The sequence below is a fragment of the Pseudophryne corroboree genome, chromosome 6 (assembly GCF_028390025.1).
Source record: "Pseudophryne corroboree isolate aPseCor3 chromosome 6, aPseCor3.hap2, whole genome shotgun sequence".
NCBI lineage: Eukaryota > Metazoa > Chordata > Amphibia > Anura > Myobatrachidae > Pseudophryne > Pseudophryne corroboree.
The window spans coordinates 456,111,066-456,399,423 of NC_086449.1; the positions used below are offsets into that span (position 1 = coordinate 456,111,066).

At 46.6% G+C, this 288,358-nt stretch overlaps 1 protein-coding gene and 1 long non-coding RNA gene across 4 annotated transcripts in view; both read left to right on the plus strand.

Annotated features, from left to right (window-relative positions):
• The window catches only part of LOC134932587 (uncharacterized), a 142,525-nt gene extending 84,924 nt beyond the window's left edge, over positions 1 to 57,601 (plus strand). For 2 of the 3 annotated variants that reach the window (XR_010179414.1, XR_010179416.1), the window contains exons 5-6: positions 11,304 to 11,442; positions 57,264 to 57,601. This is a non-coding gene — a long non-coding RNA (uncharacterized LOC134932587). Of the gene's footprint in view, positions 1 to 8,128; positions 8,316 to 11,303; positions 11,443 to 57,263 lie in introns of all 3 variants that reach the window. The other variant, XR_010179415.1, reaches the window with a different exon arrangement.
• Positions 57,602 to 101,831: 44,230 nt separating this feature from the next.
• On the plus strand, positions 101,832 to 237,870 carry PANX2 (pannexin 2). Its single transcript, XM_063927145.1, has 4 exons — positions 101,832 to 102,150; positions 102,425 to 102,742; positions 220,297 to 221,748; positions 237,091 to 237,870. The coding sequence occupies exons 2-4, from the start codon at positions 102,517 to 102,519 to the stop codon at positions 237,459 to 237,461; spliced, it is 2,049 nt and encodes a 682-aa protein (XP_063783215.1). The 5' UTR covers positions 101,832 to 102,150; positions 102,425 to 102,516; the 3' UTR covers positions 237,462 to 237,870.
• Positions 237,871 to 288,358: the final 50,488 nt, after the last annotated feature.

Sequence of the window (288,358 nt, forward strand, 5' to 3'; positions counted from 1 at the left end):
CACTCCATAGAGCTGGGCTTTATGGAAGAGTGGCGAGAAAATGCCATTACTTAGTGTTAAAAATTAAGAAAGCATGTTTTGAGTTTGCCAAACGGCATTTGGACGACTCCCCAAATGTATGGAAGAAGGTGCTCTGGTCAAATGAGACTACAATTGAACTTTTCGGCCACCAAGGAAAACGCTATGTCTGGTGCAAACCCAACACATCCCATCACCTCAAGAACACCATCCCCACAGTGAAACATGATGGTCCAGCATCATGCTGTGGGGATGTTTTTCAGCAGCAAGGAATGGGAATCTGTTTCGAGTCGAGGGAAAGGTGGATGGTGCTAAATACAGGAATATTCTTGAGCAAAACCTGTTTCAGTCTGCCTGTGATTTGAGACTGGGATGGAGGTTCACTTTCCATCAGGACAATGACCCAAAGCATACTGCTAAGGAAGTGGTTTAAGGGGAAAGATTGAAATGTGTTGGAATGGCCTAGTCAAAGCCCAGATCTCAATCCAATTGAGAATCTGTGGTCAGACTTGAAGATTGCTGTTCACTAGCGGAAACCATCCAACATGAATGAGCTGGAGCAGTTTTGCCTTGAGGAATGCGCAAAAATCTCAGTGGCAAGATGTGGCAAGCTCATAGAGACTTAGCCAAAGCTGCTTGCAGCTGTAATTGCTGCAAAAGGTGGCTCTACAAAGTATTGACTTTAGGGGGGTGAATAGTTATGCACGCTGAAGTTTTCTGTTATCTTGTCCTATTTTGTTTGCTTCACAATAAAGAAAAAAAATCTTCAAAGTTGTAGGCATGTTATGTGAATGAAAAGATGCAAACCTTCAAACAATCCATTTTAATTCCAGGTGGTGAGGCAACAAAACATGAAAAATGCAAAGGGGGGTGAATACTTTAGAAAGGCACTGTAATTGGATAGGAAAGCTTATAAAGGTTATGTAAGCGTTTCTGGAATTTGATAACCTTGCCTAAAGAGATGAGTTTTAAGGGAACGCTTGAAGGTTTGGATACTAGAGGAGAGTCATATGGTGAGTGCTAGGGTATTCCACAGAGTTAGTGTAGCCCAAAGAAAGTCCTGCAGTCGTGAATGTGAGCAAATAATGAGTGTGGATAAGAGATGTAGATCTTGTGAAGAGTGATGAGGTTGGGTTGGGAGATATTTTGAGATAAGCGAAGAGATGTACATTGGTGTAGTTTGGTTAATGGCCTTGTGTGTGAGTAAAAGTATTTTATATTTAATATGGTAGAATACAGTTAACCAATGAAGGGACTGACAGAGTGGATCTGCAGACAATGAACATCTTGCGAGGAAGATTAGCCTCGCAGCTGCATTATGAATGGATTGTAGTGGTGAGAGTCTCTTTTTGGTAAAACCAGTAATAAGACCATTTCAATAATCAATGCAGGAGATAATGATAGCATGGATAAGAGTTTTTTCAGTGTCGTATGTAAGGTATGGTCATATTTTGGATATGTTTTTAGATGCATGTAACATGATTTTGAGAAAGATTGAATGTGGGGAACAAAGGACCGTTCAGAGTCAAGCATGCCACCTAGGCAGTGAGCTTGTGGGGTAGGATTGATTGTTGAGTTCTCAATAGTGATAGAGATATCAGGTTGGTAACTACTATCTGCCAGTGAAAATATAATTAACTCTGTTTTCGTGGCGAGATAACATCCAAGATGAAACAGCAGAAAGGCATTCAGTGATTCGGACCAATACAGATGGTGACATCTTCAACTATTCACTCTCCATCGGCATCTTTCCATTGCCATTCAAACATGCTCTGGTCTCATCTATTCTATACAAAACAACAACCCTGACCCAGTCTCACCCACTAGCTGCCACCCCATCTCTCTTCTCCTTTTCGCCTCCAAATTACTTAAGCAGCTTGTCTACAACATCTCACTACCTACCTCTCTGACAACTCCATCGTTGCTCCTCTCCAATCTGAGTTTTGCACACTTCACTCTACTGAAACTGCCCTGGTCAAAGTCATCAATGACCTGCTTTCAGCCACTTCTCTCTCCTCATCCTCCTGGACCATCTCTATGACCTTTGACACTGTATATCATCCTCTCTTCCTCTGCACCCTTCAGACCATTGGCCTCTCAAAGCATAGTTCATGCCTGGTTCATGTCACGATCCGGGTACTGAGACACTATTTCCCTTCTGGTTGCCTCCGCCGCTGTTCCTGTGTTTCCAGTATATGGACTTACCAGTGTAACGTCTCATGTCTGCCACGGTCTCCGCTGTCATCCATGCGGTTCCAGTATACAAGTTGCCAGTGTGGCGTTTCCTGCCCTCCGTGGCCTTCGCCGCCATTGCTGCTGAATCTCCACATGGTTTTCCAAACTAACTTTCCCTCCAAGTGCTAACATGGGCGCAGCCATCTTGGTTTCAGTCACATGCCTCAGTTTCAACCAATCCACTACCTCTGGAATCTGCATAATTGCCCAGCCAATGCCTGCCTTGCTGCAGGTATAAGTATCCTGTGCCTGGGCCAGGAAATTGTCAGTGCTTTCATTGTCATCTGTGATTCCAGCCTACAAGCTTCACTACAGACTTCCTCCTGCAATTCCATTCTGCAGTTCAGCCTGACTTCCCTGGTGATTACACTCTGCAGTGTAACCCGACTCTCCAGTGTTAACCCTCTACAGTCTACTTTGGATTCCTGTGATTGAACTTTTGCTTTTCAGTAATCATCCTTCATTCCTCAGTTCCAGCGCACTCCAGCTTCTTTTCTCATCTTCCAACGAACCCCAGCTTCTTTACTCATCTTCCAGCGAACCCCAGCTTCATTTATTGTTTACAGAACTTTCCTCCATATTCCAGGTTACTGGTCTTTACCAATTGTGCACCTAATTATCACGTGTGACTTTCTATTATTCTTTTGCACGTTATTTGACTTTTTATTTAATAAAAGCACTTAAGGCATTTCCAGTTGTCGTGGTCACGCCCTCGGGCATTCTTTGCTACTGTCATTACGCATGTCCAGGAGTCACATAGCTCCTCCTAAGTTCAAATACCCGTCAGCCCCTACAACTGAGGCTCCCAGTCACGGTCTCCAGCCCTCAGTTGTGACAGTAAGCACTGACCTAATGGATCCAGCCGGAGACCAGGCTCAAGCGCTTAGGCTGATTCAAGAATTGGCAACCCGCCTTGAACGTCAGGAGGCTGCTCAAGGCCATGTTGTTCGCTGTCTCCAGGATCTCTCCTCCTGGCTGGATGAAATTCAAGCAGCTCTCCGTGGATCAGGGGCGTCCAGTGTGCCGACTCCAGCGCCTCCGGTGGTGTCCCCACCCACCATACCCGTTCCTGCTCCCTACCTTCATTTGCCGACTCCTGCTAAATATGATGGATCCCCTAAAGCCTGCAGGGGTTTCCTAAACCAGTGCGAGATCCAATTTGAATTGCAACCCAGCAGTTTCCCTACTGACCGCATTAAGGTGGCATACCTAATTTCTCTACTCAGTGGTGCTGCTCTAGACTGGGCCTCACCTATATGGGAAAGGTCTGATGCTCTGTTGTCATCCTATGCTAACTTCGTGGCAACGTTCAGACGAATTTTCGATGAGCCAGGTCGAGTGACATCAGCTTCTTCAGAGATCCTTCGACTGCGTCAGGAGACGCGAACTGTCGGTCAGTATTTGGTGCAATTCCAGACCTTGGCATCTGAAGTCTCCTGGAATGATGACGCTCTTTATGCAGCCTTCTGGGGAGGGCTATCTGAGCGTATCAAAGATGAGCTCGCTGCTAGAGACTTGCCTTTAACGTTAAACGAGCTCATTTCCCTCTGCACTAAGGTCGATTTACGGTTCCGTGAAAGGGCTGTTGAACGAGGAGGACCAACATTTTCCAAGATTCCTACTGTTTCCATTCCTCGTCAGCCATCTCCGTCTAGGGAGGAACCTATGCAGATAGGTCGCTCTCGTTTATCTCAGGCAGAGCGTAGTAGACGTCTTGCTGAGCGTCTCTGTTTGTATTGTGCCGAATCTTCTCACGTTATCAAGTCCTGTCCCAACCGTCCGGGACAACCCCAGGTCCTAGCCCACCAAGGAGAAGACCAGCTAGGAGTGACAAATGTCTCTCCGTTTCCAAGTAACTGCAACCTCTCCGTTTCTCTGCAGGTGGGTCAGCGTACAAAGAATCTCACTGCCTTATTGGATTCTGGAGCAGCCGGAAACTTTATTACAGAGAGGTTCGTTAAGCAGTGGTCTCTACCCACTGTGAGACTGTCATCTCCTATATCTCTAACTGCCGTGGACGGCAGTAGGATTCCTGATGCGGTGATTACCTCCAAGACCCTACCTATCCGTCTGAAGGTAGGGGACCAGCATACAGAGTTGATTTCTTTCCAGGTAATCCCCAAGGCCACCCATCCTGTGGTCCTAGGCCTCCCATGGCTACGTCTGCATAATCCTCAAGTTGACTGGAAGTCGACCCGTATCCTGGCATGGGTCCTTCCTGCTCAGAGACCTGTCTCCAAAAAGAGCTTCCAGTTCGCATATCCTCCTACAAGTCTTCTGATGTCCCGTCTCCTCCGTGCCAAGACTCCAAGCTACAGTTTTGTCCAGGGTCACCGAATCACAAGGCTGATGCCCTTTCCCGCTCCCGGGAGCAAGAAAATGAGTCTGAGTCTACTGACAAGCATTGTATTGTTGATCCAGTGGCGTTCTCCGCAGTGAGGATGGACTCTATGCCCCCGCCAGGGAAAAATTTTGTGAAGCCGGCTTTCAGGAGGAAGCTCTTGCATCGGGCACATTCCTCTCGCTTTGCCGGACACGCGGGCATACGCAAGACCTTAAAATTAGTTTCCAGGTCAAATTGGTGGCCGACCCTAAAGAAGGACATTGCTGAATTTGTGGCCTCCTGCCCGAAATGTGCCCAGCACAAAGTATCCCGCCAGTTACCCACTAGGCAACTGGTTTCCTTGTCTGATCCTCATCGTCCGTGGGCTCATCCCTCGATGGATTCTGTCATGGATTCCCCACTTCCAAGTTGGCACAAGTCTTCATCCAGAAGTTCCATTCCAGTTGGCCAGGTAAACTCAAGAAGTGTCCTGGGGCCACTCCTAAAAGGGGGGGGGGGGTACTGTCACGATCCGGGTACTGAGACACTATTTCCCTTCTGGTTGTACGCCCTCTGCGGCCTCCGCCGCTGTTCCTGTGTTTCCAGTATATGGACTTACCAGTGTAACGTCTCATGTCTGCCGCGGTCTCCGCTGTCATCCATGCGGTTCCAGTATACAAGTTGCCAGTGTGGCGTTTCCTGCCCTCCGTGGCCTTCGCCGCCATTGCTGCTGAATCTCCACATGGTTTTCCAAACTAACTTTCCCTCCAAGTGCTAACATGGGCGCAGCCATCTTGGTTTCAGTCACATGCCTCAGTTTCCACCAATCCACTACCTCTGGAATCTGCATAATTGCCCAGCCAATGCCTGCCTTGCTGCAGGTATAAGTATCCTGTGCCTGGGCCAGGAAATTGTCAGTGCTTTCATTGTCATCTGTGATTCCAGCCTACAAGCTTCACTACAGACTTCCTCCTGCAATTCCATTCTGCAGTTCAGCCTGACTTCCCTGGTGATTACACTCTGCAGTGTAACCCGACTCTCCAGTGTTAACCCTCTACAGTCTACTTTGGATTCCTGTGATTGAACTTTTGCTTTTCAGTAATCATCCTTCATTCCTCAGTTCCAGCGCACTCCAGCTTCTTTTCTCATCTTCCAACGAACCCCAGCTTCTTTACTCATCTTCCAGCGAACCCCAGCTTCATTTATTGTTTACAGAACTTTCCTCCATATTCCAGGTTACTGGTCTTTACCAATTGTGCACCTAATTATCACGTGTGACTTTCTATTATTCTTTTGCACGTTATTTGACTTTTTATTTAATAAAAGCACTTAAGGCATTTCCAGTTGTCGTGGTCACGCCCTCGGGCATTCTTTGCTACTGTCATTACGCATGTCCAGGAGTCACATAGCTCCTCCTAAGTTCAAATACCCGTCAGCCCCTACAACTGAGGCTCCCAGTCACGGTCTCCAGCCCTCAGTTGTGACAGTTCACCTCTAAATACACCAACTGCTCCTTTTCTGTGTCTGCCTCCAACTCCATCTCACCCCCTTCCATACTTCCCATTGGCATCCCGCAGGGTTCTGTCCTTGGCCCACTGCTCTTCTTCTTAGCTTACCCCTTCTGTCCTTTCTTGTGTATCCATCTGTCTCTCCACAATCTCCTACTGTATTTGTTAACGGTGTCTGAAGCTCAACAATCATCTTCCCACATCCAAAGTCTCCACACAATCTCTCTATCAAAGTTGACAACACCATCATCTCCTCTGTTTCCCAACTGCATTGCTTGGGTGTCACTCTTGACTCTTACATCTCCTTTGCCCCTCACATTCAATCTCTGGCTCAATCCTGTCTGTTCCAGCTACACAACATAGATTGTATAAGGCTGTTCCGCTCCCAGAATGCTACTAAACTGATTATCCACTCACTGATAATTTCTTGGCTTGACTACTGCAACCTTCTCCTCATTAGCCTCTCATGTTCCCATCTTGCTCAACCCCTCAATCTTTTCTCAACACTGCAGCTAGAATTATCTTCCGCTCCACATCTCTCACTCCCCTTTGCCAAAACCTGCACTGGCTCCCATTCCCCTACAGAATCCTCTTCAAACTCCTCATCCTCAGCCCTCTCTAACTGCACCACTCCCTATATCTCCAAATTCATCCCCATACAAATTCCCTCTTGCCCCCTCTGGTTGGCCATTGACCGTCACCTCTACTCTACCCTGGTTACCGCATCTCACACTCGAATCCAAGATTTTGACTTGCTGTCCCCCTTCACTTGAACAAACTCCTTCGCTCTATCAGACTCTCCCCAACCTTGCAAATCTTTAAACAGGCACTGAAAAACCACCTGTTCATCAAAGCGTACCATTCCACCACATAACCAAGTTTCACGGTCGCTCACCCCATACTCGTACTTCAACCAACTCTACCTCACATGCGTCCTGCCCTCAGGCCCCCTTCCACTTGCTCACACCTTATGTCATCTTTCTCCCCTCTCCCCTTAGATTGTAAGCTTCTTAGAAAACTGTCCTCCTCCCTCCTGTTCACACCCTCTTCTCTTGCACATGAATTAAGAATTACAGCGTTCACCTACTCAGTGGCTGTTTACGCTGGATCTTCTCTCTCTTCTAACTGCTCATCTCTTTAAGCGGCTGCAGTCCCCTAGTAGCCACTACAGGAGACAGGTTCCACCTCATGCCAATTGCTCCCTCACTTACCTTACATCCCAGCTGTATTGTGTACTGAGAATTGTGGTGCTAATTGTTAGTTGTGCTCTGTTTATGTTTTGGGTTACAGTAATGTAATGTTCTATTCACCCTGTAATGTTCTACTGCCTACGGCACTGTGAACCACTTGTGGCACCATATAAAATGTAAAAATAATATCTATGGTATATAGATACGAGTATATAATCCTATTCTGACTGCATTATGTCACTTTAAGAAATAAATCCATTGCTGTAAGTGCTTGAAACCTGGTGAGTTCCCTGTATTTTGAAATTTATGGATTTAAAACCACTTGATGGAAGAATTTCTTGAGTGGTGCCTGCAGAAGTACCCCAACTGTTGAAGATATATAACTGTGAGTGCATTGGGTTTGATAAATATTTGACGGTCCGGGCGGACCTTTATCAAGAACCCAAGCGAACACAAGCATTTACATACCTTATATACCCTGCAATCAATTGTGTCCATAGCGTGCTCCTGCCAGCCGCCCGTAGTGTGATGTCACGCAGCTCCGGTACGTACCACACCGCCCGCCGTTCTCCGTGCAAGGTGACGTTAAGCATCATGAATAATGCTTAATCCCTGGTGCATTATATACAGACACATGACACAAGAATTCATAATAAGAACTGTCTGTACTCTAGAGGACACTCTCATAGAAAACATGCAAATAAGAGGCTCTCATTTAGCACAAGCGGGGCTACCCCAGAGCCGGATTAAGGGGGGGGCACGGGGGTTCAGTACCCCGGGCCACCCTACAAGGGGGGCCCCCAGCCAAAGCACACATATGGCTCCCAAATTGAGTTTATTTGTTATTTTTACAGGCGTCCCCCGATGGGTCCCGCAGTGCTAGAGGAGACTGTGCGGCCCCTCCCCCCCTTTGTCGGTACCTAAGGAATCGTCACTGCCCCTGGATTGTGCAGCCGCCACATCAGGGGGATTGTGTGTGTGCCGCGTGGGAGCCGGGAGGAGGAGATCCACAGAGGCAGCGGCTGCAGCGGTACTGAAGAGGTACTGAGTGAAGACGGGAGGAGGGGAGGTAAAAAAGTTAAAGTGATTGTTGCGGGTGGGGTGGACGCAGACGGCACTGGATAGCGGCGGCTCTATAGCTTCTCACCCTGCACTCTATAGCCTATGTGCCATGAGTGAGGATTGCAGTGAGCAGCGAGGGGGCCAGTCTGGTGACTGGTCTGTACTTGTGTGAGGAAGAAGCAAGCACTGGCTGCCTGGGAACCTGACTGGTCACTCACCTCTGCTGTATAACGAATTATATATATACATATATATATATATATATATATATATATATACACATATATATATATATATATATACACATATATACACATATATACGCTTCTACATCACAGTAGCTGTCATCCCCCTGCACTTATACGCGGTTTACCCAGATCACAAATGCTTCGGACAGCACGCATTTCCAGTGATCGTACCACTCTAGTCACGACGCTGGATCACATGATCCAAAAATTTGCTCATAGAGGCTATAAGTTACGGGATCTTATGCGTTCCAGAAACAAAGTACTTAATATTCCCAGAGAACAACTGCTTTATAAAGTTCCACAACAACCATTACAATCACGGATTCCATTTGTTACTCGGTTTTCAACTGTCAGTAAAGTTCTTCCACGTGCCACCAAAGGTTTATGGCCTATTGTGACGGGTGACAAAGAATTACCCTGTTTCAAAGGCACCTCTTTGATGCCTAGCTACAAGAGGGGACCTAACCTCAGGGACTTTTTAGTGAAAACAAATATCACTCCAACTCTGAATGCCTCTACACAAGTTAAAAAACCAGGGTGCTTGTTATGAGCCATGGCTGTGGCTCATTTCCATTTTTGCATTTTGGTTATGTATTTTATGTTATACTTCTGTTCATGTTCCCCGTGGGTGTCATGGGGTGCTCGGAGCTCACCCTTAAGGAGGGGATACTGTTATGAACCACAGGTAGTGGTTCATTCCTATTTTATGTTTATAAAGTTGTCTTGCATGCCAAGATTTCCTGTTGCTCTGTTTTAGAATACTCTTGTCTGCTGCCGCTGGTGAGTCTGTGTAATTGCAGCTTGTTCCCATGTGTTCAGCCTCACCTGGCTGCTAATTGCATCTTGTCAGTTTGGAGTCATGCAACAGGGCAGCTGCATGAGATTATTAATTAGGCCTCTCTGTTATAAGCTGGCTGACTGCAATTCACAGACGCTGGTGATATTTCTGGGTATCCGGTCTGCTTGAGTTCTGAGCTTGGTTCCTGCTAGTTCCTGAGCTTCCTGTGTCGATTCCTGAGTCAGTCCCTGTGTCGATTCCTAAGTCTGATCCCGTGTCCTGCCGTGAGGCGTTCCTGTCCTGAGGTCCAGTGCCTTTGCCTGTGCCTGGTCAAGTTTCTGGCTTCTTGGTGTCCACCGGTCTTTTCGTTTGGGATTCTGCCTGTCCTCCAGTTCTAAGAGTCTGTGTCAGCAGCATTGGGAGTTCCTGTCCGTTTGCCAGTATTCGTACCGGTTCCGTGAGTAGCGGCTCTGCCGCGTCCGTCGGCCTAGGCCGCTGTATTCCATTATTATTTCTGTCACTGGTGTTTTGCAGAGGGTTCTGCTTATGCTGTCACCGCCGGTACACAAAAGTATTGTGTGGGCGTGTGGTCAGCATTTCCTTTGTTGTTCTTTTCCTTTGGCGGCAAGCTGCACATACATTTAGTTTTAGGCTAGTTAGTAGCCCCTGGCTTTGGTTGTTTCAGTAAGAGGGCCCTTTGTTATCACCCTGTCTCTGTACACTCTTTGTCTCTCATTAAGACCTGAGGGGGCATCGAAGTTGGGCAGACGTAATCCGCCCTTCAAACGCGGCTGCCATGGGCTCAAGCAACCATAGTCTCGCAAGAGTGTACTGAAAGCACGGGCGAGACAACGGAGATAGGGCGCCAGGGGCTATTCCCTTTCCATTCCCCTTTCCCAGCATTACGTTCCAGTGCTCCGGTCCTTGCAATAAGATCTCCTCAGACCAGAGTGCTGGAATCACAACAGTGCTATCGATGTGCATCTTGCACCACATGCAAATATTTGGAAACCGGTCACAGTTTTAATAACCCACATACGGGCAAGCAATACAAAATTAAACACGTGGTCACGTGTACGACATCATTCATTGTATATACCATAATCTGCCCATGTGGCTTATTATACGTCGGACAGACCATTTGAAACCTTAGGGATAGGATGGCGTTACATCGATCTGCCATCAAAGCATCGCTCGATGGCAAACCTGTGGACCAACCGGTTGCACGCCACTTTAAATTAAAGGGCCATCCACTATCTAGCCTGCAATATAAGATCATCGACCACATTCCGAGCCCTGTGAGAGGGGGCGACCTACATACAGCATTATCCAAATGTGAATCCAAATGGATTTTCTTATTGGATACATTATCACCAAATGGACTAAATGAAAAATTCACTTGGAATGTATTTCTTTAATATTCACCTATACACCAGTCGGTTCCGGCCCATTTGTCCTCTTTCCCCCCTCCCCCCCCCCCTTTTTCCCTCCCCCCCCCCCCCGCCCTCCCTCCCCGTCATTGCCTGATCCCCCTTCCCCTTCCTTTTTTTTCCCCTTCCATCTTCCTTTTTCTTTTTTTCCCCCCTCCCCCTTCCCCTTCCCATCCTTTCCCTTCCCTTCCTCCTTTTGTCTCCCTGCGTTGATGTGTAGTAACTTAGTAGGGATCCAATCCAATGGCCTATTTATCGCATGTTAGCCCACTTATCTGATTATCTTATTGTGCTATTAGTTGCAATTTGTGTACTTTAATCCCTTTGTATCATATGCTGCTATAACCACGATTTAGGGCTTTTTTCTATATTCCTCAGCTGATTACAAGTAACTTTTATCTTCTTATATGTTTTTAATGCAATTCACTTTCACTCTTCATTCACCCTGCTTGGGTGTCATAAGTTACGTCTTGCACACACTTGACGATCACTGTTTACATTTCCCTCACAGCTGTGACGGGTCTCCCCGGCGCCTGTTTGCGCAACCATTGCTTGGCAATGGACACGTCAGCTATGCGCCGCCCGTGTGACGTACCCGGAAGTCCCGGACACAGACGCCGGGAACACCCGCTCCTGCACAGCTTTAAAAGGTGAGTGATTCATTCTGTGGGTTTGGTTCTTTCTTTCTGCACACTACACTGTACATGGGTATCCTTACCTGAGGAAAAGGCTTGATGCCTTGAAACGTCGTAAGACCTCCATGTTTTTCTATTTTTTGCACTTTATTGCCCTGTTTTGCACTATGCTTTGCATATAAAAGTTTTTTCAAGACCTTGGAGTGCCGCCTCTTGTCCTTTGCCAGATACACCTGAGCCACAGGTGGGGAAGGTACAGATACTGCATTATCTTTTGGAGGGCACCCAGGCATTTCTATTGCTGCACAGAGTGCCGGATGTGTATATTTGTATATATATATATATATATATATATATATATATAATGCTGCTTCACAATTATGTGCTCCTCCCCTGCTTGCCTGGTCCCCCAGCTTTCACATCCTTTTCTGCTTTTTATTTATTTCATGGATAATGTTTCCTGTTAATTTATTTAATGTAGTGCAGTTAGATGACAGGCAGTATACATTTAAGGTGATTAAATTGGCTGTTACATACCCCCCTCCCCCAATATAATTTATTTTGTTTGCAATTGCGGGCTTGCTAAATGACGAGGGGAAAGTCCGAAGGAGTAGGGAAGGGCTCCCCTGTGTTAAGTTCCCCGGGCCCCTTCAAGGCTTAATCCGGCCCTGGGCTACCCAGTTTATTTTATGGGTCCAGGAGCCTTCTACTTGTAATAGCCTTTTGTCCCTGTCCCCTCCCCTTTTTGATGCCAGAACATGATCCACAATCTTATAGCACAAAGTGGATAAATTGTGTCGGTAATCACGAAAATGCCGGGCCACCGGCTGGTCAATGTCTTTTCCTTTAATTGCCTGACTAATTGCTGTCTGATGTTGCGTCATGCAAGTACGAAATGTGCAAGAAGTCTTCCCTCAAACTTCTACACGCAATACCCCATAATGACAACGTGAAAAAAGTTTTTGGGAGATTTTTGCTAATTTATTAAAAATAAAAAAGCTATGAAATCCACATGTACATAAGTATTCACAGCCTCTGCCATGAAGCTCAAAATTGAGCTCAGGTGCATCCTGTTTCCACTGATCATCCTTGAAATGTTCCTACAGCTTAATTGGAGTCCACCTGTGGTAAATTCAGTTGATTGGATATGATTTGGAAAGGCACACACCAGTCTATATAAGGTCCCATACTTGATAGTGCATGTCTGAGCACAAACCAAGCATGAAGTCAAAGGAATTGTCTGTAGACCTCCGAGACAGGATTGTCTCGAGGCACAAATCTGGGGAAGGGTACAGAAAAATTTCTGCTGCTTTGAAGGTGCAAATGTGCACTGTGGCCTCCATCATCCGTAAATGGAAGAAGTTCGGAACCACCAGGACTCTTCCTAGAGCTGACGGTCGTCTAAACTGAGCAATCGGGGGAGAAGGGCCCTAGTTAGGGAGGTGACCAAGAACCTGATTGTCACTCTGTCAGAGCTACAGCATTCCTCTGTGGAGAGAGGAGAACCTTCCAGAAGGACAACCATCTCTGCAGCAATCCACCAATCAGGCCTGTATGGTAGAGTGGCCAGACGGAAGCCACTCCTTAGTAAAAAGCACTTGGCAGCCCGCCTGAATTTTGCCAAAATGCACCTGAAAGACTATCAGACCATTAGACCAGCAAATGTTGTTTCTCGTGAGACAAAGATTGAATGCTTTGGTGTGAATGCCAGGTGTCGTGTTTGGAGGAAACAGGCATCGCTCATCACCAGGCCAATACCATCCCTACAGTCAAGCATGGTGGTGGCAGCATCATACTGTGGGGATGTTTTTCAGTGGCATGAACTGGGAGACTAGTCAGGATAGAGGGAAAGATGAATGCAGCAATGTACAGAGACATCCTGGATGAAAACCTGCTCCAGCATGCTCTTGACCTCAGACTGGGGCGATGGTTCATCTTTCAGCAGGACAACGACCCTAAGCACACCGCCAAGATATCAAAGGAGTGGCTTCAGGACAACTCTGTGAATGTCCTTGAGTGGCCCAGACAGAGCCCAGACTTGAATCCAAATGAACATCTCTGGAGAGATCTGAAAATGGCTGTACACCGTAGCTTCCCATCCAACCTGATGGAGCTTGATAGGTTCTGCCATGAGGAATGGGCAAAACTGCCCAAAGATAGGTGTGCCAAGCTTGTGACATCATATTGAAAAAGACTTGAGGCTGTAATTGCTGCCAAAGGTGCATCAACAAAGTATTGAGCAAAGGCTGTGAATACTTATGTACATGTTATTTCTTAGGTTTTTTATTTTCAATAAATTAGCAAAAATCTCAAAAAAACTTTTTTCATGTTTTCATTATGAGGTATTGAGTGTAGAATTTTGAGAGGAAAAATAAATTTGTTCCATTTCGGAATAAAGCTGTAACATAACAAAATGTGGAAAAAGTGAAGCACTGTGAATACTTTCCAGATGCACTGTATATGAACTTATTGAAAGACTGAGAACAGAGTAGTACTTAACCACTCTAAACTTAACCAAATGGTACTGCAAGTGCCATTGACAGACAAGGCAAAAGATAAAACAACTTTTCCTGCATTGGCTGGGCTGTTCAGATACAAGATTGGGTTACATGGGGCACCCAACACCTTTCATTGGATGATGGATAGAATTCTAAGGCTCCATAGACAGTATGCAGCTACTTATCATCTTATTATGAAGTCATCTGTAGTCCAGACTGGCAGTCTCACCCAAGTTACAAGCAGTTTTGGACTGCATCAGTGAGGCAGGATTGACAGCCAATCCAAAAAAAGTGTTGCCTAGTGATGGAAGAAGTGAGGTATTATGGATACACAATAGGCAGAGGTTTGATAAAGTCCCAACTTAATGAAATTGAGGCAGTACAAAACTGGCCATGTCCTTTAAATAGGAAGCAGGGTATTATTGTAGGTTTATACCAATTTTGCCACTATTGGTGTCCAGTTGACTGACCTTACCAAGGGCAAACAGTGGTTGTGGTTAAGTAGAATCCTGAGGCAGAAAAGGCTTTTTAGGCATTGAAGGTAGAATTTGCACCCAAACAGTTTTGACAAAACTGTTATGTCCTGATGTACATCTCTTTACTTCAATGAATCATGCAGTATGAAGATTATGTATTTTATTTCTTATTGATAAGTAGTACTTGCATGGTTACAGATAGACATCAACTCCACATGCTGCTCTCCTTCTCCTTACTCCTTTCTACTTTCTACTTCCTACTACCTCCTGATCACATGTTCATCTGTGCAGCCAGATTCTTAAAGGTACACTACCTCATCTAGCTAATGCACATAAACCATCTTCATAGATACTACATCTCCCCCTTCCTTTCATATATGTAAATTAATATATTTCTTTAAAACACATAAAATTGATTTTACGTTCAACCAATTAAACATACAACAATATGCTGACTGAATTTGAGCATGAATATTAACCCACAATATACAATACACATTAAACTGGAAACGATTTTTGAACAACAAATTATGAGCTTTAAGATGAAAGTCATATCTGCTCAATAAGCTTTGTAGGAGGTTTAATGACTCTGCCTGCTTTCCTCTGAGTATATGATCCTTCACTCAAAGGAACAGACACAATAGAATCACTTGGTGCTGAGGATGTTATAGGTGGTATGTTGACATCATCTTGACTTGGTGCATCAGAAGATAAGGATGGGAATATCTTCTTGAAATGGGCCACATTCCTTGTCACAGTGTGATGGTCATTTCCCGCAACAACCATTGTTCCTTTCCTTTTCACTACAGTCAGTGGACTTGGGTGAAAAGCAGTCATGTCCTTACGTACTACTTTTTGTTTCACCAAAACACGATCTCCTTCTTGTTAGTCCGAAACAATAGCTCTCCTTTTCCGGTCTGCATATTGTTTAGCCTTTTGTTTATTGGCAGAGTCCTTCTGTCTAACCTGATGATCTCTAGATGAAGGAGTCAAATGGATTTCTGGAAGAGTGGATCTGATTACTTTTCTTTGAAACATTAATGTCTGAGGAGGGACATTTGTTGTGGAATGAGGTACTGAGCGATATTGTCTGAGAAATTGATTTAGAGATTGTTGAATTTGAATTCGGGATACTTTACAAATCTTTATTTGCTTTCCCAGATTACGCATGAAACGTTCAACAAGACCATTAGCCTGTGGCCACAGGGGAGTGATTTTTTGATGTCGAATTCCAAAATGTTTCATGAATTTGCTGAAATCATCACCTTGAAATGGTGGACCATTATCAGTCTTTATTGTTCCTGGAATTCCATAAGTAGTAAATATTCTATCCAACGCTGGTAAGACAGATGTGGCAGACGTTGAAGATATTATTTCAAGAACAGGATATCTTGAATATTCATCCACAGCCACTAGTACGTATTTACCATTGTATAATGGTCCATAGAAATCAACATCGACATTTTGCCAGACATTGCCAGGTAGATTAGTCATCCGCAATGGTTCACTGCTTGTTTGCGTAGAAAGAAGGGTGCATGTCATACAGCTACGGATTTCCGATTCAACAAGTTGCTCCATGGAGGGAAACCATACCTTTTCACGTAAAAGTTGTTTGGTCTTTACGATTCCTAAATGACTGGCATGGGCAATATCAATTACCCTCTTTCTCAAAACAGCTGGAATAACAATTTTGTCACCTCTGAGAATCATCATGTACAGTAAGTTCTTGACAATGTTTATTAAGTGTTCGGAATTCTTGTTCCTCATCAGTTGAAAGTAAAAACTGTCCCAGTCGCCAATCATTGTAAATAATGCAGTGTTTTACTGCTGACAAAACTTTATCTGAGGAAGAAGCCTCTTTGATGTTGGCACTAGTAAGTGAATCAGGAATTGAATTGTTAATAATAAAGTTCACATATTCCTCCACTGAAGTAGACTGCGATATGTCAGAAGGCAGAGGATGTCTGGACATGTAATCTGAGGGATTGTCAGCACCAGTTCTATGAATGATGGAGAAATTATATGCCTGCAAACGTAAGCCCCATCGCTGTATCCTAGCTGGTTGTTTGGATTTTGGATTTCCAAAAAGTGTTACTAGGGCTTGATGATCAGTCTGGAAGGTAAAGTCAATGCCTTATAGATAGAGATGAAAGCGTTCACAACCCCAGACTACTGCAAGAGCTTCCCTTTCTGGTTGAGAGTAACGTTTTTCCACCTCTGTCAAACTGCGACTTGCACATGCTACAATATGATGATCCCCATGTGTATTCACCTGAGTCAAGATAGCTCCGAGCCCCACAGGACTGGCAACCACAATAAGTTCTGTTTTCCAGTCAGTGTTGTAATATGACATTGTGACACTATCCTGCAGACATCGTTTTATGTCATCAAATGCTTGTGATTGAGAGGAAGTCCATATGAATTAGCATTTTTCTTTGTGAGTTCCCTAAGTGGGGCAGTCAGAGTAGCGTAATTTGGAATGAATTGAGAGCAATAGTTAGTAATCCCAAGAAACGACTTGACCTCACCAGCATTAGCAGGTTTGGACATATTTGTGATAGCCTGGACTTTTTGTGGATCAGGACCAACTCCATCTTGAGAAAAGATATGCCCAAAAAATTTGAGCTTCTGTTGAAGAAAGACGCATTTATCTTTATTCAGTGTTAAGATTTTGGCTTGAAGACACTGCAACACTTGACGCAGAGCTACATCATGTTCCTGGCGTGTTGCTCCAAAAACCAGTATATCATCACTGTAATTGATGGCATTTGGAACTGACTGTATAACCAGACGGATAGCATTTTGAAACACCTCTGCTGCAGATACGATTCCAAATGATAGCCGTTTGTATCGTCGTAACCCAACATGAGTTGAGAATGTTGTTATTTGCCGTGACTCTTCATCAAGTTCCAGTTGATGATAACCTTTATTTAAATCCAATTTCGAAAAGAAACTTGCACCTGTGAGTCGATGTATGATATCATCCATAGTAGGAGTTATATGGCACTCTCTTTTAATGGCAACATTAGGACGACACATATTCTCACTGCATTTGGTTGACCTGGTTTGGGCACTACCACAATAGGGGATACCCATGGTGTTGGACCAGATACCTTTTCAATTATATCTAAGGCCTGAATTTCTTCTTCCACTTGCTTCCTTATGTTGATAGGAATACGCCGATGTTCTTGAGCAATTGGGATAACTGAGTGATCAATGTGAAGATGAACTTGATAGTCTTTAAGTTTTCCAATGCCATGAAAAAGATGATCATACTCCCGTAGTAAAACATCCACATCACTTCGTAGTGGTTTTGGGTCATGTAGGACTGGAGTGAGATTGGGAGGGTCATGTAAGACATGAGAGGAATCATGAGTGTGTGCCACAATTTGTATAAGACCCAACTCTGATGCAGTATCCAATCCCAAAAGATTACCTCTTGCATACTTAGTTACATAAAATACAGCTTTTGTCATTTTGTCATTTTTGCATGCAATTATGTCAAAAGAACCCTTTAGTGGAAGAGGTCGATTATTACCATAGGTGAATATTTTCACAGATGTTGGATTCAAAATTACTCTGCCATGCAGCTTCTTGAAACTGGTAGCATCCATTATATTTACAGAAGCACCGGAATCTATGAGAAAGTCAACAGAAGTGTGTTCTAGGGTGATGGCAGTTTTTGGACTGACCTTGTTTTTTCCAACTTGATGAATCATGTAGATAAATCCTTCTGACTTGTCATCACTGTCAGATGATTCTGCAGGCGGATCCACTGTAGAATGTTGATCCACACAACGCACTGTCTTTCGCCTGGATGCAAACTGCTGTGAAGATTGTCTAGGTGTAGACTTGATTTCCTTAGATTTACAAACAGAGGAAAAGTGATTCATTTTACCACATGCAGTGCAAATTTTACCTGTGGCAGGACAGTCTCCTGAATGTGGATAGGAGCGTCCACACCTGTAACATGATCTAGATTTCCCTGTCTCCGGAATGGTACTTGTGTCAGTGTGTAATTTATTGCACACTTGCAGCTGGGTCATGCCCCTCTCCATGTCTTTAGCATGTGTCTCTGAAAGTTCTAGACTTCTAGCATATTGCTGCAGCTCAGTCAGCGTCATTTCAGATTTAAGAGCACGTCTGCGCAACTTTCCACATGTGCCAAATGCGATTAGCTGCTGCTTAATTTCATCCTCTACATCATGGAACTGACAAGTTTTGGCAAGAATCCATAATCTAGTAATGTATGCATCAACAGATTCAGTTTGCAGTTGCATAGCTGTCCTGAATAGGTATTTTGAATGTGACAGGCTGCATTTTGGGGCAAAACAGGCAGTCGGAGAGTCCCTGCATTTGTTATAATCCCTGGTGTCTGCCTTTGGCAAAGTATCATACAGTTCATAAATCTTGGAGCCAGCACTGAGAAGAAGCATGCTTTTCTTTTTGCTATCAGAAGTAACACCCATAGCTTCAATATAGTGATCAAACTGGGCAAGCCATTTTCTCCAAAACTCTGCTGCATGAGGGGCATCAGTATGCAGAAACTGAGGGATTAATGCTAGCATGTCAGCCATGGTGACTAAGAGGAATTTACAATAGCTGAGTGTAAGTAGTTAAAAGTTTATCCTCGTCGCCAGTTGTTATGTCATGATGTACATCTCTTTACTTCAATGAATCATGCAGTATGAAGATTATGTATTTTATTTCTTATTGATAAGTAGTACTTGCATGGTTACAGATAGACATCAACTCCACATGCTGCTCTCCTTCTCCTTACTCCTTTCTACTTTCTACTTCCTTCTACCTCCTGATTACATGTTCATCTGTGCAGCCAGATTCTTAAAGGTACACTACCTCGTCTAGCTAATGCGCATAAACCATCTTCATAGATACTACAAAAACCTATAGAGGAGGGAGTGGTTGAATTCTAAATTTGTAGTACAAATAGACACATCGGATGTAGAGATAGATGCCGTTCTATCTCAGAACAAAGAGTGTGAAGAGCATAAACTTATTTATTTAATTAGAAAACTGAATGTACTGTACATGAGCAAAACTAAAGTATGCCACTGGTGAAAAATAAGCCTTAGCAACAGGTAAAGAACCTAAGTTGAAAATTGTCTCAGAAATGAGAGCAATTTTCAACTTTGGTACATTACAGCCAGGAGGTCTGAACCTGGATTTTGAGACCAAGGGGTATATGCAATTGCGGTCGAATTCCGGCTGGAATTCGACCGTTTTTTAATTCGACACAATTCGACAGTCAGACACCCTTCCGCCGGGATCCGAATTCGACATACTCAATAAAAAACGGATTCGACAGTCCCGCTGTCGAAAAACGGACCAATTGACGGATAGTGTGCGTCCTGGATTCGACTTCATGGACGGCACAAAAGTGTGTAAAAAATCATGATAAAAAATGTGTGGGGTCCCCCCTCCTAAGCATAACCAGCCTCGGGCTCTTTGAGCCGGTCCTGGTTGTAAAAATACGGGGGGGGGGGGGGGGGAAATGACGGGGTCCCCCGTATTTTCACAACCAGCACCGGGCTCTGCTTCCGGTCCTGGTGCCAAAAATATGGGGGACAAAAAACGTAGGGGTCCCCCGTATTTTTAACACCAGCACCGGGCTCCACTAGTCAGAGAGATAATGCCACAGCCGGGGGACACTTTTTATACAGGTCCCTGCGGCCGTGGCATTAAACCCCCAACTAGCCACCCCTGGCCGGGGTACCCTGGAGGAGTGGGGACCCCTTAAATCAAGGGGTCCCCCCCTCCAGCCACACAAGGGCCAGGGGTGAAGCCCGAGGCTGTCCCCCCCCATCCAAGGGCTGCGGATGGGAGGCTGATAGCCAATTGACAAAAATAAAGAATATTGTTTCTCTAACGTCCTAAGTGGATGCTGGGGACTCCGTAAGGACCATGGGGAATAGCGGCTCCGCAGGAGACTGGGCACATCTAAAGAAAGCTTTAGGACTATCTGGTGTGCACTGGCTCCTCCCCCTATGACCCTCCTCCAAGCCTCAGTTAGATTTCTGTGCCCGAACGAGAGGGGTGCACACTAGGTGGCTCTCCTGAGCTGCTTAGTGAAAAGTTTAGTTTTAGGTTTTTTATTTTCAGTGAGACCTGCTGGCAACAGGCTCACTGCATCGAGGGACTAAGGGGAGAAGAAGCGAACTCACCTGCGTGCAGAGTGGATTGGGCTTCTTAGGCTACTGGACATTAGCTCCAGAGGGACGATCACAGGCCCAGCCTGGATGGGTCCCAGAGCCGCGCCGCCGGCCCCCTTACAGAGCCAGAAGACAGAAGAGGTCCGGAAAATCGGCGGCAGAAGACGTCCTGTCTTCAACAAGGTAGCGCACAGCACTGCAGCTGTGCGCCATTGCTCTCAGCACACTTCACACTCCGGTCACTGAGGGTGCAGGGCGCTGGGGGGGGCGCCCTGAGACGCAATAAAAACACCTTGGATGGCAAAAAAATGCATCACATATAGCTCCTGGGCTATATGGATGCATTTAACCCCTGCCAGAATACATAGAAAAACGGGAGATAAGGCTGCCGATAAGGGGGCGGAGCCTATCTCCTCAGCACACTGGCACCATTTTCCCTCACAGCTCCGTTGGAGGGAAGCTCCCTGTCTCTCCCCTGCAGTCACTACACTACAGAAAGGGTTAAAAAAGAGAGGGGGGGCACTAATTACGCGCAGTATTAAATAAAACAGCAGCTATAATGGGAAAAACACTTATATAAGGTTATCCCTGTATATATATAGCGCTCTGGTGTGTGCTGGCAAACTCTCCCTCTGTCTCCCCAAAGGGCTAGTGGGGTCCTGTCCTCTATCAGAGCATTCCCTGTCTGTGTGCTGTATGTCGGTACATTTGTGTCGACATGTATGAGGAGAAAAATGATGTGGAGACGGAGCAGATTGCCTGTAATAGTGATGTCACCCCCTAGGGGGTCGACACCTGAGTGGATGAACTGTTGGAAGGAATTACATGACAGTGTCAGCTCTGTATAAAAGACAGTGGTTGACATGAGACAGCCGGCTACTCAGCTTGTGCCTGTCCAGACGTCTCATAGGCCGTCAGGGGCTCTAAAGCGCCCGTTACCTCAGATGGCAGATATAGACGCCGACACGGATACTGACTCCAGTGTCGACGGTGAAGAGACAAATGTGACTTCCAGTAGGGCCACACGTTACATGATTGAGGCAATGAAAAATGTTTTTACACATTTCTGATAATACGAGTACCACCAAAAAAAGGGGTATTATGTTCGGTGAGGAAAAACTACCTGTAGTTTTCCTGAATCTGAGAAATTAAATGAGGTGTGTGATGATGCGTGGTTTTCCCCCGATAACAACTGATAATTTCTAAAATGTTATTGGCATTATATCCTTTCCCGCCAGAGGTTAGGGTGCGTTGGGAAACACCCCCTAGGGTGGATAAAGCGCTCACACGCTTGTAAGGGCTCTACCCTCTCCTGAGATGGCCGCCCTTAAGGATCCTGCTGATAGAAAGCAGGAGGGTATCCTAAAATGTATTTACACACATACTGGTGTTATACTGCGACCAGCAATCGCCTCAGCCTGGATGTGCAGTGCTGGGTTGGCATGGTCGGATTCCCTGACTGAAAATATTGATACCCTAGATAGGGATAGTATATTTTTGCCTATAGAGCATTTAAAAGATGCATTTCTATATATGCGTGATGCACAGCGGAATATTTGCCGACTGGCATCAAGTCTAAGTGCGTTGTCCATTTCTACCAGTAGAGGGTTATGGACACGTCAGTGGTCAGGTGATGCGTATTCCAAACGGCATTTGGAAGTATTGCCTTATTAAAGGGAGGAGTTATTTGGGGTCGGTCTTTCAGACCTGGTGGCCACGGCAACAGCTGGGAAATCCACGTTTGTACCCCAGGTCGCCTCTCAACATGAGAAGACGCCGTATTATCAGGCGCAGTCTTTTCGTGGACAAGCGGGCAAAAGATTCCTCATTTCTGCCCCGTGACAGAGGGAGAGGAAAAAGGCTGCAGAAATCAGCCAGTTCCCAGGAACAGAAACCCTCTCCCGCCTCTGCCAAGCCCTCAGTATGACGCTGGGGCTTTACAAGCAGAATCAGGCACGGTGGGGGGCCCGTCTCAATGAATTTCAGCGCACAGTGGGCTCACTCGCAAGTAGACCCCTGGATCCTTCAGGTGATATCTCAGGGGTACAAATTAGAATTCGAGACGTCTCCCCCTCGCCGTTTCCTAAAGTCGGCTTTACCGATGTCTCCTTCTGACAGGGAGACTGTTTTGGAAGCCATTCACAAGCTGTATTCCCAGCAGGTGATAACAAGGTACCCCTCCTGCAACAGGGAACGGGGTATTATTCCACACTGTTGTGGTACCGAAGCCGGACGGCTCGGTGAGACCGATTCTAAATCTAAAATCTTTGAACACTTACATACAGAGGTTCAAATTCAAGATTGAGTCACTCAGAGCAGTGATTGCGAACCTGGAAGAAGGGGACTACATGATGTCTCGGGACATCAAGGATGCTTACCTTCATGTCAAAATTTACCCTTCTCATCAAGGGTACCTCAGGTTTATGGTACAGAACTGTCACTATCAGTTCAGACGCTGCCGTATGGATGGTCCACGGCACCCCGGGTCTTTACCAAGGTAATGGCCGAAATGATGATATTCCTTCGAAGGAAGGGAATTTTAGTTATCCTTTACTTGGACGATTCCCTGATAAGGGTAAGATCCAGGGAACAGTTGGAGGTTGGTGTAGCACTATCTCAGGTAGTGTTGCGGCAGCACGATTGGATCCTCAATATTCCAAAATCGCAGCTGGTTCCGACGTCTTGTCTTCTGTTCCTAGGGATGATCCTGGACACAGTCCAGAAAAAGGTTTTTCTCCCGGAGGAGAAAGCCAGGGAGTTATCCGAGCTAGTCAGGAACCTCCTAAAACCGAGCCAAGTCTCAGTGCATCAATGCACAAGGGTTCTGGGTAAAATGGTGGCTTCCTACGAAGCAATCCCATTCGGCAGATTCCACGCAAGAACTTTCCACTGGGACCTGCTGGACAAATGGTCCGGGTCGCATCTTCAGATGCATCAGCGGATAACCCTGTCCACCAAGGACAAGGGTGTCCCTCCTGTGGTGGTTGCAGAGTGCTCATCTTCTAGAGGGCCGCAGATTCGGCATTCAGGACTGGGTCCTGGTGACCACGGATGCCAGCCTGAGAGGCTGGGGAGCAGTCACACAGGGAAGGAATATCCAGGGCTTATGGTCAAGTCTGGAGACATCACTTCACATAAATATCTTGAAGCTAAGGGCCATTTACAATGCTCTAAGCTTAGCAAGACCTCTGCTTCAAGGTCAGCCGGTGTTGATCCAGTCGGACAACATCACGGCAGTCACCCACGTAAACAGACAGGGTGGCACAAGAAGCAGGAGGGCAATGGCAGAAGCTGCAAGGATTCTTCGCTGGGCGGAAAATCATGTGATAGCACTGTCAGCAGTATTCATTCCGGGAGTGGACAACTGGGAAGCAGACTTCCTCAGCACGACCTCCACCCGGGAGAGTGGGGACTTCACCCAGAAGTCTTCCACATGATTATAAACCGTTGGGAAAAACTCGACAGGTATTGCGCCAGGTCAAGGGACCCTCAGGCAATAGCTGTGGACGCTCTGGTAACACCGTGGGTGTACCAGTCAGTGTATGTGTTCCCTCCTCTGTCTCTCATACCCAAGGTACTGAGATTGATAAGATGGAGAGGAGTAAGCACTATATTCGTGGCTCCGGATTGGCCAAGAAGGACTTGGTAACCGGAACTTCAAGAGATGCTCACGGAGGATCCGTGGCCTCTACCTCTAAGAAGGGACCTGCTCCAGCAGGGGCCCTGTCTGTTCCAAGACTTACCGCGGCTGCGTTTGACGGCATGGCGGTTGAACGCCGGATCCTGAAAAGGCATTCCGGATGAAGTCATCCCTATCCTGATCAAAGCCAGGAAGGATGTAACCGCAAAACATTATCACCGCATTTGGCGAAAATATGTTGCGTGGTGCGAGGCCAGTAAGGCCCGACGGAGGAAATTCAACTGGGTCGATTCCTACATTTCCTGCAAACAGGAGCGTCTATGGGCCTGAAATTGGGGTCCATTAAGGTTCAGATTTAGGCCCTGTCAATTTTCTTCCAAAAAGAACTAGCTTCAGTCCCTGAAGTTCAGACGTTTGTAAAAGGGGTACTGCATATACAGCCTCCTTTTGTGCCTTCAGTGGCACTTTGGGATCTCAATGTAGTTTTTGGGTTCCAAAAGTCACATTGGTTTGAACCACTTAAATCTGTGGAGTTAAAATATCTCACATGGAAAGTGGTCATACTGTTGGCCCTGGCCTGGGCCAGGTGCGTGTCAGAATTGGCGGCTTTATCCTGTAAAAGCCCTTATCTGATTTTCCATTCGGACAGGGCGGAATTGAGGACTCGTCCTCAGTTTCTCCCTAAGGTGGTTTCAGCGTTTCACCTGAGCCAACCTATTGTGGTGCCTGCGGCTACTAGGGACTTGGAGGACTCCAAGTTGCTAGACGTTGTCAGGGCCCTGAAAATATATGTTTCCAGGACGGCTGGAGTCAGGAAAACTGACTCGCTGTTTATCCTGTTTGCACCCAACAAGCTGGGTGCTCCTGCTTCTAAGCAGACTATTGCTCGTTGGATTTGTAGTACAATTCAGCTTGCACATTCGGTGGCAGGCCTGCCACAGCCAAGAATCTGTAAATGCCCACTCCACAAGGAAGGTGGGCTCATCTTGGGCGGCTGCCCGGGGGGTCTCGGCTTTACAACTTTGCCGAGCAGCTACTTGGTCAGGAGCAAATACGTTTGTAAAATTCTACAAAATTGATACCCTGGCTGAGGAGGACCTGGAGTTCTCTCATTTGGTGCTGCAGAGTCATCCGCACTCTCCCGCCCGTTTGGGAGCTTTGGTATAATCCCCATGGTCCTTACGGAGTCCCCAGCATCCACTTAGGACGTTAGAGAAAATAAGAATTTACTTACCGATAATTCTATTTCTCGTAGTCCGTAGTGGATGCTGGGCGCCCATCCCAAGTGCGGATTGTCTGCAATACTGGTACATAGTTATTGTTACCAAAAAATCGGGTTATTGCTGTAGTGAGCCATCTTTTCTAGAGGCTCCTCTGTTATCATGCTGTTAACTGGGTTCAGATCACAAGTTGTACGGTGTGATTGGTGTGGCTGGTATGAGTCTTACCCGGGATTCAAGATCCTTCCTTATTGTGTACGCTCGTCCGGGCACAGTATCCTAACTGAGGCTTGGAGGAGGGTCATAGGGGGAGGAGCCAGTGCACACCAGATAGTCCTAAAGCTTTCTTTAGATGTGCCCAGTCTCCTGCGGAGCCGCTATCCCCCATGGTCCTTACGGAGTCCCCAGCATCCACTACGGACTACGAGAAATAGAATTATCGGTAAGTAAATTCTTATTTTTTTGTAGCAGAACTACAAGTCCCAGCAAGCCTCCTCCGCAAGCTGGTACTTGGAGAACCACAAGTACCAGCATGCGGGGGGAAACGGGCCCGCTGGTACCTGTAGTTCTACTGCAAAAAAAATACCCAAATAAAAACAGTACACGCACACCGTGAAAGTAAAACTTTATTACATACATGCACGCCGACACAAACATACTTACCTATGTTCACACGCCGACTCGGTCCCCTTCACCAGTAGAATCCATGGGGTACTTGTAAATAAAATTATACTCACCAAAATCCAGTGTAGATCTGTCCTCTTCTGCTTTTAATCCACGTACTTGGCAAAAAAACAAACCGGAAAACACGATCCACGCACTGAAAGGGGTCCCATGTTTACACATGGGACCCCTTTCCCTGACTGCTGAGACCCCCCGTGACTCCTGTCACAGGGGGTCCCTTGAGCCAATCAGGGAGCGCCACGTCGTGGCACTCTCCTGATTGGCTGTGCGCCTCTGAGCTGTCAGACGGCGCATAGCACTATGCCGCTCCATTATCTTCAATGGTGGGAACTTTGAGGTCAGCGGTGAGGTTACTCGCGGTCTTCCCACTGAAAAACATGCTCTGATCTCTCCATATTATTTTAGTCAGTAAAAAGAAAAAATATTCTTTTAAAAAATATATAAATAATACTTGTGGCTCCTAGTAGACAAACCAAGTACATAATCCCTTCTAATATAAATAGATATGCTATTAGCAATAAAAAAAAACACAAAAAAAAGTTTTTTTAATTTTTTATTAGATCCCGCCAGCAAAATGAGGCAGACTGAAATTGACGAAATGACTGTCGAAAAGCACTGTTGTCGAATCGACATTCTTCAATTGAATATACTTTTGTCGAAAAGCCACATTTTTACCATTGCAGACATGTCGAATTTGACAACTGTCGAGTTGCAAAAAGTCGAATCTGAAACGGCCGTTTTTTTGTCGAAAAGTACTGTATTGTATTGTCGATTCATTTTTTTGTGTCGAAAATGCCCCATTTTTCGACATTTGCGCCAATTCGACTGCAATTGCATATACCCCCAAGTGGTTCTTGTTAGATATTTAGATCAGCCCTTACCCATGTCAATCAGTTTAACTTGCCATTTTACATTACGGTATTTACTCGTTACAAGGTGGAATGATAGGCTGATTAGGCATAATTTAATTTATATTTTATGTGATTTTAATATACATGTAATATTGATATATTGGCAGTTATAAAGTATTGTGTAATCTACTAATAATGTGACCTCAGGTATGCATGGGATTATATTTATTAATTGAGTCCTAGATGACATTTAACTAATTAAGATCCCTGTGTTATATATAATTATATATTTTGTGATCTGTTTCACAAGTATATGTTTGAACTGTAAGCGGAAGGGGGATGCGCTCCATCTAAGATGGAATGCATATTCAATCACTAGTAGTTTGCCCTTGTTGAGCCACCGTAGCCAGCCGTGATTCTCCTTGTATAATTACACCGAAGATTTCCGCAGTGACGATTCCGTCACTTCCGGCAGAAGTAGGATGTGCTCCACTTACAGTGGAACGCTAACCCGTTCTTTAGCAGTGCCAATTCCGTCATTTCCGACGGAAGTAGTATGCGTTCCACAGATAGTGGACCGCATACCCGTTTTTTAAGATTAAGAACAGCTTATCTTCTAGTTTGATAGAAGTGGGTGCATATTGTATCTATTAGCTGTTATACCATATATGTTTTTAAACGATGTGTGTTTGTATGTTTTTAATGACCGCAGAGGAGAATTATCAAACCCGTCATCTAAATTATACAAGGAGGGACTAACAGGGGGTATAAATATGATCCTCAGGTAATTTTCTCTCACACCCTGAGGAAGACACATTGGGATCTTCCTTTATTCCCATTATTCACATGAGAGTTTGGCAAAAGGGACTTTTGAAGAGCCCCCATATAAGAAAAGAAACCTTGATATGCAGGTTACGGGAGCCAGTCTCTAGGTCGACAGTGTCTAGATCAACCACTATTGGTCAACAGTAACTAGGTTGACAGGGTTTCTAGGTCGACAGGGTCTCTAGGTTGACATGTTCTAGGTCGACAGGTCAAAAGGTCGACATGAGTTTTTCACGATTTTTTTACTTTTTTTTACTTTTTCATACTTAACGATCCACGTGGACTACGATTGGAACATTAATCTGTGCCTAATGATTCACGTGGACTACGATTGGAACCGTAATCTGTGGCAAGCGAAGCGAGGCACCTTGCCTGAAGCATGGCAAGCGAAGCGAGCCATGTGAGGGGACACGGTGCACTAATTGGGGTTCCCGATCACTCTACGAAGAAAACGACACAAAACCCCCCCCATAAAAAAACTCATGGCGACCTTCTGACCTGTCGACCTAGACCATGTCAACCTAAAGACCCTGTCGACCTAAAGACCCTATCGACCTAGTTACTGTTGACCAATAGTGGTCGACCTAGACACTCTCGACCTAGTTACTATCTACCTTCCATACCACACTGGCAGGTTACAGCCGATTATGTTGTAAGTTGAGTACGCCACCCATTTCCTTCCATTTATCAGCACAGTTTGGGAAATCTGTAGAGGAGGGAGTGGTTCATAGAGAACACCTGTTGTGGTGGACCTTAAAGAAACCTTTATGTGTGGATCCTACTTCACTTAGGTGTGAGTACGATATGATAATCCATTGAATCAATTATTGGTGAAGGTGAAGTTCCTTGTAGATCGCCTTCTCCTGCCCTTCTGCACCACTAGACTTTTTTTGTGTTCCGAACATACACTATATTGTCTTTGTTCTTCTTTTATTATACTACTTTGAGTATGTCCCCTGCTGGAATATTTATAGACATGTGGGGTGAGATTCAAATGACATATCATGCCCAATTTCCTTTCTAAAATTATCTCCGTTATCGCGCATATTGCACCCACAGTAATCAGGTTTACTGTGTAAAGGGTTGGGTGTCTCTCTACTCCGGGGGTAGCGAGCTGAAATAATGATACAACGTCCCTGAGGGCAGAAACAGAACGAGTGTGGAAACGGGTGAAAAGAATTGAATCCCGCCCGTGGTATTCCTAGAGAAGATCGAGAAGTTCTTCATATTCCTTGGAGCATCTGGAACAACGACTTTGTTCTGTTTGATGTAATGTATATGTGAACCTTGTTTATAGTGAGCGCAAAATATTTAACTGCGTCACCTATTCCTTACTACTACTGTTTGATATTGGACTGGTCATCGAACACCATACTGACCAGTAAATTTTCAGGATGCAAAAAGTAAGCATTAGTCAGGATGACCTTATAGCGTTAAAGGTATGTATGCTAGCGTGTCTTATTTGTCAGTCTCTTTTAATAGAGAACCAAAGCCTGGCATATACCTTCATAATGTAATTTGTAATTGTGGTGGTCATTCCGAGTTGTTCGCTCGGTAATTTTTTTCGCATCGCAGCGATTTTCCGCTTAGTGCGCATGCGCAATGTCCACAGTGCGTCTGCGCCAAGTAAATTTGCTATGTAGTTAGGAATTTTACTCACGGCTTTTTCATCGTTCTGGTGATCGTAGTGTGATTGACAGGAAGTGGGTGTTACTGGGCGGAAACTGGCCGTTTTATGGGTGTGTGCGGAAAAAACGCTACCGTTTCTGGGAAAAACGCGGGAGTGGCTGGAGAAACGGAGGAGTGTCTGGGCGAACGCTGGGTGTGTTTGTGACGTCAAACCAGGAACGACAAGCACTGAACTGATCGCAGATGCCGAGTAAGTCTGAAGCTACTCAGAAACTGCTAAGAGAGGTGTATTCGCAATATTGCGAATACGTCGTTCGCAATTTTAAGAAGCTAAGATTCACTCCCAGTAGGCGGCGGCTTAGCGTGAGTAAATCTGCTAAAAGCAGCTTGCGAGCGAACAACTCGGAATGAGGGCCTGTACCATGTTGTGTGAAGTACGTGACGTGTCAGTGTACAAGCTTCTGTCCTATAGAACTTGAAAAACTTTCAGGACCAGTTCTTCGCCCATTAAGTAACGTTAAGAGGCGAAAAAGTGGCAATTCATTGAAATGAAGAAGGCATATTGCCCATTGAAGATTTCTCTGTAAAGTATTTTCTATCAGTGTGTTGAAACCTTCGAGACGGCCATTATTTGAGTTGTCAAGAATTTTTCCTTGCACTTCTTCTTTAAGGTGAAAGAGGATTCCTGTGGCTGTACTGTTTGCTTTGCCTAACTAAGGAATAATGTGCTCAATGTATTTTCCTCCAGGTTCCTGAACCAGTGAACTATGCTCCTATATAGTAAGTTGCCTGTGATGCTTTGAGCCAATCTTTTCATGCCGGCCAATACTACCAGAATGCCACAAAATGATAGTCAAATTGACATGATTTTTTTAGTCTTCAATTGCGTATCAACATCAAATGCGTAATGTTTTAGTGTCTGGAAAAGCTTTCCACCCTATGTGAGACGAGATGTGTTGCGCAGCGGGACCCACAGGTTCCACATTACCTATCCGGACCAAATTTCAAAACTTTGAGCCAATTATGGGAGTTGAAGATATTGACCTAGGATGATGAAACTTCGGCAATGAATTACTACCATGGGTTAGAAAATTTTCCATACCAAAGCATTTTTGATTACTGAGCATGCTTTCTGCTGCGGGGTACACTGGGCTCCACAAGGAAACACATAGAGGTGTAGAGTAGGATCTTGATCTGAGGCACCAACAGGCTCAAAAGCTTTGACTATTCCCAGAATGCATAGCGCCACCTCCTCTATAACCCCGCCTCCCTGCACAGGAGCTCAGTTTTGTAGTTGGTGCCGCAGATAGCAGGCACATAACAGAGGGGCTGCTCTGGGCAGCCCTAAGAAGAGCTTTTTGAGAAGAAAAGTGAAGACTTCAAGGGCTGCAGCAGTGTGTACATGTCTAGTGACATTCACTGCTGCAGCTCCATCTCTCCCCAGCGGTGCTGTACACTCCCGAGCCCTGGTTGCCGGGTAACTACAGCAGGAGGCTCCGGTTTTCTTCTAAAGTCAGGCACACATGACGGGGGCTCTATGGGATTGCGTGGCCGTGCTTCGGGAGGTGGTGAGTGGGTCCTTTATCGTGATCCGGCGCGGTCAGTGGGAGGCGGGGCGCGCTCGCTGGGGGTGGACACTGTGGCAGTACAGTCGATCCCACTAGATCACCAGGGCACGGGTGCAGGTCAGGTTTTCCCTTAAAACCGTTTTACTAGTAGCCCACAGTACCCGGTGGTTTTGCAAGCAGGGGGATAAGGCTTAGACCTGGAGCCCTTCCCCCAGCCCCAGGGCGCCATTTCCAGCAAATGTTTCCGCACTGGAGCTGCATATCTGTCTCTCCCTCACTCCCTGTCAGTGTTTGGGCACCATTTCTCTCAGCTACACTGTTCCTGGGACTGCTTGGGCAAATCCTCCTGTGTAAAGCCGCCTGGTTGTCAGCGCTGTGACTTTACATGACACTTAAGTATTCTACATGTCAAATAGACAGTGTTAGTTAAGAAAGAGTGCATTTAGTCAGGGTTTTCTGGTACAAGTACCCTGTGATATACATCCAGTTCTTACTGTGCAGTGTTATATCTATTGACTACATACTGTAGCTATATAAGCTGGTCCAGTGCAGTATTATTGTTAGTAATAACCTCTGCATTGTTTACATGTGACTATATATGTGTGTGCATTAGCTTGCTGAGTGGTTTCCATTTCGTGTCTCTCACTCAACTTGCTATCCCTATATTCTATAACCTGAGGGGGTCAGGTTTTAGAATTATATAGGTTTTTCACAAGATATACTCTAATACGTATTTTTCTCTGTGATTTTAGTCACCGTATCTCTCCTGTATCTCTGCTTGTGCTGACTACACTGTGCAGGGGTTTGGGTAAGAGGTATTGTGCTGCTGACAATTGTACTGTGTTACCTGATACTGCAAGTTATATCATGTCTGCTTCTGAAGGTAACGGTTCTGGGGCTGAACACACTGCCGGTGTTGCTGAAGCCACAGACCCCTATGAGAAGACTATAGCAGCTGTGGGCTCTGGTTCTGTGGGCTACTTGCCCTCCAGTGGGACTATGGCAACAGGGGTACATAATGGCCCACCGTGGGCTACTTTCTCCACGCTTCTACACACGCTAGTTACTAAACTAACACCCCCTATGGGACCTCCTATGCCGGTGCAACCGTATGTGGTCCCCGCAGCTAACCCGCCTTGGGCAGACAATTTATCTGCTCAAATAAAGAAGTTGAACAAGTCCTTGACTACTAAAAAGTCTGACCCTCGCTCGCCTAAGACCAAGGGGTCCTCTAAGCGAGCTTTTATCTCCTCACAATCCACTGCTGTCACTGACACCTTGTCTGATGAAGATGGCGCTTACACTGACCCCACAGATTCTGACACAGATACTGCTGATGGGGAGGGTAGTTCACATGTGGATGTTCCTGATCTTTTGGAGGCTATTAAGTTAATTTTACAGATTACGGATGATCCCGAGCCATCCGCCCCTCCTAAGAAACCAGATAGGTTCAAGCGTCAGAAGGAGGTTAAACAAGTTTTACCTCACTCTGATCACCTAGTGGATATACGTCAGGAACCCTGGGGAAACCCGGGAAAGAAGTTTGTGCCTCAAAAGAAGATGCTGGCTCGCTATCCCCTCGCGCCAGGGCTGTCTAAAAAATTGGGAAACGCCTCCTCCAGTAGACTCACATGTGGCTAGGATGGTGGTTTCCTCAGCTCTACCTGTCACTACCGTCACGTCTCTAAAAGAGCCTATGGATAAACGTGTGGAGGGTTGTCTGAAAGCGATTTACACCCTCACGGGTGCTGCACAAAGGCCCACTATTGCAGCAACATGGGCTGCAGAGGCTATTGTAGCATGGGCCTTGGAGTTAGAAGCTGAAATCTCTTCTAACCATGCTAGACAATGCTTGTCATATATTGTCACAGCTTCTCACTATATTAAAGTGGCGACTTCTGATGCCGGAATCCTAGCAGCCAAGGCCTTTACTACAACAGTCCTGGCTCGCCGGATTTTGTGGCTGAGGTCCTGGTCTGTGGATCTGGACTCTAGAAAAACCCTGGAGGTACTCCCTTTCAAGGGAGATATTCTGTTTGGGGAGGACTTAAATAAGATAGTGGCTGATTTGGCTACTGCCAAAACTGCCTGTCTGCCAAGTACCGCTCCTTCTGTGTCGAAGGCTAAATGTACTTCCTTTCGCCCCTTTCGTCCTTCAGGTAAAGCAAAAGGTCAGACGTACAACAAGCAGGCCCGCACTTCCAAACCTGGTAAACCGAAGCCCAAAAGAGCCTGGGATACCTGTCAGCCAGCTTCCAAGACCGATAAGCCTGCCGCATGATGGGGCGGGCCTCCCCTTGGGGGATCCCAGGGTGGGGGGCCGGCTTCTAGGGTATACCCAGGAATGGTTGAAGACCACTTCAGATGCCTGGGTATGGGAAGTCGTCACTCGAGGTTACGCCATAGCCTTCAGAAACCGACCCCCTTATCGATTTTGCCGGACAGACGTCCCGTTGGACCAGACAAAGGCAAGCACTCTACATTCGGTGGTACAGACCCTCCTGGATACAGGAGTCATAGTACAGGTGCCTCTTGCTCAGAGGGGCCGGGGGTACTATTCTCCGCTGTTTCTGGTCCCGAAACCGAATGGGTCTTCCCGGCCCATTCTCAACCTCAAGGCATTGAACAGGTTTGTGAAAATTTCCAAGTTCCGTATGGAAACCCTTCGCTCTATAGTTCTGGCCTTGGAACCTGGGGACTACATGGTCTCCCTGGACATACAGGATGCTTACCTGCATATTCCTATAGCAGTGTCACATCAGCAATACCTGAGGTTTGCGATTGGCAACCTCCATTACCAGTTTCGGGCTATGGTTTAACTTCGGCTCCGCAAGTCTTCACCAAAGTTATGGCGGTGATGACGGTGGTACTCCGCCGTCAAGGGGTCAGGATACTGCCATATCTGGACGACTTGTTAATCCTGGCAAATTCACTAAAACTTCTCCTACGTCATCTGGATATGACTGTCCGGTTTCTACAAGCCCACGGGTGGCTCATCAACTGGAAGAAATCCTCCCTGGTCCCTGCTCAGAGCATGGTGCACCTGGGAGCGCTATTGGACACTCACAAACAGCGGTTGTTCTTGTCTCAGGAGAAAGTCCTGAAGCTTCAGGACAGGATTTGTTGCTTCCTTTCTCGTCCGCAAGTGTCGATACATTCGGCGATGTAGGTGCTGGGCCTCATGGTGTCAGCATTCGACATGTTAGAGTATGCTCAATTCCATTCTCGCCCCATCCAGAGGCTGATTCTAGCCAAGTGGGACGGCCTGCCTCACCGGATCAGGTCTCACATGATATCATTGACTCCGGAGGTCCGTCTGTCGCTGCACTGGTGGATCCAGGACCAACGATTGTGCAGGGGCCGTCCCTTCTGGATATCCAACTGGGTCCTGTTGACGACAGATGCCAGTCTAAGAGGTTGGGGCGCGGTGCTGGAGCAACACTCCCTTCAGGGTCGGTGGACCAAGGAGGAATCTCTCCTCTCGATCAACATTCTGGAATTGCGGACGGTCTTCAATGCGTTGAACCTGGCCCAGCATTTAATTCAGAACTGTCCTGTTCAAGTACAGTCGGACAACGCCACCAGAGTGGCTTACATAAATCATCAAGGCTTCTATAGTAAACAAAAAATATGTTTCTAATTTTGGTGCGCAAGAAAACCCCCCTATATTGCAGCTAGTTATGTATATCAGAGTAGTACATCCAGGTTACTCAGAAAACAGTGAATAGAAGAAGAAGATAGATATACACACTCCAGCGCTAAGGAGAGTACCACATTCACAAAATATATTCAGAACACTTCATGCAAAAAACTTATCACCAGTGTGGATAATAGGTCAATCGGTAATACTTAACGTTAGGGAAGTAATCAGCACAAATGTAGAATGGTCTTAATCCGTAGATTTCCACAGTTTACCATTTAAAAAGAACAAAAAATATATAATAGCGCAGATTATTTAAAACAAGATTCAAATTTTATTACAGGAATCCACTTACAAACATGAGGTTTGGTTTGAGCCTGATATTATTCCTGTAGTGGCAATTTCAGCATCTAGTAGTTGCATCGATTCCAGGTATACTTTGGATCCTGTGAACAACCTTATTGTGAAAAGAACCTGTGTGATGGCTTCACTGTAGTTGTCTGCAGTTCCAGACTCTGACTCACAGCAAGTCCAGTTATCGGTTTCAATGAGTTTTAGCAGTATTACAAGGGAAAGGCAGAAGCAAATCCTTTAAAAAAGTCCAGAGATCTGTTACACAAGGTATCCTGCCTGCTGGATACCTTGTGTAACAGATCTCTGGACTTTTTTAAAGGATTTGCTTCTGCCTTTCCCTTGTAATACTGCTAAAACTCATTGAAACCGATAACTGGACTTGCTGTGAGTCAGAGTCTGGAACTGCAGACAACTACAGTGAAGCCATCACACAGGTTCTTTTCACAATAAGGTTGTTCACAGGATCCAAAGTATACCTGGAATCGATGCAACTACTAGATGCTGAAATTGCCACTACAGGAATAATATCAGGCTCAAACCAAACCTCATGTTTGTAAGTGGATTCCTGTAATAAAATTTGAATCTTGTTTTAAATAATCTGCACTATTATATATTTTTTGTTCTTTTTAAATGGTAAACTGTGGAAATCTACGGATTAAGACCATTCTACATTTGTGCTGATTACTTCCCTAACGTTAAGTATTACCGATTGACCTATTATCCACACTGGTGATAAGTTTTTTGCATGAAGTGTTCTGAATATATTTTGTGAATGTGGTACTCTCCTTAGCGCTGGAGTGTGTATATCTATCTTCTTCTTCTATAAATCATCAAGGCGGCACTCGAAGCCGTTTGGCAATGAAGGAAGTCTCACGGATTCTACATTGGGCGGAACACCATCTACCGGCCATATTGGCAATATTCATTCCAGGAGTCCTGAATTGGGAAGCGGACTTTCTCAGTCATCAGGACGTACATGCCGGAGAGTGGGGCCTCCATCCAGAAGTGTTTCAACTCCTAGTGGAAAAGTGGGGCCTTCCAGACGTAGATCTGATGGCGTCTCGACACAATCACAAAGTTCCGGTCTTCGGAGCAAGGACAAGGGATCCTCAAGCAGCATTCGTGGATGCGCTGGCGGTGCCGTGGAGTTTTCGGCTGCCGTACGTGTTCCCTCCGGTGTCACTCCTGCTCAGGGTAATTCGGAAGTTCAAGCAAGAAAGAGGAATTCTGCTTCTCATAGCTCCAGCGTGGCCCAGACGGCACTGGTTCTCAGACCTGCAGGGCCTATCGTCAGAGCGTCCAATTCTACTTCCACAATGCCCAGACCTCCTCGTTCAGGGCCCCTATGTCTACCAGGACCTAGCCCGGCTGTCTTTGACGGCGTGGCTCTTGAAGCTTCCGTCTTGAGGGCTAAAGGGTTTTCTGAGGCGGTCATTCAAACTATGTTGTGGGCCCGGAAACCGGCTTCTGCTCGGATTTACTATAGGGTCTGGCATTCTTACTTATGTTTGGCGCGCATCTAACCGTTATGACGCTTCCAAGTTTAGTATAGCCAAGTTGTTGGCCTTTCTTCAGCAGGGCCTGGACTTAGGCCTGCATCTAGCCTCCCTCAAGGTTCAAATATCTGCCTTGTCGGTGTGGTTTCAGAGAAAGGTTGCGACCTTACCTGATGTGCATACCTTTACTCAGGGCGTGTTGCGTATCCAACCTCCCTATGTCCCGCCTGTGGCTCCTTGGGACTTGTCGGTGGTTTTGGAGGTGTTACAAGAGTCTCCGTTTGAACCTCTTGGTTCAGCTGATCTTAAGTGGCTTTCCCTTAAGGTTGTGTTTCTGCTGGCTATTGCTTCAGCTAGAAGAGTGTCAGATTTGGGTGCCTTGTATTGTAGTTCCCCATATCTGATATTTCACCGTGACCAGGCGGTTCTTAGGACTCGTCCTGGATATTTACCTAAGGTGGTTTCTTCGTTCCACCTTAACCAGGAGATTGTGGTTTCCGGCACTTGTTTCTCCTGATCTGTCTCCCAAAGAGCAGTCTTTGGATGTGGTACGGGCTCTCCGTATCTATGTGAAGAGAACTGCTTCTATTAGGAAATCTGATTCTCTCTTTGTGCTGTTTGGATTTCACAAACTGGGCTGGCCTGCTCACAAGCAAACTTTGGCCAGATGGATTAGAATGGTGATTGCACATGCTTATGTCAGGGCTGGTCTATCAGCTCCTGTTCACATTACGGCCCATTCTACTCGGTCTGTTGGACCTTCTTGGGCGGCCCGCCGTGGTGCGACCCTTGAACAATTGTGCAAGGCGGCTACGGGGTCGTCTCTGAACACATTCATAAGGTTCTATGCCTTCGATACTGCCGCTTCCCAGGATGCTTCCTTTGGACGCCGAATTCTTGTGCCCGCTACAGTGTGTCCCCTCCCATAAGGAACTGCTTTAGGACATCCCCTATGTCTTTCCTTGTGGAGCCCAGTGTACCCCCCAGCAGAAAACGAGTTTTATGGTAAGAACTTACCTTTGTTAAAACTCTTTCTGCGAGGTACACTGGGCTCCACAAGGCGCCCACCCTGATGCAGCTTCTTTGGGTTGGTATGGCATTAGCCGCTGACACTTCTCCTGTCGTGAGAGTGTGGTGTATGTGGCTACTAACCGTTGTCGTCTCTTTTCCTGCTACTGCATTGGGCTGGTTAACTAAAAACTGAGCTCCTGTGCAGGGAGGCGGGGTTATAGAGGAGGCGGCGCTATGCATTCTGGGAACAGTCAAAGCTTTTGAGCCTGTTGGTGCCTTGGATCAAGATCCTACTCTACACCCCTATGTCTTTCCTTGTGGAGCCCAGTGTTCCTCGCAGAGAGTTTTAACAAAGGTAAGTTCTTACCATAAAACTCATTTTTTTAAAGTGGATGTCACACTCTGGAACTTTATAGTGTTGACTTACCTTTGCTGCCTGTCCTGTAAGGCAGGGTTTTCCGGATGCATACCTCCCAACATTTGTCCCATTCTAGGAGGGACAAAATGCTCTCTACCTGGACCTCCCTCTTAAGTTATTATTGCAATTACCTGTGTTGAAACACCTTTCTTAACAATTAAATAGTTCAACACGGGTGTGTCACTGACCTGGATTGGGAGTGTTGTGAACTCGGGGGCTCCTCCGATGGTCGGGAAGAGGCACCACAGCTGGGTCGGAGCAGAGAAGGCCGGATATAGGTTTTCCTCATGCAGGACTCTGACAATTGTGTTTGATGAAGAAATGCTGAGGAACTTTATTTAGGGATGGGAGCAATACAGCAACACATGGAAGAAAGAGGACTGGTGGCCAATGTCAAAGGCTACTGAAGAATTTGTGAGCAATGTTTAGAGATACATGAATAAAGAACTTGTGAGCGATGGTGAAAGACACTAAAGAATTTGTGAGCGATGTTTAAAGTCACTGGTGAATGAAGAGCTAGTGAGCGATGTTAAAAGACACTGAAGAATTTGTGAGCGATGATTTAGACACTGAAGATTTTGTGAGCAATGTTTAAAGACACTGATGATTGAAGAACTTGTGAGCGATGTTTAAAGACACTGATGAATGAAGAATTTGTGAGCGATGATAAAGACACTGGTGAATGAAGAACTTGTGAGCAGACACTGGTAAATGAAGAACTTGTGAGCGATGATAAAGACACTGGTGAATGAAGAACTTGTGAGCGATGATAAAGACACTGATGAATGAAGAACTTGTGAGCGATGTTTAAAGACACTGATGAATGAAGAACTTGTGAGCGATGTTTAAAGACACTGATGAATGAGGAACTTGTGAGCGATGATAAAGACACTGATAAATGAAGAACTTGTGAGCGATGATAAAGACACTGATGAATGAAGGACTTGTGGGGGATGATAAAGACACTGGTGAATGAAGAACTTGTGAGCGATGATATAAGGCACTGAAGATTTTGTGAGCAGTGTTCAAAGACGCTGATGATTGAAGAACTCGTGAGCGATGTTTAAAAACACTGGAGACTAGGTGAGCGAGCAGCACGATATGCTGGGAAAGTTGACTGGATGCTGGAAACTCTAGGAGGTAGCACAGCGGTCACAGGAGCACTGGAGATCACCTCTGGAAAAGCGATGATACTCAGGCGCCGGAGATCTGCCCGGCGTCTGGTTTTGAATCTCCCGCTCTAACAGGATTGGTGGAGCGGTTCTGTGACGCCACCCACTCCTGCCCACGTGACGCCGGGTGCAATGGCGGCGCCCTCACTCCGGGGAACCGCCAGGAGCAGCGCCAGCCAGACGCCGGGACCCGACGACCGCTGGAGGCGGGGGCCGCCAGACGGACCAGCAGACACGCAGGGGTAAGCGCGGCTGCCGCTGCCTCTGGTGTGTGACAGTACCCCCTCCTCCAGGAGTGGCCCCTGGACACTTCCCGGGCTTTGTTGGATGTCTGGAATGGAAGATCCGCACTAGTCGGGGAGCCGTGACTTCAGCAGCTTTGACCCAGCTCCTCTCCTCAGGACCATAACCTTTCCATTCCACCAGATACTGTAGATTCTTGTGAAGATAACGAGAGTCAAGAATAGCTTTAATTTCAAATTCCATTCCAGCTTCAGTCTCTACAGAGGTTGGCCTAGGAGATTCTGAATGGAACCGATTCAAAACAAGAGGACGAAGGAGAGAGACATGGAAAGAATTTGGTACCCGAAAGTGGGAAGGCAATCCCAATTTGCAGACAACCGGGTTCAGGACTTGCAACACGGGGTAAGGACCAATGAACCTTGGAGCAAACTTCATAGCAGGCACTCTTAAACGGAGATTGCGGGTAGAGAGCCATACCCTGTCACCCACTTTGTATTGGGGAGCTGCCCGTCGCTTCCTATCCGCAAAGAATTTGTAGCGGCCGGAGATTTTCTTGAGGTTAGCATGAACCCTACTCCAGATTTGACTGAAGTGCCGGAGAGTAGAGACTGCAGCAGAACATCTTCCGGAGGACAGATGGGTAATTCTGGAACTTGAGGATGGAATCCATAATTAATAAAGAATGGAGACTCACCAGTGGAGGAGTGGTACAGATGATTATGGGCAAACTCGGCCCAGGGTAACAGTTCCACCCACCCAATTGTCTTGCGAAGGAGAGAGATAAACGCGGAGAAAAGTCTCTAAATCTTGATTGACGCTTTCAGTTTGCCCATTGGTTTGATGATGGTAAGCAGATGAGAACTTGTGCTTTATTTGTAAGGCAGAGCAGAGGGCCCTCTAGAACCTTGCCGTGAACTGCACCCCCCGATCAGAGACTATCTCCTGAGGTAACCCGTGCAGGTGGAAGTGTTCACGAATGAATAAAGAAGCCAACTTGGGAGCTGACGGTAACCCGGTCAATGGAATAAAATGTGCCATTTTAGAAAAGCGGTCAATAATCACCCAGATGGTATTATGACCCTTGGAGAAGGGTAATTCGGTAACAAAGTCCATCGAAATATGGGTCCAAGGTCTCTTAGGAATGGACAGTGGATGAAGCAACCCCGCAGGAGGCAGACGAAGAGTTTTGTGCTGAGCACATTCAGGACATGAGTTGACAAAATCCTGTATATGATAAAGACACTGATGAATGAAGAACTTGTGAGCGATGATAAAGACACTGATGAATGAAGAACTTGTGAGCGATGATAAAGACGCTGGTGAATGAAGAACTTGTGAGCGATGATAAAGACACTGATGAATGAAGGACTTGTGGGGGATGATAAAGACACTGGTGAATGAAGAACTTGTGAGCGATGATATAAGGCACTGAAGATTTTGTGAGCAGTGTTCAAAGACGCTGATGATTGAAGAACTCGTGAGCGATGTTTAAAAACACTGGAGACTAGGTGAGCGAGCAGCACGATATACTGGGAAAGTTGACTGGATGCTGGAAACTCTAGGAGGTAGCACAGCGGTCACAGGAGCACTGGAGATCACCTCTGGAAAAGCGACGATACTCAGGCGCCGGAGATCTGCCCGGCGTCTGGTTTTGAATCTCCCGCCCTAACAGGATTGGTGAAGCGGTTCTGTGACGCCACCCACTCCTGCCCACGTGACGCCGGGTGCAATGGCGGCGCCTGTAATGATTCCAGTACTCCTGACCGGAGGAGATCTCATGGCAATGGCCAGAGTACTGGAAGGGAATGCTGGTTACGGGAGCTGGAAAGACTAGTTGCCCCTGGCGCCCTAACTCTATTGTCTCACCCGTGCTATCGGAAATCCCTTGCGAGACTATGGTTTCTTGAGCCCCTGGCAGCCACGTTTGAAAGGCGGATTATGTCTGCCCAACTCCGGTGCCCCCCGGTCTTAGTGAGAGACAAAGGGAAATCCGAGGCAGGATGATGACAAGAGGACCCCTGACTGACAACAGGCCAGGGGCAACAAGCTAATTAACCAAACCAGAAGTATGCGCGGAAAAACCGCCAGATAAAAGGACAACCAAAATCCACTAGTCCGTTACTCCTACCCAGCACCGCTGGATACCAGAGTGGATCTGTGGGAGCGGAAACCTCCGCAAAAGCTCCGAAACACAAATAATAAATAATAAGTAATAAAGCGGCCAAGCCGCAACACACGGCTACGCCGTGACTCACGAACACCACTGGATGTTTAAAGGTGCTCAGTAAGGACTCCAGGAACAGATGACAACTTCCGAGTACAGGACAACTGAGGACAGGAACGACCGGGTACAGCAGGACTGGAAACACTCTCAGCAAACAGATACAGCATGCAGGAAGCTATTACCGGCGTCTGTGAGAAGCCCTGGGAGTGTACTTAACAGGGAGTCCTCCAATCAGCTGTTTAGAGGCTGATTGGACTAAATGCCATGCAGCTGCCTTGCTGCACGGCCAGGAAACAGGTGCCCTTATTAATTTAAATGGACCCAACAACGGGGAACGCGGTCCGCCAGTGGCGTCCCCGTTGCTAGGGTCCGTGCGGCTCCGTGCGCCCGGCGTCTAGCGTTGTCAGGGAGCCGGCGGCTGTACGCGCACGGCGTCCCTGGTTGCTAGGCGCCGGGCCGCACCGACGAGCGGACCCCGGCGCCTAACAGTACCCCCCCCTTGAGGAGGGGTCAAGGAACCCCTAAAGCCAGGTTTCCGAGGAAATTCCCGAAAAAATGCCCTCTTGAGCCTCGGGGCATGGAGATCCTTATCCAGGACCCAAGACCTTTCCTCTGGACCATAGCCTTTCCAGTGCACCAGAAAATAAAGCCGACCCCGGGACAATTTGGAATCGAGAACCTTCTCCACCAAGAACTCCTGATGTCCCTGTACATCTACTGGTGATTTCCCCTGAGAGATCTTCCGAGGAAATCTACTGGAAGAAACGTATGGTTTCAACAGGGAGCAATGGAACGTATTTCCGATCCGGAGAGCTCTTGGTAAACGTAACCGGAAAGCAACTGGATTGATTTTTTTAATAATATGAAATGGTCCAATAAATTTGGGGCCCAATCTAGCTGAGGTTTGTCGAAGTCTAATGTTACGAGTCGACAACCATACCCTGTCTCCCACCTTAAAAGTGCAAGGACGCCGGAGCCTGTCAGAAATTTTTTTTTCTTGAAATGCCGCTCTTCTGAGAGCAAGGTGCACTTTTTTCCAAATGACTCTGAGATGAGAGGTTAAGGTTAGCGAGGAAACAGAAGAATGTTGAAAAAAAGAATTAGCTCTGGGGTGAAAACCAAAAACTGAAAAGAATGGAGACACATTAGTGGAGGAATGACAAGAATTGTTGTAAGCAAACTCCGCCAAAGGAAGAAACTCGGACCAATCATTCTGGAGTTTGGCTGAGTACAAACGCAAATACTGTTTTAATGATTGATTAACTCGCTCGGTCTGCCCGTTGGATTGGGGATGGTAGCCGGATGTTAAAGACAATTTCATCTTTAATGAGGCACAAAAAGACTTCCAGAATTGTGCAATGAATTGTGGACCCCGATCAGAAACAATATCAGTGGGCAACCCATGAAGTCTGAAAACATGGCGGAGAAACAAAACAACCAATCCCTGGGCAGATGGCAGTCGGGGAAGAGCAATGAAATGGGCCATCTTGCTAAAACGGTCCACTACCACCCATATGACTCGGAATCCGGCTGACAGAGGGAGGTCTACCACAAAATCCATGGAAATATGAGACCATGGCCTGAGAGGAACATTTAAGGGCATAAGTTGCCCGATAGGCAAGGAACGGGGAACCTGATGCTGTGCACAGACCTGACAAGAAAAAACAAACTCCTTAATGTCTTTAGAAAGACCAGGCCACCATACTGAGCGGGAGACTAATTCCAAAGTCTTAGAGATCCCCGGATGCCCGGCAACTTTGCTATCATGAAACTCAGTCAAAACAGTAGCTCTCAAAAACTCAGGGACGTAAAGACGACCAGCAGGAGTATTTCCAGGAGCTTGATGTTGAAGCTGCTTTAACTGGGTAAATAAATCTTGTGTGAGGCCTGCCCAAATGACTGAAGACGGAAGTATGGGAGTAACAGGACTGTTATTATGAACTGGAAGAAAACTGCGTGACAGGGCATCCGCCTTGGTATTCTTGGAACCTGGCCTAAAAGTGATAATAAACTTGAAACGAGTAAAAAATAAAGCCCAACGAGCCTGCCGGGCATTCAGCCGCTTAGCTGATTCGATGTACTGAAGATTTTTGTGGTCAGTCAATACTGAAATGGTATGTGTTGCTCCCTCAAGCCAATGCCTCCACTCCTCGAAAGCCCATTTAATAGCCAGTAACTCCCGGTTACCAACATCGTAGTTGGATTCAGCGGATGAGAATTTCCTGGACATAAAGGCACAAGGATGTAGTTCAAGCGAGTCCGGATCCTTCTGAGATAGGATAGCCCCCACTCCAACCTCCGAGGCATCAACCTCAACAATGAAGGGCAATTCTGGGTTGGGATGTCTGAGGACTGGAGCTGAGACAAAAGCTTGTTTCAAGGCCTGAAAGGATAACTCAGCTTCACGTGACCAGTTGGTAGGATCCGCTCCCTTCTTAGTCAGTGCCACAATGGGAGCAACCAGGTCGGAAAAAGAATGAATAAATCTTCTATAATAATTCGCAAACCCTAAAAAGCGCTGAATTGCTTTTAAGTTGGTGGGTTGCGCCCAACTAAGGATGGCTTGGAGCTTCTTAGGTTCCATACAGAATCCCAGAGGGGAAATAATGTACCCTAAAAAGGATACCTCCGTGACATGAAACTCACACTTCTCCAGCTTGGCATATAGATGATTTTCACGTAATTTTTGAAGAACCTGACGCACCTGGGTAACATGTTGTTCAATTGAATCAGAATAGATCAGGATGTCGTCTAAGTAAACGACCACGAATCTTCCTAGAAAATCACGGAGCACATCGTTAATGAGATCCTGGAAAACTGCCGGAGCGTTAGACAAGCCGAACGGCATCACCAGATACTCGTAGTGACCCGACTGAGTACTGAAAGCCGTCTTCCACTCATCTCCCGACTTGATTCGAATGAGGTTATACGCTCCCCTCAGGTCAATTTTAGAAAAAATCACAGCCGAACGCAGCTGATCAAAGAGGACAGAAATCAGCGGCAGAGGGTAAGTATTTTTAACTGAGATCTTATTCAGGGCTCTAAAGTCAATGCAAAGTCTGAGTGATCCATCTTTTTTCTCCACAAAGAAGAAGCCTGCACTTAAAGGGGATTTAGATGGCCTGATAAATCCTTTCCCTAGGCTCTCCTTAACATACTCATTCATGGCCGCAGTTTCTGGCCCGGATAATGCATATAACCTTCCCTTTGGCAATGTGGCACCAGGAATTAGCTCAATAGCACAATCATAAGGCCGATGGGGAGGCAGAATGTCCGCATTGCCCTTGGAAAACACATCAACAAAGTCCTGGTATTCCACGGGAATGAGTTCGGGAATGGCAGCAGCTATTCTGACGGGAAACGTAATACATTCCTTATTACAGATGGTACCCCATTGTGAAATCTCCCCCGACTGCCAATCAATGATGGGATTATGAAAGGCCAGCCAAGGGTGACCCAGAACCACTGGAACTGCTGGGCAATGGGTAAGGAAAAACTCGATCTTTTCGGAATGAAGAGCTCCTACCGTAAGTAGTACAGGGGGTGTACGGAGGGAAATAACCCCATTGGACAAGGGACTCCCATCTAAACCATGCATTGTGATACACCTACCCAAGGCTAACTGAGGAATACCTAAGGCCTTGGCCCACGTTAAGTCCATAAAGTTCCCTGCAGCTCCACTGTCAACAAAAGCTGACACCGAAGAACTGAGTGTTATGCACACCAGTGCCTGCAGGAAAGTACTGGTGTCAGAACTGTTATGCACTCCAGTGTCTGCAGGAATGTACTGGTGTTTGAACTGTTATGCAAAACAAATGGACTCACAGACAAACTGGGGAATATGACATAACGTACACAGAAGGTAATAGGGTAACAAAATACACACAAAGTGAACAGAGAAGCCCAGAGGCTAAGGAACTGGGTATCTCCCTTGTATTAGAACTGCACAGATGGAAAAAGCAAGATGTTGTGTTTTAATACGTAGAGAACCCGAAATGCTGTTGCTAAGGGCAACAGCAAAACCCTAAAGGGTTACCAACGGGTGTGGCAGTAAACTCCTTGGTCAGAGATGGAATGATAGACACAAGGAGAGTCTCCACAATCCTATTTCTCACTTGCAGTGCACAGGTTTTAGCTTACTGCCACTAAACTGACCCCTGACACCTAGCACAGTGAGACAGGATTAGACAGGCAAGTCTTAGAATACAGCCGCAAACTTGCTAAGTTCACAGAGTAGTAACAGAACCCCAGCAAGCTAAACGACTGACTCCAGTCTTACTGCTAGGTCTGGATTGGCAGAGTGTAATACCAAATCCCCAGGCCTATTTGCAGTAAGCAACAAACAAATACAAAGCTACACAGTACTGGCTAACTTTCATGAACTGACTAACCAACAAAGATTCAGCAGCATCTGCTTACCCTGAAAAGAGGCCTTATAAAGCAGGTGCTGTCCACGCCCCACTCAGACCTCACAGACTGTGAGCACAAAAACCAGCACCGGATCCCCTGCCGTGCACAGAGCCTATAACCACTGCACAGCAAAAGACCCGAACCGGAGTATCAGCTGCGCTCAGGTTACTCCACTAGCACTTGTCTCCCGGTTGCCATGACGACGTGGCAGCACAGGGCAGGAGACCCTAACAGTACCCCCCCTCTGACGAGGGGTCAAAGAACCCCTACCACCGGGTTTATCGGGGAACTGCGAGAAGAAAGAGCGTATAAGTCTGGGGGCATGAAGATCACAACTGCGCACCCACGACCGCTCCTCCGGGCCATACCCCTTCCAGTGCACCAAAAATGACAGCCGACCCCGAACCACCTTGGAGTCAAGAATCCTTTCAACAACAAACTCCCTCTGGCCACGTATCAGAAGAGGGGAAGGTCTTCCACTGGAAGAAGGATTACTAATCGCCCGTTTTAAAAGGGAACAATGAAATGTTTTATTGATACCCAAAGAACGGGGCAGATCTAACTGAAATGCCACCGGATTGATAACCCTGGTGATCTTATAAGGGCCGATGAACCGGGGCCCTAACTTATGAGATGGCTGTCTCAACTTCAAATTCTTGGTAGACAACCTGACGAAGTCTCCTAATTTGAAGCTGCAGGGTCTTTTCCGCTTATCAAAAACCCTTTTGGTCACTAATGACACAGACACAAGGGCTTTCTTCACTTTCCGCCAAATACCTCTAAGGACCGAAACCACAGAGGAACCACCAGGCGTGGAGTCCAGGGGGTCAAAAGAATTGGCCTTAGGATGATGCCCATACACACAAAGGAAGGGAGAGATCCCTGTAGCAGAGTGAGCCGCGTTGTTATAGGCAAACTCCGCCATGGACAGATGAGCAACCCAGTCAGTCTGACACTTGGAGACATAACACCTGAGGAACTGCTCCAAGGACTGGTTCACCCTTTCAGTCTGCCCATTAGACTGCGGATGGTAGCCTGACGACAAGCTGACAGAAATCTGGAGATCGGAACAAAATGCCCTCCAGAATTTGGCCACAAACTGGGATCCGCGGTCAGAGACCACATCAAGTGGCAACCCGTGGAGACGCACAACATGCAGCATAAATAATTCAGACAGGCGTCTGGCTGATGGCAGCCCAACCAGTGGAACGAAGTGCGCCATCTTCGAAAACCTGTCAACGACAACCCAGATGGCTGTCATCCCCGAGGATTTGGGCAAGTCCACCACAAAATCCATTGAAATGTGGGTCCATGGCTTAGATGGGATAGAGAGTGGATGTAATGGGCCAACAGGAACCCCTCTAGGAGTCTTATTTCGGGCACAGATGTCACATGCCCGAACCCACTGATCCACATCCTTAGCCACCGAGGGCCACCACACCGCCCTAGATAGCAACTCCCGAGTTCTGGCAATACCCGGGTGACCTGCCGACTTCTTGGCATGGAATTCCAGGAACACTCGCTGTCTTAACCTAGGAGGCACAAACAAAAGACCTACCGGAAGGTCTGGAGGAGCCTGCTCCTGTGCTCTAAGGACTAATGATAAGAGGTCCTGGGTAATGCCCACTTTAATACATGATGGGGAAACAATGGGCAACGGCTCCTCGGTGGTCTCCTGGATTGGAGCAAAACTCCGCGAGAGCGCATCAGCCTTGATGTTTTTTGACCCAGGGCGATATGTTATCAAAAAATTAAAGCGAGCAAAAAACAAAGCCCATCGTGCCTGCCTGGCATTGAGACGCTTCGCTGACTCTAAATATGCCAGATTCTTATGGTCAGTGAGAATTGAGACCACAAACTTAGCCCCCTCAAGCCAGTGTCTCCACTCCTCGAGTGCATCCTTAATAGCCAACAATTCCCGGTTACCCACGTCATAATTCATCTCGGCAGGCGAAAATTTACGGGAAAAGTAAGCACAGGGATGAAGGCGATTATCAGACACTCCCATCTGAGAAAGCACTGCCCCAATACCCATCTCAGAGGCATCCACCTCCACCACAAAAGGACGCTCTGGATCTGGGTGTCGCAGCACCTTGGCCGAAACAAATGCCCTTTTGAGACGGGCAAAAGCCGCTTTAGCCTCACAAGACCAGTGAGCAACATCCGCCCCTTTCTTAGTGAGTGCCACCAAGGGCGCCACTATAGACGAAAATCCAGCGATAAATCGTCTATAAAAATTCGCAAAGCCCAGGAAACGCTGAAGCGCCTTCAAACTAGTGGGCTGCACCCAATCCAGGACTGCCTGTACCTTGGAACCCTCCATTTGGAAACCTTCTGGGGAGATAATATATCCTAGAAATGCGATTTGCTGAACTTCAAATTCGCACTTCTCCAGCTTCGCCCCAAGCCGGTGGTCTCTGAGTTTCTGGAGGACTAAGCGTACATGCTTCCGATGTTCCTCCAGGGAATGGGAGAAGATTAGGATGTCATCTAAGTATACAACTAAGAATCTATCCAAATATTCCCTGAGCACATCATTCATGAAATCCTGGAAGACTGCCGGGGCATTACAGAGCCCAAAAGGCATCACCAAATATTCATAATGCCCTGAGTGGGTATTAAAGGCAGTCTTCCATTCATCCCCCTCTCTTATTCGGATTAGATTGTACGCACCGCGTAGGTCAATCTTAGAAAAAATGGTGGCAGTACGAAGCTGGTCAAACAAGACCGAAATGAGAGGCAGTGGGTATGAGTTTTTAATCGTGATACGGTTCAATTCCCTGAAGTCGATGCAGGGTCGCAACGAACCGTCCTTTTTACCCACGAAGAAGAACCCCGACCCAACTGGAGACTGTGAAGGTCTGATAAATCCCTTAGCCAAGTTCTCCTGAATGTACTCTGCCATAGCCTGAGTCTCAGGACGTGACAGGGAGTACAACCTGCTCTTGGGAAGCTTAGCATTTGGCAACAAATCAATGGCACAGTCATAGGGGCGATGGGGAGGTAGTACCTCTGCAACTTTTTTGGAGAACACGTCCGCAAAATCTGCATAACACCCTGGCAATCCTGGCAAACTTAGCTGCGAGAGCCTGACTGGAAGGCTCAAGCAACTCCTGAAACAATCAGTACCCCAACTAAGAATCTCCCCAGAGACCCAGTCAAATTGAGGATTGTGGGCCCTTAACCAGGGTAACCCCAACACCAATGGGGCAAAAGTACAGACAGTAACATAAAAGGACAATTTTTCAGAGTGTGTGGCTCCAATAAACAAAGAAATCTGGCTAGTGCAAGAGGTAATTTTACCTTGGGATAATGGTTCCCCGTTTAACCCACAAATCTCAATTTCCGATGCCAAGGGTACTAAGGGAACAGAGTGTTTCAGGGCGAATTGGCGGTCCATAAAAACCCAGTCGGCCCCACTGTCCACAAAGGCCTCAGTCTTGACAGTTTGACCGAGGATCTTCAAGGTCACCAGAATGATAAAAGTCTTCTTGGGAAATTCTGACTTCTGGCCTGACAGGATATTTCCCATCACCCTCAGGCCCTGAAGTTTTCCGGCTTTTCTGGGCATGATACTACCACATGACCTTTATTCCCACAGTACAAACACAACCCCTGCTGTTTCCTCCGCGTCTTCTCACGCGAGGAGAGGCGGGTAGCCCCAATCTGCATAGGCTCCTCAGAAAATTCCTCAGAGTCTGAGGTTCCCTTGGGAAGGAAGGAAATCTCAGTCTCCCTTTCAAGCCTACACTCTCTCAGCCGTCTATCCACCCGGATGGATAACTGCATGAGCTGATCCAAGCTATCAGGCAAGGGATATTGTACCAGTTGGTCCTTTATCTGGTTAGAAAGACCTCTTCGGTACTGGTGTCTCAGGGCTGGGTCATTCCACTGGGTATCATGGGCCAACCTCCGAAACTCCGTACAGTAAACCTCAACTGGCCTTCGCCCTTGCTTAAGGATCGAAATCTGAGCCTCGGCTGAGGCCGTCTTGTCAGGGTCATCATACAACATGCCCAGTGCCGTAAAAAAAGCATCAACACTTTTAAGCTACGGACAGTCAGGCTGCAACCCATATGCCCAGACCTGTGGGCTCCTTGTAGCAAGGAAATCACTATGCCCACCCGCTGAATCTCCGACCCAGAAGACTGAGGCCTAAGCCGGAAGTATAGCTTGCAGCTCTCCTTGAAACAAAAGAACTGCGAGCGATCTCCAGAAAAACGATCCGGGAGATTTACTTTCGGCTCCTTAACCCCTGCAGGTGCTGCTGCTGCGGGAGCTCCGCCAGCAGCCTGGGAGGTATGCATTTTAATGGACAAATCATTAAATTGTCGAGTCAGGACCTGCACCTGATCGACCACCTGTTGCAACGTATTTTGAGGGGTATGCTCCATATTCCCACAAAATTTCAACAGGAGTATTAGGCTGCTGAATATGTTATGCACACCAGTGCCTGCAGGAAAGTACTGGTGTCAGAACTGTTATGCACTCCAGTGTCTGCAGGAATGTACTGGTGTTTGAACTGTTATGCAAAACAAATGGACTCACAGACAAACTGGGGAATATGACATAACGTACACAGAAGGTAATAGGGTAACAAAATACACACAAAGTGAACAGAGAAGCCCAGAGGCTAAGGAACTGGGTATCTCCCTTGTATTAGAACTGCACAGATGGAAAAAGCAAGATGTTGTGTTTTAATACGTAGAGAACCCGAAATGCTGTTGCTAAGGGCAACAGCAAAACCCTAAAGGGTTACCAACGGGTGTGGCAGTAAACTCCTTGGTCAGAGATGGAATGATAGACACAAGGAGAGTCTCCACAATCCTATTTCTCACTTGCAGTGCACGGGTTTTAGCTTACTGCCACTAAACTGACCCCTGACACCTAGCACAGTGAGACAGGATTAGACAGGCAAGTCTTAGAATACAGCCGCAAACTTGCTAAGTTCACAGAGTAGTAACAGAACCCCAGCAAGCTAAACGACTGACTCCAGTCTTACTGCTAGGTCTGGATTGGCAGAGTGTAATACCAAATCCCCAGGCCTATTTGCAGTAAGCAACAAACAAATACAAAGCTACACAGTACTGGCTAACTTTCATGAACTGACTAACCAACAAAGATTCAGCAGCATCTGCTTACCCTGAAAAGAGGCCTTATAAAGCAGGTGCTGTCCACGCCCCACTCAGACCTCACAGACTGTGAGCACAAAAACCAGCACCGGATCCCCTGCCGTGCACAGAGCCTATAACCACTGCACAGCAAAAGACCCGAACCGGAGTATCAGCTGCGCTCAGGTTACTCCACTAGCACTTGTCTCCCGGTTGCCATGACGACGTGGCAGCACAGGGCAGGAGACCCTAACACTGAGGCTGCCAAAGGAAACTTTAGCTGGGACTAAAAGGGAGTTATTCGAGGAGATAAGCTGCAGACCAAAGTGAACCCCCTCACAATTCACTTGGTCGAGGCGTTTTCCCGACTTGTTCGGACAATTACGGGCAAAATGTCCCTTACCCCCACAGTACAAACAAAGACCAGAGTTTTGCCTTCTGGCTCTTTCTTCTGGAGACAGCCGGGAGAGACCCATCTGCATGGGCTCCTCTACGTCCTCAGGAATGGAAAATACACATGGAGTAGACCTGACAGGTGCTCCTTTTTCAGCCCTCCGCTCTCTGAGACGACGATCAATCTTAATAGAAAGCTCCATGAGTTTATCGAGAGTCTCAGGAGCGGGATACTGAAGGAGACTGTCTTTTATAGACTCTGATAAGCCGAGGCGAAACTGACTGCGCAGGGCTGGGTCATTCCAGCCACAGTCGTTCGACCAACGGCGAAACTCTGTACAAAAAACCTCTGCAGGATTTCTACCCTGTCTGAGAGCGCGTAACTGACTCTCAGCGGATGCCTCTCTATCAGGGTCATCATACAAAAGCCCTAAAGACCCAAAAAAGGCGTCTACTGACAACAACGCCGGATCCTCTGCTTTTAAACCGAATGCCCAGGTCTGAGGATCCCGCTGGAGCAAATAAATAATAATTCCGACCCGCTGAGATTCAGTACCTGAGGAGATCGGTCTTAAACGAAAATAAAGTTTACAGGATTTTTTAAAATTAAAAAACTCCTTCCTATCACCAGAAAAACGGTCAGGCAAGTGCATTTTTGGTTCAGGGACTACCCTCGGGGAAATTCGTAAAAGATCTTCCTGCGACTTCACCCGAAGGGAAAGATCCTGAACCATCTGAGTAAGTTCTTGAATCTGGCTGACTAGGAGCTGACCAGGATTTGGCCCTAAACCTGTGGGATTCATGAGGCCGATAACTCTTACAAAACTGAATAAGTAAAAAATTAAACCCTGTTTAATTTTAAGTTTTGGTTTGGCCGGTAATAATGTTATGATTCCAGTACTCCTGACCGGAGGAGATCTCATGGCAATGGCCAGAGTACTGAAAGGGAATGCTGGTTACGGGAGCTGGAAAGACTAGTTGCCCCTGGCGCCCTAACTCTATTGTCTCACCCGTGCTATCGGAAATCCCTTGCGAGACTATGGTTTCTTGAGCCCCTGGCAGCCACGTTTAAAAGGCGGATTATGTCTGCCCAACTCCGGTGCCCCCCGGTCTTAGTGAGAGACAAAGGGAAATCCGAGGCAGGATGATGACAAGAGGACCCCTGACTGACAACAGGCCAGGGGCAACAAGCTAACTAACCAAACCAGAAGTATGCGCGGAAAAACCGCCAGATAAAAGGACAACCAAAATCCACTAGTCCGTTACTCCTACCCAGCACCGCTGGATACCAGAGTGGATCTGTGGGAGCGGAAACCTCCGCAAAAGCTCCGAAACACAAATAATAAATAATAAGTAATAAAGCGGCCAAGCCGCAACACACGGCTACGCCGTGACTCACGAACACCACTGGATGTTTAAAGGTGCTCAGTAAGGACTCCAGGAACAGATGACAACTTCCGAGTACAGGACAACTGAGGACAGGAACGACCGGGTACAGCAGGACTGGAAACACTCTCAGCAAACAGATACAGCATGCAGGAAGCTATTACCGGCGTCTGTGAGAAGCCCTGGGAGTGTACTTAACAGGGAGTCCTCCAATCAGCTGTTTAGAGGCTGATTGGACTAAATGCCGTGCAGCTGCCTTGCTGCACGGCCAGGAAACAGGTGCCCTTATTAATTTAAATGGACCCAGCAACGGGGAACGCGGTCCGCCAGTGGCGTCCCCGTTGCTAGGGTCCATGCGGCTCCGTGCGCCCGGCGTCTAGCGTTGCAAGGGAGCCGGCGGCTGTACGCGCACGGCGTCCCTGGTTGCTAGGCGCCGGGCCGCACCGACGAGCGGACCCCGGCGCCTAACAGCGCCCTCACTCCGGGGAACCGCCAGGAGCAGCGCCAGCCAGACGCCGGGACCCGACGACCGCTGGAGGCGGGGGCCGCCAGACGGACCAGCAGACACGCAGGGGTAAGCGCGGTGGCCGCTGCCTCTGGTGTGTGACAGTACCCCCTCCTCCAGTAGTGGCCCCCGGACACTTCCCGGGCTTTGTTGGATGTCTGGAATGGAAGATCCGCACTAGTCGGGGAGCCGTGACTTCAGCAGCTTTGACCCAGCTCCTCTCCTCATGACCATAACCTTTCCATTCCACCAGATACTGTAGATTCTTGTGAAGATAACGAGAGTCAAGAATAGCTTTAATTTCAAATTCCATTCCAGCTTCAGTCTCTACAGAGGTTGGCCTAGGAGATTCTGAATGGAACCGATTCAAAACAAGAGGACGAAGGAGAGAGACATGGAAAGAATTTGGTACCCGAAAGTGGGAAGGCAATCCCAATTTGCAGACAACCGGGTTCAGGACTTGCAACACGGGGTAAGGACCAATGAACCTTGGAGCAAACTTCATAGCAGGCACTCTTAAACGGAGATTGCGGGTAGAGAGCCATACCCTGTCACCCACTTTGTATTAGGGAGCTGCCCGTCGCTTCCTATCCGCAAAGAATTTGTAGCGGCCGGAGATTTTCTTGAGGTTAGCATGAACCCTACTCCAGATTTGACTGAAGTGCCGGAGAGTAGAGACTGCAGCAGGAACATCTTCCGGAGGACAGATGGGTAATTCTGGAACTTGAGGATGGAATCCATAATTAATAAAGAATGGAGACTCACCAGTGGAGGAGTGGTACAGATGATTATGGGCAAACTCGGCCCAGGGTAACAGTTCCACCCACCCAATTGTCTTGCGAAGGAGGGAGATAAACGCGGAGAAAAGTCTCTAAATCTTGATTGACGCTTTCAGTTTGCCCATTGGTTTGATGATGGTAAGCAGATGAGAACTTGTGCTTTATTTGTAAGGCAGAGCAGAGGGCCCTCCAGAACCTTGCCGTGAACTGCACCCCCCGATCAGAGACTATCTCCTGAGGTAACCCGTGCAGGTGGAAGTGTTCACGAATGAATAAAGAAGCCAACTTGGGAGCTAACGGTAACCCGGTCAATGGAATAAAATGTGCCATTTTAGAAAAGCGGTCAATAATCACCCAGATGGTATTATGACCCTTGGAGAAGGGTAATTCGGTAACAAAGTCCATCGAAATATGGGTCCAAGGTCTCTTAGGAATGGACAGTGGATGAAGCAACCCCGCAGGAGGCAGACGAAGAATTTTGTGCTGAGCACATTCAGGACATGAGTTGACAAAATCCTGTATATGATAAAGACACTGATGAATGAAGAACTTGTGAGCGATGATAAAGACACTGATGAATGAAGAACTTGTGAGCGATGATAAAGACACTGGTGAATGAAGAACTTGTGAGCGATGATATAAGGCACTGAAGATTTTGTGAGCAGTGTTCAAAGACGCTGATGATTGAAGAACTCGTGAGCGATGTTTAAAAACACTGGAGACTAGGTGAGCGAATAGCACGATATGCTGGGAAAGTTGACTGGATGCTGGAAACTCTAGGAGGTAGCACAGCGGTCACAGGAGCACTGGAGATCACCTCTGGAAAAGCGACGATACTCAGGCGCCGGAGCTCTGCCCGGCGTCTGGTTTTGAATCTCCCACCCTAACAGGATTGGTGGAGCGGTTCTGTGATGCCACCCACTCCCGCCCACGTGACGCCGGGTGCAATGGCAGCGCCCACCCTCCGGGGAACCGCCGGGAGCAGCGCCAGCCAGACGCCGGGACCCGACGACCGCCGGAGGCGGGGGCCGCCAGACAGGCCAGCAGACACGATGAGGTAAGCGCGGCGCCCGCTGCCTCTGGTGTGTGACAGGGTGACACTAATCATATATTAAGAGGGAAGTCCAGATAGAGAGCATTTTGTCCCTCCTGGAATTGGTAGTGTCAAGAGGTATGCTACTGCACTTTATAGTTGGACTAGACCATGTCCCCTTCAAAATGCAACTCAAAATCAGTTTCTGCAGTTTGTATTTTCCCTGTTGCAGCACAAAATGGTTTAACAGGTGCACATTTTGCACAGATTAGCTAATTTAGCTGCTGTCCATCTCATTGTGTGTAGTTTTCTGCTTTGTCCACTAGATGGCTACAATGTAATGTTATAATGTAATATATGCCGGGATATAGTGTTATATTGTAATATAGATTACATTACATCACAATATAATATAGATTATATTACAATGCTGATTTGAATTATTACATTTTTATGTTTACAAATATCAGCACACTATAGAAAACTAAACACATCAGACATTTTGTGAGTTCATAAAAAATACAATACACTGTATTTAGTACAGCTGAACAGTGTAACATAACTTATTTAGTGACCAATATATCATAGTTATTTTTTTTTGTTAAACATGTTTTTATTAATGCATGACTTCACATCATCACAAGTTTACAAATAAAAGATGAGGAAGACAAAAAGTATACAATTGCAACCAGAAATTGATGGTAGCATTCACATTTGGTACAACATGCAGTGATCGAAACGTGTAATGTGTATATAAGCATGAGTATAAGTGTACAGCTCAACAGCTCATTGTTCCCCAAATCACACAATCAATAACATAGATCTCATAAAAAAAAGAAATAAATTTGCTGTCATGTATCTACAAGGTATGCGAGGAGGCCAGGCCCCGGGAGCATTTTTCTCCTTAGACATGTCATAGATTCAAGTGTCAAATACAATGGGGGGGGAAGGGAGGGGGGGCGGGGAGGGGGGGTTGGGGGGGTCACCTAGCAGTATTCTTGTTTCATACCATTCAGTATTTTTAAGTATTCATTTTTGCTAATCTGTAGTAAGAGTTACTATATGGCTCTCCCAAACGTCAAAAAAACAACCAACTAGTTTATCTTTATGTATTGTGGTTTCCGACCATTGCATTTGGAATAAATGATGTAATTTCTGTTTAAATAAAGCTAACATGGCGGGCTGTGGAGATCCAAAATTGTAATATAGCTTTGCGAGCTGCCGAGCTTATAGCATGTAATAAACTCTTGCAGCCTTTGGTGATTCTTTGATTCTCTGGAGTAATTCCAAACAGAGCCCATTCAACCATAAGTGGGACAAAGTTAATGAAGTGTTCCGTCATGTAGTGTCTAATTTGAAGCCAGAATCGGCGTAACAGAGGACAATTCCAAAAGCAGTACATTAAATCCGCTCTTGGAGTATTGCACTTAAGACATGCATCTGAGTCGGACATACCAACCAAAAAATGTCTATGTGGGGAATAATAGGCCCTATGAACAATATTATAAATACATTTCATTATATTGCGCCAATGGTATCAGCTTACATGAATTCGCTAAGTTCATCAGTAGTTTATCACATCTAAGAGTGGGGATGTCTAGCGTCCATTGTTGTATACCACAGGTTCTCAAACTTGGTCCTCAGGACCCCACACAGTGCATGTTTTACAGGTCTCCTCACAGAATCGCAAGTGAAATAATTAGCTTCACCTGTGGACCTTTTAAAATGTGCCAGTGAGTAATTAATACACCTGTGCACCTGCTGGGTTACCTGCAAAATATGCACTGTGTGGGCTCCCGAGGACCGAGTTTGAGAACCACTGCTGTATACCCTTCATTAAAGCAGAGTGATCCATAGCTGTATTTAATAACCTATAATGAAGTGATAGAGCCCTCTTGGTGGCAGGGGAGATCTCAAAATGCCATCTAAAGTGTTATCTAAGTCCAATGTGGATAATGATTTGAGCACTAGGTTAACGTAATGCTACATCTGAAAAAATGCTAATGGATAACTACTAATAAACAAGTAAGATTGTTGTGCCTGTGTAAACGTCATAGGTTTTCCATTACTAAAGTCAACCAAATTTTTTATATTTTTCAGCCCTTCTTGATAAAACATTGTAAACGGAAAGTCCGCCTCCCCATGCTGGGCAGTCACTATTACCAAGAAACATCAAATACAGCAATTTGTGTGAACCCAAATTCCTGGAGCGACGTAGAATGTGCCAATAGCGATAGACTGTCCACAATAAAGGATTATCTTTTAATTCCTGATCATGTTCCACCTCTATCACATGTAAAAATGTAATCAGGTTCCCCTCTTTTAGAAATTGGGCGTCCAAGTGAGTATTTGCATAAGTGTCAGTATCATTTATCCAATCCCTCAAAAAATCGTAACAAGGATGCATGGTTGTAAAGTTGGATATTTTGGAGATTTATACCACCATTAAATTTTGTTTGCTGTAACTTCAGCATAGCAATGCGTGGCTTCTTGCTATTCCAAGTAAATTGTCGAAATAGCATCACAATCTTGGTCATATCAGACCTGCTAATTATTACTTGCAGGGATTGTATGAGATATAACAAGCGCGGTAAAGTGCACATTTTAATGAGGTTTGCCCTCCCCAAATAAGACAACTTCAGGTGCTTCCATGTTTCTAATTCTAAGGCTGTGGAATGTAATGCTTCTGTCACATTTAATCTATAAAGTTCCAAAGGATATTTTGGGAGTTTAATGCCTAAATACGTTACGTAGGACTTGGCCCAGGTTAGTGGTATTTGTCATCCCCATCCCGGTCTCATTGTCCCAGCTTTTAAATACAGACCCACTGATTTGGAAAAAATTAACTGCAAAGCCCGACACCTTTCCAAAATGATCTAATAGCTCCAGTATACCTCTAAGAGATTACTTGGGGTTTCCAATATATAATAAAATGACATCCACAAATGCAAACAATTTTATATCCCTAGTCCCTATTCGTATACCCTGGTATGTGGATGAATCCTGGAGTATACGGAAGAGGGGATCTATAGACAAGTTGAAGAGAAGCGGTACCTCTCTGCATGGTTATTGGAGTCCCTCATTTGCCATTAATCAACAAAGATTAAACAAACCAGAGCTGTATACAGGTATTTGATCAGTCCCATAAATGTCTCCTGAAACCCTCTGCGTAACTATCAACACATCAAATAAATGACACCATGAGACCGTGTCAAAGGCCTTGTGCGTGTCAAGGCTCAGTAACATGTGAGGAGTTTTTCAGATTATTGGAGGCTACAGTTGCTGCTATAGCTGTCCGGATAGCTTTAACTGATTGGCGGCCAGGGACAAAACCGAACTGGTGTTCTGTCAGCAAGTCCGAGAGTATTGTCTGCAATCTATTTGCCATTATTTTAGTCAAAAGTTTAAAGTCAGAATTAAGGAGAGTAATTGGTCTATAGGATTCTGCCTGTAATGGGTCTCTGTCGGGTTTAGGGATCAAGGTTATATATGCCTGAGAAAAAGTAGGGTAACTTGGGGCGTCTTTATAAATTGTATTAAATAATTCTAGCAATGTGGGGATTAATTCTTGTTTCAATAATTTATAGTAGATACCAGTAAACCTATCAGGCCCAGGTGATTTGTGAGGTTGTAACGTAGAGATAACCTACCGTAATTCCTCTTCCGTGATCTCCTTCTCCAGTAGCTCTACTTGCTCTGGAGTAAGCACCGGTAAATTTGCTTGGGTCATAAAGTCCCTTTGCAAATCCGCCTGCGAGGCAATGGGGCTATATAGGTCAGCATAATAATTATAGAAATGTGCTAAAACATTGCTTGTAGTCATACAAATATTATTCTGTGGGCCACCCCTGAGGGCCGTGATGAGTGATAATTTTTTCCAGGGTCTGGACATTGTCGACAACAGTTTTCCAGATTTATTCCCCCATTTATAATATTTAAGCTTGCTGTAATCCAAGCGTTGTTGCACCTGAGCTTTAAGGAAAGAATACATTAGTCCAATGGGGTTATTTTAGTAGGTATTAAAGCTACAGGACGCTGCTGTTTTAAGCATTTTGTACATTATCTTTACGTTGTTTTGCTACATAACTGATCACATGCCCTCGCATTACCGCCTTTGACGTATTTCAGAACAACACAGAGTTATCCCAGTGTTCAATATTATCATCCACAAAAGTAGTCCAGGAATGTACCAGAAACTTTTGGAAATGATCTGAGCTAGCCAAATAGTCTGGGAAACGCCAAAAGCAGTACAGAGTTGACCAGTTGGTCGAATACAATTCTAAGGTTACCGGCCTGTGATCTGAAATTATAATATCCCCCAATATAGTGTTTTTAATTTGAGGAAGCATATGGTTTGCAAGCAACACATAGTCTATGCAAGACATTGAGCCGTGCACTCTCGATAGATGACTATAGGATCTCTAAGTATTATGCAAAAGGCGCCATGGATCACTAATTTGCAAGGTGTCTTTTAGTTCTTGAATATATTTCCAGCATGGAGAGGACAGACGAGCAGTAGTAGATGATTTATCTAGAGTAGGGTCATCCACGGTATTAAAATCTCCCCCCACCACCAAAGAGTAGGTAACTCTACTGGCCAGCACCTGCGTAAGATTGCGAAGGAAGTCACCCGTTGCTACATTGGGGGCATATAAATTCACAAGTGTAAAATTTTGCCCTTCAATAGGAATATCAATTATTAAATAATGCAGACCGAAACGGTCTGCAATATTTCATATCTCAGGTTTCTATGGAGTAAAATAGCCACCCCTCTAGATTTTGATTAATGGGAAGATTGTATACATTCCGCTATCCATGGGGCGCGTAAAGTGGAATTATCCCCCCTCCTCCAGTGTGTTTCCTGCAAAAAAGTAATGGATGGGTGTTTACATCGTAAATCCAGGGCCGGTTCTAGACCTTGCGGCGCCCAAGGCGAAAGTCTCCTTTGGTGTGTCCCCCCCCCCCCGAGACAGTAAAATAGGGTTAGTGCGCACCGAAGACGCGTAAAAAATTGGGGGCATTTCTTCATAGGAAAGGGGCGTGGTCAGTTTTGCTCCCTGTAGTTTTGCCCCCTGTAGCGTTGGGCACCCTGTAGAGCTGTGCCCACAGTAGCTGTGTTGTGCCCCCTGCAGCTGTTGTGCCCCCTGCAGCTGTGCCCCCAGTAGCTGTTGTGCCCACTGCAGCTGTTGTGCCCCCTGCAGCTGTGCCCCCAGTAGCTGTTGTGCCCCCTGCAGCTGTGCCCCCTGTAGCTGTTATGCCCCCTGCAGCTGTGTCCCCCGTAGCTGTTATGCCCCCCTGCAGCTGTGCCCCAATTAGTTGTGGCCCCAGTAGTTCTGCTTCCCTTAGTGTGCCCCCTGCAGCTGTGCCCCCCATTAGTTGTGGCCCCAGTAGTTGTGCCCCCCTTAGTGTGCCCCCTGCAGCTGTGCCATTAGTTGTGGCCCCGGTAGTTGTGCCCCCTGCTGCTGAGGCCCCAGTAGTTGTGCCCCCCTTAGTGTGCCCCCTGCAGCTGTGCCCCCATTAGTTGTGCCCCCTGCAGCTGTGCCCCCATTAGTTGTGGCCCCAATAGTTGTGCCCCGTTCCTGTTCCCGACCACTGCACTGTCTCTGCCGCCGGTGCCGCTCCTCTGATCTATGGGAGAGACATCATGACGTCTCTCCCATAGCGCTGCACAGAAAGGTCCTCTCCGCGAAGGGAAACTAGACGCTACCTCACTGTGCGTCTAGATTCCCTTCGCGGAGAGGACCTTTTCAAACCCACTGCCGCCATCCTAGTTAGTAGCGGCTCTTGCCACGGCGGCAGCGCCCCTAGGACAGTGGCGCCCCGGGCAAAAGTACTGCTTGCCCGTAGCAAGAGCCGCTACTGCGTAAATCAGTAAGGACTTTCTTCCTTTTAATCGGGGTATTTAATTCCCTCACATTCCAAGACAAAATTGAGATATTGGAATCGGTCCTAACATTAGGACCAGTATTGTTAACGTCTGCCTTCAATGTCTATCAATACCCCTTTCAGACAGAAATGTCTGAAAGTCTCGGCAAATACCTGGCATTTCAGCACCGGGTAGTTTTGCCGGGACCTGCCTGACCCCCCCCCCCCCCCCTTCACACAGACATGCAAATTACCAGGTCGAGAATTTCGACCCGGTAATTTGCAGATCAACATGGGTATTTTGTCTGTGTGAAAGGGTCAACCCGTGTCATAATTTCGTGTCTCCGACCCTGGTAAATTCCAGGGTTGAAGTCCCGGGAATTACAACACGGGTTGACCCTTTCACACAGAAAAAGGACCCGTGTGTTTCATGAAATTACACGTGGAACTGCTTCACCCGGTCATTTAATTTTCTGTCTGAAAGGGGTATAAGTGTAAGAGATAGCTCCATTCTGGGGGGGAGTAAGGCTATAAAAAAAAATGCACAGAGTAACCACACATAAAAATTTAAATATGGGAAACTGTCCCAACATTAGGGTTAGTATTGTCTGAGGGAAGTAGAATTATCAAAAAAGACTCAGAGTAACCATCTGCCTCATCCCAGCCTCCTCGCAATATCCCAAATTTGCATTTCAAAACAAAGTAAATATTATAGATCCATGTACATGTATTGGTCAAGTGAAGCAATGCATTTTTTTAACATCTAAGAGTAACGAACCTGGGCCCCACAAAGGACCCCTAGGAAATGTCTGAGGATCCCCTTCTATATCGGAAGGGATGCTCCGACCATTCAACAGCAAATAACACTGTGAACATCATTAAGTATGCACAATCATGAATTAAACTTGAGATGATATAAAAACAAGAAAGGGTCCAGGACAATATCATAGAACCAATAGAACATAAAAATAAATGAATATCTTACATACAATATAAACACATGTGAAATAAAAACACATAAACGTGGAGTGTAGACGTGCCTTTGAACATGGAGCAGTATTCCTGTTTATCGACACCCTTAATAGGTATGGTGCGATCACCCAGATAAGAGGGGCACCCTAACAGGCACAGGAAGATCAATTAAAGTGGTATCCAGTCCAACATAAAGTAAAATACTATCGTTGGCCGCATCTTCCTCCACTACAATAGACAAATACTGTACATTAGTGGGGAGTGTTATCATTAATCTCTGGAACTAGCATTGGATCCTGCTGGAGAAGGTGGATTACTTCTAAGAAAGTGAGATTTAGCTTGTTGATGATCTGTAAAAACCCTGACCTGGCCATTTTCAATTACTCTTAATTTTTCTGGATACAGTAAAGTAAATTTCATTTTCCTATCTACCAAAATCCAGCAAATTTCAGAAAAAGCTTTAAGCTTTTGCGTGACCAAGACACAGAAATCCTGAAATATCAGAATTCTTTGGCCCTCTACTCATAAGTCAGGTTGGGCTCTATATGCCTGCAGCAGTTTCTCTTTATATCTATAATCCAAAAACTTTGCAATAGTGGGTCTGGAGTGGTTGTCTCTCTAACTACATTGAGCTCCCAATCTAAGTACCCTCTCCACCTGTAGTGGTATTTTACATAGTTCTGTAATTGGGCATCTGACACCGTCTCCGGAATCCCAATAAAACGCAAGTTGCTCCACCTATTCCGATTTTCTGAATCGTCAACCTTTTCTTTCATGTATTGGAGCGTTTGGGATTTTACCGCTAGTTCTTGCTGCAATGCAATTAAAGAATACTCAGCATCGCTGGCTCTCTGTACTAGTGTATCCAGCCTAGCTGTATTGGATTCAATTTTGGCTAAAGAGGTATCCAGCTTCGCATGAAGATCCTCAAACTTTTTATCTATTAGAGGCATGAGCATAGTTATGACCTCCTTAACATTTTGTGCTGGAGATGGAATTGCTATATGTTTAGGTAACATCTGAGTGTCAGTATCCTCCACACCCAAAGACGTGGATGGGGGAAATGGTGGGTTTAACATATTGGATTTCTGATTGTTTTGACGTTTATTTCCCGATTTGTTAGTAGTAGATGGCATGTTTGGGACCGAGCTATGAGGACTCTCCAGAAATCTTTCCATACCACGATGGACCCCTTTTAATAAATGCCTTGTAATAACAATGACAATCTCATGAACAGTATATCAAAAAACAATATATGAAGTAATCTCATAGCAACACACCTACTGGACCCTTAATTATAAGGTATAGGTTACATATCTGCAGGAGGATTCATAGTCCGGTAAAAGAACTTCTAACAACAAGTGAACCAAATACAGATATTCCCCGATAAGGAAATTTCCCGCAATTGTATTTCAAGTGTTCACTGTTAGAGAAGAGTATGGGGCAATTCAATGTTTACAGTATGTGCCTGTGTTTGTGATATATTACAAAACACCATCAAATAATTTTTGCGGGCGGTACAGAAATATTATAGTTTTAGTAAAGAGAACAGCTCCCAGACAATACTTTATAGGAGATACCAGGGAGAATATAAGCCTAAACCTTCCGTTATGGAGCTTGACATTGATAGTATGGAGCGAACCTCTATGTACTGCAATATATGTGCAGGTTTACCATCAGTATTTGTATGAGGCAGGATAAGGTTGTTAAGCCCTTGCGTTTAACATAAGTCATAGGCAATACTATAAAAAGATACAAGCCGTACTAATATTAAAAGTGAGTTGCAAAATAGGAGAAAGTGAACCGTATGAGATACGTAAAATAGTATCGATTAAACAGTTGTTGCTAATAGCAGCTATTCAGTGAGGATGTCAAGCTGTTAATAATGGGGGTCATTCCGAGTTGTTCGCTCGGTAAATTTCTTCGCATCGCAGCGATTTTCCGCTTAGTGCGCATGCGCAATGTTCGCACTGCGACTGCGCCAAGTAAATTTGCTATGCAGTTAGGAATTTTACTCACGGTTTTTTCTTCGTTCTGGTGATCGTACTGTGATTGACAGGAAGTGGGTGTTTCTGGGCGGAAACTGGCCGTTTTATGGGTGTGTGTGAAAAAACGCTACCGTTTCTGGGAAAAACGCGGGAGTGGCTGGAGAAACGGAGGAGTGTCTGGGCGAACGCTGGGTGTGTTTGTGATGTCAAACCAGGAACGACAAGCACTGAACTGATCGCAGATGCCGAGTAAGTTTCGAGTTACTCAGAAACTGCACAGAGATGTCTTATCGCAACATTGCGAATCTTTCGTTCGCAATTTTAAGAAGCTAAGATTCACTCCCAGTAGGCGGCGGCTTAGCGTGTGCAAAGCTGCTAAAAGCAGCTTGCGAGCGAACAACTCGGAATGACCCCCAATGTTAGAATATCAGTAATTGTTAATGGAGATCATCTGGCGTGAATACCAAGCTGCAAATGATATCCAAACAATCAAAAAATGAGGTACCCAACCTCAAAGCAATATTAGGCAAACCACTATTTATACATATAAATTTTGGGTATAAGACAAGGCTATATTGCAGCAAACCTAAAATGAATTCAGGCTATTAATATATCATATATACATAAGCCACTAGATGGCGCAGCTGTATTATAGATAATGAAATGTAAATGGTATATCAACCGCCAGTTATTTTTTTGGTGAAAAGCACATTATATAAGAGATTCGTAAAGTTCCTTCAGAGTATAGGATAATAACAGGATCAAGTTAGTGATGGTTATCTGCAAGCCGTCATTCCATATGTTTGATCACTAATAGGTGTACAGGCGAAGTTATATTACCGGCTTCCAGGTGAGTCAGGAAACAGGCAGTCATCCCCAGTAGCTGGAGGAGCTACAGTACCATGTAATGTCCCAGTGAGTATACAATTGGATTTGAGAGCACAATGGGAGCAAAACATAAGGGAAAAAATTGGGAATGGCTGGTAGGAAGGTAAGGAAGGAGATGAGGGAAGGGAGGGGGAAGAGCCCGATGGGTGGGGAGGATTGAAGGAAAGGGATAGAAGGAAAGGAAAGAAGAAAAACAAAAAAATACACACTACAGTTAACTCAAGAAAGAAAAAGGGGTGACACACAGTGTTAGTACTTGTCAGATGATTAGGCAGATTTTCAGCCAGCTGTCCAAGATTTCTTTTGGTCCCAGACGTTACAAGGGATAGTCAGTAGTAAGCATTCCAGCCCTGTTTAAAGAAAAAAAAAAAAAAAAACAGGCAATAGGGACCCCAAATGTGCTGAAATACGTGCAGCCACGTGTCAGTGTCCAGTCCTCGCGCTCCGTCAGAGATAGCAGCACCACAACACGGAGAGCACAGTCACTATGGGGTCTATTCATACAGAAAACGAAAACAGAATTGCTACTTATCACTATACATCGCATCTCTTTGATGCGATGTATAGCTGTAATAAGTAGCAATTCATGTATACTCACCCTTCCGACAATGCGCTGCGGTGTCTGGGGCTCCTGCGGTGAGGTCTTCTCCAGCGGTCCTTCCCAGCGATGCGCGGGGTCCAGCGACGGGTCCCTTTGCGCATGCGCAGGGTGTTGACCTCCCGGCAGGCCGCAGTGGTTGCTGGGAGGTCGGGGGGCAGAGCCAGCGCGAGGTGCAGGTATGGTGATGCGATTCAGGCAGAGAGCAGGGGTACCGCTGGAGAAGTCAGAGACTTCTCCACGGTAACCGGCTCTGTGAATTGCAGTAGGCAGAGAAAAGCCCTGTTTAACGCAAAACAGGGCTTTTCACTGCTGCATGAATAGACCCCTATAAGTTGCAAGGGGGCATAAGTCAAACCTCCTACAGATACCACCCCAGGAGGTGATTAATGCAATCTCCCCTACTAAGCCAGCATATAATAAATCTGTTACAGAGCACTGCTATGCTTGGCAGCATGGAGGGTAGTCAGCGGTGAACACAGCGGGAAGTCTGTCAGTGTATCGTGGGGCTCCACTGTCCGTCACCCAGAGGGAGAAATGTGACTCACATGTCCAGGGGTAACATCAGGAGGCCGCGTGCTGTGGAATGTGAAGCGGCGAATCCACACCGCTCCGCCCGTACAGTTGCTTTATGTTGACTGACAGGCGGCTTCACATTGTTCTCCTGGCGGCTCCGCACCACTCTGCAGCGGCTCCGGGACAGTCTGTAGACGGCGTTATCAAAGCAGGAGCAACCACCTTAGGGGGTCTATTCATGCAGCAGAGAAAAGCCCTGTTTTGCGTTAAACAGGGCTTTTCTCTGCCAACTGCAATTCACAGAGCGGGTTACCGTGGAGAAGTCTCTGACTTCTCCAGCGGTACCCCCGCTCTGTGCCTGAATCGCATCACCATACCTTTGTATAGTGAGTGCGATTCATGAAGGTGCGGAAAGCTCTGCTTTCCGCTTCTCCATGGAGTTCAGGTTCGCCATCTCAGAACGCCGTAACCTGAACTGTGGTGCGGAGACGGCAGGGAAGCTCAATGCTTCCCTGATGCTGCTCAGCACCTTGCGCTGGCTCCGCCCCCGACCTCCCAGCAACCACTGCGGCCTGCCGGGAGGTCAGCAAGCTATGCATGCGCAAAGAGACCCGCCGCTGGACTCCGCGCATCGCAGGGAGGGACCGCTGGAGAAGACCTCACCGCAGGAGCCCCAGACACCGTAGCGCTTCGTCAGAAGGGTGAGTATACATATATTGCTACTTATTACAGCTATACATCGCATCGAAGCGATGCGATGTATAGTGATAAGTAGCAATTCTGTTTTCATTTTTTACATGAATAGACCCCAAAATGAGTACCACTGCAGCCCCAACAGAAGGAGAGGGGGCGGCCTGACGAAACTGTGTATAATGCCTCGCTGTTCCGGGTAAATCACACCAGGGAAGGTCCGGCGATCATACAGACCATCCACGTTGATGACCGGACTCCGGGGGTACACTTAAGCTCCTTAGGTAATGCATCCTTTTTCAGAGTCCCCACACAAAGGAGAGTCTGTATAGGGGGGTTAGCAGCTTCAAATTCCCTCTAATATAGGTGGATAGAGCTGGATGGCCGTTATCACCGAAGGAGCAGGGCTAAAAAACGGCCATGCTGGATGGCCCGCCCACCGGAAGTCTTATCATAGTTATTTTAATCGAGTGGTGACAAAGTGGTTAGCATTGTCTCACTACACTGCGGTCATGGGTTTGATTCCAACCAGATCTTTATCTGTGAGAAGTATGTTTGCATGGTAAGTCAATTGGCTTCTATCTAGATCCTAATATAAAGCAGAGGCATATAGGGATGAGAAACCAGTACAGGAAATTTGTGGAAGCAGTCCTAAATGGAGGGGCGAGATCTCTGGATGGCAGGAGAGCCCTCTTTAGAAGTAAGAGCACGAGGCCTACTAGTTGCACATGCCGGAATAACTGTAATAGCCTGCTATTGCAGTCAGCCGCAAGATTTTGAAATTGAGCTGCTAGATTTAAAGCAGCAATATATTAAAAGGCAAAACCAACCTAGAGTGAGATGGAAAAAGGGGAGGCCTGCAAGAAGCAGGTTGCAGTAGTCAAGCCGAGAAATGATGAGAGAGTGTATAATACTTTTGGTGGCATCCTAGGAAAGGAGGGGTCTGATATGAGCAATGTTGCAAAAGTAGAAGCAACAGGATTGGGCAAGAGAATGGGGGGGGGGGGGGGTGGAGGAAAGGAAGGAGTCAAGAATGACACCCAGGCAGCGGTGTTGGGGAACAGAGGAGATGGTGGTTTTGTTGACAGTGATAAAGAGGTCAGGAGGCCGGGAGACTCTAGAAGGATGAATTCAGTTTTGCCCATGTTTAAAAAACCATGAACACATCCAGGTGGAGTTGGCAGAGGCAACTAGACACCCAGGAGAGTAGAGGAGGGAGAGATATGGAGAAGAAACGTAGAGTTGGGGTGATACTGGAGGCTGAAGGAACTTATGAGCTCACTCAGGGAGGAGGTGCACAGGGATAAGAGCAGATGGTAGAGGATGAACTACTGTGGGACTCTTATGAGAACGCCAGATGAAGGAGGGACCAGAGGTAGAATCCGAGAAGGAGCAGTCGGTGAGGTAGGAGGTGAACACTGACTGGACAGTGTTAAATAGGCTGATGGTTTGAAGGGTGCACAGTGAGAGAGGGTGATCCATGGCGTCAAAGGCCACAGCCAGGAGATGTGGCCACTGGATTTAATAGAGAGAAGATCGTTACTGATTTTGGTAATTTCAGTACAGTGGGGGTGGCTGAATAATTTGGAACAGCATGGGGAGCAGGAAATGTGGAAGAGTGGAGGAGAGGAAATGGTGGTTAGGGAGTGAGAAGGGAGAGTTGGAGAAGTCAGAAAGCCTACAGACAGGTTAGAAGACAAGGTTGAGGGGAAGAGGTCCATTGTGAGAAGCCAAAGAAGGAAGAAGTTTAATAGATGCTGGGTCAGTGTGGCAGTCAGTGGGATTGTAAAGTCACCTAGGACGATGGAGGAGAGCTCTGAGAAGTGGCGGTGTGGAAGCCACCCAGCAAAATTGTCAAGAAATTTGAAAGTTGGGATATAGGGAGCTGTATATGACTGAGACATGGAGGTGGATGGGGTAGAAGAGACAGATAGAGTGGATTTCAAAGGAAGAGAATGGAATGGAGAGCTCAGGGGAGATGACACGATAGGTACGTTTGGGGTATAGGAGGATGCTCACCCCACTGCCTGGACAGTCATTAGGTCTGATGGAGTGGTTGAAAGAGAGGCCCCCATAGAAGAAGGCAGCAAGGGAAGCATTGTCAGTGGAAGAAAGCCTAATTTTAGTGATTGCAAGGAGGTTAAGAGAGTTGGATACGAAGAGGTCTTAAATAGAGGGCAGTTTATTTTGAATGGATCTGAATTCCAAAAGGCACAGAAGAAAGGATGAGAGGTAAGTGGGGAGAATATGGATGATATTGTCATGGTTGCTAGCACGTAGGGTTGGCTGGCTCCGGGATGGAGATGAGGGTAAGGGATGAGGATGGGTATTGGATGGGAAATAGGAGACACGGTGGCATACTAAAGGTGTAGAGAGAGGGAGGATAGAAGGGGAAGGGATGGATGAGCGAGTGAGTGGAGCAAAGGAGATGCAGGGGTGGATCAGGGGGGAGAGAAGAAAGACAGTGAGATATAGTAGGATATAAGATGTATCAGGTAGTTACACAGTAACAACCTGCAAGACAGAAAGCAATTGTGAGCACACAATGACAGTATATAGTCGGTGGTATCAAATAGCTATATCCAGAAGTCAAAGAAAGAAGGGGCCGCGCTATAGAGTCAATAATGTGATGTTATAATATTATAATGATATAAAAATATGGAAATGCCGGTGGATAAATTTAAATGGTATTTATTACATGTATAAACAGTAAAAATTGCTTTTCTCTTACATCCTAGAGGATGCTGGGGACTCCGTAAGGACCATGGGGTATAGACGGGCTCCGCAGGAGACATGGGCACTCTAAAGACTTTAAAATGGGTGTGCACTGGCTCCTCCCTCTATGCCCCTCCTCCAGACCTCAGTTAGATCCTGTGCCCAGAGAAGACTGGGTGCATTACAGGGGAGCTCTACTGAGTTTCTCTGAAAAATACTTTTTGTTAGGTTTTTTATTTTCAGGGAGCACTGCTGGCAACAGGCTCCCTGCATCGTGGGACTGAGGGGAGAGAAGCAGACCTACTTAAATGATGGGCTCTGCTTCTTAGGCTACTGGACACCATTAGCTCCAGAGGGTCGGAACGCAGGTCTCACCCTCGCCGTTCGTCCCGGAGCCGCGCCGCCGTCCTCCTCACAGAGCCGGAAGATAGAAGCCGGGTGAGTATTGAGAGGAAAGAAGACTTCAAAAGGTGGCAGAAGACTTCAGATCTTCACTGAGGTAATGCGCAGCGGTAACGCTGCGCGCCATTGCTCCCACACATACACACACAGCGGGCACTGTAAGGGTGCAGGGCGCAGGGGGGGGGGGTGCCCTGGGCAGCAATATTAACCTCAAGGGACACTGGCAGATGGATTATATACGGCGGAGGCGGTATATAAAAAAAAAAACACCAGTATAAATAATTTGAGCGGGACCAAAGCCCGCCGCTGAGGGGGCGGGGCTTGATCCTCCAGCACTAACCAGCGCCATTTTCTCCACAGCACACTGCAGAGAAGCTGGCTCTCCGGACTCTCCCCTGCTGAACACGGTTACAGAGGGCAAAACAGAGGGGGGGGGGGGGGGAGGGGGGGGCACATTAATTGGCGCAGTGAGTGTAATTGTATATATATTTCTATAAAAGCGCTGTACTAGCTGGAATTTTATTCCAGTGTCCGGTGGCGCTGGGTGTGTGCTGGCATACTCTCTCTCTGCCTCTCCAAAGGGCCTTATTGGGGGACTGTCTCCATATAGATATATCCCTGAGTGTGTGGGGGTGTCGGTACGTGTGTGTCGGCATGTCTGAAGCGGAAGGCTTATCTAGGGAGGAGGTGGAGCAGATGATTGTGGTGTCTCCGTCGGCAACGCCGACACCTGATTGGTTGGATATGTGGAATGTTTTAAATGCAAATGTGTCTTTATTACATAAGAGATTGGACAAAGCAGAGTCCAGGGATAAAACAGGGGGGTATATTTACAAAGATTCGTGTTTTTGCCGTTTTTAAGGGTGTTTGAACTCGAATGGTATCGGGTGCATTTTACTGCAACTTTTTGAATCCTGATACGATCATTCACTAAGCTGCCGATTATTCCAAATTCGTATTTTCCGATGTCGATGTGATTCGTAATGTCAGGCAGTGTTTTACGGGAGTGATGAGTAAAACACTGCCTGACAAAACACAAGGAATCCCGGCCGGATTTGTGAGATCCATGCAGGGCTTCATTGTGTACCTTAAGAAGGTGTTTAAAGTGTTAAAAATTCAGAAAAAAATTGAGTGGGGTCCCCCCTCCTAAGCACAACCAGCCTCGGGCTCTTTGAGCCGGTCCTGGTTGACAAAATATGGGGGGGAAAATGACAGGGGTTCCCCCATATTTCATCAACCAGCACCGGGCTCTGCGCCTGGTCCTGGTTCAAAAAATACGGGGGACAAAAAGCATAGGGGTCCCCCGTATTTCTTAAACCAGCACCGGGCTCCACTAGCCAGGTACATAATGCCACAGCCAGGGGACACTTTTATTGTGGTCCCGGCGGCCCTGGCATTACATACCCAACTAGTCAACCCTGGCCGGGGTACCCTGGAGGAGTGGGAACCCCTTAAATCAAGGGGTCCCCCCCTCCAGCCACCCAAGGGCCAGGGCTGAAGCCCGAGGCTGTACCCCCCATCCAAGGGCGGCGGATGGGGGGCTGATAGCCAAGTGTAAAAAATCAGAATATTGTTTTTAGTAGCAGTACTACAAGTCCCAGCAAGCCTCTCCCACAAGCTGGTACTTGGAGAACCACAAGTACCAGCATGTGGTGGAAAACCGGGCCCGCTGGTACCTGTAGTACTACTACTAAAAAAATACCCAACAAAAAACAGGACACACACACCGTGACAGTATAAGTTTATTACATACATGCACACCTCCAAACATACATACTTACCTATGTTCACACGAGGCTCGGTCCTCTTCTCCATGTAGAATCCTCGGGGTACCTGTGAAAAAAATTATACTCACATAATCCAGTGTTGCTTGTCTTCTTTGTATAATCCACGTACTTGGCAAAACAAAAAAAAGGAAACCCGACCACGCACTGAAAGGGGTCCCATGTTTACACATGGGACCCCTTTCCCCGACTGCCAGGACCCCCCCTGACTCCTGTCAAAGAGGGTCCCTTCAGCCAATCAGGGAGCGCCACGTCGTGGCACTCTCCTGATTGGATGTGTGCTCCTGTAGTGTCTGTGAGGCTGCACACGGCAGAGATACAATGTAGCGCCTATGCGCTCCATTGTATCCAATGGTGGGAACTTTGCGGTCAGCGGTTGACCGAAAGTAACCTCACCGCTGACCGCAAAGTTCCCGAGGCTGGTTGTGCTTAGGAGGGGGAACCCCACGCATTTTTTTTTCTGTTTTTACACTAAACACACCCTTTCCCATAGATAACCATGCACAAATCTCACTGATCCGTGCATGGTTATCCAAACTCGACTGGAAAAAGCAGGTCTATTTTTTTGCTGCTTTTTTTAACGATTCGCAAAAAAATAGACCCACACTTGAGCACTCAGAGACTAACACCCAAATACGAATGAATAGTGAATACCCATATTGTATGAAATAACAGCCGCGTTTGACCGATGGTCTATTCATTCGTATTTCAGAACTTTGCCGTTAAATCCATTACGAATAGACCAGACACTGCCGAGATTTGTGCTTAGTGAATTCCCGGATTGGGACTTTGAAAAAAACACACAAATCGGACAAACTCGATTTTTTAGTAAATATTGGCCAGGGTGTCAATCCATGGCTTTGACTGTGTCACAGGGCCCTTCTGGGTCTCAGAAACGTCCACTGTCCCAAGTAGCAGACACTGATACCGACACGGATTCTGACTCCAGTGTCGACTACGATGATACGAGGTTACACCCAAGGGTGGCCAAAAGTATTCATTATATGATTATTGCAATAAAAGATGTTTTGCATATCACAGATGACCCCTCTGTCCCTGACACGAGGGTATGCATGTTTAAGGTAAAGAAACCTGAGATAAATTTTCCCCCATCTCATGAGCTGAATGAGTTATTTGAAAAAGCTTGGGAAACTCCAGACAAGAAACTGCAGATTCCCAAGAGAATTCTTATGGCGTATCCTTTCCCGGCACAGGACAGGTCACGGTGGGAATCCTCACCCAAGGTGGACAAGGCTTTAACGCGCTTGTCCAAAAAGGTGGCGCTACCATCCCCGGACACGGCAGCCCTCAAGGATCCAGCTCAGGCCTGGCCAACCTGTGGCTCTCCAGCTGTTGTAAAACTACAAATCCCATCATGCCTTGCCACAGTTTTGCTATTAGGGAATGCTAAAACTGTGGCAGGGCATGCTGGGATGTGTAGTTTCACAACATCTGGAGAGCCACAGGTTGGCCAGGCCTGATCCAGCTGATCGTAGAGAGGAGACTACCTTAAAATCAGTTTATACACATATGGGTGCCTTGCTCAGACCGGCAATAGCGTCGGCTTGGGTTTGTAGCGCTGTAGCAGCTTGGGTAGATACCTTGTCAGCTGACATTGATACCCTAGATAGGGATACCATTTTATTGACCTTAGCTCACATTAGAGACGCAGTCTTATTATGAGAGACGCTCAGAGAGACGTTGGGCTGCTAGGTTCGAGAGCCAACGCCATGGCGAATTCTGCTAGGCGAGCCCTGTGGACTCGCCAATGGACGGGCGATGCCGACTCAAAGAGGCATATGGAAGTTTTGCCTTACAAGGGTGAGGTTTTATTTGGGGAAGGTCTCGCGGACCTGGTTTCCACAGCTACCGCAGGTAAATCTACTTTTTTACCTTATGTTCTCCCACAGCAAAAGAAAACACCACAATATCAGATGCAGTCCTTTCGGTCGCATAAGTCTAGAAGAGGTCGGGGCTCTACCTTCCTCGCCAGAGGTAAGGGTAGAGGGAAAAGAATGCCTGCTACGGCTAGTTCCCAGGAGCAGAAGTCCTCCCCGGCTTCTACTAAATCCACCGCATGACGCTGGGGCTCCTCTGAGGGAGTCCGCGCCGGTGGGGGCACGTCTTCGACTCTTCAGCCACGTCTGGGTTTAGTCAGACGTGGATCCTTGGGCAATGGAAATTGTATCCCAAGGCTACAAGCTGGAATTCGAAGACGTGCCTCCTCGCCGGTTTTTCAAATCGGCTTTACCAGCTTCTTCCCCAGAAAAGGAGATAGTTTTAGCGGCAATCCAAAAACTGTGTCAACAACAAGTGGTTGTCGAGGTTCCCCTAGTTCAACAGGGGAAGGGATACTATTCAACCCTATTTGTGGTCCCGAAACCGGATGGCTCGGTCAACCCCATTCTAAATTTAAAATCCCTAAACCTGTACTTGAAAAAGTTCAAATTCAAGATGGAATCGCTCCGGGCAGTTATCTCCAGCCTGGAAGGGGGGGGGGGGGGGGGGAGGGGGGATTTTATGGTGTCACTAGACATAAAGGATGCATACCTTCATGTCCCCATATATCCCCCTCATCAGGCGTACCTGAGATTCGCTGTACAGGACTGTCATTACCAGTTTCAGAGTTTGCCGTTTGGGCTTTCCACGGCCCCGAGGATTTTCGCCAAGGTAATGGCGGAAATGATGGTGCTCCTGCGCAGGCAGGGAGTCACAAATATCCCGTACTTGGATGATCTCCTGATAAAAGCGAGATCGAGAGATCAGTTGCTGAAAAGCATGTCGCTCTCCCTAAGAGTGCTGCAGCAACATGGCTGGATTCTAAATCTACCAAAGTCACAGTTGGTTCCAACGACTCGGCTATCTTTCTTAGGCATGATTCTGGACACGGAACAAAAGAAGGTTTTTCTCCCGATGGAAAAAGCCCAGGAACTCCAGAACATGGTCAGAGACCTGTTAAAACCGAAAAGAGTGTCAGTCCATCAATGCACTCGAGTACTGGGAAAAATGGTGGCAACCTACGAGGCCATCCCCTTCGGCAGGTTTCATGCGAGGACATTTCAGTGGGACCTTCTGGACAAGTGGTCCGGGTCCCATCTTCAAATTCATCAGAAAATAAGCCTGTCCCCCAGGGCCAGGGTGTCTCTCCTGTGGTGGCTGCAGAGTGCTCATCTTCTAGAGGGTCACAGGTTCGGCATTCAAGACTGGGTTCTGGTGACCACGGACGCGAGCCTCCGAGGATGGGGAGCAGTCACACAAGGAAGAAATTTTCAGGGAACATGGTCAAGCCAGGAGGCTTGTCTACACATCAACATACTGGAATTAAGGGCCATATACAACGGCCTACAACAAGCGGAGAATCTTCTTCGCGAACTACCGGTACTGATTCAATCAGACAACGTCACAGCCGTGGCTCATGTAAACCGCCAAGGCGGGACAAAGAGCAGAGTGGCAATGGCGGAAGCCACACGGATTCTGTGCTGGGCGGAAAATCACGTAAGCGCTCTGTCAGCAGTCTTCATTCCAGGAGTGGACAACTGGGAAGCAGACTTCCTCAGGAGACACGATCTCCATCCAGGAGAGTGGGGACTTCATCAAGAAGTTTTTGCAGAGATAACAAGTCTTTGGGGACTTCCTCAAATAGACATGATGGCGTCACGCCTCAACAAGAAGCTTCGGAGGTATTGTGCCAGGTCAAGGGACCCTCAGGCAGTAGCGGTGGACGCCCTGGTGACACCATGGGTGTTTCAGTCGGTCTATGTGTTCCCTTCTCTTCCGCTCATCTCAAAAATACTGAGAATCATAAGACGAAAAAGAGTGCAGACAATACTCATTGTTCCGGATTGGCCTCGAAGGGCCTGGTATTCAGATCTTCAGGAGATGCTCACAGAAGATCCATGGCCTCTTCCTCTCAGGGAGGACCTGTTACAGCAGGGGCCCTGCGTGTTCCAAGACTTACCGCGGTTACGTTTGACGGCATGGCGGTTGAACACCAAATCCTAACTGGAAAAGGTATTCCGGAGGAAGTCATCCCTACTCTGATAAGGGCTAGGAAGGAGGTGAGGGCGAAACATTATCACCGTATCTGGAGGAAGTATGTTTCTTGGTGTGAAGCCAAGAATGCTCCTACGGAAAATTTCCACCTGGGCCGTTTTCTCCACTTTTTACAGACAGGAGTGGATATGGGCCTGAAGTTAGGCTCCATTAAGGTACAGATTTCGGCCCTATCTATATTCTTTCAGAAGGAATTGGCTTCTCTCCCAGAAGTCCAGACTTTTGTAAAGGGAGTTCTGCACATCCAGCCTCCTTTTGTGCCCCCAGTGGCACCATGGGACCTTAACGTGGTGTTACAGTTCCTTAAGTCACACTGGTTTGAACCTCTTCAAACAGTTGAGTTGAAATTTATCACTTGGAAAGTGGTCATGTTGTTGGCCTTGGCATCTGCGAGGCGGGTGTCCGAATTGGCGGCTTTATCTCACAAAAGCCCCTATCTGATTTTCCATGTGGATAGAGCAGAGTTGAGGACTCGTCCTCAATTTTTGCCTAAGGTGGTTTCATCGTTTCATATGAACCAACCTATTGTGGTACCTGTGGCTACGGATGACTTGGAGGATTCCAAGTCCCTTGATGTAGTCAGGGCCTTAAAAATTTATGTAGCCAGGACAGCTCGGGTTAGGAAAACAGAGGCACTGTTTGTCCTGTATGCAGCCAACAAGGTTGGCGCTCCTGCTTCTAAGCAGACTATTGCTCGCTGGATCTGTAACACGATTCAGCAGGCTCATTCTACGGCTGGATTACCATTACCAAATCCGGTAAAGGCCCATTCCACTAGGAAGGTGGGCTCTTCTTGGGCGGCTGCCGAACGGCGACTTGGTCGAGTTCAAACACTTTTGCAAAATTCTACAAGTTTGATACCCTGGCTGATGAGGACCTCATGTTTGCTCAATCGGTGCTGCAGAGTCATCCGCACTCTCCCGCCCGGTCTGGAGCTTTGGTATAATCCCCATGGTCCTTATGGAGTCCCCAGCATCCTCTAGGACGTAAAAGAAAATAAGATTTTAAACCTACCAGTAAATCTTTTTCTCCTAGTCCGTAGAGGATGCTCGGCGCCCGTCCCAGTGCGGACATATTTCTGCAAGGCTTGTATATAGTTATTGCTTACATAAGGGTTATGTTACAGTTAAGATCAGTCTTTGACTGATGCTGTTTTGTTCATACTGTTAACTGGTTGCGTATATTCCATGTTATACGGTGTGGATGGTGTGGGCTGGTATGAATCTTGCCCTTAGATTAACAAAAATCCTTTCCTCGTACTGTCCGTCTCCTCTGGGCACAGTTTCTAAAGTGTTTAGAGTGCCCATGTCTCCTGCGGAGCCCGTCTATACCCCATGGTCCTTACGGAGTCCCCAGCATCATCTACGGACTAGGAGAAAAAGATTTACCGGTAGGTTTAAAATCTTATTATTTCTATAGTAGAGTAGAAAATAGATACAATCATAAACAATAAAAGCAACTAAGTAACTGAATTGGCTTTCTGGATTTGTAACTAAATAAATAGTAGCAATTTTTCCTCTTGTATATATTTGTAATCCAAAATGAGAAAAGCTGGAGACTGATATATATCAGTATGGCAGAGTTAATAGATTGCTGTGATCCATAAACCGCTGTAGAGATAAAATATGTCCAATGTGGACGTGATAAAACAAAGTACACTGGAAGAATTACGATACAGATAGCCGCACTGGTTGTCAGAAGTTGCTGCTGGGAGCTGCTACTCACTTTATCCCTGCTGTCTGGGACCCTTTGCGGGGTGTGAGGAGGAGGAGATTCCCGAGCGTCCTCGGGGAGTGTACCTGCAGTCGTATGTAGCGCAGCGGTGAACTCCGGCCGATGAACGGCCGCACAAGATGTTAGATGACAGTTCAACCTTGCGGGGAGCCAAGTGCGGGAGCTGTTACCAGTGGTATTGTGGATCACTTGGCTCCCCGCAAGGTTGAACTGTCATCTGACATCTTGTGGGAAACATGTTGAAGCAACATTGTTTGGTACACAAGCAGGTTCTGTTGGTCTAATTTGTGAAACATATGAGTTAGGTACAGTGGGGGTAATTCAAAGTTGATCACAGCAGGATTTTTGATAGCAATTGGACAAAACCATGTGCACTGCAGGGGAGGCAGATATAACATGTGTAGAGAGAGTAAGATTTGGGTGGGTTATTTTGTTTCTGTCCAGGGTAAATACTGGCTGCTTTATTTTTACACTGCAAATTAGATTGCAGATTGAACACACCCCACCCAAATCTAACTCTCTCTGCACATGTTATATCTGCCTCCCCTGCAGTGCACATGGTTTTGCCCAATTGCTAACAAAAATCCTGCTGCGATCAACTTGGAATTACCCCCAGTGTATGTAAGAAAGGCAAGGCACACCAAGCAAGCTAATTAGAAAAGACACAAAGGGGTGGAGGATGGTAGGGAGGAGTTAAGGAAGAAAGTAATGAGAGACAAAAGAATTGTGAGGTATGGAGGATGGTAGGGAGGAGTTGAAGAAGAAAGTAATGAGAGCCAAAAGAAGGGTGAGGTATTGAGGATGGGGGGAAGGAACAAGGAAGAAAGTAATGAGAGTTCAAACAAGGGTAGACAAAGGAAGGGCAAGATAGTGTCAGTTAGACAGAGACAGAAAGTTCTAAGCTGAAGGAGTGCAAGTCACCGAAGAAGTAGAGAGCAATGGTGCAAGTAGAGAGCTATTAAAGCAGTATAAAAGTTAATAAGCAACAGTGTTACGGTCAGTGGCATGAGAGCACCACTAAAAAAGCAGAACAAAACACAGTGGCATGAAAAGGCAATAATAAAATTATGGAATCAATAAATTAAATAATGGTAGGCAATATCACAAATTTCAGGGAGCCAGAGATGATTATAGCACCAGTAAGCAGCAATGCAGGAAAGGTCCAGGAGTAAGCAGGTCCGGCAGCATGAAAGAAGAATACAGTCAGGAGGGGCTATCACTGACCTCCCCACCACCCCCTCACCACTCACGCTGTCCCCTCCAATCTATACACAGACTACTTCAACACTAAGGAGATTCACATTCAATGAGGTAAGGTTCCAGATATTTTCTGGTTTTCCACTGGAGAAACCTCTTGGACATTAATAAAGCTCTTGGTAGTATGGATATCGGCACTGTGTTTACCATTCAAGCTTCAAATCTTTTCAGAATGTAGAACCTTGTTTACTAAAACTCCTGAGGAAGGAGCAATCATTTTGGAAAAGTTGGAAATCTAAACTGAAATCTAAATCTCCTCTCTTACAAGACCTTCACTGGCTCCCCTTCCCTTTCAGAATCCATTTCAAGCTTCTCAAACTCCCTTACAAAGCCCTCACCCACTCCTTTCCCATCTACATCTCCCTTTACACTCCCACCCATCCTCTTCGCTCTGCTAATGCACGCCGACTCTCGTGCCTACTGATTACTTCCTCCCACTCCTGCCTCCAATATTTCTCACATGCTGCTCCATTTCTCTGGAATTCCCTACCTCTCCCCCTCAGACTCTCCACCTCTCTATAAAACTTCAAACGGCTCTCAGACCCACTTCTTCACCAAACCCAGCCAAATCTCATCCTAACCCTCTGTTCCACGCTCTCTATGTACCCCGCCTGTGTCACCCCCGTCTGTCTACCCCTCCCCTTTAGAATGAAAGCTCTCACGAGTAGGATCCTCTTCCCTCATGTTCTTATCCTTTCTCTTACGTCCTAGAGGATGCTGGAGACTCCGTAAGGACCATGGGGTATAGACGGGCTCCGCAGGAGATAGGGCACCTAAAAAGAACTTTGACTATGGGTGTGCACTGGCTCCTCCCTCTATGCCCCTCCTCCAGACCTCAGTTAGATCTTGTTCCCAGAGGAGAATGGGTGCACTGCAGAGAGCTCTCCAGAGTTTTCTGTGGAAGAAGAATTTTGTTAGGTTTTTTATTTTCAGGGAGTCCTGTTGGCAACAGGCTCCCTGCATCGTGGGACCGAGGAGAGAGAAGCAGAGCTGGCTTGTCAAGTTGGGCACTGCTTCTAAGGCTACTGGACACCATTAGCTCCAGAGGGAGTCGGAACACAGGTCTCACCTGGGGTTCGTCCCGGAGCCGCGCCGCCGTCCTCCTCACAGATGCCGAAGATAGAAGCCGGAAAGAGAAGGCAGAAGACATCTTAGGCGGCAGAAGACATCAGATCTTCATGAGGTAAGGCGCGCAGCGGTAAGCTGCGCGCCATTGCTCCCAGTCACACACACACAGAGAAGCACTGAAGGGTGCAGGGCGCAGGGGGGCACCCTGGGCAGCAATAAACCTCACATTTTGGCCAAATACAGTTTGATTAGGCTGCGGAGGCAGTAAATCTATGATCCCCCGCCATTTTATTAAAAAATCACTGGGACCGAAGCCCGCCGTCGGGTGGGCGGGGCTTGATCCTCAGCACTAACCAGCGCCATTTTCTCCACAGAAGCTGCATGAGGAAAACGCTGGCTCCCTGGTCTCTCCCCTGCTGAACTTCACAGGCTAGAAAAAAGAGGAGGGGGGAACATTAGCGACGCAGTGAGTGGGAATTGGCATATTATATATAAAAAAGCGCTATCTGGACATATTTTTTCCAGTGTTTTTAAGCGCTGGTGTGTGCTGGCATACTCTCTCTCTGTCTCTCCTTAGGACCTGGTTGGGGTTTAGTCCCCTTATAGGTTAATCCCTGTGTGTGTGGGGTGTCGGTACGTGTATGTCGACATGTCTGAGGCGGAAGGCTTCTCCAAGGAGGAGGTGGAGCAAATGAGTGGTGTGTCCCCGTCGGTTGTGCCGACTCCAGATTGGATGGACATGTGGCATATGTTGAATGCAAGTGTGGCATCTTTACATACAAGGCTTGATAAGGCTAAATTAGGGGGGAGATCAGGGGGTCAATCCTCGGATTGGACCGACTCACAGGGCCCGTCGGGGTCTCAAAAGCGTCCCTTAACACAAGACACTACTGACACGGATTCTGATTCCAGTGTCGACTATGACGAAGTAAAATTGCACCCTAGGGTGACTAAAACCATTCAGTGTATGATTGTGGCAATAAGGGATGTGTTGCATATTGTGGATGAACCCTCGGTCCCCGACACAAGGGTACACATGTTTAAGGAAAAGAAACAGATTATTAACTTTCCCACATCTCATGAATTAAATGAATTCCTTGGAAAAGCTTGGGAGACTCCGGATAAGAGACCGCAGATCCCCAAAAGAATTTATATGGCATACCCTTTCCCTAAGCAGGACAGGGAGATTTGGGAATCACCCCCCACTGTGGACAAGGCCCTGACGGGCTTGTCCAAGAAAGTGGCGCTACCGTCTCCTGACACAGCAGCCCTAAAGGACCCTGCAGATCGCAGGCACGAAACTACCTTAAAGTGTATTTATTCTCATAGGGGTGCTGTGCTAAGACCAACAATTGCGTCGGCATGGGTGTGTAGCGCAATTGCAGCTTGGACAGATGAGCTGATAATTTGATAATATGGATAAGGATACTATATTCCTAACTCTAGCCCATATTAAAGACGCAGTCTTATTTATGAGAGATGCTCAAAGGGACATTGGATTGCTAGCTTCTAGGGCCAATGCCATGTCTGTCTCAGCGAGAAGATCCTTATGGACTCGCCAATGGACTGGTGATGCGGATTCCAAAAAACATATGGAAGTACTACCCTATAAGGGTGATGTATTGTTTGGGGATGGGCTGACGGACCTGGTTTCCACAGCTACAGCAGGTAAATCAAATTTTTTACCATATATTCCCCAACAGCAAAAGAAAGTAACACCCTATCAGATGCAGTCCTTTCGGTCGCACAAGTCCAAAAGAGGTCGGGGATCCTCTTTCCTCGCCAGAGGTAAGGGCAGAGGCAAGAGAGCACCTGCTTCGGCAGGTGCCCAGGAACAAATGTCCTTCCCGGCTGCTCCAAAACCCACAGCATGACGCTGGGGCTCCCCTGAGGGAGTCCGCACCGGTGGGGGCACGTCTTTCGACTTTTCAGTCAGGCCTGGGTCAGTTCGGACCTGAATCCCTGGGTGTTGGAAATAGTTTCCCAGGGTTACAAATTGGAATTCGAGGAGGTGCCCCCACGCCGATTTTTCAAATCGGCCCTACCAGCTTCCACATCGGAAAGGGATATAGTGTTAGCTGCAATTCAAACGCTGTGTATACAGCAAGTGATAATCAAGGTTCCCCTGCACCAGCAGGGAAGAGGTTACTACTCAACCCTATTTGTGGTCCCGAAACCAGACGGTTCGGTCAGACCTATTTTGAATCTGAAATCCCTAAACCTGTACATAAAAAGATTCAAATTCAAAATGGAATCTCTCAGAGCGATAATAGCCAACATGGAGGAGGGGGAGTTTATGGTGTCTCTGGACATAAAGGATGCGTACCTTCATGTCCCCATATATGCCCCCCATCAGGAATACCTGAGATTCGCTGTACAGGATTGTCATTACCAATTTCAGACGTTGCCATTTGGACTCTCCACGGCCCCGAGGATTTTCACCAAGATAATGGCGGAAATGATGGTGGTCCTGCGCAAGCATGGAGTCACAATTATCCCATACTTGGACGATCTCCTGATAAAAGCGAGATCAAGGGAGAAATTGAGCAGTGTGGCGCTCTCTCTGAGAGTGCTCCAACAACACGGTTGGATTTTAAATCTACCAAAGTCACAGTTGTTCCGACAACTCGACTACCGTTCCTAAGTATGATACTGGATACGGAACAAATGAAGGTCGTCTTCCCAATAGAAGACATACAGAACATGGTCAGAGACCTGCTAAAACCGAAAAGGGTGTCACTTCACCAATGCACTCGAGTTCTGGGGAAAATGGTGGCGGCCTACGAGGCCATTCCCTTCGGAAGGTTCCATGCAAGGACTTTTCAATGGGACCTTCTGGACAAGTGGTCCGGGTCCCATCTGCACTTACATCAGAAAATAACTCTGTCCCCAGGGACCAGAGTGTCCCTCCTGTGGTGGTTGGAAAGTGCTCACCTCCTGGAGGGTCGCAGGTTCGGAATTCAGGACTGGATCCTGGTTACCACGGACGCGAGCCTCCGAGGATGGGGAGCGGTCACACAGGGAAAAAATTTTCAGGGTCTTTGGTCAGACCAGGAGTCCTGTCTACACATCAATGTGTTGGAACTCAGGGCCATTTACAACGGCCTTCGACAAGCGGAGAGTTTTCTTCTAAACCTACCGGTTCTGATTCAATCAGACAATGTCACAGCAGTGGCTCATGTGAACCGCCAAGGCGGGACAAAAAGCAGAGTCGCGATGGCGGAAGCCACAAGGATCCTTCGCTGGGCGGAAAATCATGTAAGCGCTCTGTCAGCTGTCTTCATTCCGGGAGTGGACAACTGGGAAGCAGACTTCCTCAGCAGACACGATCTCCATCCAGGAGAGTGGGGACTTCATCAAGAAGTCTTTGCAGACGTAACACGTCTTTGGGGAACTCCTCAAATAGACATGATGGCGTCACGCCTCAACAAAAAATTTCGGAGGTACTGCGCCAGATCTCGGGACCCTCAGGCAATAGCAGTAGACGCTCTGGTAACACCGTGGGTGTTCAAATCGGTCTACGTGTTTCCTCCTCTTCCTCTCATCACAAAAGTGTTGAGGATCATAAGACGAAGAAGAGTACAAACGATACTCGTTGTCCCAGACTGGCCTCGAAGGGCCTGGTACTCGGATCTACAAGAGATGCTCACAGGAGACCCCTGGCCTCTTCCTCTGAGGGAAGACCTGTTGCAGCAGGGGCCCTGTGTATTTCAAGACTTACCGCGGTTACGTTTGACGGCATGGTGGTTGAATGCCGATTGCTAGCGAAAAAGGGGATTCCGGATGAGGTCATCCCTACTTTAATAAAGGCTAGGAAGGAGGTGACGGTTAAGCATTATCACCGTATCTGGCGAAAGTATGTGTCTTGGTGTGAAACCAAGAATGCACCTACGGAAGATTTTCATCTGGGTCGTTTTCTCCACTTCCTACAGACAGGAGTGGATATGGGCCTGAAATTAGGCTCTGTTAAGGTACAGATTTCGGCCCTCTCGATTTTCTTTCAGAAGGAATTGGCTTCTCTTCCTTAAGTCCAGACGTTTGTAAAGGGAGTGCTGCACATCCAGCCCCCTTTTGTGCCTCCAGTGGCACCATGGGACCTGAACGTGGTGTTGCAGTTCCTAAAATCACACTGGTTTGAACCGCTTAACAAGGTTGAGTTGAAATTTCTTACCTGGAAGGTGGTCATGTTGTTGGCCTTAGCATCAGCAAGGCGAGTGTCAGAATTGGCGGCTTTGTCACACAAGAGCTCCTACTTGATTTTTCATGTGGATCGAGCTGAATTGAGGACACGTCCGCAATTTTTGCCTAAAGTGGTTTCTTCGTTCCATATGAATCAACCTATTGTGGTGCCTGTGGCTACAAGTGACCTGGAGGATTCCAGATCCCTGGACGTAGTCAGGGCCTTAAAAATTTATGTAGCCAGGACGACTAGAATTAGGAAAACAGAGGCTCTGTTTGTCCTGTATGCGGCAAATAAGATTGGCGCTCCTGCTTCGAAGCAGACTATTGCTCGCTGGATCTGTAATACGATTCAGCAGGCTCACTCTACGGCTGGATTGCCGGTACCAAATTCGGTTAAGGCCCATTCCACTAGGAAGGTGGGCTCTTCTTGGGCGGCTGCCCGAGGCGTCTCGGCATTACAACTTTGGCGAGCGGCGACTTGGTCGGGGTCAAACACTTTTGCTAAATTCTTCAAGTTTTATACCCTGGCTGATGAGGACCTAGCGTTTGCTCAGTCGGTGTTGCAGAGTCATACGCACTCTCCTGCCCGATTGGATGCTTTGGTATAAACCCCATGGTCCTTACGGAGTCCCCAGCATCCTCTAGGACGTAAGAGAAAATAAGATTTTAAACCTACCGGTAAATCTATTTCTCCTAGTCCGTAGAGGATGCTGGGCGCCCGTCCCAGTGCGGAAACTCTGCAAGACTAGTATATAGTTGTTGCGTACATAAGGGTTATGTTACAGTTGACATCGGTCTTGGACCGTTACTGTCGTTTTGTTCATACTGTTAACTGGTTATGTATGTTCCAGGTTACATGGTATGATTGGTGTGGGCTGGTATGAATCTTGCCCTTGGATTGCTAAATCCTGCCTTGTATTGTCCATCTCCTCTGGGCACAGTTCTCTAACTGAGGTCTGGAGGAGGGGCATAGAGGGAGGAGCCAGTGCACACCCATAGTCAAAGTTCTTTTTAGGTGCCCTATCTCCTGCGGAGCCCGTCTATACCCCATGGTCCTTACGGAGTCCCCAGCATCCTCTACGGACTAGGAGAAATAGATTTACCGGTAGGTTTAAAATCTTATTTTTTCTTACCTTATTAATCTTCAACTGCACCAAATCCATCAGTCTTCTGCCACCTAATACTTATTCCAGTGTCATCTGCTGATGTAGCTATGTTTATTTACCCTGTACTTGTCCTATATTGTCATCAACTGTAAGTTGCTGTTTTCCTGTTTTTGATTATTCGTTTATGTACTCTGTAATTGGGCGCTGCGGAACCCTTGTTGTGCCATATAAATAAAGGATGATAATAATAATAATAATAATAATAATAATAATAAATTGCAGTGTAAAAATAAAGCAGACAGTATTTACCCTGCACAGAAACAAAATAACCCACCAAATCTGACTCTCTAAGCACATGTTATATCTGCCCCACCTGCACTGCACATGTTTTTGCCCATTAGAGAAAGATTTTTCTTTTGCGATCAACCCTAAATTAGGCCGTATATTCAGCAGCTGATCTGTTATTGGTGTTTTCCAATGATTTGGGGCAGTAGGTTCCTGAGGATAAATCTATGCTGAAGCGCTTCTTTTGCCATCTTTTGAGCTACAATACAAATAAAGGGCCAAATTCTGAGTTGATCGCAGCAGCAATTTTGTTAGCAGTTGGGCAAAACCAGGGCCCTCATTCCGAGTTGTTCGCTCGCTAGCTGCTTTTAGCAGCATTGCACACGCTAAGCCGCCACCCTCTGGGAGTGTATCTTAGCTTAGCAGAATTGCAAACGAAAGATTAGCAGAATTGCGAATAGAAAATTCTTAGCAGTTTCTGAATAGCTCCAGACTTACTCAGCCATTGCGATCAGTTCAGTCAGTTTCGTTCCTGGTTTGACGTCACAAACACACCCAGCGTTCGCCCAGACACTCCCCGTTTCTTCAGACACTCCAGCGTTTTTCCCAGAAACGCCAGCGTTTTTTCGCACCCCCCCAGAAAACGGCCAGTTTCCGCCCAGAAACACCCACTTCCTGTCAATCACACTACGATCACCAGAACGATGAAAAATCCTTGTTATGCCGTGAGTAAAATACCTAAATTTTGTGTAAAGTAACTAAGCGTATGCGCTCTGCGAACCTTGCGCATGCGCAGTAAGCGACTAATCACAATATAGTGAAAATCGTCAACGAGCGAACAACTCGGAATGACCCCCCATGTGCACTGCAGGAGGGGCAGATATAACGTGCAGGGAGAGTTAGATTTGGGTGGGGTGTATTCAAACTGAAATCTAAATTGCAGTGTAAAAATAAAGCAGCCAGTATTTACCCTGCACAGAAACAAAATAACCCACCCAAATCTAACTCTTTCTGCACATGTTATATCTGCCTCCCCTGCAGTGCACATGGTTTTGCCCAGTTGCTATCAAAAATCCTGCTGCAATCAACTTGGAATTACCCCCATGGTTTTGCCCAACTGCTACCAAATTGATGCTGCGATCAACTCAGAATTAGTCCCATAGTAATAGGTAAAAGATTAAAGGTCAGTGATAATTGATGATTGAAGCAGACAGCTGACAAATGGATCTATAAAGCCTTTGGTGATTACTGGTGTGCAGAGATTCTGGAGTACCGAAGGTGTAAGAACAGACAACTGAAGTGTTGATACTGCAAGGCTGTTTGTAATTCCACTATATAACTTTCTTGTTGTATCACTTTATTTCTAAAAATGTAAACTACAGTTTGAGTGGCAGAACAAAAAGTTAATGTCCTACCATTGCCATTTTGCACGGAAATCAAACGCAAGCATTCTTTGTTCAGATATTTTATGTAAAGGCAAATATTCAGTAGTGTTATTATGGGCTTTACACATCTGATGAAACTACACTTGTACATTGGAGAAACGCATCAGGTAACAATTATCCAATTTACTACAACTATGGGCCTGATTCAGACCTGATTGCTGCTGTGCGTTTTCGCACAGCAGGTGATCAGCTATTAACTGCGCATGCATATGCACCGCAATGCGCACGCATGTCAGCCAACAACACCAGGCATCGCCGGTCAGCGACAGGCTGGTGCGAAAATTCTAATCGCACAGCCTGATTGACTGGAGGAGGACATTTGTGGGTGGTAACTAACCGTTTTCTGGGAGTGTCAGGGAAAACGCAGACATGCCCAAGTGTTTCCAGGGCGGGTGTGTGATGTCAGCTCCGACCCCGATCAGCCCATTCTGTTCGCACTGTAGAAGTAAGTCCTGGGCTGCGCACACACTACACACAGATGTAAAAAACAGCCACTGGTGAGTGAGGTGCAAACGGATTTGCAGCTGTCCGCTGACTGAGGAACATGTGATCGCACACTTGTACAGTGAATATACACTCCCCTTGGGCGGCGACTATCTGATCAATATTAGCAGCCTAGTGATCAGGTCTGAATCACCCCCTATATTTTACACTATTGGGAAGCCGGCATCAGTATTCTGACTGCCGGCATCCTGTCAGCTGGGATATCATACTGAATCCCACAACTCAGACATTGTAGAGCCCTGAGGCTGCAGATGGAGCACGGCATAAAGAAAACTAGTGTCAGGTCCAGGACCAAATCTTAACTGGGTACAAATACATAAATAAAAGCAATCAGGATATGGCAGGACATTTATGACTCACAGTCTCTGAAAAGCACACTCATCAACAGGCTAATTACATGAGAAAACACTTGTGATCTGCGCTTCTTATCACAAAGCTCCACTCCAGCGGGGACACAGCGGGGTCTCTGCACACTGACCTGAGACTACACCCAGTGGTGCAAGTAGAAAAAATGTCTTACAGGCACTGTGTGCGCGTCAGTGGCGGAACAAGCAAGCGGTGGGCCCAGGTGCAACAAAATGCTTTGGGCCCCCCCCCCCCCATCCCATCCAAGTCCACCCCATGGGCAGTGCGCGCCGTAGGCGTGGCTTCGTGGGGAAGGGGTGTGTCCACAAAATAATACCAATTCATAAAACGGTGCACAGTAGTCTCCATTCTTCAAATTACGCCGCACAGTAGCACCACTACACCAGGTAGAGACCCTTTTACTCCTTACAGCGAACAGATTCCCCTTTTTACACATAACGGCAGACAGCGTGCACTTTTTACACATAACGGCAGACAGCGTGCCCTCGTTACACATAGCGGCAGACAGCATACACTTTTTACACAATGGCAGACAGCGTGCCCTCGTTACACATAGCGGCAGACAGCGTGCCCTCGTTACACATAGCGGCAGACAGCGTGCACTTTTTACACATTACGGCAGACAGCGTCCCCATTTTACACATTACGGCAGACAGTGTCCCCATTTTACACATTACGGCAGACACCATACACTTTTACACATAACGGCAGATAGCGTGCCCTTTTTACACATTACGGCAGGCAGATTCTACCTTTTTACACATAGCGGCAGGCAGATTCCCCATTTTTATACATAGCGGCAGGCAGATTCCCCATTTTTATACATAGCGGCAGGCAGATTCCCCATTTTTATACATAGCGGCAGGCAGATTCCCCATTTTTATACATAGCGGCAGGCAGATTCCCCATAGGGAAGGGGCGTGACCACATAATAGTGTCAATTCACATTACACCACACCACACAGTAGTGGCGCTTATACACATTGCACCAGGTAGAACCTCCTATGCACACTGATCCAGGTAGATCACGTCATACACTTTGCTCCAGGTACAGCACGTCATACACTTTGCACCAGGTACAGCACGTCATGCACTTTGCACCAGGTACAGCACGTCATACACTTTGCACCAGGTACAGCACGTCATACACTTTGCACCAGGTAGAGCACGTTTTCATACACATTGCCGCTAGGTAGAGCACTTTATCATACACAGTGCACCAGGTAGAACACGTTATACACACTGCGCCAGGTAGAGCACGTTATCATAGACATTGCGCCAGGCAGAGCATGTTATCATACACATTGCCGCTAGGTAGAGCACGTTATCATACACATTGCATCAGGTAGAGCATGTTATCATACACATTGCCGCTAGGTAGAGCAAGTTATCATACACATTGCCGCTAGGTAGAGCAAGTTATCATACACATTGCGTCAGGTAGAACACGTTATTATACACAATGCGCATGGTAGAGCACGTTATCAGCCACATTGCGCCAGGTAGAACACGTTATTATACACAATGCGCCTGGTAGAGCACATTTTCATACACATTGCGCCAGGTAGAACACGTTATTATACACAATGCGCCTGGTAGAGCACGTTATTATACACATTGCACTAGGTAGAACACGTTATTATACACAATGCGCCTGGTAGAGCACGTTATTATACACAATGCGCCTGGTAGAGCACGTTATTATACACATTGCACTAGGTAGAGCACGTTATTATACACATTGCACTAGGTAGAGCACGTTATCATACACATTGCGCCAGGTAGAACACGTTATCATACACATTGCGCCAGGTAGAGCACGTTATCATACACATTGCGCCAGGTAGAACACGTTATTATACACAATGCGCCTGGTAGAGCACGTTATTATACACAATGCGCCTGGTAGAGCACTGAGGCACATTGCAGTAACCACTCACTTATCACCTCCAGTTGCACGAAGGAGCCGTTTGACACAAGTGGTTCCGCCCCCAGCAGCAACTCACTGACACTCACCATTTTTTCTGACAGCACAGTGCAGTGAGTGCACTGGCACAAGTAGCCAGACTGCGCCTGTAGTAGCCGCAGCCTGGAGGAGCTCTATGTGAAATCGCAAGCAGAGGCTGTTCTCTGGCAAGAAGGAGCTCGTCCAATCGCTTCCCCTGACGGGCTGGCCACTGCTAAATATACCGATAATCAGTTCCAACTGTGTCAAAGTAGTGGAGCCCCAGGTGCAATGGGAAAGTCAGTGTCACTGCACAGTTGTACTGATTACTGGTATATTTAGCAGTGGCCAGCCCGTCAGGGGAAGCGATTGGAGGAGCTCCTTCTTGCCAGCCTCTGCTTGCGATTTCACAGATAGCTCCTTCATGCTGCGGCGCAGGCTGGCTACTTGTGCCAGTGCACTCACAGCACTGTGCTGTCAGAAAAATGGTGTCAGTGAGGCCCTGACACTCTGAGCGGCCTCACATTGCACACACGGAGCTTGCAGCCCCCGGACATCCCGCATCTGCACCAGCTACTCCAGGTGAAGCGGGGCGATGCAGCACTGTCTACTGCTTACCTACAGCGGGAGCTGCGCAGCCCGGCCGGCTCCTGCTGGAAGGTAGTTGTCGGGTCTAGGTGGGGCGTTGAGCGGGTCCCGGGTAGGGGGGTGGCGGCGGGCAGATCCGGAGCTGTACTCCCAGTCGCAGAGGAGGGTGCTGGCGGCAGAGCGGCAGTGGAGCCGGATGAGCGGGGCCAGTCTGTCAGCCCTGCAGCACAGATTCATGTGCTGGCGGGGAGCAGGATTCAAAGCGGGAGATGCTGCAGGCTGTGATTGGATGGAGACTACAGGAGGTGATTGGCCGAGGAAACAGCCAGTCACCTCCTGCATTCCGCTGACAGGCTTAACACATGCAAACACATATTCAGATGAGCGCGTCCTGTGGGACCCGCTCATCTTCTAAATGTGAGTCCTGGGCGGCTGTTTCTGGGTAAAATACGCGCCATAGCGCGTTTTTGCGATCACTGACAATAATGCACATGACACAATATGCACACACCGTAATGCCCCCTACACATTATGCCACACACTGTAATGCCCCCGACACATTATGCCACACACCGTAATGCCCCCGACACATTATGCCACACACCGTAATGCCTGTGACACATTATTCCACACACCGTAATGCGTGTGACACATTATGCCAGGAATCGCAATGCCCGTTATACATTATGCTACACACTGCAATGCCCCTGATACATTATAGCACATACAATGTCTGTGACACAGTATGACACACACCACAATGATCCTGAGACATTATACCACATACCACAATGCCCGTGATATAGTATACAACACACCGTAATGCCTGAAACATTATGACACACACCGCAATGTCCGTGATACATTATGCCACACACCGTAATGCCCATTACACATTAAGTTCTACAGTAAGGCTTCCAATTACTTTCAAATTACCTGCTTGTTGCCAGGGGTTTCATGCACTTGGTTCCATGCACGGTGCCAGGATGTCATGCTCGTTGCCAGGGGTTTCATGCACTGGGTGTCATGCTCGTTGCTAGTGGGTAGTGCTTGTTGCTAGGGCCGTGCTCCCAGTGCCACATATGCTCCCAGTGCCAGATATTCCCCCACAGTGCCAGGTATATGCACCCAGTGCCAGATATTCTCCCACAGTGCCAGATATTCCCCCCCAGTGCCAGGTATATGCCCCCAGTGCCAGGTATATGCCCCCAGTGCCAGGTACATGCCCCCAGTGCCAGTTATATGCCCCCAGTGCCAGGTATATGCCCCCCCAGTGCCTGCTTCCCCCCCCAGTGCCAGGTATATGCCCCCAGTGCCGGGTATATGCCCCCCCAGTGCCAGATATTCTCCCACAGTGCCAGATATTCCCCCCCAGTGCCAGGTATATGCCCCCAGTGCCAGGTATATGCCCCCAGTGCCAGGTACATGCCCCCCAGTGCCAGTTATATGCTCCCAGTGCCAGGTATATGCCCCCAGTGCCAGATATTCCCCCCCAGTGCCAGGTATATGCCCCCAGTGCCGGGTATATGCCCCCCCAATGCCGGGTATATGCCCCCAGTGCCAGATATTCCCCCCCCAGTGCCTGCGTCCCCCCCAGTGCCAGGTATATGCCTCCAGTGCTGGGTATATGCCCCCCCCCAGTGCCAGGTATATGCCCCCCCCCAGTGCCAGATATATGCCCCCAGTGCCAGGTACATGCCCCCAGTGCCAGGTATATGCCCCCCCCCCCCAGTGCCGGGTATATGCCCCCCCAGTGCCAGGGACATGCCCTCAGTGCCGGGTATATGCCCCCCCAGTGCAAGGTATATGTCCCCAGTGCCAGATCTGTCCCCCCAGTGCCAGGTATATGTCCCCAGTGCCAGATCTGTCCCCCCAGTGCCAGGTATATGTCCCCAGTGCCAGATCTGTCCCCCCAGTGCCAGGTATATGCCGCAGTGCCTGCTCCCCCGGCCCCCCCTCCCCCCCCTATGTGTTGGAGGGACACGAGTGCATCGCGCGTCTCTCCTGTGTCCCTCCTGGCTCTCCCCCCGGCCGGTCTAATGAAGGAAGTGCCGTTCGTGAGCCAATCAGAGCTCACGAACGGCACATGCTTCCTTAGACAGCTGGGGGAGAGCCAGGAGGGACACAGGAGAGACGCGCGATGCGCTCGTGTCCCTCCAACACATAGGGGGGGGAGGGGGGAGGGGGGGCCGGGGGAGCAGGCACCGCAGCAGGGAGGGAGAGGAGACCGCAGATTGACATGCGGACGTTCGTCCGCATGTCAATCTGTTCTAAATGCCGGCCGGCGGCTGTGGGCCCCTGAGTGCGGCGGGGCCCCAGTGCAATGCACTGCCTGCCCCGCCAGTAGTTCCGCCCCTGGTGCGCGTGCCGAAGGCGCGCATGCAAAAAAAATGGGTGTGGCCAAATGCCACCTTGGGCGTGGCCAATGAAAATGGGGGCGTGATACACATATGGGGGGGAGGGGCAGATATGACCCCAATAGTGCCAGATACACGTTGCCCCACAGTGCCAGATATACATTGCCCAACAGTGCCAGATATACATTGCCCCACAGTGCCAGATACACATTGCCTCACTGTGCCTGATACACAAATGCCCCCAGAGTGCCAGATATACATTGCCTCACTGTGCCAGATACACATTGCTCCACAATGCCGGATACACAAATGCCCCCAGAGTGTCAGATATACATTGCCTCATAGTGTCAGATACACAAATGCCCCCACCGTGTAAGATATACATTGCCTCACAGTGCCAGATACACATTGCCCCACAGTGCCAAATACACAAATGCCCCCAGAGTGCCAGGAATACATTACATTGCCTCACAGTGACAGATACACAAATGCCCCCACTGTGTCAAATATACATTGCCCCCAGTGCCAGATACACATGTCCCCCCATTGCCAGATATGCCCCCAGTGCAAGATACAGAAATGCCCCCACAGTGCCAGATGTGCCAGATACAGAAATGCCCCCACAGTGCCAGATATGCTTCCAGTGCCAGATACACATGTCCCCGCAGTGCCAGATATGCCCCCAGTGCCAGGTACACATGTCCCCCCAGTGCCAGATATGCCCCCAGTGCCAGATACAGAAATGCCCCCCCAGTGCCAAATATGTCCCCAGTGCCAGATCTGCCCCAGTGCCAGATACAGAAATGCTCCCACAGTGCCAGATATGCTCCCAGTGCCAGATATGCCCCCAGTGCCAGATACACATGTCCCCGCAGTGGCAGATATGCCCCCAGTGCCAGATACAGAAATACCCCCACAGTGGCAGATTTGCCCCCAGTGCCAGATACACATGTCCCCCCAGTGCCAGATATGCCCCCAGTGCCAGATACAGAAATGCCCCCACAGTGCCAGATATGCTCCCAGTGCCAGTGCCAGATATGCCCCCAGTGCCAGATACACATGTCCCTGCAGTGCCAGATATGCCCCCAGTGCCAGATACACGTCCCTGCAGTGCCAGATATGCCCCCAGTGCCAGATACACATGACACCCCAGTGCCAGATATGCACCCAGTGCCAGATACAGAAATGTCCCCACAGTGCCAGATATGCGCCCAGTGCCAGATATGCCCTCCAGTGCCAGATACATATGTCCCCCCAGTGCCAGATATGCCCCCAGTGCCAGATACAGAAATGCCCCCACAGTGCCAGATATGCTCCCAGTGCCAGATATGCCCCCAGCGCCAGATACACATGTCCCCCCAGTGCCAGATATGCCCCCAGTGCCAGATACACATGTCCCCCCAGTGCCAGGTACACATGCCCCCCCTTCCCCTGCTGCTCACCGCTGCTGCTGTCTTGATCCTGTGTGTGAGGGGAGGAGAGTGCAGCGCTGCACCTCTCCTGCCCATCAGTCTCTGGCGGCGGTGCGGGTGTCTACCTTTAATTCAGCGCCGATCCGAGAACCAATCAAAGCTCGTGGTCCAGCAGCCGATCAGGAGCCTTGGCTGCCGGACCACGAACTCTGATTATCTCACGGGCCGGCGCTGAATTGAAGGTAGATACTGAGGGGAGGAGAGGCGCACACTGCGCTCTCCTCCCCTCAAGCAGCAGCGGCGGTGAACAGCAGCGGAGGGAGCGTCGGCCCATCGGCGGTGGGTACGGCGTACCCACGGCTAAATTCTTAAGGGTACGCAGTACCCGCCCACTTGCATCGCTGAAACACAAGTAGACATTCCTCAACACATCTGCCTCTCACCCATTACCAAATGAGGGACAATACCAGCTGCACCATTCTTTGCCCGCACAACCCTTTATATTAAAATATTTACAATACAAATTTATGGGTCTGGGACTCCAGGTCGACAACAAAAAGGTCGACACACCTTAGGTCGATGCCAATTGGTCGACACACCTTAGGTCGACATGGACAAAAGGTCGACAGGAACAAGGTCGACATGGAAAAAGGTCGACATGAGTTTTTTTATGTTTTTTGGGTGTCGTTTTCTTCGTAGAGTGACTGGGAACCCCAATTAGTGCACCGCGTCCCCTCGCATGGCTCGCTTCGCTCGCCATGCTTTGGGCATGGTGCCTTCGCTTCGCTCAGCACAGATTACCGTTCCAATCGTAGTCCACGTGGATCGTTAAGTATGAAAAAGTTCCAAAAAAAGAAAAAAATTGCGAAAAACGCATGTCGACCCTTTTCCATGTCGACCTTGTTTCTGTCGACCTTTTGTCCATGTCGACCTAAGGTGTGTCGACCAATTGGCGTCGACTCACCTTAGGTCGAGTCCGGATACCCAAATTTATATTACTGGTATTTATATGCCTCCTTATTCCTTACAAATGACCAACTCCTCATACACGTCACACTTATATTCTATACCAGATATACTATACTTCTGCTTATCTTAAAACTCCACGTCATCAATGTAGTGGATGGGTTTCAGGACAATGGCCCTCATTCCGAGTTGATCGGTCGCAATGCGAATGTAGCAGAGTTACACACGCTAAGCCGCCGCCTACTGGGAGTGTATCTTAGCTTCTTAAAAGTGCGACCGAAGTAATCGCAATATTGCGATCACAAACCACGTAGCAGTTTTGGAGTAGCTTCAGACTTACTCTGCCTGTGCGATCAGTTCAGTGCTTGTCGTTCCTGGTTGACGTCACAAACACACCCAGCGTTCGCCCAGGCACTCCCACCGTTTCTCCGGCCACTCCTGCGTTTTTTCCGGAAACGGTAGCGTTTTCAGCCACACGCCCCTAAAACGCCGTGCTTCCGCCCAGTAACACCCATTTCCTGTCAATCACATTACGATCGCCGGAGCGATGAAAAAGCCGTGAGTAAAATTACTTTCTTCATAGCAAAGTTACTTGGCGCAGTCGCAGTGCGAACATTGCGCATGCGTACTAAGCGGATTTTCACTGCGATGCGATGAAAAATACCGAGCGAACAACTCGGAATGAGGGCCAATTTCTAGAGATCTGATCCACCACCAAACAAAACTATCCTGTCTTGGATGGAAATGTTCCGGCAAACAGGGTCTGTGGCTAATCATAATAAAAGACCCCGCAGCACCACAACCAATGTCTGAGGATGGAAAAAAGTTTACGTTACTTTTATTTTAAACACCCTGTACATGTGTGACATGTTTAGATGTTGCAGCTGATCAGTAATAAGCAGTGATTTGCAGTGAGTTGAGGCAGATGAAGCAGACCCTTTTCTGTCATACTAACATATACGCTGTAGTTTTGACTATATAAAGTATATGAAAAATACAAAGAATATACAGGTGCACCCTCGGTTCTGGCACTGTGCCAGATTATCAATTTTACCGGATTATCTGTGGTATAAAGTACGGTGGTGTCAGCAGCATTCTGATCCCCCCTTCCCTGCAGTCTAATTCTACCCAGCATGCCTCCCACAGCCTAACTCCAACCCTTCAGCATGACTCCTCGCCTGCAGCCGGACTACCCACCCACAGCCCGACTATCCACCAACAGCCCGACTCGCTGCCACAGCCGGACTGCCCACCCGCAGCCCGACTCGCTGCAGCAGCCTGACTACACATCCGCCTCCCGACTCGCTTCCCCCCCACAGCCTAACTTAAGACTCCTGCTGCCTATCTAAACCCCCTCCACCCCCGCAGGCCTCCCACAGCGTAACTACCACCCACAGCCTAACTTCCCCGGCACCTGATGTCCGGATTAAAAGAGGTGCTGGACCATCAGGTGCCGGTTAATCGGTGGTATACCTGTATTAGAAATATCTTCTTTGTATTATTCTCATAATTTTTATAGTCAAAACTCTGGAGTAAAAAGTCTATGGCAGGTGAGGCAGTGCCTTCCCTGCTTATATTTTCCGCACATATCTGATCAAATCTCACCAGTTTTCTAGCAGTATATACTGCTTCATCTGTCTATAATGCCCACATGCACCCTTGGGCTCATATATTGTGGGTAAATCTGGCTCTGATACTAGCCAGTGCCTCCTGAGTCATTTACCTCACCACACGTCCCTGTAATAAGGCCCTGTAGGGTCACTTATTGAACAATACAATACCATTTTCCTAATACAGTAGTATGTTAATTATTTATTTAATACAATATAGTTGACATACAGAAGTTTCTTTGTAGGGCAATTATTCTGAACTGCAAATATATATAATACAGTTAGATTGTAAATTTGCAAACAGGGCCTTCTTTGTTAGTAGCCATTCTTGTGTTATTACTGGTTTTCTTCCCAATTGGAAAGCGTTGCCGAGTATACTGGCACTGTCTAAATAAATGTTAAGGTTAAGCACAGGGGCGGAACTACTGGCGGGGCAGGCAGTGCATTGCACTGGGGCCCCGCCGCACTCAGGGGCCCACAGCCGCCGGCCGGCATTTAGAACAGATTGACATGCGGACGAACGTCCGCATGTCAATCTGCGGTCTCCTCTCCCTCCCTGCTGCGGTGCCTGCTCCCCCGGCCCCCCCTCCCCCCTCCCTCCCTATGTGTTGGAGGGACACGAGCGCATCGCGCGTCTCTCCTGTGTCCCTCCTGGTTCTCCCCCAGCTGTCTAAGGAAGCATGTGCCGTTCGTGAGCTCTGATTGGCTCACGAACGGCACTTCCTTCATTAGACCGGCCGGGGGGAGAGCCAGGAGGGACACAGGAGAGACGCGCGATGCGCTCGTGTCCCTCCAACACATAGGGGGGGGAGGGGGGGCCGGGGGAGCAGGCACTGCGGCATATACCTGGCACTGGGGGGACAGATCTGGCACTGGGGACATATACCTGGCACTGGGGGGACAGATCTGGCACTGGGGACATATACCTGGCACTGGGGGGACAGATCTGGCACTGGGGACATATACCTTGCACTGGGGGGGCATATACCCGGCACTGAGGGCATGTCCCTGGCACTGGGGGGGCATATACCCGGCACTGGGGGGGGGGGGGCATATACCTGGCACTGGGGGCATGTACCTGGCACTGGGGGCATATACCTGGCACTGGGGGGGGCATATACCTGGCACTGGGGGGGGGGGCATATACCCAGCACTGGAGGCATATACCTGGCACTGGGGGGGAAGCAGGCACTGGGGGGGGAATATCTGGCACTGGGGGCATATACCCGGCATTGGGGGGGCATATACCCGGCACTGGGGGCATATACCTGGCACTGGGGGGGAATATCTGGCACTGGGGGCATATACCTGGCACTGGGAGCATATAACTGGCACTGGGGGGCATGTACCTGGCACTGGGGGCATATATCTGGCACTGGGGGCATATACCTGGCACTGGGGGGGAATATCTGGCACTGTGGGAGAATATCTGGCACTGGGGGGGCATATACCCGGCACTGGGGGCATATACCTGGCACTGGGGGGGGGAAGCAGGCACTGGGGGGGCATATACCTGGCACTGGGGGCATATAACTGGCACTGGGGGCATGTACCTGGCACTGGGGGCATATACCTGGCACTGGGGGCATATACCTGGCACTGGGGGGGAATATCTGGCACTGTGGGAGAATATCTGGCACTGGGTGCATATACCTGGCACTGTGGGGGAATATCTGGCACTGGGAGCATATGTGGCACTGGGAGCACGGCCCTAGCAACAAGCACTACCCACTAGCAACGAGCATGACACCCAGTGCATGAAACCCCTGGCAACGAGCATGACATCCTGGCACCGTGCATGGAACCAAGTGCATGAAACCCCTGGCAACAAGCAGGTAATTTAAAAGTAATTGGAAGCCTTACTGTAGAACTTAATGTGTAATGGGCATTACGGTGTGTGGCATAATGTATCACGGACATTGCGGTGTGTGTCATAATGTTTCAGGCATTACGGTGTGTTGTATACTATATCACGGGCATTGTGGTATGTGGTATAATGTCTTAGGATCATTGTGGTGTGTGTCATACTGTGTCACAGACATTGTATGTGCTATAATGTATCAGGGGCATTGCAGTGTGTAGCATAATGTATAACGGGCATTGCGATTCCTGGCATAATGTGTCACACGCATTACGGTGTGTGGAATAATGTGTCACAGGCATTACGGTGTGTGGCATAATGTGTCGGGGGCATTACGGTGTGTGGCATAATGTGTCGGGGGCATTACAGTGTGTGGCATAATGTGTAGGGGGCATTACGGTGTGTGCATATTGTGTCATGTGCATTATTGTCAGTGATCGCAAAAACGCGCTATGGCGCGTATTTTACCCAGAAACAGCCGCCCAGGACTCACATTTAGAAGATGAGCGGGTCCCACAGGACGCGCTCATCTGAATATGTGTTTGCATGTGTTAAGCCTGTCAGCGGAATGCAGGAGGTGACTGGCTGTTTCCTCGGCCAATCACCTCCTGTAGTCTCCATCCAATCACAGCCTGCAGCATCTCCTGCTTTGAATCCTGCTCCCCGCCAGCACATGAATCTGTGCTGCAGGGCTGACAGACTGGCCCCGCTCATCCGGCTCCACTGCCGCTCTGCCGCCAGCACCCTCCTCTGCGACTGGGAGTACAGCTCCGGATCTGCCCGCCGCCACCCCCCTACCCGGGACCCGCTCAACGCCCCACCTAGACCCGACAACTACCTTCCAGCAGGAGCCGGCCGGGCTGCGCAGCTCCCGCTGTAGGTAAGCAGTAGACAGTGCTGCATCGCCCCGCTTCACCTGGAGTAGCTGGTGCAGATGCGGGATGTCCGGGGGCTGCAAGCTCCGTGTGTGCAATGTGAGGCCGCTCAGAGTGTCAGGGCCTCACTGACACCATTTTTCTGACAGCACAGTGCTGTGAGTGCACTGGCACAAGTAGCCAGCCTGCGCCGCAGCATGAAGGAGCTATCTGTGAAATCGCAAGCAGAGGCTGGCAAGAAGGAGCTCCTCCGATCGCTTCCCCTGACGGGCTGGCCACTGCTAAATATACCAGTAATCAGTACAACTGTGCAGTGACACTGACTTTCCCATTGCACCTGGGGCTCCACTACTTTGACACAGTTGGAACTGATTATCGGTATATTTAGTAGTGGCCAGCCCGTCAGGGGAAGCGATTGGACGAGCTCCTTCTTGCCAGAGAACAGCCTCTGCTTGCGATTTCACATAGAGCTCCTCCAGGCTGCGGCTACTACAGGCGCAGTCTGGCTACTTGTGCCAGTGCACTCACTGCACTGTGCTGTCAGAAAAAATGGTGAGTGTCAGTGAGTTGCTGCTGGGGGCGGAACCACTTGTGTCAAACGGCTCCTTCGTGCAACTGGAGGTGATAAGTGAGTGGTTACTGCAATGTGCCTCAGTGCTCTACCAGGCGCATTGTGTATAATAACGTGCTCTACCAGGCGCATTGTGTATAATAACGTGTTCTACCTGGCGCAATGTGTATGATAACGTGCTCTACCTGGCGCAATGTGTATGATAACGTGTTCTACCTGGCGCAATGTGTATGATAACGTGCTCTACCTAGTGCAATGTGTATAATAACGTGCTCTACCTAGTGCAATGTGTATAATAACGTGCTCTACCAGGCGCATTGTGTATAATAACGTGCTCTACCAGGCGCATTGTGTATAATAACGTGTTCTACCTGGCGCAATGTGTATGAAAATGTGCTCTACCAGGCGCATTGTGTATAATAACGTGTTCTACCTGGCGCAATGTGGCTGATAACGTGCTCTACCATGCGCATTGTGTATAATAACGTGTTCTACCTGACGCAATGTGTATGATAACTTGCTCTACCTAGCGGCAATGTGTATGATAACTTGCTCTACCTAGCGGCAATGTGTATGATAACATGCTCTACCTGATGCAATGTGTATGATAACTTGCTCTACCTAGCGGCAATGTGTATGATAACATGCTCTGCCTGGCGCAATGTCTATGATAACGTGCTCTACCTGGCGCAGTGTGTATAACGTGTTCTACCTGGTGCACTGTGTATGATAAAGTGCTCTACCTAGCGGCAATGTGTATGAAAACGTGCTCTACCTGGTGCAAAGTGTATGACGTGCTGTACCTGGTGCAAAGTGTATGACGTGCTGTACCTGGTGCAAAGTGCATGACGTGCTGTACCTGGTGCAAAGTGTATGACGTGCTGTACCTGGTGCAAAGTGCATGACGTGCTGTACCTGGTGCAAAGTGTATGACGTGCTGTACCTGGAGCAAAGTGTATGACGTGATCTACCTGGATCAGTGTGCATAGGAGGTTCTACCTGGTGCAATGTGTACAAGCGCCACTACTGTGTGGTGTAATGTGAATTGACACTATTATGTGGTCACGCCCCTTCCCTATGGGGAATCTGCCTGCCGCTATGTATAAAAATGGGGAATCTGCCTGCCGCTATGTATAAAAATGGGGAATCTGCCTGCCGCTATGTATAAAAATGGGGAATCTGCCTGCCGCTATGTGTAAAAAGGTAGAATCTGCCTGCCGTAATGTGTAAAAAGGGCACGCTATCTGCCGTTATGTGTAAAAGTGTATGGTGTCTGCCGTAATGTGTAAAATGGGGACACTGTCTGCCGTAATGTGTAAAATGGGGACGCTGTCTGCCGTAATGTGTAAAAAGTGCACGCTGTCTGCCGCTATGTGTAACGAGGGCACGCTGTCTGCCGCTATGTGTAACGAGGGCACGCTGTCTGCCATTGTGTAAAAAGTGTATGCTGTCTGCCGCTATGTGTAACGAGGGCACGCTGTCTGCCGTTATGTGTAAAAAGTGCACGCTGTCTGCCGTTATGTGTAAAAAGGGGAATCTGTTCGCTGTAAGGAGTAAAAGGGTCTCTACCTGGTGTAGTGGTGCTACTGTGCGGCGTAATTTGAAGAATGGAGACTACTGTGCACCGTTTTATGAATTGGTATTATTTTGTGGACACACCCCTTCCCCACGAAGCCACGCCTACGGCGCGCACTGCCCATGGGGTGGACTTGGATGGGATGGGGGGGGGGGGGGGCCCAAAGCATTTTGTTGCACCTGGGCCCACCGCTTGCTTGTTCCGCCACTGGTTAAGCATGCTAATAACAATGATAATATATGATTGTAAACATAACAATCACAAAAAGGATTTGCAGAAAAATTATAAGTAAATCTTATATTTAATTGGTTATCATCAGTAGTGTAGAAAGAGCAAGCCTAGCCCAGTGTAAATGCAATAGCCTGTCTGGTCCTGTCTCTGGGGGAAGGACGATGCCGTACACATTTTGTTCCACAGAGCAGTGGAGCTTGTGATGCTTTACCACAGCCACAGGCCCCGCCTCCCTTCTGTATCCTGCAGTAAATGGAATTGCTATGTATCTCTCCTTCCCTGTTCATATGGCTGACATAACCACACAGTTACTTTCATTCCTTCTGCCTGCCGATAACCCTTTCTGTTTTCAGTCGTCAGGCACTGAGATGGCAAACCAGAGTGCACAGAACATTGCAGCTATCTTGCAGCAATAGAGACAGGTTTTCAGATGAATGACAATCTCCCCTCAGTCATCCTCGTTTAAACATTTGCCGGCTCACAGGGACATGCAATGTAAGTTTTCAGACTGCCTGCAATCTGTAGATGGCAGCTTTCCTGCTCATCACCTCTCTGGAACTCAGGCAATATTCAGCAGGTAAATAGAAATATATACATATCTGTTCAGTTGTTTAGAACTGCTTTTCTTCACTGGCTATGCAGCTGACTGCAGATGTTTCATTTAATTACTCAAATCTTCATTGTCTTTTTCTTTTTTCTTTTTTTTGGTCATTATGTCATTAATCACTTTGAACTGGTTTTATATAAAATCATGACTGGCTGTGTTGCTAATAATGTGTGTTCTAAGATGTTCTACAAAGAAACATGTGGTGCAAAGTGTTCTTGATATATCTGGACGTGTCTTTCTGCAGACTTCACTTGAAGAAGCAGTGGTTATCCCACTAGCTGGTGACAAGACATAAAAACAAGTGAGACAAGCCGCCAATCAAATTCACAAACGCTTATGCAACATATCATCGATAACCATCCAGACATGGCCACTGCTTTGCTAGCTGGAGAGAAATTGAAAGAACTGATTTTGCCTGGGCCGCAGGATGATAAAGCTGGATCTCTGGCTGCGCTTCTGGTTCAGCTGAAACTGGAGCTTCCCTTTGATCGAGTGGTGACTATTGGCACAGTCCTCATCCCCATTCTCCTTGTCACTTTGGTTTTTACAAAGAACTTTGCTGGTGAGTTGACTCTTCACTGCTGCAACCATTGCACATCATTATTGGTAGTTTAATACAGAAGAATTCATTGAGGTAGCAAATAGTTTGAATGCGACACTTGTTTAGCAGAAATTAGGTCGTTAAACCACTTAACTGACGATTTTTCACTTCAAAACGTTCATTGTTTTTTTTTTAAATGTTTAATTTATTATAGTTTAAAAAGTATTTTTTTTAAAACATTTATATATTCTATTATGCACATCTGCAGAACGGATCTCCTTGTCAAAAACTGAGGGACACAGTGGGGCGGCGCAGTCGCATGTGATCTGACCATGCCAGTTAAGCAGTGAAAGCAAGGGCCTAATGATAGAGAATAACAGTCCAGATGGCTGAAGTGGGGCCCAGTGAGATTCAGGCCCCTAAGGCTAATGGCATAAGGGACACTGCACACCCATGTATATCATCCTAAGGAACCATCCAGTTGTATGCTGTTTTTCAAAGCATTAAGTGCTAAATTCCTTATACACAGCCTCTGCATTAATAGAACAAATTGGTGTTTGTGAGTCAGAAACACAGAGGCTAAGCTGCCTGTTATGGGTGTGGATAATAGGGTCAACAGTAACTAGGTCGACAGTCATTAGGTCGACCACTATTGGTCGACAGTGATTAAGTTGACACCTGAAATAGGTTGACACTGTCATTAACTCGACATGAACAAGGTCAACATGGATAAAGGTCGACATGAGGTTTATTTCAATTTTTTGGTGTCGTTTTCTTCGTAAAGTGATCAGGAACCCCAATTAGTGCACCGTGTCCCCTTGCATGGCTCGTTTTGCTCGGCATGCTTCGGGCAAGGTGTCTTGCTCCGCTACCACTGCGCTCGGCACAGGTTACTATTCCCAATCGTAGTCCATGTGGATCGTAAAGTATGAAAAAGTTCAAAAAGTTCAAAAATTTTGAAAAACTCATGTCAACCTTTTTCCATTTCAACCTAGAGACCATGTCGACCTAGTGACCATGTTGACCTAATGCATGTCAACCAATAGTGGTCGGCCTAATGAGTGTCGACCTAAGTGTAGTCGACCTAATGACCGGACCCCGCCTGTTATATGCAGAATAAAACAGTATATAAGTGCAAAGTTGCTGAGGCTAATAAATGCAGAAGAACAAATCCTACTCGCTGTTTTGTGCATCTGATAGCCTCAATCCTTGTTGAATACTTATCTCCATAAAAGTACTTTTAATGCTTTGGGTTTTTTTTTTTTTCGGCTTCAGTTTTTAAAAAAAGATTATACATGTAATATAACATCATGGGACAGTAAAGATGGTGTAATGGTTAGAATTACTAACTCACAGCACTGAGGCCATGAGATCAATTCTCACCACGACCCTAACTGTAGGGAGTTTGTATATACTATCCCATGCTCACGTGGGTTTCCTCCAGGTAATCTGGTTTCCTCCCACAATTCAAAAATATACTGATACTATAGGTTAATTGGCTCTAGATAAAAATAATTAACCTTAGTGTTTGTGTGCATGTACGTGTGTTAAGTGTAGACTTGAAGGGCCAAGTGGCTTTTATCTGCCATAAAAATTCTATCATCCAGAAATGTTAAAATTGCTCTAGTAATCCCTACTTTGTATCTGCCTATGCACATCTTAATTGAGCCCCCAAAAAAAGTATATGGGCTATACAATACGTACTGCCTCATCACATGCATACTGGCATTTATTAATACGATATGCATGAATAATTACACTTGGGACAGCTCTTCTGATAAGATCTGTCCCTTCCGATGCGAGGACCCCGAAGTCCTATTGCACATGCACAAGCTATGGGGATTTCTGCAAAAATAATCCCATAGGCTTCTCTAGGCAACACCATCTATAGATGGTATTGTCTATCAGGCCCAACTGAAACTTTCCAAATATATACGGTCACAATGCAGCCCCAAACAATTCTTTGGGGACTGCAGTGCCGAAAGTTCGCCCCGGATAAATCTGATATCTATTGCAAACCTCTTTAACCACTTAACTGACTATTATTTTATTTTTCTCTTGCGTCCTAGAGGATGCCGGTGTCCAATTTAGTACCATGGGGGTATAGACGGGTCCACTAGGAGCCATGGGTACTTTAAGAGATTAATAGTGTGGGCTGGTTCCTCCCTCTATGCCCCTCCTACCAGACTCAGTTTAGAAAATGTGCCTGGTGGAGCCGGACACAGCTAGGGGAGCTCCTATGAGTTTTCTTCATTTTTTTTTGTTTTAATAGAGTTATTAGGCTACAGGGAGGCTGCTGGCAACAGCCTCCCTGCTTCGTGGGACTTAGGGGGGGAGTAGGAACCAACTCTTGAAGTTAATGGTTCTCTATCTTAGCTGACAGGACACTGAGCTCCTGAGGGTGCTGATCGCAAGCCCACTAGGCGATAGCTCACTCCCGCAGCACGGCTGCCACCCCCTAACAGAGCCAGAAGAAAGAAGAGTGGTGAGTAAAGCGCCAGCGGCCCGGTTAGCGGGTTGCCGGCGGGAATGGTGGCACAAGGGTGGGAGTGCAGCTCTGACAGGCTGCGCTCCAATGCAGGCTCAGCAACACGTGCTGTGAGCGCTTGCGGGGCATCCTGAGCCAGCGATGATACCCTACACTGGTCAGTCAGCTAACAGGGGCTAATCCCGCTGTTAGCAATAAAATCTTCAGGCCAGTATAATACAATTTGTGCGGGAAACCGCGCGCCATTACAGGGGGGCGGGGCTTCTCCTCAGAGCGGATTCAGCACTCACCAGCGCCATTTTCTCCCTGCAGATCTGAGGAACAGAACGCTGACACGGAGCGCTGACCTCCACATAACTCCAGCTATCCTCTTCGGTACCAGGGTGTTATAGACAGGTGGGGAGTGTGTTGATTTATCTATTAAGGTTGGTTAGTCAGTGCCGGGCTTTTATCATAATAACTGCCCACAGGGGCACTGTGTGGCTGGCTCCTTATACTCTGTGACTCTCTGAAGGTACTCTGGGGGGGAAACTGTGTCTGACATTTTCCTGTATGTGTGTGTGTGTGTGTGTGTAGCTGTGTATCTCACATTAACATGTCTAAGGACTCTGTGTCCTGTGCTGCAGAGTGTTTATCACAAATTTCAACTAGGATGTCACAATGAAAAAGAGACGCAGGTTTTGAGAAAATCTGTGGAAAGTTTGACATACTCAGTCCCCACTGTTTCGTCTAACCCCCCCCCCCCCTACATACCTACAAAAACGTACACTTGCCCAGATTATGCAAGTTGACACTGATACCGACTCTGATACAGGGGACGGTGAAAACTCCTGGGAAAACCCTGAGAAAAAATTCCAGATCCCAAAAAGGTTCTTACTGCTTTTCCTTTCCCTGAAGAGGATAGAAAAAAGTGCGAAACCCCCCCCCCCCCCCCCCTATAGTAGACGCTTCTGTATCTAGGCTGTCAAAAAGGTGGTTTTACCTGTCCCTGGTTCAACCACTTTGAAAGAGTCGGCTGACCGCAAGATTGAGACTACCCTGAAATCACTATACAAAGCTAATGGCGTAGCTTTAAGGCAAACCATTGCTTATGCGTGGATTTCTAAATCCATAGTAAAGTGGTCAGGCACATTACTTGAGGACTTAGATACTAAGGATAGATGTGACATTGAATTGTTTTTGCGTCACATACAGGATTCTGCAGGTTTCATGGTGGAGGCCATGAAGGACATTGGCATGCTGAATGTGAGGGCTACGTCCATGGCGGTCTCGGCACGCAGAGGACTCTGGCTACGCCAATGAACTGCGGATACAGAATCCAAGAAAAGTGTGGAGAACCTACCCTTCACAGGTCAGGCTCTGTTTGGAAACGCATTGGATGTGTGGATTTCTGCGGCAACTGCGGGTAAGTCAACCCTTCTTCCCTCAGCAGCACTACCGGCTAGGAAATCTTATCCTACGTCTCCACTGCAGTCCTTTCGAACCGCAAAATGTAAAAAATCCAAACCCCCCTCCACCTTCTTTAGGGGAGGTCAGGGAAAATCCAGAAAACCTGCACCAACAGGATCTCAGGAACAGAAACCAAGTTCTGCTTCCTCAAAATCTTCTGAATGACGGTGGACCTCCCAGCCTGGAGATCAGGCAGGTGGGAGCGAGACTAAAAGATTTCAGTCACATCTGGGCGTCATCATGCCTAGAGCCCTGGGTAACAGATATTGTTGTCCAGGGGTACAGACTGGAGTTTCAAGAACTCCCACCTCACAGATTCTTCAAATCAGGCTTACCAGCTTCGCTGACAGAATGTGCTATCCTACAGGATGCCATTCAAAAATTGGTTAAAACAAATGTCATTGTTCCAGTTCCACCTCACCTACAACACAAGGGTTATTACTCAAACCTGTTTATGGTACCGAAACCGGACGGTTCGGTAAGGCCAATATTAAACCTAAAGTCATTGAACCCCCTACTTGAGGGAATTCAATTTCAAGATGGAGTCTCTGAGAGCGGTGATCTCAGGTCTGGAGGAGGGAGAATTCCTGGTATCCCTGGATATCAAGGATGCATACCTTCATATTCCAATCTGTTCACCTCACCAGGCTTACCTCATATTTGCGCTGCTGGACTGTCACTATCAGTTCCAGGCAATGCCATTTGGTCTCTCCACGGCACCGAGGGTGTTCACCAAGGTCATGGCAGAGATGATGCTACTCTTCTGCAGGCAGGGAGTGAACAGAATTCCATATCTGGACGATCTGCTGATAAAAGCATCTTCCAGGGAGAGGTTGTTGCAGAGTATTGCTCTCTCAACTCAACTACTCTAGGATCATGGGTGGATCCTCAACCTTCCAAAGTCACATTTGGAGACAACAAGGAGACTTACTCGCACAGAGGTGCAGAGGGTGTTTCTACCGTTGGAGAAAGAGTTGGTGATCCAATAGATGGTACGGGATGTCCTGAAGCCAGCCTGGGTATCAGTTCATCAGTGCATTTGCCTTCTGGGGAAGATGGTAGCCTCCTATGAGGCTCTACAGTATGGAAGATTCCATGTGAGGTCCTTCCAACTGGATCTCCTAGACAAATGGTCGGGTTCTCATCTTCACATGCACCAGCGGATACGCCTGTCACCGAAAGCCAGAATTTCACTCCTCTGGTGGCTGCAAACTTCTCACCTACTCGAGGGCCACAGGTTCGGGATTCAGAATTGGATCCTTCTAACCACGGATGCAAGTCTCAGAGGTTGGGGAGCAGTCACCCAAGGGGAAAATTTTCAAGGAAAGTGGTCAAGTCTGGAATCCACCCTTCTTATAAACATTCTGGAACTAAGGGCCATATACAATGGCCTACAAGCGTCACATCTTCAGGATCATGCCATTCAGGTTCAGTCGGACAATGTAACGGCAGTGTCCTACATAAACCGACAGGGCGGAACGAAGAGCAGAGCGGCAATGTCAGAGGTAACAAGAATCTTCCTCTGGTCAGAAAAGCATGCGGTGGCGTTGTCAGCGATCTTCATTCCAGGAGTGGACAACTGGGAAGCGGACTTCCTCAGCAGACACGATCTCCATCCAGGAGAATGGGGCTTCCACCGGAGGTGTTCGCAGAAGTGACAAGCTAATGGGGTGTCCCTCAGATAGACATGATGGCCTCTCTCCTCTCGCCTCAACAAGAAGCTTCGGAGGTCACAAGACCCACAAGCAGTGGCGGTGGATGCCCTGGTATCTTCGTGGGTGTTCCAGTCAGTGTATGTGTTCCCTCCACTTCCACTCATCCCAAGGATTCTCAAGCTAATAAAAAGAACAAGAGTTCAGGCGATCCTCATTGCTCCGGACTGGCCAGGAAGGGCTTGGTACGCGGATCTCTGGAACTACTGCTGGAAGATCCGAGGACTCTTCCTCTTCGCAAGGTCCTTCTTCAACAGGGGCCATTCGCCTATCAAGACTTACCGCGGCTACGTTTGACGGCATGGAGGTTGAACGCCAGATCTTAGTTCGGAAGGGTATTCCGACGAAGGTCATTCCTACCCTGATACAGGCTAGGAAGGGAGTAACGTCTAAACATTACCATCGAATTTGGAAAAATACATAAGAGTCCTAAAGACAGCTTAGTGATAAAAATTTTTATGAAGTATTGAGTCGCAATCCCACCATCCTATATCAGAAGGAATATAGAGATTTACTGGATAATGCCTTTTTTAGTGATGCAATTTCAAAGGAAACATTTAAATTTTTGTCGAATGCACACCCTGTCACACCCACTTTTTATTATTTACCCAAAATTCACAAGTCACTCACCTCACCCCCTGGTCGTCCCATTATTTCTGGTGTAGGGTCACTCACTAATAATTTATCCTCCTTTGTTGATTATTATTTACAGAGCCACGTGGGGAAACTTAGGTCCCATATTAAGGACACTAAACATTTTCTGAATTTAATAAAATCTGTTAAATGGAAAGAAGGCTATTCATTGCCGACGTGATGTTGAAGCATTATATTCGAATATTCCACATGAGCTAGGAATACGTGCAGTAAAAAAGTACCTTGATGCAGATGTAGACATGTCGTATTCCCTACGTGGTTTTGTGTTGGATTCAATAGGTTTCATTTTTAAGCACAATTATTTTTTATTTGACACTAAAGTTTATTTACAAACACGGGGGACTGCGATGGGGACGAGGTTCGCTCCGAGCTTCGCAAACCTATACATGGGCAGCTTTGAGGAGGACCATGTGTGGGGTGGCGGGTTCGGGCTGAGCCTCGTCCTCTACGGCAGGTTTATAGATGATTTGTTTTTTATTTGGGATGGGGACACACCTTCTATTGATTTGTTTGTGCAGAGTCTTAACACTAATAACTATGGACTAAAGTTTACATCCAATCACAGTAAAACAAATATAAGCTTTCTGGACGTTGCACTACGGGTGGAGGGAGAGGAAATTGTAACCGAGACATTCATAAAACCAGTAGATCAAAGTAGATACCTGAATTTTGACAGCTCACATGCAAGGGTATGGAAAGAAAATATTCCTAAAGGGCAGTTTATTCGGATAAAGCGAAACTGCTCGACAAAAGAATCGTTTGAGAGGCAGGCAGACTCTATGTATAAATCTTTTTTGGATCAAGGCTACCCTGCAAGTATACTAAAAAGAGCTTTAGAGGAAGTTAAATTGATAGAGAGAAGTGATCTACTGAAGATGGAGAGAAAGAATAGAGAGGAGGATATGTTTCCCAGTTTCAGGTATGAATAAAGTTGAGGAAAAAGGGAAGGAGAGATCATCACTATTTACAACTAAATTTAATAATTATGCACATGACATTAAAGCAATTATTAAAAAGAACTCAGAATTATTAAAGTTGGACACAATATTGAAAGAAGCAGTAAATCTGGAGGGAAAGGTAATTTTCAGAAAAGCTGAAAATCTGAAACAGAGATTAACAAGGAGTCACTATAAAAGAAATGCGACACCACTGCAATTAAGTAGTATGTGGTTACCCTCCAAACCCTCTGGATATCATAGGTGTGGAAACCCTGTATGTAATACATGTATTTATAGTAATAGAAAGGAAACTGAGTTTACCTCCCATTCAAATGGAAATAAGTTAAAAATAAAGGGTTTTATCAATTGTAGGTCTACCTTCGTTGTGTACACTGTACAGTGTGGGTGTGGCCGACAATATGTGGGACGAACCACCCGTATGCTCCATACTAGAATAATGGAGCATCTTAGAAATATATCTAAAGGTATAAAAACTCATCCCCTGTCGAGCCACATTGCATGCTGTCGGGACTACACAATGAAGGATATAAAAGTAACAGGGATAGAACAAATTAAAACTACTATAAGAGGAGGAGATCGATTTAATACCCTGTGCCGTAGAGAGGCATTCTGGATATATCAGTTAAATACTTTATATCCGGACGGCCTGAACGACATGGTAGAACTTAACCATATCCAGTAGATCATTAAACTAGTTGATATCCTTGTCCGTGTTCTGCACATGTCTCCGTTTTTCCAAGGTGCTGTTTTATGTGAGTGTATAAATATCCAATAGGGTAGTACCCTATGGATGTCGGTTTTTGAACCGGGTAATATCTGAGGTCCATTAGGGCTAGGTTAATGGGACTATTCAGTCTGAGCCAATAGAGGTTTTAGATTATGATGCAATTAGAAACGAATTAATAGGGCAAAGAGAAAATTAGAAATATAAATAATATATAAAGATCGATAAACTATACATTAATTTTAATATTAAAAATTTAAAAAGTTCACTATCAGTAAAGCATGACCTTAATATAGTTAAATCTAAAATCTAAAATTTGAACATGTAAAATAATACTGTCAGAATTTAGGGAATATTGACATGTATAATGAGGATCCTGGACTATCTCCCAGTGAGTATAATTTAATAAAAAGTAATAACCGAGTAAAACTCTATATATATATGGGGAATGGTTAAGATTCATGCCATCCGTAATAGTGTAGTGGTTAAGATATCTGCATTATATGCAGAAATCCTGGGTTCAATTCCGGGGGAGAGAGCAAAAGAGGAAGGAAATTTTTCCTTATTTAAGAAGGATCTGTCTAAATTGTTTAGTTTTATAATGCTCAGTTTTTTTAAATTTTCAATTATTAATTTTAAATGTTAATTTTGGTGTATTGGTTCCACGTATAATGTGCTGGCATAAAATGAAAATAAAAATAATAAAGGGCAAATAGCTCTATAAGTAATATATAATGGTGAAGACCTTAGAAAAAATACAATCAACATTTATACTAGACGAGTAATAATGAATATGTATAAGGTGTATACCCAATAAAGATACAATGAGTAATAGATATAAGGAAGTCTAATATAAGTTGTTGTTTAAGTACTATACAATGGCCGGTAAATTCAGGCTAAATGCTCAGTCTGTAGTTTCACATAATTGTTATGAAAGAGTATGATCTGCAGCTGAGTAACACAGGTGCGGTGGATAATGAAGCCGGGATGTGGATAAAAAGCCAAGCACTGTTACACACGTCACTGACTGATGAAGCCGCCGATGCTGAATTGCTTTAAGGTAGGGAAACGCGTCTCATACGGACTGTGACCTGAGACCCGCACTGAGGTTCCCTCTGTGTACCGCTGGATCGCTACCCTCTATTGCTTTTGGGACCGTCTTTACTCCGGATAGGGCTTGATAAAAGGTCGTGGAGCACCAGAGCCGGGAGTGGACAGGAACCCGTTTACCAGAGGACGGTCGCGGTAAAAATAATCAGATATTTAATGCATGGCCATGTTTAATAGAGTTTAACAATTATAACTCTGTAATTCATTTCAACTCTGCATGCATAAAAGTTCCAAATTTGCTTGGCAAACCAACACTTAACAACTGGAACTCTTGTTACAATACTTGGAAATAACTGTATGGACTTGTAACCATTTGTGCTATATGAAACAAATTCGGCAATAGTTACTACTACAAAGTTACTTATTATATTTTGCTGCCATCCAAACATCTGGCTGTATTAAGTGCACTAATTCTGCTGTATAAATTTATTACATTTATTTTTGGCCAAAACTTATAGTGTTGTGACTATAGGGAACTCATTTGTCTATTTACTGTTAGGGATTGATCAGGAATACTATAGTAATATAGTGTTTAAAGGTAGTCTAAGAACAGTCCTTATGTATTTTACATATTTTAATAAAAAGTGAGTGTATTTTAATATTGTGTAGAGTGTCAGCGCTTTCTTAAGGTGGGTACACACTAATAGATATATCTGCAGATCAATTGATCTGCAGATATATCTATGGAGGGATCGGGCAGTGTGTTGTACATACACACTTCCCGATCCGTCGGGGACTGACGTCATGAACTGGGCGGGCGTGTACACACGCCCGCCCAGTTCAGCTGTCAATCACCGCCGGCCGCCGCAGCATGTGTACGGGCGGGCGGCCGACCGCCCCGTACACACACAGCGACACGCCAATATATCGGTAGATATATTGGCCGTCGGCTGTGCTGCGCGGCCGACGCGATACGTCTGTGAACGACGGAGTTCACAGACATATCGGCCGTACACACTGGCCGACGGACCCGCGATATATCGGCCGTTCAATAGAACGGTCGATATATCGACCAGTGTGTACGGGCCTTTAGTTGTTTTTCTTTGTATTTCTATACCTGTGGAGGGCGTGGTGGTCCCTCTAATTTAAGAGAGCTGCAGCCAGACTGTTTTTAAATTACTGAGCATTTAAAATTGGCGCCAGGAGGTACTAAGTACCAACTTCTTTTTCTTTTGAATTTGGAAAAAGTATGTGTCTTGGTGTGAATCCAAGAGGTTTCCTATGGTGGAATTTCAACTGGGATGGTTTCTCCTCTTTCTGCAAGCAGGTGTGGATGTGGGCCTACGCTTGGGCTCCATCAAAGTCCAGATTTCGGCCTTGTCCATTTTCTTCCAGAAGCAAATGGCAGCTCTCCTGGAGGTTCAGACTTTCTTGAAAGGGGTTCTGCACATCCAACCACCTTTTTTGCCTCCTACGGCACCTTGGGATCTTAATGTGGTGCTGCAGTTCTTACAATCGGATTGGTTTGAGCCGTTACAGGAGGTGGATGTCAAGTTTCTTACTTGGAAGGCAGTCACGCTGTTGCCTGAACTGGGGGCACTGTCATGTGAGAGCCCCTATTTTATTTTCCATGAGGATAGAGCTGAGCTCCGTACGCGTCAGCAGTTTCTTCCAAAGGTTGTGTCAGCTTTTCATATCAACCAACCTATTGTGGTGCCAGTGGCTACTGACTCCTCCATTACCTCAAAGTCCTTGGATGTTGTGAGGGCTTTGAAAATATATGTGAAGAGATCTTCTCGTCACAGGAAGTCGGACGCTCTGTTTGTCCTTTATGATCCCAACAAGGTTGGGTGCCCTGCTTCTAAGCAGACAATTTCTCGCTGGATCAGGTTTACTATCCAGCATGCTTATTCTATGGCAGGCTTGCCGTGTCCAAAATCTGTTAAGGCCCACTCTGCTTGTAAGGTGGGTTCTTCCTGGGCGGCTGCCTGGGGTGTCTCGGCTTTACAGCTTTGCCAAGTAGCTACTTGGTCAGGATCGAACACATTTGCTAAGTTCTACAAGTTCGATACTTTGGCTTCTGAGCACCTAAAGTTTGGTCAGTCAGTTCTGCAGGAACCTCAGCACTCTCCCACCCGTACTGGGAGCTTTGGTACATCCCCATGGTACTAAATTGGACCCCAGCATCCTCTAGGACGCAAGAGAAAATAGGATTTCTCTAACGTCCTAGTGGATGCTGGGGACTCCGTAAGGACCATGGGGAATAGACGGGCTCCGCAGGAGACTGGGCACTCTAAAGAAAGATTAGGTACTATCTGGTGTGCACTGGCTCCTCCCTCTATGCCCCTCCTCCAGACCTCAGTTAGAATCTGTGCCCGGCCAGAGCTGGGTGCTCCTAGTGGGCTCTCCTGAGCCTGCTAGTAAAAGAAAGTATTTGTTAGGTTTTTTATTTTCAGTGAGCTTCTGCTGGCAACAGACTCACTGCTACGAGGGACTGAAGGGAGAGAAGCAAACCTACCTATCTGCAGCTAGGTTGCACCATTAGCTCCAGAGGGTTCGAACACAGGCATCTGTCCTCGATCGTCCGTTCCCGGAGCCGCGCCGCCGTCCCCCTCGCAGAGCCAGAAGAACAGAAGCTTGAAGACGGCGAAATCGGCGGCAGAAGACTCCTGTCTTCATTTAAGGTAGCGCACAGCACCGCAGCTGTGCGCCATTGCTCCCAGCACACTTTCACACTCCGGTCACTGTAGGGTGCAGGGCGCTGGGGGTGGGGGGGGGGGGCGCCCTGGGCAGCAATTGAAGTACCTTTTTGGCATAAAATACATATATACAGTCAGGCACTGTATATATGTAAAAACCCCCGCCATTTTTTCACACAGAAAGCGGGACAGAAGCCCGCCGCTGAGGGGGCGGGGCCTTCTTCCTCAGCACACCAGCGCCATTTTCTCTTCACAGCTCCGCTGGAAGCAGCTCCCCAGGCTCTCCCCTGCAGTATCCAGGTACAAGAAGGGTAAAAAAGAGAGGGGGGGCACATAAATTTAGGCGCAAAAGACATAAAATCGGCAGCTATTGGGTAATCACTTTTTATAGTGAAAATCCCTGGGTTATATAGCGCTGTGGTGTGTGCTGGCATACTCTCTCTCTGTCTCCCCAAAGGCCTTGTGGGGTCCTGTGCTCAGTCAGAGCATTCCCTGTGTGTGTGCGGTGTGTCGGTACGGCTGTGTCGACATGTTTGATGAGGAGGGTTACGTAGAGGCGGAGCAAGTGCAGATAAACGTGGTGTCGCCGCCGTCGGGGCCGACATCTGATTGGATGGATATGTGGAAGGTCTTAAATGATAATGTAAGCTCCTTGCATAAAAGGTTTGATGACGCTGCAGCCTTGGGACAGCCGGGGTCTCAACCCGGGCCTGCCCAGGCGACTCAGAGGCCGTCAGGGTCTCATAAACGCCCACTATCTTAGATGGTTGACACAGATGCCGACACGGAGTCCGACTCCAGTGTCGACGATGATGAGGCACATTTACAGCCTAAGATGACCAAGGCCATCCGCTACATGATTATTGCAATGAAAGATGTATTGCACATTTCAGAGGTTAACCCTGTCCCTGACAAGAGGGTGTATATGTTTGGGGAGAAAAAGCAAGAAGTGACTTTTCCCCCGTCACATAAATTAAATGAGTTATGTGAAGAAGCGTGGAGTTCCCCTGATAAGAAAGTAGTGATTTCCAAAAAATTACTGATGTCTTACCCTTTCCCGCCAACGGACAGGTTACGTTGGGAATCCTCCCCTAGGGTAGACAAGGCGTTGACACGGTTATCTAAGAAGGTGGCCCTGCCGTCTCAGGATACGGCCGCCCTAAAGGATCCTGCGGATAGAAAGCAGGAAGCTATCCTGAAGTCAGTGTATACACACTCTGGTACTCTACTGAGACCAGCTATTGCTTCAGCCTGGATGTGTAGCGCTGTAGCAGCATGGACAGATACTCTGTCAGAGGACATAGATGCCCTGGACAGGGATACTGTTTTGCTAACCCTGGGCCATATAAAAGACGCCGTCTTATATATGCAGGATGCCCAGAGGGACATTTGCCTGCTGGGCTCTAGAATTAATGCAATGTCCATTTCTGCCAGGAGGGTCTTATGGACTCGGCAATGGACAGGGGATGCCGATTCTAAAAAACACATGGAGGTTTTGCCTTATAAGGGTGAGGAATTGTTTGGGGACGGTCTCTCGGACCTCATGTCCACAGCGACAGCTGGAAAGTCGACTTTCTTGCCTCAGGTTTCCTCACAGCCTAAGAAAGCACCGTATTATCTAATGCAGTCCTTTCGTTCTCAGAGAAGCAAGAAGGTCAGAGGTGCATCCTTTCTTGCCAGAGGCAGGGGTAGAGGAAAGAAGCTGCACCATGCAGCTAGTTCCCAGGAACAAAAGTCCTCCCCGGCTTCCACTAAGTCCACCGCATGACGCTGGGGCTCCACAGGTGGAGCTAGGTGAGGTGGGGGAGCGTCTCCGAAAATTCAGCAACCAGTGGGTTCGCTCGCAAGTGGATCCCTGGGCTGTACAAATTGTATCTCACGGATACAAGCTGGAATTCGAAGTGACTCCCCCTCACCGTTACCTAAAATCAGCCTTGCCAGCTTCCCCCACGGAAAGGGAGGTAGTCCTGGCGGCAATTCACAAGCTGTACCTCCAGCAAGTGATAATAATGGTCCCCCTCCTTCAACAGGGAAGGGGTTACTATTCCACACTGTTTGTGGTACCGAAACCGGACGGTTCGGTAAGACCCATTCTGAATTTAAAATCCTTGAACATTTATATGAAAAAATTCAAGTTCAAAATGGAATCGCTCAGAGCGGTCATTGCAAGCCTGAAAGAGGGGGATTTTATGGTATCTCTGGACATCAAGGATGCTTACTTGCATGTCCCCATTTATCCACCTCACCAGGAGTACCTCAGGTTTGTGGTACAGGACTGTCATTACCAGTTCCAGACGTTGCCGTTTGGCCTGTCCACGGCACCGAGAATATTTACCAAGGTAATGGCGGAAATGATGGTACTCCTTCGGAAGCAAGGAGTTACAGTTATCCCGTACTTGGACGATCTCCTCATAAAGGCGAGGTCCAGGGAGCAGTTGTTGATCAGCGTAGCACACTCTCAGGAAGTGTTGCAACAGCACGGCTGGATTCTGAATATTCCAAAGTCGCAGCTGATTCCTACGACGCGTCTGCCCTTCCTGGGCATGATTCTGGACACAGAACAGAAGAAGGTGTTTCTCCCGGAGGAGAAGGCCTAGGAGTTACTGACTCTGGTCAGGGACCTCCTAAAACCAAAACAGGTGTCGTGCATCACTGCACGCGAGTCCTGGGAAAGATGGTGGCCTCATACGAAGCCATTCCCTTCGGCAGGTTCCATGCGAGGATCTTTCAGTGGGATCTGTTGGACAAGTGGTCCGGATCGCATCTTCAGATGCATCGGCTGATCACCCTGTCCCCGAGGGCCAGGGTGTCTCTTCTGTGGTGGCTGCAGAGTGCTCATCTTCTCGAGGCCCGCAGGTTCGGCATACAGGACTGGGTCCTGGTGACCACGGATGCAAGCCTCCGCGGATGGGGGGCAGTCACTCAGGGAAGAAACTTCTAAGGGCTGTGGTCAAGTCAGGAGACTTGTCTGCACATAAATATACTGGAACTAAGGGCCATATACAACGCCCTGAGTCAAGCGGAGCCCCTGCTTCGAGACCAACCAGTGCTGATTCAGTCAGACAACATCACGGCGGTCGCCCATGTAAACCGCCAGGGCGGCACAAGAAGCAGGGTGGCAATGGCGGAAGCCACAAAGATTCTTCGTTGGGCGGAGAATCACATGCAAGCACTGTCAGCAGTGTTCATTCCGGGAGTGGACAACTGGGAAGCAGACTTCCTCAGCAGACACGACCTCCACCTGGGAGAGTGGGGACTTCATCAAGAAGTCTTCACACAGATTGCAAATCGATGGGAACTGCCACAGGTGGACATGATGGCGTCCCGCCTCAACAAAAAGCTAAAAAGATATTGCGCCAGGTCAAGGGACCCTCAGGCGATAGCTGTGGACGCGCTAGTGACACCGTGGGTGTTCCAGTCGGTATATGTGTTTCCTCCTCTTCCTCTCATACCAAAGGTGCTGAGAATTGTAAGAAAAAGAGGAGTGAGAACAATACTCATTGGGGGTCATTCCGAGTTGTTCGCTCTGTATTTTTTTGTCGTAACGGAGCGATTAGTCGCTAATGCGCATGCGCAATGCCCGCAGTGCGACTGCCCCAAGTAAATTTGCTATGCAGTTAGGTATTTTACTCACGGCATTACGAGGTTTTTTCTTCGTTCTGGTGATCGTAATGTGATTAACAGAAAGTAGGTGTTTCTGGGCGGAAACAGGCCGTTTTATGGGTGTGTGCGAAAAAACGCTACCAATTCTGGGAAAAACGCGGGAGTGGCTGGAGAAACGGAGGAGTGTCTGGGCGCTGGGTGTGTTTGTGACGTCAAACCAGGAACGACAAGCACTGAACTGATCGCAGATGCCGAGTAAGTGTGGAGCTACTCAGAAACTGCTAAGAAGTGTCTATTCGCAATTCTGCTAATCTTTCGTTCGCAATTTTGATAAGCTAAGATTCACTCCCAGTAGGCGGCGGCTTAGCGTGTGCAAAGCTGCTAAAAGCAGCTTGCGAGCGAACAACTCGGAATGACCCCCATTGTTCCGGATTGGCCAAGAAGGACTTGGTACCCGGAACTGCAAGAAATGCGCACAGAGGACCCATGGCCTCTGCCTCTCAGACAGGACCTGCTGCAACAAGGGCCCTGTCTGTTCCAAGACTTACCGTGGCTGCGCTTGACGTCATGGCGGTTGAACGACGGATCCTAGCGAAAAAAGGCATTCCGGATGAAGTTATTCCTACGCTGATAAAGGCTAGGAAGGACGTGACAGCAAAGCATTATCACCGTATATGGCGAAAATATGTTGCTTGGTGTGAGGCCAGGACGGCCCCTACAGAGGAATTCCAGCTGGGTCGATTCCTGCACTTCCTACAGTCAGGAGTGTCTATGGGCCTAAAATTAGGGTCCATAAGGGTCCAGATTTCGGCCCTATCCATTTTCTTTCAAAAAGAACTGGCTTCACTGCCTGAGGTTCAGACGTTTGTTAAGGGAGTGCTGCATATTCAGCCCCCTTTTGTGCCACCAGTGGCACCTTGGGATCTCAGAATCCGAATCAGAATCAGCTTTATTGGCCAGGTGTACTCACGTACACTAGGAATTCTTTGTGGTACAATGCATCGCCAAGCAGCAACATGGAGGAAAAAAACGTAGCATACATTACAAACATTACACATATGAGTTCATACTGCACATATGCAACTGTACAGTAGACATATTATACATTTAAGACTAAAAACTAAGGCTGCTTGGCAGAGCAGCACCGAGGCAGCCATCCGCGGCGCCAACTAGAACTCACACAATGCACATAATACAGAAGATTTAAGCATTACATCAAAAGATAAAGCACACAGAAAGAATAATGCATGATTGGTGTAGGCATTTTGAGTAATAACCTCCAGGGGTTGTGTATTCCACCATCACAAGGCACCAGGTGTGGCAGCCATCTTAGGCGCACTGCGTAGGATTACCCACGGTGGAATAGTCCACCCCTAGAAGAGTAGGGTTCCAATAAAAACATCAGGTCCACGCATTTTTCATCCCATCCACAAGCGCACCAGATAAGGCAGCCATGTTGGGCGCACTACAAGGTTACACAGTGGGAGATGAGCCATACAGGGGCCAAATGCATGTATGGGAGAACTGACACGTGTGTAGGCGTATGCTATACCCTGCATGGAAAGATCCAAATGAAGCACACCCCGCCCACAGGGGAACCATCCGAGGCAGCCATGTGGGGCGCACTGCATAGGTTACTGCTGGCAGGGTGTGCAACCAATGGAGGTACACATTACGGGAATAGCACACAGTGGGGTGGAAGTACCGTGTAAGAAGAAAGAGAAGAGAAAAACATTTGCAGGAAAAACTGTATTATCTCATGAGAGCAGTGCGGGTGGGTGTGAGAATGTGGGGTGCACACTAATGTCCAATGGAACTGACCCAGCAAAGTCTGGTCCTGATGCGCACGTCCCTCAGTTCCCTGCTGAGCTTGAGGGGTAGTCCCGGGGGCAGTCATGATGTTCTTGGACACAGAAGTAGTAGGCATTGGTCCTGGTGTTCTCATTGCAGAGGTGAGGAGAGGCCACATAATGTTCCAGATTTCTTTCTTGATGCTGTTTAATGTTTCTTCAACTGTTTTTTTAACTGGTCATTTTCAAGACGCTAAGAGAAGGAACGCTTTAAGTATTGGAACGCACAGCTGACATGCACAGCTGTGCATGGTTGAAGTTACAGATATACTATGGGAAATTAACCCAACTACAGCTGAGGCAAATGTTCCACTAATCAAAGGTGTTACATTACACAGTGATTGACTAAACAAACACCAGCCCAGTGAGCCTTAATTAAATATGCGGCACTGACCAAGCTTTGAAACGCAGGTATTTTACATTACAAGCAAAAATCACAAAACTGTCTAACAAATTATTTGAACATACATTTGGAATATGGATGTTTTGCATAGGTGCAGATAGCAATAGCCAGATTACATGGGGAGATTTGAACATACATTTGGAATATGGATGTTTTGCATAGGTGCAGATAGCAATAGCCAGATTACATGGGGAGATTTGAACATACATTTGGAATATGGATGTTTTGCATAGGTGCAGATAGCAATAGCCAGATTACATGGGGAAATTTGAACATACCTGAGGATGAGAAGAAAAGGGAAGAGGGTTAAGTTCAGTCCAATGCAGGAACTGTTTTTTTAACTGGTCATTTTCAAGACGCTTAGAGAAGGAACGCTTTGAGTATTGGAACGCACAGCTGACATGCACAGCTGTGCATGGTTGAAGTTACAGATATACATCTTAACGTTGTGTTGGATTTCCTGAAATCCCACTGGTTTGAGCCACTTAAGACCGTGGAACTAAAGTATCTCACGTGGAAAGTGGTCATGCTGTTGGCCTTAGCATCGGCTAGGCGTGTGTCAGAATTGGCGGCTTTGTCATGTAAAAGCCCCTATCTGATCTTCCATATGGACAGGGCAGAATTGCGGACTCGTCCCCAATTTCTCCCAAAGGTGGTATCATCGTTTCATTTGAACCAACCGATTGTGGTGCCTGCGGCTACTCGGGACTTGGAGGACTCCAAGTTGCTGGACGTAGTCCGGGCTTTGAAAATATATGTTTCCAGAACGGCTGGAGTCAGGAAGACTGACTCGCTGTTTAGTCTGTATGCACCCAATAAGCTGGGTGCTCCTGCTTCAAAGCAAACTATTGCTCGCTGGATCTGTAGCACGATTCAGCTGGCTCATTCTGTGGCTGGATTGCCGCATCCAAAATCAGTGAAAGCCCATTCCACAAGGAAGGTGGGCTCTTCTTGGGCGGCTGCCCGAGGGGTCTCGGCTTTACAGCTTTGCCGAGCGGCTACTTGGTCGGGTTCAAACACTTTTGCAAAGTTCTACAAGTTTGATACCCTGGCTGAGGAGGACCTTGTGTTTGCTCATTCGGTGCTGCAGAGTCATCCGCACTCTCCCGCCCGTTTGGGAGCTTTGGTATAATCCCCATGGTCCTTACGGAGTACCCAGCATCCACTAGGACGTTAGAGAAAATAAGAAGTTCTTTTCTCATAGTCCATAGAGGATGCTGGGCGCCCACCTAGTGCTTCGTCTTCCTGCATTGTTTCTTGGTTCAGTTTGTTGGTTCAGCCGTTGCTTAATCGTTTCAAGTTGGTTAGCTTGGCTTTCCTTTTTGTTATGTGTGAGCTGGTGTGAATCTCACCACTATCTGTGTATTTCCTTCTCTCAAAGTATGTCCATCTCCTCGGGCACAGTTTCTAGACTGAGTCTGGTAGGAGGGGCATAGAGGGAGGAGCCAACCCACACTATTAAACTCTTAAAGTGCCCATGGCTCCTAGTGAACCCGTCTATACCCCCATGGTACTAGATTGGACCCCAGCATCCTCTACGGACTACGAGAAAAGGATTTACCAGTAGGTATATAAAATTCTATTTTTTAAAAACCACTCAGAAATTGTCAGGGTTTACTTACGAGTGAATTAGGTGAAGAACATGTATTTAACGTTATCTAAAATTATTTTAGTTAGAAAAAATAAAAATAATAATTTGTATCTTTTTTGTAAAAAAAAATTTTTTCTTCAAACATTGGTCAGCACCATCGGTTACCTTTTGAAACTATCGCAACTTTAGTTTTAATAGCCCCAGCAGTTGCCAGGTACACAGGGGGGATTTTGAGGGCTTGATTTACACTTCCCCAGCGGCTTCCATTGTCTGCAGTCGCTGGGTGGGGGGTCCTGCCGTGCTGACCAATCAGTAGTGATCGGCCGCACGGCAGACACTGGGGGAGGGTGCGGGGAGGCAGAGGGACCTTCCGGTCCCTTTGAGAGCATCAGTGGAGGGAAGTTTCTTTTCCCTGCCGCTGCTAACACTGTTTATCTGACTGGCCGCATCCTGTGAGACCAGGTCAGATAAAGCACTTGCTGGTGTGGTCGCATCTGATGCGACAATGCCGGGTAAGTGGTTAATACATATGGAATTGCTGCAAATGGCAGTTTTCAGAGGTTTGACCGCATTTTGTACATACCTCCCAACTTTTGAGAACATAGAAGCGTGACCCGTGAAGGGGAGTGGCCTCAGGTGTGAGGAGGGCATGGCCTCGCCCAATTGGCATCTATTCCGAGATTACCTGCTGCTTTGCAGAGCAGCTGGTGATCAGAGGATCCCCCAGTTCAGAGTTGAGCACTATATTGTTACATGTTAACATTGTTATATAACAATTCTTATTTGATACTTATTTTTCAGAGCAAATAGAAATTTGTATAATATTTGGGGGTTTCCAATTACTAGTGCAAATTTTTCGGCCAAAAGAAACAACGGGCTAATATTGAGATTTTAGTTGGTCATTATCAAGCGATTATAGTCTGTTTTTTTACTGCCGGAACATGACACATTTTCTGGTGAAAACACATGGGATCCGGGATAAGTTCCCAGACCAATGTGTTTTCGCGAAAGAACAAAGCCGTAAGAGCTGGTTATTGGGGATTTTGTTTCAAGTGCCTCATAATTCCTGATAAGTGCCGGCTATCAGGGCTAATTGGAAAGCCCGTGGGGGATCCATTAGCCGCTGCTAATTGGATACCGTGCTTTATGTTTTTTTATATGGCTCCAGTAGCAGACAGCTAGCATAGATAAAATACGTGTCAGTTTTCATATGAACAATTAATTTAAAATAACAGAACAAAATAATGGTAAATTGATCATTAAATTAGGAGGAAAAATGAAAAGTTTATATAATGAAAGGGTCGCCCTAATGTGGTAGTTGATTGAACTTTGAAGTGATGTTTTTGCTCTTTCCGCTATGCATATTTTCAGCTAAGCAAGCATGGTAAAGGTTGCGCAAAGGAGCCGGTACAACCCGGAAATAAGCTTGTAGAATGTTACGGTAGATATCAGAGCTGTTGTATCTTTCACAAAGTAATTGATTATTTAGTTTACAATACATATACACTCTGGTCAGACCTACAGTATATCCGATGTCCAGTCTATTGTGCAGACCCATACTTGCCAAGTGTCAGTACTTATCAACCCTCAGCTGCCCCTCGTGGGTGCTGCTCTACCTCTGATGCATTTCTTCCAGGTGGATTTTGTTTACAGCAGCTATGCCAATTGGCACAGCGGCCCAGAGTGTTTCAGGAGATTAGGGTGTTGATTTTGTGAGAGGCAATTAACTGACATGACAAAACACAGATTTCTCTGGCGCTGATCATGGTTTGCAATGTATGACCAATAGTCTTGCTAATTGAGTAATGACCTAATCAGTAATGACCACTTGTGAATTTTTATTACTAACCCTTTATACCCAGCCACCATTATACCTTCTCTACTATTATTATCACCTTTGGAAAATATGGATTTTTATTGTAATTGTTGATATAATTACATTTCAAGACACACTGTAAAAATCTCTAATAAAACAATTAGTAGGTTGAGTTCTTGTACCCGACGGACATTTATTAATGATTTCAACTCACTGAACTGTAGTGAGTAATAATTTGTTCCTCCCAGGGTTTTAATTTGACCTTTCACCATTCCTTTCACGTGCGAGCGTAAGTGCACACACAGAAAAGGGTCGTGGCCATGCCCCGCGGCATGCCTCAATATAAGCATGCCACCTGAGCAGAGTACCTAGTAGGCAGAGATGCTCGGCCAGGCACTGATCCATCTGGCCAACGACCCTTCTGGCGTTTTCCCTGGTTCCAACATTTACACTTTCAGCACAAATTGACTTCTAAGCAATAGAACTGTCATAACTCAGAGGGTTTGCATTTTGGTCATACACTGAAAGTGAAAACCCTTCAGTGCCGGAGATTTCTGTGTTATGTATATGCACTTTTGAAGCTTATTTTGAGGTTTCGCCCTCCAGGGCTACGGTTTAGTGTAACATTACAAACTATCTATTGGTTCCCATACAGTGCCAGCCAAAATACTGTTTTTTTTTTAAGTTGTCTGTGAATATCCTAGTAAGAATAGAGCTGCATGTGACACGTGCACTGTAATGATGTAGAGAGAGAACTACAGTCAGACTAGTACAAATCGACATACTGAGAGATAGTAGTCCCCCTGACAGCACAGAGTATTGATATAGGGTTCTTGTAAAAGTGATATTAGCAGATTATCACGCACACCAATATCCAATTTCTGTTTATTATTTTGCTTGTATTTACTATTCTAGTCATACTGTACATTTCCAAATTACAGCGAGAGTGGGGGGAAAACACATTCCCACTCATTCACCCAGACTAAGCTTTCTAATGACAAACGAACTCTACAATTTCCATCATACCATTTGGTCACTATGAACACAGTGCTGTTGAATTCTATGGCATCTGTTCACATAAATACTGTTATCAGTACAGAGTAAACTATTTCCATGTATTTTACTGACAATTTAGGGCAAAATAAAAATGACGTATATGGTGAAATAAAATGTGTGTATATATATATATATATATATATCTGGTCGAAAAGAGAAACGGGGGCGCTCAGATATCACGGTGCACTACCACTAATAAATAGTGAAGATATGAAATCAAGTGTATAAAATAAGTGACACTTCCTCTAATATAAGAGTGGCTGCAACCTTAAGCAATAAATATGTGCTTGGAAAACACATAAATAAAATTTTTAGAAAGTGAAGAAAAGGGCGCCTACTAGTGTCTAATAAAATTATAGAACTGATGTGATTGAGAACAGGAGACTACTTATCTGTCATAAATAGACTTTTGCTTCAGTCATAGGACCAGTACAGGTACATGAAAAAAGAAGAACAAAATAACATAGCGCGTACTGTTTTCACGCAATCACAATCTACAGATCATATAAACAAATTGTGTGTTAAAAAACTTTCTGGGTAAAGGTAAATCCCATAAATTTAAAATCCACAGCCAGGGACTTTGTATCGAAAGTTTTTCACCATAAAACACACATAAAACAAAGGTAGAAGTACAAAATATATAGTTTTCAATCTATAGATAAAATGGACCAATTATGTGTTTAAAAACTTTCTGGGTATATGCAAGTCCCAAAAATTTAAAATCCACAGCCAGGGATTTTTTTAAAAGTTTTTTCACAAAATTTAATAAAACACATACAACATGAAAGGTAGAAGTAATGCGAGCGTACAAGATAAAATTGAATAACAAGCTTATCTGTCCATATTAGGACTGGGATACATCAGATCTTTCGTAAGCATCCAAGATAAATAGTAAAATTTCAAACGTACAAAAGTTAAATATTAAAACAGCTTATCTGCCCATAAGGGAAGTTCAGGTGCATCAGTCCCAACGCGTTTCGTCCTTAATTAGACTTCATCATGGGGATAAGGTCAGTAAGCATAGAAGCTCTATTTATACCTGAAGAGAGAGTGAGAACCCAGCACATGGCCAGGTAACTGATGACATCACTTCCTGTTAGGTGATGTCGTATTTTGACAATGGGAGACAATGTAATTAAACTTTCATGCATGGTGGCTGCATGTTGTATATATAGAGGGCACAAAACGGGTGGTGAGCAGGGAAATTATAAAGTAAAACGAAGCTTAAAAGCTTCGTGTGGCGCTGTGTAGCGCGGTGGAACGCACGCTGGAACGCACAGCTAGTTCCTGGCGTGGTCCGCCGCGCGTCACTTCCGGTTTTGCGGAAGATACTTCCGCCGGCCGGTGGAACGCACTGTGGAACGCATCGTCATCTCCATGACGATGCGCTCTGCACAGCGGAGCTTGTCAGCAGTGAATCAACTGCTGCTTCAGTATTCAGTGTAAACAAGAGGGGGCAGTGACGAGGGATGGCAATAGGCAGACTATATAAGTACATGTGTATACAGAAACATATCCGGATTAGAGATTGAGACAGATGAGAATAAAAAATATATGAATATATGAAATAGTAATATTAATATTAATTAAAATAAAAATAAAAATAAAAATAAATCTAAAAATAAATATAAAAAAAGAGAAAATGAAAATAAAAATAAAAATAAAAATAAAAATATAAAAATAAAAATAGTAAAATGAAAATACATATGAAATAAAATATATCAACATAAGATACAAAAATATATATATACATATATAAAAAAGACGTATGTATATATAAAAATAGTGATATAGTTCTTTCTCCATATATAGAGGTATGTCCCATCTTAGTAAGTTTTCATCATAAAGTCCGTAGTGGTTCACACGTAGTGCTCGTGAAATTAAAAGCGTCCAAAATAAAGCTGGATAGAGCCGGTTTTCGCCAATAGGCTGGAATATTAAAAGGATAAACATTTATATTACACGATGGCTAGGGATGATTAGGAATAGGTGTAGTGTAACATACAGAGATATAAGATGTGCAAATGAGTTGCAGGTGATTAGATTGACTCAAGGTCATAATGAAGGAAAGTGCAATAATAAAGTGCAATTGTGGTCATAAAAGTATAGGTGATGAGTCTTTTATAAAAAAGGGGCGATTTCAAATGCTTCATTGAAGCCCAGCGGTGCCATAGTTTGCAGTTCAAAGATCCAGAACATCTCTCTTTTCGATAATTTATTCAATATATCTCCTCCTCTTTCTCCTAATTTGATTTGCTCGATGGCTTTAAATGTCAGATCTTCGGGATTGGATTTGTGTTTTTCCTTAAAATGTTTGGAAACGACGTGGTTCTCAACTTTATTTTTTATATTTCGGACATGTTCCTGTAGTCGAATTTTGAGTGGTCTTTTCGTTTTGCCCACATATTTTAGGCCACATGTACATTCTAAAAGATATATGACCATGGTTGAGTTACAGTTCATAAAGTCTTTGATTAAATATTCTTTCGAGTTGTTATGATTGGAGAAGTGTCTCCTAACCGGATGTACAAACTTGCACATGTTGCAGTTTCCACATTTATAGTTTCCTTTGCACTTAGGCATCCCGATTTTATTTGTAGGCTCTTCTTTTTTCAAGAGACTTGGGGCTATGATGTCTTTGAGACTTTTGGTCTTTCTAAAGACGATTTTTGGACGTTCTGGAATAATGTCTTTGAGGACAGGGTCCAGTAGAAGGAGGTTCCAGTGTTTATTGAACGACTTCTTTATGGACTGTTCCTGGCAGTTGTACGTAGTGATGAAAGTGATGAATTTCTCATCAGATTTCTCTTTAATCGATTTGGTCTTGACATCATAAACTTTCTCAAGTGCCTTCTTGATGGTAGTTTCTGGATATTGTTTCTCTTTGAATCTCTCCGCGTAGAGTTCCAGTTGTTTGGTGCACTCATCTGGATTGCTGCAGTTACGTCTGATCCGGTGAAATTGGGAGTATGGGATATTGTTCTTCCAACCCTTTGCATGACAGCTTTTATAGTGTAGGTAACTGTTAGTGTCCACTTGTTTGATATAGTTGCAGGTAGTGATTTTTTGGTTTGCACTTGATAAGGTCAGGTCCAGAAAGTCGATCTTCTCTTTGTCCATATGATGTGTGAATTTTAGGTTATAGTCGTTAGTAGATATTAAGTTGAAGAAAGCCAGAAAGTCTTCTTCTTGGCCTTCCCAGATTATGAGAATATCATCAATATAGCGTTTATAAAGTATCAGCTGATCGATACATGGGTTGTTGGAATGAATATGCTCCTCCTCCCAGCTTCCCATGAGGAGATTCGCGAAGCTGGGCGCAAAAATCGTCCCCATGGCTGTCCCACATGTCTGGAGAAAATAGGTGTCCTGGAATTTAAAATAATTGTGACAGAGAATGAACTTGATGAAGTCACAAATGGCATCTTTATGGAGTGTGGAGAGATCTAAATCCCTGTCCAGAAACCTCCGACACGCCTCAATCCCTTTTTCGTGTACGATGCATGTGTAGAGGCTCTGGACATCTATGGTGATCCATAAGTAAGAATTCTTCCACTGTACCATTGGTAATATGTCCAAGACGTTCTTCGTGTCTTTGAGATAAGACGGGAGTTTTACCACGTATTTCTGAAGAAAGACATCTATGTACTCAGACATATGTGCTGTCAAAGAGTCAATTCCAGCAATAATGGGCCTACCTGGTGGATTAACAAGGGACTTGTGTATCTTTGGTAGGAAGTAGAAAATGGGTATGACCGGGTTTGATGTCATTAAATACTGGAATTCTTCTTTTTCCAAGATTTGATTATGAAGATATTGTACTAGTAAAACTCTCAATTCTTCAACGAATGTATTTGTGGGGTCGTTAGGAAGTTTTCTGTATGAGGTGTCGTCACTAAGGAGACGGGTAGCTTCTGTCACATATGCATCTCTGTCCATTATTACGAGGCCTCCTCCTTTATCCGCCTGTTTAATGACAATGTTTCTATTTTCTTGTAATCTTTTCAATGCTTCTTTCTCAGCGTTTTTTAAATTTGAGAATTTGCTTTTTTTATGTTCTTCTTCACACAAATCTTTTTTGACTTGTTCATAGAACACGTTGAGCATTGACACTAAAGAGACATTTCGCAAGAAAAGATAAAGAAACCACACCATCTCAAGCAACCAAATCCGGTTTGAAAAGAAAATCTAAATATTACCCTCTAGAGTCCAAAGGCAACTACATCAACGTGTTCTATGAACAAGTCAAAAAAGATTTGTGTGAAGAAGAACATAAAAAAAGCAAATTCTCAAATTTAAAAAACGCTGAGAAAGAAGCATTGAAAAGATTACAAGAAAATAGAAACATTGTCATTAAACAGGCGGATAAAGGAGGAGGCCTCGTAATAATGGACAGAGATGCATATGTGACAGAAGCTACCCGTCTCCTTAGTGACGACACCTCATACAGAAAACTTCCTAACGACCCCACAAATACATTCGTTGAAGAATTGAGAGTTTTACTAGTACAATATCTTCATAATCAAATCTTGGAAAAAGAAGAATTCCAGTATTTAATGACATCAAACCCGGTCATACCCATTTTCTACTTCCTACCAAAGATACACAAGTCCCTTGTTAATCCACCAGGTAGGCCCATTATTGCTGGAATTGACTCTTTGACAGCACATATGTCTGAGTACATAGATGTCTTTCTTCAGAAATACGTGGTAAAACTCCCGTCTTATCTCAAAGACACGAAGAACGTCTTGGACATATTACCAATGGTACAGTGGAAGAATTCTTACTTATGGATCACCATAGATGTCCAGAGCCTCTACACATGCATCGTACACGAAAAAGGGATTGAGGCGTGTCGGAGGTTTCTGGACAGGGATTTAGATCTCTCCACACTCCATAAAGATGCCATTTGTGACTTCATCAAGTTCATTCTCTGTCACAATTATTTTAAATTCCAGGACACCTATTTTCTCCAGACATGTGGGACAGCCATGGGGACGATTTTTGCGCCCAGCTTCGCGAATCTCCTCATGGGAAGCTGGGAGGAGGAGCATATTCATTCCAACAACCCATGTATCGATCAGCTGATACTTTATAAACGCTATATTGATGATATTCTCATAATCTGGGAAGGCCAAGAAGAAGACTTTCTGGCTTTCTTCAACTTAATATCTACTAACGACTATAACCTAAAATTCACACATCATATGGACAAAGAGAAGATCGACTTTCTGGACCTGACCTTATCAAGTGCAAACCAAAAAATCACTACCTGCAACTATATCAAACAAGTGGACACTAACAGTTACCTACACTATAAAAGCTGTCATGCAAAGGGTTGGAAGAACAATATCCCATACTCCCAATTTCACCGGATCAGACGTAACTGCAGCAATCCAGATGAGTGCACCAAACAACTGGAACTCTACGCGGAGAGATTCAAAGAGAAACAATATCCAGAAACTACCATCAAGAAGGCACTTGAGAAAGTTTATGATGTCAAGACCAAATCGATTAAAGAGAAATCTGATGAGAAATTCATCACTTTCATCACTACGTACAACTGCCAGGAACAGTCCATAAAGAAGTCGTTCAATAAACACTGGAACCTCCTTCTACTGGACCCTGTCCTCAAAGACATTATTCCAGAACGTCCAAAAATCGTCTTTAGAAAGACCAAAAGTCTCAAAGACATCATAGCCCCAAGTCTCTTGAAAAAAGAAGAGCCTACAAATAAAATCGGGATGCCTAAGTGCAAAGGAAACTATAAATGTGGAAACTGCAACATGTGCAAGTTTGTACATCCGGTTAGGAGACACTTCTCCAATCATAACAACTCGAAAGAATATTTAATCAAAGACTTTATGAACTGTAACTCAACCATGGTCATATATCTTTTAGAATGTACATGTGGCCTAAAATATGTGGGCAAAACGAAAAGACCACTCAAAATTCGACTACAGGAACATGTCCGAAATATAAAAAATAAAGTTGAGAACCACGTCGTTTCCAAACATTTTAAGGAAAAACACAAATCCAATCCCGAAGATCTGACATTTAAAGCCATCGAGCAAATCAAATTAGGAGAAAGAGGAGGAGATATATTGAATAAATTATCGAAAAGAGAGATGTTCTGGATCTTTGAACTGCAAACTATGGCACCGCTGGGCTTCAATGAAGCATTTGAAATCGCCCCTTTTTTATAAAAGACTCATCACCTATACTTTTATGACCACAATTGCACTTTATTATTGCACTTTCCTTCATTATGACCTTGAGTCAATCTAATCACCTGCAACTCATTTGCACATCTTATATCTCTGTATGTTACACTACACCTATTCCTAATCATCCCTAGCCATCGTGTAATATAAATGTTTATCCTTTTAATATTCCAGCCTATTGGCGAAAACCGGCTCTATCCAGCTTTATTTTGGACGCTTTTAATTTCACGAGCACTACGTGTGAACCACTACGGACTTTATGATGAAAACTTACTAAGATGGGACATACCTCTATATATGGAGAAAGAACTATATCACTATTTTTATATATACATACGTCTTTTTTATATATGTATATATATATTTTTGTATCTTATGTTGATATATTTTATTTCATATGTATTTTCATTTTACTATTTTTATTTTTATATTTTTATTTTTATTTTTATTTTTATTTTCATTTTCTCTTTTTTTATATTTATTTTTAGATTTATTTTTATTTTTATTTTTATTTTAATTAATATTAATATTACTATTTCATATATTCATATATTTTTTATTCTCATCTGTCTCAATCTCTAATCCGGATATGTTTCTGTATACACATGTACTTATATAGTCTGCCTATTGCCATCCCTCGTCACTGCCCCCTCTTGTTTACACTGAATACTGAAGCAGCAGTTGATTCACTGCTGACAAGCTCCGCTGTGCAGAGCGCATCGTCATGGAGATGACGATGCGTTCCACAGTGCGTTCCACCGGCCGGCGGAAGTATCTTCCGCAAAACCGGAAGTGACGCGCGGCGGACCACGCCAGGAACTAGCTGTGCGTTCCAGCGTGCGTTCCACCGCGCTACACAGCGCCACACGAAGCTTTTATAATTTTATAATTTCCCTGCTCACCACCCGTTTTGTGCCCTCTATATATACAACATGCAGCCACCATGCATGAAAGTTTAATTACATTGTCTCCCATTGTCAAAATACGACATCACCTAACAGGAAGTGATGTCATCAGTTACCTGGCCATGTGCTGGGTTCTCACTCTCTCTTCAGGTATAAATAGAGCTTCTATGCTTACTGACCTTATCCCCATGATGAAGTCTAATTAAGGACGAAACGCGTTGGGACTGATGCACCTGAACTTCCCTTATGGGCAGATAAGCTGTTTTAATATTTAACTTTTGTACGTTTGAAATTTTACTATTTATCTTGGATGCTTACGAAAGATCTGATGTATCCCAGTCCTAATATGGACAGATAAGCTTGTTATTCAATTTTATCTTGTACGCTCGCATTACTTCTACCTTTCATGTTGTATGTGTTTTATTAAATTTTGTGAAAAAACTTTTAAAAAAATCCCTGGCTGTGGATTTTAAATTTTTGGGACTTGCATATACCCAGAAAGTTTTTAAACACATAATTGGTCCATTTTATCTATAGATTGAAAACTATATATTTTGTACTTCTACCTTTGTTTTATGTGTGTTTTATGGTGAAAAACTTTCGATACAAAGTCCCTGGCTGTGGATTTTAAATTTATGGGATTTACCTTTACCCAGAAAGTTTTTTAACACACAATTTGTTTATATGATCTGTAGATTGTGATTGCGTGAAAACAGTACGCGCTATGTTATTTTGTTCTTCTTTTTTCATGTACCTGTACTGGTCCTATGACTGAAGCAAAAGTCTATTTATGACAGATAAGTAGTCTCCTGTTCTCAATCACATCAGTTCTATAATTTTATTAGACACTAGTAGGCGCCCTTTTCTTCACTTTCTAAAAATATATATATATCTATCTATCTATCTATATATAAGCACAGTGTCTGGATCATGTGTGTCATATATACGATTTATCTAATTAAAGTAGTATTATTATTGGTTCATAGAATACAGGGCGGGTTTTGGCTGGGTATATAGCTCCACTTTGTTGGTCACTAGATATATGATTGTGACGGTTGTATATTCTGGTCTGGAAGAAGGTCCGGCTAGGACCGAAACGTCGACCAACCATGCATTAATTCTTTTGATGTGAAACTTGATAAACGCCTTTTTGCAGTTCAACTATAGTCTGGTGAGTGCCTTCTTCAAATATTGGATATACTATGGGACCTTGTGGAAACAAGCTTCTCTAGAATTTTGGACACCCCAGCAGACAACTTTGTATTTTCAGTGAGTGCCACTTCACCTATTTTGAAATATTGGACGATATCGATATGATATACTTCTAAGTGAGCACCCTACATTTACATTGGGACAATTCTTTGTCTGATCTTTTGTTTTTTTGTTGATTTGTGTACATTTTTATGTCTTGTATTATTATATCAACTCAATCTGTCAATAATCTGTATCTATTCTTGACCATAGATTGGTTATTTTAATTTTAATTATTTTATGTGGACTGAATCGCTTGGTGCCCTAGTGTTCATACTTCCTCCTGAAATAGGATGTCTCTTAGCGGAGGCATACTAGATGAAAATTCTTTAAGTGAAGCAGAGAATGCTTTTGTGAGTTATACTGATGATGATATTGAGAAAGTTCTGTTCAATCAGACAGACTTTGATCAATTACCTGCTCGGACACCACTTGACCTTTTTCATAAACTTAATAAACTAAAGAAAAGGGAAATAGATTTAACTTTGCATGGACAGTTTCTGTCCGAATACTATCGTAAAAAGAGGATCCCCAGAGGATTTAGAATTGCCAATATCCCCACCATTGGTAGAAAGAATCCATCTTTCTGTGTTAAATGGTGTGGAATCTTGAACAAATGTTCCTCTGATCTCCTTATACTTGTTGTAGAAGAAGTGGGGGTGGAACTTAAGAAAGTAAAAAGTGAAATTGAATCATTTGAACAAGATCATTCCTCTAGTTTGAAGGCTGACAAGTCAGAGAATTGGTTAGATAAAATCAAAACACAAATTGAGAAATACCGCTCTGACTTGCTAGCATTCAAGAGGAAAAAATGGGAAACTGTGGAAACTGATTACCAACAACATTCGGTATACAAGTGGTTATCTGGGGACGATCAATCCACCAGATGGCGACGTAACCGACAAAACAGGTATAACCATAGGCAACAAAGATTCAATTATCCACAGGGATACTCTTCTTCTGATTCTGAGTTTACAGACAGTGTACCACCATCCGGGTCGGGAGCCTCATCCTCTTTTTTAGGACCGGGCACCAGAGCTCGGAGAGCCAAAGCTACCACAGGCGACCCCACCCGCGGAGGGGGAGGTTCAAAACCACGAGGACGAGGAGGGAGAGGTTCCCGAACCTAATATTTAATCTCTCTACCCACGTATTATCAGAGGCTGAAACCTCCCTGCTAAGTAAGGGTTTGTCTTTTGTGCCCACCTGCCATTTTAAATCTTTTGATTGGTCTATTCAAAGATATAAAATGGGTCGCCAATTACGCCTTAGAGAATTTTATGATAATAAATTTATCAACAATCAACCACAGCCTGAATTACGATCATTTAGTAAATTTAAAAACACCAATAAATTCGATCCTGTCTCTAATAATGCGAGTTTAAAAACCTTTTTACAAGTGATTGACAACGAGGTGTCACTAAACAGCAATGACAATAAGGGACACTCTAATTTAACCAAAAGTGAGTGGCAAGCGTTGAGAGATCTCAAACGCAACACTAATTTGGTTATTAGGAATGCGGATAAGGGGGGAGCAGTGGTTCTCCAAGATTTTGTTGACTATGATACTGAGATCAGAAAACAGCTATCTGATAACAATACTTACCTTAAAATCTCCTATAACCCAACCCCTAGGTTTAAGAAAGAGGTTGATGATTTGTTGTTACATGCATTACGACACTTGTGGATCAATGATGAGGTCTTTGAATATCTATCCGTGGCCTATCCTATCTGCCCCATCATTTATACCTTGCCTAAGGTACATAAATCCTTAACCACACCACCAGGGAGGCCGATAATATCGGCACAAGGATCTCTATTACAACCACTGGCCAGGTTTGTTGATCATTTTCTTCAACCCTGTGTGAAGGCGATGGATAGCTATATTAGAGACACAAGTGATCTCCTGAGGACATTGGCTCTCATCACTGATGATGTTTCTACCTGTGTATTGGTCACGCTAGATGTGACATCGTTATACACGGTTATCCCACATGAAGAGGGAATTGATGCTGTGAGGGAGGCGTTGGTGAAGGGACCGTATGAGGGCCCACCCATTGAATTTATCTTGAGTTTGATCAGATTGGTTCTTAAATGCAATTATTTTCAATATCAGGATGAATACTATGTACAGTTGGCGGGCACCGCTATGGGTTCGAATTTAGCCCCGGGGTTCGCCAATCTGTACATGGCAAAGTATGAACACGAAAACATCTTGCATAATTATGCAGAGCACATTGTATGTTACAAGAGATACATTGATGATCTCTTTATCGTTTGGCGGGGCTCCGTCGAACTGTTTTTTACCATGGTGGATACCCTGAATGCTTTGACTAGTCCAATTAAATTAACTGCTACAGTGAGTGAGTCTAGCATTAATTTTCTGGACATTACGATATACAAAAACCCAGATATACCATCAATACTGGAGTATACCTTGTACCATAAGCCTACGGATCGGAACACTCTGCTATGGGCCTCTAGTCACCATCCAGACAGTTTAAAATCAAACCTACCAGTTTCTCAATTTCTTAGAGTTCTAAGAAATAATTCCAATGAGACCAATGCCGACAAACAACTGCTTGAGTGCAGACAGCGATTTATCGAACGCGGCTATACAGCTACAGTGGTTGACAGATGTTTGAATAAGGCTCGCAGACTGCATGTGAATAAGGTCAGCAATAGAAACAGGACCCGTGATCGCATTATATTTAAGACCAGTTGCAATACTGGCCTACATAATGTGGAAAGATCAATCAAGAAAAACTGGTCCTTGATCAGCACTGATCCGAAGTTCAAGAAGGTCGGTGTCCGACCACCTCTGCTAAGTGTGCAAAGAGGTGCTAATTTGAAGGACATGCTGATGAGACCCACCATGCGACCGTCGGCGACTCCTGGTACTACATGGCTGAATGTGAATCCAGGCTGTTTCAAATGCCTGAAATGTATGACCTGTAGAGCTATGATAACTGGACGCTGTTTCAGTCACCCACTGTATGGCACCAAAATTGAATTGCGATACCACTTAACCTGTTTGATGGATCATGTGGTTTACTATCTCACATGCCCCTGTGGGAAAATGTATGTGGGGAAAACTATTAGAACTTATCGTGAACGGATCAACCAGCACAGATCCTCAATACAGTTGGCACTCACCAGCGGAAAAACGGATAAACCTGTAGCACTCCATTTTTTACAGTTTAAACATCAATTAACCACATTGCGGCATATGATGATTGACTGGATTCCACCACCTCTACGAGGAGGTGATAGAGGCACACTACTTTTAAAAAGAGAAGCATACTGGATACATTATCTGGGGACTGTATCACCAAGGGGACTGAATGAACAGAACCATCTTAGTGTTTTTCTTTGAATGCATATTTTCCCTTTAAATACGTATTTATGTGGATACATTATATTATTTGCATTTCACGGGTATTCACCATGGCCATGTAGCTTTTCAGTCATAGCACATAAATATACTTATATTTATATGTTTTTTAAATGTATTGTTAGTTATGTGAGTATAGTTAAGTGTTTAGTGTGTTATTTTCTTTATCAATAGTTTCATGGATTGCATTATTGTATTTACAATGTGGAGCTATTAATACCTCTCTAAGCCGCCTCAATTTAAGTCAGCAATTTTATTTTATTTTATTTTTATTTTTTGTTGTGGCACACATCATTTTTTGGCACTCATTTTTTGACACTTTAATGCCTCCAGTGTACTACTGTTGTCTTTTTTTCAATTACTCCATTCCGTTGCGCTCTTTGCCCTTTCCAGCAACAACACACATGCAGGCGAAAGCGCCTTGCGTGTCAATCATGTGATGCGTTCCACTGTAACCTCAGTGAATGACCGCGAGTCCGGAAGTGACTGGTCTGTTCACTGAGGCGGAAGTCATATGCGGGTCACCAGTGGCGTGCGTTCCACCGACGATACATGCATTTGTGAGGAGAGGGATAGCGCTTCGTTATATAGGTACAATCGACTTGTTTGGCAGTATGGACTGTGGATATATATTTATATGTATAAGCACAGTGTCTGGATCATGTGTGTCATATATACGATTTATCTAATTAAAGTAGTATTATTATTGGTTCATAGAATACAGGGCGGGTTTTGGCTGGGTATATAGCTCCACTTTGTTGGTCACTAGATATATGATTGTGACGGTTGTATATTCTGGTCTGGAAGAAGGTCCGGCTAGGACCGAAACGTCGACCAACCATGCATTAATTCTTTTGATGTGAAACTTGATAAACGCCTTTTTGCAGTTCAACTATAGTCTGGTGAGTGCCTTCTTCAAATATTGGATATCTATCTATCTATCTATCTGGAAATAGCAAAAGAAGGAGAATGCGCTCATAGTGCAAATCAATTTAATTCATGAACCACATATATACACAGGATATGTCAAATGAATAGCAGTGGACTCGTACCCTTTTTTAGTATGTGTATTAATGCTCTGTATATCGGATGTACTACCGCTGAGATGATACAACATTGCTGTTTTCTAAACAAAATGTCTATATCGGTGCTTTTTAAACAAAATGCTAATATCGGTGTGAATTAATTAATTTTTTATTGCACTTTTAAATAAGTCTATTTGTATTCTGTATTTATGTATTGTGTTAAATTGTGTGTGCTTATTAGCTTTGAAAATTGTCGCTGACGAGCCACTAGTTTTATAACTCTAGTGTCGTTTTTATGAAATTAGCCGTCTATTTACTGATGTTTTTTTATCAGATTGTATTCATGATTTCTGTCTAGCACTTTTAAGTGAGGCTGCTGCTGCTGAGAATTAGAGCGGCTGATGGTAATTAACAATTAATGGTACCATTATTGATATGTGACTGCTATATAAAGCTCGTGCTGACGTCTGGTAAGCCAACCTCCTGACGAAGTGATTACGAAATGCATTGAGGTGGGGCTTACCAGGCGATTCCTGTTCCACATGAGCTGTCATCCCCGACTTCACCCGGTACAGGTGTCCTGACGGATCGGTCGCTGAAGCCGGTGCGGTGCGTGGTCCCAGATCCAGGTGCAGCGGGCTGCAGCTTTTGCCTTGTGGTTTTACTTTTCATGTGATACACAGCCCACAGAGTGGGCTATCAGGGTACGAGTCCACTGATATTCATTTGACCTATCCTGTGTATATATGTGGTTTATGAATTAAATTGATTTGCACTATGAGCGCATCCTCCTTCTTTTGCTATATTCCAGATACTTTGCTCTTGAGAGTCAGAGCTATGGGGGTGATTCCGAGTTGTTCGCTCGCTAGCTGCTTTTAGCAGCATTGCACACGCAAAGCCGCCGCCCTCTGGGAGTGTATCTTAGCTTAGCAGAAGTGCGAACGAAAGATTAGCAGAATTGCGAATAGAAATTTCTTAGCAGTTTCTGAGTAACTCCAGATTTACTCAGCCATTGCGACCAGCTCAGTCCTTTTCGTTCCTGGTTTGACGTCACAAACACACCCAGCGTTTGCCCAGACACTCCCCCGTTTCTCCAGCCCCTCCTGCGTTTTGCAACTCGAACGCCTGCGTTTTTCCGCACACTCCCATAAAACGTCCAGTTTCCGCCCAGAAACACCCATGTCATGACTGAGGTTTTGTGAACCCGGTGTTAGTGAAGTCTGTGCGGGCGACTGGAGGATTATATGAATACTACCACTGACCTGGTTTGGGAGTGTTGTGGACTCGGGGTTTCTTCTGGTGACTGGGAAGAGGAACCGCAGCAGAGATGGCCGAATCTAGGTTCTCCTCATGCAGGATTAGGTCGGCAGACAGGAGGCACGCTGAAGGTCTCCTGAAAGACAGAACTGGAAAGGCGCTGATGAATCAGTGAAGATACCAGGTACAACTGCGCTAAAGTGCACTGGGTGCTTGGAGACACTGAGATGCTAGGAGGCGCGGAGGCGCTTGGAGACACTGAGGTACTAGGAGGCACGGAAGTGCTTGGACGCACTGAGGTGCTTGGAGGTACTGGGGTGCGTAGAGACACTGGGTGCGTAGAGACACTGGGGTGCGTAGAGACACTGGGGTGTGTAGAGACACTGGGGTGCTGGAAGCACGGAGGTACTGAGGCACGGAGGTGCTGGAGGCACGAGATGCTGGAGGCACGAGGTGCTGAGGCACAGGGGTGCTGGAGGCACAAGGTGCTGGAGGCACAGAGATGCTGGAGGCACGGGGTGCTGAAAGCACGGAGGTACTGGAGGCACGAGGTGCTGAGTCACGGAGATGCTGGAAGCACGGAGGTGCTGAGGCACGGGATACTGGAGGCACGAGGTGCTGGAGGCACGGAGATGCTGGAAGCACGAGGTGCTGAGGCACGAGGTGCTGGAGGCTCGGAGGTGCAGAGGCTCGGAGGTGCAGAGGCTCGGAGGTGCAGAGGCTCGGAGATTCTTGGAGGCACGGAAGCCACAAGGATACGGGAGCTCTGGAGATCACAACTTTAGGGAGCTCAGCATTAAAGCTCACACATAGCCGTGTGTGACACGAGGAACTGGCCCAGTTTCCAACTCAGTCTCCCAACTTATACTTCCTGGTCCTTGGTGATTGGTGAGCAGGATTAGGTGATGCAGAGAGTCTCAGGCTGGCAGAGGATTGGACAACTCTGGGTCAGGTGAACAGTCACTGTCATGTGACTACTCTAGCCAAGGCTGTGATGTAGAATGAGGCCTAGCAGGCCGAGAGAACACTGAAGCCTGAACTTCTGCAAAACATAGGATGCTGGCTTTTAGGCCCAAACTTCAGATTACTGAATTCAGCCTCACACAGGAGATCACCACAGGTGGAGCTAATTAACTATTACCTTTCAGGCTGAGAACACAGGAAAACTCATAGTGCTGACAAGCTGTTTAACTCAGTGAGAAAAAGACACAGGATCCAGGGCAGATGACATGGGTAAGTCACCAAATAAGAAACCTACAGTCAGGATTGTGACAACCCACTTCCTGTCAATCACACTACGATCAGCACAGCGATGAAAAAGCTTTGTTATGCCGTGAGTAAAATACCTAACTTTTGTGTAAAATAACTAAGCGCATGCGCTCTGCGAACCTTGCGCATGCGCTCTGCGAACCTTGCGCATGCGCAGAAAGCGACTAATCGCAGTATAGCGAAAATCGGCAACGAGCAAACAACTCGGAATGACCCCCAATATGAGGAGAACTGCTACGTTGTGAATATACTCCGGTGCTACAGCCCAGTGTTGTGCTTTTACGTGTGGACTGAGACTAACTAATCACCAGCGCACCTGTACACATCTCTTTTCTGTGAACATATATATATATATATATATATATATATATATATACTCCCTTACAAAGCCCTAACCCACTCCTCTCCCATTTACATATCTGACCTTATCTCCCTTTACTCTCCCTCCCGTCCTCTCCACTCTGCTAATGCAGGCCGACTCTCCTGTCTTCTGATTACTACCTCCCACTCCCATCTCCAACCTTTTTCACGTGCTTCTCCCATTCTCTGGAATTCTTTACCTCTCCCCCTCAGACTCTCCACCTCTCTACAAAACGTCAAACGTGCTCTTAAGACCCACTTCTTTACCAAACCCAGCCAAATCTCATCCTAACCCTCTGATCCACGCTCTCTATGTACCCCATATGTGTCACCCCTGTCTGTCCACCCCTCCCCTTAGAATGTAAGCTCTCACGAGCAGGGCCCTCTTCCCTCATGTGCTTATCCTTACTTTAATAATCCTCAACTGCCCAAATCCCGCAGTTTTGTGGCCACCATGGAACTTATCTCTATGTCGTTTACTAGTGTAGTTATGCTTAGTTAACCTGTACTTGTCCTATATTGTCTCTACTGTAAGTCACTGTTTTCCTGTTTTGATTATGCGCATATGTACTCTGCAATTGGGCGCTGCGGAACCCTTGTGGCGCCATATAAATAAAGGATAATAATAAAAAGAATAATTATATATATATATATATATATATATATATATATATATATATATATTTCTCTTACGTCCTAGAGGATGCTGGGGACTCCGTAAGGACCATGGGGTATAGACGGGCTCCGCAGGAGACATGGGCACCTAAAAGAACTTTTCCTATGGGTGTGCACTGGCTCCTCCCTCTATGCCCCTCCTCCAGACCTCAGTTAGATTCTGTGCCCAGAGGAGAAGGGTACACTGCAGAGAGCTCTACTGAGTTTTCTGTGGAAAAATAATTTTGTTAGGTTTTTTATTTTCAGGGAGTCCTGTTGGCAACAGGCTACCTGCATCGTGGGACTGAGGGGAGAGAAGTAGACCTACATAACTGATAGGCTCTGCTTCTTAGGCTACTGGACACCATTAGCTCCAGAGGGAGTCGGAACACAGGTCTCACCCTGGGGTTCGTCCCGGAGCCGCCCCACCGTCCTCCTCACAGATGCCGGAAGATAGAAGCCGGGTGAGTATGAGAAACAAGAAGACATCTCAGGCGGCAGAAGACTTCAGATCTTCATGAGGTAAGGTGCGCAGCGGTAAGCTGCGCTCCATTGCTCCCATACACAACACACAGACAGCACTGATGGGCGCAGGGTGGGGGCGCCCTGGGCAGCAATAAACCTTGTTTTTGGGCAATAAGGTGCTATTAGGCTGCGGAGGCAGCAAATAGATGATCACCCGCCATTTTTGTGAAAATTGAAGAGGGACCGAAGCCCGCCGCTGGGGGGGCGGAGCTTAATCCCTCAGCACTAACCAGCGCCATTTTCTCCACAGAGCTGCATGAGAAACGCTGGCTCCCCGGACTCTCCCCTGCTGAACGCTTCAGAGGTTGGAAAAAAGAAAGGGGGGGCACATTGGCGCGCAGTGAGTGGGAAATTGGATATATATATATATAATATAAAAGCGCTATCTGGTTTTTCCAGTGTCATTTGGGCGCTGGGTGTGTGCTGGCAACTCTCTCTCTGTCTCTCCTAAGGGCCAGGTTGGGGGTTTGTCCCCTTATAGGTATATCCCTGTGTGTGTGGGGGTCGGTACGTGCGTGTCGACATGTCTGAAGCGGTAGGCTTCTCCAAGGAGGAGATAGAGCAGATGAGTGGTGTGTCCCCGTCGGTAGTGCCGACTCAGGAATGGATGGACATGTGGCATATGTTGAATGCAAGTGTGACATCTTTACATAAGAGGCTAGATAAGGCTGAATTCGGGAAGGCGTCAGGGCGGTCAATCCTCGGATTGGACCGACTCACAGGGCCCGTCGGGACTCAAAAGCGTCCCTTGGCAAAAATTGTGGACACAACTACTGACAAGGACTCTGATTCCAGTGTCGACTATGATGAAGCTAAATTGCACCCTAAGGTGACAAAGAGCATTCAGTGTATGATTATAGCAATAAGAGATGTGTTGCATATTGCTGATGAACCCTCTGTTCCTGACACAAGGGTACACATGTTTAAGGGAAAGAAACAGATAATAAACTTTCCCCCATCTCATGAACTTAATGAGTTTTTTTAAAAAGCTTGGGAGACTCCGGATAAGAGACCGCAGATTCCCAAAAGAATTAATATGGCATACCCCTTCCCTACACCGGACAGGGTACGTTGGGAATCCTCTCCCACTGTGGACAAGGCTTTAACGTGCCTGTCAAAGAAAGTGGCGCTACCGTCTCCAGACACCGCGGCCCTCAAGGATCCTGCGGATCGCAGGCAAGAGACTACTTTAAAGTCTATTTATACACATACTGGAGCTTTGCTAAGACCGACAATTGCGTCGGCATGGGTATGTAGCGCAATTTCAGCCTGGACAGATAACCTGTCGGCTGACCTTGATACCATGGATAGCGATACTGTTTTGTTAATTCTAGCCCATATCAAAGACGCAGTCTTGTATATGAGAGACGCTCAAAGGGACATTGGATTACTGGCTTCCAGAGCCAATGCCATGGCTATTTCAGCGAGAAGATCCTTATGGACCCGCCAGTGGACAGGTGATGCGGATTCGAAAAAGCATATGGAGGTTCTACCCTATAGGGGAGACGTGTTGTTTGGGGATGGGCTGGCGGACCTGGTTTCCACAGCTACCGCAGGTAAATCTAACTTTTCACCATTTATTCCCCAACAGCAGAAGAAAACTCCAACATATCAGATGCAGTCCTTTCGGTCACAAAAGTCCAGAAGAGGTTGGGGATCCTCCTTCCTTGCCAGAGGTAAGGGTAGAGGGAAAAGAACACCTGCTTCGGCTGGTGCCCAGGAACAGAAGTCCTCCCCCGCTTCTACAAAACCCACTGCATGGCGCTGGGGCTCCCCTGCGGGAGTCCGCACCGGTGGGGGCTCGTCTTCGACTCTTCAGCCAGGTCTGGGTCAGCTCAGACCTGAATCCTTGGGCATTGGAAATAGTTTCCCAAGGCTACAAACTGGAATTCGAAGAGGTGCCTCCACGCCGATTTTTCAAGTCGGCCTTACCAGCTTCTACCCCAGACAGGAATGTAGTGTTAGCTGCAATTCAAACGCTGTTTCAACAGCAAGTAATTATCAGGGTTCCCTTGAACCAACAGGGAAGAGGGTACTATTCAACCCTCTTTGTGGTCCTGAAACCGGATGGTTCGTTCAGACCTATTTTGAATCTAAAATCCCTAAACCTGTACATGAAAAGATTCAAATTCAAGATGGAATCGCTCAGGGCGATAATTGCCAGCATGGAGGAGGGGGAGTTTATGGTGTCACTGGACATAAAGGATGCTTACCTTCATGTCCCCATATATCCTTCCCATCAGGAGTACCTGAGATTCGCTGTACAGGATTATCATTACCAATTTCAGACGTTGCCGTTTGGGCTCTCCACGGCCCCAAGGATTTTCACCAAGATAATGGCGGAAATGATGGTGGTCCTGCGCAAGCATGGAGTCACAATTATCCCATACTTGGACGATCTCCTGATAAAGGCGAGATCAAGAGAGCAATTGCTGAGCAATGTGACACTCTCTCTGAGAGTGCTCCAGCAACACGGTTGGATTCTAAATCTACCTAAGTCACAGTTGATTCCGACAACTCGACTAACGTTCCTAGGTATGATACTGGAAACGGAACAAAAGAAGGTTTTTCTCCCGTTGGAAAAAGCCCATGACATCCAGAACATGGTCAGAGACCCGCTAAAGCCAAAAAGAGTGTCCGTTCATCAATGCACTCGTGTTCTGGGGAAAATGGTGGCAGCCTACGAGGCCATCCCCTTTGGCAGGTTCCATGCAAGGACGTTTCAATGGGACCTTCTGGACAAATGGTTCGGGTCCCATCTACATTTACATCGGAAAATAACACTGTCCCCCGGGACCAGGGTGTCTCTTCTATGGTGGCTGCAAAGTGCTCACCTTCTGGAGGGTCGCAGGTTCGGAATTCAGGACTGGATCATGGTAACCACGGACGCGAGCCTCCGAGGATGGGGAGCAGTCACCCAAGGAAGAAATTTTCAGGGACTGTGGTCAGACCAGGAGTCCTGTCTACACATCAAAGTGTTGGAGCTAAGAGCCATATACAACGGCCTTCGACAAGCGGAGAGTCTTCTTCGCAACCTACCGGTTCTGATTCAATCCGACAATGTGACAGCAGTGGCTCATGTGAACCGCCAAGGCGGGACAAGAAGCAGAGCCGCGATGGCGGAAGCAACCAGGATTCTTCGCTGGGCGGAAAATCACGTAAGCGCTCTGTCAGCTGTCTTCATTCCGGGAGTGGACAACTGGGAAGCAGACTTCCTCAGCAGACACGATCTCCATCCAGGAGAGTGGGGACTTCATCAAGAAGTCTTTGCAGTGATAACGGGTCTTTGGGGAGTTCCTCAAATAGACATGATGGCGTCACGCCTCAACAAGAAGCTTCGGAGGTATTGTGCCAGGTCCCGGGACACTCAGGCAGTAGCAGTAGACGCCCTGGTAACGCCATGGGTGTTCCAATCGGTCTACGTGTTTCCTCCTCTTCCTCTCATCACAAAGGTGTTGAGGATCATAAGGCGAAAAAGAGTACAGACAATACTCATTGTTCCAGACTTGCCTCGAAGGGTCTGGTACTCAGATCTTCAGGAGATGCTCACAGGAGATCCCTGGCCTCTTCCTGAAAAGGGGGGACCTGTTGCAGCAGGGTCCTTGCGTGTTCCAAGACTTACCGCGGTTACGTTTGACGGCATGGCGGTTGAACGCCGGATCCTAGCTGAGAAGGGGATTCCGGAGGAGGTCATCCCTACTCTAATAAAGGCTAGAAAGGAGGTGACGGTAAAACATTATCACCGTATCTGGCGAAAATACGTGTCTTGGTGTGAAACCAAGAACACCCCCACGGAAGATTTTCATTTGGGTCGTTTTCTCCACTTCCTACAGACAGGAGTGGATATGGGCCTGAAATTAGGCTCTGTTAAGGTACAGATTTCGGCCCTCTCTATATTCTTTCAGAAGGAATTGGCTTCTCTTCCAGAAGTCCAGACTTTTGTAAAGGGAGTGCTACACATCCAGCCTCCTTTTATGCCTCCAGTGGCACCATGGGACCTGAACGTGGTGTTGCAGTTCCTAAAATCACACTGGTTTGAACCACTTAACAAGGTTGAGTTGAAATTTCTTACCTGGAAGGTGGTCATGTTGTTGGCCTTAGCATCTGCAAGGCGAGTGTCAAAATTGGCGGCCCTGTCTCACAAGAGCCCCTACTTGATTTTTCATGTTGATAGAGCGGAATTGAGGACACACCCTCAATTTTTGCCTAAGGTGGTTTCTTCATTCCATTTGAACCAACCCATTGTGGTGCCTGTGGCTACGAGTGACTTGGAGGATTCCAGGTCCCTGGATGTAGTCAGGGCCTTGAGGATTTATGTAGCCAGGACGGCTAGAATTAGGAAAACAGAGGCTCTGTTTGTCCTGTATGCTGCCAACAAGATTGGCGCGCCTGCTTCGAAGCAGACTATTGCTCGCTGGATCTGTAACACGATTCAGCAGGCTCATTCTACGGCTGGATTGCCGTTACCGCATTCGGTTAAGGCCCATTCCACTAGGAAGGTCGGCTCTTCTTGGGCGGCTGCCCGGGGCGTCTCGGCATTACAGCTTTGCCGAGCAGCAACTTGGTCGGGGTCAAACACTTTTTCCTAAATTCTACAAGTTTGATACCCTGGCTGATGAGGACCTAGCATTTGCTCAGTCGGTGCTGCAGAGTCCTACGCACCCTCCCACCCGATTGGGAGCTTTGGTATAAACCCCATGGTCCTTACGGAGTCCCCAGCATCCTCTAGGACGTAAGAGAAAATAAGATTTTAAACCTACCGGTAAATCTATTTCTCCTAGTCCGTAGAGGATGCTGGGTGCCCGTCCCAGTGCGGAAACTCTGCAAGACTTGTATATAGTTGTTGTTTACATAAGGGTTATGTTACAGTTAGAATCGGTCTTGGACCGCTACTGTTGTTTGGTCATACTGTTAACTGGTTATGTATGTTCCGGGTTACATGGTATGATTGGTGTGGGCTGGTAGAAATCTTGCCCTTGGGTTTATAAAATCCTGCCCTCGTATTGTCCATCTCCTCTGGGCACAATTCTCTCTGAGGTCTGGAGGAGGGGCATAGAGGGAGGAGCCAGTGCACACCCATAGGAAAAGTTCTTTTAGGTGCCCATGCCTCCTGCGGAGAACATCTATACCCCATGGTCCTTACGGAGTCCCCAGCATCCTCTACGGACTAGGAGAAATAGATTTACCGATAGGTTTAAAATCATATTTTATATATATATATATATATATATATATATATATATATATATAAATATATATATATATATATATTGTACTTCAGTGCCAAAGCGGGATCATTTTCAGCTCGGGAGCACAAAACTAGTGAGGTCATGTCTTCATGCTGTGGGTGTGGTGCGTCCTTAGGATGCTCTGGGTGGCTTCACAGCAACTCCACTGGCTGCCGGGTGCCAAAGGCAGATGCTGTGGGGCAGCAATTGTGCCAACCACAGGGCCCTGTGACCTGGTCAGGAACATCACTTGTGCGAGATCCGGTCTCTAGGTCAACAGTAACTAGGTCGACACTATCTAGGTCGACCACTATTGGTCGACAGTAACAAGGTCGACAGGTTTTTTAGGTCGACAGGGTCTCTAGGTCGACATGTTCTAGGTCAAAAGGTTGACATGCGTTTTTCACAATTTTTTTCTTTTTTTTAACCTTTTCATACTTAACGATCCTCGTGGACTACAATTGGAATGGTAATCTGTGGCGAGCGAAGCGGTAGTGGAGCGAGGGGACACGGTGCACTAATTGGGGTTCCCGGTCACTGTACGAAGAAAACGACACAAAAAAATTAAAAAAACTCATGTCGACCTTTTGACCTGTCGACCCAGACCGTGTCGACCTAAAGACCCTGTCGACCTAGTTACTGTCGACCATTAGTGGTCGACCTATACACTGTTGACCTAGTTACTACCTACCTTTCATACCACACCCCACTTGTGCACCCCTAGCCCTAGTTATGACCCTGCTGTATTTAGCTGCTGCTTTACTGTGATTTCTGATTCTGTGCAATCTGTACGTTTATACATGCAAGCTCATAACTCCTTCATTATATAGACACACTGGCCCTCATTCCGAGTTGTTCGCTCGGTATTTTTCATCGCATCGCAGTGAAAATCCGCTTAGTACGCATGCGCAATGTTCGCACTGCGACTGCGCCAAGTAACTTTACTATGAAGAAAGTATTTTTACTCACGGCTTTTTCTTCGCTCCGGCGATCGTAATGTGATTGACAGGAAATGGGTGTTACTGGGCGGAAACACGGCGTTTCAGGGGCGTGTGGCTGAAAACGCTACCGTTTCCGGAAAAAACGCAGGAGTGGCCGGAGAAACGGTGGGAGTGCCTGGGCGAACGCTGGGTGTGTTTGTGACGTCAACCAGGAACGACAAGCACTGAAATGATCGCACAGGCAGAGTAAGTCTGGAGCTACTCTGAAACTGCTAAGTAGTTAGTAATCGCATTATTGCGAATACATCGGTCGCAATTTTAAGAAGCTAAGATTCACTCCCAGTAGGCGGCGGCTTAGCGTGTGTAACTCTGCTAAATTCGCCTTGCGACCGATCAACTCGGAATGAGGGCCACTATTACATACTGTGCACATATTGGGGTAAATTTACTAAGAATCGTATTTTCCCGTTTGAGGTCAAAGTTCAATCACGAATGACATCGAAAGTGTAAATATGCAACTTTTTGAATTGATTACGACTAATTTACTAAGCTGCCGTATTCTGCATTTTCGGTTTTTCCGATGTCGATGTCATTCGTTTTTTTAGGCAGTGTTTTACGTGAGTGACTTGTAAAACACTGCCGACTTTAATACAATGAATCTCGGCCGGATCTGTGAGATCCGTGCTGGGCTTCATTGTGCACCTTGTAAAAAAAAATTAAAAATGTTTAAACTTAAAAAAAAAAATTGCGTGGGGTCCCCCCTCCTAAGCCAAACCAGCCTCGGGCTCTTTGAGCCGGTCCTGGTTGCAAAAATATGGGGGAAAAATTGACAGGGGTTCCCCCATATTTAAACAACCAGCTCCGGGCTCTGCGCCTGGTCCTGGTTCCAAAAATACGGGGGACAAAAAGCGTAGGGGTCCCCCGTATTTTTGAAACCAGCACCGGGCTCCACTAGCTGGACAGATAATGCCATAGCCGGGGGTCACTTTTATACAGTGCCTTGCGGCCGTGGCATCAAATATCCAACTGGTCACCCCTGGCCGGGGTACCCTGGGGGAGTGGGGACCCCTTCAATCAAGGGGTCCCCCCCCAGCCACCCAAGGGCCAGGGGTGAAGCCCGAGGCTGTCCCCCCCATCCAATGGGCTGCGGATGGGGGGCTGATAGCCTTTGTTGAAAGTAATGAATATTGTTTTTAGTAGCAGTACTACAAGTCCCAGCAAGCCTCCCCCGCAAGCTGGTACTTGGAGAACCACAAGTACCAGCATGCGGCGGAAAACCGGGCCCGCTGGTACCTGTAGTACTACTACTAACCACCATATACACATACTTACCTTATGTTCACACGAGGGTCGGTCCTCTTCTCCATGTAGAATCCAAGGTGTACCTGTTGAAAAAATCCTACTCACCAAATCCAGTGTAGAGGGCTCCTCGGATAATCCATTTGTAATCCACGTACTTGTAAAAATAAAAAAACGGGACACCCGACCACGAACTGAAAGGGGACCGATGTTTTCACATGGGACCCCTTTCCCTGAATGCCAGAAACCCCCTCTGACTGATGTTTAAGTGGGTTTTTTTCAGCCAATCAGGGAGCGCCACGTTGTGGCACCCTCCTGATCGGCTGTGTGCTCCTGTACTGTCTGACAGGCGGCACACGGCAGTGTTACAATGTAGCGCCTATGCTCTCCATTGTAACCAATGGTGGGAACTTTGTGGTCAGCGGTTGACCGAAAGTGACCTCACCGCTGACCACAAAGTTCCCACCATTGGTTACAATGGAGCGCACAGGCGCTACATTGTAACACTGCCGTGTGCCGCCTGTCAGACAGTACAGGAGCACACAGCCGATCAGGAGGGTGCCACAACGTGGCGCTCCCTGATTGGCTGAAGAAACCCACTTAGACATCAGTCAGAGGGAGTTTCTGGCATTCGGGGAAAGGGGTCCCATGTGAAAACATGGGTCCCCTTTCAGTTCGTGGTCGGGTGTCCCGTTTTTTTATTTTTACAAGTACGTGGATTACAAATGGATTATCCGAGGAGCCCTCTACACTGGATTTGGTGAGTAGGATTTTTTCAACAGGTACACCTTGGATTCTACATGGAGAAGAGGACCGACCCTCGTGTGAACATAAGGTAAGTATGTGTATATGGTGGTGTGTATGTATGCATTAAAGTTATACTTTCAAGGTGTGTGTGTAATGTCTTTATTGGGGTATTTTTTTAGTAGTAGTACTACAGGTACCAGCGGGCCCGGTTTTCCGCCGCATGCTGGTACTTGTGGTTCTCCAAGTACCAGCTTGCGGGGGAGGCTTGCTGGGACTTGTAGTACTGCTACTAAAAACAATATTCATTACTTTCAACAAAGGCTATCAGCCCCCCATCCGCAGCCCATTGGATGGGGGGGACAGCCTCGGGCTTCACCCCTGGCCCTTGGGTGGCTGGGGGGGGGACCCCTTGATTGAAGGGGTCCCCACTCCCCCAGGGTACCCCGGCCAGAGGTGACTAGTTGGATATTTGATGCCACGGCCGCAAGGCACTGTATAAAAGTGACCCCCGGCTGTGGTATTATCTGTCCAGCTAGTGGAGCCCGGTGCTGGTTTCAAAAATACGGGGGACCCCTACGCTTTTTGTCCCCCGTATTTTTGGAACCAGGACCAGGCGCAGAGCCCGGTGCTGGTTGTTTAAATATGGGGGAACCCCTGTCAATTTTTCCCCCATATTTTTGCAACCAGGGTCTGCTCAAAGAGCCCGAGGCTGGTTTGGTTTAGGAGGGGGGACCCCACGCATTTTTTATTTAAAAAATTAAAACATTTCCCACCGCTTCCCACTGAAAAACATGCACGGATCTCACATGCCTATCGAAACACGGGATAAAAAAGCAGGTCTGGTTTTTTTTAGCACTTTCTCACGATTTGTATTTCATCACGGCAGTGTTTGGCTATTGTTGGCAGTGTTTGTGTTTTGCACTTTTTAGTAAATTCCCGATTTCTACCAAATTGCAGGCGTATTTGACCGATGGTGTATTGATTCGTGATTTTTTACGAGGACTTCCAAAATATTACGAATGCCCTCATCACTGCCATGATTTTTGCTTAGTAAATTACCGAGATGACACTTTGAAGAAAAAACGGCATCTCGGTCAAAATCGGGACCTTAGTAAATATACCCCATTGACTCCCTTTGTGTTGCTTTACCTCCAGAGCCAGTGGTACCATTGAGAGAGCCTAAGCAGTCATTTAGGGCACCAATGGTTAGGGGGGCACCTAAAACACTGAATGACTGACATAAATATAAACAAGGGGGGTAATTCCAAGTTGATCGCAGCAGGAAATTTTTTAGCAGTTGGGCAAAACCATGTGCACTGCAGGGTAGGCAGATATAACATGTGCAGAGAGAGTTAGAATTGGGTGTGGTGTGTTCAATCTGCAATCTAAATTGCAGTGTAAAAATAAAGCAGCCAGTATTTACCCTGCACAGAAACAAAATAACACACCCAAATCTAATGCTGCTTTCAGATCGCAAATGCTGGATCCCACCCGGTAAGAGAAACGTGTCCTTACCGGGTGGGATCCGGCATTTGCGCTCCTTTGCTGGCTTTCCGACCCGGCAATATACCGGGTCGGTTGCCATAGCAGCGGGGGGCGCAGCAGCAGCAGGGGCGGGGGTGGAGGCGGTGCTGGGAGATGAGCTCATCTCCTGCACCGCCTCTCCCTATGCTGTGAATGGGAGCCGCGTCGCATCGTAACGGCTCCCATTCACACTGCACCTGACCCGGTATTCAACCCGGTAATAACCCTTCTTTTTTACCGGGTTGAATTACCGGGTCAGGCGACCCGCTAATTCACCAATGGAGCTTTCACATCGCACACTGATCCGTTTCGACACGGCAATATGCCGTGTCGATACCTGGTTATTTGTGGGATGTGAAAGGGGATATAACTCTCTCTGCACATGTTCTATCTGCCCCCCCTGCAGTGCACATGGTTTTGCCCAACTGCTAAAAAATTTCCTGCTGCGATCAACTTGGAATTACCCCCAATATTCACACTGGCTGCTGATATGGAGGGCAGCAGCTGGTCGCTTCCTAACTGTGAATCTGCTGGCTTCTGCTCTTGCGTGTCTGTGATACACTGTGGGGGAAATTTACTAAGCTCCCGATTTTGACCGAGATGCCGTTTTTTCATCAAAGTGTCATCTCGGTAATTTACTAAACACTAATCACGGCAGAGATGAGGGCATTCGTAATTTTTTGCAAGTCCAAGTAAAAAATTACGAATGAATACACCATCGGTCAAAACGCGGCTGTTTAAGTATGAATCTCGGTCATTTACTAAGAAGTGCAAAGCAAAAAACAAACAAACACTGCCGTGAAAAATTACAACTCGTAAAAAAGTGCTAAAAAAAAACAGACCTTTTTTTTTTATTCGTGATTGGATAGGCATGCACGGATCCATGAGATCCGTGCATGTATATCAGTGGGAAGGGGTGGGAAAGTGCTTATTTTTTCAAAAAAAATTGCGTGGGGTCCCCCCTCCTAAGCATAACCAGCCTCGGGCTCTTTGAGCCGATCCTGGTTGCAAAAATATGGGGAAAAAAATGACAGGGGTTCCCCCATATTTAAGCAACCAGCATCGGGCTCTGCGCCTGGTCCTGGCCCCAAAAATACGGGGGACAAAAAGAGTAGGGGTCCCCCGTATTTTTAAAACCAGCACCGGGCTCCACTAGCTGGACAGATAATGCCACAGCCGGGGGTCACTTTTATATAGTGCCCTGCGGCCGTGGCATCAAAAATCCAACTAGTCACTCCTGACCGGGGTACCCTGGGGGAGTGGGGACCCCTTCAATCAAGGGGTCCCCCCCCCCAGCCACCCAAGGGCCAGGGGTGAAGCCCGAGGCTGTCCCCCCCCATCCAATGGGCTGCGGATGGGGAGGCTGATAGCCTTTGTTGTAAAAGAAAAGATATTGTTTTTAGTAGCAGTACTACAAGTCCCAGCAAGCCTCCCCCGCATGCTGGTACTTGGAGAACCACAAGTACCAGCATGCAACGGAAAAACGGGCCCGCTGGTACCTGTAGTACTACTACTAAAAAAATACCCAAAAAAAGACAAGACACACACACCGTGAAAGTATAATTTTATTACATACATACACACATACTTACCTTAAGTTCCCACGCAGGTCGGTCCTCTTCTCCAGTAGAATCCAAGGGGTACCTGTTGAAGAAATTATACTCACGAGATCCAGGGGTCCAGACTCCTCGGGAAATCCAGGGGTAATCCACGTACTTGAAAAAAAAAAAAAAACGGTGTCCCGACCACGAACTGAAAGGGGACCCATGTTTGCACATGGGTCACCTTTCCACGAATGCCAGAAACCCACTTTGACTTCTGTCTAAGTGGGTTTCTTCAGCCAATCAGGGAGCGCCACGTTGTAGCACTCTCCTGATCAGCTGTGTGGTCCTGTCCTCACTGACAGGCAGCACACGGCAGTGTTACAATGTAGCGCCTATGCGCTACATTGTAACCAATGATGGGAACTTTCTGCCCTGCGGTTGACCTAAAGTGACGTCACCGCTGAGCAGAAAGTTCCCATCATTGGTTACAATGTAGCGCATAGGCGCTACATTGTAACACTGCCGTGTGCTGCCTGTCAGTGAGGACAGGACCACACAGCTGATCAGGAGAGTGCTACAACGTGGCGCTCCCTGATTGGCTGAAGAAACCCACTTAGACAGAAGTCAAAGTGGGTTTCTGGCATTCGTGGAAAGGTGACCCATGTGCAAACATGGGTCCCCTTTCAGTTCGTGGTCGGGACACCGTTTTTTGTTTTTTTTTTCAAGTACGTGGATTACCCCTGGATTTCCCGAGGAGCCTGGACCCCTGGATCTCGTGAGTATAATTTCTTCAACAGGTACCCCTTGGATTCTACTGGAGAAGAGGACCGACCTGCGTGGGAACTTAAGGTAAGTATGTATGTATGTGTGTATGTATGTAATAAAATTATACTTTCACGGTGTGTGTGTGTCTTGTCTTTTTTTGGGTATTTTTTTAGTAGTAGTACTACAGGTACCAGCGGGCCCGTTTTTCCGTTGCATGCTGGTACTTGTGGTTCTCCAAGTACCAGCATGCGGGGGAGGCTTGCTGGGACTTGTAGTACTGCTACTAAAAACAATATCTTTTCTTTTACAACAAAGGCTATCAGCCTCCCCATCCGCAGCCCATTGGATGGGGGGGGACAGCCTCGGGCTTCACCCCTGGCCCTTGGGTGGCTGGGGGGGGGGACCCCTTGATTGAAGGGGTCCCCACTCCCCCAGGGTACCCCGGCCAGGAGTGACTAGTTGGATTTTTGATGCCACGGCCGCAGGGCACTATATAAAAGTGACCCCCGGCTGTGGCATTATCTGTCCAGCTAGTGGAGCCCGGTGCTGGTTTTAAAAATACGGGGGACCCCTACTCTTTTTGTCCCCCGTATTTTTGGGGCCAGGACCAGGCGCAGAGCCCGATGCTGGTTGCTTAAATATGGGGGAACCCCTGTCATTTTTTTCCCCATATTTTTGCAACCAGGATCGGCTCAAAGAGCCCGAGGCTGGTTATGCTTAGGAGGGGGGACCCCACGCATTTTTTTTTATTATTTTACAGTGTTTAATTAAAAAAAATAAAAAAAAATAAACCCCAGCACGGATCACACAGATCCGGCCGAGATTGATTGTAAAAAAAGTCGGCAGTGTTTTGCTAATCACTGCCGTAAAAATAGAAAAAAAACCACGAATGACATCGACATCGGAACAAAAGAAAAACCCGAATACGACAGCTTAGTAAATTAGTCGTAATCAATTCAAAAAGTTGCAGTTTTACACTTTCGATGTCATTCGTGATTGAACTTTGACCTGAAACGGGAAAATACGAATCTTAGTAAATTTACCCCTGTGAGTGTGGTGAGGACTATGATGACACAGCTTAGCACCACACTCCCAGTCTGGGGATCTGGAGATGCTGCCTCTCACCTCCTGCTTAATACAGGGCACCCACAGAGCTTTCACCAGCCTTGTCTATGTCTCATGTTCTTGAATTGCTAGGACATACAGGAAGATGTGGCCAGTGCAATCTGATGACCCGTTACTGAAGTGTAAAGGTGTGCCAGGTCAGGTGTCTCTTTTGACCAGTTATTTAAAGCAGTCCTACAGTTTTATTTTATATAGGATCCAAGAAAATATTAGTAATTCTAGTCAAATGTAAGTGTATTTCTGTTCAGATATTATTATGTCATCCATTCCTTGAGAATCTGAAATTGGTGCTTTCTGCAGTGAAGGTAAAATGCAGCAATCCAATAGCAAATACAACAGAGTATATTTTTTAAAACATATGAATATTGATTTCATTATGTAGCCCTCATATGTGGTAAATAACAATAGTACACTTTACAATGTGTTTATTCTATACATGTACTGTATGTGGATGACATGTTCAAGGTCATTACTCCCCATGCTTTTAGCATTGTCTCTCTCAGAGAGTCCCTCCTCTTACTGCAGATGACTTTGTATGAAGGGTGAACATTAATATGACATTTTATGCTTGTTTTAAGTTGTGTATATAGAAAACGATGGAATCATGTTACCGATGTGCAGTATGTACAGATGCTCATTCTGTGTGCTGATAAGGGACATTAGTGTAGTGACACACTGCCACTTTCCAAAATATCCCTTTTTCCAACTTTAGAAACATACATGCTTAATTTTTATACCGTTTCGATCACAGTGGTTTTACAGCTCACAGCTTGTAATAAACGCTTCACATGAGGTGTGTGACAAAGTCAGCTAAAGTATAACAGGATTCCATTGGAGAGCATTTTTACAAAGCATTTTGGAAACTTATTAAAAACACAGAATTTTAATTTCTCTGACGTCCTAGTGGATGCTGGGGACTCCGTAAGGACCATGGGGAATAGCGGCTCCGCAGGAGACTGGGCACAAAAGTAAAGCTTTAGAACTACCTGGTGTGCACTGGCTCCTCCCCCTATGACCCTCCTCCAAGCCTCATTTAGATTTTTGTGCCCGAACGAGAAGGGTGCACACTAGGTGGCTCTCCTGAGCTGCTTAGTGAAAAGTTTAGTTTTAGGTTTTTTATGTTCAGTGAGACCTGCTGGCAACAGGCTCACTGCATCGAGGGACTAAGGGGAGAAGAAGCGAACTCACCTGCGTGCAGAGTGGATTGGGCTTCATAGGCTACTGGACATTAGCTCCAGAGGGACCGATCACAGGCCCAGCCATGGATAGGTCCCAGAGCCGCGCCGCCGGCCCCCTTACAGAGCCAGAAGACAGAAGAGGTCCGGAAAATCGGCGGCAGAAGACGTCCTGTCTTCAACAAGGTAGCGCACAGCACTGCAGCTGTGCGCCATTGCTCTCAGCACACTTCACACTCCGGTCACTGAGGGTGCAGGGCGCTGGGGGGGGGGGGGGGGGGGGGGGGGGCGCCCTGAGATGCAATAAAAAGACCTTGGATGGCAAAAAATGCATCACATATAGCTCCTGGGCTATATGGATGAATTTAACCCCTGCCAGAATACACAGAAAAACGGGAGATAAGGCCGCCGAGAAGGGGGCGGAGCCTATCTCCTCAGCACACTGGCGCCATTTTCCCTCACAGCTCCGTTGGAGGGAAGCTGTCACGATCCGGGTATCTGGACGCCATTACTTACCCTTCAGATGCCTCCTGAGGCTGGCTCAGCGTTCCAGGACCGGATCCCATCCGTTACACTGATGTCCACATTCCTGCCTCCTCTCCTGTCACTCTGAGACGCGGTCACCGCGGCGCCATGTAACATCTGGAAGGGCGTTCCCCGCGGCCTCCACCGCTGTCCCTGAGTTCCTGCATGCAGAGTGTCAGAGTGGCGATTACGTCAGCCGCGGCCTCCGCTGTGCCCGCGTGGTTTAGATGTGCAATCATCAGTCTGGCGCCTCCTGTCTCCTGTGGCCGGCGCCGCCATTGCTGTTTCAATTCTCACATGGATTACAAACCAAACTTCCCTCCAAGTGTCTGCATGGGCGCAGCCATCTTGGATTTTGTCATCTGATCATTTCCACCAATCTGCTGTCTGTATTGTTAATCTGCATAATTGCCTAGCCAACTCCTTCCTTGCTGCAGGTATAAATATGCTGTGCCTGAGCAAGGAAGGCGTCAGTGCTTTGGTTGTCTAACCTAGTTCCAGTTTGTCTCTCTCCTGTGGTTGTCTTCCAGGTTCCAGCTCCTGTCTCCAGACTTCTGCTATAGAGACCCGCACCAGCATTCCATCTGCGGTGTAGCCTGACTCTCCGATCCATTCTGGACTCACCTGTTTCCAGCAGCAAACAATCACCTGCTTCCAGCCCAGCTTCCAGCAGTGTATAGCTTCTCTTAAAGGGCTGGTGTCCTTTTCTGCACTTTACCACTCTCCACCGGTATTATTATTTCACCGCTCTCAAACTCCAAACTTCATTATTATTTCACCGCTCTCAAACAATCACCTGCTTCCAGCCCAGCTTCCAGCAGTGTATAGCTTCTCTTAAAGGGCCGGTGTCCTTTTCTGCACTTTACCACTCTCCACCGGTATTATTATTTCACCGCTCTCAAACTCCAAACTTCATTATTATTTCATCGCTCTCAAGTTCGTTTATTATTTAACTGGTTCCAGCCAGTATCCACTCCGTACCAACAACAGTCTGGTTCCAGCCAGTATCCACAGCAGCCGTTTTACCTTCAGCAGCCCAGCCTTTCCTGGAACATCAGCTGGTACGATCCTGGGTTCTCTCCATTGCTACAGTCAGGCCTGGTAAGGACTTTCCAACTAGAAGATTATAAGAACTGTCTCACACTACCAGTGCCTGTGGCCCTTGCCACCCTGTAGTACCCAGGAATTGTATTTATCCTCTGTTGACTTTTATGTTTCCTTTTACTGCTGCTGTGTTACGGAGTTTGTCATAATAAACATCATTGACTTTTATCCTGGTTGTCGTGGTCACGCCTTCGGGCAGTTATTCTACATGTTACTTACATGTCTAGGGGTCTGATACAACCTCCCAGGTTCCGTTACATCTCAGCCCCTACAACTGAGGCTGCCTCCCGTCAGCTCAGGCCCTCAGTTGTGACAGTAAGCACTGACCTAATGAATCCAGCCGGAGACCAGGATCAAGCGGCCAGGCCGATGCAAGAACTGGCAGCCCGACTTGAACATCAGGAGGCTGCACAGGGCCACATCATCCGCTGTCTCCAGGATCTCTCTACACGGCTGGATGGGATTCAAACGACCCTCCGTGGACCTGGCACGTCCGGTGCGTCCACTACAGTGACACCAGCTGTAACCCCACCCACCTTACCCATTTCCAGTCCACATCTTCATCTTCCAACGCCAGCAAAATTTGATGGATCTCCAAGGTTCTGCAGGGGCTTTCTCAATCAATGTGAAATCCACTTTGAGCTTCTACCTGGCAATTTCTTCAGTGACCGTACCAAAATTGCCTATATCATCTCCCTTCTCAGTGGCTCAGCCCTTGACTGGGCATCACCTTTATGGGAGAAGTCTGATCCCCTGCTATCCTCCTATACTGACTTTGTAGCTACATTCAGGCGCATCTTCGACGAGCCAGGCCGGATAACATCTGCTTCATCTGAGATTCTCCGTTTACGCCAGGGAACACGTACTGTGGGACAGTATCTTATACAGTTTAAAATCCTGGCATCCGAACTGGCATGGAACGACGAGGCCCTGTATGCTGCATTCTGGCATGGCTTATCAGAACGCATCAAGGATGAGTTAGCTACCAGAGACTTGCCCTCTAAGTTGGATGAGCTAATTTCTCTTTGCACGAAGGTTGATCTACGTTTCAGAGAGAGAGCAACCGAGCGAGGAAGATCATCTACTCCTAAATCTTCTGCTCCTCCTCCTCGTCAACCATCTCCATCCAAGGATGAGCCTATGCAAATTAGTCGTTCCCGTCTATCTCCCGCTGAGCGCCGAAGACGTCTCTCTGAGTCTCTCTGTCTCTACTGTGCAGCTCCGTCGCACACTATCAATGCCTGTCCCAAACGTCCGGGAAACTCCAGATCCTAGCTCGCCAAGGAGAGGGCCGGCTAGGAGTAATGATCTCCTCTCCATCTCCTCATGACTGTAACCTCCCAGTGTCGCTCCAAATTGCTCAACGTTACAGGAACGTCATTGCCCTCCTTGATTCCGGAGCAGCTGGGAATTTCATAACCGAAGCTTATGTTAAACGGTGGTCCCTACCCACCGAGAGACTGTCCTCGTCCATCTCTTTGACTGCCGTGGATGGCAGCAAGATTTTTGACGCAGTCATTTCCTTAAGGACTCTTCCAGTTCGTCTGAGAGTGGGAGTTCTTCATTCTGAGTATATTTCTTTTTTAGTGATTCCAAGAGCCACACATCCAGTGGTTTTAGGCCTTCCATGGCTCCGTCTCCACAACCCATCAATTGACTGGACGACTACGCAAATACTGGCATGGGGTCCCTCCTGTGCTGAGACTTGTTTAGCCAAAGTTCTTCCTGTTTGTTCTTCCTTCCCCAGGTCATCTGATGTTCCGCCTCCTCCATATCAAGACTTCACGGACGTGTTCAGTAAAGCCTCTGCTGATATCCTTCCTCCTCATAGAGAATGGGACTGCCCAATCGACCTCATTCCAGGGAAGGTTCCACCGCGAGGCCGAACTTATCCGTTGTCTCTGCCTGAGACACACTCCATGGAAGAGTACATCAAAGAGAACCTGGCGAAGGGTTTCATCCGACCATCTTCTTCTCCAGCCGGCGCAGGCTTCTTCTTCGTTAAGAAGAAAGACGGTGGTCTGCGTCCGTGCATCGACTACAGAGGTCTGAACGACATTACCGTCAAGAACCGATACCCTTTACCCCTGATTACCGAGCTCTTTGATAGAGTTAGTGGTGCAACTATTTTCACAAAGCTGGACTTGAGGGGTGCCTACAATCTCATCCGAATCCGTGAGGGTGACGAGTGGAAGACCGCCTTTAACACCCGTGACGGACATTATGAGTACCTCGTCATGCCCTTCGGATTGAGCAACGCTCCAGCAGTCTTCCAGCACTTCGTGAATGAGATTTTCAGGGACATCTTGTACCGCCATGTTGTGGTTTATCTAGACGACATCCTCATCTTTGCTAATAATCTCGAAGATCATCGTTTCTGGGTAAAAGAGGTTCTTTCCCGTCTCCGTGTCAATCACCTCTATTGTAAATTGGAGAAGTGTGTGTTTGAAGTTAAAACCATTCCGTTTCTAGGTTACATTGTGTCCGGTTCCGGACTAGAGATGGATCCTGAGAAACTCCAAGCAATCCAGAATTGGCCTATACCCTTAAGCCTCAAAGGGGTCCAGAGGTTCTTAGGGTTCGCCAATTATTATAGAAAATTTATACGAGACTTTTCCACCATTGTGGCGCCTATCACTGCATTAACCAAGAAAGGTGCTAATCCATCCAAGTGGTCCGAGGAAGCTACACAGGCCTTTCACCTTCTGAAGCAACGGTTCATCTCTGCACCAGTTCTGAAACAGCCCGACACCGACTCTCCTTTTATCTTAGAGGTAGATGCCTCCTCCGTTGGAGTAGGAGCAGTGTTATCCCAGAGGGCCAAAGATGGACATCTACATCCTTGCAGTTTCTTCTCCCGGAAGTTCTCCCCAGCTGAGCGCAACTATGCCATTGGCGATCAGGAGTTGCTAGCCATCAAGCTCGCTCTGGAGGAGTGGAGATACCTTTTGGAGGGAGCTTCCCACTCAATCACCATACTTACCGACCACAAAAATCTTTTATATCTCAAAGGCGCACAATGTCTGAATCCTCGTCAGGCCAGATGGGCACTTTTCTTCTCTAGGCTTGACTTTAAACTCCAGTTCTGTCCGGGTTCTCAGAATCGCAAGGCCGATGCCCTTTCCCGCTCATGGGAGCAAGAAAATGAGTCCGAGTCTGCAGACAAGCATCCTATTATTAATCCGTTGGCATTCTCCACGGTAGGGATGGACTCTACGCCTCCACCAGGGAAAAGTTTTGTTAAGCCAGTTCTAAGGAAGAAGCTCATGCATTGGGCCCATGCTTCCCGTTTTTCTGGACATACAGGCATTCAGAAAACCCTTGAATTTATTTCTAGGTCCTACTGGTGGCCAACTCTGAAGAAGGACGTTATGGAATTTATTGCCTCCTGCCCAAAGTGTGCCCAACACAAAGTCTCCCGCCAGTCGCCTGCGGGGCAACTGGTTCCATTATCTGTTCCCCGTCGACCTTGGACCCATTTGTCGATGGACTTTGTTTCCGATCTACCTATCTGCAACAAGTTTAATACCATCTGGGTGGTAGTTGACCGGTTCACCAAGATGGCACATTTCATCCCTCTCACCGGTCTTCCGTCAGCTTCCAAGTTGGCTCAAGTGTTTATACAAGAGATCTTCCGACTTCACGGTCTTCCTGAAGAGATCATCTCGGATCGTGGAGTACAATTTGGAGCCAAATTTTGGCGAAGTTTGTGTCAAGCCCTCCAAGTCAAGTTAAAGTTTTCCACGGCTTACCATCCTCAGACCAATGGTCAAACCGAGAGGGTGAATCAGGACTTGGAGGCCTTCCTCCGTATATATGTGTCTTCCTCTCAAGATGACTGGGTTCAACTCCTTCCTTGGGCCGAGTTCAGCCACAACAATCAATACCATTCCTCATCTTCTTCTACACCATTCTTCATTAATTATGGATTCCACCCTAAAGTCCCAGAATTCCAACCGCTTCCCGCAACTTCTGTTCCAGCAGTGGATGTCACCTTGCGTCAGTTTTCAAATAACTGGAGGAACGTCCGCGCAGCCCTGCTTAAAGCCTCATTCAGGTATAAGAAGTTTGCCGATAGGAAGCGTAGAGCGGTTCCTGCTCTCAAGGTGGGTGATCGTGTGTGGCTGTCCACGAAGAATTTGAGGTTGAGAGTTCCCAGCATGAAATTTGCACCTCGCTACATCGGACCCTTCAAGATTGAACAAGTCATCAATCCTGTTGCCTACAGGTTACAGTTACCATCCTTCTTGAAAATACCCAGGACATTTCATGTTTCTTTGTTGAAACCGCTGATCCTGAATCGGTTTCATTCCGCACTTCCTCCAGCTCCCAAAGTTCAGACTCAACGGGGAGTCGAGTACGAGGTGGCCAAGATTTTGGACTCACGTTTCCGTTACGGTCAGTTACAATACCTCATTGACTGGAAGGGCTATGGTCCTGAAGAACGCTCTTGGACCAATGCCTCAGACGTCCATGCTCCTGCCTTGGTCCGAAATTTCCACGCAAAGTTTCCTTTAAAGCCTAAGAAGTGTCCTGGGGCCACTCCTAAAGGGGGGGGTGCTGTCACGATCCGGGTATCTGGACGCCATTACTTACCCTTCAGATGCCTCCTGAGGCTGGCTCAGCGTTCCAGGACCGGATCCCATCCGTTACACTGATGTCCACATTCCTGCCTCCTCTCCTGTCACTCTGAGACGCGGTCACCGCGGCGCCATGTAACATCTGGAATGGCGTTCCCCGCAGCCTCCACCGCTGTCCCTGAGTTCCTGCATGCAGAGTGTCAGAGTGGCGATTACGTCAGCCGCGGCCTCCGCTGTGCCCGCGTGGTTTAGATGTGCAATCATCAGTCTGGCGCCTCCTGTCTCCTGTGGCCGGCGCCGCCATTGCTGTTTCAATTCTCACATGGATTACAAACCAAACTTCCCTCCAAGTGTCTGCATGGGCGCAGCCATCTTGGATTTTGTCATCTGATCATTTCCACCAATCTGCTGTCTGTATTGTTAATCTGCATAATTGCCTAGCCAACCCCTTCCTTGCTGCAGGTATAAATATGCTGTGCCTGAGCAAGGAAGGCGTCAGTGCTTTGGTTGTCTAACCTAGTTCCAGTTTGTCTCTCTCCTGTGGTTGTCTTCCAGGTTCCAGCTCCTGTCTCCAGACTTCTGCTATAGAGACCCGCACCAGCATTCCATCTGCGGTGTAGCCTGACTCTCCGATCCATTCTGGACTCACCTGTTTCCAGCAGCAAACAATCACCTGCTTCCAGCCCAGCTTCCAGCAGTGTATAGCTTCTCTTAAAGGGCCGGTGTCCTTTTCTGCACTTTACCACTCTCCACCGGTATTATTATTTCACCGCTCTCAAACTCCAAACTTCATTATTATTTCACCGCTCTCAAACAATCACCTGCTTCCAGCCCAGCTTCCAGCAGTGTATAGCTTCTCTTAAAGGGCCGGTGTCCTTTTCTGCACTTTACCACTCTCCACCGGTATCATTATTTCACCGCTCTCAAACTCCAAACTTCATTATTATTTCATCGCTCTCAAGTTCGTTTATTATTTAACTGGTTCCAGCCAGTATCCACTCCGTACCAACAACAGTCTGGTTCCAGCCAGTATCCACAGCAGCCGTTTTACCTTCAGCAGCCCAGCCTTTCCTGGAACATCAGCTGGTACGATCCTGGGTTCTCTCCATTGCTACAGTCAGGCCTGGTAAGGACTTTCCAACTAGAAGATTATAAGAACTGTCTCACACTACCAGTGCCTGTGGCCCTTGCCACCCTGTAGTACCCAGGAATTGTATTTATCCTCTGTTGACTTTTATGTTTCCTTTTACTGCTGCTGTGTTACGGAGTTTGTCATAATAAACATCATTGACTTTTATCCTGGTTGTCGTGGTCACGCCTTCGGGCAGTTATTCTACATGTTACTTACATGTCTAGGGGTCTGATACAACCTCCCAGGTTCCGTTACATCTCAGCCCCTACAACTGAGGCTGCCTCCCGTCAGCTCAGGCCCTCAGTTGTGACAGTAGCTCCCTGGCTCTCCCCTGCAGTCACTACACTACAGAAAGGGTTAAAAAAGAGAGGGGGGCACTAATTACGCGCAGTATTAAAAATACAGCAGCTATAAGGGGAAAAACACTTATATAAGGTTATCCCTGTATATATATATAGCGCTCTGGTGTGTGCTGGCAAACTCTCCCTCTGTCTCCCCAAAGGGCTAGTGGGGTCCTGTCCTCTATCAGAGCATTCCCTGTGTGTGTGCTGTGTGTCGGTACGTTTGTGTCGACATGTATGAGGAGAAAAATGATGTGGAGACGGAGCAGATTGCCTGTAATAGTGATGTCACCCCCTAGGGGGTCGACACCTGAGTGGATGAACTGTTGGAAGGAATTACGTGACAGTGTCAGCTCTGTATAAAAGACAGTGGTTGACATGAGACAGCCGGCTACTCAGCTTGTGCCTGTCCAGACGTCTCATAGGCCGTCAGGGGCTCTAAAGCGCCCGTTACCTCAGATGGCAGATATAGACGCCGACACGGATACTGACTCCAGTGTCGACGGTGAAGAGACAAATGTGACTTCCAGTAGGGCCACACGTTACATGATTGAGGCAATGAAAAATGTTTTACACATTTCTGATAATACGAGTACCACCAAAAAGGGGTATTATGTTCGGTGAGGAAAAACTACCTGTAGTTTTCCTGAATCTGAGAAATTAAATGAGGTGTGTGATGATGCGTGGGTTTCCCCCGATAACAACTGATAATTTCTAAAATGTTATTGGCATTATATCCTTTCCCGCCAGAGGTTAGGGTGCGTTGGGAAACACCCCCTAGGGTGGATAAAGCGCTCACACGCTTGTAAGAACAAGGGCTCTACCCTCTCCTGAGATGGCCGCCCTTAAGGATCCTGCTGATAGAAAGCAGGAGGGTATCCTAAAATGTATTTACACACATACTGGTGTTATACTGCGACCAGCAATCGCCTCAGCCTGGATGTGCAGTGCTGGGTTGGCGTGGTCGGATTCCCTGACTGAAAATATTGATACCCTAGATAGGGACAGTATATTATTGCCTATAGAGCATTTAAAATATGCATTTCTATATATGCGTGATGCACAGCGGAATATTTGCCGACTGGCATCAAGTCTAAGTGCGTTGTCCATTTCTGCCAGTAGAGGGTTATGGACACGACAGTGGTCAGGTGATGCGGATTCCAAACGGCATTTGGAAGTATTGCCTTATTAAGGAGTTATTTGGGGTCGGTCTTTCAGACCTGGTGGCCACGGCAACAGCTGGGAAATCCACGTTTGTACCCCAGGTCGCCTCTCAACATAAGAAGACGCCGTATTATCAGGCGCAGTCTTTTCGTGGGCAAGGGGGCAAAAGGTTCCTCATTTCTGCCCCGTGACAGAGGGAGAGGAAAAAGGCTGCAGAAATCAGCCAGTTCCCAGGAACAGAAGCCCTCTCCCGCCTCTGCCAAGCCCTCAGTATGACGCTGGGGCTTTACAAGCAGAATCAGGCACGGTGGGGGCCCGTCTCAATGAATTTCAGCGCGCAATGGGCTCACTCGCAAGTAGACCCCTGGATCCTTCAGGTGATATCTCAGGGGTACAAATTGGAATTCGAGACGTCCCCCCCTCGCCGTTTCCTAAAGTCGGCTTTACCGATGTCTCCTTCTGACAGGGAGGCAGTTTTGGAAGCCATTCACAAGCTGTATTCCCAGCAGGTGATAATCAAGGTACCCCTCCTGCAACAGGGAACGGGGTATTATTCCACACTGTTGTGGTACCGAAGCCGGACGGCTCGGTGAGACCGATTCTAAATCTAAAATCTTGAACACTTACATACGGATGTTCAAATTCAAGATTGAGTCACTCAGAGCAGTGATTGCGAACCTGGAAGAAGGGGACTACATGATGTCTCGGGACATCATGGATGCTTACCTTCATGTCCCAATTTACCCTTCTCACCAAGGGTACCTCAGGTTTATGGTACAGAACTGTCACTATCAGTTTCAGACGCTGCCATATGGATGGTCCACGGCACCCCGGGTCTTTACCAAGGTAATGGCCGAAATGATGATACTCCTTCGAAGGAAGGGAATTTTAGTTATCCCTTACTTGGACGATTCCCTGATAAGGGTAAGATCCAGGGAACAGTTGGAGGTCGGTGTAGCACTATCGCAGGTAGTGTTGCGGCAGCACGATTGGATTCTCAATATTCCAAAATCGCAGCTGATTCCGACGACTCGTCGTCTGTTCCTAGGGATGATCCTGGACACAGTCCAGAAAAAGGTGTTTCTCCCGGACGAGAAAGTCAGGGAGTTATCCGAGCTAGTCGGGAACCTCCTATAAACGAGCCAAGTCTCAGTACATCAATGAAAGGGTTCTGGGAAAAATGGTGGCTTCCTACGAAGCAATCCCATTCGGCAGATTCCACGCAAGAACTTTCCAGTGGGACCTGCTGGACAAATGGTCCGGGTCGCATCTTCAGATGCATCAGCGGATAACCCTGTCACCAAGCACAAGGGTGTCTCTCCTGTGGTGGTTGCAGAGTGCTCATCTTCTAGAGGGCCGCAGATTCGACATTCAGGACTGGGTCCTGGTGACCACGGATGCCAGCCTGCGAGGCTGGGGAGCAGTCACACAGGGAAGGAATTTCCAGAGCTTATGGTCAAGCCTGGAGACATCACTTCACATAAATATCCTGAAGCTAAAGGCCATTTACAATGCTCTAAGCTCAGCAAGACCTCTGCTTCAAGGTCACCCGGAGTTGATCCATTCGGACAACATCACGGCAGTCACCCACGTAAACAGACAGGGTGACACAAGAAGCAGGAGGGCAATGGCAGAAGCTGCAAGGATTCTTCGCTGGGCGGAAAATCATGTGATAGCACTGTCAGCAAGTGGGGACTTCACCCAGAAGTCTTCCACATGTTTATAAAACTCGACAAGTTTTGCGCCGGGTCAAGGGACCCTCCGGCAATAGCTGTAGATGCTCTGGTAACACAGTGGGTGTACCAGTCAGTGTATGTGTTCCCTCCTCTGCCTCTCATACCCAAGGTACTGAGAATTATAAGATGGAAAGGAGTAAGCACTATATTCGGGCTCCGGATTGGCCAAGAAGGACTTGGTAACCGGAACTTCAAGAGATGCTCACGGAGGATCCGTGGCCTCTACCTCTAAGAAGGGACCTGCTCCAGCAAGGACCCTGTCTGTTCCAAGACTTACCGCGACTGCGTTTGACGGCATGGCGGTTGAACGCCGGATCCTGAAGGAGAAAGGCATTCCGGATGAAGTCATTCCTATCCTGATCAAAGCCAGGAAAGATATAACCGCAAAACATTATCACCGCATTTGGCGAAAATATGTTGCGTGGTGCGAGGCCAGTAAGGCCCCGACGGAGGAATTTTCAACTAGGTCGATTCCTACATTTCCTGCAAACAGGAGTGTCTATGGGCCTGAAATGGGGGTCCATTAAGTTTCAAATTTCGGCCCTGTCAATTTTCTTCCAAAAAGAACTAGCTTCAGTCCCTGAAGTTCAGACGTTTGTGAAAGGGGTACTGTATATACAGCCTCCTTTTGTGCCTCCAGTGGCACCTTGGGATCTAAATGTAGTTGTTGGGTTCCAAAAGTCACATTGGTTTGAACCACTTAAATATGTGGAGTTAAAATATCTCACATGGAAAGTGGTCATGCTGTTGGCCCTGGCCTGGGCCAGGTGCGTGTCAGAATTGGCGGCTTTATCCTGTAAAAGCCCTCATCTGATTTTCCATTCGGACAGGGCGGAATTGAGGACTTGTCCTCAGTTTCTCCCTAAGGTGGTTTTCAGCGTTTTCACCTGAATCAACCTATTGTGGTGCCTGCGGCTACTAGGGACTTGGAGGACTCCAAGTTGCTAGACGTTGTCAGGGCCCTGGAAATATAGGTTTCCAGGACGGCTGGAGTCAGAAAATCTGACTCATTGTTTATTCTGTATGCACCCAACAAGCTGGGTGCTCCTGCTTCTAAGCAGACTATTGCTCGTTGGATTTGTAGTACAATTCAGCTTGCACATTCTGTGGCAGGCCTGCCACAGACAAAATCTGTAAAAGCCCATTCCACAAGGAAGGTGGGCTCATCTTGGGCGGCTGCCCGAGGGGTCTCGGCTTTACAACTTTGCCGAGCAGCTACTTGGTCAGGAGCAAATACGTTTGTAAAATTCTACAAATTTGATACCCTGGCTGAGGAGGACCTGGAGTTCTCTCATTTGGTGCTGCAGAGTCATCCGCACTCTCCCGCCCGTTTGGGAGCTTTGGTATAATCCCCATGGTCCTTACGGAGTCCCCAGCATCCACTAGGACGTCAGAGAAAATAAGAATTTACTTACCGATAATTCTATTTCTCGTAGTCCGTAGTGGATGCTGGGCGCCCATCCCAAGTGCGGATTGTCTGCAATACTGGTACATAGTTATTGTTACCAAAAAAAAAAAAAAAAAATCGGGTTATTGCTGTAGTGAGCCATCTTTTCTAGAGGCTCCTCTGTTATCATGCTATTAACTGGGTTTAGATCACAAGTTATATGGTGTGATTGGTGTGGCTGGTATGAGTCTTACCCGGGATTCAAAATCCTTCCTTATTGTGTACGCTCGTCCGGGCACAGTATCCTAACTGAGGCTTGGAGGAGGGTCATAGGGGGAGGAGCCAGTGCACACCAGGTAGTTCTAAAGCTTTACTTTTGTGCCCAGTCTCCTGCGGAGCCGCTATTCCCCATGGTCCTTACGGAGTCCCCAGCATCTACTACGGACTACGAGAAATAGAATAATCGGTAAGTAAAGTAGCAAATTATACTTACCGATAATTTCATTTCTTCAAGATACTCCATGGCAGCCATTACTCTGGGATTTATCCCTACTCCTAGATTTTAGACAGGAAGTTTTTTCTATTTTAGGCTCCGCCCCTTCTGGGAATATAGGTCCGTCCGCCTCTGGCTTCCCCAGTCTTTTGAGTGTCTCCTTGACGGAGCCTGAGAAAAAACAAAGATATATGGAGGTGGGAAAACTAGGCTGCCATGGAGTATCTTGAAGAAATGAAATTATCGGTAAGTATAATTTGCTACTTTCTTCTACGCTACTCCATGGCAGCCATTACTCTGGGATATACCAAAGCATCCTAGTAGGGAGGGAAATAAACCACACAGAACCCAAATGATGCTTAAAGTAAATCTTTATGCAGTTGCTTCCTTCAGTACTGCTTCTCCAAAGTGACCACCAGAGACATCTAAGCCATAGTGTCTGGTGAATGTATGGATGGACGACCACGTCGCTGCTGCACATATCTCTTTAATCGACACCTGCGCTCTTCTTGCCCAGGATGTAGCCACAGCCCTCGTAGAGTGTGCCTTAATGTGGTCTGGAACTGGTCGGCCATTTTCTTGATAGGTGAACGCAATCAATTCCGTGATCCACCTAGAGATCGTGTTTTTAGAAGGTGATTCACCTTTTTTGACTCCAGAGTGTAGAACAAACAAATTCTTAACTTTCCGGAAGTCTTTTACTCTCTCCAAGTATATAGAGACTGCCCGCAAAACATCCAGCATATGCAGTCTTTCTTCGTAATCATCCGTAGGGTACGGAAAGAAAGATGGTAGAATGATTTCTTGACCCATATGGAAGTTTGATACTACTTTTGGCAGAAATTCAGGATTATTCCTCAATATTATTCTGTCTGGAAGAATATTCAGGTAGGGCTCCTCAGCCCAGAGAGCCTGTAGTTCCCCAACCCTTTTCGCTGAAGTTATTGCCGTGAGGAAAACTACCTTCCAGGTAAGCATTTTTAAAGGGATTTCCCGCAGAGGTTCGAAGGGTGAATCCATCAGCGTGTTCAGAACAAGGTTCAGATCCCAGGTTGGCATAACTGATCTGACTCTGGGACGTTCCCTCTTGATGGCTTGACAGAATCTCTGTATCAGGTTATCCTCCGACAACTTCCTATCCAGCAATATACTTAAGGCTGATATTTGTACCTTGATGGTTGATACTGCCAAACCCATCTGGAAACCTTCGCTTAAGAACTGCAGTATCTGAGGAACTTCAACCTTAGAGATTTCGGTATCATCTTTCAACCAATCTCCAAATTTTTTCCACACTCTGTAATAGGATTTCGAAGAGGTGCTCTTCCTTGCTTTCATAAGTAAGGTGACAACCTGTTCTGAAAGGCCTTTAGTTCTCAGGATTGACCTTTCAACTTCCACGCCGTCAAATGAAGACTCTGTGGGTTTGGGTGAAAGACTGGTCCCTGACGTAGTAGCTCTGGTTCTACTGGTAAGATCCATGGACCCTGTATTGCCATTCTGAGTACCGTGGGAAACCACACTCTGTTTGGCCAGTGAGGTAGAATTATTATAACTACCGCTCTCTCCTCTCTGATTTTCCGTAGAACTCGGGGTATCATTGGCAGTGGAGGGAACACATAGCTGAGGCTGAAGTTCCACCTCTGGGAGAGAGCATCTGTCCCGTTGGAATTTGGGGACTGGTACCTTGAAAAGAAATGCTCCACTTTCGTATTCTGGGATGTAGCCATCAGGTCTATCTGAGGGTACCCAAACCTCTGTGTTATCAAGTGGAACACTTGAGGATTTAGCTCCCATTCTCCTGGTAATACCTCGTGTCTGCTCAGGTAATCCGCCACTAGATTGGATTCTCCTGGAACATGAAGGGCCGTTATGGACTTTAGATTTTGTACTGCCCAATCCAAAATCTTCGCTACTTCCACCCATAGATCTCGACTTCTGGTGCCTCCTTGTCGGTTTAAATATGCCACGACTGTCACATTGTCCGAGAACACCCTCAGATGAGACTGCACCAGCAGCATCTGAAAACAACATATCGAATTCCACACTGCCCTCATTTCTCGTTTGTTGGAAGACATGAGTTTTTCTTGGTTGGACCATGAGCCCTGGCATGTGTGACTTAACAGATGACCTCCCCAACCTGTGGCGCTTGCATCTGTTGTTAAGACAGCGTACTTGGGTTGTGCTAAGGACACCGACCTCTGCCTCAAACTCTGGTCCATCCACCAATCCAGGGACTTCTTTGCTCCTTGAGTAAGGATTATCTTGTGGTCTAGGTCTCTGCCTATACGGACCGCTCTGATTATGTCCCACTGGAACGTTCTCATTTTCCACCTGGCCCAGGGTACTACATCTATCGTAGAAGACAACATCCCCACAAGACGCAGGCCCAGCCGGAGTGAAATGCTGTCCTCTACCTGAACCAGGGATGAAAGATCTTGAATCTTTTTGCATCGGTCTTCTGATAATGCCACCGTGTACTTCTTCGAATCTATCCAAACACCTAGGAACTGCAGACCTTGTGTTGGATCTAGCTTGCTCTTCTTCCAATTCACTAGCCAACCATGAGCTTGAAGAATCTGAAGAGTCTTCTGTACGGTTATTATTAGAGTTGCTTTCGTGCTCGCACAGATCAGCAAGTCGTCCAGGTACGGCCATAAAGCTATGCCCATCACTCTCATATGTGCTACTAGAGCTAGAAGCACTTTCGTGAAGACTCTTGGCGAGGAAGACAGGCCGAACGGCAGGCAGGTAAACTGAAGATGTTCTCCAAGGACGTGAAATCTTAGAAACTTCTGGTCGTCCCGGTGAATTGGCACATGAAAGTATGCATCCTTCAGATCTATAGAAGCCATAAAGTCTTCCTGCTTTATCCCTAATAATATGGTCTTCAATGTTTCCATGTGAAACCTTTTCTTTATAAGAAATTTGTTCAAACTTCTTAAATCCAGAATGGCCCTGAATTCCCCTGATGGTTTCTGAATCAGGAACATCCTGGAATAAAAACCTCTTCTCTCCTCTGCCTTCGGTACCTTTACAACCGCCTGTGTTTTGATGAGGTTTTCTATAATATCCTGAAAGGCTATTATCTGTTCTTTTGACGTTAAGCTTTTTGACTTCACGAAATTCCGTCCTATCGGCTTCTTTATGAATTCTATACGATAACCCTGGGAAATTACTTTTAATACTCAGGCTTCTTGAGTTGACTCCTGCCACTGATCCGCAAATTTCATTAATCTGCCTCCTACTGGCGCAGCATTCTGGGGCATCATATAGTCAGAATTTCCTATTTCCTCTTCTGCCAGACTGACGAAAGGACTGCCTGGTAGTTGTTGGAGTGTATCTACCATACTGCCTACCTGGCCTGTATGACCTGGCCTCTTTAAACTGTTGTTTAGGTGAAGAAGCCCTAAACCTTGTTTTCCTATCAAATGGCAGTTTTGCGGATTTACCGCCTGACATTACATTAATTATGGACTCTAGCTTACTCCCAAAGAGACGAGATCCTTCATACGGAAGAGCTACCAATCTATTTTTAGAGTGGACGTCTGCTGTCCAGGTACGCAGCCACAATGACCTTCTAGCCGCAACACCTGCCGCTAATGACTTTGCTGCATATTCTACTACCTCAAGAGAGGCCTCACACAGATACTCCACCGCCTTCATCATCACAGCCAGGTCTTTCTGCAGGTGATGTCTGGATACCTGATCCTCCAAATCACGATGCAGGTTGTTCCCCCATAGCCTCAGGGTTCTGGTTGTTGACGCCATCGCTACCCCAGCCTTCAGCGTCACTGCTGATGCTTTATGGACTTTTTTCAAGGAACTCTCAACCTTCTTATCCATCGCATCCTTAAGCACCGCACCATCTTCTAACAGGATGGTGGTTTTGGAAACTACTTCTGCCACAGCAGCATCCACTTTAGGTAATTCACACCACTTATTAAATTCTACATCTTGTACCGGAAACATACGCTCCAACCTCTTCATATAATTGAGACGCTTGTCAGCAGTCTGCCACTGCACTGACATAATCTCCTTTAACACTTTATGTACCGGAAAACATCGGCTTTTCTTAATTCTGTCTTCAAATAAAGGATCTTGAGCGCCATCCTCCTGTGCTTCATCCTTAATATTTAAAGCTCTATACATATGCTTTAATAAGCCATCCACTATATCCAGATTAAATGATCTATCTGGCTCCTGAGCTTCCTCCGACTCTGCCGGCGAGGGACTATCAGCATAATCCAATACAACGAGACTATCTGAATCCTCAGCAGCATCTAGACTGGTCTGCGACCTGGATCTTTTAGCCCCCTGAAGCTCCTTTAATTCCTCTTTTGTTACAAATGATTTTTTCATCCATTCCATTAGGTCCTGAATCTGCTTAGATTGGCCCTGGGATGCTTCACAATCATCGCATAACTTGCTATGTTTATCTCCAGAAAAACTTCTTCTACAACCAGAACAAGCCAAATGATGTTTCTTTTTATGTGTTCTTTTCCTAGGCACATCAGACACACTGCAACAAAAGCAGATGATACACTAAGCACCCTAACTACATAAAATAATAATAATAAGTGCCCTAATGAGGCTGCTTACCATTCCTGGGCACATGTAGGCGTGGAGGGGGACATCTCTTTGTCCATGTCTGCCAGATCCTAGAATTCTCTCTTCCAATACTTGTTTTATTCCCTTATTACTGGGAATATCAACGCTGCTCCTCTCTCACTCTCAGCGGTGGACCGCGCCATTTTTATCCTCCTCTGACTCTCAGCCTCCGGGCGGCGCATGCGCAGACCGATCCGCGGCACTTCCGGTATTCGGCCGCGCACTTCCGCCCGCCGCGTCCAGCGCTGCCCTCCAGGCTCAGCGCGACTTCCGCCCTCCAGTCTCCGGCGTTTTCGGCAGTTGCTAGCGGCAACAGGAGCGGGGGCACTTCTCAGAATGATCCAGCAGGCTTAGTTCAGCATATTCCTCTCCAGGCAGGTACATAAATCAGGCAGTAACATTCCATATTTGTACTGCCACAGGCAGCAATTATTATGGATTCTTTCAGCTTTATACTGCCACAGGCAGTAATTACAATGCTTTCTCATTGATCCTGGGTGCCAAACCCCTTCCAGCCGCGGCTCACAGAGGCGCATTAGGCCGGGAAAATCCTGGTAAGCCTCATATTTGAATAAAACAACAAACGACTACACTGTCACTATCTAAGGAGACAGGAAAAAGACTGGGGAAGCCAGAGGCGGACGGACCTATATTCCCAGAAGGGGCGGAGCCTAAAATAGAAAAAACTTCCTGTCTAAAATCTAGGAGTAGGGATAAATCCCAGAGTAATGGCTGCCATGGAGTAGCGTAGAAGAAATTCTTATTTTTGTGGCGTCCTCTTAGTAGCAATCATGTAAATCAGTTAATTCAATTTGGAGATGCAGCACTTGAAAACTACTGTTTAAATGACCCATGTGACAATACACTTTCATCTGATTCATTTGTAAAGAAGCACATTTTTTTCATTCATTCATTTATACCCTTTTCAGACAGAAACATCTGCAATTCCCGGCAGGTATGGGTCATTGGGTCCACACAACCTTAGGTCGACAGTCATTAGGTCGACCACTATTGGTCGATATGCATTAGGTCAACAGGGTCACTAGGTCGACATGGTCATTAGGTTGACATGTACTAGGTTGACAGGTCATAAGGTCGACATGAGGGTTTTTTGTTACTGTTTTTGGTGTCGTTTTCTTCGTAAAGTGACGGGGAACCCCAATTAGTGCACCGTGTCCACTTGCATGGCTCACTTCACTCACCATGTTTCGGACAAGGTGCCTCGCTCCGCTACAGCTGCACTTGGCACAGGTTACCGTTCCCAATTGTAGTGCACGTAGATCGTAAAGTATGAAAAAGTAAAAAAAAAGGAAGAAAAAAATGTGAAAAACTCATGTTGACCTTTTGAACTGTCAATCTAATGGCCATGTCGACTTAATAACCATGTCGACCTAGTGTCCCTGTTGACCTAATGCATGTCGACCAATAGCGGTCGACCTAATGACCGTATCTCCCGACATTTCAATGCAGGGTTGCTTAGCCGGACCCAGCCTTACCCCCATTACACGCAGAGAAGCAAATTACCAGGCGCAGCAGTTTTACCCAGTAATTTGCAGATCAACACGGGTATTTCTTCTGTGTGAAAGGGTAAACCCCGGTTGCAAATGCCGCGTTTTCGACCATTTCCCACAGAAAACGACCCAGACTGACCCAGCAAATTCCCTCTATGAAACCTCTGTTGAAAGGGGAATTAGAGAACTGTATATAAAGTCACCAATGTAAACTTTACAATGTATTTTTTATAATTGAGCTTACTATACAAAATTATAAATAGAAATATTGTGAAACCCTATGTGACTTTTGAAGGTCTGTAAGGGATAGATCTAATTCGGTTGCTCACTTTTATTTCCACCTTCAAAAAGTAACATTTTGTGAAATCATGTCCCAAAACAGCCCTCATTAATTAATTATAGGTGCGCACCAACTTAAAAGCAAGAATGGGCATCCCTCTATGATACTGAATTCCTTGTTATACCTGTACAAACTGTTTCTGCGGATTAGTAAAAGCAAAACAGACTCCAATTAGGAACAATTGGATGGGCAAGTGGGTATAAAATATCCATTAGCCAATGTTCCGAGTATGTATTTTGCTAATGTTTCATGCTGGCCCCTGGGAGATTGGAGAGTGGTATTTGCCGAGCAGTCAGTGTGGCGGTGGAGGGAGAGCCGCCTGTGGCTGTCCTGAGCACCTAAAGCACAGGCTGTAAAGAGATTGTCTTCCTGCAGCCACAGGTAGCCAGGCCGGCTGGGGAGAGGTTGCCAAGGGACGGCCAGCAATGCTTATGTTCACGTAATTAAGATATTTCTGCAACTGCGCATCTGCAAACATTTCTGAAAACTTCTGCGCACATGTGTTACACATAGTGTACTCACAAAGGTGTTCTGCAATCGGGACAGATGCCATTTTTTTTATAAATTCTTTATTTTGTGTTACAATTATATGAAGTTACATAAATTGCAAATGTAGACGTACAGTGACATTTCCACAATTGAACAATCTTACAAAAAAGAATTGTATACTGCAACTATGACAGATGCCATTTTGTGGAAAAGTGATGGGCGTTCCTGAGCGGAGACTGGGAGGTAGCGAGGAATGCACGTAAAAAGGAGTCCCTTCTGTGGGCGTGTTATGTCAGTATCGTGGGTGTGTCAATGCAAACGGCTGTATTCACAGATGCACAGCCGCAGACACAGGATGCCATGGATGGTCATATGGCGAAACTGCACCTGTTAAAGGTATGGTGGCATATAAGGACACATACAATCGCTATGACAGTGCTCACAGACACTAATAGTGGCCATCTCATACCTTGTACATCCGGCTGAATGGCCGTATACAAGGGAAGGAGTCTCTAGCAGCATTTGCAATAACGCATAAATCAGGTAGATGTAGGATGTGCTCATGGGGAAGACCACTTGATGTCTGTGGTTGAGTCGCCCTCTTCTCAATTGCTCCCGCACGATCTACCCACCCACTGAGCCCCCACACAAGGACTTAGGTTAACAGAGCACAAAAACAAATCAACATTCACTGGAGGCGTTGCCCACCGAGTGCAAACTCCAAAATATAATGCATTCTGGAGCTTGGTGCATATGCGGTAAGTGTGTAAACATCCGAAAAAATGCATTTGCGGAGGTTTAGCTGCATTTCTCTGACGTCCTAGTGGATGCTGGGGACTCCGTAAGGACCATGGGGAATAGACGGGCTCCGCAGGAGACTGGGCACACTATAAGAAAGATTTGGTACTACCTGGTGTGCACTGGCTCCTCCCTCTATGCCCCTCCTCCAGACCTCAGTTAGATTTCTGTGCCCGGCCGAGCTGGATGCACACTAGGGGCTCTCCTGAGCTCCTAGAAAGAAAGTATATGTTAGGTTTTTTATTTTACAGTGAGACCTGCTGGCAACAGGCTCACTGCAACGAGGGACTAAGGGGAGAAGAAGCGAACCTACCTGCTTGCAGCTAGCTTGGGCTTCTTAGGCTACTGGACACCATTAGCTCCAGAGGGATCGACCGCAGGACCCGTCCTTGGTGTTCGTTCCCGGAGCCGCGCCGCCGTCCCCCTTACAGAGCCAGAAGCAAGAAGATGGTCCGGAAAATCGGCGGCAGAAGACTTCAGTCTTCACCAAGGTAGCGCACAGCACTGCAGCTGTGCGCCATTGCTCCTCATACACACTTCACACTCCGGTCACTGAGGGTGCAGGGCGCTGGGGGGGGGGCGCCCTGAGCAGCAATAAAATCACCTTGGCTGGCAAAATAACCACAATATATAGCCCCAGAGGCTATATATGTGGTAATTCCCCCTTCCAGAATACAGAAAAATGCGGGAGAAAAGTCCGCCGAAAAAGGGGCGGAGCCATCTCCCTCAGCACACTGGCGCCATTTCTCCCTCACAGTTCCGCTGGAAGGAAGCTCCCTGACTCTCCCCTGCAGTCTACACTACAGAAAAGGGTGAAAAAGAGAGGGGGGGGCACAAATTTGAGGCGCAGTAATTATTATTATAGCAGCTATAGGGGACATAATTCAGTTAGTCCCTGCATTATATAGCGCTCTGGTGTGTGCTGGCATACTCTCTCTCTGTCTCCCCAAAGGGCTTTTGTGGGGTCCTGTCTCCTTTAAGAGCATTCCCTGTGTGTGTGTGCGGTGTGTCGGTACGGCTGTGTCGACATGTTTGATGAGGAGACTTATGTGGAGGCGGAGCAGATGCCTATAAATGTGATGTCACCCCCTGCGGGGCAGACACCTGAGTGGATGGACTTATGGAAGGAATTACGTGCAAGTGTCGACTCCTTACATAAAAAATTTGACGACATGCCAAATGCGGGACAGCCGGCTTCTCAGCTCGTGCCTGCCCAGGCAATTCAAAGGCCATCAGGGGCTCTAAAACGCCCACTACCTCAGATGGCAGACACAGATGTCGACACGGATACTGATACCAGTGTCGACGACGATGAGTCAAATTTAATGTCCACTAGGGCCATTCGTTGCATGATTGAGGCAATGAAAGAGGTTTTACACATTTCTGATATAAACCCAGGTACCTCAAAAAAGGGTATTATGTTTGGGGAGAAAAAACTGCCAATAGTTTTTCCCCCATCTGAAGAATTAAATGAAGTGTGTGAAGAAGCGTGGGCTTTTCCTGATAAGAAATTGGTGATTTCAAAAAAATTACTAATGGCGTTCCCTTGCTCGCCAGAAGATAGGTCACGTTGGGAAACTCCCCCTAGGGTGGACAAAGCGCTCACACGTTTGTCTAAAAAGGTGGCACTACCGTCTCCGGATACGGCCGCCCTAAAGGAACCTGCTGATAGAAAGCAGGAGGCTATCCTAAAGTCTATATATACACACACTGGTGTTATACTGAGACCAGCTATTGCTTCAGCGTGGATGTGCAGTGCTGCTGCTGCTGCTTGGTCAGATTCCCTGTCAGAAAATATTGACACCCTGGACAGGGACACTATATTGCTAACCGTAGAGCATATAAAAGACTCAGTCTTGTACATGAGAGATGCACAGAGGGAGATCTGCCGGCTGGCATCTAGAATAAGTGCATTGTCCATTTCTGCTAGGAGAGGCTTATGGACTCGGCAGTGGACAGGGGATGCAGATTCTAAAAGTCACATGGAAGTTTTGCCTTATAAGGGTGAGGAGTTATTCGGGGATGGTCTCTCAGACCTTGTTTCCACAGCAACAGCTGGGAAGTCAGCATTTTTGCCCCATGTCCCCTCACAGCCTAAGAAAGCACCGTATTATCAGGTACAGTCCTTTCGACCCCAGAAAAACAGGCGGGGAAAAGGGGGTCCTTTCTGTCTAGAGGCAGAGGAAGGGGAAAAAAGCTGCACCACGCAGCAGGTTCCCAGGAACAAAAGTCCTCCCCCGCTTCTTCCAAATCCGCCGCATGACGGTGGGGCTCCACAGGCGGAGCCAGGTACGGTGGGGGACCGCCTCAAAAATTTCAGCGATCAGTGGGTTCGCTCATGGGTGGATCCCTGGATCCTTCAAGTAGTATCTCAAGGGTACAAGCTGGAATTCGAGGCGCCTCCCCCCCGCCGTTTCCTCAAATTGGCCTTACCGACAACTCCCTCGGGCAGGGAGGCTGTACTAGAGGCAATTCACAAGCTGTATTCCCAGCAGGTGATAGTCAAAGTACCCCTACTTCAACAAGGACGGGGTTACTATTCCACACTGTTTGTGGTACCGAAACCGGACGGTTCGGTGAGACCCATTTTAAATTTGAAATCCTTGAACACATACATAAAAAGATTCAAGTTCAAGATGGAATCGCTCAGGGCGGTTATTGCAAGCCTGGACGAGGGGGATTGCATGGTATCCCTGGACATCAAGGATGCTTACCTGCATGTCCCAATTTACCTTCCTCACCAGGAGTACCTCAGATTTGTGGTACAGGATTGCCATTACCAATTCCAGACACTACCGTTTGGACTGTCCACGGCACCGAGGGTGTTTACCAAGGTAATGGCAGAAATGATGATACTCCTTCGAAAAATGGGAGTTTTAATTATCCCGTACTTGGACGATCTCCTAATAAAGGCGAGGTCCAGGGAGCAGTTACTGGTCGGAGTAGCACTATCTCGGGAAGTGCTACAACAGCATGCCTGGATTCTAAACATTCCAAAGTCACAACTGGTTCCTTCCACACGCTTACTGTTCCTGGGGATGATTCTGGACACAGAACAGATAAAAGTGTTTCTCCCGCAGGAGAAAGCCAAGGAGCTGTCATCTCTAGTCAGAGACCTCCTAAAACCAAAACGGGTATCGGTGCATCACTGCACACGAGTCCTGGGAAAAATGGTGGCTTCATACGAAGCAATTCCATTCGGCAGGTTCCATGCAAGGACCTTCCAGTGGGACCTCTTGGACAAGTGGTCGGGATCGCATCTTCAGATGCATCAACTGATAACCCTGTCTCCAAGGACCAGGGTGTCTCTACTGTGGTGGCTGCAGAGTGCTCATCTTCTAGAGGGCCGCAGATTCGGCATACAGGACTGGATCCTGGTGACCACGGATGCCAGCCTTCGGAGCTGGGGAGCAGTCACACAGGGAAGAAATTTCCAGGGACTTTGGTCAAGTCAGGAGTCGTCCCTACACATAAACATTCTGGAACTGAGGGCCATTTACAATGCCCTAAGTCAGGCAAGGCCCCTGCTTCAAAACCAGCCGGTTCTGATCCAATCAGACAACATCACGGCAGTCGCCCATGTAAACCGACAGGGCGGCACAAGAAGCAGGGTGGCGATGGCAGAAGCAACAAGGATTCTCCGATGGGCGGAAAATCACGTACTAGCACTGTCAGCAGTGTTCATTCCGGGAGTGGACAACTGGGAAGCAGACTTCCTCAGCAGACACGACCTACACCCGGGAGAGTGGGGACTTCATCCAGAAGTCTTCCTACTGTTAGTAAACCGTTGGGAAAGGCCACAGGTGGACATGATGGCGTCCCGCCTCAACAAAAAGCTAAAGAGATATTGCGCCAGGTCAAGGGACCCTCAAGCGATAGCTGTGGACGCTCTAGTGACACCGTGGGTGTACCAGTCGGTTTATGTGTTCCCTCCTCTGCCTCTCATACCAAAGGTACTGAGAATAATAAGAAGGCGAGGAGTAAGAACGATACTGGTTCTGGATTGGCCAAGAAGAGCTTGGTACCCGGAACTTCAAGAAATGTTATCAGAGGACCCATGGCCTCTACCGCTCAGACAGGATCTGCTACAGCAGGGGCCCTGTCTGTTCCAAGACTTACCGCGGCTGCGTTTGACGGCATGGCGGTTGAATTCCGGATCCTAAAGGAAAAGGGCATTCCGGAGGAAGTCATTCCGGAGGAAGTCATTCCTACGCTGATAAAAGCCAGGAAAGAAGTAACCGCGAACCATTATCACCGCATTTGGCGAAAATATGTTGCGTGGTGTGAGGCCAGGAAGGCCCCTACAGAGGAATTTCAGCTGGGTCGTTTTCTGCACTTCCTACAGTCAGGAGTGACTATGGGCCTAAAATTGGGTTCCATTAAGGTCCAGATTTCGGCTCTGTCGATTTTCTTCCAGAAAGAACTGGCTTCACTGCCTGAAGTTCAGACTTTTGTAAAGGGAGTGCTTCATATTCAGCCCCCTTTTGTGCCTCCTGTGGCACCTTGGGATCTCAATGTGGTGTTGAGTTTCCTAAAATCACATTGGTTTGAACCACTTAAAACCGTGGATCTGAAATATCTCACGTGGAAAGTGGTCATGATGAGCGGATTCGGTTTTACTCGGTTTTACTCGGTTCTCAAAACCGAATCTTATTGGCTATCCAAAACACGTGACATCCGTGAGCCAATAAGATTCGGTTTTGAGAACCGAGTAAAACCGAGTAAAACCGAATCCGCTCATCTCTAGTTATTGGCCTTGGCTTCGGCCAGGCGTGTGTCAGAATTGGCGGCTTTGTCATGTAAAAGCCCTTATCTGATTTTCCATATGGATAGGGCAGAATTGAGGACTCGTCCCCAGTTTCTCCCTAAGGTGGTATCAGCTTTTCACTTGAACCAACCTATTGTGGTGCCTGCGGCTACTAGGGACTTGGAGGATTCCAAGTTACTGGACGTAGTCAGGGCCTTGAAAATTTATGTTTCCAGGACGGCTGGAGTCAGGAAAACTGACTCGCTTTTTATCCTGTATGCACCCAACAAAATAGGTGCTCCTGCTTCTAAGCAGACTATTGCTCGCTGGATTTGTAGCACAATTCAGCTGGCGCATTCTTCGGCTGGATTGCCGCATCCTAAATCAGTGAAAGCCCATTCCACGAGGAAGGTGGGCTCATCTTGGGCGGCTGCCCGAGGGGTCTCGGCTTTACAACTTTGCCGAGCTGCAACTTGGTCAGGGGCAAACACGTTTGCTAAATTCTACAAATTTGATACCCTGGCTGAGGAGGACCTTGAGTTCTCTCATTCGGTGCTGCAGAGTCATCCGCACTCTCCCGCCCGTTTGGGAGCTTTGGTATAATCCCCATGGTCCTTACGGAGTCCCCAGCATCCACTAGGACGTCAGAGAAAATAAGAATTTACTCACCGGTAATTCTATTTCTCGTAGTCCGTAGTGGATGCTGGGCGCCCATCCCAAGTGCGGATTGTCTGCAATACTTGTATATAGTTATTGCCTAACTAAAGGGTTATTGTTGAGCCATCTGTTGAGAGGCTCAGTTATATTTCATACTGTTAACTGGGTTTAATATCACGAGTTATACGGTGTGATTGGTGTGGCTGGTATGAGTCTTACCCGGGATTCAAAATCCTTCCTTATTGTGTCAGCTCTTCCGGGCACAGTATCCTAACTGAGGTCTGGAGGAGGGGCATAGAGGGAGGAGCCAGTGCACACCAGGTAGTACCAAATCTTTCTTATAGTGTGCCCAGTCTCCTGTGGAGCCCGTCTATTCCCCATGGTCCTTACGGAGTCCCCAGCATCCACTACGGACTACGAGAAATAGAATTACCGGTGAGTAAATTCTTATTTTTTAGCATTGATCAGGAGGATAAAGTCCTGTATAGAATTTATGGACAAAATACGTCATTGCGCAACAGTAACTGCTGACATTGCAAAGGCCCTGTTGCTGGGCTACCTAGCTATAACTGCTGACATCACAAAGGCCCTGTTGCTGGGCTACCTAGCCATTACTGCTGACATCACAAAGGCCCTGTTGCTGGGCTACCTAGCCATTACTGCTGACATCACAAAGGCCCTGTTGCTGGGCTACCTAGCCATAACTGCTGACATCACAAAGGCACTATTGCTGGGTTACCCAGCAGTACGTAGTAACATCACAACGGCCCTATTGCTGGGCTACCCAGCAGTAACTGCTAACCTCACAAAGACCCTATTGCTGTGTTACCTGGCCATAACTGCTGAACTCACAAAGGCCCTTTTACTGGGCTATGCAGAAGTAGTTGCTGACATCACAATGACTATATTCCCGGGCTACCCAGCCGTAAACTCTGATATCACAAAGACCCTATTGCTGGGCTACCCAGCCGTAACCTCTGATATAACAAAGACCCTATTGCTGGGCTACCCAGCCGTAACCTCTGATATAACAAAGACCCTATTGCTGGGCTACCCAGCCGTAACCTATGATATTACAAAGACCCTATGCTGGGCTACCCAGCCGTAACTGCTGGCATCATAAATTATCTATTGCTGGGCTACCCAGCAGTAACTGCTAATCTCACAAAGACCCTATTGCTGGGACACCCAGTAGTAACTGCTGACATCGCAAAGCCCCTATTTCTGGGTTACTCAACCGTACCTGCTGACATCATAAATAATCTATTGCTGGGCTACCCAGCTGTACCTACTGACCTACAAAGGCCCTATTGCTGGACTACCCAGCAGTAACTTCTGAACTCACAAAGGCCTTGTGACTGGGCTACCCAGCCAGAGCCGGCCATAGGCATAGGCAAACTAAGCAAATGTCTATGGCATTTGGTATGCCTAGGGGCACAAGCAGCTTCTGCTGATTAAAATGATATACGGCTTGCTTATATTCTGTGTGTGACTGCGGCTATCTGCATACAAAATGCTACGTTACAGTGTATTCCTGGAAATCACTGTAACGTAGCATTTCATATGCAGATACAGACACAGTTGCACACAGAATATAGGCATATAATTATAATCAGCAGAAGCTGCTTTTGCCTCCTAGCCACTTAGTAATGTAAAGAAGACACATTTTTGTAAAAATAGGCGCCCGACATTAGCACAGCTACCAGCTGACTCAAGCCGATCATCTCCTGCTTCATGGCGTATTGAGGCAAGATGTATGAGGACACATCTGTATCCAAGCATCTGTATCCAAGCAGAGACAGAGGTCACAGTGTTAGCAGCCGTGTGAGTGCTGTGTGCAGGTGGGTTGGTTATGCAGTAGTATTCGGAAAGTTGCACTACTGTTTGGCGCAAATCGGCGCACTGTTCCTATTTAGAATATAGGGGGTAGGAGCACCAAAATGAGGACTGCTATGGGTGAGGGGTGATGGAGCTGGGAAAGGGGTGCAGGATCAGAGGGGGAACTAGCGTCGGTGCTAGGGGGTACCAGCCAAAATCTTGCCTAGGGCATCATATTGTTTAGGGCCAGCTCTGTACCCAGCAGTAACTGCTGGCATCACAATGACTATGGCCCTCATTCCGAGTTGTTCGCTCGCTAGCTGCTTTTAGCAGCATTGCACACGCTAGGCCGCGCCCTTTGGGAGTGTATCTTAGCTTAGCAGAATTGCGAACGAAAGATTAGCAGAACTGCTAATAAATAATTATTTGCAGTTTCTGAGTAGCTCCAGACCTACTCAAAGATTGCGATCAGCTCGGTCCATTTAGTTCCTGGTTTGACGTCACAAACACGCCCTGCGTTCGGCCAGCCACTCCCCCGTTTCTTCAGACACTCCCGCGTTTTTCCCTGACACGCCTGTGTTTTTTAGCACACTCCCGGAAAACGCTCCGTTACCTCCCAGAAACGCCCCATTCCTGTCAATCATTCACCGATCAGCAGTGCGACTGAAAAGCGCTGCAGGATCCACAGCAAAACTGCTAAATAACAAAGTGCATGCATAGCGAAAATCGGCAACGAGCGAACAACTCGGAATGACCCCCTATATTCCTAAGCTACATAGCTGTGACTGACTGATTGCAGGACTGTGCAGCATATCTGCAGACACAAAGGGGGTCATTCTGACTTGATCGCACATAGCAACTTTTTGCTGCCCGTGTGATCAACTCGACGCCGCCTATGGGGAAGGGCTTTTTTGCATAGCAAGGCTGCGATCGCTTGTGCAGCCCTGCTATGCAAAAAAAGTTTTGTGTAGAACTAGACCAGCGATGCAGGTCCCGGAATTGATGTCAGACATCCGCCCTTCAAACGCCTGGACACACCTGCGTTGGACTCACCACTCCCAGAAAACGGTGAGTTGCTGCCCCGGAACGCCTTCTTGTGATCGCGCTAGCGATCGCTTTCTTCGTTCTTCTGGTCGTTGCCCGGCGACGGCCGTCGCTGGGCAGTGACCCGCGTGCGCATTGTGGCCGCTGCGCAGGCACAGAACCGACCCGTTCGCACCGATGCGACAACCAGCAGCGTGTGAGCCCCAAAGTCCCTAACACTGGGCTACACAGCACTAACTACTGAGATCACAGCAAAGTAACTAGATCTACAAACAGTAGCGGATCTTGCCACGGGCAAGCAGGACTTTTGCCCGGGGCGCCGCCTTCCGGAGGGCGCCTGCGCCATCCGGAGGGCGCCGCACCATGGCAAGATCCGCTGCTGCTGTGCCCCCCGCTGCCGCGGCCCGCTGTCCGCTGTGAAGGGAAACTAGACGCTATGCGTCTAGTTTCCCTTCATGGGCTGCCCGCTGTGAAGGGAAACTAGACGCTACACTTAGCGTCTAGTTTACCTTCGTGGAGAGGACCTTTGCTGTGCGGTGCGCGATGACGTCATCGCGCACCGCACCTCCTACAACAGTACAGGGGGCGTAACTGACCACGCCCCCTGTATGAAGCCACACACCCTAATGCTGCCCGGGGCGCCAGAAGCCCCGGGACCGGCCCTGTCTACAAAGCATAGCTTTCTGGATCTTGCATGAATAGGCTGACACCATTTTCAGATGGCATTAGCACATTAGCTTCAGTGGGGCAGCGCTGGGAACGTGGTTTTTTTTTTCCTTTTACTGCTGATTGTCAGAGTGATAACAAAAAAATGTTTGTTTTTTTTATTGCACTTTTTACAAAAACTTTTCTTTCAAATACAGCATCAGTGAAAGTCGTTATACCAGTAACTTCTATTTTCAGGGTTATGGCTAAATCCAAGTTGGCTAAAGGATTTCTGACTTCACCAAACTGTGACCTGCAACAAAAGTGGGGAGGAGCGTGGGACCCAAAATGTACATGGGAACATGGGACCCAAAATGTACCCTCGCATGCTCGCTTCGGACTCAGTCTACTAAAGGGAGTAGTTGTTGACGTGGAGAGTATGTGTGCTATACCACTGGCCTTGATCCTCCCCCTAACGTCAGAAGTCCTTTGGCCCACTTGAATCTAGCATCAACCCTATTTCCAGCTGAGACAGGAAACACGAGCAGGGAAGGCTGGCAGTCTGTGGAGGTCGAACTAGGAAGTGGCCAACTGCCACTTCCCGGTTTCTCCTCCACTTGCCCTACACAAAGAGAAAAATTAAAGTGGATTAAAGCTAACCTTTTCCCCTATTTATAAAAGGACCATTTTCACAATCCCCATAGGTCCATTGGAGGACACTGATATATTGTGAAAATGGGGTTTAACAGCGAATATGGTGCTACCACTGATATTAATGTCTCCTCGTTCTCACTGTTGGTGCTGCATGTCCCCATAGTAATGGAGATGTACAGACATCATTAGCGGCGTTTCTAGAGAGGAAGGGACCCGTGTGCAGACTCCGTGTGTGGGGCCCCCTCTCCTGTAGCCGTCACCACCGCTGCTAGCGCTGTCAGCGCTGAGACTCTGGCACAGTGCCAGAGTCTACAGCGCATGAGCAGGACTCTGAAAAATGGCCGCCGTGCCATTTTTCCGGAGTCCTTCACATGCGCTGTAGACTCTGGCACTGTGCCAGAGTCTCTACCGCTCAGTGCGCTAGCAGCGGTGGTGATGGCTACAGGAGAGGAGGGGGCCCACACACAGTCGCCGATGGACGCCAGAAAGGTAAGTATAGAAGAAATGGTTGCAGTGTGTGCGGTGTGGACCCCCTCTGGACCCAGGGGCCCGTGTGCACTGCACACACTGCACCTATTATAGATACGCCAGTGGACATCATATACATGACCTCCGACATAATCCGCTACTGCGCATATATGCCTTTACCAGTTATATTCCACTCCATCCTCCAGAGGGACTGTGCTGTTGATGTTGATACACTGCGGTATTATATATGCCATTGTGTCACCACTGCTGGGTACTATGGTACTTATTCAGAGTTAAACACAGCCAATGCATTCGCACCAGCGGCCGCATTCAGTAGGTCTGCATGCAAGCAGCGGCTACAGTGCGCATGCATGACCCTTCACCATGCGATCGCACGGTGATTGGCATTCGGGGGCAGTGACGCAGCATATGGGGGGCGGAGGGCAGGAAACGCAGGTGTGTCATGTACGTTTTCATGGAGGCCCAATGACATTGATTGCATTTCCTGTGATAAGAAACAAGGCACTGGACCGCCTGCCTACGCAGCCATGCATAGGTAGGGGTCATCCTCTATTTTGTTTTTTGCAATGCGATTGCAATTGAATTGCAATCGCATCACAGGGCGGCACCACACATGCTGAGCGGCCCCCAGCATGTGATTTTAGTTGTTGCGGATTTTACTGCGATAGCAAAATCTGCGTCCCACTCTGAATAACTACCTATATACTCTCCACTGGCACCACTTAGTATGTGTTCAGGCATGTACCTCACTATCTGCAGTACCCCACTGTTGGCTGGATCTGTATGTTCCTGCATGGTATTTCTACTGCATTAGCGATGTGTTGACAAACATCTGTGTTCTTCTACCTGGTTAATAAACCAATCCCTGGTTAAATTAATCAACATGTGCACTGACCTTCATCACATATCACTGACACCTAACAGGTTCTGCCAATAGCTAACCCCTTAATTTATTAGGGTAATGACAAAGAAAAATAGCTGTTTTCACCAAAAATTTCGACTTTTATCATCAGTTTATAACTAGAGTACTATTTATTAACATTTTCCATGTTTAAACTTTGCTAGACAAAAGTACCAACCAATCAGCTCCTAACTGCCATGTTACAGGCTGTGTTTGAAATATGACTATGATTGGTTGTTACTTTATGTCTCTCCACTTTATTTTTCTCTAAGGTTTGATACATCTTTCTCTGAACAGCCTTATTTGTCTGATCTCATGTTGTCCTGACAGTGTGTGACATCCCTTCATTGTGTAGGCCTACAGGAGGTAACATGATATAGAAAATGGCTGCCCCAGGCAACAAATAATGTCTGGTTCAGACTAAGGGCTCTCTTTATAAAGGTGTGAAAAAACAATTTAGACAAAAGGGCTTTTTGTTGCTTCCAGCTATTTATGTACTGGGTTACTGCAGAAAAATCTCCAAACTTTTCTGCAGACTTACCTATTTTTGTCTAATTTAATTTTCATATTTTTATTACATTATTTCATTTTATTTATAAGGCACCACAAGTGGTTTGGACTGCCATACATACAACAGACATTAGAACAATACAGGGTACACAGAACTTAACATTACAGAAACTGAAAAACTAAAACAGAGCACAGGTGTCACTGACCTGGGTTGGCAGTGTTGAGAACTCGGGGGTTCTTCCGATGGTAGGGAAGAGGAACCACAGCTGGGCCGGAGCAGGGATGGCCGGATGTAGGTTTTCCTCATGCAGAACTTAGCCGTTGTAACCAACGTGTAATGCTAAAGAATTAGTTGTGGCCAAGGCTTGGGGGCGGTGCTGAAGTACACAGAAGAATGAAGAACTTGTGAGCGATGCTGAAGAGATGAATGAAGATTTGAGAACGATGTTGAAGCACACAGAAGAATGAAGAACTTGTGAGCGATGCTGAAGAGATGAATGAAGATTTGAGAACGATGTTGAAGCACACAGAAGAATTAAGAACTTGTGAGCGATGCTGAAGAAATGAATGAAGATTTGAGAACGATGTTGAAGCACACAAAAGAATGAAGAACTTGTGAGCGATGCTGAAGAAATGAATGAAGATTTGAGAACGATGTTGAAGCACACAGAAGAATGAAGAACTTGTGAGCGATGTTGAAGAAATGAATGAGGATTTGAGATCGATGTTGAAGCACACAGAAGAATGAAGAACTTGTGAGTAATGCTAAAGAAATAAATGAGGATTTGAGATTCAGTGTAACTCTGGAAGTTTGGGAGGCGTTCCACTTAGGGATACCCTGTAATACTGGAAGCACAGGAGGTGTCCCTCTGAGACATACACTGTAACGCTGGTAACGCAGAGAATGTCCCACTGAGTGATACACTGTAACGCTGGTAGCACAGGGAAGGTTCCACTGAGTGATACACTGTAATGCTGGTAGCACGGGGAAGTTTCCACTGAGTGATACACTGTAACGCTAGTAGCACAGGGAATGTCCCACTGAAAGATACTCTGTAACGCTGGTAGCACAGGGAATGTCCCACTGAAAGATACTCTGCAATGCTGGAACTCAGGAGACGTTCAGCTTGAGAACACGCTGAACGCTGCTAGCACAGGTGATCATTGGAAAAGACGATACTCAGGCGCCGGGGCTCTGTACAGCATCTGCCTTTGAACTTCCCGCCCTCTCCCGATTGGCGGAAGGGGCCGATGACGTCACCCGCTCACCATGCTCTCGTGGATGCCAGGCGCAATGGTGGCGCCCACACCCCGGGATCCCAGCCGGAGGCAGCGCCAGCAAGACGCGACGACCCGGAGCCCACCGGGGGCGACGACCGCCGGGAGACCCAGCGCACCCGGAGCGGTAAGCCCGGCAGCCGCAGCGCCGCGAGTGTGACAACAGGTAACAATTAGCACCACAATTCTCAGTACACAATACAGCTGAGATGTAAGGAAGCAAAGGAGTAATCAGCGTACTACTAGGGGCAGGCAGCCATTGGAAGAGATAAACAGTAACGAGCAAGAGGGGATGTGGGTATAGACGGTTGCTGAGTAGGAGAAATCTGTCTCCTACATGATGTGTGCTGAGCGAGGGGAAAAAAAACGAACTCACTTCACCCAGCGGTGAAGTGAGCGATCTGACTAGATTTGGCCTGCATGCAGGCCAATCTAGAGTCAGCGATAGCTATTGCTATGGGCTATATACACGGAGCAATGTGTGCTTAACTTCTAAGCAATCTAGTCAGATTGCTTATAATTTAAGCACGGATCTCTTTTTGTGTACCCACCTTTACAGTTGCGTATAGTCGGCATAGAGGTGGTATTGAAGGCCAAAGGAGCTTATGAGCACACCCAGGGAAGGAGTGTACAGGGAGAAAACAAGGGTGCTAAAGACAGAACCCTGGGGGACACCGACGGGGAGGATAGAAGAGGGTGAGGTGGATCCGGAGGTAAACAAAGAGACAAAAAGACACAATGGATAGCGAGGTAAGATGTGAACCAGGCAAGGATGGTGCTAGAGAGGCCAATGGAGATCCAGCTGCAATTCACAGAGGCCCTGATTCAGAGGTGCATGCAAATCATGCGTGGCTGTGATTTTTCACGGATTTGCCAATGTAAAAATATGTCAACTTAAGCATTCCTCTTGTGTACTTCTGTGCGACGGACTGGGCAAACCCTGTAACGCCCACTTTGCATATCTGGGCAATGCTCAACTGCTGGTAGATCCGATATCTCCACCATTGGTACTAAATCAGCTACAACATGGAGTAGCCCCTGACTGGTGCACAGCTTCCCTTGTAATGTTCTCAAAATATGGCTACTGTGGATGCGTACTGCGAAAGAGATCACAGCCGCATGCCGATACACACCAAAGACACTCCCATAACATGCCCATGACCAGTGGCGTAACTTCATCTCAAATGCCCCCCCCCCCCTTGCAAAAAATTATGTCCCTCATTCCGAGTCGTTCGCTCGGTATTTTTCATCGCATCGCAGTGAAATTCCGCTTAGTGCGCATGCGCAATATTCGCACTGCGACTGCGCCAAGTATCTTTGCTATGAAGAAAGTATTTTTACTCACGGCTTTCTCATCGCTCCGGCGAACGTAATGTGATTGACAGGAAATGGGTGTTACTGGGCGGAAACACGGCGTTTTATGGGCGTGTGGCTGAAAACGCTACCGTTTCCGGAAAAAACGCAGGAGTGGCCGGAGAAACGGGGGAGTGGTTGGGCGAACGCTGGGTGTGTTTGTGACGTCAAACCAGGAACGACAAGCACTGAACTGATCGCACAGGCAGAGTAAGTCTGGAGCTTCTCTAAAACTGCTAAGTAGTTTGTGCTCGCAATATTGCGAATACATCGGTCGCAATTTTAAGATGCTAAGATACACTCCCAGTAGGCGGCGGCTTAGCGTGTGTAACTCTGCTAAATTCGCCTTGCGACCGATCAACTCGGAATGAGGGCCTATATGTATTTACCGACTCCTTGCCCTTTGTGAGTGATACCCCCCTTCCCCTGTGTGAGCCATGCACCCCCCCCCCCCCCCCCCCCACACACACACACACACACACACTTCTGTGTGAGTGATACGTAGGGAGAGAGATGCAGAAACGGGGAGACAGACTGGGAAAGAGAGAGAGCTGAGGGAAAGAGAGAGAGAGAGAGACAGATTGCGGGAGAGACAGGGAGAGAGAGACAGATGAGGAGAGAGAAACGAGTTAAAGAGAAGGAGAGAGATGCAGAGACAGGGAGAGAGACAGGAACACATAGACAGGGAAAGGGAGACAGAGACAGGGAGAAGGGAAGAGAGGCGAGGGAGAGACAGACGGAGAGAGAAAGACTAGTGAGAGAGAGAGAGACGAAGGAGAGACAGAGGGAGAGAGACTGAGAGAGAGACGGGGAGAGAGAAGCGAGGGAGGGGAGAGCGACAGGGAGATAGACAGGGAAAGGGAGACAGGGATACAGGGAGAGGGGGAGAGAGATGAGTGAGAGGGACATGAGAGAGATGTGCAGAGACAAGGAGAGAGAGAAATGAGGAGAGAGAGACAGATGGGGAGAGACAGGGAGAGGGAGACAGAGATAGGGAGAGAGAGAAGAGAGGGAGAGAGACAGACAGAGAGAGAGAGAGATGTATGAGACAGGGAGAGACAGATAGGGAGAGAGACAGGGAGAGAGAGAGAGATGCAGAGACAGGGACATAGGGAAAGGGGGAGAGAGACAGGGAGAGAGAGGCAGACAAAGGGAGAGAGACGCAGAGACAGAGCTGGGGAGAAATAGTGAGACAGGGAGAAAGACGGATCAGCACAGGGTGAGGTGCACGGAAACTTCTGCCGCTCTGCGGGAAGCTGGGTGATGAAGACGGGCACCAGAGGTGCCACACACTGATGCTCCTATTATGTGGCCAGACGGATGTGTTCTCACCCCTAGAGCTTTCCGTGAGATGGGAGACTCTCGGTGTCTCCTGCACAAGAGCAGCAAAGTTTCTACACAGTCCACACTTACGCTCCTTCCTTGCCCGCCATAGTGCTTGTTGGGAGCTGTGGTACGGTGCTTCTTCCGGCCTCGCTGTCCGGACTGTGTAGCCCTCTATCAGTCAGGGCGGATGGTCATAGGGTGGTTCCTCCCTGTGTTCCCGGTCTCTGCTCCTTCCGCTATTGTTCGCCACGTATTCTGCAGTCCTCTCAGCTCTCAGGCTGCCACTGAATGGCAGTGAGTGAGTCCTTTTATGTGTCCCTGCTCGAGAGGGGGTCTTTTAGTGACCCCTTCGCCCTACTGAGTCTCTAGGTCACAGAGGCAGAGCGCCCAATTGATGCTGATCGGCGCACTGCCTCTGCTTGTGGATCTTATATTGAAGTAAGAGAAGGACAGGGTCCAGGATGGATGACAGTCAAGAGCCAGGTGCCCCCTTCAGTGCTGGAGCCCAGCGGCAACAGACTCCGTTGCCTCTGGGAGTACCGCCCCTGCCCATGACACTTTGTGCAATAACATTAGGCCACTTTCCAGTCTCCACCCTGAAACGCCCATGGATCACAGATGCTGTCCCAAGTCATAGCAGTGTCATATGCAAATGGTCATATTAACACGTTTTCTAGATTTTTTTTTAGTGCATTCTCAGTAGCAAATAGTCTCAGTATCTGTCCCTCATCATTCTGAAGCATCAGTGGTCTGCATCAGTGATGTCCATTGAGGTCTGTAGATGGGGAGGCACTGGCTAGTATAAGACCCATATTTGCACACACATACAGTATATGAACCTGATGTGTGTGCATATATATATATAATATTAACACTCACTTTTCCCAGGTGATGAAAAAAAGACATACCAGCATTCACTTTTGGAGATGAAAAATGATTATTTCTCTAACGTCCTAGAGGATGCTGGGACTCCGTAAGGATCATGGGGATATACGGGCTCCGCAGGAGACATGGGCACTTTAAGAAAGACTTTGGATCTGGGTGTGCACTGGCTCCTCCCTCTATGCCCCTCCTCCAGACCTCAGTTTGATACTGTGCCCAGTGGAGACTGGGTGCTTTCAGGGAGCTCTCCTGAGTTTCCTGTAAAAGAAAGTATTTTAGTTAGGTTTTTTATTTTCAGGGAGCCTGTTGGCAACAGGTTCCCTGCATCGAGGGACTGAGGAGAGAGAAACAGAACCACTTCTCTGAGTTTCAGGGCTCTGTTTCTTAAACTACTGGACACCATTAGCTCCAGATGGATCGGTACGCAGGTCTCACCCTCGCCGTCCGTCCCAGAGCCGCGCCGCCGTCCTCCTCGCAGAGCCGGAAGAGAGAAGCCGGGTGAGTATGTGAGGAAAAGACTTCAGAGGCGGCAGAAGACACCTTGATCTTCATAGAGGTAACGCACAGCAGTGAAGCTGTGCGCCATTGCTCCCATTCACCTCACACACTTCGGTCACTGTAAGGGTGCAGGGCGCAGGGGGGGGGGGCGCCCTGGGCAGCAATAAACACCTCCTGTGGCAAATACACATGTATACATGTACAGCTGGGCACTGTACATGTATAAAAAGAGCCCCCGCCATGTTCTTAGGAAATTTGAGCGGGACAGAAGCCCCCCGCTGAGGGGGCGGGGCTTCTCCCTCAGCACTCACCAGCGCCATTTTTTCTCCACAGCACCGCTGAGAGAGCTCCCCGGACTCGCCCCTGCTTGACACACGGTGAAAGAGGGTTTTAAAGTAGAGGGGGGGGGGGGGGCACATAATTGGCGCATATACATGCTACAAAAGCGCTACTGGGTAAACATTCTGTGTTTTTTCCTGGGTCATATAGCGCTGGGGTGTGTGCTGGCATACTCTCTCTCTGTCTCTCCAAAGGGCCTGGTGGGGAACCTGACTTCAAAAAAGAGCTTCCCTGTGTGTGTGTTGTGTGTCAGTACGCGTGTGTCGACATGTCTGAGGTTGAAGGCTCACCTAAGAAGGAGGGGGAGTGTATGAATATTAGGTCTCCGTCGGCAGCGCCGACACCTGACTGGATGGATATGTGGAATGTTTTAAGTGCTAATGTTAATTTATTGCACAAAAGATTAGACAAAGCTGAAGCTAGGGTACAGTCAGGGAGTCAACCCATGTCTGTCCCAATGTCGCCGGGACCTTCGGGGTCTCAGAAGCGCCCACTGTCCCAAATAGTTGACACAGATACCGACACGGATTCAGACTCCAGTGTCGACTACGATGATGCAAAATTGCAGCCAAGGGTGGCTAAATGTATTCGATATATGATTATCGCAATTAAAGATGTTTTGCATATCACTGAGGAACCCGCTGTCCCTGACACGAGGGTACACATGTATAAGGGAAAGAAACCTGAGGTCACCTTTCCCTCTTCACATGAGCTGAACGAGTTATGCGAAAAAGCGTGGGATACTCCAGACAAAACACTGCAGATTCCCAAAAGGATTCTAACAGCGTATCCTTTCCCGTCACAGGACAGAATACGGTGGGAATCCTCCCCTAGGGTAGACAAAGCTTTGACACGCTTATCAAAAAAGATAGCGCTCCCATCCCAAGATACGGCTACCCTCAAGGATCCTGCTGACCGCAAGCAGGAGGTTACCTTCAAGTCCATTTACACACATTCTGGTACGTTACTCAGACCGGCAATTGCGTCGGCCTGGGTTTGTAGTGCTGTAGCAGCATGGACAGATTCTTTATCAGCGGATATTGAGACCCTTGATAAGGATACCATTTTAATGACCCTAGGGCATATAAAAGATGCTGTCTTATATATGAGGGATGCTCAAAGAGACATTAGTTTACTGGGTTCCAGAATAAACGCTATGTCCATTTCTGCTAGGCGAGTCTTATGGACCCGACAGTGGACGGGTGATGCCGACTCAAAGAGGCATATGGAGTTTTTGCCTTACAAGGGTGAGGAATTGTTTGGAGAGGGCCTCTCGGACCTCGTCTCCACAGCTACGGCAGGTAAATCGAATTTTTTGCCTTATATTCCCTCACAATCTAAGAAAGCGCCTCATTATCAAATGCAGTCCTTTTGTTCAAATAAAAGCAAAAGAGTACGTGGATCGTCCTTTCTTGCCAGGGGTAAGGGCAGAGGGAAAAAGCTGCACAACACAGCTAGTTCCCAGGATCAGAAGTCCTCCCCGGCCTCTGCAAAATCCACCGCATGACGCTGGGGCTCCCCTGAGGGAGTCCGCTCCAGTGGGGGCACGTCTTCGACTTTTCAGCCACATCTGGGTTCAATCACAGGTGGATCCCTGGGCAATGGAAATTGTTTCCCAGGGATACAAGCTGGAATTCGAAGAAGTGCCTCCTCGCCGGTTGTTCAAATCAGCGCTACCAACTTCTCCCCTGGAAAGGGAGATAGTGTTACATGCGATTCAAAAATTGTGTCTTCAACAAGTGGTGGCCGAGGTTCCCCTACTTCAGAGAGGGAAGGGGTACTACTCAACCCTGTTTGTGGTCCCGAAACCGGACGGTTCGGTCAGACTCATTTTGAATTTAAAATCCCTGAACCTTTACTTAAAACGGTTCAAGTTCAAGATGGAATTGGTCAGAGCGGTCATCGCCAGCCTGGAAGGGGGGGATTTTATGGTATCGCTGGACATAAAGGATGCATACCTGCATGTTCCCATATATCCTCCTCATCAGGCGTACCTGAGATTTGCGATACAGGATTGTCATTACCAATTTCAGACGTTGCCGTTTGGGCTTTCCACGGCCCCGAGAATTTTCACCAAGGTAATGGCGGAAATGATGGTGCTCCTGCGCAAGCAGGGTGTCACAATTATCCCGTACTTGGACGATCTCCTCATAAAAGCGAGATCACGGGAGAAGTTGCAGAACAGCGTATCCCTTTCACTGAAGGTGTTACAGCGACACGGCTGGATTCTCAATATTCCAAAGTCGCAGCTGAATCCTACGACTCGCCTGCCCTTCTTGGGCATGATTCTGGACACAGACCAGAAAAGGGTTTTTCTTCCGGTAGAAAAAGCGCAGGAACTCATGACTCTAGTCAAGAACCTGTTGAAGCCGAAACAAGTGTCAGTACATCATTGCACTCAAGTCCTGGGAAAAATGGTGGTGACATACGAAGCCATTCCCTTCGGCAGGTTCCATGCAAGGACTTTCCAATGGGACCTATTGGACAAATGGTCTGGGTCACATGTGCACATGCATCAGCGGATCACCCTGTCCCCCAGGGCCAGGGTATCTCTCTTGTGGTGGCTGCAGAGTGCTCACCTTCTAGAGGGCCGCAGGTTCGGCATTCAGGATTGGATCCTGGTGACCACGGACGCGAGCCTCCGAGGTTGGGGAGCAGTCACACAGGGAAGAAATTTCCAAGGCCTTTGGTCAAGTCAAGAGACTTGTCTTCACATCAACATCCTGGAACTAAGGGCCATATACAACACCCTACGTCAAGCGGAGACCTTACTTCGCGACCGACCAGTGCTGATTCAGTCGGACAACGTCACCGCAGTAGCTCATGTAAACCGCCAAGGCGGCACAAGGAGCAGAGTGGCGATGGCGGAAGCCACCAGAATTCTTCGCTGGGCGGAGAATCATGTAAGCGCACTATCAGCAGTGTTCATTCCGGGAGTGGACAACTGGGAAGCAGACTTCCTCAGCAGACACAACCTGCATCCGGGAGAGTGGGGACTTCATCAGGAAGTCTTCGCACAGATTGCAAGTCGGTGGGAACTGCCCCAAATAGACATGATGGCGTCCCGTCTCAACAAAAAGCTACAAAGGTATTGCGCCAGGTCAAGAGATCCTCAGGCGGTAGCTGTGGACGCCCTAGTGACACCGTGGGTGTTCCAGTCGGTCTATGTATTTCCTCCTCTTCCTCTCATACCCAAGGTGTTGAGAATAATAAGAAAAAGAGGAGTGAGAACAATACTCATTGTTCCGGATTGGCCACGAAGCACCTGGTATCCGGATCTGCAGGAAAAGCTCACAGAAGATCCGTGGCCTCTTCCTCTAAGACAGGACCTGTTGCAACAGGGTCCCTGTCTGTTCCAAGACTTACCGCGGCTGCGTTTGACGGCATGGAGGTTGAACGCTGGATCCTAGCAGAAAAAGGTATTCTGGATGAGGTCATTCCTATGCTAATAAAGGCTAGGAAGGACGTGACATCTAAACATTATCACCGAATATGGCGAAAATATGTTTCTTGGTGTGAGGCCAGGAATGCTCCTACGGAAGAATTCCATCTAGGCCGTTTTCTTCACTTCCTACAAACTGGAGTGAATTTGGGCCTAAAATTAGGCTCCATTAAAGTTCAGATTTCAGCCTTATCCATTTTCTTTCAAAAGGAATTGGCCTCTCTACCTGAAGTACAGACTTTTGTGAAGGGAGTACTGCATATTCAGCCTCCTTTTGTGCCTCCGGTGGCGCCTTGGGACCTTAACGTGGTGTTAAGTTTTCTTAAGTCACATTGGTTTGAACCACTTAAAACAGTGGAGTTGAAATATCACACTTGGAAGGTGGTCATGTTGTTAGCCTTGGCTTCGGCTTTAGCGAGTTTCGGAATTAGCGGCTTTATCACATAAAAGCCCCTATCTGGTTTTCCATATGGATAGAGCGGAATTGCAGACCCGTCCTCAATTCCTACCTAAGGTGGTCTCATCCTTTCATATGAACCAATCTATTGTCGTGCCTGTGGCTACACATGACTTGGAGGATTCTGAGTCCCTTGATGTGGTCAGGGCTTTGAAGATTTACGTGGCCAGAACGGCTAGGATCAGAAAAACAGAAGCACTGTTTGTCCTGTATGCAGCCAACAATGTTGGCGGCCCTGCTTCAAAGCAGACTGTTGCTCGCTGGATCTGTAACACGATTCAGCAGGCGCATTCTACAGCAGGATTGCCGTTACCAAAATCGGTTAAGGCCCATTCCACTAGGAAGGTGGGCTCGTCTTGGGCGGCTGCCCGAGGGGTCTCGGCACTACAGCTGTGCCGAGCTGCTACTTGGTTGGGGTCAAACACCTTTGCAAAGTTCTATAAGTTTGATACCCTGGCTGAGGAGGACCTCCTGTTTGCTCAATCGGTGCTGCAGAGTCATCCTCACTCTCCCGCCCGTTTGGGAGCTTTGGTATAATCCCCATGGTCCTTACAGAGTCCCAGCATCCTCTAGGACTTTAGAGAAAATAAGATTTTAAACCTACCCGTAAATCTTTTTCTTGTAGTTCGTAGAGGATGCTGGGCGCCCGTCCCAAGTGCGGACTTTTTCTGCAAGACTTGTATATAGTTATTGCTTTCATAAGGGTTATGTTATAGTTTCGTCGGCTTTGGACCGATGATATGTTGTTGTTCATACTGTTAACTAGATTGTATATCACAGGTTATACGGTGTGATTGGTGTGGCTGGTATGAATCTTGCCCTTAGATTAACAAAAATCCTTTCCTCGTACTGTCCGTCTCCTCTGGGCACAGTTTCTCTAACTGAGGTCTGGAGGAGGGGCATAGAGGGAGGAGCCAGTGCACACCCAGATCCAAAGTTTTTCTTAAAGTGCCCATGTCTCCTGCGGAGCCCGTCTATCCCCATGGTCCTTACGGAGTCCCAGCATCCTCTACGGACTACGAGAAAAAGATTTACTGGTAGGTTTAAAATCTTATTTTAATTTTCATAAAGATTCCATTGCATATAGACTGACTGCTGCAGCCCGACAACTGTTTCAACAAGCACATGTTTTCTTCAGGGGCTGAGATTTGGCTATAAAAATGATTAGAATACAAAGACGATATTTCTAAGTTATAAATGTCTACTTTGTATTATTCTAATAATTGTTATAGTCAAAACTCTGGAGTATAACAGGTGAGGCACTGCCTCTCCTGCTTACATTGACTGCACATCACTGCTACCATTCCATCTGTGATCCTCATCTCTCGAAACCATCTGCTGAAAAGGTGATGACTGCAAACACAGCAGCAGGAGTAGTGGACAGAATGATTGCTGGTGCATACACACTTCCAGGTCTTTTCGACATTGTACCATTGCATTTGATGAAAATTAGGATGCCCATAAACTAGATCAGCATATGTGCCTGGTTTTCTGAGATTACACATGATCGTGGGTGCATACACACTCTTGCAATATCTCACTAAAAGGCCATGAATCTTGTGATCTGTGAGTCAATGGTATCAGGGCCATCTTAACAGCAGTGTAGGCTCCTGATCAAAGCAATTTACTGGGACCCTTACCTATCCTCCAGCGGTAGGGGTGGCGAGTGTTATCAGCAGCAGCTTTGATGTCCCGTGGGCGGTAGGGGGTGTTCTATCTTCCGCTCAGCATGTAGGATCTGGAGCAGTCATTTCTGTAATTACTCCTTTACTGCACAGATGGTGGGAGATGGGTGTGAGAACACTAAACTTTAGAAGACGGTAATAGGCTAAATTAAGGGGCCCCAGTATATGACTTCTAGGGTGGTAGGGAGTGTTTAATACGCAGGGATTTGGCTTAAAATTCATAATTTTCCACTGGGAGGGCAGCATATTTGACTGCAGATATCTTCTGTTCCTGGAAATCAATTTCTTAGCTTTCAATGGAATAAAAAAACTAGAGAGTCATACCTTTCAGGAGGTATTGGGGACTTGGGGATCAGAGTTCAGGAGCCAGAGCAATCCACCACTGAAAATATAGAATTGCATACCAGGCGTGTGGAGCTGGAGCAGGGACCAGCTGCAGGAAGGCTAATATCTCTGGTTCTGGGCATAGTAGAGACAAGCTACCAGTGTCCACCGAAACGGGAGAATCACAGCTTTTGGAATATACCCTCAGAAAAACTAAGTCAAACAGAACCCGAGATATCTGACTGGGAAGAGCAATTAACAGGCTCAGATGTGGACCACTGCTTTGAAGTCAGATATCTCCGGTTCTCCAAAGCCGATTTTCAAAAAGCTGCTACCCCTGGAAAAAGGGGACCCTCAGCTATCAGCATAGGGCCCTTATACTCCAGGGTTCCTAGGCACATACCTAGGGGCAGCACCTGTTTGGGGGTGGCACTTGGATGCTTGTGTTGGTACTGTCAGCCCACAAAGTAGCAGTAGCTGCAAAATATTTCCACTAATGTACCATATGCCATCTTGAGAGTAGTGTAAAAAGGTAGGACATGCACACACCGCTCCTGTAAGCTGTCCCACTTAGAAAATATGTATACATAGTTAAAAATAAAATTTGTCATAGTTAGTGGCTTTTTTTAATATTCTATTAAATTGGCTATCTTTAATGAGGGCTTATAACCAATGGGCTCTACCCCAGCATAGAGAAAGACACAGTTAGGGGGGAAAAAATGGTGAAAAGTGTCCGCTACAGAAAGAGAAAAATATGGGGGAAGAGATAACATTGAAACAGAGAAAATAACGGGGGAGGGTGACAAAAAATCCTAAATAGCATAGGAGACAAACGCTGATAAGATATATGAGAGCTGGCAAGACTCTGCTTGGCAGCTGACCACCTTTAAAAATACCTCTGGTCGAAACACGTTGGTACGGTGCTTGCAGGCGATATCCAGGGACTTTTTGGAAAATATTCATCCTCTGCACCTCTGGGTAAGACTTTTTCCTGGGACTTATATCAGGGGACTTCTATCACCTATACCAGGGGTGCATGTAGTGATGTATATTTGACATCGGCAATTCCAGATTATGAACTGGATACCTGCTTCTTATCCATTTTAAATGGCTTTTATATTGTATTTTAATAAAATGTTCAAAAATGTTTCATGCATATTTTTGCGATGATTCATACTTGATGGGAACTGGATCAGACACTAAAGATACCTTGACGTGCGGGCAATAAAGATATAAGAAGTAAGATTTATGCAAGCATCCACTCTAAAAGATACCTTTATAAGATTTGTCTTCGTATTTTTATGTAAGAAACAAAGTGAGGATCTTTGTCTGAATTTGAACACAAAGTGGTGACCCTGTATCGATACATCAAGTACCACCATCCCATACAAATATTGTACTAAGGGATATGAGCTGTTACAATTACTTAGTCAGACTATTTGATTGATTTTACACTATATGTGATCTTTTATTCCTTTGTATATACCCGGTTGAGGAAAAACCCCACTCGGGTTGAAGGTTTTATATGGAATACCATCCCTGTAAAGTTTATATTTGAAGAACGGAAATTTTGCTGTCTGAATAGGGAAGTATTGTTTTGTTAGTTATTGATTGTAAAAATTTTTTACATATCATCCTGCATTGTATATCCATCAGTGGAACGCAGAAATACCTTTTCTTTCTTGGTTTACATATTTCACTATCAAGGTTCATATCACTTTACTGTATTTCTCAGCTGCTCCTCTTCTGCGCAATTAGGGTATTTTTTTTTTCCAATCAGGTGATGCAATATTAATAATCATCATCATCATCATAACAACAACAATAGTAATATTAAGAATAATAATAATAATAGAAACTCTTATTTACGTACAGGCTAATTTCATCAGCTTCATCATTATGTAAGGCCAATCTCTCAATATATTAAATTCAATAGTGCCTTTCATAAAACCTGAATAGAATACACTTGAATACAGTACACACATCATAGAAGCCCTGAGATAAAAGCAGGGCATTTCTATTAGGCTTTTCATCAGTATACTAGCTCTGTCCTTCAAAGCCTCACACCGAGTAGTAGGGGGCACATTTGTTAGGATGACATGACTGATGTAAGGACAGTGCCGTAACTAGGCATTTTAGCGCTGTGTGCAAGAAACGACAGTGGCGCCCCCCCCCTAAGTAAGATAGGGGCAGTGCGCGGCGTACGCGCAAAAAATGTATAGGGGCGTGGCTTCACGGGGAAGGGGCATGGCCACAAAATAATAGCAATTCATACTACGGTGCACAGTAGTCTACATTATTCAAATTACGCTGCACAGTAGCGCCACTACACCAGGTAGAGCCCCTTTTATACATTACAGCAGACAGCGTCCCCCTATTTACACATTACGGCAGCCAGGACCCCTTTTTACACATTCCGGCAGCCAGGACCCCTTTTTACACATTGCGGCAGCCAGGACCCCTTTTTACACATTACGGCAGCCAGTCTCCCTTTTTACACATTGCGGCAGCCAGGACCCCTTTTTACACATTGCGGCAGCCAGGACCCCTCTTTACACATTGCGGCAGCCACGACCCCTTTTTACACATTGCGGCAGCCAGGACCCCTTTTTACACATTGCGGCAGCCAGGCCCCCTCTTTACACATTGCGGCAGCCAGGCCCCCTTTTTACACATTGCGGCAGCCAGGACCCCATTTTACACATTGCGGCAGCCAGGACCCCTTTTTACACATTGCGGCAGCCAGACCCCCTTTTTATACATTGCGGCAGCCAGGACCCCTTTTTACACATTACGGCAGCCAGTCCCCCTTTTTACACATTACGGCAGCCAGTCCCCCTTTTTACACATTGCGGCAGCCAGGACCCCTTTTTACACATTGCGGCAGCCAGGCCCCCTCTTTACACATTGCGGCAGCCAGGCCCCCTTTTTACACATTGCGGCAGCCAGGACCCCATTTTACACATTGCGGCAGCCAGGACCCCCCCCCCCCCCTTTTTACACATTGCGGCAGCCAGACCCCCTTTTTATACATTGCGGCAGCCAGGACCCCTTTTTACACATTGTGGCAGACGGTGTCCCCCTGAGAGAGAGAGAGAGAGAGAGAGAAAGAGAGAGAAAAAGAAAGAGAGAGAGGGATATACTTACCTTCTCCCCGCTGACAGGCTCCTCGTGCTGGCATCTCCCTCTCGGTACAGGCAGTGAGATGAAGGAACCGCATCCCAGCATCCATAGCAGCGCCGGGCAGCCAATACAGAAGGAGAGGGGGATGCTGCAGCGGCGCTTACTACCAAATAGCGCTGCTGCGGCTCCCTGCTCCCCCTCCCTCCTCCTCCTTGAACTCGGCGCTGGTCTCCTCTCCCTCCAGCCGCGCACGGCGCACACAGAGGCGGCATGTAATGAGTCAATTTGACTCATTACATGCCGCTGGCCGTTGCGCCCTCAGGGCAACTGCGCTGTGTGCCAAGCCCCCTTGGCACACACGTAGTTACGGCGCTGTGTAAGGATATATTAATATTGAACATTGAATAGATAATATTTGCTTATTTATTTACTTGTTTTCAATTAACACTATGAAATGTATTTAATTGGTTTGCAATAATTAAATGTAATTTATTTTGTGGTACATTTCACCTGAAGTACATAGTTCAAGTAAGTATATATGATTGTAATATGATGATAAGCTTTCATATGCTGTATCAATAAAGAGCATTTAGATACAGGCTAAACCTCTTTGTGGACAACACTAAAAATCTAAATAAAGATATGCAATTATAATAATAGAAAAATTACATTTCTTACTTAACTTCATAGATTATATAAACACATATTCATTGTAAATTTGTTTCAAGCTACTGTAGGTAATGAAAGCACAATTTCTCTTTTTTTTAATATATGAAAACATATTATTTATTTATTTATTAACAGTTTCTTATATAGCGCAGCAAATTCCGTTACGCTTTACAACTAGACACAATTAGAAGACAAAACTGGGTAAAAACAAACAGTCATAGAGGTAGGAGGGCCCTGCTCGCAAGCTTACAATCTATAGGGAAATAGGCATTGATACACAAGGATAGGTGCTATCTATAGCATAGTTGTCCACCAGATGTGCAGAGGCAAACGCAGGATTTGGGAGGGGGGGGGGGGTTCCGCACCAGACTGCAGACTGTACACACACACACACACACACACACACACACACACACACACACACTGGGACTGCAAATGACACATGTACACACTGAGATTGCCCCACCACACCATGACTGCAGATTGCAAATACTCACTGGGACTGCAGACTGCTCCGCCCCCGCCCCCCAAAACACACACACACACACTGGGACTGCAGACTGCACCCCCACATACACTTAAACTGAAGAATACATTACGCACATGCCCCCCCCCTCCCCCCCCCCCACACACACACACACACACACACACACTGGGACTGCAGACTGTACACACACACACACACACACACACACACACACTCCACCCACAAATACTTTGACTGCATAATACATTACACGCACACAACCCCCCCTCCCTCCTTCCCCCTTCCTCAGGGACTGCAGTTCACACACATCTGACCTGTGTAGTAATAGGAGGCACTGGCAGCTGTGGACTGGAGCCGAGGAGGACGGCGTTCCTGCCGAGGAGTAATGCAGTGAGTGACACATGCAAAGGCTCATGGGAGCTTCAAGTTCCTGGTCCCCTCCACTGCTTGGAAAACTAAAGGGCTGCAAAGAGCTGTGCCGCAGCAGCACAGATCATAGCTCAAGATTGAGGCTTCTCTCGCAAATTAATAAATAATAATCACTGCGATGCAGGGGGGCTGCCAGGCTGATCCATCGCAGTGCAGCGATTATTATTTATTTATTTGTGAGAGAAGTCTCAAGCTTGAGCTATGATCTGTGCTGCTGCTGCGGCACAACTCTTTGCAGCCCTTTAGTTTTCCAAGCAATGCAGGGGACCAGGAAGCTCCCATGAGCCTTTGCATGTCACTCACTGCACTGCTCCTCGGCAGGAACTCCGTCCTCCTCGGTACCAGTCCACAGCTGCCAGTGCCTCCCATTACTACACAGGTCAGATGTGTGTGAGCAGGGGGGTTTCCAGGTACTCGGAACCCCCCCTGTGTGCGCCACTGGTGTGGGCTGTACTGTGGGGATATAATTGGATAGGATAGCTATGAAGGTAATGTGAACGGTTCTGGAATTTGATAAGCTTGTCTGAATAGGTGAGTTTTCAGGGAACGCTTGAAGGTTTGAAGACTAGAGAAGAGTCTTATTGTACATGGTAGGGCATTCCACAGAGTGGGTGCAGCCCGAAGAAAGTCCTGTAATCGTGCATGGGAGCAAGTAATGAGTGTGGATGAGAGACGTAGATCATGTGAAGAGCAAAGGGGCCGGGTTGGGAGATATTTTGAGATAAGTGAAGAAATGTATGTTGGTGTAGTATGGTTAATAGCCTTGTGTGTAAGTAACAGTTTTTTATATTGAATACGGTAGAATAACAATAGCCAATGGAGGGACTGACAGACGATGAATGTCTAGCGAGGAATATTAGCCTCGCAGCTGCATTCAGAATGGATTGTAATGGTGAGAGTCTCTTCTTAGTAAGACCAGTAAGAAGACTATTACAATAATCACTGTGGGAGATAATGAGAGCATGGATTAGAGTTTTAGCAGTGTCTTGTGTAAGGTATGATCATATTTTGTATATGTTTCTTGGATGCATGTTACATGATTTTGAGACAGATTGAATGTGGGGAGCAAAGTACAGTTCTGAGTCAAGTATGACATCTAGGCAGCGAGCTTGTGGTGTAGGGTTGATTGTAGAGTTCTCAACAGTAATAGAAATATCAGGTTGGTAACTGCTATTGGCTGTTGGTAATATAATTAACTCTGTTTTGGAAATATTAAGTTTGAGGTGGCGAGATGACATCCAAGATGAAATGGCAGAGAGGCATTCAGTGACCTGGCCCAATACAGATAGAGACAAATCTGGGAGGATAGGTAGATTTGAGTATCATCTGCGTACAGATTATACTGAAATAAAAAAAAGCTGATTAGTTTCCAAAGAGATGAAGTATAGATTGAGAAAAGCAGAGGACCTAAGACTGAGCCCTGCGTTACTCCAACTGAAAGAGGTAGCGAAGAGGAGGTGGATTCAGAGAAACGGACACTGAAAGAGTGATTAGATAAGTAGGATAAGAACCAAGAAAGGGCTGTGTCTTTAAGACCTAGGGATTGCAGTGTTTGTATGAGAAGAGAGTGGTCAACAGTGTCAAAAGCAGCAGAGAGATCTAGAAGAATAAGTAGTGAGTAATGGCCTTTAGACTTCGTAGTGACCAGATCATTCACTACTTTAGTCAGTGCTGTCTCTGTGTTGTGTTGGGAGCGAAAGCCTGATTGATATGGGTCCAATAAGTTGTATGAGTTAAGAAAGTGTGTGAGGCGAGTGTAGGCAAGTTTCTAAAGTAGTTTGGAGAGACAAGGGAGCTGAGAGATGGGACGGTAGTTTGAGAGAGAGTTAGGGTCATAATTGTGTTTTTTTCAGAATGGGAGTAATCGCTGCATGCTTGAACAGTGAAGGAAAGATACCAGTAGAGAGAGAAAGAGATTACAGATGTTAGTTAAGGTAGGGATGAGCACAGGAGACAGAGCTTTACTTATTTGTGAGGGTATAGGATCAAGAGGAGAGGTAGTAGAGAAGCAGGATGAGAAGAGTGATGATACTTCATCTTCACTTGTGGGATCAAATGAAGAGAAAGTACAGATATTGGTTTATCCAAAGTAATGTTTAGTTAAATTAGTATTTGTTTTAAGTTGTGTTGTACAACCAACAGAAACCCACAAATAAAGAAATATAAAATTAATTTTCTCAATTAAATTTATGTAACCTTAGGCCTTATTCAGGTATGTTAGCAAACCAAACAAGTTAGCAAGTGGGCATAACCATGTTGCACTGCAGGTGGGGCAGAAGTAACATGTGCAGAGAGAGTTAGATTTGGGTGGGGTATGTGCAAACTGAAATAAAAAAATTGCAGTGTAGAAATTAAACAGCCAGTATCTACCATGCACAGAAACAATACAAGCAGTGGCAGTTTTTACCTATGGGCTGCAGGACTGTAGCCCCACCAGGTAAAATCCTGCACCCTGCTCCCTATCAGTCAAGCCAGATGCAGTCCGTAAGACTGCACTGGCTTCACTAAGACTGGCAGTGACTTCCTATTGGAAGCAGCGCCGTAACTACGTGTGTGCCAAGGGGGCTTGGCACACAGCGCAGTTGCCCTGAGGGCGCAACGGCCAGCGGCATGTAATGAGTCAAATTGACTCATTACATGCCGCCTCTGTGTGCGCCGTGCGCGGCTGGAGGGAGAGGAGACCAGCGCCGGGTTCAAGGAGGAGGAGGGAGGGGGAGCAGGGAGCCGCAGCAGCGCTATTTGATTGGTAGTAAGCGCCGCTGCAGCATCCCCCTCTCCTTCTGTATTGGCTGCCCGGCGCTGCTATGGATGCTGGGATGCGGTTCCTTCATCCCAGCATCCATAGCAGCGCCGGGCAGCCAATACAGAAGGAGAGGGGGATGCTGCAGCGGCGCTTACTACCAATCAAATAGCACTGCTGCGGCTCCCTGCTCCCCCTCCCTCCTCCTCCTTCTCATCTCACTGCCTGCACCGAGAGGGATATGCTAGCACGAGGAGCCTGTCAGCGGGGAGAAGGTAAGTATATCCCTCTCTCTCTTTCTTTCTCTCTCTCTTTCTCTCTCTCTCTCTCTCTCTCTCAGGGGGACACCGTCTGCCGCAATGTGTAAAAAGGGGTCCTGGCTGCCGCAATGTATAAAAAGGGGGTCTGGCTGCCGCAATGTGTAAAAGGGGGGGGGGGGGGTCCTGGCTGCCGCAATGTGTAAAAAGGGGTCCTGGCTGCCGCAATGTGTAAAATGGGGTCCTGGCTGCCGCAATGTGTAAAAAGGGGGCCTGGCTGCCGCAATGTGTAAAATGGGATCCTGGCTGCCACAATGTGTAAAAAGGGGTCCTGGCTGCCGCAATGTGTAAAAAGGGGGACTGGCTGCCGTAATGTGTAAAAAGGGGGACTGGCTGCCGTAATGTGTAAAAAGGGGGCCTGGCTGCCGCAATGTGTAAAGAGGGGGCCTGGCTGCCGCAATGTGTACAGTAAAGGGAAAGGAAAAGGATCTGTCTTGGGTGCACAAAGTTTAAAATATAACTTCATAGTGAAGGGGGAATTGAATATAGGATCCTATGGTATGTGATAGACACCTGACACTATAGGTGAGAGGTGAACCTATACTGGAATGTCACATCCTAAATAAGACGATTAATAACCTGATAATTTGTGTAATGAGTTATCATACTACTATACTGAGATCTGCATATTGGTGAAACTTATAAGGGGATTTGATATTATAATCAAAAAGCATACTATTGATTTACAACGGTCCTATGTATTAATGAGAGTGGCGCCACATAAATTTATGTGTGACTGATTTTTGGAAATCTAAGTGATTCATAACAAATCAAAGAACATAGAAACAATATATCAGATCATTTAAGATTGCAACATATGTTCTAGTTATAGAATCCGGGCTCTGTGCCAGAAACACATTTTTTCAAACATTGAAGTGCTAGAAATATTCCTCTAAACATTGAGGCTATTATTTGAACACAATTGTATCCATGTGAAATACAAACGTGGAAGAATATTGATAGATAAAAACAGGGACTTAACAGAACAGACACCAAACAGACGCTCAGTTTTTTTTTTAAATCTATGTTTATTGTCTTTCTTTATAATTCACAGTGTTGTTATACTTTCACATATTTGTTATTTGTGGTTTTAATATTTCGCATATTAGCTACTCAGTAGAATACGCTACAATATAGTGTCAAATCCAAATTTTAACGGAAATAATTAAAAGTTATATTTTAAACTTTGTGCACCCAAGACAGATCCTTTTCCTTTCCCTTTACTGTGCATTTACAATATGATCTGTGGTAGCACCCCCTTGGAAACATGAGCAATTAATGAGATACGTGAAATAGGGGCCCTTCTCATAATTTCTTTTCCTGTGCAACTGACTTCCCCTCTCCCCTCTCCCTCCCACCATTTCCTTCGCCTCCTTCCCCTTTTTTTTGTGCCGCAATGTGTAAAAACGGGGACTGTCTGCTGTAATGTGTAAAAAGGGGTCCTGTCTGCTGTAATGTGTAAAATGGGGTCCTGGCTGCCGCAATGTGTAAAAAGGGGGACTGGCTGCCGCAATGTGTAAAAAGGGGTCCTGGCTGCCGCAATGTGTAAAAAGGGGGCCTGGCTGCCGCAATGTGTAAAGAGGGGGCCTGGCTGCCGCAATGTGTAAAAAGGGGGACTGTCTGCCGTAATGTGTAAAAAGGGGTCCTGGCTGCCGCAATGTGTAAAAAGGGGGACTGGCTGCCGCAATGTGTAAAAAGGAATCCTGGCTGGCGCAATGTGTAAAAAGGGGTCCTGGCTGCCGCAATGTGTAAAAAGGGGGCCTGGCTGCCGCAATGTGTAAAATGGGGTCCTGGCTGCCGCAATGTGTAAAAAGGGGGCCTGGCTGCCGCAATGTGTAAAGAGGGGGCCTGGCTGCCGCAATGTGTAAAAAGGGGTCCTGGCTGCCGCAATGTGTAAAAAGGGGGACTGGCTGCCGTAATGTGTAAAAAGGGGTCCTGGCTGCCGCAATGTGTAAAAAGGGGGCCTGGCTGCCGCAATGTGTAAAGAGGGGGCCTGGCTGCCGCAATGTGTAAAAAGGGGGCCTGGCTGCTGTAATGTGTAAAAAGGGGGCCTGGCTGCCGCAATGTGTAAAAAGGGGTCCTGGCTGCCGCAATGTGTAAAGAGGGGGCCTGGCTGCCGCAATGTGTAAAAAGGGGGACTGGCTGCCGCAATGTGTAAAAAGGGGTCCTGGCTGCCGCAATGTGTAAAAAGGGGGACTGGCTGCCGCAATGTGTAAAAAGGAATCCTGGCTGCCGCAATGTGTAAAAAGGGGTCCTGGCTGCCGCAATGTGTAAAAAGGGGGACTGGCTGCCGCAATGTGTAAAAAGGGTCCTGGCTGCCGCAATGTGTAAAAAGGGGTCCTGGCTGCCGCAATGTGTAAAAAGGGGGCCTGGCTGCCGCAATGTGTAAAGAGGGGGCCTGGCTGCCGCAATGTGTAAAAAGGGGGACTGTCTGCTGTAATGTGTAAAAAGGGGTCCTGGCTGCCGCAATGTGTAAAAAGGGGGACTGGCTGCCGCAATGTGTAAAAAGGAATCCTGGCTGCCGCAATGTGTAAAAAGGGGTCCTGGCTGCCGCAATGTGTAAAAAGGGGGCCTGGCTGCCGCAATGTGTAAAATGGGGTCCTGGCTGCCGCAATGTGTAAAAAGGGGGCCTGGCTGCCGCAATGTGTAAAGAGGGGGCCTGGCTGCCGCAATGTGTAAAGAGGGGGCCTGGCTGCCGCAATGTGTAAAAAGGGGTCCTTGCTGCCGCAATGTGTAAAAAGGGGGACTGGCTGCCGTAATGTGTAAAAAGGGGGACGCTGTCTGCTGTAATGTATAAAAGGGGCTCTACCTGGTGTAGTGGCGCTACTGTGCAGCGTAATTTGAATAATGTAGACTACTGTGCACCGTAGTATGAATTGCTATTATTTTGTGGCCACGCCCCTTCCCGTGAAGCCACGCCCCTATAAATTTTTCGCGCGCCGCAGGCGCGCACTGCCCCTATCTTACATGGGGGGGCGCCACTGTCGTTTCTTGCACACAGCGCTAAAATGCCTAGTTACGGCACTGATTGGAAGTCCTACCTGCCAGTCACAGATACTACAGGCAGTCCCATTTTGAGGTGTTTCCTTCCTCTGGGACTCCCAGACCAGGCTGCGATAGGCAGAGAGCTCCCTGTCTCGTCAGCCCTAGCCAACTTCTATGGAATGCAGCCAATGCAGCCCATAAAATCCATGGTTTGCATAAGAGCAGTCAAGCTGCCACTTGTGCGCATGCGCTGGGTCCCATCTCCTGTCAGCTTCATTATGTAGGTGCTGGGACACAGCCAGTGGCGGCTGCAGCGAGGGCTCTCTTCCTCCTCCTCCGGCGGACTAGGCAGTGGCAGCGGCAGCCCTCCACATAGGTAGGAGCCGCCACTGAATATAATACACCCAAATCTAAATTTCTCTGCACATGTTACATCTGCCCCACCTGCAGTGCAACATGGTATTGCACAATTGCTAACTTTTTTGGTTTGCTAACAACTCTGAATAACCCCCTATGTCTTTAAAACTAACGAAATTAACTTTAAAATCAATGCCTTTTGTACAGCAAACACTTGCGTTTTTTTGTATTCTATTCAAAGTAATTTATATACAAACAGCCAGCGTATGTGTATAATACACATACTGAGAAAGAGATGGAGAGCTATGTTGTTAAGCAACTGGCATAGCTTTCTTAGATACGTACATTAGGTTGCAGAAGTTCAACTGCATGTGCTTAGGGCTACAGATTTTCTAATCAAAATATGTCCATTTCATGTGTAATTTTCTAAGTCTGTGCTATTCTTCTCTACGACTAAAAAGGGTTATACTGTTGAATTAGAAATCGGGACTATGTAGACATGCTGTGTTACCCCTTATACATCGCCAAAATAACCCGGGTTATTCCCTTTGGTGCTTTCACACTGCACCTTGACCCAGGTCGACCAACCCTGCATTTCAACCCGGGTTAAACACGGGTCGGACCCAGGTCGCTGGGCAGTGTGAAAGCCTCTAATACCCCTTTCAGACCGCCACCTCTGAACATGGGTTATTGGCACATGAACGTGCATAACCCGTGTTCATGTGCGGTATGAAAGGTGCCAGGGTTGAAATACCGGGTTGTGTGACCCCGTATTTCAACCCTGGTCGTGAGCAGGGTTGAACACGTGTTCAACCCGGCTCACTGTGCAGTGTGAACGGCAACCGGGTTGATGCAACCTATTTCCCTTCACTCTCTATGTACAGGCGGCGCTTGGAGATAATGTGATCTCCCAGCGTCGCCACGTCACCACTGATGCCGGGTTGCAGTTAGCGGTGGTGGGAAGTCTGAGGCGGGTCGCACGCTGGGAGTACCTGTGACCTATTGGAGGCTATCAAACTGATTCTTCAGATTGATGATGAAACTGAACCTCCAGATACATCTAAGAAACCTGATAAGTTCAATTGTCAGAAGGTTACTAAATTAGTTTTGCCACATTCTGACCATTTAGTTGACATACGTCAGGAATACTGGGAGTCTCCAGGAAAGAAATTCTCCCTGTCTAAAAAGATGCTAGCTTGTTATCCCCTCTCTGCAGAGTTGAGTAAGAATTGGGAGACACCACCACCGGTAGACTCACATGTAGCTCGTCTTGTGATGTCTTCTACTCTGCCTGTCACTACCGTCACCTCTCTGAAGGAACTGACAGATAAGCGCGTGGAGGGTTGCTTGAAGTCTATTTACACTCTAGCGGGTGCCGTACATAGACCCACTATAGCAGCTTCTTGGGCTGCTAAAGGTATTGAAGCCTGGGTTCAACTGTTGAGGCAGAGCTACCCCTAGATTTTTCTGATAATGCCAGACAGTGTCTTTCGTATATTACCACAGCCTCTCATTACATTCAGGAGGCGGCCTCTGATGCCGGCGTTCTGGCGCCCAAAGTGTCCATTCTGACTCGCCGGATTCTGTGGTTGTGGTCCCGGTCGGAGGACCTGGACTCTAAAAAGACCTTGGAGGTGATCCCTTTTAAGGGAGACATAATATTCGGGGAAGATTTGAACAAGATTGTTGCTGACTTAGCGTCTGCTAAGACTGCATGTCTACCAAGTACTAATCCTTTGGCTCCGAAGGTTAAAAGTACCTCTTTTCGTTCCTTTTGACCTCGAAGTAAAGCAAAGGGTCAGGTGTACCCGAAACAGGTTCGCACTTCCAAAACCTCTAAGCCCAAGCCTAAGCTTCCAAACCAGACAAGCCTGCTGCATGACAGGGCGCACCTTCCCCTAGGGGACCCCAGGGTGGGAGGCCGACTTCTGCGGTTCACCCAGGTATGGTTACAGACCACTTCAGACGCCTGGGTGAGGGAGATCGTCACTCGCGGATACACCATCTCGTTTTGCTTGACGGTTATTCCTTCGGATCCGTTAAAAGCAAAAACTGTACATTTGGTGGTGCAATCCCTCCTGGACACAGGAGTTATAGTGCCGGTGCCTCAGAGGTGCATGGTGTACTATTCAACGCTGTTCCTAGTTCCAAAGCCGAATGGATCCTCCCGTCCCATTCTCAACCTCAAATCTTTGAACAAATTTGTGAAGGTTTCCAAATTCCTTATGGAAACTCTTCGCTCTATTGTTCTGGCTTTGGAGCCCAAGGATTGTATGGTATCCCTGGACATACAGGATGCTTACCTACACATACCTATTGCCGTATCGCATCAGCAGTTTCTGTGGTTTGCTATTGGCAACCTACATTATCAATTCCAAGCCTTGCCCTTTGGACTGACTACAGCTCCTCGGATCTTCACCAAGGTCATGGCAGTTATAACGTCCATTCTACGTTGGCAAGGTATCAGGATCCTGCCGTATCTGGAAGACTTGCTGATCCTGGCGAACTCCCTGGAGGTTCTCATCTGTCATCTGGAACTGACGGTCCAATTCCTCCAAGCACACGGGTGACTCATCAGTTGGAAAAAGTCCTCACTGGTCCCTGCTTAGAGCATGGTGCACCTGGGGGCATTAATGGACACACACAACCAACGTTTGTTCTTGTCTCCAAAGAAGGTCCTGAAGCTTCAGGACAGGATAAGATGCTTCCTTTCTCGCCCATGAGTGTCGATACACTCGGCGATGCAAGTACTAGGCCTCATGGTGTTTTGGCTTTCAACATGGTATGCTCAATTTCACTCTTGCCCTCTGCAGAAGCTAATCCTTGCCAAGTGGGGCGGTCTGCCTCACCGGATCAGATCTCACATGATCTCCTTGACTCCAGAGGTTCGTCTGTCACTGAGCTGGTGGCTACAGGACCAACACTTGAGCAGTGGCCGTCCCTTCTGGATCTCCAACTGGGTCCTCCTAACGACGGATGCCAGTCTGCGGGGTAGGGGCGCGGTGTTGGAGCAACACTCTCTACAGGGTCGGTGGACCAGGGAAGAATCTCTCCTCCCGATAAATATTCTGGAATTGCGGGCAGTGTTCAATGCTCTGAAACTGGCCCTGCCTCTAGTACAGAACAGGCCTGTTCAAGTACAGTCGGACAACGCAACTACGGTGGCGTACATAAATCATCAAGGCGGCACTCGAAGCCGCATGGCAATGATGGAAGTGTCTAAAATTCTTCAATGGGCGGAACGCCATCTGCCAGCTATTTCGGTAGTGTTCATTCCGGGGGTCCTCAACTGGGAAGCGGACTTCCTCAATCGTCAGGACGTACACGCCGGACAGTGGAGCCTTCATCCAGAAGTATTTCAACTCGTAGTGGACAAGTGGGGCCTACCAGATGTAGACCTGATGGCGTCTCAACACAATCACAAGGTTCCGGTCTTCGGAGCAAGGACAAGGGATCCTCAAGCAGCGTTTGTGGACACGCTGGCAATTCCATGGAATTTTCAACTGCCGAACATGTTCCCTCCAGTGTCATTCCTGCCCAGGGTAATAAGGAAGTTCAAGCAAGAAAGAGGAATACTACATCTAATCGCTCCAGCAATGCCCAGACAGCATTGGTTGTTGAAGCTTCACTCCTGAGGGCCAAAGGATTTTCTGAGGCGGTCATTCAAACTATGTTGAAAGCCCGTAAACCAGTTTTGGCTCGGATTTATTATAGGGTCTGGAATTCTTACTTCACCTGGTCTGCGGCTAAGAATTACAATGCATACAAGTTCAATACTGCCAAACTTTAGGCTTTTCTGCAACAGGGCCTGGACTTAGGCCTTCGTCTGTCCTCCTTCAAGGTTTATATATCTGCCTTGTCGGTGTGGTTTCAGAGAAAGATTGCGTTTCTTCCTGACATTCGCACTTTCACTCAGGGTGTTTTACGGATTCAACCTCCCTATGTCCCTCCTGTGGCTCCATGGGATTTGTCTGTTGTTCTGAGTGCCCTACAAGAGTCTCCATTTGAGCCTCTTGTGTCTGTGGACCTTAAATGGCTTACGCTTATTAAGGTCTTATTTTTGCTGGCTATTACCTCTGCTCGACGGGTTTCAGACTTGGGTGCCTTATCATGTCGGTCACCCTTTCTAATTTTTCACTGTGACCGTGCAGTTCTTAGGAACTCGCCCTGGTTATCTACCTAAGGTGGTGTCGTTTTTCCACCTTAACCAAGAGATTGTGTTTCCGACCTTTATCTCTCCTGGCTTGTCTTCCAAAGAGCGGTCTTTGGATGTGGTACGGGCTCTACATATCTATGTGAGGAGAACCGCCTTCCTTAGGAGATCTGATTCTCTTTGTCCTTTTTGGTTTTCACAAACGTGGCTGGCCTGCAAATAAGCAAACTTTGGCCAGATGGATTAGAATGGTGATTGCACAAGCTTATGTGCAGGCTGGTCTTCCGGCTCCTACTGCTATCAAGGCCCATTCTACTCGGTCTGTTGGACCTTCTTGGGCGGCCTGCCGGGGTGCGTCCCTAGAACAATTGTGCAAGGCGGCTACGTGGTCCTCAGTGGACACCTTCCTCAGGTTCTATACCTTTGATACCTCCGCCTCCCAGGATGCCTTCTTTGGAAGCCGGGTACTTGTGCCCGCTACAGTGCATCCCCTCCCATAAGGAACTGCTTTAGGACATCCCCGATGTTATTCTCTGCTGAATACCAGTGTACCCCGCTGCAGAAAAGGAGATTTATGGTAAGACTTACCATTGTTAAATCTCTTTCTGCGAGGTACACTGGATTCCACAGGGCGCCCACCCTGACGCACTTAGCTTCTTTGGGTTTGTATGGCATTAGCCGCTGGTACCTTCTAATGTCGTGAGAATGTGGTTCTATGTGACTAACATCTACTTTCTCTTTTACCTGCTAATGCATTGGACTGGTTAACAAAACTGAGCTCCACAGAGCCGCCACTGGAGGTGAAAGTCCCCTGAGTGAAGTCCCTTACAATGGGTGGTGATGCCGGGGTCCTCAATCCTCACTGGATTGCGGTGTCCTCAGTGGAAATGGATGCAAATGGGCGCCAAAGGCAAATCCGTTCACCAATTGATTCTGCACGGTCGTATTGAAGTAAAATAAAGGTCCGGGCACACAATGAGTAGCTTCCAATGGAAAATGGGTGATCTGAAGTGGCACTTAAAGTTACATCAGGACTGTGCCATCAGCCCTTACTATTCAAACCCCACACCTATCTGCAGTCCATGTTAAATAAGGAACGGACATCATTATTTAAGCAGCCGTATTGGTGATTCTGAAATGTTTTTATTTTTCATTTATGTGTAGTTTTATGCATACATTTTATTGTTTTTATTAAATTTGGTGGTTATATTTGACCTTTCAATCCTTCCATCTCCATGTGCCATCTTCATTTAAATTAGATATTCATTTTTATTGGATTTATGCTAAGCTCTGCTTTATTGTAGTCTTGTGTGTTATCGACCTAGTCACTGTCGACCAATAGTGGTCGACCTAATGACTGTCGACCTAATGCATGTCGACCCTATGACCCATAACCTTTGTCACAACAGGGAGCATTTTATAAAACGGATATGCCACAACTGGGTGTGGGGGCGGCGGTCGCACTCTGATATACGCACGCCTTGGGTGGTTGAATGCGCACCACAACGTGCATATATCAAAGCGTGACCGCACACCCAAGAGTGGTATATACACTGCTCAAAAAAATAAAGGGAACACTAAAATAACACATCCTAGATCTGAATGAATGAAATATTCTTATTATTCTTTGTTCTTTACATAGTTGAATGTGCTGACAACAAAATCACACAAAAATTATCAATGGAAATCAAATTTATTAACCCATGGAGGTCTGAATTTGGAGTCGCACTCAAAATTAAAGTGGAAAAACACACTAAAGGCTGATCCAACTTTGATGTAATGTCCTTAAAACAAGTCAAAATGAGGCTCAGTAGTGTGTGTGGCCTCCACGTGCCTGTATGACCTCCCTACAATGCCTGGTCATGCTCCTGATGAGGTGGCGGATGGTCTCCTGAGGGATCTCCTCCCAGACCTGGACTAAAGCATCCGCCAACTCCTGGACAGTCTGTGGTGCAACGTGGCGTTGGTGGATGGAGCGAGACATGATGTCCCAGATGTGCTCAATTGGATTCCGGTCTGGGGAACGGGCGGGCCAGTCCATAGCATCAATGCCATCGTCTTGCAGGAACTGCTGACACACTCCAGCCACATGAGGTCTAGCATTGTCTTGCATTAGGAGGAACCCAGGGCCAACCGCACCAGCATATGGTCTCACAAGGGGTCTGAGGATCTCATCTCGGTACCTAATGGCAGTCAGGCTACCTCTGGCGAGCACATGGAGGGCTGTGCGGCCCCCCAAAGACATGCCACCCCACACCATTACTGACCCACTGCCAAACCGGTCATGCTGGAGGATGTTGCAGGCAGCAGAACATTCTCCTTGGCGTCTCCAGACTCTGTCACGTCTGTCACATGTGCTCAGTGAAAACCTGCTTTCATCTGTGAAGAGCACAGGGCGCCGAGTGGCGAATTTGCCAATCTTGGTGTTCTCTGGCAAATGCCAAACGTCCTGCACGGTGTTGAGCTGCACTACCTGAGCCACTTGTGTGGGTTGTAGACTCCGTCTCATGCTACCACTAGAGTGAAAGCACCGCCAGATTTCAAAAGTGACAAAAACATCAGCCAGAAAGCATAGGAGCTGAGAAGTGGTCTGTGGTCACCACCTGCAGAACAACTCCTTTATTGGGGGTGTCTTGCTAATTGTCTATAATTTCCACCTGTTGTCTATTCCATTTGCACAACAGCATGTGAAATTGATTGTCAATCAGTGTTGCTTCCTAAGTGGACAGTTTGATTTAACAGAAGTGTAATTGACTGTGTTGTTTGTGTTCCCATTATTTTTTTGAGCAGTGTATGTGTGTATATATATATATATATATATATATATATATATACACAAACACACATCTGCCCCACCTGTAGTGCAACAAGGTTTTGCTTAATTTTTCGCTTTATTTAAAAACATGAATCAGGCCCAGAGCACATCAGTAAAGTAATATGCATGTACATGCCATTTTGCACCACATCCAATACCAGACATGTTTTGGCCCTTTTTATAGGAATTATATGCCAAACCACCTTTTTCTGGAGGATTTTTGGGCAGAAGGTTGTTAAGTCTATCAATTTATATTATTTAGAAGCTTAAGATAAGGCTGGAGATGTGTAATGTGAGGCTTTATAAAGTGGCAGATTTCTGGTTGCTTTGCAGCAGTTTGTGGTTTAGTAAATCATGTGGTTTCAAAACCACTAAAAATTTTAATGTAGCCCTTGATGTGTAAGTATATGGCAATTAAAAAAGCAATTTGGTTAACAGTTCCATGCATTCAGCTCATGAGATCCAAAAGTAGCACACTAATAAAATATATAACTTAATTTTATTTCCACTAGGTTATCCTTTATGATTTAACAGATGGCACAGTTCTCTAGCTTGTATATTATTTCTTGAAACTATGCATCCCTTTGTGACTATTTCATGTATAATGATAATTGAGTTCTCTACCATCTGTATCTAATTATAATTACATTTTGGCTACATCACAATTGTTTAGGAAGGACCAACAACGATTAAATATCTGTTTGCTTAAAAAAAGACTATGTCCTTAATATATCTCTGAAAGCCTATCAAATTGTATTTAGATATAAACCGTGTTCTGTATCTTTTTAAGAGAATAATCATTAGTTCGCAGATTTGTCTTCAGTCAACACCAGCAATTTACTGTATGTGTTATGGATCTGTGCACAGAAATGGGAATTTTATGTATGATAATCAGTTCAGGAGGTCTACAAAGCATGAACTGCCTGTGTGAACTAATGCCTTCAGAGATGTGTAACTCATTTCATGCAGAAGACATTTGTCTACTGTTGTGCGTGCATAGATGGGATCTTCTCAACCAGAGATGTTACCAGTATATTGCCCTGGACCAGTGGCGTCACAACGTGGGTGCGGCCCGCACCCGGGTGTTACCCTCTGAGGGGTGACACCAAAGTGCCTGCTCCTGCTCAGTGACAGGAGCTGGATGCTGCAACCCGGCTCCTGTCACAGTGCAGAAGCCAGCACTGCAGATTCAGCAGTCTCCGGGTGAAGGCCGTATCCCCCGACCCACAGTGTGCCGAAAACGGGGGTCGGGACGCGAAGCCACGCCCCTTCCGCGAAGCCACCCCCCTTTTCACACGCGACCGCACCGGGTGTTATAAAAGTAAGTGACGCCTCTGCCCTGGACAAACCGGGGGGGGGGGGAGGAGAGATATCGTAGAGTAGTAACCCTCATACAGCATCGGGACAAAGCTTGTTGTGGCAGTTTTTAATTGTTTTAATACATATTAAAGTATGCCTGCCAATATCAGTGATAATTACTGTAATGCTAATTCCTGTGTCCAACTGTGCCATATACAGGTTGAGTATCCCTTAACCAAATTGCTTGGGACCAGAGGTATTTTGGATATTGTATTTTTCCGTATTTTGGAATAATTGCATACCATAATGAGATACCATGGTGATGGCACCTAAATCTAAGCACAGAATGCATTTATGTTACATATACACCTTATACATACAGCCTGAAGGTCATTTTAGCCAATATTTTTTATAACTTTGTGCATTAAAAAAAGTGTGTCTACATTCACACAATTCATTTATGTTTCATATACACCTTATACACACAGCCTGAAGGTCATTTAATACATTATTTTTAATAACTTTGTGTATTAAACAAAGTTTGTGTACATTGAGCCATCAAAAAACGAAGGTTTCACTATCTCACTCTCACTCAAAAAAGTCCGTATTTCGGAATATTCCGTATTTCGGAATATTTGGATATGGGATACTCAGCCTGTAATATGTTACAGATATTTCTGGGTAGGAAGATTTGTACCTGTAAGTATATACCACAGATTATAGACTACAGACTACAGTAACTGACTAAACTATGGTCAATTCTTCTTCTTTTCAACACTTATTTGAAATAAAACAAGATTTTTACTATGCAATCAATTAAGCCTAGTTTAGTTAATTCAGCAAGTCATTGGTTGGGTTGACTGAGATTTATGAATAACTGCTGCTGACATACTGTCCCTGTCTCCCCACCACGTTTTCTTCACCATGCTTTCCACATAATGTTTAACACTCCAACCCTCACTGCATCCCATTTGTGTAACACAAACTCACAGAAACCAGTAAGAATGAACTGAGCCCATGTTTGAATGTTTTGAACATACAAATATTATACTAATAATATACAAAATTAATCCATAAAAAAATAAACAAAATTTATTTCAGCAGGTCAGCTTGCAATCATCTTGAATGTTGTTTGTTCCAAATGTTAGCACATCAACATTCAAAATGTTGACATACTTGTCGACAGTCAGAATATTAACACATATGGTCAGGGTTAATGGGGTTAAGCTACAATTAGGGATAGGCTAAAATATGAGTGTCGACATCCTGACTATTGACAAGCATAATGTCTACATATTGGACAGGTTGACATGTCAGTGTTGAGATTGTGAATGTCAACATATACAATTTTGACATTCTGAACATGTCGGCATCCTGAATCTGGACATTCAGAGCATGTTGACATTATAGTGTTGACATATTGAATGTCGACATTACATATCAAACCTGATATCACATTTAATTTTATATCTGAAAAACAGAATTTCTTTGTCTTGCATAGCGACTGTGCTTCTGGATAGGATAACATATGTTGTACATAGAATGTCACATTGCATGGCCAAGATTCTTATTTCATTTCCACGTAACCTCAATATTCTATCACTATAAATGTATTTATTTTTCAGAGCTTCTTCTGTAGGTTAAATCCACAGCAGTGACTTTTCTCTCTGTTATACAGAGGAGCCTATATATTGCTACACACCACACAACTTCACCCGGGACCAAGCCTTGTATGCCAGAGGATATTGCTGGACAGAACTTAAAGATGCTCTACCGGGAGTCAATGCCAGTCAGTGGCCTTCATTGTTTAAGCACAAATTCCTTCCATATGCTCTTCTGGCCTTTGCTGGAATCATGTATATTCCTGCCCTGGGATGGGAGTTCCTTGCCTCAACAAGATTAACTTCAGAGTTGAACTTTCTACTTCAAGAAATTGACAATTGCTACCACCGAGCAGCAGAGGGACGGGCACCCAAAATCGAAAAGCAAATTCAATCAAAGGGTCCAGGTATAACGGAAAGAGAAAAGCGAGAGATTATAGAAAATGCAGAAAAAGAAAAGAGCCCTGAACAAAATCTCTTTGAAAAGTATTTGGAAAGACGAGGTCGGAGTAATTTTTTAGCCAAACTATACTTAGCAAGACATTTACTCATTATATTTTTAAGCATCATACCAATTAGTTACTTAAGCTTCTATTATGCAACCCAGAAGCAGAATGAATTCACATGTGCACTAGGAGAGCCCCATCTTAAGACCAGCAGCTCAAAATTACATGTAAGGGTAAACTGCAAGTTGCCATCTGTCCAGCTCCAAAGAATTATTGCATCAGTTGATCTTTTCCTTCTTAGTTTAATGAATTTAATAATCCTTGTAAATTTAATACACCTCTTCATTGTCAGAAAGTCCAATTTCATTTTTGACAAATTGAACAAAGTTGGTATAAAGACTAAAAAGCAGTGGCAGAAGTCACAGTTTTGTGATATAAACATTCTTGCCATGTTTTGTAATGAAAATCGGGACCATATTAAATCCTTAAATCGCCTGGATTTCATTACCAATGAAAGTGACCTAATGTATGACAATGTGGTGCGCCAATTACTCGCAGCGTTAGCCCAGTCTACTTATGATGCCACACCCACAATGCGGGATTGTGGAATTCAAACAGTTGATCCCAGTTTAGATCCAGCTGATATTGATGTCAATGAACATCTTGTTATAAAGCGTCCTAAGAAGAAAATGAAGTGGATCCCAAGTAGCAACCCTCTACAACAGCCCTTTAAGGAACAATTAGCCATAGTGAAAATTGAAAATAGTAAACAAGAAAAGCTAAAGCCAGTGAGGCGGAAAACGGCGACAGACACCTTAATAACTTCTCTTGTAGAAGCTTCTTCCAAATCCTCTCCACAGTCAATGTCTCAGAAAAGTGATGCTAGCACCATGGCAAGCAACATCAGTGACAAGAAACACAATCGGCACTTCTCTTTAGATGTCCAGCCGTACATACTTAGTAATAGAAAGCCAAAGCCAGAGGCACGTGAAATTGCTCCCATTGCTATGTCTGAAAGCCAAGAGAATGGATTCTTAAATCAAAAGGAAAGTGTGTTTATACACGTCTCAACGACTGTAAAAGGTAAGGCCTTCATAGTCATATACAGCCAATAAAGGAATTGGTTACCCACAGGCTATTCCTAGTGAATATAGATTAGGTGTAAGTAGCATGGTTGTGAAGTCAGAAGACATTTTCAGAAAAAGGTGGAAATTTATCAAAGTGTAATCGAATTCTAATCTTTTCAAACTGATTTCACTATCCCAGTTGTTGTTGTTGTTGTTGTTTTTTTTACAAATTACGAATATTGTCAGGAATAAGAGGCAGCTGTGACAGTTACTTTGAGCTACCATAACTGTCAGCATGTATAAAAACATGCTCAGCGCAATGCAAAGTAGTATTGGGCCCTTGCGTGTACCCCTAGGCTGTGCGTACCAGGGTAATAAAGATGAGTATTGAATAGAAAGTTAGATGAGTGCCCCAATATTGTTTTTATTATTAATAATACTATTATTATTATTATTAATAATAACAACAATAACCCCCCGTATATTTGAAATGTCATAACAGTTCCCTATAGATTTAACTGTAAATATTAGTGTCCTGTAAATGTAAAAGCAAATTAAAATAGTGCCAACTTACTTTACTTTATGGTCTAATTTGTTGCTACTGTTAAATTGTTCTGTAGTGCAGTGGTTGGTATAATTGCTCACATACAATCACTTAATCCATTTGCCAATATAAAATTATATAGTGTCCGGTAAGCCTGATAACGTTGGCCAGCCAGTCAGGAGCAGTCTCTCACAGAGGCACTGATCTTTTTTTCTAAACAATATGGTGGCACTCATCTAATATTAAATCATACAGGGACTCTCATCTTTGTTTCTCTGATACCCGCAAGCCAGGTGTACCAGGAGGGCCAAATGTTACTATGCTTTGTGCTGGAAACCTCTAGGTGTAGTGTAGACAGAGGACCTGAATCAATGCTTTGTAGCTAGTCCAGAAATAAAGATTCAGGAGGGTTTTCTTTTTACACTAGTAAGGATGCTTTTAAAAATGGACATCATTTGATTTATTTTTGAATACTCTAAACACTAGATAATAAAAGTGGTGGTTTGGAGGGTAAAATCGCCAGTGATGTGCAGCAGCTTCAAAACTGCCAAAAACCTCAAGCTTAATAAATCTCCTCAAAGTGTTTGTAGAGTGGGTAGCATTTTAGATTTCCTTGACATAAAGTACACAATATTTAGAAACGGAAACTATGTGAATGCTGAGTGCACAACTAAAGGTAATACAATATAGCAGACTTAAGGGTCTATGGGGCAGATGTATTAAGCATTGAGAAGGAATAAAGAGGTGATAAAGCAGTGATGGAGCAGTGCAAGGTGATAACACACCACCCAATCAACTCCTGTCAGTTTTTCAAATCCGTTATGATTGGCTGGTGCACTAACACCTTGCACTTATCACTGCTTTATAACTTTTTTTCTAATACATCTGCCCCATATGTGCTAAGCCTTGGAGGAGCCAATCAGCTCCTAACTGCCAAGTCACAGGCTGAATTTGAAAAATGACAGTTAGGAGCTGGTTGGTTGGTATTTTATCTCCGTCACCTTATCTCTCTCCAAGGCTTAGTACGTAGGGGTAGAGGTATTATACAGAAACATAACGAGCAGCTAGAGCAGGCATGTCCAAACTGCGGCCCTCCAGCTGTTGAGAAACTACACATCCCAGCATGCCCTGACACAGCTTTAGCATTCTCTGACAGCAAAACTGTGTCAGGGCATGCTGGGATATGTAGTTTCACAACAGCTGGAGAGCCGCAGTTTGGACACGCCTGAGCTAAAGTATTCCTCATTCTGCTTCGTCTCGGTAATAGCAACAAGATGGTATGACTGGGGGAGTAAAAACTCCCTCCTCCGGCGATCGCTGCCACCCCCAACAGCTTAGTGCTGATGCCCCTAAAGCCCCCCCTCCCCCCCCCCCTGTCTTTCCCAGCCGACTCCGCTGGGCATGCACAAAATCTTGCTATTATCACAAGATCTCTCATGCAGCCTGGAGCAGGCAGTCACCACAACTACGGACAGAGCTGTCTCCACTGTGGTGTGGGTTCCGGTATGAATGGTCGACCATGTTATGGTCGATAGTCATTAGGTCGAACACTATTGGTCGACATTGACATGGTCGACATGGACACATGGTCGACACATGAAAATGGTCGACACATGAAAGGTCGACACATGAAAAGGTCGACATGAGTTTTTTTACTTTTTTTGGTGTCGTTTTTTGCGTAAAGTGACTGGGAACCCCAATTAGTGCACCGCGTCCCCTCGCATGGCTCGCTTCGCTCGCCATGCTTCGGGCATGGTGCCTTCGCTCCGCTTCCGCTTCGCTCGGCACAGATTACCGTTCCAATCGTAGTCCATGTGGATCGGAAAGTATGGAAAAGGTCCCCAAAAGAAAAAAAGTAAAAAAATTCATGTCGACCTTTTCATGTGTCGACCTTTCATGTGTCGACCATTTTCACGCGTCGACCATGTCAATGTCGACCAATAGTGGTCGACCTAATGACTGTCGACCATAACATGGTCGACCATGTGAACGGATACCCTGTGGTGTATGGGCAACGACACCTGCAGCTGTAGGAATTGATAGCTGCAGTTGTCAGAACGGTCATTGCCACTGACCATTCATACATTGCCCTGCATATCAGCATGCTATCTTGCAGCAACCCTGTCGCTTGCCACACTCCGCCAGAGTCATACATCGGGGAGAAGTGGTATCAGTGCACATAACGTGTGCTGATACCACTTCTCCCCCATAATGGACAATCATACATTGGGGCCACAGACCCCTTAGATATAAAATAGGTGGAATGTTGGTAGCTTGAAATAGGGAGTGCAAAGTGCAAAAATGAAGGGTGTGCAATTATTATTTCTCTAACGTCCTAGTGGATGCTGGGGACTCCGTAAGGACCATGGGGAATAGACGGGCTCCGCAGGAGACATGGGCACTTTAAGAAAGAATTTAGATTCTGGTGTGCTCTGGCTCCTCCCTCTATGTCCCTCCTCCAGACCTCAGTTTGAATCTTTGCCCGGACGAGCTGGGTGCTGTTCAGTGAGCTCTCCTGAGCTTGCTGTAAGAAAGTATTTTGTTAGGTTTTTTTATTTTCAGGGAGCTCTGCTGGCAACAGACTCCCTGCATCGTGGGACAGAGGGGAGAGAAGCAGCCCTACTCTCTGAAGATAGGTCCTGCTTCTTAGGCTACTGGACACCATTAGCTCCAGAGGGATCGTACACAGGATCACACCCTCGTCGTCCGATCCCAGAGCCGCGCCGCCGTCCCCCTCGCAGAGCCGGAAGACAGAAGCCGGGTGAGCATAAGAAGCAAGAAGACTTCGAAATCGGCGGCAGAAGACTCCAGTCTTCACTGAGGAAGCGCACAGCACTGCAGCTGTGCGCCATTGCTCCCACACACACCTCACATACTCCGGTCACTGTAAGGGTGCAGGGCGCAGGGGGGGGGGCACCCTGGGCAGCAATTGGAACCTCTTTGGCAAAAGTTTAGCATATATACAGTTGGGCACTGTATATATGTATGAGCCCCCGCCAAGAAAATGTATATTTAAGCGGGACAGAAGCCCGCCGTCGAGGGGGCGGGACTTCTTCCTCAGCACTCACCAGCGCCATGTTTTTTCTCCACAGCACCGCTGAGAGGAAGCTCCCCAGCCTCTCCCCTGCAGATACACGGTAGAAGAGGGTAAAAAGAGAGGGGGGGGGGGCACATAATTAGGCGCAAAAATCATTATAAACAGCAGCTACTGGGTTAACATTAAGTTACTGTGTTATTCCTGGGTTAATAGCGCTGGGGTGTGTGCTGGCATACTCTCTCTCTGTCTCTCCAAAGGGCCTTGTGGGGGAATTGTCTTCAGATGAGCATTCCCTGAGTGTGTGGTGTGTCGGTACGTGTGTGTCGACATGTCTGAGGTAAAAGGCTCCCCTAAGGAGGAGATGGAGCAAATATGTGTGAGAGGGGTGTCTCCGTCGACAACGCCGACACCTGTTTGGATATGTGTAATTAAGTGCTAAGGTGAATTTATTGCACAAAAGATTAGAGAACAGACAGGGAATCTACCCATGTCTGTCCCTATGTCGCAGAGACCTTCAGAGTCTCTCAATGTTCACTATCCAAAATAATAGACACTGATATCGACACGGAGTCTGACTCCAGTGTCGACTACGATAATGCAAAGTTACAGCCAAAATGGCAGGAAAGTATTCAATATATGATTATTGTAATAAAAGATGATTTGCATATCACTGGTGACTCATCTGTCCCTGACACAAGGGTACACATGTTTAAGGGGAAGAAAGCTGAGGTAAATTTCCCTCCTCTCATGATGAAAAAGAGCGGGAATCTCCAGACAAGAGACTGCAGTTTCCCACAAAGAATTCTCAGGGAATATCCTTCCCCTACTAGGGCCAGGATACGATGGGAATCTTCCCCTAGGGTGTCACGTTTGCCCAAAAGGTAGCCCTGACTTAACAGCTATCCTCAGGGATCCTGCGGATAGCGTACACATTCTGGTACACTACTCAGACCGGCGATTGTGTCGGCATGGGTTTATAGCGCTGTAGCAGCGTGGACAGGTACCTTATCAGCAGAGATTGAGACCCTAGTATGTATATATATATATATATATATATATATATGTATATATATATAGATATATATATTAAAGATGCTGTCTTAAGATATATATATATATATATATATATATATATATATATATATATAAACATGCCCAAAGAGGCATTAGTCTACTGGGTACTAGAGTCAACGCTATGTCGATTTCTGCTTGACGTGTCCTGTAGATATGCAATGGACAGGTGATGCCGACTTAAGAGGCATATGGAAGGCTAAGGATTTTGTGGAGAAGGGATCTCGGACCTGGTCTCCACAGCTATGGTGTTACGCACACCAGTGCTAACAGGAGTATACCGGTGTATGAACAGAGAGGAAAGCGAAGCAAACGAACTCACAGACAGTATAACATAACATACACAGGAGGTGATGGAATAACTAATAAACACAAAGTGAACGGAGAAGCCCAAAGGCTCAGGTGGGTGTCTCCCTAGTGTCAGGAATGCTCAGATGGAATAGAGCGGACAATGAAGCAAGGTGTAGTGATTTAACATGTGGAGCACCTGAAATTATGTTGCTAAGAGCAACAGAAAAAACCCCAAAGGGTTACCAACAGGTGTGGGAATAAACTCCTTGGTCAGAGATAGAAATATAGACACAAGGAGAGTATCCACAATCCTAACCCCCACTTGCAGGGCACAGGTTCAGCTTACTGCCACTAAACTGACACCTGGACGCCCTGCACAGTGAGGGAGGATTAAGCAAGCAGGTCTGAGAGTACAGCCGCAAACCTGCTGGATTCACAGAATAGCAAAAGAACCCCAGCAGGTCAAACAACTGACTCCAGTCGTACTGCTAGGTCCGGATTGGCAGAATGAAGTACCGAATCCCAAGGCCTATTCGCAGTAAGCAACAAATACAAAGTCACACAGTACTAGCTAACTCTCTGGAACTGACTAACAAACAAAGATTCAGCAGCATTTGCCTAGCCTGAGAGGATGGTTTATATAGCAGGTGCTGTCCACGCCCCACTCAGACCTCACAGACTGTGAGCACAAAACCAGTGCCGGATTCCCTGCCGTGCACAGAGCCTGTAACCTCTACACAGTAAAAACCCGGACCGGAGTATCAGCTGCGCTCAGGTTACTTCGCTAACACTTGCCTCCCGGTTGCCATGGCGACGTGGCAGCACAGAGCAGGAGATCCTAACAGTACCCCCCCTCTGACGAGGGGTCAAAGAACCCCTACCACCGGGTTTATCGGGGAACTGCGAGAAGAAAGAGCGTATCAGTCTGGGGGCATGAAGATCACAACTGCGCACCCACGACCGCTCCTCCGGGCCATACCCCTTCCAGTGCACCAAAAATGACAGCCGACCCCGAACCATCTTGGAGTCAAGAACCCTTTCAACCACAAACTCCCTCTGACCCCGTATCAGAAGAGGAGAAGGTCTTCCACTGGAAGAAGGATTACTAACCGCCAGTTTTAAAAGGTAACAATGAAATGTTTTATTGATACCCAATGAACGGGGCAGATCTAACTGAAATGCCACCAGATTGATAACCCTGGTGATCTTATAAGGGCCGATGAACCGGGGGCCTAACTTATGAGATGGCTGTCTCAACTTCAAATTCTTGGTGGACAACCAGACGAAGTCTCCTAATTTGAAGCTGCAGGGTCTTCTCCGCTTATCAAAAACCCTTTTGGTCACTAATGACACAGACACAAGGGCTTTCTTCACTTTCCTCCAAATACCCCTAAGGACCGAAACAACAGACGAACCACCAGGCGTGGAATCCAGGGGGTCAAAAGAATTGGCCTTAGGATGATGCCCATACACACAAAGGGAGAGATCCCTGTAGCAGAGTGAGCCGCGTTGTTATAGGCAAACTCCGCCATGGACAGATGAGCAACCCAGTCAGTATGACACTTGGAGACATAACACCTGAGGAACTGCTCCAAGGACTGGTTCACCCTCTCAGTCTGCCCATTAGACTGTGGATGGTAGCCTGACGACAAGCTCACAGAAATCTGGAGATCAGAACAAAATGCCCTCCAGAATTTGGCCACAAACTGGGATCCACGGTCAGAGACCACATCAAGTGGCAACCCGTGGAGGCGCACAACATGCTGCATAAATAACTCAGACAGGCGTCTGGCCGATGGCAACCCAACCAGTGGAACGAAATGCGCCATCTTCGAAAACCTGTCAGCGACAACCCAAATGGCTGTCATCCCCGAGGATTTGGGCAAGTCCACCACAAAATCCATGGAAATGTGGGTCCATGGCTTAGACGGAATAGAGAGTGGATGTAATGGGCCGACAGGAACCCCTCTAGGAGTTTTATTTCGGGCACAAACGTCACATGCCCGAACCCACTGATCCACATCCCTAGCCACCGAGGGCCACCACACCGCCCTAGACAGCAACTCCCGAGTTCTGGCAATACCCGGATGCCCTGCCGACCTCTTGGCATGGAATTCCAGGAACACTCGCTGTCTTAACCTAGGAGGCACAAACAAGAGACCTACCGGAAGGTCTGGAGGAGCCTGCTCCTGTGCTCTAAGGACTAATGACAAGAGGTCCTGGGTAATGCCCACTTTAATACATGATGGGGACACAATGGGCAATGGCTCCTCGGTGGTCTCTTGAACTGGAGCAAAACTCAGCGAGAGCGCATCAGCCTTGATGTTTTTTGACCCCGGGCTATATGTTATCCAAAAATTAAAGCGAGCAAAAAACAAAGCCCATCGTGCCTGCCTGGCATTGAGCCGCTTCGCTGACTCTGAATATGCCAGATTCTTATGGTCGGTGAGAATTGAGACCACAAACTTAGCCCCCTCAAGCCAGTGTCTCCACTCCCCGAGTGCATCCTTTATAGCCAACAATTCCCGGTTACCCACATCATAATTCATCTCGGCAGATGAAAATTTGAAAATTTACGGGAAAAGTAAGCACAGGGATGAAGGCGATTATCAGACACCCCCATCTGAGAGAGCACTGCCCCAATACCTATCTCAGAGGCATCCACTTCTACCACAAAAGGACGCTCTGGATCTGGGTGTCGCAGCACTTTGGCCGAGACAAATGCCCTTTTGAGACGGGCAAAGGCCGCTTTGGCCTCACAAGACCAGTGAGCAACATCCGCCCCTTTCTTAGTGAGTGCCACCAAGGGGGCCACTATAGACGAAAATCCAGCGATAAACCGTCTATAAAAATTCGCAAAGCCCAGAAAACGCTGAAGCGCCTTCAAACTAGTGGGCTGCACCCAATCCAGGACTGCCTGTACCTTAGAACCCTCCATTTGGAAACCTTCTGAGGAGATAATATACCCTAGAAATGCGATTTGCTGGACTTCAAACTCGCACTTCTCCAGCTTCGCCCCAAGCTGGTGGTCTCTGAGTTTCTGGAGGACTAAGCGTACATGCTTCCGATGTTCCTCCAGGGAATGAGAGAAGATTAGGATGTCATCTAGATAAACAACTAAGAATCTATCCAAATATTCCCTGAGCACATAGTTCATGAATTCCTGGAAGACTGCCGGGGCATTAGAGAGCCCAAAAGGCATCACCAAATATTCATAATGCCCTGAGTGGGTATTAAAGGCAGTCTTCCATTCATCCCCCTCTCTTATTCGGATTAGATTGTAAGCACCGCGTAGGTCAATCTTAGAAAAAATGGTGGCAGTACGAAGCTGGTCAAACAAAACCGAGATGAGAGGCAGTGGGTACGAGTTTTTAATCGTGATACGGTTCAATTCCCTGAAGTCGATGCAGGGTTGCAACGAACCGTCCTTTTTACCCACGAAAAAGAACCCCGACCCAACTGGGGACTGTGAGGGTCTGATAAATCCCTTAGCCAAGTTCTCCTGAATGTACTCTGCCATAGCCTGAGTCTCAGGACGTGACAGGGAGTACAACCTGCTCTTGGGAAGCTTAGCATCCGGCAACAAATCAATGGCACGGTCATAGGTGCGATGGGGAGGTAGTACCTCCGCAACTTTTTTGGAGAACACATCCGCAAAATCTGCATAACATCCTGGCAATCTTAGCTGCGAGAGCCTGACTGGAAGGCTCAAGCAACTCCTGAAACAATCACTACCCCAACTAAGAATCTCCCCAGAGACCCAGTCAAATTGAGGGTTATGGGCCCTTAACCAGGGTAACCCCAAAACCAATGGGGCAAAAGAACAGACAGTCACATAAAAAGACAATTTTTCAGAGTGTGTGGCTCCAATAAACAAAGGAATTTGGCTGGTGCAGGAGGTAATTTTACCCTGGGACAATGGTTCCCCGTTTAACCCACAGATCTCAATCTCTGATGCCAAAGGTACTGAGGGAACAGAGTGTTCCAGGGCGAATTGACGGTCCATGAAAATCCATCGGCCCCACTGTCAACAAAGGCCTCAGTCTTGACAGTTTGACCGAGGATCTCCAAAGTCACCGGAATGAGAAAAGTCTTTTTGGGAAATTCTGACTTCTGGCCTGACAGGATATTTCCCATCACCCTCAGGCCCTGAAGTTTTCCGGTTTTTCTGTGCATGATACTACAACATGACCTTTATTCCCACAGTACAAACACAAACCCTGCTGTCTCCTCCGCGTCTTCTCACGCGAGGAGAGGCGGGTAGCCCCAATCTGCATAGGCTCCTCGGAATATTCCTCAGAGTCTGAGGTTCCCTTGGGAAAAAAGGAAACTGCGGTCTCCCTTTCAAGCCTACGCTCTCTCAACCGTCTATCCACCCGGATGGATAACTGCATGAGCTGATCTAAGCTATCAGGCGAGGGATATTGTACCAGTTGGTCCTTTATCTGGTCAGAAAGGCCCCTTCGGTACTGGTTTCTCAGGGCTGGGTCATTCCACTGGGTATCATGAGCCAACCACCGAAACTCCGTACTATAAACCTCAGCTGGCCGTCGCCCTTGCTTAAGAACCGTAATCTGAGCCTCGGCTGAAGCCATCTTGTCAGGGTCATCATACAAAATGCCCAGTGCCGTAAAAAAAGCATCAACACTTTTAAGCGACGGACAGTCAGGCTGTAACCCATATGCACAGACCTGTGGGTCTCCTTGTAGCAAGGAAATCACCATGCCCACCCGCTGAATCTCCGACCCAGAAGACTGGGGCCTAAGCCTGAAATATAGCTTACAGCTCTCCTTGAAACAAAAGAACTGTGAGCAATCTCCAGAAAAACGATCCGGGAGATTTACTTTCGTCTCCTTAACCCCTGAACTTGCCGCTGCTGCTGCGGGAGCTCCGCTAGCGGCCTGCGGGGTGTTCATTTTAATGGACATCTCATTAAATTGTCGAGTCAGGACCTGCACCTGATCGACCACCTGTTGCAAAGTATTTTGAGGGGTATGCTCCATATTCCCACAAAATTTCAACAGGAGTAGGGCTGCTGAATATGTTACGCACACCAGTGCTAACAGGAGTATACTGGTGTATGAACAGAGAGGGAAGCGAAGCAAACGAACTCACAGACAGTATAACATAACATACACAGGAGGTGATGGAATAACTAATAAACACAAAGTGAACGGAGAAGCCCAAAGGCTCAGGAATTGGGTGTCTCCCTAGTGTCAGGAATGCTCAGATGGAATAGAGCGGACAATGAAGCGAGGTGTAGTGATTTAACATGTGGAGCACCTGAAATTATGTTGCTAAGAGCAACAGAAAAAACCCCAAAGGGTTACCAACGGGTGTGGGAATAAACTCCTTGGTCAGAGATAGAAATATAGACACAAGGGGAGTATCCACAATCCTAACCCCCACTTGCAGGGCACAGGTTCAGCTTACTGCCACTAAACTGACACCTGGACGCCCTGCACAGTGAGGGAGGATTAAGCAAGCAGGTCTGAGAGTACAGCCGCAAACCTGCTGGGTTCACAGAATAGCAAAAGAACCCCAGCAGGTCAAACAACTGACTCCAGTCGTACTGCTAGGTCTGGATTGGCAGAATGAAGTACCGAATCCCAAGGCCTATTCGCAGTAAGCAGCAAGTAAATACAAAGTCACACAGTACTAGCTAACTCTCTGGAACTGACTAACAAACAAAGATTCAGCAGCATTTGCCTAGCCTGAAGGGATGGTTTATATAGCAGGTGCTGTCCACGCCCCACTCAGACCTCACAGACTGTGAGCACAAAACCAGCGCCGGATTCCCTGCCGTGCACAGAGCCTGTAACCACTACACAGTAAAAACCCGGACCGGAGTATCAGCTGCGCTCAGGTTACTTCGCTAACACTTGCCTCCCGGTTGCCATGGCGACGTGGCAGCACAGAGCAGGAGATCCTAACATATGGCTGGTAATTCTGATCTTTTGCCTTATATTCCTGCACAGCCTAGGAAAGCACAACATTATCAAATGCAGCCTTTCGATCAGAAAGAAACAAGAAAGTCCGAGGTACGTCATTTCTTACCAGAGGCAGGGGCAGATGAAAGAAGCTGCACAACACAGCTAGTTCCCAGGAACAGAAGTCCTCCCCGGCCTCTACAAAATCCAGCGCATGTCGCTGGGGCTCCACAGGCGGAGCTAGGCCCGGTGGGGGCACGTCTTCGTAATTTCAGCCACAAGTGGGTTCGCTCCCTGTTGGATCCCTGGGCAATAGATATTGTGTCTCACGGATACTAGCTGGGCTTTGAGGAGATGTCCCCTCACAGACGGCCCTGCCGGCTTCCCCCTACGAGAGGGAAATAGTGTTAACTGCAATTCACAAATTGTATCTTCAACAGGTGGTGGTCAAGGTTCCCCTCCTTCAACAAGGAGGGGGTTATTATTCAACCATGTTGTAGTCCCGAAACCGGACGGTTCGGTCAGACCCATATTGAATTTAAAATCCCTGAACATATACCTGAAAGGGTTCAAGTTCAAGATGGAATCGCTAAGAGCGGTCATCGCAAGCCTGAAAGGGGGAGATTTTATGGTGTCTCTGGACATAAAGGAGGCATACCTTCATGTCCCCATTTATCCACCTCATCAGGCGTACCTCAGATTTGCGGTACAGGATTGTCATTACCAATTTCAGACGTTGCCGTTGGTCTCTCCACGGCCCCGAGAATCTTCACCAAGGTAATGGCGGAAATGATGGTGCTCCTGCGGAAGCAAGGTGTCACAATTGTCCCATACTGGGACGATCTCCTCATAAAAGCGAGATCAAGAGAGCAGTTGCTGAACAGCGTATCACTTTCTCTGGAAGTGTAATGGCAACACGGCTGGATTCTAAATATTCCAAAGTCGCAGTTGGTTCCTACGGCTCATCTGCCTTTACTAGGCATGTTTCTAGACACAGACCAGAAAAGGGTTTATCTCCCGATAGAGAGAGCTCAGGAGCTCATGACACTGGTCAGGAACCTGTTAAAACCAAAACAGGTGTCAGTGCATCACTGCACTCGAGTACTGGGAAGGATGGTGGCATCATACGAGGCCATTCCCTTCGGCAGGTTCCATGCGAGGACCTTTCAATGGGACTTACTGGACAAGTGGTCCGGATCACATCTTCAGATGCATCGGTTAATCACCCTATCCCCCAGGGCCAGGGTGTCTCTCCTGTGGTGGCTGCAGAGTGCTCACCTTTTCGACGGCCGCAGATTCGGCATTCAGGACTGGATCCTGGTGACCACGGATGCAAGCCTCCGAGGGTGGGGAGCAGTCACACAGGGAAAAAAGTTCCAAGGTCTGTGGGTAAGTCAGGAGACTTGCCTTCACATCAACATCCTGGAACTAAGGGCCGTATACAACGCCCTACGTCAAGCGGAGACCCTGCTTCGCGACCAACCGGTTCTGATTCAGTCAGAAGCCACCAGAATTCTTCGCTGGGCGGAGAATCACGTAAGCGCACTGTCAGCAGTGTTCATCCCGGGAGTGGACAACTGGGAAGCAGACTTCCTCAGCAGGCACGACCTCCACCCGGGAGAGTGGGGACTTCATCAAGAAGTCTTCACGCAGATTGCAAGTCGGTGGGAACTGCCACAGGTGGACATGATGGCATCCCGCCTCAACAAAAAGCTACAGAGGTATTGCGCCAGGTCATGAGACCCTCAGGCGATAGCTGTGGATGCACTGGTGACACCGTGGGTGTTCCAGTCGGTCTATGTATTTCCTCCTCTTCCTCTCATACCCAAGGTGCTGAGGATAATAAAAAAAAGAGGAGTGAGAACAATTCTCATTGTTCCAGATTGGCCACGAAGGACCTGGTATCCAGATCTGCAAGAAATGCTCACAGAGGACACGTGGCCTCTTCCTCTAAGACAGGACCTGTTGCAACAGGGGCCCTGTCGGTTCCAAGACTTACCGCGGCTGCGTTTGACGGCATGGCGGTTGAACGCCGGATCCTAGCAGAAAAGGGCATTTCGGACGAGGTCATTCCTACGCGGATAAAGGCTAGGAAGGTCGTGACAGCTAAACATTATCACCGTATATGGCGAAAATATGTTTCTTGGTGTGAGGCCAGGAATGCTCCTACAGAGGAATTCCAGCTGGGCCGTTTCCTTCACTTCCTACAGTCAGGAGTGAATTTGGGCCTTAAATTGGGTTCCATTAAGGTCCAGATTTCGGCCCTACCAGAAGTTCAGACGTTGGTAAAGGGGAGTGCTGCATATTCAGCCTCCTTTTGTGCCTCCAGTGGCACCTTGGGATCTTAACGTGGTGTTAAGTTTCCTGAAATCACACTGGTTTGAACCACTTAAAGCGGTGGTAAAGCGGTGGAGTTAAAATATCTCACGTGGAAAGTGGTCGTGCTATTAGCCTTGGCTTCGGCTAGGCGTGTGTCAGAATTAGCGGCTTTGTCACATAAAAGCCCCTATCTGGTTTTCCATATGGATAGAGCAGAATTGCGGACCCGTCCACAAGTTCTGTCAAAAGTGGTGTCATCTTTTCATATGAACCAACCTATTGTGGTGCCTGTGGCTACTCGTGACTTGGAGGATTCCGAGTTACTGGATGTGGTCAGGGCTTTGAAGGTTTATGTAGCCAGAACGGCTAGAGTCAGGAAAACAGAGTCACTGTTTATCCTGTATGCATCCAACAAGCTGGGTGCTCCTGCTTCAAAGCAAACTATTGCTCGCTGGATCTGTAACACGATTCAGCAGGCTCATTCTGCGGCTGGATTGCCGCTGCCAAAATCAGTTAAAGCCCATTCCACTAGGAAGGTGGGCTCTTCTTGGGCGGCTGCCCGAGGGGTCTCGGCATTACAACTATGCCGAGCTGCTACTTGGTCAGGTTCAAACACTTTTGCAAAGTTCTACAAGTTTGATACCCTGGCTGAGGAGGACCTATTGTTTGCTCAATCGGTGCTGCAGAGTCATCCGCACTCTCCCGCCCGTTTGGGAGCTTTGGTATAATCCCCATGGTCCTTACGGAGTCCCCAGCATCCACTAGGACGTTAGAGAAAATAAGATTTTACTTACCGGTAAATCTATTTCTCGTAGTCCGTAGTGGATGCTGGGCGCCCGTCCCAAGTGCGGACTTTTTCTGCAATACTTGTATATAGTTATTGCCGCAATAAGGGCTATGTTATTGTTGCATCAGGGTTGAACTGATGCTCTGTTGTTGTTCATACTGTTGACTAGGTAAGTTTATCACAAGTTATACGGTGTGATTGGTGTGGCTGGTATGAGTCTTGCCCTGGATTTCCAAAATCCTTTCCTTGTACTGTCAGCTCTTCCGGGCACAGTTTCTCTAACTTAGGTCTGGAGGAGGGACATAGAGGGAGGAGCCAGAGCACACCAGAATCTAAATTCTTTCTTAAAGTACCCATGTCTCCTGCGGAGCCCGTCTATTCCCCATGGTCCTTACGGAGTCCCCAGCATCCACTACGGACTGCGAGAAATAGATTTACCGGTAAGTAAAATCTTATTTTTTTTAGATGGAGACAGAGTTTACAGAATTAAATTACAAGACCCTCACTTTAGTCACTATATACAACAAGCAGGTGTTGACGTCATAAGTTACTACCACTCTGATTTTCAACAAAACACATATTACTAGGTAGGTTAAGTATAAAAAAGTCCAACTTTAGAGTAGCCAATAAACTAGTATCCTTAACAAAAACTGGTGAAAAAATGCAACTTAACAGTGCTGGAGCAGCAGTCAGAAAGTTCTCATTTCTGTGTGCAGGCTTAAATCTCATATGTGCCAGATCCCAGTGGTAAATTCTCAGGACCATACAAGCACACATTGATGACAAAAACGAACCAGTTAGCTTCTGTTCCTTATGTAGACTTTGCTGCCAGTCGGAAACCCTGTAACCAGGGAAATGCACTACATGCAATGACCATGTAGACGGTGATTTATTTGGCCAAATAACTAGATTTTAATTCATGTGACCATCTTTGGTAAGTAAGAAATCAGGCTGTCATTGTGTGATCCTTGCTGAGAGTACATGGTGACCTATTGTAGGAGGGTGGGGCTCCTCAGATGTCAGTTAAATACAACAAAGAATAATTTAAGACACATACTAACCCTTATTCTCTTTTGCATATTACATACAGTATTAGTAGTTCATTCACTTAGTTATATACACAGTATATAGGTAGTGAAAGAGTTGAGAAATGATAATAGTGCTGAGTAAACTGATTGTAATGTGCTCTCCAGCTTCCCACATTTCATGTAAAAATACCAGAAAGTAGTAAAGCATATAATAATGCACAGACTGGCTGTTGTCAGAAATATATTCTCCAAACAGTCACTATGTGGAGGATGTATATGGTCAGAATGGGGAAAAAAAGACACTGATAAAAAGGATTTAAATTGGATTTTTTTCTCTTTCTTTTTCAACAGATGCATCAAAATCGACAAAAATTCTTGAGAAAGAAAACCATCCGTTATCTGAGAGTTGTGGAGATGTTTCAGTCTCGGGAACATTTCTCACATGTGGAAGTCACTTGGTGAGCACAGCAGTTTCCACATCAAGCGTTACACTCAGCCAGCTCAAGCATGAGCCAATGGCTGTATTCAACCGTAACCCCACTCACCCTTTACTCCACATTAGCACTTTATATGAGGGCAGCGATGAAAATGTCACAACTCTGATAGATAGGGATCAATCCTCTCCTGACCCAGCAGAGATCATTTCAGTCATACCACCAAAGCAAGTCATGTTGGGCCCCTATGAAGAGTCTAGGGCCATAATAACTTCAGTAGATTACTAGATGTAATAGCTACATCACGCCACCATGCAAACTCACTGCATGAGCATGGAAAATGAAGTTATCTTCTAAATATGCAAGCAGCATCATTATAACAAGCTTTTTCCCACTATCGGGAGGTCTGTGACTCTTCCATGTTGACAGCTGTGTAAAGCACAAATTACATTGATTCTATTAGATAGAGCAGCATGACACTAGTCTGCATACAAGCTTGGTGGGATATCCATCTTTGACAGTAATAAGTGATTAATGCTATAAACAGCGCTCCTCCAATTAATACAGGACAGACATCTGAGTGAGCGCTAGTAAAATAACTGCAGCGTTAATTGATATTTGTGTTTGCCATAATTCAGTGGCAAATAAATTACGTTTTGTTTAGGTGGGACCTTAAATTTAATAACCCTTTAACCTTGCTTGCGGTATTGCATTACTGATAATTATTGCAATTAATCTGAAGGGTTTGTTGCAATTATCAAATTAAAAAGCAATATTTTAACATAGCATTAATAACATACACAGCTAATACATATACAGTAGGTAAGATTTATTTACATTGTATTTTTATATCATTATTCTGAAAAACATGGAGCAGATGTACTAAGACTTGGAGAGACATAACATATCAACCAATTAGGCCTTTTTCAAACACAGCCTGTAATATGGCAGTTATGAGCTGATTGGTTGGTACTTTATCTCTCTCCTTTTTATTATTCTACAAGCTTTGATACATCTCCCCCTAGTGACATACAAATTTGTATTGTCTCATAGCCATGGTTTTCATAAATTTAATGAACTTAATTAATTATTAATGTTCTTTATAAGCAGGTTTAATGCTTGGATATAAATGGGAATAACACTAATAATAATAATAATATTTGTGAGACAAAGCCCCCAGCTCCGACACACGTTTTGCTGATGCCAAGGCCAACCGCATAAGATATTTTACGTCCACTTCCTGTAATGGTTCAAACCAGTCCGATTTGGAGAAATGCAGCACCAAATTGAGATCCCAAGGTGACGTGGGAGACACAAAGGGAGGTTAGATGCGCAGAACCTTTTTCAAAACGTCTGGACCTCAGGGAGAGAAGCCAATTGTTTCTGAAAGAAAATGGACAAGGCCGAAATCTGGACTTTTATGGAGCCGAGATGTAGGTCCACATCCACACGTGCCTGCAGAAAAAGCAGGAAACGTCCCAGGTGAAATTCCACCGCAGAATAAGTTCTGCTCTCACACCAAGAGACGTATTTCTTCCAAATACGGTGGTAATGTTTAGACATTACCTCCTTCCTGGCTTGGATCATAATCGGGATATCTTTGTTAGAGATCCCTCTTCTGACTAGAATCAGACATTAAACTTCCATGCCGTCAAAAGTAGCCGCGGTAAGTCCTGATAGATGAACAGGCCCATTTGCAGAAGATCCTCACGAAGAGGTAGAGGCCATGGATCTTCGAGGAGCATCTCCAGAAGGTCCGCGTACCAGGCCCTTCTTGGCCAGTCCGGAGCAATGAGTATTGCTTGAACCTTTTTTTCCTTTTTATTCTTTTGAGAATTCTTGGGATCAGAGGAAGTGGAGGAAACACGTACACCATCTGATAGACCCATGGAGTCGTCAGAGCATCTACCGCCACTGCCTGTGGGTCTCTCGACCTGGAACAGTACCGCTTGAAACAAGAGGCCATCATGTCGATTTGTGGATATCCCCACCAACGTGTCATTCACCTGACGGAGTGAAGGCCCCACTCCACCGGGTGCAGGTCTTGTCTGCTGAGGAAGTCTGCTTCCCAGTTGTCTACTCTCGGAATGAAGACCGCTGACAATGCCACAGCATTTTTTTCTGAAAGAGGAGAATTCTTGACACCTCTGACATTGCTACTCTGCTTTTTGTTCACGTCACTGCTGTCACATTGTCCGACTAGACCTGAATGGCCCGATCGTGAAGAAGATAAGAGGCCTGCAGAAGGGCTTTGTATATGGCCCTGAGTTCCAGGATGTTGACTGGAAGGACGACTTCCTGACTAAACCATCTTCCTTCAAACTGCACCCCCTGGGTGACTGCTCCCCAACCTCTGAGGCTTGCGTCCGTGGTTAATAGGATCCAGTCCTGAACTCCGAACCTCCGACGAGATGAGATATCTGTAGCCACCCCAGAACGGAGTTCCTGGCTTTTGGCGACAGACGGATCCTCTGGTGCATGTGAAGATGCGATCCGGACCATTTGTCCAAAAGTTCGAGCTGGAAGGGTCTTGCGTGAAACCTTTCGTATTGAAGCGCCTCGTGAGAGGCCACCATTTTCCCCAGAAGGTGAGTGCATAGATGCACCGATATCTGGGTTGGCTTCAGGACATCCCGAATCATCAAGTGGATTACCAATGCCTTTTCCAATGGAAGGAACACTTTCTGCGACTCCGTGTCCAGTATCAATCCCAGGAATGGGAGCCTCCGTATTGACTCTAGGTGAGATTTCGGAAGGTTCAGAATCCACCCGTGATTCTTGATAAGTTTGGTTGAGAGACCAATGCTGTCCAGCAACCTCACCCTGGACGGTGCCTTTATCAGAAGATCGTCCAGGTACAGAATTATGTTCACTCCCTGCTTGCGGAGTATAAACATAATCTCTGCCATCACTTTGGTAAACACCATCGGTGCCGTGGAGAGACCAAATGGCAGGGCCTGGAACTGGTAGTGATAGTCCTGCAGTGCAAACAGTAGATAAGCCTGATGAGGCAGCCAGATCAGAATGTGAAGGTACGCATCATTGATATCCAGAGACACTAGGAATTCCCCTTCCTCCAGACCTGAGATCACCGCTCTCAGAGACTCCATCTTGAACTTGAACACTTTTAAGAACGGGTTCAAGGACTTGAGGTTAAGAATTGGTCGTACTGAACTGACCAGTTTCGGTACTACAAACAAGTTGGAATAGTACCCCTTGTTGTGCAGATGAGGTGGTACTGGAACAGTGACTTGAGTCTGTAACAGTTTTTGGATGGCCTGCTGTAAAGTTATACTTGCCTCTTGTGAAGCTGGTAAGCCTGATTTGAAGAATCTGTGAGGTGGGATCTCTTGGAACTCCAGTCTGTAGCCCTGGGAAATAAGATCTATGACCCAGGGATCCCAGCACGAACTTGACCAGATGTGACTGAAGAATTTTAGTCGGGCTCCCACGTGACAGTCCTCCAGGCATCGCAGTCCACCATCATGCTGAAGGCTTTGAGGAAGCAGAGCCTGAGCTCTGTTCCTGAGCACCTGCAGTTGCTGGTTTGCCTCTTGCGCCTCTGGAGGCTGTAGAAGCACCTCTGGACTTAAACTTGGCTGTCCAAAAGGACTGTAAATTTGAAGCTGAATAAGATTTTCTGGCTGGGGGAACTGCAGATGGAAGATACGTAGACTTACCCGCAATAGCTTTGGAGATCCATTTGTCTAGTTCCAAACAAGGCCTCTCCTGTGAATGGTAGGCCTTGCACGCCTTTCCCGAAGTCCGCATCAGCAGTCCACTGGCGTAGCCACAAGCCCCTGCGTGCTGACACTGCCATAGCGGTGGTGGGTGCATTAAGCAAACCAATCTCTTTTATGGCTTCCTCCATAAAGTTCACAGAGTCCTGTATATGCTGCAGGAGTAAAACAACATCCCCCCTAGACAAGGAATCTAACCCCTCAATTAGGTTACCTGACCATTTAGCAATGGCTTTTGTGATCCACGCACATGCAATAGTGGGTCTCTGGGCCACCCCAACAGCTACGTACAATGATTTGAGTGTAGTCTCAATTCTACGATCAGCCGTATCTTTTAGGGAGGCTGCACCAAGGACAGGCAATACAAGTTTTTCTGACAGTCTAGAGACTGATGCGTCCACTATCGGTGGATTTTCCCATTTTTTCCTATCCTCTAGAGGAAACGGAAAAGATGAGAGAACCTTTTAGGAAATTTGAAATTTCTTATCAGGATTAACCCATGGTTCTTCAAACAGGGTATTCAATTCCTTTGACGCAGGAAAAGTGACCGAGGACTTCTTTTTCACATTAAAATAAGATTCCTTCCACTCCTCTGACACCTTATCAGGAATTTGCAGAACACCTCTGATAGCTTCTATAAGAGCCTCTATTCCCTGTGACAGAGTAGCACCCCCCCCCCTCCAAATCCACTTCACCCTCCTCCATGTCTGACCCATCAGCGTGAGAGTCAGACTGCAGGATATGGGCCAGAGATCGTTTTTGCGGACAAATGGGAGGGGACTGAGATGCTGGTTTGGTACTGAGTCTCTATTCATAAACTCATCCACAGTCTGTCTTAAGTTTTGCGTCTCTCTCATTGCGGGATAGTTTTGTAGAAATATTTGAGATCATTCCCTTAATGGAATTAACCCACTCCGGTTCAGCCCCGCTATTCTGGGAAGGTGCACTGCCCTGAGTACCCAGTAGTGAGCCCCCTGGTAAAGAGGAACACTCTGCTGTACAAGAAACACACTCTTTGCCTGACATAATGTAAATGTGACTGCACACACACACACAGAAGAAAAGGTTAAGCACAATTAACCCACAAAGAGCCCTTCAGGGAGACAGTTATTTGGAGCCTGCCCCCACTGCGCCCTTATCGCTAATGCCAAGCTTAGCCGGGTCGCAGACTAAGTACCCTGATAGGGGACTTAGTACACTTCCCCTGCTATGACCCCCTGGTACCGCTGAGGTAATCTGGAGCTGCGTGTCCCTGTCAGTCAGCGTCTGTGTCCACTGCAGAGGGAAAATGGCGCTGGTGAGTTACTGGATCCACTCATAGTGAAGGCCCTGCCCCTTCAATGGCGCGCGGTCTTCCCGCTTTTTTTATACTGGCTCAGGTAATCTGTTGCTTAAAATGGAGAGAAAACCGTTTTAAGGCTATTTTTGCAAGTGTGGGTGCTGTGTACAGTGTACTGAGACGCAGCTGTGTACTGTGTCTGGAGACGCATTCCACCCTGGTTAGAAGCCGTGCGTCTCCGTACCCTCATGCCACCATGGGTTGCCGGTTTAGTACTCACCACTCTTCATTCTTCTGGCTTTGTAAGGGGTGGCAGCATGCTGCGGGAATGTACGCTCGCCGTGGTGGGGCTTGCAAATAGTTCCCTCTGGAGCACAGTGTCCTGTCAGTAGGGAATGGAACCATTAACCCTTCAAGAGGTTGGTTTGTGTGTCCCCCCCCACCAAGTCCCACGATGCAGGCATGATGGTGCCAACCAGCCCTACCTGAAAATAACAAATATATAAAATAAATGCGGAAAACTCTCCAGGAGCTTCCAGAAGCGTGACCAGCTCCTCTAGGCACATTTTCTAAATTGAGTCTGGTATGAGGGGCATAGCGGGAGGAGCCAGCCCACACTATCAAATTCTTAAAGTGCCCATGACTCCTAGTGGACCCGTCTATACCCCATGGTACTAAATGGAACCCTAGTATCCTCTAGGATGTAAGAGAAAATAAATATAACGATTAATTAAAAAACAGCTTATCAATTTGGGTTATGAATGTACAAAAAAGTGTGGTGTTGCATTGCATTGCTGTCACCTCCATGCACTTAATAAAGCTTATGCTCCAATCCATAATATGGGTAGTTTTTAGTCAAAATTAAGGGGCACATTCAAGTAGGTACTGGGTTTACCATGTGGGGAATAGCTTCAGGTTTCACACCTGGAGCTATTCAATTAACCTGCATTCCACCTCCCCTCCCCAACATAAACCCCCTAGATGACACATAAAATACGGAATCAGTTGGTTTCCCAGCACATTAAACCCAAGAGGGTGCACTTTAGTGCAGACATTTCTTCACAGCTCCTGGGGCTGTGAGAAAAAGTGCACTCTCTGTGCTAACTGAATTAGTCCCAGCTGTCAATTAGCCTCAGGGTAAACTCTGCATCTAATTGGATAGGTCCCTAAGTGTTGAATACTGTTTTATCCATCTCTTTTTTGTTTTTATACAGTTTTATGACACTATTGTACATTTCATTGTTTAATATATAATAATTAAACTCAGGGGGCGGCTCCAGAGGCTGGGCTGCAGCACAGTTCAAAATTCAAATAGGGGAGGCACACCAACTGCCAGTGAGTCAGTTTGAAATGGTAGGTGGTGGCAGTTGGTGTGGCTCCTGTAAATGTTAGTTTACTTACAGGACTAAAAGCAACACTTTAAAAAGACATTCAATACACTTTAAATGGAGCCGCTGCGGCCGCTGTAACCAATCCTCAGCCTACGTACTTTTTACCCATTTCGCGCACAAAGCCCCGTATTGTGTACGCACTTTGCGTACAAATGCCGCGATGGTCGCACAAAGTACACGCGGTGCATACACACACAAAGTCACGCCGTGAGCACTTTGCAGATACACGTGTGACTGGATTTCACTTATATAACACTAGCAGGGAAAGAGACACGACTCCAGTTTGTATTTCAAAGACTATGTTGGGATCTGACCCACCAATGGTTCTTTACTAGCAGGGGGTTACAATAACAACAATACAATACAATAAGAAAATGGCTACAGTCAATGGTACATACATTTTGGTTTCGCCTGCGCTTCCCGGTCCGGTCCTCAATCATCAAAGTTGATGATCTTCAGAGATTGAGAGAGTGACCTGGCCTGCAGCTGGCTATTTATACATTTGTCCAAAACCTAACACAATGGGAACTGTAATCTCTTTATCCATTGGACACAGGGATGGTCATTTACAGTACAGGAGAGGTCATAGGTCCGTTTGAATAGGTGGGCGATGTCTGTTCCAGGTGCACTTGCAGATGGTCTCCTCTGGGTTCCCGCCACATATCAAGTGTACAGTAAATACAGTTAATATTTATATTCTGCTCCTGCGCATAACTATCTGCAGGAGCGTGCGATCTTCTGCAAACTAACACCGGAATATTGCTCTTAAAATACCCTACAGCTGGATACCAAACACCTCCTTATAACCTAGTTCTGTCCCCTCCTGTCCTGTAAAGGTGAATCCCTTTGTTCTTATACCATTTAAACATGTGTAACTCACTGGTGTGGTGCAGGGAGACTATGTGTACATTGTGCACTATTTGGATTAAATATGTAATGTGTTTTTATGGCTTTTCCATGCGGTTACAAACACTACCGTAATTACTCATACCACGCGCTAATACGCAGGACCGCGGGAGCGACCACACGCAAATTGCGAATATGCGCACACACGGCAGAGCAAGTGTGTACTGCAATATTTTTAGACGTCGACAGTCCACCCTTTGGCAGTCATCAATAACTGCCACTAACTAATCAATAAACAGAAAAATATTACCTATACAATATATACAGAAGCTTGGATGATCAGGGGAGAGTTGTAGGTAGGAAATGTATGACCTAGTGGGATAGTAAAAAACATCTATGTATGAATCAATGTCTGAGGGGCATGTATCATTGTGCCGTATATGTTCTAAATAAGCTTTGAGGTATTGCGAAGTATACATTAAATCCTTCTCATCCCGTATTAAGGGTCTGTAAATGGGCCAACAAACACTACCGAGCTAATTTCGGCTTCTTATTCCAACAAATGGGGAGCACATTTAGTTGATGATACATGGAAGGGGGAACATATGTGAATGCTACTATATGTGTATAACACCTGTTGACTATGTGTGCCATTAACTAGAGGTTGCAGTGATGAATAGAAGACACATATGTAAAAATACATTCACATAAACATTTTGGGTAGGGTTGAGGTCTTTTCCGGTTGGATGTATCTGGGCAGAGGGGGAGACAGAGAAAAACGGGTGAAACAGGCCATGAAATTCATTTTTACAATCCTTATCATATCACAGTTTCTATGGAGGGGTCATAAATGAAATCTGCTGCTGCAACAGCGCCCTCGCTCCTTAGACTCATCAAATTTGTGCTGCGCTTGCGTCGCGTTAGAATTCGAACACACCTGAATATCAGACCAATAATTATGATGACTCCCAGGATACAAAGGAGAAACTTCCCCACACTCATAATGACATTTTGAGCCCACTCTCCTAACCCTGAGAACCATTTGCGTGGGTTCAACCATGAGACCCAGCCGGTCAGTTCATTACCCACAGTCGCTAAGGTAAGGTTGTGCTTCCTCCTGAACTCCCACTTCAACTGTAAGATCTCGTCCATCTTCTGATCGATTATCTCCGTGGGGTCGTCAGTGCTATTCGTGATATACGTACAACACTTCACGCCATATTGAGTTGCCAGGGTAACAGTACCCACCTGTCACGGCTGTAACATAATTAAGGACCATCCTGTGCTGGATCAGTTCCTTCTTGTAGGCTTGTAACTCCCTTCCCGTATACCTGAAGGTGTCATCATACATCTCGGTGATATTGTCTATCAAGTTCGCTAGCGCATGGATGTACCTATAATTTATAGTTCCTCTGGCAGTACGGGTGATATCTAATGCGAGAAGGAACTAAATCCCGGTGGATTCATGGATCAAATCAGAGGCTGCGTGCTCTGCCCTATCTATGAGGTGTCTCTTGATGATGTGTTCATAGTGGGTATGAGTATAAGGAGTCTGAGCGCTGCGGTGAACGTCTGTCATTTTGTCGTGGGTTATGGTCATGACCTCTGGTAGTACTCTCCCAATATAACACAATCCCTCTGAGCTCGGAGTAAGCCACTTGTACGCTTTCCTCCCACATATGAAATAGGCATCATCTGGGAGAACATAGGGGACAAAATGTAACATCACCATGTTGCAAACTTTCCAGGTAAAGAAACCAATCCCTAGTTCTCTTATTTGCTCAGTACAAGTATCGGGCTGGATGATATGGGCACAATACCCTGACGATACTTTTCCAACGCACATGGTCTTGCTTCCACGTGTATACCTATACCGAAAATACCTCCCACTGTTGGCTATCTGGCGTACAAGTTCAGAGTCAATAGGAATCCTATCAGCTCTGTGTGAAAAAGTCATTGGTTATTCCAAGTCACTTCCCAATTTCCGGGTTTTCGGTAATTGGAAATATTGAAACACAACAGGGACCTATCTACCTTGTACTGGTGGAGCTTCAAGCTAGGGGGCCTAGAGATATTGAATTTCTTGTCCACTGGTCTCCCACCCCGTAATTTGAGTACCTCATCTATTGCTAAAGGGTATAGTACTAATCCTGACTTACTCTGTCCTTGAGGTACCTGTGAGCACACCCAACATTCTGTCTGGTTTAAGACCTTACCCACTAGTGAGTGGTAATCACTCAACGGATGTCGGTCCATGTCGATATTAATGTTGGACTGACATCTCTAGATGCACCCATCTTCAACTAGATTCTCACAATTCCTACAAATACAATATTCCTCAGACAATAATCCTTCACATTGCCTCCGAGCTCCATGACTACCCGAGCGCTTACTGATACCAGCCTTTACTCGAGTGATGTGCTGCTCCTGCGATCCTACAAATTCGTACTCGCCATCAGAACCCATTCCAGATCCCCGCTCGACCTCTCTGGGACCCTCACCAAAACAAATTGTCCTGATCAAAAACAGAATTACTAGTAGAACCCGAAACGCAGTCTCTTGTGATAGATCCATTTCGTTAGGGGAAAGAAGGAAAATAAGGAGGAGAAAAGAAAGGAAAATGCAGGGGGGGTGAAAAAAAAAATGGTGCGACAACCGTCCTTGGTCTTGTTGCTCTCCGCGCTCAGGTGCCGTTCAACAGTCCAGCCTCTCAACTTTCCCGGAACAAACACTCTAGTGATACGAGGTTCTCTTCACCTTGCTCTTTGTCACAAGTTCTCTCCGGGTCAGCGACCTTCTTGCAGTGGAACAAGTGGACCCAAGTCTCTCTTTCAGCGACCTTTAGTGCTGTCATGCTGGTTAACAAGACTTGGTATGGTCCTTCCCACCTGTCTATGAGGCAACCTGAGCGTAAGAAATTTAGAATCATCACATAATCCCCAGGCTCAATGTCATGACAATTACTGTTCAGTAGGTCAGGAATCACCAGCTTTAGATTTCTTTGTTGATTTCTCAGCTGCTGGTTCATCCTAACCAAATATTTCACAGTCACTTCATTATTGCATTTCAAATCATCCTGGGGGTCTATCATTACATGAGGTTGTCGACCAAAAATAATTTCAAAGGGTGACAAGTTAAGCGGAGACCTGGGAGTGGTTCTGATGCTGTACAACACTAGTGGCAAAGCTTCTGGCCACAGCAATCCAGTTTCAGCCATCACTTTGCTCAGCTTGTTCTTAATAGTGCTGTTCACTCTCTCTACCTTTGCACTCGCCAGTGGCCGGTACGGAGTATGCAACTTGCTATTAATTCCCATCAGTTTGTACATGGCCTTAAAGACTTCACCTGTAAAATGGGTACCCCTATCACTTTCAATCATTCTAGGGATACCATATCTACACACAAATTCCTGCACAATTTTCTTTGCAGTGAACGTAGTAGTATTTGTGGCAGCAGGGAACGCTTCTACCCAGTTGGAAAATACATCAATACATACTGACACATATTTCAAATTCTTACAGGGTGGTAACTGTATAAAGTCGATTTGTATTACCTGAAAGGGTCCATCTGTTGGAAGGATATGGGATGGCTCTGTTGGTATTGTCTTACCAATATTCTTCCTCAGGCAAGTAAAGCATGTCATTGCTCTCTTACCTGCATGAGAAGATAATCCTGGCGCACACCAGTAGGCTCTTACCAGCTTGCACATACCCTCTTTGCCCAGATGAGTCAGACCGTGTGCCACCTCAGCTAGACTTGGAAGATATGCTCTGGGGGCCACTGGCTTACCGTGTCCACCTGTCCAAAGTCCTGAGGACTCCTGACCATACCCCTTCGACTTCCAGACCGCCGTTTCCTGTAGGGAACACAAATTTTGCATTTCAATTAGCTGTTGTGTGTTGACCATGTTAAATGTCATCAGTGATGTGATGTTCGTCTGTATGGGGGTGCTTGCTGCTGATTTAGCAGCTTCGTCTGCCTGGCTGTTACCAAGTGAAATTGGGTCTTGGTTGTAAGTGTGTGCTTTGCACTTGATAACAGCCACTCTGTCTGGTTTCTGTATTGCTGTCAAAAGCCTTTTGATGTGGGACGCTACAGGTGTGCCAGCTGCCGTCATGAAATTTCTGAGGCGCCACAGGGCCCCAAAATCATGCACAACTCCAAAGGCGTATCTAGAGTCTGTGTATATATTAGCTGACTTACCTTTGGCCAATTCACATGCTCTGGTTAGGGCGACCAGCTCAGCAACTTGTGCTGAGTGCGGTGGGCCAAGGGGTTCAGCTTCTATGATACCTTCGTCATCTACAACTGCATATCCGGTGCACAAGTCTCCCGATTCCGTCTGTCTGTGGCAACTACCGTCAGTGTAGAAGGTAAAGTCTACTCCTTCCAGTGGGTTGTCACTGATGTCAGGTCTCGCAGTGAAAGTTTGGTTCAGGTATTCCATACAATCATGCGTATCAGTATCTGCACTAAATCCTCCTTCACCATCATTCTCATCCTCCACCCTTTGTGCCTGTCCAGGCACACTTGGCAAGTAAGTTGCAGGATTTAGTGAGCTGCATATCTTAATGGTGATGTTTACAGGAGCCATCAGTGATAATTCCCACTTTGTAAACCGAGCAGATGAGACATGTCTGGTTTGGGCGGAGTTTAGTAAGGATGATACTGCATGAGGTGTATGGATGGTCAGGTCGTGTCCTAACACTATGCCCTCACTTTTACTTACCAGCAAAGCTATCGCTGCAACACTTCGCAAGCAAGTGGCGAGAGACCGCGCTACAGTGTCCAACTGTGCACTGTAGTAGGCTACCGGTCTGCTGGCATCACCATGTCTCTGTGTTAAGACTCCTGCAGCGCACCCAGCACTTTCAGTACCGTACAATTCGAAGGGCTTCTCATAATCTGGCATACCTAATGCAGGTGCTTGCGATAGACACTGTTTGAGTCTCTCAAACGCCAGTTCGGACTCATCTGTGTGAGAGATCCGTTCCGGTTTGTTCGAAGAAACAATTTCTTGCAAAGGTAAAGCCAGTATAGAGAATCCTGGAATCCAATTTCGACAGTACCCACACATTCCAAGGAAAGTGCGGATCTGTTGCTGAGTTTGGGGTAGAGTCATGTCGCAAATCGCCTGTATTCTATCAGCGGTGCGGTGTCTAAGTCCTTGTGTCAAGCAGTGTCCCAAATATTTGACCTGGGTCCGGCACAACTGCAACTTATCCTTTGAAACCTTGTGTCCTGTATGGGAAAGATGAAACAGAAGCTGTTTCGTATCTTTCAAGGATGATTTAAGTGAATCAGAACACAACAACAAGTTATCGACATACTGTATTAGCACTGATCCACTCTCAGGTTGAAAGGATTGTAAACAGTCATGCAAGGCCTGGGAGAAAATATTCAGGCTGTCAATGAAACCTTGGGGGAGACGAGTCCAGGTGTACTGTACTCCCCTGTATGTAAAGGCAAAGAGGTATTGGCTGTCAGGGTGAAGAGAGACAGAAAAAAAAGCAGAACAGAGGTCAATGACAGTGAAGAATTTTGCTGTAGAGGGAATTTGCATGAGGATGACAGCTGGAATGGGCACCACGGGGAATTGGCTCTCAACTATTTTGTTTATCCCCCTTAGATCCTGCACTAGCCTGTAACCCCTCCCCCCACTCTTTTTCACAGGGAAGATGGGACTATTGGCGGTGCTGGACGTCCTGACTAGGATGCCCTGCTGTAGCAGCCGCTCCATGATGGGGTACACTCCTAATTCTACCTCTGGCTTCAGAGGATACTGAGGGATTTTTGGAGCTATCCTACCATCTTTTACTTGTACTGCTACCGGAGCTACATTTGCCATCAGTCCAGTGTCCTGTCCATCTTTGGTCCAAAGGGAACCCGGTATTTGCGAGATCATTTCCTCTACCTTTGATGGACAAGTGTCTATAACAGTAGAATGCGACATTAGCCTTTGAGGGGTGTCTAGTATATCTTGCACTTCTTGAGCATGGTTCTCAGGTATATACAAGAAGACACCCTCAGGAGTACAGTATATGACACACCGCATTTTACACAAAAAGTCTCTGCCGAGTAGATTAGTCGGAGCCAATGCAGCCAACAGAAAATAATGTTTGGTTTGCAAGGGCCCTATCGTAATCTCTGCAGGTCTACTCAAAGGGTATTGTTGCACCGTTCCTGTTACTCACATTGCCGAAATCGTTTTACCCGTGGTTTTTACACCTGATGTGGAATTCAACACTGATCTGGCCGCCCCTGTATCTACAAGGAAAGGTAATGGTACACCAGCTACATCAACTATGACCTCAGGTTCACTACCAAGGCTAGCAATCAACTTCACTGGCTGCAGACTACAGGTGTGGCCCAACCCCTATTGTGTAGTGGGACCCTCCTGCAGCGCATTGGCAGCTACAATATGTGAGGGGGGTAGCTATGATTTTTCGGAGGCCTGCCAGTCCCTCCTTGGTGGGTACCTCCTTGTTTCCCCTCTATGTGGCTCGTAATCTCTTCTATATGGTCCCTGATCCCAATTATATGAATTGTAGTATGACTCGTATTCAGGTCTAGGGGGTCTGTATACGTTATGTGTCCCTTTGTTCCTACAGTCCCTTGCAAAATGTCCTTCCTTATTACAATAGAAGCATACAATTGACCGTGACTTACCATCAGGGGTATGGGGTTTTGGTTGATGTGGCTTTGCTGTAAGAGCCTGTATACTCACCATCATAAGCTTATCCCCTTGCGACTCCCTGTGCTTACTGATGTTCCAATCATTCTCGACAGCGGACTCTCTCAATACAGCCACCGAGATACCTCTCCAATTAGGTAGAGAGGTTTGCACCCTTGTTCTCAGTGCCTCATTTAACCCATCCATTAATACAGAAACAGCTACCTCCCTGTGGTGTGCATTATCCTTAATGTCCTCGATCCCAGTATATCTAGCTATTTCCTGCAGTGCTCGATGGAAATATTCAGATGCCATTTCACCTTCTTTTTGTCTTATGGAGAAGATTTTATTCCATTTAACAACAGTAGGGAAATACACTCCTAATTACAGGTTGATTTGCCGTACATTCTCCTGATTGTATTAATCAGTGAGAGGTACCTCTGCGTCTAACTTACAATCCGTTATGAATTTTGGGATGTCAATGTTTGAGGGTAAACACACCCGTAGCACTGTTCGCCAATCTTTATTTGTGGGCTCGTGGGCGTTACCTAACTCTTTAATGAACCTCTGGCATCCGACTAGATCTTTTCTGGGATCGGGAAATTCTGACATAATTGACCTTAACTCTACCCGGAACCAGGGACAATGCATGGCAATGTTCCTGATGGGAGTCAGCCCCTGAGTGTCAGTTTTCCCGTTGGGAACTGCAATCACCCTGACAGGATTTAATTCAACTACATCATTCTGGCTTGACTCTATAATGTGGGGAGCTATTGTCTCTGCATAGTGTATGGTGCCGTACTTACCTGTGGACACGGCCTCACTTATCCCTCCACTAGGGGGCCTTTCTACAACTCTTGGTGGTTGGGCCGTGCCCACCTGGGTGTCCTGTATGGTGGCTGCTAGAGAGAGTGCCGATATCGTGCTGGGCTCATCTTCCTGCTCACAGTCCTGAGGAAAATTTAGAATGGGATACAACTGGCAAGGGTTAAGGTTAGGGTTAACACATTTATCAATCATTTTCCTATCTTTTACCGATGCACCATTGCTTGTAACCAATTTCTCCCCACCAATATATGGTGGTGGTGGTGGTGTGCTCGCAATTGCTTTCCCGCTAGATTTGGAACTTGCTGTGCAAGCCAGTTCCTTTTGCAACTCCCCCTCTTGCTGCCACAGGTTTAAATAATTAGTATGTCTGTCCCTTTGTTTTCTGGATTTAATCAGACATACTTTAATCCTTATGTTCTGTAACACTTCTGATTCAAAGGTACCAACCTTTGGGAATGGGGCCCTATCTTCCGCAGTCATACGTACCCACTCATTGCAAAAAGCCTCCGTGTGTGAACCATATTTTTCACACATAATAAACATTGCTGACCCTTTCGGACGCAATTCTGACCTTCTTGGTCCCAACTCTTCTGCCTGAACCCTAGCTACCAAACGCCCACTGCTTGTGCAATTGGATCCCATCGCGGACTTTTTGCCTGTAAACGCAATCCCCAAATGCACAATACAATAGACAGTGAAAGACACCTAACGCTTTCACTCGCTCCTTCTCTGACGTACCACGACTCACTCCAATAGTGAACACCGCGCACCCAGTGAGGTCCTTACTGGCTTCTATTCACTGGAAGTTTTTAGGAGTAACTTACCTCTCTCTGAGAGAGACCAGCGAAAACTTCCCTTTTTGACTTACACAAATCACGCTTGCGTATGCTCTACACAGCGATAATGATACCGCGATTTTACGCAAAAGCTCGTAAAAGGGGTATCAAGTTGCGCTATGTATCGCACCCACAAACATGCAGTCCAATCGCACAGCATATAGGTACTTGTTACCTATCCGCCCTACGACCACTGGAATCGAATCACAAGCTGCGAAACCTCAGCCGGAGCGTAATACAAAACCTTTAAACTTCAATTCACAATTTCTATACTTCTGCACAATGCACAATCCTATATTACGCTCCTCTACAAATCTCACGATTTGCGTATTACCTTTACCTTTATTAACGTGAGTCAGCCGCCTCACGCCACCAAGTCTCCACTCACTTGGTGTACCCACGGGACCCGAATTTTCGGGGTTCAAATCCTCTCACTCCACTTTCACTCACTCAAATACACCTTATTTTTCTTTTCTGTACAGAAAATCTTTTACTCCCATTAGGTCAGTAGCTTTTTTCCAGAGGTGCTCACAGTTTTTAAATAAAATTTTAGAGTAATCTGCTTTTGAAACCGGATAGTTATGTGCTATTGTATTAAATGTCTACTATCCCACCTTAATTGAACAAATATCGTGTGCTTTGTACTTAGCGTCTGTATTCCTACGCAACCTTGCGTAATCACGCGACCAGCGTGCCTTTTACACTACGAGCGCTCTCCTGTACTTTGTCCGGACCACGTGTACAAACGTGCATCCGCAATAAACAAATCACACAATCTCTATAAATGTGAGCAATACAAACTATAATTACTCACTTAATACACCCCACACTTGTTCCGTATAACCCTTTACGACTGGGCCAGAACTGCTTTTTTTGTTTTTTCTTATAATTACTCCCTTAAATACATTTATTTCAAATTTATCTATATAGCAAACAAATGTATCCGATTTCACACAGGTTTAAGAATGATTACTACCCTATGGCAACAATGTATGGGAGAGTCTGCAAACTATTGGCAGTGCCGTAACTAGACATTTTAGCGCTGTGTGCAAGAAACAGCCTCGGCGCCCCCCCCCCCACTCTGCGCGCAAAAAATATGTAGGGGCGCGGCTTCATGGGGAATGGGTGTGGCCACAAAATAATACCAATTCATATTACTGTGCACAGTAGTCTCTATTATTCAAATTATGCCACACAGTAGCACCACTACACCAGGTAGAGCCCCTTTTACATATTATGGCAGACAGATTCACCTTTTAACACATTACGGCAGACAGCGTCCCCTTTTTACACATTACGGAAGACAGCGTCCCCCTTTTTACACATTACGGCAGACAGCGTCCCCTTATTACACATTACGGCAGATAGCGTCCACCTTTTTACACATTACGGCAGACAGCGTCCACCTTTTTACACATTACGGCAGACAGCATCCCCTTATTACACATTACGGCAGATTGCGTCCCCTTATTACACATTACGGCAGACAGCATCCCCATAACACACATTACAGCAGACAGCATCCCCTTATTACACATTACGGCAGATTGTGTCCCCATATTACACATTACGGGAGAGATTGTCCCCTTATTACACATTACGGCAGAGAGCGTCCCCTTATTACACATTACGGCAGATAGCGTCCCCTTATTACACATTACGGCAGACTGCGTCCCCTTATTACACATTACGGCAGATAGCGTCCCCTTATTACACATTACGGCAGACTGCGTCCCCTTATTACACATTACGGCAGATAGCGTCCCCTTATTACACATTACGGCAGACTGCGTCCCCTTATTACGCATTACGGCAGACTGCGTCCCCTTATTACACATTACGGCAGATAGCGTCCCCTTATTACACATTACAGCAGACAGCGTCCCCTTATTACACATTACGGCAGATTGCGTCCCCATATTACACATTACGGCAGACTGCGTCCCCTTATTACACATTACGGCAGACTGCGTCCCCTTATTACACATTACGGCAGACAGCGTCCCCTTATTACACATTACGGCAGATTGCGTCCCCATATTACACATTACGGCAGACTGCGTCCCCTTATTACACATTACGGCAGACAGCGTCCCCTTATTACACATTACGGCAGACAGCGTCCCCATATTACACATTACGGCAGACAGCGTCCCCATATTACACATTACGGCAGACAGCGTCCCTTTATTACACATTACGGCAGACAGCGTCCCCTGTTTTACACATTACGGCAGACAGCGTCCCGTTTTACACATTACGGCAGACAGCGTCCCCTGTTTTACACATTACGGCAGACAGCGTCCCCATATTACACATTATGGCAGACAGTCCCTACACACACAGCCTGTCACCTACAGTCACACCACACATACACACACATTCCCCCCCCCCCCCCTCGTGCCAACTTTACCTCAAGGAGAGCTGTAGCGGAGACGGAAGCAGACAGACCAAACAGCAAAGTCGGGGGCGTGGCCTAATCGCGGACCCGTGGCCACGCCCCCTGTCAGCACAGACAGGCGGCCTGGGAGACAAGGAGGCACAGGACCGGACATACAAATCACATCTAGTGTCCTGCTCCGCCGCTGCAGCTACAGTGCTTCTGCAGACGAGCACTGAGCAGCGGGAACCCACAGGTATTGCCGGCGGTCCTGCGCCCTCAGTGCACATGCGCTGTGTGCCAGGCACCGCCGGCACATACCTAGTTACGGCACTGACTATTGGTACGCTTTGTGTACGCTCTTGGCTCCAAAATTACACAGACTTTTAAATAGCTTTTTTCCTGTTTACCTCCGGGCTCTATCAGCACCTCTATAGACCAGACAGAGCAGACACAATCTAATCAGCACACAAATAGGGTTTTTAGAACATCCAACAACCAGAAACAGGTTTAACATAGATATCTTTCCACCCTTTGCTGATAGATAAAAGTCTGCTATGACCTGCTAGCCTTTGAGTATGTGAAAAAACCGGATCGAGCTCCCAATTGTAAATGTTAGTTTACTTACAGGACTAAAAGCAACACTTTAAAAAGACATTCAATACACTTTAAATGGAGCCGCTGCGGCCGCTGTAATCAATCCTTAGCCTACGTACTTTTTACCCAGTTTGCATACAAAGCCCCGTAACTTGTACACACTTTGCGTACAAATGCCACGATGGTCGTACAAAGTACACGCGGTGCGTACACACACAAAGACACGCCGTGAGCACTTTGCAGATACACGTGTGACTGGATTTCACTTATATAACACTAGCAGGGAAAGAGAGACACGATACCACGACACGAGACAATACCAAACACCTCCTTATAACCTAGTTCTGTCCCCTCCTGTCCTGTAAAGGTGAATCCCTTTGTTCTTATACCATTTAAACATGTGTAACTGACTGGTGTGGTGCAGGGAGACTATGTGTACATTGTGCACTATTTGGATTAAATATGTAATGTGTTTTTATGGCTTTTCCATGCAATTACAAACACTACCGTAATTACTCATACCACGCGCTAATACGCGGGACTGCGGGAGCGACCACACTCAAATTGCGAATATGCGCATGCACGGCAGAGCAAGTACGCGCACGGAGGCCATCTGTGTGTAGTTTGTACGTGATGTGTGTACTGCAATATTTTTAGACTTCGACACTCCCCTATTTGAAATTTTAACTGACCTGCAGCCTCACCTCTGGAGCTGCCACTGATTAAATTCCATTCATTTTGACTAAACAGTCCCTAGATCTTTAATGGATGTTTCAAGTCATTACAAATGATCATTTTTCAGGCTATCGTAGCAGTTCCTATATATTCTGCAATTACAGTATACTCAGTGGAGCTTACCTCATTTCACAGTGTACAGACCCTACCCTAAAACTATTATCAACATGGTAAATATTTGGTATTAGAATGTGTAAATGTTTAGGACCAAAGTTATTTTTGTTAATAGATGCATTTAACAATCCATTTATATTTTCCTCCCTTTAGATTACAGGAAAAAAATAGAAGATATATTAGTATGTGAAAAGTACTTTTAACTTCATCACTGCTAGATGAACATGCAAAGAATTGCTGTGCAATATATACTTTACCATGCTTTTCCGGCAGGAATATGTTCTGCCATGTTTTCCTTTTACATGAAACAATCGTAAAGCACATGATCAGCAGAATCAAAGAACAAATGTAGAGTTTATTTTTGTATTGTATTTTCTAATGAAATTTTTTTTTCATTTAACAAAAAATAAATAAAAATAGAAAATAACTGATTTTCTTTCCAGAGGCTTTTTCTGTGATAACAACATAGCCATGTTTTCTGTGCCAGCATCATTTTAATACTTAAAATCCCAGAATTAAAGACAAAAAATTACACAATAGCAATAAACATGAATCCAAAAATTATACAGTTACCGTAACAATTTATTAATCACAAACGCTGTCAGTCTGGATAAAACTTTCCCTGTGTTTACTGACAATTGTGTGTTAGTAGGTGATATCGTTCTTAGACTTGACAACTATTTCTGCAAAATAACTAGTGTACCAAGGTACGGTTAGATTAGTGCTATTAAAAAGATGTTTTGTTGCATTACTGATATACAGTTATATTCCAAAATAATGTTATAAGTGGTCCTAGTGATTAATGTAGAAAATACCATATTACTACTACTAATTATATGCTAATTTATTTCTGAGTGGCCCTTCATGTGGTTGTTCAATGACACTATTATTCTGAACAAAATACATAGCACTGGATATCAATAAACTTATTTCTCACAAGCTATATGTGTTTGAGTGGATTATTATTTTCTACTTATTGGGGGTCATTCCGAGTTGATCGCTCGTTATTTTTTTCTCGCAACGGAGCGATTAGTCGCAAATGTGCATGCGCAATGTCCGCAGTGCGACTGCGCCAAGTAAATTTGCTATGCAGTTAGGTATTTTACTCACGGCATTACGAGGTTTTTTCTTCGTTCTGGTGATCGTAATGTGATTGACAGGAAGTGGGTGTTTCTGGGCGGAAACAGGCCGTTTTATGGGTGTGTGCGAAAAAACGCTACCGTTTCTGGGAAAAACGCGGGAGTGGCTGGAGAAACGGAGGAGTGTCTGGGCGAACGCTGGGTGTGTTTGTGACGTCAAACCAGGAACGACAAGCACTGAACTGATCGCAGATGCCGAGTAAGTCTGGAGCTACTCAGAAACTGCTAAGAAGTGTCGATTCGCAATTCTGCTAATCTTTCGTTCGCAATTTTGCTAAGCTAATATTCACTCCCAGTAGGCGGCGGCTTAGCGTGTGCAAAGCTGCTAAAAGCAGCTTGCGAGCGAACAACTCGGAATGACCCCCATTGTCTCTACAAGGTCTTATTTGCACTGTTCAGGGAACCACAACAGAAGTGTTAATTATGGGATACTAAAACACCAGTATTATATATCCACTAAGTACTAGTTATAGGGCCTAATTCAGACCTGATCGAAGCAGCAACATCTTTCTCTAATGGGCAAAACCATGTGCACTGCGAAGGGGGGCAGATATAACATGTGCAGAGAGAGTTAGATTTGGATGGGTTATTTTGTTTATGTGCAGGGTCAATACTGGCTGCTTTATTTTTACACTGCAATTTAGATTTCAGGTTGAACACTCCCCACCCTAATCTTATTCTCTCTGCACATGTTACATCTGCAGTGCAACATGGTTTTGCCCATAAGAAGTGTTATGGTAGACTTACCATGGTTAATACTCTCTGCAAAGTACACAGGGTTCCACTGAAAAACAGCGGGGTGTAGAATGGATCTTGATCCAGAGGCACCAACAGGTAAAGCTTTAGCGGTCTCAGAATGCATAGGGGCCTCCTCTATAATCCCACCTTCAGGCACTGAGAGCTCAGTTTTGACAACCAAGTCCAATGCAGGAGCAGGCAAGAGAGAAGGCAGATGTTAGTCACATAAGCACACATTTTCGCGACAGGAGAAGGTACTAGTGGCTAATGCCGTACAAACCCAAAGAAGCTAGGTGCGTCAGGGTGGGCGCCATGTGGAACCCTGTGTACTTCGTAGAAAGAGTGTTATCCATGGTCAGTCTACCGTAACACTTCTTTTCTGCAGCAGGGTACACAGGTTTCACAGGGAAACATCGGGAATGTCTAAAGCAGTTCCTCAAGGGAGGGGACGCGCCTTAGCGGATGTGAGAATCTGGCATCCAAAAGAAGCTTCCTGGTAGGCGAAGGTATCAAAGGCATAGAACCTAAGAAACGTGTTCACTGAGGACCACGTAGCCGCCTTGCAAATTGTTCTGTGGACGCGCCATGGCAGGCCGCCCAAGAAGGTCCAACAGACTGAGCAGAATGGGCCTTAATCGCAGCAGGAGCTGGGAGTCCAGCCTGCGCATAAGCTTGTGCAATCACCATTCTAATCCATCTTGTTCGCAGGCCAGCCATGTTTGTGGAAACCAATCTGGACAAAGAGGGCATCTGACTGCCTAATAGAGGCAGTCCTCTCCCCAGCCACATCCAAAGAACGTTCTTTGGCTGCAGGACTGAAGAGTTAAAGGTCGGAACCACAATCTCTTAGTTAAGGTGAAATGATGACACCAGCTTAGGTAATAACCGGGTCGAGTTCGTAGTATCGCCCTGTCATGGTGAAAAATCAGAAAGGGTGGACGACAGGACAAAGTGCCTAAGTCCGACACCCCTCTTGCAGAGGTAATAGCCAGCAAGAACAGGACCTTGGCCGTGAGCCATTTAAGGTCCACTGATTCAAGAGGTTCAAAGGGCTTTCAGCACAAAACACAGATCCCATGGAGCCACTGGGGGAACATAGGGAGGCTGAATACGCAAAACACCCTGAGTGAATGTATGCACATCAGGTATAAAGGCAATCTTACGCTGAAACCATACAGACAAGGCAGATATGTGAACCTTGAGGGAGGCCAGACGAAGACCTAAACCCAAGCATCTTTGTAGAAAAGTCAGAATTCTGGAAGTTTTAAATTTACCAGCATCATAATTCTTATCAGCACACCAGGTGACATAAGAATGCCAAACCCTCTAATAAACCGGGCAGAGGCCGGTTTGTGGGCCTTCAGCATAGTTTGAATAACCACCTCAGTAAATCCTTTGGCCAACAGGAGTGATGATTCAAAAGCCACACCGTCAAAGCCAGTCTGGTCAGGTGCGGGTAGAGAAAAGGGCCCTGTATGAGGAGGTCTTCGTGCTGAGGAAGTAGAAGGGGACGCCCTGTCGACAGACCCTGCAGGTCTGAGAACCAATGCCGTCTGGGCCACGCTGGAGTGACTAGAATTAGCATTCATCTTTCTTGCTTGAACTTCCACAGTACCCTGGGCAGGACTGACACTGGAGGGAATATGTAAAGCAGCTGAAAGTTCAACGGAACTGCCAGTGGATCCACGAATGCTGCCTGAGGATCCCTGATCCATGATCCGCAGACCAGAACCTTGTGACTGTGTTGAGACGCCATGAGGTCTACATCTGGTAGTCCCCATCTGTCCACCAGGAGTTGAAAGACTTCTGGATGAAGGCTCCACTCTCCAGAGTGAACATCCTGGCAACTGAGGAAGTCCGCTTCCCAGTTTAGGATGCACGGAATGAACACTTGCTGATATGGCTGGCAGATGGCGTTCCGCCCAACAAATAATTTTCAACACTTCCATCATTGCCATGCGGCTTCGAGTGCCACCTTGAGAGTTTATGTATGCCACCGTGGTGGCATTATCTGACTGTACCTGAACAGGCCTGTTCCGTACCAGAGGCAGGGCAAGGGATAGTGCATTGAACACTGCCCTCAGCTCCAGAATGTTGATCGGGAGGAATGATTCCTCCTTAGTCCAATGACCTTGAAATGAGTGTAGCTCCAACACCGCTTCCCATCTCTTCAGACTGGCATCCGTTGTCAGTAGGACCCAGTTGATGATCCAGAATGGACAGCCCCTGCACAATTGCTGGTCCTGGAGCCACCAGGACAGCGACAGCCCAACCTTCAGAGTCAACAAAACCATCTGGAATCTGATCCGATGAGGTAGGCCATCCCAATTTGACAGTATCAACCATTGCAGAGGACGAGAGTGAATTTGAGCGTACTCCACCATGATGAAGGACGACACCATCAGGCCAAGGACTTGCATCACAGAGTTTATCGACACTCTGGGGCAACGAGTGAAGTGCCTTATCCTGTCCTGAAGCTTCAGGACTTTGTCTGGAGACAGGAACAGTCTATGACTGTGTGTGTCCAAGACTGCCCCAAGGTGCACCATGCTCTGAGCTGGGACCAGCGAGGACTTCTTCCAATTTATTAGCCACCCATGGGCTTGCAGGAAATCCACCGTCAATTGCAGATGACTGAGGAGGACTATGTGAAAATTTGCCAGAATCAGCAGGTCGTCCAAGTATGGGAGGATTCTGATTCCCTGGCGACAGAGGTGGGCCGTCATCATGGCCATGACCTTGGTGAAGATCCGAGGAGCCATAGCCAGTCCAAATGGCAGAGCCTGGAATTGGTAGTGAAGGTTGCCAATAGCAAACTGCAGGAACTGCTGATGCGATATGGCAATAGGAATATGCAGATATGCATCCTGTATATCCAGGGATACCATATAGTCTAGGTTACGTAGCCAGCATAATTGAGGGCAGCGTTTCCATACGAAACTTGGACACTCTCACAAACTTGTTCAGAGCTTTGAGGTTGAGTATAGGCCGGAAAGACCCATTGGGTTTCGGGGACCAGAAACAGGGTTGAGTAGTAACCTCTGCCCCTCTGGGATTGAGGCACCAGCACAATCACTCCTGTACTCAGGAACCTGCAACCGTTTGCAGAGGCTGCACTTTCAACAGATCCGAAGGGAGAGCCGTAGTGCAGAACTGGTGAGGGGAACGTCTCTTGAAGGAGACAGCATTCCCGTGAGAGACAACTTCCAGTACCCATGCATCTGAAGTGGTCGTGAGCCAGACCTGGGCGAACTGTAGAAGTCGGCCTCCCACCCTGGGGTCCCCTAGGAAGAGGCCCGCAGTGTCATGCAGCAGGCTTATCATGTTTTGCAGCAGGCTGACGGGCTGCCCAAGACTGTTTCGCCTTGGGCTTGATGGTTTTGGGAGCATGAGATTGTCTCAGGTATGTCTGACCTTTTGCTTTCCCTTGAGGACGAAAGGAGCAAAAAACAGGATTTTGATACCTACCGGTAAATCCTTTTCTCCTAGTCCGTAGCGGATGCTGGGGTCCACTTCATGACCATGGGGTATAGACGGTTACGCAGGAGCCATGGGCACTCTTAAGACTTTTCAATGGGTGTGAACTGGTTCCTCCCTCCATGCCTCTCCTCCAGACCTCAGTTATAGGAACTGTGCCCAGGGAGATGGACATTTCGAGGAAAGGATTTGCTTTAATACTAATGGTGAGATACATACCAGCTCACACCTCAACCATGCCGCACAACATGGCATTCAACATAACACACGCCAACAGGCATGAACCAATTACAGCAAACATGCTGAAACTAATAAAACACAACATGTGTAACTCTAATAAACAAAACTGCAGGTAAAGTACGAACTGGGACGGGCACCCAGCATCCTCTACGGACTAGGAGAAAAGGATTTACCGGTAGGTATCAAAATCCTGTTTTCTCATACGTCCTAGAGGATGCTGGGGTCCACTTCATGACCATGGGGTTTATACCAAAGCTCCAGTACGGGCGGGAGAGTGCGGATGACCCTGCAGCACCGATTGACCGAACTTGAGGTCTTCACCGGCCAAGGTGTCAAACTTGTAGAATTTAGCAAATGTGTTTGACCCCAACCAAGTAGCTGCTCGGCAAAGTTGCAATGCCGAGACCCCCCGGGCAGCCGCCCAGGATGAGCCCACCTTCCTAGTGGAATGGACCTTCACCGACGTCGGTAACGGCAATCCAGCCGTAGTATGAGCGTGCTGAATCGTACTTCTGATCCAACGTGCAATAGTCTGCTTGGAAGCAGGATACCCAATCTTGTTGGGAGCATACAGGACAAACAAAGACTCTGTTTTTCTGTTTTCCATTTTCGAGCTGTTCTAGCGACATAAATCTTCAAAGCTCTAACCACATCTAGAGACTTTGACTCAGTGAACGTGTCAGTAACGACTGGCACCACAATAGGTTGGTTTATGCGGAAAGATGAAACCACCTTTGGAAGAAAATGTTGACGAGTTCTCAACTCTGCCCTATCTTCATGGAAGATCAGGTAAGGGCTCTTGTGAGACAAGACCCCCAACTCAGACACCCACCGTGCAGATGCCAATGCCAAAAGCATCACCACTTTCCAAGTGAGAAACTTCAACTCTATCTCTTGTAGAGGCTCAAACCAATCCGATTGAAGAAACTGCAACACCACATTAAGGTCCCATGGTGCCACTGGAGGCACAAATGGAGGCTGGATGTGCAGAACCCCTTTTACGAAGGTCTGAACCTCTGGAAGAGAGGCCAATTGTTTTTAGAAGAACACTGACAAAGCCGAAATCTGGACCTTGATTGACCCCAATCGGAGGCCTGCCTCCACACCAGCCTGCAGAAAATGGAGAAAACGTCCCAACTGAAACTCTTCCGTAGGAGCCTTCTTGGATTCACACCAAGACACATATTTTCTCCAAATACGGTGGTAATGTTTTGCCGTTACTTCTTTCCTGGCCTGAATAAGGGTGGGGATGACTTCCTTGGGAATACCCTTACGGGCTAGGATCCGGCGCTCAACAGCCATGCCGTCAAACGTAGCCGAGGTAAGTTTTGATACACGCACGGCCCCTGCTGCAGCAGGTCCTTGCGAAGAGGAAGATGCCGCGGATCCTCTATGAGCAACTCCTGAAGACCTGGGTATCAAGCCCTCCTTGGCCAGTCTGGGGCAATGAAGATTGCTCAAACTCTTGTTCTCCTTATGATCCTGAGCACCTTTGGGATCAGCGGAAGTGGAGGGAAAACATACACCGACTGGAACACCCAAAGGGCCACTAGCGCATCCACTGCTATTGCTTGAGGGTCTCTCGACCTGGAACAATATTTCTGAAGCTTCTTGTTGAGACGAGATGCCATCATGTCTACTTGAGGAACTCCCCAAAGACTTGTCACCTCTGCGAAGACTTCTTGGTGGAGGCCCCACTCTCCTGGATGGAGATCGTGTCTGCTGAGGAAGTCTGCTTGCCAGTTGTTTACTCCTAGAATGAAAATTGTCAACAGAGCCTTTACATGTCTTTCTACCCAGAGGAGGATCTTCGTCACCTCTGCCATTGCTGCTCTGCTTTTCGATCCGCCATGTCTGTTTATGTACGCAAATGATAAATAAGCAGGTGCGCGACCAACAGCAGCAGGTAAGAGGAAGGTCAGTTCCTCAAAACTAAACAGTAGAAAAAAATTTATACCAGCGCTGGTTGAACCAATTAATTTTGTATTAAATAAAATAATAAGGATGGTTTGCTCTATATAAAAAATAACAATTTATTAACATATCACATGTAAACAAATCTAGAAAAAAGGAATTCCTGTTGCCACCAGGTGGCGATAAAACTTGATAATGTCTTATCTTGATAAAATTTCATGGATTTCACATTCTCCTATATTGAAATTGTCCATTCCTAAAGGCTAGGACATCCTCTCCTTGTGCATTCACTGTAATAGGTAAATAATTACCAGATCCCCACGTTGGTAAGCATCAGCGTTGGAACAAGTCCATTTTGCAGCTGTAGGGGTGGATGAGACCGGTTTGGTGAATGAATCCAGTGATGGGAGGGAAGTCCAAAGTATGCCGAAGGATGTCAAAGGCTTTGCGGGCCAGTTGGAGAGTGAAGTCCAGATGAATGAAAAAAGCTCAACGCGTTTCACTGGTATAATCCAGCTTCCTCAGGAGCATCTGTTTATGTACGCGACTGCTGTTACATTGCCAAAGTGTATGGCCTCGTAGGCCGCCACCATCTTCCCCAACAACCGAATGCACTGATGGATCGACACACTCGATGGTTTCAATATCTGTTTTACCATTTTCTGGATTTCCAGAGCCTTTTCCACCAGAAGAAATACTCTCTGAACTTCTGTGTCCAGAATCATCCCGAGAAAAGACAATCTTGTCGTCGGTTCCAACTGTGACTTTGGATAATTTATGATCCAACCGTGTTGTTGGAGTATTGACAGGGAGAGTGTGATGTTTTGTAACAACTGCTCCCTGGATCTCGTCTTTATCAGTAGATCGTCTAGATAAGGAATTATATTGACTCCTTTTTGACGCAGGAGCTGAAAGGACTACATGTGCGGATGATATGTCTTTTTTGCCGGTGCAGGCGCAGAGGGCAAAAATGTTGACTTACCTGCGGTAGCCGCCGAGACTAACGCATCCAGGCCATCGCCAAATAAGGCCTCACCTTTATATGGGAGAGCCTCCATATTTCTTTTGGAATCTGCATCCGCGTTCCACTGGCGAATCCACAACGCCCGCCGAGCCGATACTGCCATGGTAGCGGCTTGTGAACTCAAGAGTCCAATATCTTTCATCGCTTCTAGCATGTATGCGGCAGCGTCTTTGATATTCCCTAACTTAAGGAGTATCTCATCTTTATCAATCGTGTCAATTTCTGATGACACGCTTTCTGACCATTTTTCAATAGCGCGACTCACCCACGCGCAAGCAATTGTGGGCCTGAGCAGCGTACCATTGGCAACATAAATGGATTTCAATGTAGTTTCCATCTTTCAGTCTGCCAGCTCTTTTAGTGAAGCCGTGCCAGGTGCAGGGAGAATTACCTTCTTTGTCAACCTGGACAGTGCACTGTCTAACACAGGGGGTGACTCCCATTTTTTCCTGTCCTCCACCGGGAAAGGATAAGCTATCTGAATTCTCTTAGGAATACGAAATTTCTTTTCAAGATTCACCCACATCCCTTCAAAGAGTGTATTAAGCTCGTGGGAAGGAGGGAAAGTGTCCTTAGATTTCTTTTCTTTATAGAAATAAGCCTTCTCCTGGGGTACAGGAGTGGCTTCCGTGACTTCCAGAACTTCCCTTATAGCCACAATCATATATTGTATATTTTTTGCCAATTTATGATCTATTTCTCTGGAGTCACTATCGTTGACACAAGAATCAGTGTCCGTGTCGGTATCAGTATTCACAATATTCGCAAATGGTCTCTTATGTGACCCAGAGGGGTCACCTGCGTATGGAAGAACAGAGCCCTGAAAAATCACATCCTCCACAGATTTTCTCCAGCACTCAGCATGAGATTCAGACTTATCTAATCTCCTATTGATATGATGCATACTATCACGTATTTCTTTCACCCATGCAGACTCTTGGTGTGCCAGCAGCGCCACCACATTATACTTCTGTGTCCCTAAAATGGTTTCCTCCGGGGAGGAACTCCCTGCCTCTGACATGTCTTACACACGTGTACAACACACACACAGACACACTGGGACTTATAGGGGACAGACCCACAGTAAAATCTGTCAGAGGGACACAGGTTAGGAGCAGCCAGTTCACAACCCTAGCGCCAGTATCTAATGCCTGTGAACACAGAATGCCCACTGGCATGCAGCGCTTTTTACACAGTAAAACACACTTGTAAAGCACCAAATTTGCTTGTGCCCCCCCCCCCCACCCCGTTTTGCACCCTGATACTTGTAGTCAGAAGTGAAGGATGACCAACAATGTCTCTGCAGCCTGAGGAGAGAGAAAATGGCACTGAGCAGTGTGCTGGCTGCCTGAGAAAGAAGCTCTGCCCTTTTTACCTCAGAAACTTTTCATAATATTTATACTGGTGGGGGTAGGGCTGTGCCTGGGCATCTTATGCCCCCTTTTTGCCAGTTTATAGAAGTGTTTTTGCTGCCCAGAGCGCCGTGCACCCTGCAGTGCCTGTGTGTGTGGGCAGCAATGGCGCGCTGCGCTCCCGCCAGCTGCACTGTACTTTAGCCATCACTTTTCTTGATAGAAGATCTGTCTTCTGACTTCTGGTTCTTTGAGGGGGGTGACGGCGTGCTATGGGAGTGAGCATCTAGACACGGCTAGTGTTCAATACCCTTCAGGAGCTAATGGTGTCCTGTCAGCCAGAAGCAGAGGCATGAAACTCTTCAGGAAGTTGGTTCCTACTTCTGCCCCCTCAGTACTACGAAGCAGGGAGACTTGCCAGCAGTTCTCCCTGAAAACAAAAAACCTAACATAAGTCTTTTCAGAGAAGCTCAGTAGAGCTCCCCTAGAGTGCATCCAGTCTGCCTGGGCACATTTCTAAAACTGAGGTCTGGAGGAGGGGCATAGAGGGAGGAGCCAGTTCACACCCATTGAAAAGTCTTAAGAGTGCCCATGGCGCCTGCGGAACCGTCTATACCCCATGGTCATGAAGTGGACCCCAGCATCCTCTAGGATGTATGAGAAAGTGGTACCCTTTGCCTTCTGTGCAGAAGGATTAGTAGTTGGGAGAAAAGCTGTCTTAGCAGCTGCCAGTTCAGACACAATTTTATTTAGGTCTTCCCCAAACAAAATATCCCCAGTAAAGGGGAGGACCTCCAAAGTCTTTTTGGAGTCCACTTTCCATGACCTCAACCACGAAATGCAGCGCACCAGGACAGATGTAGTCGATGCCTTGGCTGCCAATACTCCCGCCTCAGAGGACACCTTTTGAATGTAATAAGAGGCAGAGGTAATGTGAGACAGGTATTGTCTGGCATTGTCAGAAATATCCTCAGGCAGCTATTCCTCTAATGTCTGAACCCACACCTCAATACCTTTTGCGGCCTAAGAGGCAGCTATAGTGGGTCTATGAATAGCCTCCATAAGGGAATATACAGATTTCAGGCACCCATCAACATGCTTATCTGTCGGCTCCCTAAGTGAGGTGACAGTGGTGACATGCAGAGTGGATGACACCACTAGACGGATGACATGAGAATCCACCGGTGGTGGAGTCTCCCATTTGTCACACAACTCTGCAGGGAGAGGGTAGTGAGCCAAGGTCCGTTTAGGAATAGGGAATTTCTTCCCTGGATTAGACCAGGGTTCCCGTCTGATGTCCACTAAATGATCAGAATGGGGTAAAACAGTTTTAACCACCTTCTGCTGTTTAAACTTATCAGTTTTCTTTGTTACAGCAGTGGAATCCTCATCTGTGATTTGAAGGATATGCTTAAGAGCGACCACCATGGCAGGGACACCAATATTTAAGGGAGAATCCTCATCAGTAACACAGGATTCAGTGTCTGACAGGACCGTATGCTCCCCCTTCTCTTCAGATGAGACATCAGAGCGGTTTGTAGACTGTGAGGAGGAAGCAGCCCGCTTAGAGGGACCAGGGGCATGAGAGCAACCCAAGGTAGATTTCTGTCTAACCAGGGACTGGTTTAGCTGTTGCAGTTGGTTAGACACATTTTCTGCCCAAGGCACATTAACCATGGGCACAATTTGTTGGGGTAATGGCACAGGTGGCCTCATAGGGGTCTCAAGGCGCTCCACTATAGTACCCAGCAGGGTAGTGAATGCTGCCCATGGAGGCTCCTGACTAATCACAGGGGCTGCGGACTGACTGGGAGGTGCATGACAAGCAGTACACAGACCATCATACAACACTTCCCCCTCTGATAAATACTTAGAGCATGCTCTGCATGATGCAGGAGCTTCCACAGATTTACTACCCTATCTGTTAGACATTGTATATGCAACAAATGGTCTAAAACAGTAGGATTATAAAGCCAGACAAAAGCAAAAACCTGTGGAATAAAACAGAGTATAATGTGACTGTAACACAGTGGAAATATACTTATATAGATAAACACTGTGTATAACTATATTGTAAGACTCAAACGCAGCTAGCCCAGGGTACAGAATATAGTGATAGTTATATCTGGGAAACACTGAAAGTGAAAACACACAGCAAATACAGGCACAGTCACATTGCAATGCAGGATTGTTGCTGGCGGCCAAAATAGCTGCTTCACCTTTTGCATGCTCCTGATCATCTCCATAAAACAGCTTAAATTCACCACAACTGACCTATGAATCATCATAAATATCCAAGGACTTACCTTTACCTTGTACTACTCTACATGGACATCTCATCATAACCAATGATTGCATTCCTGCGCTAAGATACACACTGGATTGAAACATCTGCATCTTTGGCATCTACTGTACTATGCATTGGACATCCCAGACAAGGTACTGTGGACTAAAACCTATCTTTGGCTCCATCCAGCCCCTCACTTAGAGATCATTCACCTCTATTTTCTGAGCAACAAATAACTCTGACTTCTTTCATTAATCAACTAATATACAGTATATTCAGGCTCTGAATTGCTGAAGGGTCACTGTTCATTTCAAATTGCAGGACCCCAGCCATTCCCCAGGACACATGTTATCACTACCCCCACAAGAAATCTACTTCAAAGGCCTCTCACACTGAGATTTTTCACACCTACACAATATGAATTGGATTCTAACACCTTTCCACAAGCCTGCTTTGTCCTGGAATAATTTACTAAATCAGCAACAGACAAAGCAAAGTTATTTTCTTTATCACTTGTTTCAAATATCCATTGGATTAAAGAGCAGCAATACAGAAGGTTATAGCAATAACTCTGTTCATGAACCCATTATCATTTTTGTATCACATACCGAATTGGGGGAACAAAAATACTGCTTTCTCTCCCTCTGTCATCATCATATGCAGATTATCATTTATAATAATCTGTCATTGATGACCCAATGTATACGTATTCCTCCAGCTTCATTCTTTCACTCGCCAACCACGTACTCGTACTGCAGTTCCTATTACACCATCACTGGCTTCTATTCTCCAATCCCTTGGCATTTAAGAAAAAACACAGGCGCAATTGTGGGAAGCGAGCAGGCCAGAAATGTATTTTCCCCAGTAACCACCTAAGTCCTTTGCCCACCTGCTCACCCCCAGCTTCAAAGAGCAATCAAATAGAAGTGATACCCAAAAGACGGACCTGTGCTGGGAAGAACAGAACTGTCAATTCTTGCTTTGTGACTCCCATACCCAGAGCTCCTGCATTTTTTTTTTTAAACATTACATTTTTATTGAAGATTTTTCACACAGGAATGGGGAACAGAAAAAAGAGATAAGGGAAACATAGGGGTAGTCCGGAATGGTCACCATAATCAAAGTACACACAACGCACAGTTAGATGAATAAACAATTGGTTACATTGGGCGTTCAGAAACCGGAAGGAGAGAAAGCACAGAGAAGAGACATAACAAAAATAAATGAAGAAATAAATAATAAATATCAGATATCACAACATTCCTAAAGAGGACAGTCTAGGTGGGGCAAAGCACAGACAAATCGATTGGAGAACTATAGACGGTTAGCCTACCTTCTCTTCCCCTATAGTCGAACCAGCTTAACCATTTCAAGTGGATAGAGTTATCTGAGGAAGAATATTTAGCCTCCGCTGTTTCGAAAATGAAATGTTTATGAATCTTATTTTGTATAATCGCTAAGGTAGGAATATTCTCAGATTTCCACAATTGAGCTATAGCAGCTTTAGTGGCTATCAAAATATGCCCCAAGACATAGCGATCACCTGCAGAGAGGTGGTCTACATACAAATTAAATAATGCTAAACCTGGGTCCAGGGGGATGATGAACCCTAGAACCATGCTAGCCATATTGAAAACTTCTTTCCAAAGTGGTTGGATACGAGGGCAGGCCCAAAAAATATGAAAGATATCCCCTGTAGACCGCATTTCCTCCAACAGAATTTAGATTGTGAAGGCCAGATTCTATGTTGTCTATCAGGGGTAAAATAGGCCCTCTGTATAAGTTTGTAGAACATTTCGGAGTGGTTAACACATTTGGAGACTTTAAAACAAGATCTAAATATACTGTCCCAATCTGCATCAACAAAGGATCTATTCAAATCGCTTTCCCATAAAATCTAAGCTTTTAATTTAGTCTGTGTGCCGTTTGTCAACTGAAATTGATACCACCACGTAATCCCATATTTATGCGAGGACGTCTCCAATCGGCTTTTAACAAAAGCCGGAGGAGAAGGTTTGTGGAGATGTGGGGGAGTGAATGAGTGTAACCAACTTCTCACCTGCAAGTATTTGAAAAAGTCTTGAGTCCGAATCCCAAATCTTTCTTGTAATTGAGAAAAGGACATCAAGACATCTCCCAAAAAAAAAGTCGCCCACAGTGGAGAGCCCCTTCTGAATCCAATCCTCTAGGGAAATATTAGGGATCAATGACATAAGAGAGATTAACGACAGACAGGGGGACGGTAATTTAATCTCTCCCGAAGAGGATACTAGTTTATGCCATGAATCTAGGGTCGTTTTAATAGACTTGCAGGATCCGGACCTACTTCGAGCAGCAGACGGTGGCAACCAAAACAAATCAGAGAGAGTAACAGGGTTCACGTAAGAAGCTTCCAGAGTAACCCATGGTTTCAGGCTTGAAGTGTCTAACCAGTCTCTAGACTGACTTAACAGACATGCAGTATGGTACTTTTCTATATCCGGGAAAGCTACCCCACCCAATTGTTTGGACATAATAAGAATTTTTTTAGCAATTTTTGGTCTAGAGCCTCCCCACACATATCTCGTCAGGACCTGATTAAATTTATTATAGAAGAGTTTGGGAAGGGGTCTTGGTATGGCGCGAAACAGGTACATTAATTTCGGCAATAAGACCATCTTGGCAGCAGCAATCCTACCCAGCCAAGACACCTCCTGTAGCATCCACTCCCCAGTCAGCTCCGTAAACGCTTTTAATAACGGGGCATAATTACACTCAATTAAATTGTCTTCTCTGGTTAAGTTAATCCCTAGATATCTCAAGGAACAGGACTTCCAGGCATATTTGTACGAATCCTTCAACCGAGAGGCCACAGTCGGAGATACATTGAGCGGGAGGGCTTCTGTTTTATTAGTATTCAATTTATAAAAAGAGGCATCCGAATAGCCCTGAAGGACGTCATGGAGAACCGGCAAGGAAGACTCAGGATCAGAAAGACATAATAAAATATCGTCAGCAAACAAACTAATTTTGTGAGAGATGCCCCCAATAACAGGACCACTAATCGAATCCCGAGATCTAATGCAAGCAGCCAAGGGTTCTATCGCCAATGCGAATATAATAGGGGATAACGGGCAGCCCTGACGAGTGCCATTGGAGATATTAAAGGGTGAAGAAAGACATCCGTTAACAAAGACCCGCGCACAGGGTGTGGATAAAGAGCCAGGATAGAGTCTAAGATTCTTCCAGAAAAGCCAAATTTGTCCAGAGTTAATCTCATAAAATCCCAGTTCAACCTATCAAACACCTTTTCGGCATCCAGAGACAAAACTAGGAGGGGTTCTTTTCTACAGGCGGAATGCTCAATAACATTAATCACCCTACGTGTATTGGCCCTCATTCCGAGTTGTTCGCTCTGTATTTTTCATCGCATCGCAGTGAAAATCCGCTTAGTACGCATGCGCAATGTTCGCACTGCGACTGCGCCAAGTAACTTTACTATGAAGAAAGTATTTTTACTCACGGCTTTTTCTTCGCTCCGGCGATCGTAATGTGATTGACAGGAAATGGGTGTTACTGGGCGGAAACACGGCGTTTCAGGGGCGTGTGGCTGAAAACGCTACCGTTTCCGGAAAAAACGCAGGAGTGGCCGGAGAAACGGTGGGAGTGCCTGGGCGAACGCTGGGTGTGTTTGTGACGTCAACCAGGAACGACAAGCACTGAAATGATCGCACAGGCAGAGTAAGTCTGGAGCTACTCTGAAACTGCTAAGTAGTTAGTAATCGCAATATTGCGAATACATCGGTCGCAATTTTAAGAAGCTAAGATTCACTCCCAGTAGGCGGCGGCTTAGCGTGTGTAACTCTGCTAAATTCGCCTTGCGACCGATCAACTCGGAATGAGGGCCCTTATCCGGGGCCTGTCTGTTTAATACAAAGCCCACCTGATCAGGGTTGATAAGAGAAGGGAGAAACGGACTGATACGGTTGGCAACTAATTTGGCATAAATTTTTAGATCCGTATTTAATAGAGCTATTGGTCTAAAATTTTGGACTGAGGTAGGGTTCTTTCCCGGCTTGGGGATGGTGATGATTTGAGCTTCCAGCATCTCTTTGGGAAAGTGCCCAACTTCTGAGGCTTCATTAAACACTGACAAGAGCACCGGGGCCAAACTCACCTTAAAGGATTTATAGAAACCAGAAGGATAACCATCAGGTCCCGGGGCCTTATCCGCTGAAAGGGAATCAATAGCTTTTTCGACTTCGGCTATAGTCTAAGGCTCACTAAGGGAGCTACAAATCTCCGGTGACAGCGAGGGGAGAGTAAAATAGCTCAGAAAATTTTGATTATCAATGCCTGTAGGTTGAAAAATGGAAGAATCCCCCTTCAAGTTGTATAGTTTAGAGTAATAAGATGCAAAGACATTTGCAATCTCGTCAGGGTCATAAACTCTCTTACCTCTATCCGAGTGGACAATATGAATTTTTTCTTTAGCTTTCTTACCCCTCAGCTTCCTCGCCAGTAGTCTACCAGCCCGGTTACCAGAAACATAGAATTTTTGGTTCAATCTATGTAGGTTGCGTTGGACTTCCGCTAAATAGAAAACATTTACCGCCTCTCTGGCCTCCTTCAAGGAATTAAGAAGGGCCTTATCCTGTGGATGTGCCTTGTGAAAACTCTCCGGAGAAGTGACTGCAAGCTCAGCTTGTTCAAATTTTGTACGATATGCCCTTTTAAGTTTAGCTGCTGTTTGAATCGCTGTCCCTCGTGTTACTGCTTTAAGGGCGCACCAGAATGTGAAGATAGATGTCTCCCGAGGAGAGTTCTCAGAAAGGTAATAGTCCATGGTGGTTTGGATAGACTGTACGGTCTCCGGCTGAAAAATACTTATTTTACCTAAACGCCAGGGGGCAGGGGTAACCTTTCTACTATTAATTTCCCATTCAATGAATAGTTGGGAGTGATCCGACCAGGACATGGGGAGAATGGAAATTTTACGGATGGATTGTAGAGTCCACTTATCGGCTAAAGCTAGGTCTATTCTAGAATAAGAGGTATGTACCGGGGAATAAAATGTGTAATCTCTGTCCATTGGGTGCCTAACGCGCCAAATGTCTAAAAGATCATATTCCGCCAATAACTGGCTAAAGCCCTTTGCATTCCTATGGTGCTGATTGGAGAGTGATGGCGCTTGCCGTAATTGTCAACCAAAGGGTCCAGGGTCAAGTTAAAGTCCCCCAATAAAAGTAAAGCACCCTTGGCCATTTGCTGCACCTTAGCACAGAGTTTCCTGCAAAATGCTAGTTGCTTAGTATTAGGAGCATAGCTAGAAACTATGGTCACCTCTTTATTTTCGAGGGTGCCAACCAGAATTAGAATTCTCCCCTCAGGGTCGCAGTATTGCGATGTGAGGGAAAATGCGCAATGCTGAGATACCAAGATTGCCACCCCCGCCTTCTTCGCTGGACCATTGGCCAAATAGCAATGGGGAAATCTCCCATTAGTAAACCGTGGAGGGGCAGATTTAATAAAGTGAGTCTCTTGGACGGCTATGATTTGGGCTTTAAGTTTATGAAAGTAATTAAGTGCCAACCTCCTCTTGTGCGGGGAATTAAGACCCTTTGCATTTATAGAGACAATGTTAACCATATTGTAAAGATATCGAGGATTGCATAACTATCATCAACCAACTGGCATGTAGAAAGTGTGTGTAGTAATTTCCGGACAGTAGGAGAGGAAAAGGGAAAGAAAGGATAAAAAGAAGAACAGGAAAAGGAAACATAACGTTAACCCCTCGCGGGGGCACAGTTGGACGCCTAACCATGGCGACTCAGAGTTAAGTTGTGGGGGGTAGTGGTCAATCTACCCGCACCCGAACTAAAATTAAACCAGGTACAGTTCCTCGGCTCTCCATCTCTGATCCCCCGCACCGCCCGCTGCTGGGACTAAAAGAAACTCAGGGAGAATTCCCAGCTAACAAAGAAATGTGGGCAGCAGTCGGGGCAGCAGAGGCAGATAACACACAGTCAACTAGGGGTGCTGAGGCAACACCTGAAAACAATCTAATAACATTCAGCTATCACATAAACACCCGCCTCAAACAACCGCCAAGGAACTGGTGCAACATAGGAAACATGACATAACAAACCGTGTAGAAAAACATGAAATCAATGCAAACTTAGTAAAGCAGATAATACTCAAAGATCTGTAGCCGACTAGGCCCAGTCCCGCTGAAGGCCCCGGTCGGGGGAGGTGTGTGTAGAAGAGCTTGCAGAGAACCATGATGCCAGGATCTTTTTACCCTCCTCGACATTCGTTATGACAACGGTAGAACCTTCTCGAGAAATAAGCAACTTAGTAGGAAATCCCCATCTGTATAGAATGTTCTCTTTACGTAACACTGATGTGATGGGATAAAGAGAGCGCCTTTTCGCTAGAGTGGCAGGGGACAGGTCTCCGAATAACTGCAGTGAGCCCAGAGCCTCCGAGGCAGTATCCGAGGGTCTAGCAGCTTTCAAGATCGCCTCCTTAACGTGGAAGTAGTGCAACCTCATAAGGACATCTCGGGGAACACCATCAGGAGCGTTCCTGGCTTTAGGGAGCCTATGAATGCGATCGATTAGAAAGTCCACTGAGCGGTACGCAGGGAGGAGTTTGCTAAATAGGTCAACTGCAAAATCGTTCAAAGCGCTGTTAGGGACAGCCTCCGGGACCCCTCGTAGCTTTACATTGTTACGTCTCGATCTGTCCTCCATATCAGAGAGTTTGTCCCTGAGCGCCGTGACCTCATTTTGAAGCAGTTCATGAGAAGAGATCAGGTCGTTGTGCGAAGACACCACTTCACCCATTTTTGTTTCTAAGTGGTCAGTGCGGCCACCAATCTCGTCAATAGCTCTCTGGCATTCCTTCATAGTCGCTCTGAATTCTGCCGCAACTTCATCCTTAAATTGCATTAGGAGATGCTTCATAGCGCCCACCGTAAGCGAGTCACTATCTTCGATGGAGCTAGTGGGTACGGTACCATGGGTAGGGGCGGACGCATCCCGGAGTGGCGAGGGCATAGGGACAGTAGGCTTAGGGGTGCCATTCCGTGCATCTTTTGTCTTAGCGGCTTGAGGCGAAGGTTTAAAGAATTCCACCTGGGAAAACGTTTTAGCGGCTTTATATTTTTTGGGAGGCATAATGAAGCTGAACGGCAAAAGTAGAGGGACCGGAGGTAAGAGGCGTCTGTAATATCAAGCAAGGAAGGATCCACATAAAGGTTGAGTTGTCATATCATGTCATAGGAGCATTCGGGTGGAGGTAGAATTATCTCAGAGCAGTCACATCATTATACCGTGATTATTCAACCATGAGGACATCGCAGCTGAACGTCCCGGGTGGTGCTAGAACATCTACGGACCTATGAAGTCTGCAGCACAATATGTATTATATACCGAGCCCACTGTGTGAGAAATGCATGCAATTACGCCCAGTGATCACAAGATGGGGCAGTTGCAGTAGAAGAAAATACTGCTGAGACAAAGTCCATTACTCCACAGATAAAGAACAGTGCAAATCCCTCAACAAGAGCCCCAGGGTGAGATCAAAGGGAGAACAGTGTCTGGGGGCCACCGGTCCCGGTGTAACCCTAATGCAGAATCCCCCACAACACACAGGCACAGCACTACCTCAGAGCAGCTCTCTCGGTACAGTCCAAGATGGCCGCCGCGTCTCCCTGGGCGTCCGTGCCCCAGCTTTCCCCCGCTGCCAGGCGTCTCTCCGACCTATTGCCCCAGAGGGTGTCCTCCCTGGGGGTCTGGGGAAGGGTACTGATGGCTCCTGGGGCTCCGGTAAGGTCCGCGCCGCTTCCCGGTGCCGCGACTCCGCTGTGGAGCTCAAAATGCGGGCACCGGGAGTACGCGAGTCCCCGGTTTCTGGATATTCGTAGGCCACAAGCTGCGGGAGCAGTGAGAACGGCTCCCCGGCTCCCCGGCGGTCACTGCAGGGCACAGGGGGACTACAGGTGGAGAAGGGGAGCCCCCGGAGACGGTCTACAACGGACCAGTATACTATATGAGGGGATTATTAAAGCTGGAGAGAGGAGTGAAGCAGAAACACGTCTGCTCTCTTCTCCAGCCAGGCCACGCCCCCCAGAGCTCCTGCATTTAACATAAAGAAAACTGAAGGCCCCCTGGTATGCCCAATCAGGAAAGTCCTTTGTAATGCCAGATCTATAAGAAACAAGGCTGCAACAATTGCTGCCCTTATTGAATCTGCAGATCTAGCCAACAAACTACTCTGTCATTCACAACCCAAGACTACCGCAGGGGTGGTGGGGTGGCTATCTGCTTCAAAAATGAACTTAAACTTAGGGTTCACCCTATTGAAATTATTCGCTCATTCGAGTCCATTGCTGCCTGGAGTTCAACAGGATTAGGACTTCTCATTTACCGGACCCCTGGAGATGGAAAGATATTTCCACAAGAAATTGCAGACACTGTTGCTGGCCTGGTTCTGGCTCATCTTCTGAGATTTAAATGCATGGGTGGATGATGAGTCTTTCAGATTGGATTAGAAGTCACTGACCTAAAAATTAACCCAGTCATCTGGTCAGACCGCCACTCCCTTTTGTTCTCAGTTGCAACCCCTCAAATTAGATCTTTGCCGGTGGAGTTGACCAGGTATCGTCCAAGGAGGGGTATGACTCCCCAAGCTCTTGCAGCAAATCTGGATCTCTCTGCTATACTGGGTGCCAGTGAAGTTCCCTGCTCCCTAGTCCATTATTATAATAGGGATGTTATGGCTGCAATTGATATTATCACCCCTGTGCGCATAAGACCTCGTAAACCACAACGTCGAGCTCACTGGTTCGACAACAGTGTTAGAGAGCTCAAGAAAAGGGCGCGTAGACTGGAAAGACAATAGAGGAAGACTAACCTAGAGGATGACAAAATAAAACTAATAAAGAACAATGAAGAATATCAATCGACAATCACCCATAAGAAATCAGTTCCTATCAAATGAGATCACGACAGCAAACAATAGGCCAGCTCAACTTTCCCACACAGTGGAGATGCTTTGCATGCCAGCATGCCTGCAGACTGATGAAACCCTCTCCCAGGCAAGATGCAACGAGTTTGCAAACTTCTTTGCAGATAAAATATCCCCCATCCGGGCTGGAATCTCCACAGTGCCATCAAAGGAGTGCCCAACTACAGAGCCTGCCAATATAAGCCACCTGGACCAGCTTTGACCCAGTGGATGTAAAAGACAATGCTGAGATTGCTCAGATTTTGCGTCCCACCACCTGTGATCTGGACCCTGCCTCCGCCAAGCTTCTACTAGGTTGTATGGATATAATTGGTCCTGTCTTGACAAAAATTGTTCAATGCGCTTTGCAGACAGGCATTTTTTCTGGACCCCTAAAGGAAGCAATTGTTAGACCTCATCTTAAAAAACCTAACTTAGATTCCGACTGCATGACCAACTACAGACCGGTATCAAACCTTCCTTTTCTAGGAAAGGTTATTGAGAAAATGGTTGTAAATCAACTGAAAACCCGCCTGACAACCCATGATATTTATAATAAGATTTTACTCACCGGTAAATCTATTTCTCGTAGTCCGTAGTGGATGCTGGGAACTCCGTAAGGACCATGGGGAATAGCGGCTCCGCAGGAGACTGGGCACAACTAAAAGAAAGCTTTTAGACTACCTGGTGTGCACTGGCTCCTCCCACTATGACCCTCCTCCAAGCCTCAGTTAGGATACTGTGCCCGGAAGAGCTGACACAATAAGGAAGGATTTTGAATCCCGGGTAAGACTCATACCAGCCACACCAATCACACCGTATAACTTGTGATACTATACCCAGTTAACAGTATGAAATATAACTGAGCCTCTCAACAGATGGCTCAACAATAACCCTTAGTTAGGCAATAACTACATACAAGTATTGCAGACAATCCGCACTTGGGATGGGCGCCCAGCATTCACTACGGACTACGAGAAATAGATTTACCGGTGAGTAAAATCTTATTTTCTCTGACGTCCTAGTGGATGCAGGGAACTCCGTAAGGACCATGGGGATTATACCAAAGCTCCCAAACGGGCGGGAGAGTGCGGATGACTCTGCAGCACCGAATGAGAGAACTCAAGGTCCTCCTCAGCCAGGGTATCAAATTTGTAGAATTTTGCAAACGTGTTTGCCCCTGACCAAGTTGCAGCTCGGCAAAGTTATAAAGCCGAGACCCCTCGGGCAGCCGCCTAAGATGAGCCCACTTTCCTCATGGAATGGGCTTTTACTGATTTAGGATGCGGCAATCCAGCCGCAGAATGCTCCAGCTGAATTGTGCTACAAATTCAGCGAGCAATAGTCTGCTTAGAAGCAGGAGCACCTATTTTGTTGGGTGCCTACAGGATAAAAAGCGAGTCAGTTTTCCTGACTCCAGCCGTCCTGGAAATATACATTTTTAAGGCCCTGACTACGTCCAGTAATGTGGAATCTTCCAAGTCCCTAGTAGCCGCAGGCACTACAATAGGTTGGTTTAAGTGAAAAGCTGATACCACCTTAGGGAGAAACTGGGGACGAGTCCTCAATTCTGCCCTATCCATATGGAAAATCAGATAAGGGCTTTTACATGACAAAGCCGCCAATTCTGACACACGCCTGGCCGAAGCCAAGGCCAATAACATGACCACTTTCCACGTGAGATATTTCAAATCCACAGTTTTAAGTGGCTCAAACCAATGTGATTTTAGGAAACTCAACACCACGTTGAGATCCCAAGGTGCCACAGGAGGCACAAAAGGGGGCTGAATATGTAGCACTCCCTTTACAAATGTCTGAACTCCAGGCAGTGAAGCCAGTTCTTTCTGGAAGAAAATCGACAGAGCCGAAATCTGGACCTTAATGGAACCCAAGTTTAGGCCCATAGTCATTCCTGACTGTAGGAAGTGCAGAAACCGACCCAGCTGAAATTCCTCTGTTGGGGCCTTCCTGGCCTCACACCACGCAACATATTTTCGCCAAATACGGTGATAATGGTTTGCGGTTACTTCTTTCCTGGCTTTTATCAGCGTAGGAATGACTTCCTCCGGAATGCCTTTTTCCTTTAGGATCCGGAATTCAACCGCCATGCCGTCAAACGCAGCCGCGGTAAGTCTTGGAACAGACAGGGCCCCTGCTGTAGTAGATCCTGTCTGAGCGGAAGAGGCCATGGGTCCTCTGATATCATTTCTTGAAGTTCTGGGTACAAAGCTCTTCTTGGCCCATCCGGAACCACGAGTATCGTTCTTACTCCTCATTTTCTTATTATTCTCAGTACCTTTGGTATGAGAGGCAGAGGAGGGAATACATAAACCGACTGGTACACCCACGGTGTCACTAGAGCGTCCACAGCTATTGCCTGAGGGTCCCTTGACCTGGCGCAATATCTAGTTTTTTGTTTAGGCGGGACGCCATCATGTCCACCTGTGGCCTTTCCCAACGGTTTACCAACAGTTGGAAGACTTCTGGATGAAGTCCCCACTCTCCCGGGTGTAGGTCGTGTCTGCTGAGGAAGTCTGCTTCCCAGTTGTCCACTCCCAGAATGAACACTGCTGACAGTGCTAAGACGTGATTCTCCGCCCATCGGAGAATCCTTGTGGCTTCTGCCATCGCCATCCTGCTTCTTGTGCCGCCCTGTCGGTTTACAAGGGCGACTGCCGTGATGTTTTTTCGAAGGAGTATCATCATTTCTGCCATTACCTTGGTAAAGACCCTCGGTGCCGTGGACAGTCCAAACGGCAGTGTTTGGAATTGGTAATGGCAATCCTGTACCCCAAATCTGAGGTACTCCTGGTGAGGATGGTAAATGGGGACATGTAGGTAAGCATCCTTGATGTCCAGGGATACCATGTAATCCCCCTCCTCCAGGCTTGCAATAACCGCCCTGAGCGATTCCATCTTGAACTTGAATTTTTTTATGTATGTGTTCAAGGATTTCAAATTTAAAATGGATCTCACCGAACCGTCCGGTTTCGGTACCACAAACAGTGTGGAATAGTAACCCCGTCCTTGTTGAAGTAGGGGCACCTTGACTATCACCTGCTGGGAATACAGCTTGTGAATTGCCTCTAGCACAGCCTCCCTGCCTGAGGGAGTTGTCGGCAAGGCAGATTTGAGGAAACGGCGGGGGGGAGACGCCTCGAATTCCAGCTTGTACCCCTGAGATACTACTTGAAGGTTCCAGGGATCCACCTGTGAGCGATCCCACTGATCGCTGAAATTTTTGAGGCGGCCCCCCACCGTACCTGGCTACGCCTGTGGAGCCCCCGCGTCATGCGGTGGACTCAGAGGAAGCGGGGGAAGAATTTTGATTCTGGGAACTGGCTGACTGGTGCAGCTTTTTCCCTCTTCCCTCGTCTCTGTGCAGAAAGGAAGCGCCTTTGACCCGCTTGCTTTTTTGAAGCCGAAAGGACTGTACCTGATAATACAGTGCTTTCTTAGGCTGTGAGGAAACCTGAGGTAAAAAATTTTCTTCCCAGCTGTTGCTGTGGATACGAGGTCCCAGAGACCATCCCCAAACAATTCCTCACCCTTATAAGGCTCTATGTGCCTTTTAAAGTCAGCATCACCTGTCCAGTATCGGGTCTCCAATACCCTCCTGACAGAATGGACATTGCATTAATTCTGGATGCCAGCCGGCAAAATATCCCTCTGTGCATCCCTCATATATAAGACGACGTCTTATGTTCGCAAAATAGTATCCCTGTTTGACAGGGTTACAGACCACGCTGCAGCAGCACTATCTGCAGGTCTCAGTCTAGTACCTGAGTGTGTAAATACAGACTTCAGGATAGCCTCCTGCTTTTTATCAGCAGGTACCTTCAAAGTGGCCGTATCCTAAGACGGCAGTGCCACCTTTTTTGACAAACGTGTGAGCGCCTTATCCACCCTAGGGGATATCTCCCAGCGTAACTTATCCTCTGGCGGGAAAGGGTACGCCATCAGTAACTTTTTAGAAATTACCAGTTTCTTATCGGGGGAACCCACGCTTTTTCACACTTCATTCACTCATTTGATGGGGGAACAAAACACTGCCTGCTTTTTCTCCCCAAACATAAAACCCTTTTTTTTTTAGTGGTACTTGGGTTAATGTCAGAAATGTGTAACACATTTTTTATTGCCGGGATCATGTAACGGATGTTCCTAGTGGATTGTGTATATGTCTCAACCTCGTCGACACTGGAGTCAGACTCCGTGTCGACATCTGTGTCTGCCATCTGAGGGAGCGGGCGTTTTTGAGCCCCTGATGGCCTTTGAGACGCCTGGGCAGGCGCGGGCTGAGAAGCCGGCTGTCCCATAGCTGTTACGTCATCCAGCCTTTTATGTAAGGAGTTGACACTGTCGGTTTATACCTTCCACCTATCCATCCACTCTGGTGTCGGCCCCACAGGGGGCGACATCACATTTATCGGCATCTGCTCTGCCATCACATAAGCCTCCTCATCAAACATGTCGACACAGCCGTACCGACACACCGCACACACACAGGGAATGCTCTGACTGAGGACAGGACCCCACACAGCCCTTTGGGGAGACAGAGAGAGAGTATGCCAGCACACACCAGAGCGCTATATAATTAGGGATTAACACCATATTGAGTGAATTTTTCCCAATAGCTGCTTGTATATACAATATTGCGCCTAAATTTAGTGCCCCCCTCTCTTTTTATCCCTTTGAGCCTGCTGAGAGAGATAGCTCCGCCCCTTTTTCGCGGACTTTTCTCCCGCTTTTTTATGGATTCTGGCAGGGGTATTTATCACATATAAAGCCTCTGGGGCTATATATTGTGATATATTTGCCAGCCAAGGTGTTTTTATTGCTGCTCAGGGCGCCCCCCCCCCCCCCCAGCGCCCTGCACCCTCAGTGACCGGAGTGTGAAGTGTGCATGAGGAGCAATGGCGCACAGCTGCAGTGCTGTGTGCTACCTTGGTGAAGACTGATGTCTTCTGCCGCCGATTTTCCGGACCTTTCTTGCTTCTGGCTCTGTAAGGGGGACGGCGGCGCGGCTCCAGGAACAAACCCCAAGGCCAGTTCCATGCGGTCGATCCCTCTGGAGCTAATGGTGTCCAGTAGCCTAAGAAGCCCAAGCTAGCTGCAAGCAGGTAGGTTCGCTTCTTCTCCCCTTAGTCCCTCGATGCAGTGAGCCTGTTGCCAGCAGGTCTCACTGTAAAATAAAAAACCTAAAATAAACTTTCTTTCTAGGAGCTCAGGAGAGCCCCTAGTGTGCATCCAGCTCGGCCGGGCACAGAAATCTAACTGAGGCTTGGAGGAGGGTCATAGTGGGAGGAGCCAGTGCACACCAGGTAGTCTAAAAGCTTTCTTTTAGTTGTGCCCAGTCTCCTGCGGAGCCGCTATTCCCCATGGTCCTTACGGAGTTCCCAGCATCCACTAGGACGTCAGAGAAAATCCATTGCAATCAGAATTCATGAGAAGACATAGCACTGAAACAGCCCTGGTGTGTGTGTTAAATGATCTTCTGATGGCAAGAGACAGAGGTGGCTGTTCAATCCTTCTGGATCTCTCTGCAGCATTTGATACCATGGTCCATGGGCTTCTGACTGAGCGACTGATACATTTTTGTGGACTGGATGGCATTGTTCTAAACTGGTTCAAATAATTTCTTACACGCAGGACACAGAGAGTATCATCTGGAATATACTCATCACCATCAGTGCCATTGCCATGTGGTGTCCCACAAGGATCTATACTATCCTCCATGCTTTTTGCAGTATACATGCTCCCACTGGGTGAAATAATCAGGCGCCATGGCCTGGTCTACCACTGCTATGCAGATGACACACAACTGTACTTGCCCTTTTTCTTCCAGGCACTGGTAACCCAACAGCAACCCTAAATGGCTGTCTAGCTGAGCTCCAGAAGTGGATGAGTGCCGGTTGGCTGCGACTGAACCCGGATAAAACAGAGGTCCTTATGATAAGACCACAACATCAAAGGACAAGACTGCAGCATAGCCAACCAACTGGACTTACACTTGGGGATCCAGAATTACAAACCACTGATCGTGTGCAGAATCTTGGTGTTGTCCTGGATGGTGGCTTGACACTTAAACATCAGATATCAGCCACAATCAAATCCTCATTCTTTCACCTGAGGAACATAGCCAGAATCAAGCACTTAATTCCCTCAGATGATCTGCCAAAAGTCATACATGCATTTGTATCATCTCAATTAGACTACTGTAATGCCCTCTACCTTGTTCTCCCAGCAAAAGAATTGCACCGCTTACAGCTGGGGCAAAATACAGCTGCCAGGCTGTTATCCAACCAGCTCCATTCTAGCCACACAACACCCATCCTCTACTCCCTTCACTGACTGCCTGTAAGATGGTGAATCATCTTCAAGATTGGCTTACTAAGTTTCAAAGCAGTACATAACCAGGGCCCAAGGTACCTGAAGCAGCTTCTGGTTCCATACTGATTATTAGGAATCTCATCAGATAGGAGTTACTGTATTAGTGGAGAAATGGTGGGTGAAAGTAGTCAGTCCTGTGATGGAGATCAACATTTCCATTCAAAAAGTTGCCCTAAAATCACATGTTCAATGGTACTGCATCATAAAAGGCTTTTTCAGCATCAAGAAGAGCTATTACTAGTGATTAGGCATTTGCTTATTTTCGAAGTGAATGAGATCAGTGGTTCACTCACTGTTGTTCAGTACTTGACGACCAGGAACAAAACCAACCTCATATGGATGGATAATGGAGGAAAGTATACTATTCAATCTGATGGAAATAAATATTGCGAACACTATGTCAACATTCAAAAACAGTGGACACAGCTACCAGAGGATATGTCTGACTGTCTGGTTTAGGAATTATTACAATTTTACCTACAGTGGGTTGACTGCAGTATCAAATATCTATTTCCAATGTGTAGTTAAAAAGGGACATTCATTTAGGAACAAGGGGTATTGCATTTTTCTTATAGGCAGAGCTGTAACTAGACTTTTTGGTGCCCTGTGCCAGAAAGAGAACTGGTGCCGTCCCCATTTTTCCAATAGGGACATAAGGCACATGCCCTAGTTGGTAAGGGGCATGACAGAATTGATCCCAGAGAAAGCTCATGCTATGATACCCCTCCCCACATTTTAAGCTACATTCATGCACTTAAGTTGAGAGCTCATTGTTTTTCAATTACAATACCCTTTATTAAATAACACATTTCAATATATTGCTATACCCAGGATTGGGATTGAAACCCATAAACTGTTGCATTTCAGTCACTTTACTCATTGAGCCTTTTGATCCTGCATAAAAACTATGAGATTTCTAAATATATAAAGATACTTGCACTTTGTAAAAAAAATTAATCGGCATTGCAATTGAGCAGAACTATGTTGTGTGCAGCCACACATCCAATCCCTTGCAGCCAGGCACTACTACTAGGAGTTCAGGGGATATCGCAAAGTCAAAATCGAAGATAGTCCAAATTTCACCATGTCTATGCACCTTTACCCTATGATAAACAACTTTATTTAGGAGAATAATAAACCGGTACCAGTCTTCATCAGGATAAACCTATTTTTGTGTCATTAATTTTCATTTAACCTCCTGAATACAGTGGTGTCAAAAAGACTGCCATAGTAAATATCACAAAAAGGTTATATTGGTTATTATACATATATATGACAGCATAGGTGGCATAATGATTTGTATTACCACCTCACAGCACTGAGGCTGTGGTTAGATTCCTGCCACGGCCCTATGTGGAGTTTGTATATGCTCCCTGCTTGTGTGGGTTTCATCCTAACACTACGGTTTATTCTCATAATCCAAAAATATAATTGGTTCCCGACAAAACAACCAGTGTGTGTGTGTGTGTGTGTGTGTGTGTGTGTGTGTGTGTGTGTGTGTGTGTGTGTGTATGTGTGTACATGTAGTAGGCAGTATACGTTGTAAGCACCACTGAGGCAGAGATTCCAGCAAAACTCACACGTTATTTTTAAAGCAGCAAACATTTACACTTAAATGTTTGCTGCTTTAAAATTTTTTGCTGTTTTAACAAAAGTATGCACTATATAAATAGCTGGTAATAAATAAATAATAATAATATAATGTTTCTAGTCACACAAGTGAAATATATACTGTATTATAACTAGAGATGTGCGGCTGGCACATTTCGTGTTTTGTGTTTTGGTTCTAATTCCACTTTCGTGTTTTGGTTTTGGCTTGGTTTTGCCAAAACCACCCTTTCGTGTTTTAGATCTGGATGATTTTTTTATAAAAATGGCTAAGATCACAGAATTTGGGGGTAATTTTGATCCTACGGTATTATTAACCTCAATAACATTCATTTCCACTAATTTCCAGTCTATTCTGAACACCTCACAAAATTGTTGTCATCTGGAACTACCGAAAACTCTATTCTGTAACCATTGGCTATGACATCCAACACCCACGTATCTTGAATTGACTCTCTCCAATGACTGCTAAATTCCCGAAGTCTGCCCCCTACTGGAATGGAGCCCAGAACTCCACAATAGTTATTGTCTGCGACCTCTTCTGTAGGACTGATGAAAGGATTGACGATTTGTCCCTGACGAATACCTGCCAATGTAACCATGACCTGGCCTATATCTCCTGGCCTCTTTAAATTGTTGCCTGGAGTAGGGAACAGGAAATCTATTCCTTCTATCTTGAGGTTATTTTGCTGATTTACCTCCTGATATTTTCTGTATAATGGCTTACAATTTATTGCCAAATAACAATGATCCTTCAAATGGTAAAGACACCAGTCTATTCTTGGAAAGGATATCTGCTGCCCACGGTCTAAGCCACAGAGCTCTCCTTGCCATTATTCCTGCTGCCATAGACTTTGCAGCAAAATTTAGAACATCTAAGGATGCCTCACACAGATATTTTACTCCTTTCATATAAAAATTTTTCAACAGACATTACCTTGACATTTTCTCCTCTAAGTCTGTAGACATTGCTGACCCCAGACTCTTAATGCTCTGGATACTGAAGCAACTGCTACACCTGACTTTAATGACACCGCTCAGGAAATATGTAGCTTTTTTAGGGCACTTTCCATCCGTTTATCCATACCGTCCCTTAGAACTGCACCATCCTACAACAAAATAGTAGTCTTTGAAACTACCTCAGCAACTGCAGCATCAATTTTAGGTACCATACACCAGTTTAAAACCTGCTCATCCTCAATAGGAAACATACGGTCAGTCTTTTTAATATTACCAAGCCTTTTATCAATATTTTGCCACTCTTAACTGACAATGTCTTTAATGCTTTGTGAACTAGAAACTCCTAGTTTTTTTTTTTTTTGTTTTTTTTTTTGAACACTCTGCAAACAGTACATCTTCATCACCACATTTTCCTTCAGGCTCTTTATAATTCATAGTCTTATAAATATTCTTTAACAGACTGTCCACCAATTCAAATGTGAATTTCCTATACTCCTCCTGATACTCGTCATCATAACTACAATCATGTGAGACTGAATCCTCCACTGAATCAATGCTAGTCAAAGACCTAGACCTTTTACTTCCCTGCAACTCAGACAGCTGCTGCTTGGTAACAAACGAGCTCTTCATTCACTCTTTCAGATTCTGTATTTGTCTGGACTGATTAGAGTCACTGGCCTCATTTCTAGTGCAATCTTCACAGAATTTAGTATTCTCCACAGAAGAGAAGATTTTATCACAGGCAGCACACTGAATTTCCTTGTGCTTCTTTTTAGTTTTATACATCCTCTTCTTAGTTGGAGGCACACTATAATACTGGTATCATAACCTACTCTAACACTATATTATAAAATATAATATAATATAACATATATATATGCCCTCTATGAGGACTTACCTCTTTAGGGCAACAGTTGGCTTTGGGGAAGAAGGCTCCTCCATGATATTGCTGCTGGTATGCACAGGAACCTGCCCAGCCATTCAGGGAGACACTGCAGTCTGAATCTCTGTGTGCAGTGCCATTTTTATTTTTTTATTTTTTTTTAAACAGCTCCTTATCATAGAGCTGCAGCACTTGTGCAGAGCTTCCCTCTAATCCTCCAGGGATGCCTGCCACCCAGCACTTCCGCCCGCCAGCCGCCACTGTCGAGCGCTCCCTTCCGCCCGCCAGTGCGTCCCTTCCCCTAGCCGCACTTCCACCCACACCACGGAATGGGGAGAACGCAAGCACAGGGGAAAAGTGGTATGTGCACTATGATGCGGCGATGCAGAGAGGCCTCTATACAAAAGCAGGCTGCGGGCAGACACCTTAAGCTGTTTAGTGGGGACTTACTCATACCGCCCCTAGCACACTTTGCCACTCTTCCCAGGGAGCCACCCTCTTCCAGTATAAAGCAATAACCGCAAACTGGGAATATTAGAGGTAAGCCTAAAAAAATAAAATAAAAACAAAAATAAAACAACAAACACTACTCTGCTCTAATAGGAGACAGGAAAAAAGACTAGGGAGGAGGAAGAGGAGGGTCGCTTTATACCCAGAGTGGGCGGTACTTAGCTGCTGAAAAAAAAAAAAAAAAAAACTACCTGTCTAATTATAGGAGGATGGATACAATCCCAGAGTAATGGCTGCCATGAAGGAACGCAGA

Bases quoted from the DNA above. Each gene is read 5' to 3' on its own strand.
- PANX2 (XM_063927145.1), top strand. From the start codon at position 102,517: ATGCAACATATCATCGATAACCATCCAGACATGGCCACTGCTTTGCTA. The intron at 102,743-220,296 runs GTGAGTTGACTC...TCTGTTATACAG, and splicing joins TTTTACAAAGAACTTTGCTG to AGGAGCCTATATATTGCTAC. The intron at 221,749-237,090 runs GTAAGGCCTTCA...CTTTTTCAACAG, and splicing joins CGTCTCAACGACTGTAAAAG to ATGCATCAAAATCGACAAAA.